Source organism: Hirundo rustica, chromosome 27 (assembly GCF_015227805.2).
Source record: "Hirundo rustica isolate bHirRus1 chromosome 27, bHirRus1.pri.v3, whole genome shotgun sequence".
In the NCBI taxonomy this organism is placed as follows: Eukaryota; Metazoa; Chordata; class Aves; order Passeriformes; family Hirundinidae; genus Hirundo; species Hirundo rustica.
The window spans coordinates 1478000-1754804 of NC_053476.1; the positions used below are offsets into that span (position 1 = coordinate 1478000).

The 276805-nt window shown below is 53.4% G+C and overlaps 7 protein-coding genes across 12 annotated transcripts; 3 read left to right on the forward strand and 4 right to left on the reverse strand.

Annotated features, from left to right (window-relative positions):
• Positions 1-8972: 8972 nt before the first annotated feature.
• On the reverse strand, positions 8973-20628 carry ADAM11 (ADAM metallopeptidase domain 11). Of its 2 annotated transcripts, none has more exons than XM_040087472.1 (26): positions 19139-19271; positions 17799-17875; positions 17396-17462; positions 16955-17040; positions 16810-16876; positions 16622-16670; positions 16459-16526; positions 16065-16139; positions 15904-15975; positions 15228-15394; positions 15061-15145; positions 14889-14979; positions 14686-14737; positions 14394-14493; positions 14053-14124; positions 13870-13962; positions 13683-13763; positions 13552-13602; positions 12916-12979; positions 12750-12849; positions 12557-12676; positions 12307-12475; positions 12114-12228; positions 11549-11639; positions 11095-11112; positions 8973-10787 (listed from the first exon to the last, which is right to left on the reverse strand). In XM_040087472.1, exons 2-26 carry the CDS (start codon positions 17846-17848, stop codon positions 10772-10774), a joined length of 2019 nt encoding a protein of 672 aa, XP_039943406.1. In that variant the 5' UTR covers positions 17849-17875; positions 19139-19271; the 3' UTR covers positions 8973-10771. The 2 variants fall into 2 exon arrangements, with proteins under 2 accessions (XP_039943406.1, XP_039943405.1); XM_040087471.2 differs by lacking the exon at positions 8973-10787 and adding an exon at positions 20571-20628 and having other exon boundaries at positions 10921-11112; positions 19139-19332.
• Positions 20629-23999: 3371 nt separating this feature from the next.
• Positions 24000-36567, reverse strand: DBF4B (DBF4 zinc finger B). Its single transcript, XM_040087342.2, has 11 exons — positions 36437-36567; positions 33963-34154; positions 32570-32620; positions 31890-31959; positions 30975-31045; positions 30292-30328; positions 28327-28369; positions 27386-27502; positions 27095-27221; positions 26359-26468; positions 24000-25871 (listed from the first exon to the last, which is right to left on the reverse strand). The coding sequence occupies exons 1-11, from the start codon at positions 36545-36547 to the stop codon at positions 24506-24508; spliced, it is 2295 nt and encodes a 764-aa protein (XP_039943276.1). The 5' UTR covers positions 36548-36567; the 3' UTR covers positions 24000-24505.
• Positions 36568-36632: 65 nt separating this feature from the next.
• CCDC43 (coiled-coil domain containing 43) lies at positions 36633-45549 on the forward strand. Of its 3 annotated transcripts, none has more exons than XM_040087504.1 (5): positions 36633-37093; positions 39811-39898; positions 42099-42234; positions 42849-42904; positions 44196-45549. In XM_040087504.1, exons 1-5 carry the CDS (start codon positions 36863-36865, stop codon positions 44381-44383), a joined length of 699 nt encoding a protein of 232 aa, XP_039943438.1. In that variant the 5' UTR covers positions 36633-36862; the 3' UTR covers positions 44384-45549. The 3 variants fall into 3 exon arrangements, with proteins under 3 accessions (XP_039943438.1, XP_039943439.1, XP_039943440.1); XM_040087505.2 differs by lacking the exon at positions 44196-45549 and adding an exon at positions 43165-44185 and having other exon boundaries at positions 36646-37093; positions 42849-42959; XM_040087506.2 differs by lacking the exon at positions 44196-45549 and adding an exon at positions 44142-44178 and having other exon boundaries at positions 36646-37093; positions 42849-42959.
• Positions 45550-47029: 1480 nt separating this feature from the next.
• MEIOC (meiosis specific with coiled-coil domain) lies at positions 47030-67460 on the reverse strand. 2 transcript variants are annotated; one of them, XM_040087361.2, is made up of 8 exons: positions 67411-67460; positions 65233-65358; positions 59029-59186; positions 58795-58899; positions 54999-56838; positions 52556-52690; positions 50363-50543; positions 47030-48523 (listed from the first exon to the last, which is right to left on the reverse strand). In XM_040087361.2, the coding sequence occupies exons 1-8, from the start codon at positions 67414-67416 to the stop codon at positions 48231-48233; spliced, it is 2844 nt and encodes a 947-aa protein (XP_039943295.1). In that variant the 5' UTR covers positions 67417-67460; the 3' UTR covers positions 47030-48230. The 2 variants fall into 2 exon arrangements, with proteins under 2 accessions (XP_039943295.1, XP_039943296.1); XM_040087362.2 differs by lacking the exon at positions 67411-67460 and adding an exon at positions 67154-67233.
• A 3925-nt stretch (positions 67461-71385) lies between these two features.
• Positions 71386-153407, forward strand: NSF (N-ethylmaleimide sensitive factor, vesicle fusing ATPase). 2 transcript variants are annotated; one of them, XM_040087128.2, is made up of 21 exons: positions 71386-71444; positions 84988-85073; positions 92331-92430; positions 95522-95561; positions 99892-100058; positions 101296-101403; positions 101987-102062; positions 106350-106505; positions 117417-117616; positions 120732-120897; positions 122007-122081; positions 123712-123899; positions 126722-126817; positions 127375-127531; positions 128658-128791; positions 130909-130975; positions 131142-131221; positions 140269-140403; positions 141196-141309; positions 151296-151351; positions 151742-153407. In XM_040087128.2, the coding sequence occupies exons 1-21, from the start codon at positions 71433-71435 to the stop codon at positions 151755-151757; spliced, it is 2229 nt and encodes a 742-aa protein (XP_039943062.1). In that variant the 5' UTR covers positions 71386-71432; the 3' UTR covers positions 151758-153407. The 2 variants fall into 2 exon arrangements, with proteins under 2 accessions (XP_039943062.1, XP_039943061.1); XM_040087127.2 differs by having other exon boundaries at positions 151942-153407.
• A 4129-nt stretch (positions 153408-157536) lies between these two features.
• WNT3 (Wnt family member 3) lies at positions 157537-197852 on the reverse strand. Its single transcript, XM_040087354.1, has 4 exons — positions 197772-197852; positions 167808-168049; positions 160467-160732; positions 157537-158016 (listed from the first exon to the last, which is right to left on the reverse strand). The coding sequence occupies exons 1-4, from the start codon at positions 197849-197851 to the stop codon at positions 157537-157539; spliced, it is 1068 nt and encodes a 355-aa protein (XP_039943288.1). The 5' UTR covers position 197852.
• Positions 197853-221638: 23786 nt separating this feature from the next.
• WNT9B (Wnt family member 9B) lies at positions 221639-239978 on the forward strand. The gene is made up of 4 exons (XM_040087052.1): positions 221639-221715; positions 231918-232174; positions 238287-238552; positions 239502-239978. Exons 1-4 carry the CDS (start codon positions 221639-221641, stop codon positions 239976-239978), a joined length of 1077 nt encoding a protein of 358 aa, XP_039942986.1.
• The last annotated feature ends 36827 nt before the right edge of the window (positions 239979-276805 follow it).

A 276805-nucleotide genomic window follows, 5' to 3' on the forward strand; every position in this document is an offset into this window, starting at 1 on the left:
GGGTCTGTGGATGGGACGTGCTCGGCTCAGTTACCGTGGAGCAGCTCCTGAAGGATGTTTGCAGGAGGTAACTGATGTTCTGTTCATCCCTAACTCGGCGTGATCCACCCTCCAAAGCAGCAGGGGAAGGAGCTCGGGGGCTTCTGCTCCCAGGGGAATTGTCATTCGTTTTCTCTGTATCAGAGGAGGCTCCAAATACCAGCTCATCATTGCTCGGGAAATGACATTTTGTTTTCTGCAGCGTGACATTATCGCTGTTGTGTAAATTCCATGTTGATAGCTGGGGAAAATGCCTTGGAAGGAGGATTTAAAAGCATCTGATCAGCGCTTTTTGGGACTTGGGAGCCATTTCAGTGCGGGCCAGGTTTTGCTCTCGTGCTCCCTTTTATTTTTATTCACCGGGGTGTTCCTTGGTGTGGATCCCAGCAGCGGAACCACGGCTGCTTCCACGGGAGGGTGACACGAGCCTGAGCTGTGTCTGTGCTGCCCCAGGCCTGGATTCCCTCTGAGGGTGAAGCTGGGAGCCCACTTTTCCCCTGGAGCCCCGGCAGAGGTGGGTGAGGCTCTGGGCTGAAGCGATGCACCCCTGGGTGCTGTCTGTGTTCACCCAGGAGGTTTTGGGGTTCCCACGGCAGTCAGGATCCCAGGCCCTGCTGATGAATGGAATTCCTTCAGCCAGCAAAGAAGCACTGGTGTGGTTTAGCTCTGCTGGGAGGGTTGGGAAGCGCCAACCCTTGCCCTCATTTAATGATGTATAATGATTGGAGTTACTTTTTTTTTTTTTTTTTTTTTTTTTTTTTTCCCTCCTGTTTTTTATCCCTAGAAAATTGCTATTCCCACTTATGAATGGAATATTTATGTCAAGATTTTCGTAACTTTTCTGAAAAAATTGAAATCACCTGAAAAACCGTGATTGTCAACTTTTAAAAAAAAGCCTGTTCTGCACTGAAAACAGCTTTGGTAACGCAGCAGGGCCCTTGTGGGAAGGGCTTGGAGTGGCAGGGCAAGGGGAGATGTCTTCCCACTGCCAGAGGGCAGGGATGGATGGGATATTGGGATGGAATTCCTCCCTGTGAGGGTGCTGAGGCCCTGGCACAGGGTGCCCAGAGCAGCTGTGGCTGCCCCTGGATCCCTGGCAGTGCCCAAGGCCGGGCTGGAGCAGCCTGGGACAGCGGGAGGTGTCCCTGCCATGGCAGGGGTGGCACTGGATGGGCTTTAAAAAGGTCTTTTCAACCCAAACCAGTCTGATTTTTTATGTTCTTATATATCTGATATCTATATAATATGCACAATATAATAATCTCCAGCTCTCCTGCAGGTGCTGCTGCCTTCAAGAGAGTTAATGGGAAGTTTGGGACCCTTCCAGTGCCAGGAGTGTGCCGCTGCAGTCAGGTGAGGACAGGTGTGAGTGAGGGCTGGGCAGGGATCAGGGCACACACGGGCAGGAGCCTGGCAGTGCTCAGAACCTGCTCCACTGCAGAGCCAGACGTGAGAGTGTCTCAGAGAAAGCGAGTCATTGAGTGGAATGCAGGGAGAGAGGTACAGAGAGGAGCAGAGCGTGAGCTCTGCAGGTGTAAAATATCCACCTCACCCTGAAGGATGGAAGTTTGTGGTGGGAGAGAGCGAGTGGGAGAGCCTCATCCCTTGGCTCACCCAGAGCTCGCCTTGGCATTTCCAAGGCCCCCAGAGTTTCCTTTGGCAGTGTGTCCAGGAGGTCACGCTGTCCCTGGGGGTTTGTCCCCGGGGCACAGAGGAGGGGGACAGCCCGTGGCTGGAGGGGATGAGCTCAGCAGGGTGTGATTTAATGACTGCACGTGGCACTCAGTGCTCAGGCCTGGGTGACAAGGGGGTGATCGCCCCAAGATTGGACTCGATGGTCTCACAGGTCTTTTCCAACCTTAATGCTTCTCTGATTCTGTGAAATGAAGTCCTGGTTTAATTGTTGGCTCGGAAATCTGCTTTTTTTTCCCCTCTTGCCTTCCCTTGCTGACCAGCTGGATTGGAGCAGCATAAGGGGCCTGCTGGGTTTTTAACAAAACAGAACATTAGGATGCTCTACAGTGCTCAAATTTGGTCATTTTGAGTATTTTGCTATCCAGTGAGGGAAGGGGAGGATCCTTGTGAAGAAAGGAGATCGCAGAGAAAGTGTCAAAGCCAGAGCAGGGTGAGGGGAGAGTTCCATAAACCTCTCTGACCTGGAGGCACCGCCGCCATCCCAGAGAGCAGAGCCAGGACCTCGGGGGACCTCAAACCTGATTCAACAAACTGCTCATTCCGTTTGCGGCTTTAAATTCTCCGGGACTGGGAAGAAAAACTCAGGAAACGGGAAAACAACCCTTCCCTTTGTCAGCTGCCAGCTGAACCGGGCACCCTCCGCTCCCCGGGCGCTGCTGGGGCCGGGGCCGCTGCCCCCTGGGAGCCGGAGCTCGGCTGAACACGCTGCCAGGGTGAACCCGGGGTCCCGGGGCCCCCTGGGGCTGCACGGAGCTGCGGTGACCTGGATTTGAACCGCTCCCGTGGGAGCAGCCAGCCCCGGGACCGCGGGGGTTAACGCCGAGCCGGAGCTGCCCACGCCTGGAATGACACGGGCTGTGAGCTGGAAAAGACCTACAAGGGATGCGGGCAGCGCCTGGCAGCAGGAGACCGCTCCTCAAAGGGCATCGGGGAATGTTGTTGTTCAGTCCAGCCGTGCCAGGCTCCGGGAATTGGGTTTCCCCGTTCTCCCCGGGATATTCGTGCCCTTCCTCCGGAGCTGCTGCCTGAGCGGCCAAAGTTAAAGGACACCGAAGCCTTCAGTCCTGTTTCAGGGCCATTGGCAGTGAAAATCCTTCCCTTCCCTTCCCTTCCCTTCCCTTCCCTTCCCTTCCCTTCCCTTCCCTTCCCTTCCCTTCCCCGCTCACTGGGGCTCTGAGAGGCGCTGCTGTGACCCCTGAGCTCCCCATTGTCCCCAGCGTGTGTCGGGCCGCAGCAGCTCCTGGGATTCCTGTTGGCATTCCCGTTGGGATCCCCATTGGCATTCCCATTGGCATTCCCATTGGCATTCCCGTTGGGATTCCTGTTGGCATTCCCGTTGGGATTCCCGTTGGCATTCCCGTTGGGATTCCTGTTGGGATCCCCGTTGGCATTCCCGCTGGGATTCCTGTTGGCATTCCCATTGGCATTCCCATTGGGATTCCCATTGGGATTCTCATTGGGATCCCCATTGGCATTCCCATTGGCATTCCCGTTGGGATTCCTGTTGGGATCCCTGTTGGCATTCCCATTGGCATTCCCGTTGGCATTCCCATTGGCATTCCCATTGGCATTCCCGTTGGCATTCCCGTTGGCATTCCCATTGGGATTCCCGTTGGGATTCCCGTTGGGATTCCTGTTGGGATTCCCGTTGGCATTCCCGTTGGCATTCCCGTTGGGATCCCCACTGGCATTCCCATTGGCATTCCCACTGGCATTCCCATTGGCATTCCCATTGGGATTCCCATTGGGATTCTCATTGGGATCCCCATTGGCATTCCCATTGGCATTCCCGTTGGCATTCCCGTTGGGATCCCCACTGGCATTCCCATTGGCATTCCCGTTGGCATTCCGCCGTGTCCCTGGGCCCGGGGTCTGTTCCTGGCTGCTCTTCAGTCTCTGAGCTCACCTCGGGGCTCAGCTCCTCTCTCCCGTTCTCTCCCCCCGGTGCTGAGTGCTCAGTGCTCCCGGAGGGGGAACACTCCACCCCCGGAGCTGCCCCTGCCAGCTCCCTCCCCTGAGCTCCTAAAGCCCCTAAGAATCCTTAAAAGTGATTTGGGGTTTGACCTGAGCCTGTTTTGCGGGCAGCCTTGAGAAGCCCGAGTTTCTGCTCGCGTCCTTATTCTCTGCCGTTGAGGAAATCGCGTCAGGATCACTCAAAGTGATCAGCAAAAGGTTTCAGCTCAGGTATCCTTACCTAAAAGCTGAACAATCCTGGCTTTCCCCTGCAAATTCCTCCAGCACTGGGTAACTCTGGGTGTGTTATCACAGGACTTTCAGCACTTACAGGGGTAAGAGGATGGGGACAAACTCTTTAGTGGCGCCTGTTGTGTCAGGATGAGGGGTGATGGTTTTATATTGAAGGAGGATCGATTTAGATTAAATTCAAGGAAGAAGGTTTTTGTTACTGAGGAGCTAAGGAACAGCACAGGGTGCCCAGAGCAGCTGTGGCTGCCCCTGGATCCCTGGAAATGTCCAAGGCCAGGCTGGATGGAGCTCTGAGCAGCCTGGTCTAATGGAAGTTGTTCCTGCCCCTGGCTGGAGTGGGATGGGCTCTCAGATGATCTTAATTCTCTGTGATTCTCTGATCAGCCCCAGCTGCTCAGGGAGAAGCCTGGGAGGTCACTGCAGTCACCACGACCTGTTGGGTTTGCCAGGCTGCCACCAGCCCTTGCTAGAGATCCTGTGACCCTTCCTGATCCGTTCCAGCGCAGCCTGGCTCCTCCTGGTCCACCCAGAGCTGGAGTCACCTCCACTGTGGATGTGCTGTTCTTGGCAGAGCCTTGGCAGCTGGGTGCTGCCTCTCCTTCCCCCGTGCCTGCTTTCTGGAATGCCCTGAGCAGTGTCAGCTCCACGCATGGAGCCAAGAGCCTCTTTCCCCAAATGGCCTCTTTCCCGTGCACGGGTTTGTTTCCTGTTTCCATCTGGAGCCTAAAGAGCAAAATTCCCATCGTGGGCGAGACAGAGCTGGGAACTGCTTCCACCTGAGGTGTGCATACTCCTCCTGCTGAGCTTCTCCATGGTGACAAACCCGTCAATTCCCCTGAATTTTCCATGTATCAAATAAAGGCCTCGACTTGGAGAGGCACAGCAAAGATGCTCCATCCCAGGGCACACTGTGCTGGGACTCTGGGAGAGAGCCAGAATGACCTCTGTACTCCACATCATTCCTGGAGCAGGAACACCCCTTACTCCAGGTGTGGGTGTGTGACTGGAGCGCTGTGACCGAGGGGCAGCTGCTGTACCAGCCTCGGGAGGGTTTCTCAGCTGGAATCCCACTGTCCTGGCCTGTGGTCAGAGTTCAGGTCAGGTTCTTTTATTTGCATGGCAAATCAGGACATGGTTGTGGAACAGCTTTTTGGGGTGTCCTTTCCCTCACCTGGGAGATCACCTGGATGTCCCCCGTGGCTCACATGCCTCAAGACACATCTCCCCATCCCTCCACACTGCAGAGGTGCTTCCCGACCATCTGATGTGTCCTCTGCTCCCAGGGAGCCCCAAACACCCCAGCTCTGTGATGAGGGAGCGGCCTGAGCCTCGCTCTGCTCTCCCAGGCTGCTGCTCACCTGGGGCCCCCTCACCTCGGCCACGACCCCTTCCTGGGGACTCCTCGGGCCTTTTGTCCTTGTCCTCACCCCAAAAGCGGCGTCTGCCTTGTCAGAGATGGAAAATCGTGGCCAGATGGTCGATCATCAGCTTCAGCAGCCAGAGGAGCGGGGATATTTTAGGTTCGAGGGTTTCCCATTATGCAATGGCACAGACACGGCGCGGGGGAGGCGCTGGGTTCTTCTTTCTTTGGGTTTACTAATAATGAGGGGTTGGTTTGGATTTTTTGGCCTCTTAAGTTCAGGAGTCTGATGAGGAGCAGCTGAGGGAGCTGGGAAGGGGCTGAGCCTGGAGAAAAGGAGCTCAGTGGGACCTTGTGGCTCTGCACAGCTCCTGACAGGAGGGGACAGCCGGGGGGGGTCGGGCTCTGCTCCCAGGAACAGGGACAGGAGGAGGGGAAATGACCTCAAGTTGTGCCAAGGGAAGCTTAGGTTGGATATTGGGAAAATTGCTTCTTGGAAAGGTGTTCAGGCATTGGCACAGCTGCCCAGGACAGGGCTGGAGTGCCCATCCCCTGCAGGGATTTAAAGCCCTGTGGATGTGGCGCCTGGGGCCAGGGGTCAGTGGTGGCCTCGGCAGTGCTGGGAACGGCTGGATTCAGTGATCTCAGAGGGTTTTTCCAACAAACAATTCCCTGATCCTCTGATCTCAGGGAACTGGAGACTGTGGCTTCTCCCATGGTCGCTGTGGCTGACCTTTGGCAGGTGTAGTAAAGCAGCGGGTGAGGATTGGAGATCGGAGCTGAGCACGGGGACTGTCCCTGACAGAAGCAGTGAATCAGGAGAAAGAAGGAGCTTGAGGACAGACAGGGACACTCTGTGCCTGGGCCAGCCACGGGGGAGCTGGACAGGAAAGTTTGTGCTGGAGGGAGAGGGCAGCCCGGGATGTTGGGTGCCTCCTGGGCACCAGACCCGCTGCCCCCTGCAGCTTTCGTGGTCCTGGGCAGTTGGCCAAGGACCATCTCCCTTCTGCCAGGCGCATCCGACGCACTGCGGTGTCCCCGTGCCCCAGCCCCTGCCCTGATCAAGAGCTGTGGGCGTTGTGCGACCCTGCAGGGCAGCGGGCTCAGCCAGGCCCACTTGAATTCCTGTTCTTTGCCCTCCTGACCCTGAAGATTTTGAATAACTCAAGATTCAGAAGCAGCCGGTGCATCTGGAATATTTCTGACTCACTCATCGTGCCGGTATCTCGACACCAGCCCAAAATAACTCCCTGCTGTGGATGGAGCAAAAGTGCACCGAACCCCTCACGGGGTGCAGAGATGCCCCCGCAGCGACGTCAGGGGAAGCAGCCCCGTCTGCTGCCAGCTTCTGTCTGGTCAGGAGGACACAGGGGCCACCCTGGTGCGGACCCCGCTCACGCCCCGCTCACTGCCGTGGCCAGAGGCGCCTTCAGCCTCTTCCTCACCCCTCGCCCTGTCCTGTGTGGGGGGAGAGCAAGAGGCTGATGGCGGTGGCTTTAATAAGGTGGGCTGGAGCCAGAGAGAGGCCCCGGCCCGCGGCTGGGTGTCCTCCCGAGGGAGCAGCACCCCGAGGTGCTCAGGCACGCCCAGCACCCCAGGCTGGAGCTCAGAGCTGGTCTGTTCTCAGCGGGGCAGCAGAGCGAGTCCCTCGGGGCACCGCAGGGACAGGGGCACCGCAGGGACAGGGGCACCGCAGGGACAGGGGCACCACAGGGACAGGGGCACCGCAGGGACAGGGGCACCGCAGGGACAGGGGCCACAGGGACAGGGGCACCGCAGGGACAGGGGCACTGCAGGGACAGGGGCACGGCAGGGACAGGGGCACCGCAGGGACAGGGGCACCACAGGGACAGGGGCACCGCAGGGACAGGGGCACCGCAGGGACAGGGGCACTGCAGGGACAGGGGGCACCGCAGGGACAGGGGCACTGCAGGGACAGGGGCACCACAGGGACAGGGGCCACAGGGACAGGGGCACTGCAGGGACAGGGGCACCGCAGGGACAGGGGCCGCAGGGACAGGGGCACTGCAGGGACAGGGGCACCACAGGGACAGGGGCACTGCAGGGACAGGGGCACCACAGGGACAGGGGCCACAGGGACAGGGGCACCACAGGGACAGGGGCACTGCAGGGACAGGGGCACCACAGGGACAGGGGCACCACAGGGACAGGGGCCGCAGGGACAGGGGCACCGCAGGGACAGGGGCACCACAGGGACAGGGGCACCACAGGGACAGGGGCCGCAGGGACAGGGGCACTGCAGGGACAGGGGCACCACAGGGACAGGGGCACCACAGGGACAGGGGCCGCAGGGACAGGGGCACCGCAGGGACAGGGGCACCGCAGGGACAGGGGCACCACAGGGACAGGGGCCACAGGGACAGGGGCCGCAGGGACAGGGGCACCGCAGGGACAGGGGCACCGCAGGGACAGGGGCACCACAGGGACAGGGGCACCTCCAGCCCCACGTCTGGGGGCTCTGCGGGAGGTGGTGACAGCAGGAACTGTCCCCAGGCCTGCCCCTGGGGCTCCCGCAGGGGAGTGACGATGCTGCGGTGGCCCCTGGCCAGCACGGGACCCCAACAGCGGACGCGCCGCCCCCACGGTCCCCAGCCTGTGCCGGGGCCGGCACCGCGGGGACACGAGTGGCGCTGGGGACACCGGGGCCGGCACCGCGGGGACACGAGTGGCACTGGGGACACCGGGGCCGGCACCGCGGGGACACGAGTGGCGCTGGGGACACCGGGGCCGGCACCGCGGGGACACGAGTGGCGCTGGGGACACCGGGGCCGGCACCGCGGGGACACGAGTGGCGCTGGGGACACCGGGGCCGGCACCGCGGGGACACGCGTGGCGCTGGGGACACCGGAGCCGCTCCTGGGCTGTGCTGGGGGAGCCCTCTCCTGGCCGCGTGCGAGGAGGAGCGGCGCTGCCGGGGACTGGCCCGTGGCGCTGGCCCTGGCACTGGCCCTGGCCCTGGCCCTGGCACTGGCCCTGGCACTGGCACTGGCACTGGCACTGGCACTGGCCCTGGCACTGGCCCTGGCCCTGGCACTGGCACTGGCACTGGCCCTGGCCCTGGCACCGCCCGGAGCTCCTGGGCTGCAGCCCCAGCCGGGCCGGGCTGGTTCCATGGGCGGCTCCATCCCTCTGGGAGTTGGGGAGCTGTCCCCCAGTCCCCTTCTGCCAGGGGTGGCTGCAGGGGTCGCAGCTGTCCCTGGGGTGGAGCAGTGTCCCTGCGCTGGGTGACCTTGCCCAGGGACCGAGCATCTCTGTGACAGGACGGGGAGCAGCCACGCGTCCCCACAGTGCGACAGAGTCCCCGGCCAGGGACGGAGCTCGGTGACACTCACGGCGCGCCGTCATCTCCACACCGGCCGCCTCTCCTGACTCAGACACGGGCCAGGGTGGAATGTGCGACGTGGGACATCAGCGGGACGAGCTGCAGGGATCCAAGGACCGCAGCGTCCTCACAGCCGAAACCTGCAGAGCCTCCGGGCCCCTCCCTCCCCGCGCGGGTGACAAGCGGAGCCCCGTCGTTTTCCAAATCTTTATTTGTAAATCAATTCTGCGAGGCCGGAGCCAGGGCCGAGCTCCCAGCGCGTGCAAAGCGGGGGGGGCGCGGGGGTCCCGCCGGGCCCGGCGGTAGCGGAGCGGGCGGTGCGGGGTGGCGGCGGTGCGGGGGGCGGGGGACGGGGACGGGGACCCCGCCCCACTCTGCTCCACCCCGGGACGGGACGGGGCCCGTGGGAGCAGCGGGGGCTGGGGGGGCTTTGCTCTCTTGGCTCTGGAAGCACCGGGTGCCCCCCCCAACACCCCCCCGGCCCGCCCTGACAGCGTTAAAATCATTAAGAAAAATCCCAGTATTTATATATATATATGTATATATATATATATCTTAATGTCCCCAAACCCAGTGACAACGGTGGCTTCTTGCTCTGAACCGGGGGTGTCCCCTCGCCGCGGGGAGCACCCCGGCACTTTGGCTGTGGCAGCTGTGGGGACACTGTGGTGACGGTGATAGAGATGGGGGGGATCCCAAAGCCCTGGTGCCCACGGAGGTCCCAGGTCCCCTCGTGTCCCAGGTCCCCACGTGTCCCAACCAGTGCTGACACGTCACACAAGAAGCCACCACCGAGCCCAGCCAGGGGATGTCCGGCCACCCTCCTCCTGCTGTCACCTGCTGTCACCTGGGGTGCCACCACAGCCAGGGCACCCGTGGGTGCCCGGTGGGGCTGTCACACCAGGCCGGGTGCCACCACACGCTGTGGCCATGGCTGGGCCTGGGGACACCTTTGGTCACTCTCTGTCTCCACGGCAAAGGGGCCCGGTGGTGGGCAGGGACACTGGGCAAGGAGGGGACACAGAGGGGACACCCCCACACTGCCGTGGACAGTGGGTATTGTCCCCCATTGTCCCCAGGAGTGTCCCCACACAGCCACACACTCCGGGTTGTGTCACCAGGGATGTCCCCCCTCCATGCTGAGTGTCACCGGTGCTTAAGGGACCGGTGCGGCCCCAGTGGGCCGTGGTGCTGTGGTTTGGGTGGCTCTCTAGAGCCACCCCATGCAGGGTGACATGTGCCACGTGCCACAGGGAGAGGGTGGTGCCTCTCCCCAGCCTGCCATGGCAGTGGGTGACACCCAGTCTGGGTGCCACAGGCCTGCCCTGGGTGACAAGTGTCACCCAGCAAGCAGCCCTGCGTGTCCCCAGCCCAGGGCTCCCCCTGTACCCTGGTCCCCCGGGGGGGCCCTTCTGTCCCCCCCAGCCCCAGTGTCGCCAGTTTGGGGTTCACCTGCCTGAGCTGGGGCAGCGAGGGAAGCCTTGAGGGAGAGCTGTCACCCGTGGGTGCCTGTCCCACCCCTGAGGACTTTGGGGTCCCACGGCTTGGGACATGGGGGATCGGGGGAGGATTTGAGGGGACCAAGCCCACACGGGGGCTGCTGAGCTGCTTTGGGGCAGGGAGGCACAACTGGGGGTGCGGGACTTGGCCCCCCTGGGAGCCAGCCCAGGCACCGGGGCTGGGGGGACACGACCCCAGGCCCTGAACTGGGAAAGGGCGCTGGCCCAGTACTGGGTGTACTGGCCTGGTCCTGGGCTGCACTGGCCTCGTCCTGGGGACACTGGCCTTGTCCTGGGGTACAGGGCCTGTTTTTAGGGGTCCCGGACCCCCGGGTGGAAGATGCTGCTGGGGGGCAGGGGGGCTGTGGGGCCGGGGCTCCCCGCTGGCCCCGCGGGTTCATTCATTCATTCATTCACTCATTCATTCACTCATTCATTCATCCAGTGCCGAGTGCCGCCAGCCCGGCGGGGGCCGGGGGTCCCCGTACATTCGTGGCGGTGCGGGGGGGGCCGGGGGGCGGTCCCGGGTGTCCCCCCCCCCGCTCTCCTCCTCGGCCGGACCCTCGGCAGCGCCGCCCCATTTAATTGCTGTTAATGAGGCGCTGGGGGGGCGGGGCAGAGCGGCCCCGCTCAGGCCCCCCCGGACCTGCAACACAGAAGTGGGGTGCGTTTAGTGGGGGGCTGTGACAGGGAGGTGACACACGGGGGGACACTGAGCTGAAATGAGCCAGCACCGGGCGGGGGGGGGGGGCTGCTGCCGGGCCCCCCCAGCCGCTGCTGCCCTTCAGCCGCGGGGGCACAGAGATGGAGACAGCACGGCCGGACACACAGCACACGGACAGACGGGCCCGGGGGCTCCCACGCCGTCAGGCTGCCGGACGGTGACGGTGACAGGGACGGTGACGAGACGATGGGGGAGACACGGTTACACTCCCTGCTGCGCCGGGTCGTACCTTCCTCGGCGGATGTTCCTTGGGGGGGTGGCAGGGGGAGAGGAGAGGAGCGTTAGTGCCACCCCCGCGTCCCCGCTGTCCCCCCCTGGCGCGTCGCCCCCGCCCCGGTGTCCCCGGTCCCACGGGCAGCAGCGGCGTCCCGGTGCCAGGCGGGAGCGGGGCAGGACACAGCCCCCGGCCCAGCGCCATGCTCGGGGACAGACACGGCCACGGGCCGCGGGTGACGGTGACACCCCAAGGGCACATGCAGGCAGCGCAGGCAGGGCCGGGGGTCAGGCAGGGGCTGGGACAAGGGACCAGGCAGGGTCAGGGGACCAGGCAGGGCCGAGGGGATGCCCAGCCGGGGGGACTGGCAGTGCCCCAGCAGGGCACGGCCCGGCGCTGGCGCAGTGACGCAGAGGGGACGTGGCCGGTGACAGCAGCGGAGGGGACGAGCCATGCTGTGGCTGCTTACTTAAATCCCCAGCCTGTCCCCCCTAGGACGATGGCAGCCACCAGCACGGCCCCCGCGATGGAGCCGATAATGATATTGGTGCCACTGGGACCTGTGACAGACGGGACAGGGAGGAGGGGACAGGGTCACACGTCAGTGGGAAGGGGACACGGGGACACGGGGACACGGGGACAGAGTCCTAGGGATGCCCCAGCACCGTGGGGACTCGGGAAGTGACAAGCCCAGGCACAGGGGACATGTCAGTGGGGAGGGGACAGGGGGACATCAGGACACAGCCCCAGGGCAGTCCCAGTGCTGTGAGGACCTGGGGAGGAGGCAAACCCAGCACAGGGACACACCTCAGTGGGGACGGGAAGCAGGGACAGGGGGACACAGCCCTAGGGATGACCCCGAGCTGTGGGGACCTGGGAGGGGGGGGGACGAACCCAGCCACGCTCAGCTGAGCTGCGACACCAGGCTGGGGGGACACTCTGGAGCCCGGTGCGGCTGGGGACAAAGCGGGACAGCCGGGAGCTGTGTGGCCTGGGGACAGCAGGGAGCCCGTGTCCCCCGCGGGCACACGGACCCTTGTACCGCTCCGTCTCCCCCGTCGGCTTCGGCTCAGGGATGGGGTCGTAGACGCTGCAGTCCTTCCCCGTCCACTCCGCCCGGCAGATGCACTTCCCCTCGTTGCTGCAAACCTGCGAGGGGAAACGGCGTCACCGCCCCGACCGCGACGCTCCCCGGGTGTGTCCCCCTGTCCCCGCCGCGCCCCTCACCCCGTGGTCGAAGCAGATCTTCCCGTCCCAGCTGCCGGGGCAGGAGCTGAAGTTAAAGGCGCTGGCTGGAAGGCATTTGCGGTCGAGACAGAGCATTCCGGGCCCGCAGGGCGTCCCGTCCTCCACGTAGCTCAGGTCCGAGCCGTCCACCAGCTGCACGTGGCCGCCCCTGCGCCAGGACAGCCGCAGCGGGTGACACCCGGACCCCTGGGGCCCGGAGCCGTGGCGCTGCCCCCGGTGGCACCGTCACCTGCAGTCCACGTAGCGGTTCTGGTGGTAGAAGGTGGTGGTGGCGATCTCCCCGCTGAGCTCCCCCAGCCGCGGCGACCCCGAGATGTTGGCGCAGAGGAGGAAGCCGCAGAGGACGTCCCTTGAAGGCGGCGGAGATGTCACCGGGGTGGTGGCTGGCACCGGGAGGGGCCGCGGGGACAGGGGTCACTCACTGCTTGTTGCACTGCAGCCAGCCCAGGCCCTCGCGTCCGCAGTTCCCCCGCTCCGTCCCCTCCACGTTCAGCTTCTCGTAGCAGAAGCGCTCGGCCGAGCCTGGCAGAGAGCGAGTGTCACCCGCTCGTCACCCCCTGCGTCCCCCCAGCCCAGGACAGCACTCACTGCGGCCCCACAGCGCGTTGCACTGACGGTCCCGGGTTTTGCAGCGCCCGCCGTAACATCGTCCCTGCGGGGAGGGGAGAGGGCTCAGGGGCTGCAGAGGGCTCAGGGGTCCTGGAGGAGGGTCAGGGGCTGCAGAGGGGTCAGGGGCTGCAGAGGGGTCAGGGGACACGGGAAGGGAGATGAGGCTGGAGAGGGGCTGACACACGTGTGCTGAGGGAGGTGCTGCAGGGACAATGAGCCCCCCACATGTCCCCCCACGCCTGGTCCCAGGATCACTGCCCCAGCTCAGGTGGTGCAGGGATCAGAAGCCACGTGTGTGCACAGGCACGGGACAGCAGCGGGGGCTCAGGGCCCCCCGCTCACCCCAACCCCACACCCACGTGTGTGTGCGTGGCTCAGCCGCGGCTGCGATTGCTGACAAGAGGTCACAGACTGGTTTGGCTTCGAAGAGCCCTTAAAGCTCAGCCAGTTCCATGCCCTGCCATGGGCAGGGACACCTTCCAGCAGACCAGGCTGCTCCAAGCCCTGGCCAGCGGGGGCTTGGACAGTCCCAAATGCACTTGCAATGCACGAGCCCCGATGCTGGAGGATGTGCCGGCCCCAGGGCCGTGTCCCACCAGGCTGGGCTGCACTCACCTGCTCGTTCTCACAGAAGTACCCATCCAGCTTGTGGAGGTTGGGGGGACACTGTGGGGACACGGAGAAGAGGTTGGGTGATGTCACAAGGCCCCACAGCGCGTGCCCCCGTGTCCCCCGGCCCCGCTCACCTGGCTGGAGTCCCCGGTGCAGGTCTCGGGGATGTCGCACTCGTTCACAGCCTCCCGGCAGGACACGCCACGTGGCTCGTACTGCCCGGGGCACAAACCCGGCTCAGCAGGAATGGGACAGGACCCCACGGCACCCACACCCGGACCCTGCCTCCCCCGAGCCCCCCTGGAGCTCCCAGCCCCGCACCTTGCAGCCCTTGCAGCAGAGCCCGTCGCTGCACATGGCGTCGTGGGTCAGGGTGCATTTCTTGCAGCAGTTCCCGCCGCTCCTCGCACACTCCTGCCAGGACAGCAGCAGTCACGGCCATCGGCCCCCCGGCATCCCTGGCAGCCCCCCGGAGCGGGGGGAGCAGCCCCTGGCCCTGCTCACCGCCAGCGAGCCGCAGTCGCACTCCTCGCCTGCCTCCACGAAGCCGTTGCCGCACTCCGGAGGATCCAGGAGCTGCCGGGACCCGGGGGGGGACATGACACAAACGTACGAGAGCTTCTGGGGACCCCTGAGCCAGCTGCTGCCATGAGCCCCCCAAAAGGGGATGGCAGCACCCCCAAAGTGCTGCCAGGCACGAGGCTCCTCCCGCTCTGGGAGCTCAGTGCCAGCGCCTTGGCCGTGGCAGGGGCTGGGGACACCAAGAGGCCTGAGGGACCCTGGGAGCCACCCCCAGAGCATCGCTCCCGGCTGTGACCCCCAGAGGGGCCGGGGGGGGCCGTTACCTTCAGGGGTTTGTTGAAGAGGCAGCTGCCGCCGCCGTCCTGCAGGAACTGGTTGTACTCATCGATGCTGCAGCGGGAGAACTTCCGTGGGAGGTAGTACCTGTGCGATGGGGTCACTGTCACACTGTCACACTGTCACACTGTCACACTGTCACACTGTCACACCCTGCCCGTGCCCGGGGCTGCTGCCAGGCACCCGAACCCGGGCAGGACCTCGGCGACGCCCTCGCCGGCAGCGGTGACACGAGGTGTGGCAGGGGATGTGGCAGTGCCGCCCCGAGCGGGCACCCACCCTGTGTCCTCCATGATACAGCCCAGCCAGGAGTCGGGACAGCGGCAATCCCCTGCGAGGAGAGCAGAGCAGAGCAGAGCGGAGCAGGGGGCTGGGGGTGCTGACTGTCCCGCCGCCAGCCCGCTGGCACCGCGGCGTGTCCCCGTGGTGCCCGTGGTGCCCGTGGTGCCCCTGGTGCCCGTGGCCCCGCGGGAGGTGGGTACCTGCGGCCGTGCGGTGCTTGTTCCACATCATGCCCACGTTCTGCCCCAGCGTCTGTGCCAGCGTCACCGCCATGGACGCCACGTTGCCGTACTGCTCGGGAGGGACGCGGTGTCACCGCAGGGACCCCCGGCCCTGTCCCCAGCCCCCCCGCGGGGGTCTCTCCGCACGCACCTCGTTGACGCCGCCGGCGCGGCCCGGGGAGCAGATGCCCCCGACGAAGGCGGTGCCGCTGCGGCTGCTCTGAAACGTCCGACCCCTGCGAGGAAGAGGATGGTGGTGAAGGGGGACGGGGGACGCGGTCCCGGCCCCGGGGGGGGACTCGCGGCCACAGCGCTCACGAGAAGAGGTGGACGGTGTCGCTGTGCTCTGCCAGCCCCTCGCGCCGGTACTTCACAAACTCGTTCAGGATCTCCAGGGAATCTTGCCCCATTCGGATCCGGTCCTCGGCCGCCCACGTCTCCATGGCCACCAGCACGATGCGGGTGTTGAGCTGCTCCTTGTAGATCTGTGGGGACAAAGGGACGGTGCTGGGGACGCGACCCCGCCCAGGGACAAACCCAGCAGCCACCGGGGATGAACCCATGTGGGCACTTCAGGAGCTGGGCACACACCTCTGTCACCAGGGACAAAGCTCCGGTGGGGCAAACCCACCCGGCGCCAAAGGAAAAAAACATGAGCGGGACAAACTCCCTGGGGCCAAACTCTCAAAGGACCAACCCAGCAGGTGCTGAGGGCCAACCCCCAGGGACAAACCGCCAGGAAATAGGGAGACAAACTCCTGGGTACAAATCCAGCTGCTGGGAACTGTCCCCTCAAGGATAACCCGCCCAGGGACAAACCCACGAGGGTGGGGGATAAACTCTCTCTCCAGGAATAAGCCCAGTGGGGATAAAACCTTGGGGAATGAAGGGAAACGAAGCCCCCAGGGGACAAACCCATCAGATGCTGTGGATTAACCCTCCCAGGGACAACGCCCCCCTCCAGGGACAAATTCCTTCCAGGCACCCCCCTCACCATGTCAGCCAGGTTGACCACGGACTTGGCGAAGTTGCTGGTGAGAACTACGGACTTGCGAAGCTGCAGGAACTGGGGGCACACGGGGGGCCAGGCGGGATTGGGGGGGGCCAGCCCGACCCTTCACCGCCCCCGCCAACCCCGGGAACCCCCCGGCTCACCAGCTGATGGTCGTTCACCACGGCCAGCTCGATGTACTTGGTCTCGCTGTGCACCGTGTGCTGGGCTCGGCGGACCTGCAGAGGGAACCCGAGGCTGAGCTGGCACCGGCACCAGCACCGGCACCGGCACCGGCACCGGCTGGGGCTCGGGACCCCCCCCAGGGGTGTTTGGGATACAGGGAGCGGGCAGAGCCGCTGGGTGGTCTTGGGATGCAGCCCCACCGGTACTCTAATGGGAGCCCAGGACATCCCCGAGCCCGGGCAGGAGCAGCACTGCAAACACGGAGGGGCCTGGTGGCACCCGCAGCCAGCAGGCAGAAACCAGCCAAGGTCAAGCACCCCTGTCCCCTGCCCATGTCCCCTGCCCCCTGTGCACCCCGGTGTCCCCACTCACCTGCCGCCGCCGCCGCAGCTTTGGTGTCCCACCCGGGACGCGCTGGCTCAGCGCGGGGAAGAGGCAGCCTGGGGGGAAGGGACAGAGGCGGTGGGACACCAGGACACAGAGCCACTGAGGCCACCGCCACAGGCCCCCAGGAACAGCTCTGCGAGAAGCTCACCCAGTCGGGGGCAGCTGGGGACGCGCTGGACGATGTGCGGTCGAAGGCCCTGCCGAGGGGAGAGGTTGTCACGGCCACGCGTGGGAGGGGAGGACTGCCACGCCCCCGTGTCCCCGTGGCTGTCCCCAGGCCACAGGCAGAGCTGCCTTGGGATGCTCGGGCAGGCACATGGCAGCGCCGCCGCTCACCTGCCCGTGCTCGGCGCCCGCCTGGGGCTCGATCAGGTACGTGGCTCGGCCGTCCGAGAAGACTCCGCTGCAAAGAGAGGCGGGCGGGTCGGGGCGCGGAGGGGCGCAGCCCCCCGGCCCCCCTGTCGGCATTGGGGGTACTCACCGCAGGCCCTGGCAGCTGGAGAGAGCGGCGAAGGAGCGGGGCTGCCCCCGGATCCGGCCCTGGTAGTAGCAGTGCTCCCCCGCACCCTGCGGGCCGGGACGGGCGCTGAGCCGCGGGTCCCGCCCTGCCCCGCACCCCAGGGCCGCAGCCGGGCTGGGGGCTCGGGGCTTCACTGCCCCGCACCCCCAGGGTGTGCCTGGTGCCCACGGCAGCCAGGGATCCCCCGCTCGAGGAGCATCCCGCAGCAGGCAGGGGCTGGGCACCCGGGGGAACCCGGGGACACCCGGGGCACGCGGGCGGGGAGATTCTGAGCTGCTGGGGACCATTCCTGGGCTTTTGTGGGATTTAGGAACTGGCCGTCACACAAGCCCTGCAGCGGCACAGCGTGGCACAGCGCGGCACGGCACAGCGCGGGTTGGCACAGCGTGGCACGCATCTTACCGTGCTGTGGCTGCCGTTGCTGCCCGCGCCGACGTGCCGCTCCACGTAGTGGGAGGCGAGGAGGTGGCTGCCGGGAGCGGGAGGAGGGTGAGAGGCCGTGGGGTGGGGAGGAAGAGGAGGAAGAGGAGGAAGAGGGAGACAACAGCAGCCATCCATGCGCAGGGCACCACCCCGGTGTGGGAGACCACCCACCATCCATATACAGGGAATCACCTCAGAATGGGACCCCCCCCCCCAGTTTGGGAGGGCGCTGGAATCCCGTGGGTCCCTGTCCCCTCTGCTCCAGCCCCCGTTGCTGGGATGGCTCTGCACAGCCCCCCCCATCCCCGAGCACCCCCAGCTCCTCCCGGGGGGCACCGGCAGCCCCATGGTGCCTCCCCCGCCAGGAGCCCGGGTCACTCACTGGTTCAGCCGGAGATCGAGGGTGAAGGCTGAGCCGAAGGCACGCACCATGAAGCTCACCTGTGCCAGGTGCAGCCCCTGCAGGACAGCCAGAGCCGTCAGCCCCCCGAAAAAAATCATAGCTAAAATAAGAATTAAAACCCCAACCCAAATACATCGCCTGTGAAGGTGCACTTTTTTTTTTTTTTTTTTAACTGAAAAATTCAGCATAAAGGAAAACCATTTTTTTTTTTTCCCTCAAACCCATCACCCCTGGAGCGCTGGGATGGCACCTGCGTCCCACCGCCCCCTCCGCGGGTGCCGTGCTGGGGTGGGGCTCCCGGAGGGTCCCCCCGGTGCTGGGCCCAGCCCCAGCCGCCGCTTCTCTCGCCCTGCGGCGCCGCCGCTCCTGACCTAATTCCTGCCGCCGGCAGCGGGAGCCGAGCGCTGCGGCGCGGCCTCAGAGCCGGCAAACTCTGCGCACGGGCGAGAGCCCGGCCCCGGAGCAGCGCACGGGGAAACGCAGCAAAGCCAAACCCGTCCCGGCGTGCCCCGTCCCCTTGCTGGGAACCCCGGCATGAGGACGCGGGCATGAGGAGCCGTCCGTCATCACACGGAGGGGATGTCCCGGGCCCCGACCGGCATCTCTGGGGCCCGGCAGCGCTCCCGGAGAGGGCTCTGCCACCGGGACCCAGCTCCGAATTCCCCAGGATCTCCGCTGCTCCCTGCACACCCTTGCTTTAACACCTCCCTGCTCCCCCGGCAGCGCGGCGCTTCCCGGCGTCCGGCGGTTTCGCTCGACGCCGGGTGTAAATCACCTCTGCGGCGGGAGCAGCTCCTCATCTCGCCTTTATCCGGCGCGGACGGGGATCGATGGGCGCCGGGGCCGGCGGCTGCCGACACCGCAACTCCCCCGTGCCGGATGGGAGCGTGTGCCGCTCCCCGGAACGCCGGGACAGCGGGCGGGCGGAGGAAGGTCACTGCCCGGAGCCGAGCCTGGGCCGCGCTGGGGAGCGGCGCTGGGTGGGACACGCGGGCCTGGGTCCGTCCTTGCCGGACACGCGAGTCTGTCCCCACGGGAGCCCCGCTCGCCACCTGCCCGCTCCCGTTTCATCTCCCCCGACACCCGCACGCCACCGGTTCCCAGATTCAATGGGATTTTGCGGCACATGTCAGTGTCCCTGCGCGGAGGATGGCAGCGGGATGGTCCCTGGGGGGACGAGGGCTCCACTTGGGGATGTCGGTACCCACGCACACGCCGGGGTGTGGCTGGGCCAGCGACGGCGGCTGCCGGGGGACCTGGAGCCGTCACCTGGCAGGGACCGCGGAAAAGGAGCGGGTTGGGGGCTGTCCTTCACTTACGGGTCCTCCGCCTCCTCCTCCTCCTCCTCCGGGCTCATGCCTGACCCTGGTGTCCAGCTGATGCTTTGGGACTTCTCCTCCCGAGCTCTGCCCCACCAGCCTGCTGGGGTGGGTGATTTGGGAGACCACCCGCCCCTCCTGCCATGCGGCCCGTGGGAGCCTCCGCGGCAGCGCTCCGGCCTGCGCGGCAGGACCTGCGGGACACGGGACACGGTCGCGGCCACCCTGGGAGGGCTGGGGGGACGGGGGCCAGGGGAGGAGAAGGGACGGAGACACAGGGGCCCGGGGACAAGGGGACGTGGAGGGCTGGGGATGAGGATAGGGAGATGAGAACACGCAGGGGTGGGAACACGAGGGGACAGAGTTGGTGAACATGCTCGGGGGGTGGCCCAAGTGTGGCACTGCATCCAGAAGGGGACACTCATGTCCTGGATGGGACGTCCAGGGCACAGGGAGGGTGGGTCCAGGGATTGTCCCAGGATGTAGAGCTGAGGAACATCCAGGAACGCCCAGGAGGGGACACCCGGCAAGCACGGACTGGGAGGGGGGCCCAGAGTAGGAGAATGAATCGGGGTGGGGAAGCTCGGGAGGTCTCGGGTACAGCGGCAGGTCCTGGAGGGGACACACAGGGGACACGGGTGGCTGATAAAGTGATGCATCCAGAGCGGGGCATGCGGGGGAGAGGGGGCTCAGAAACGCCGCCACACCTGAAGGAAAGGTTGGAGGGGTCAGCACATCCTGGAGGGGACATGCAGGGAAAAGGGGGGGGCTGGAACGGGGACACATCTCAGAGGGGACACGCAAGGGACAGAGAGGGCCGGGATGGGGACACCACCGAACGGGAGATGGAAGACTGGTATGGGGACACCCCCCTAGAGGGGACAGCAGGACTGGTGCAGGGACACCTTTGGAGGTGACATCCAGGGGACACGGGGGGGTGGCCGCTATGGGGACACATCCCAAGGGGACGTGGAGGGCTGCTCTGAGGACATCGATGGGGCGTGCAGGGAAAGGGGGAGCCGAGATGGGGACACATCCTGAAGGGGACACGGGGGGCGGCTGTGCGGCCACCTCCGGAGAGGGAAGGTGGCGGGGGCCGCTGCGAGGACAGCGCGGTGGAGGGCGCGGGGCCGGGGCCGGGGGGAGGACGCGGGGCTGAGGAGCCGCTGCGGGGCCGGGGCAGGTGCGGAGCCGGGGCTGCGGGGCCGGGCAGGTGCGGGGGGATCGCGGGCCCGGCCCCTCCCGGGGCTCTGCGGGGCGGCGCTGCGGAAAAATGTGTCGATGCAGCGAAAAAGCCGCAGCGGCGGCGGCGGCGGCGGGGCCGGGAGCGGAGCGGGGCGATGCGGGGCCGGGAGCGGGGCCGGGAGCGCGGCGGGCGCGATGCGGGGCCGGTACCGGGGCGATGCCGGAGCGGGAGCGGGTCCGGACCTACCTGCCCGCGGGGCGAGCGAGAGCAGCGCGGCCAGCAGCCACCCCCGCAGCGGGCTCATGGCTCCCTCATGCTCCGCCAGCGGCCGCGCCGGGCCCGCCGCGCCGGGGACCGTCACCGTCCCGTCCGGCCCCCCCGCCCCGGGCCGGGCCGGCAGCGCCGCCCCCGCCCCGCCCGCAAGCGGCCCCGGGCCCGCCGGACCGGACCGGCAACCGGCCCCGGCAGCGCCGGCAGCGGCACCGGCAGCGCCGCCCCGGGCCCGCCCCGCCCCGCCCGGCCCCGCCGCCCCCGGTACCTGCCCCTTAAACCTCCCCGCCCCGGCTGCCGCAGCGCCGCTGGCACCCGCGGCACTGCAGCACCGGAGCCCCGCTGGCATCACCCCCGGGCCGCCGGCACCCCCCGGCCGGTACCGGAGCTCCCGGTGGCATCATCCCCGGGAATGGTACCGGGGCCCGGGCCGGCGCTGCTGGGACTGGAGCGGAGCAGACCCCTCCCAGCCAGGGTCAGACTGCGTCCCCACACACACACACACCCCGCACTGGAACGCCCCACGAGAACTCCCCGTCAGTACTGGACCTCCCGAGGTTTGGAACCTGGAGACAGAATCAACCCCCCCTCAGGCAGTGCAGAACCCCCACACCAGTCCCGACCCCTCCCAACCCAGTCCCAGGCTCCGCAGCCAGCACAGGGCCTCCAGCTGTGATGGGAGCCCCCAGGCTGTGCCGTGTTCCCCTCGGCTGGAACCCGGTTCCCCACTAGCCCCCAGTCCCCTCTGGTTCCCTGCCAGTCCCAGAGCCCCTCCAGATTGTCCTGGTGCTTCCAGCCAGTACCAGGACCCACACGCTATCAGAGCCCCCAGCTGGGACTGAAGCCCCCAACCAGCACCAGCTCCCAGCTGGAACTGCCCCTGACTGGTGCCAGTGACAGGGGCGTCTGTGGGAGCCTGGCTGTGGATGGAGCCGGGGGTTCCAAGGGATGGTGCTGGTGCCCACAGCCCCGGGGACGTGGGGAGAGTCTGGACTGTCCCCAGTGGGTGGGTGATGTCACCCAAGGGTTCTGTGGGGTCCCCACCCTCAGGAAGCACCAGAACCAGGAGTCCCTCTCTGCTCTGATTTTGGGGGTGCTGCAAGGCTGTGTGCCCTCCTGGTGGTAACAGAACAATTTTAGGGAGACAAGCTCCAGTAAATTCCAGCCACAGGCACCCCCAGCCTCAGGTGAGGGATGCACCCACCATCACAGAGCAGGGATTCCCGCAGGACTGAGCGTGGGACACAGACCTGGAGATCAGCAGCCCTAGCTCTTCCTGCTGGGGGTGCCCAGGGCTGTCCTTGGGCTCCCCGTGAAGGGCGATGGGCGATCTCGGCTTGTGTCTGACGGGGACAGGGGCTCAGCTGTCACCACGTGCTCCACAGAGGGGAGCACGGCAGTGCTTCAGTGGCCCCAGCTCATCCCAGGGGTCAGCTGCCCCGGGAGGGCCCTGAAGCTCCCACAAAAGAACAAGCCGGGGGCCCTGAACTCCCAGCTCACATCCCTCACCCTCCTCCAGGACAACCTTTTTGAACCCTTTTTGTCCATTTTGTGTCACCACTCCAAGTCACCCCTCTGCAGCTCAGCTCCTTACCCCAGCACCGAAAGCTGAGGGGCAGCTGCATCTCATCCTGGATGAGCAGAGGATGTGCTGAGGGTGATGCTCAGACTGGGGGGCTCAAAGCCCCCCCGAGACTGTGTAATGGGGGCTGGCACTCACACAGGGACATCTCCAAGGGGGGCTCTGGGGGCTGCACAGGAACTGGCTCCAGGCAGCACCTTCTCAGCCACACTCAGGGGTTCCTGGCTGGCAAATGGTTCTTTCGAGGCAGATCAGCATGAGGCAGACAGGGCTTCCAAATTGGGACCTGCTGCCCTTGGACCTTCCTCTTCCTCCCTGCAACGAGGGGAGGAACTGCAGCATCAGGCACAGCAGAGATGATCCAGCACTGCTGGGCCCCTCAGGAGCTCTGAGGCTGCCAGCCCGAGGGGGACAGTCCCTCCCTGTGCCCTTCTGGTGGTGCTCAGCTCCACATGGACACAGGGGCTCAGCTGGGGTGGATCTACACCCAGTACCAGGGAGCAGCTGTTCTACTGGAGCATGTCCCTGCCCCAGCAGGGGGGTGGAACTGGATGAGCTTTAAGGTCCCTTCCAACCCAAACCATTCCAAGATTCTGTATCTCCAGCCTGAGCACCTGATCCAAGGCCTAGAGAGTCCCCAAGGGGCCATGAAGCAGCTGCTTCAGTCCCCCAGACCAGGGACTCCATGGTGTAAGTCACTGGTCAGCGTGAGGGGGTAGGTGGCACTCAGGGGTCCTCTCCCCTCCCTGGAAGAGCAGGGAAGAAGCACAGGGAGATGTCTTTCACCTTGTCCTGGTGAAAGACAACTGCTGATCTCCCAGGTCAGCTCACTACCATGAGGTACCCCCATCTCCCCAGGGGTCACCCTGGAGCTCTGGTCACACAGGCCAAGGGCCTGGAGGGGCCATTCCTTTGTCCCCAGGGCCTCCTCTCTGCTGTCTGAGGGGCACAGAGCTGGTCACTCCCTGCAGGACAGTGGCTGGATGATGCTCCAAGCCCCCCTCTCCCAGGGGTCACCTTCCTGCTGGGACAGCCCGTGGCTGCAGGGACACCTCCATGGCAGAACCCCGAGCCCAGTGGGGTTCAGCTCCTGCCGCAGTTTTGATCAGTCCCTCATTACAGGGAGCAGGGAGAGAAGTGGAGTTTGGCTGTTGCACTGGAGAAGGATTTAGCTCAGGAGGAACCTCTGAAGCCTCATGTGTCCCAAGTCCCTGCTCCCACTACATGGTCTCACTTCAAGCCTTCCCTTTGAGGCTGGAGTGAAGGAGGGAGTGCTGTCCTTCACTCAGGGACTGAACCTCTCCAAGGACAGGCAGACCCCACTCCTCTGGGTGCCTGAGCAGGGCTGTCCCACCCTCCTGGGCCTTGAGCCTTTCGTTTTCCCAACCTGCACCTGGAAGCACCTTGACACCTGCCACCACAGAAGGGTTGGCTCCGTTCTGCTTGGAACTTCCCTTCAAGAAGCCACAGGCTGCTTTTAGACACTCCAGAACACCCTCTTAGCCAGCCCAGGCCATCCCTGACCTCCATCCCTCGGCCCCAGGGCCAGGAGAGGTCAACAGGCTCCTACCAACTGCTCTCCAGCTTCTGCACCCCTCTCCTTGCTGGGCACCACCCCTGCACTGGGTACAGCAGCTTCCCAGTGCCTGCTGAGCACACTCCTCTGGCAAACCACAGATGGGGTGATGTTCTGCAGCTGGACAAACCACTGTGCCCCCTTCATTGTGGTGCCCACTGCCCACAGACCCCATCCAGCGAAGCTTCCTCACCCAACCCCTACTGCTCTGCCCCCAGACGCATTCCACCCACAAGGCAGAGCAGGATCTCATCCCTCCATTTTATTTCAAAGATTAAAAGTTTCTAAAAAAACCCCAAACAAGTTAAACCAAACCACATGAAAACACTCAAAGACAACTCCCAGACTATGAGGAGAACAAATCTCATCCCCGTGACCCTCCTCTCCCAAGTCTTTGCAGCTCTGGGGACCATGTGGGACGAGGAACAGGCTTCTGCTCTCCCTCTGGAAGGGCAAAGAGCACACTGCCATTGAGGAGAGACTTCCAGAGGCACCACTGTGTCAGCAGCCTGTGAGGACTTAGAGGAAGCTGCTGGCTCTAAACGTGGCCAGCAGAGAGGGAAGATCACAGCCAAGGACAGCGAAGCTGCTGCATCCCCATCAATTCCCAGCAGGAGAGCTGCCCAGGCTGCCAGAGCTGTGCTCACTCCTGCATGTGGCTCCCGGTCCTGACACAGAGGGAACATCGATAAATCCCTTCCCAGCCCCATCTCAGCTCCCACCGAGGGTCCAGAGAGCAGCCTGGAGCTGGTTTTAGCTGCCAAACAATGTCCCAAATATGGGGAAAGAGGCTGCTCTGGTCTCTGAGCAGCAGCTCCTGCAGTTCTTGTCCTCCTGGCCTGCCCAGGCCGGCTCCGACTCCTTCAGCACCGAGCAGAGCTGAGACCCGTACCCGCTGTCCCTCACCCTGACGCGTGGCTGCTGGAGCAAGTCCTTGTCCACAGCCGGAATCCCGCAGCCCTGGACACCCCTGAGCCTGGGGAGCAGCTGCACCTCCCAGTCTGACTCGGAGCAGCTCCTGCTGAAGCCGTGGGCAGGCTCTGGGCGCTGGGGAGCAGGTGGCAGGAGGTCGGGGCTCTGCGCCCGCTCTGTGCCCTGCCTGGGCACCTGGGGAGCTCCAGGGGCTGTTTCTTCTGCTGCCCTGACACGGAGTGAGCAGCAACATCTGCCTTCAGCCACGGGCAGTGTGGGAGAGGGCAGGCAGCCAGCAGGGCAGCTGGTCCTGCTCGCTGTGCTCTCCAGACCAGGCCTGTTCCCATTCCTGGGTGTGTTGTCACTGTCCCCTCCATGCTGCTTCCCTTGGGGTCTCTCTGTGCCCCAGCCATGCTCGCTTGGAGCAGCCGCCTGCCCGGGATCGAAACCCGCAGCTCCCAGGGATCCTGGCTGGGATCCTGGGTCCCCAGGGCTCTCACACAGGCACAGATCCAGAGCAAGGCAGCTGTGATGTCTGCTGGAGAGCTCTGTGCCCAGGGGCAGGCTGCCAGCCCCCACCACACCGGGCAGGCCTGGCTCAGACACCTGCCCTGCACCCTGTGCCCCCATCCCTCCACCCACGGGCTCCGTCTGCTCACCCTGAGGGGAGAGGCCAAAACCCAGCTCCAGCCTGGGCCTCTTTCCCACCTGGAAGCTCTGTGTGGAGCACAGCTGGCGCTTTCTGGAGGCAGGCTGTGCTTGGGGAGGGTGGCTGACTAACCCAGGCTGCGCATGAGGTTCAGATGAAGAAGGCACTGCCTCTCTGACAGGATTGGGTGCTGCACAGGGCCCCCGGCCCAGCTCAGGAGCCAAGCCCAAACCTGAAGCCCCCAGCCCAGCCTCAGCCATGGTGCCATGGGCAGCACAGACCCCTCTGCTGAGCCCTGCTCCCCCGGGCAGCCGCAGGGAGCTGTGCTTGGACAAGCTCCCCCCTCCTCTGGGATCTCTGACCCTGTCCCTGGGCAGGCAGGGGGAATGTCCTGTGGTCTTCAGGCCATGATCCAGCTCTGCATCCATTATGAGTTCCACAGCACCCTGCTCAGGCTGCTCCACTTCCTTTCCCAGCTCTGTTGGCAGCAGCTTGATTCCTCCAGTGCCGTGTGCTTGAGGCACTGCATGTTCATCTGCCAGGCAGGCCCAGGGCACCCTGAGAGGAACCATCAGTTAGTGCTCACCCAGCCCCAGCAACGTTCCCCCAGGGAGACAAGGCCTCTCCTGCAGTGCAGGGTATTTGCAGCCCTTGCCCAGGAGCAGGGAAGCACTTTTAGCCTGGTGAGGCTCAGAATGACTCTGCTGCTGGCAGAGAGGGGCAGCACAAGGGATCTCTGCCTCCTCAGCCCAGTGCCCGGGCACAGGGGGCTACAGAGCAGCAGAGTTTGAGTCACACAAGAGGTAGGCTCAGCTGCCCTTTCTAGTTTAGGAGGCACTAGAAGTCCATGGGAAGTTCCCTGCAGGAGAAAACCCATGGAAATGCAGGAACACCTCCCAGGGTCTGTCCAAGCCTTGCCCAGCAGGGGCCAAGTTGGTTCTGCTGCAGCCTCTGATTCCCAGGCACAGGGACCCCATTCCACGAATGTGCCATGCAGCACCCTGCTGCCTTTGGGCTCCAGGAGCTCCCAGATCCCCAGACTTACTCAGCTGACCACTCCACAAAGCTGTTGGTGAGCTGGGAGATGACACGATCCACAGGGATGTACTGGGAGTTGTCCTGGGCAAACCGCTGGTGCTGGGGGCTCTGGAGATGCTGGAAGGTGGCAGAGGCCCTTTAACAACACTTTAAAGCTTTGCCAGCAGGGAAATTTGCAATATCAGGCAATTCCCACAGCCTAACAGACCAGAGGGCAAAGGGACAGAGCCCATGTCTGGCAGGTTTGGGAACACAGAGTGTCCTGTCCCCCGCTCTGCTGATGTGGAGGCTGTGGCTGGACCCAAGAGCAGCCCACAGCCTCCCCAGCAGCAGGACACAGACTCCACCACCACTGTCTGGCACTAACAGATGGGCTCTGAAAGCCCCTTTGCTTGGCACCTCCCAGGAAATAAAAAACCCTCCTCCCACGTTTTCAACTCGCCTGTGCCCCACGGCTGCCATGGAACAGCCTCTTTACCTCATGGATCATGTAATAGGATGATCCTTGAGGATCTTGCAGCCGAGAGGAGCACATTGTGCTCCAACCTTCAAACCCACTGTGCTCTGACCTGCTGGCACACAGATTTACCATGTTCCCATACCATATATCCACACTGACCCTGCTGGATACAGCAATTCCTCCCGAAGGAGTTCAAAGTGCTAACTGGCACACCATGATTAACAGAGCCTCTGAGTGCCCCCCATAACTCTTGCAAGGAACCAGGTCCCAGGGGAACCTTTACCTTCTGCAGCTCTTCAAAGGTCTCTTGGCAGCACTCACAAAACCCCCTCCTTTTCCTGGGCACGGTGACGGGTGTGGAGCGGGGGCTCTTCCCCCCGGCGCTGTGCAGGGCACAGCCCTCAGCACCCCTGCAAGGACAGCACGGGGTCACCCTGCCTGGCAGCACCAGGGACCCAGCACCGGGCTCCTTGTGCCCACATCCCAGCTGGAACCACCACGGCTGGGGGCTCCCAGGAACCAGCAGTGAGCAGGAGGGGGGTTAAACGCTTGCAGAGAAGGAGCTAAAGCCTACCTGGCTTGGCAGGAATTGGAGAGGCTTTTCAGAGGCTCAAAAGGGCTGCAGCTTTTGGGTGCCAGGAAGTTGAGGTCAGGAAAGCTTTGGAACTGGTGATGGAAGGGCCGAAATTGCCTGAAAGCAGCAGATCAGGACATCAGGCTCATGGCAGTGCTGGCAAGGCTTCAGAGCTGTCCCTCCTGTGGCCTGGAGGGGCTCAAGGCACCACCTCATTTATGATGAGATGCTGCCCACTGCTCTCCTGTGGCTGTGCCAGAGCTCCCATTTCTCACTGAAAGCATTAAACCCAGTTCCCAGTAACAGCCCCAGGGGAGCATGCCTTGGACAGAAGGTGAGTTTGACTGCTCAGCCCAAATTCCACCTTTTGCCCCAGGGCAGAGCTGTGCAGTATTTCCATCTGCTCCACAGCACAGGGGGGTTTGGATTCCCAGGCCACACCTCTCTCCTCACACTTCATTGCATGCAGGATGTAAACCCCAATATTTGACTCTTAATTGAGATGCCTTAAATGTTGCCTTTGGAATAATTAATTTGCCCTGTGGATGCTGGTAGAATTACAGACTCCTCAGAAACACCACAGGGATCAGACCCCCTGTGCCCAAGGCTGTCATCAAGTTACAGGCCCTGACCTCCTGTGCTCCAATCTCACTCCTCACTGCCAAGGGCTCGGGTGGATTAAGTGACCTGCTGAGGATCACACACGGAATCCGAGCAAGGAAGGAAACTGCTGTCAAGTTTCATTTAACACCTTTTTTCTCCCTGACACACAAGACACCTGGATTGTTTCTCTAAACTCCATCTGCCTCCCTCTAGGAGAGAGTCAACTTCCCAGTGTGGAGCAGGCTCTGCCTCATGGGCTGAACAGTCCCTGGGAATGAAACCAGTGAAGGAGAGACGCCAAGGTTTCAGGGTAGGATATTTAGAAAGGTCTCATTTACCTGCTGTGGTCTTCAACTTTCAGAAAAGGGGGCTTCAATTTTCCTGCCAGAGAGAAGCCTGGTTAGTTTTCCTGGCCAAATTCCCTACTTAGTCATTCATTCCCCAACAGAACTGGGCTCCAGAGCTGAGTGCATCAGAACTTCTGGCACTGGTGAATGACACATGGTGGCCAAGCACAGCCAAAACAGCTCCTCAGATGATCTTCAACAGCCCTGGCCTCAAGCGTGCAGTGGGATAACCAAACCCCAAGCAGCCCAACCATGGGACATTTCCACCTTTGGAAGAGTATTCAGCCATCCCCTCACATCTTTAATGCCTCCTCAGTCTTACAGCCACTGGCCCAACCCTGAGCCTTCTGACTCCAATCCTGAGAACTGTCACACAAACCCCCCACAATGTGCCGCTGAGTATGAGAAAGGAACCCAGGAGCTGCAGTGGCTGCTGCACTGGCTCAGAGCTCCGCAACAACTTCCAGCACCTTTTCCTCCATTCACCCTGCCTCAAGTGCAGAACCTGTCTCATCATCCTGGCTCGGGCCAGGATGGAGATATCAAAGCAGCAAGAGACGCTGGAGACAAACCAAGGTGCTGCCCAGCCAGGCCTGGCACCAGGACACTACTGGAGAGCGGTGTCTGGCCTCTGCTCAGCTCCCGAGGAGGGGAACAGCAGCTCTGCTTCCTATGGAGCCATAAAATAGATGAAGAGAGCAAAAGAGTCTCAGCAGTGCATTGAGGGAAAAGGTTTTCAGAGCCAGGCTGGGAGGGGAGGTTCCAAGGTCCCTCCTGTCCTGCAGGTACGTTCCACTCACATTACGCTCACCTTGGAAACCTGAGTCCTGATCTGGCTAAGAAACAAATAAACACCAAGGTGTTCCCACAGGGCATCTGCCTGACCCTGAAACCAAGCCTCTCCTGCCTCCCTCATGGCCTCTGAAGGGCGAGGAGCTTTGTTTTCTTGCGATCCTGGCACCCAATGCTATTTTTTCCAAAGATATTTCACCCTCCTTCCCCAGAAAGGCTGAGCCCACCTGTCCTCACCAGCCTCACCCTCTGCTTGCCTCAAATGTGCTGCTACGTCACTGAAGCAGCTATTTCTGTACAGGATGGAGTTTTTTCTGTGCAAACACTGCCAAATGCTCAGCACTTCTGAGAGAGAGGCTGTGTGCAGGCCCCAGCTCCAGCTCAGATGGGTACATGGGTCCTGAGTGATCCCAGCAGTGACAAATGGCTCCGATGTCACTGTGAGACCCCAGGCCAGGCTCAGAGCACACCTAGCACAGATCTCAGAGCTTGCAGGCACAATCTGCCACATCCAACAGCTTCTCCAGCCTTTCTCAGCACCTTCCCCCCACCCTAAACTGCAAAAAACCCTCCAAGTGTCTCACACACTATCCAGGTTGGAGCCTGCTCCAAACCATCACCGAGCGTTCGCTCTCCGGTGCACGGAGTCAAGTCACAGATCAGCTGACGTCACCAGTGCCAATTTCAGCACCACAATTGGCTCTTGTCTAATTGCAGATGAGAACCTGGCTGTTCCCCCTCCCTCCCCCCGGGAAGCGCCATCCCCAGATCAGTGTCTCAGCAGCAATCTCAGCCCAACAGAAGTGAGTGGGCTGGGAGGAACACGCTCTCCTCTGCAGGATGCATTATTCCTCAAAACCTCCTTTAAGCTGCTGGATTCAATGTGCAGCAGCACTGTTCTCAGGTGCCTTGGGATTCTGGGAGCTGTCAGCAAAGGGTTTTTAGGATTTTTAAACACAGTGTGAAATCAAAGGTCCTCAGCTGTCCTGAGAGGCTGCAGCCAGACTCCAACAAGGACTAACAGAACCCATTCAAGGGGAACTGCCTAAAGAGTTGGCATATTTTGGGATTGCCAAAGGTTTTGATGTATTTCAAATTCTAAATGAGGCTCCTCCAAAAAGCTCCACATCTGAGCATAAACAGCAGCACAACTTCCAGGCCTACCTTTGTGAATTTTGGATCTGGATGCAGGGCTTTTCACCTAGAGAAGAAAGGGACATATTCAGCATGGGAGCAGCACAAGCAGAGCTGCAGTTACTGACCCCAGAGCAGCAGCAGCCTCACCACCATTTCAGCCACCTAGAGCACCTCCCCTCGTTTTGTCCCCCAAGTTACCCAGGGTTAGTTGAAATACAAGATAAAGGCTGCCACACCCTGTCCTTACATCCCACCTTCCCCCTGACCCCTCCAAGGCAATAACCAATCTTTTGGTGAGCCAGTGTATCACATCATCACACTTTGCTTTGCTTGTGTGTATGGTTTTTGCTTTCCCTCCTAAATCATCTTTATCTCAATTCATGAGCTTCCTCACTTTTTCTCTCCCCACCCCAGGGATCAGGCTGTGATGTCATCTGGGGTTAAACCATGACCCTCAGTCCCTTAGGGTGAAAGTCACTATTAGCTGTGCTATGGATGCTGATACTTATCAACAGCTGCTTCATTCTTATCTGGATTTACCCCCAACTTTATAAAAGGAAAAATTATTTGGATTTTTTTCATCTCTATCACTAACACAAGCACCAGATTGGATCCAGTACCCCCTGACTGGCACTGAAATTGCTACAAGAACTGTTCAAAGCTGCCCAGGGATCCTGAACTCCCGGAACTGGCTGAAGTTAAGTTGTTACCTCTGTCTTCTGGCACTGCTTCCTTGCTCCTGAGATGGCTCGCAGCAGCTGCTGGGCATAGGACAACATTTCTGTGCAGGTGGGATGTCAAAGAGCCAAAGCTCAGGCAGGGAAGGGAGCTGTTCCCCTCAGACTGTGGCACACCCCACATGGCAGCGAGAAAGGCCAGAGCCTGCAGCCCCTGGCAGAGCATCTCCCCCAGGGAGGGGTCCAGGGTGAAGCCAAGAGAACATTTTGAGGGCCAGCCCCTCCTGTTTGCTGTCTAGCAGAGCTGGAGGCTGCTGGGGCTCTGCAGGAAGGAGACACTGGCAGGAGCTCTGCAGCACACAGAGCAGAGCACGAGGTCTGGCAGCCCCAGAGGCCGAGCAGAGCCCAGGGACAGGATCCAGACAGGCTCAGCCACAGCTGTATGTCACTGTCATCAGACACTCAGGAACCTTTTACTCCAGACCTATTATTAGTATCAGAGTTCCACCATCTGTCTTTGCCATCACCCCCTCCCCATCCATCATGGGGACAGGAGGTGCCTTCCAGAACAGGTCCTCAACACCAGCACTTCCTAATTAAACCCGACCAAATCCTGCCCTTATCACAATTGTGCTTCCAGGTTAATTCATAAAAATGGTCTTTTTGGAACAAAGTGATGTACTGACCAAGATATTGACATTTCCTAATGTTCCACCTTCAGTACATTACAGTGTGTTTGTGTTTGCTGTGGTAAATGTGACAGTGGCACGTTCTGTACACACAAATCTGGTGTTTGAGGGCAGACCCGGCCTCAGCCAGGATGGCACCACTCCAGGATATTTGCTTGCAATTCCTTCCTTCTGTTCTCTCCTTACATCACTTCTGCTCCACCTGTCTCCAAAATCCCTCATTACCAGCAGCCTCCCTGCACCCCACAGTGAAGGATACCATCCACATGCAGGATCTGGACTCCCCACAGGCGAGCGTTGGCGAGGATGCTGCTGCCACTGCAGGTGTCCTGTACAGAGAGGTTTGGCAAAGCACAGCTCAGAGCACAGCCACGTGCCGCTCTAAGCTGAGCTCAGGGCCCTTCCTGCTGCCCAACTGACAGAGCACCGCAGGGCTCTTACTAAAACCAGGGCACAGCAGCGAAGGATGGCACTCATGCTTCATCTACCCCAAATTAACAGCAGCATCTCAGGCAAATGTTTAATCCCTGCTACAGCATGAGCTTCTAAGTGCGCACTGAGATTTATCTGGCTGCTTGTGACCTCAGGCAAAGGACTGCAGGGGAGCCTTTTGCCCCAGCTACAGCGCTTTAGTTCTTCTTAGGATAAAAATTCATCTAACAAGAGGCCTTGTGTTAATAGCTCTCCTGTGTCAAGCACCCAGATGGCTGGGACAGACCTTAGGGGTACAACACTGGGTGACAGGGCTCCATAAATAGCAGTGACCAGGAGCACTACACAGTATTCTGCCACAGGCAACTCCTTTGTGCCTTTCCCAGCCCCAGGATGTGCTCTGTCAGCAGGGCAGGGGCTCTGCAGGAAGGCTGGCACTGGTTCTGCTCTGCTCAGCAGAACTCTGAGCACACCCAGCCCCAGCAGAGCCCATCCAAGGCTGCTCACCTGGTTCTTCATGGCCTTGTGCAGCAGCTCCTTCCCCCGGCTCAGCAGCGCCTGTGGAGAGAGGAGACACGAACGGGTCTCGGCAAAGAGCTGGAGAGCAACGATCCCTGGGGATCCCCACTCTCTGCTGGGCTCATCTCTGCCAGGGGAGAGAGCCTTTCCAGGGAATGCAAAGTGCAGAGAGGACCACTCAACTGCACCACCAGCACCAGCCAAGGCTTGGAATTATCGACCAGCAGTGAAATGCAGGCTCCACAGCGTGCCAAAGGGAGGCAGCAATTTAGCTTGGAAAGTGCCTGCTGCATAATGGAATTGTTCAGGCTGGAAAAACTCGGTAAGGACATCAAGCCCAACCCTTCCTAGGACAGTCAAGGTCACCACTGACCCATGTCTCCAAGTGCCACATCCACACGGTTTTTAAATCCCTCCAGGGATGGAGACTCCACACTGCCCTGGGCAGCTGTGTTGGGGTTGGACAACCCTCCCCATGAAGGAGTTTCTCTTAATAGTCAACCTAAATCTGTCCAGCACAACTTGAGGCCATTTCCTCTTGTCCTGTCATTGTTACCCAGGAGAAATGACCAAGCCCCTCTGGCTACAACCTCCTGTCAGGGATGTAGACAGATCAGGCTCCCCTGAGCCTCCTGTGCTCCAGGCATCCCAACATGCAGGTCAGGTTAAGATCATCCTGGGAACTGAGCCTTGTTTTCAAGCCAACAGTCTCAGCAGATTGGTTCAGCTCTTTGTAAGACAAGGGACAGTGCTGGGAGCCAGGACAGGGGACAGAAACTGGGAGAAAGCTCTGCAGCTCAGGTTTCCCACTGCAGCAGCTCAGCTCCAGCTGGTAGAGATTCCCCATGCCTGGCCTTTCCCCAGTCACAGCTTCCAGCAGACACCACGTTCAAGGTGGGATGTTGGAGCTTGGCCACAAGCATTTGTGAGTAGAAAAAACAGCTCCAACAGGCAAATGGGACCAGGAGAAGCCCCTTCCTGCAGTAGGCCCTCATGGATCTCCTCCCAGGGTACAGGGACCTTGCCCGGTGTCTCTGAGTACCCAGAGACTGCAATGGTTTTCTCTGGTCTACATTTCCCTGGCTTTTCTCAGCACACCTCAGCCTGTCCCCTCAGGAAGCCAGCCAAGGCCTCCCCTTCCTCTGCCATTCCAGCAGATTTCCTTGATTACAGCCCAAAGCTGTGATACGCACGTTTGAGTAGACAACGATAGCAGACACAAGGAACGAGAGTATCACTAGGAACAACCAGGGAAACAGGAATAGAGCAGGGAAAAAACCACACAGAAAATTTCCTCCTAGCAGGAACAACTCCACCTTCCAGAACTGGCCCCAGATTCTACCCCAGAGACCCCTTGGGCCAAAACCCTTGCAGCTCTTACAGTGTATGGTGGCTTCTGGCGAGGTCTGGCTGGGTTCCCTCGGGGGGCAGCAGGCACAGAGCTCATGGATTTTGTGTCTTTTGCAGTTGGGCTGCTCTGCTTCTCCTCCCGAGGCCTGGCCTGGCCCCGCTTGGCCTCTCTGTTGCTGGACACTACGCAGGTGACTTCTTTGCTGAGGAAGCTTTCAGTCACCTGCAACGAGACAGAACAGAGCAGCTGCAGGTGTCTGACCCTGAGCTGACAGAGCCCTGCTAAACAAGGCTACTGCCCAACTCCCACACAGCCATCACTGCTGGAAGCAATCACATTCCTTATTTCATTCCATACTGCTGTCTCCAAAAGGAGGAGATCCTGTGATGCCCTAGAGATTCACTGCAAACAGCCACCAGAACTTCAGATCCAGATCCACAACTCTGTTCCCACACCTACTCCTCACACAGTGCATTAAAAATACCCCAACATCAGAGGAAAAGGCCCTGGACATCATGGATCAGCCTGGAGGAGCTCTGTCCTCAGGAGAACATAAGGAGTTTTAGAAAAATGAAAGAGAAAGCAAACAACTGGGCAAGCAGCTCTACAGAGATCAGGACAGGAGGAAACCAGAGAGATGAAACACACACACCCCTTTACACAGGAGCTACCAGGCCAAGAAAGAGGTGGAAACACAAAAGTTGGGACACTAGTGGTATTGTAAGCCAATAAGGACTTGGCTTCTCAGAATCTGTGCAGGAGGCAGTGTCATGGGGCTCAAGTGTGAAGCCCTCAGGAAGATAAAGATCTGGGCCACCCAAAATCACAGCTGCTGAACGAGCTGGTTCTACTCCATTGCAGAATCCCTGTAAATGGAGATTCCCAAACCATGAAGTGGGTGTGAAGTGCTGCAAGGGTCACTGCAGGCTGTGCTGCAAGCACAGAAGAGAGGAAATCACAACCTCCCCACCCAAATAACACTCCAGAGTGTCACCAGCCCCATGCCAAGTTCAAGGCCACAGATGTCCTTACCTGTGTCCTGAACTACACACAGAACCTGGGCTTGGGTTCTGCCAAAAGCTGCTTTACAGACAGTGGCTGTGGTGTGGTTCAGTATCTCTACAGATGCAAGAGGAATGAGAGCTCCACTTCCAGTGGATCTCATTTCAGAGAGGGAGGGCCAGGATGGTGTTTGATAGGAACCAGAAGGATGGTCAGAGTCCAAAACTATTTCCAAGTAATGCAGCAGCTGTGTAGAGAAGTAACTGTGTGCTGGGAGCACGGGGTTCTCAGACTTGAGGATGCCCAGCTAGGAAAGAGATGTCCCAAGTGTGGGGGGCACATCCAGGGGAGGGCAGAGAGAAACCAGCAAGTGCAGATGAAGCTGCAATTCATGAAAGGGAAAACAGGGCAAGTCACCTACCCCACGTGTCTGTGCAGCCAACACCTGATCAGGGCTGAAGGGATACAGCATCAACAAGAATGAAAAGATTTTACACCATTTTGCGTGTGTATATTGTAGGATTTAAGTTTTGAGGTCACATGAGATGACCACTTCAGAGAGATTAAAGAGCTTGAAAACAAATAGTAACAACTGTTAGAACCAAGCTGTACACAAGAGTAATAAGGAGACAAATATGAAGGACAGGTGCAACCCCGTACTCAGCTCTGGCTTGAAGGTCTGAGGTGATGCTACTTTTTGAAGGGTTTTGGGACAGGATAAAAGGAATTGATGAGGAATATCAGCAGCAAGGAAGCCTGGAGGCCATGAAGGATGTCACTGGGATCCACCCAAATAACAGCCTCCCAGAGAAACACGTCCAGATGGCTTTTCTGAGAAAGCCATGAAAAAAGCACACAGCTCCATGATAAGAGCCTTAGCTGGCACTTCCCTGCTTTACCCAATGTTGAAATCCATTAGCAAGCCCCACAACTTCCCTAGAAAATTAAACTGCCACAGGCTGTTGTCAGCGATCGGGGGAACCACCATCAGTTACAACCACCTGGAAAAACGTGTCCCTGGCCATCACTGTGTGGTGGGGCACACAGTTATCACCTCCGGGAGGTGCCTGTGAGGGGCAGGCGGTTCTCAGCGCCCGGGAAGCGCTCCCGGGCCCAAGTGACCCTCACCCCTGACTGGAAGCGCCTCCACGCCCAGGGAGCTGCTCCCGTGGCGGTCACCAGCACCGGCCGGAGCAGGCAGCCGGGAAGCACCCGGAATGTCGGGAGGGAAAGGCTGGTGCCGAGCCGGACGGGGCTGCCCAGGGATGGGGGCGACCTCCACCGCCCCCCGGGGCCCTGGCTGCCGGGGAACGCGGGGAGGGAACCGGCCCACCGGAAAAACAAGGAACCCAGAAAGCATTAAAAAATGAACAGAGACAGAAAAAGGGACGAGGCTCCCCCAAAACACCCCCTAGACCCCCGCACGGCCAGGGACGCCCCAGTCCCGGAGCCTCCCGCCCGCCCGGGCCCCCTCGGCCCTCAGGCCCCCGGCCCGCACTCACCCCACCGAGCCGCCCGATGGCCTCCGCCAGGTCTCGGGCGCTGCGGCCGCTGGGCAGGTCCAGGTAGAAGGACTGTCCGCGGAGAGGCCGAGAGGAGGCCGTGCCGGCCATGGCCGTGGCCGGGGCTCGGAGCCGCCGGGAGCCCGCCGCTCGTCCTCGTTTAAATTCCGCCGCCCGCCCCGCCCCGCTCCGCCCCGCACGGCGGCCGCGCAGGGACGCGCCGCTCCCCGCGAAAGCGCTCTCCGGGGGAAGGAGAAGCTGTGCCAAGAACGCCGGGGGCACACGGGGCACACCGAGCGCACCGCGCCGCCTGCCCGGTCCCGCCGCTCCCGTCCGGGCACGGCGGCAGGGATCCCGACCCCGCTGCCGCCGGTGACAGGATTTGTCCCGCCGCGGCCGCCGTCCTCCCCCCTCTGAAGGCCCAAGATGGCGGCGCCCGGCGGGGCGGGCGCGGCCCCGATCCCGATCGCGATCCCGATCCCGGCTCCCGTCCTGGTCCCGGACCCGCCGCCCTTCCCGGCCTGGCTCGCAGCGCGGCTGGACGCGCTGGGGCTGGACCGAGCCGTGTACGGCGCCTACATCGAGGGGCTGCTGCGGGAGGAGGAGAGCGACGAGGAGCGGCTGGAGGCGCTGCGGGCCGTCCTGGCCGCCTGCCTGGTGAGGGGCGGGGGTCCCTCCGCGCCCCCGGGCGAGCGGGGTCTCGCCGTCCGCCCCGCGCCGATGAACGCGCCGTGCTCCTGCCGGGGCTCCCCTGCAGCCCAGAAGCGACGCGGGGCTGCGGCCTCCGCGAGTCGGGCGGGCCGGAGCCCCGGGGGGCATCAGCCCCTTCCCGGAGCGGGTTCTCCCTTACTGGGAGGACACCAACATCAAGGGGCTTTTTTTGTCCCTCACCCGCGACCCTTGCGGGATTTTCGGTGCCTGTTTGGGTGTGTTGTCGGCTGGGGAGGGGTTTTGTGCCAGGCTCGGAGCTGATGGAAGCTCTGGCCCGTGCTGTGGAAGGGGCTGTTCGTGGGGAACGCAGGGATCCCCTTTGTTTGTGTGCAGCGCTGGGCGAGCTGGGCGGCCTGGCAGCGCCGGCCGGGCTCCGAGAGGTGACTTTTAATGGTAAATCCCCTGGCAGGAGTGTGTTGGGCGGTGTTCTCGTGCCTCACGCGCGGTGTCTGTCAGCAATCGGATCCGGCTGGGGCTGGGACGGGCAGGAACAGCCGTGGGTGAGCAGGGCTTGCCTCTGCCCCAGCCAGATTCTTGGGAGCCAGGAGAGTGCAGGGAGGGATTTCTCTTCGATAATCCTCCTTGTATGATTTTTACAGTGTCTGTGTCTCGGGAACTTTTAGTTAATGGATGTTTCGTAGTGTAAAATGCTAAATCGTGAGTGGTGCTGGTGTTGGGAACTGTCTGCTCAGTGGCTGTCGCTGATTTCCTCCCGAAATATCAGTGTGGGAGCACAAAACCCAGAGGCACTGGGTGGGTACAATCAGCGTTTTCTTATCACAGGTATGACACCATCCCTTCTGTACACTGACTGTGCCATTCCAGATGGGTTTCCTAAAAGTCAGAGCACCCTCCCCTGCCGTCCCTGTCCCCTCCCCACCCTGGGGCACAGCAAGGAGCTCGCTGAACTGTGGCAGTGCAGCTTTGAGCCGAAAAGAGCTGGAGAAGCAAATGGTGCATCCTGAGGGATGGAGCCAGATGTCTTTGCAAAGTGTTGCTCTGCAGTAGCTGAGGTTAATTAACCTCCCTGTAATTACCAGACTTCATTCCATGCCCATCAATGTGCCTGGCCCTCTCCAAGCCTGGGGAATGTGTTCTGTCTGAGCAGTGCTGGCTGGCCCTGCCACTGATATTCCCCTTTCCTGATATTCTGGTTCTCTGCTGTTTCCCTTTTTCTGCTCAGAGCTGAGTTCCCTTCTGTGCTGCTGCTGCCAGGACTGAGCAGCCGTGGGGGTCCCAAGTCCCTGGAGTCTGGGGCTGCCCCAGACACACCACAGCCTTTTCCTCCTCTGCCACAGCTGAGTTGAGCCTCATTTGCAGTTTCTAGCTCAATTTCATTTTTTTGCCATTCCTGTAAAACATTTTTATCTCTTGAAGCCTCAGACTTTGTAATTACTCTTTGTAGTCTGTTTTGTTTAATTTTTTTTGTGTCTTTATTTTTAGACTCTGTGCTTATTTCTGTATTGACTTTTGAAACAGTGTTTTATTTGGTGAATTCGGGGGGTTTTTTGCCAAGTCTCTTCTCCTAGTTTCATACACAAATTACAGGGGATTTTTTTTTTTTTGGTTCACTTTCTTTATACTTCACAAATCTTCTTTAAAATAAGGTGACATCTCAGGTAATATCTGCTCCCATGTCCATGGTTCCTCAGTCCTGATTGTGTCTTGCACAAGTGTGTTTATTCAGATGTCACAAATTCTAATCAAGAAACTTAAAATCAAGTTCTATTTCTGTCCAGCTCTCTTTAAACCACACAGAATCCGCCTCAGTTGTGTTTTCCACGGTTGATTTTTCTCTGTATTTACTGAACTCCAACATAGTTTCTTGTTTGTTTGGAATATTTGGTGATGGCCCCTGAGCTCTGTGAGCCCCCAGCAGTGGTGTTTGGCTCTCCCACGTTCCATGGAGCAAATGCCAATCAGCTCCAAGACATTCAGCACCTTTAAGTAACAAACTGAAGCAGAGAAAAAACCACCTGCAGCAGCACATCTGGAGAGAGGAGTGAGACCCTGTGAGAGGAGCAGCTCTGCAGGGGCAGGAGCTGCTCCAGGCACCAAGGCTGAGATTGCCCTGAGATTCTGTGGGGATTACCATGGTGAGGCACTGCGCCCCTGGAGATCCATGCTGGAGCAGGGGGATGTGTCCCACCGCCACTTCTCCGTCGTGTTCAGTGGTCAGTGGGGACCAGAGTGTCTCTGCTGGTGGGAGGTGATGCTCTGGCAGCACCACCGCAGCGGTTCCAGCTCTGTACTGGCCCTGACATATGATTTATCCCGTGTAATTTATTCCCTTTAGTGAGCTTGGCGTGGATGTGGCACTGAGTCACTCCTGTAGCCTTGCTCAGGAAGGCAGAGGGTGCTGGGCAGGAGGCTTTGGGAGCAAAGATCCCTGATGGCCTCCTGGGTGTGGGCAGGGCCGTGGCACCCGCACAGCCACCGCTGTGAAACCCACGTGTGTCAGAGCTGTTCATGTGCACAGAGACCAGACACGGTGTGATTGTGGGAAAACAGAGTTCTGTGTGTCCTTAACAGGCAGGTTTGGGGTGAAAAGCTGTATTCCTGGGCGTGCAGATCCTTTGTGGCTGCTGCTTTTCCTGTCTGTGGTGCTGGTTTGAAGCAGCCAACTCTGTTCCGAGTCTCAGGAGTCTCTTTTCCCTTACTAGGAAGAAGATCTCCTGAACGATGTGTGCAGGGAGGTTGTGGAGAGGTGGTCTGACTCCCAGGTCGTTGATGCCAAAGAGGAGAAAGAAGGTAGGGTGCTGTGCCTTGGGGTGCTGTGCTGTGGTGCTCAGTGTGGGGTGATCTGCAGGGCCCCACCTCAACGGGAACTTTGTGTTTGTCCTGGTAGGATTTAAACCAGCGCTGCCCCGTGGCTGCAGGTCTGACCTGCCTCTCGTTCCATTGCTGCTCAGTTACTCTTTCACGTGCACAGGGATGAGCAGCTTCACTTTGGGCTGCCCCAGCGTTTGCTGCTCGTTGGGTTCATTGTCCTGCAGGGGAAAAGCTTTTTTGGTTTATTTTGTTTTCTTGTTCATGGGGCTTTTGGTCTTCTGTTGTTTTTTGGTTTGGCGTTGGGTTTTTTGTGGTGGTTATTTGGTGTGGGGTTTTTTGTGTTTGGTTTTTTTTTTTTTCCTTTTCTTTTTGTGTGGTTTTGGTGGGGGCGGTTTTGTGTGGGTATTTTTTATAATAGGATTTTTTTTTTCTGATGAGATGGTCATTAAGGTCCACCCCAAACCATTTCATGTTTTTTTCAGAAACCTTCTTTCCCAACACGTCCAGGGCTGTGTCTGTTCAGTGCTGGCACTGCAGTATTATTGTATAGAAACCTGTGCTGCTTCTGTCTGTACCAGTGTGGAAAGCAGCTGGTTTGTACAAGTGCAGCTGCCCCTGTGGAGAACTGGGCTGTCCACACTCACACCTCCGTATTTCCTCTTCCAACATTTTCCCTTTTCAACTCTCCTTTTTTTCCATAAATGCTTGTTGGAGGAAGCTCTGTGAGGCTGCTGATAAACTGTCACTGCTCCTTCCCCAGCCTCACAGAGCCCCACCGTGTCCCCTCCCCAAATCCATCCCTTGTCCTCAGCTGGGAGCCAAGACCTCTCCTTTTCCTTGTTCACTGGAGAGGTTTGTGCTGATCCCTGTGCAGGGCTTGGGACGTGTGCTGGGAGGATTTGTGGTTCAAGCATGGATCAGTGACATTGCAGTGGCACAGACCTGACAGGAGATCGTGACAATGGAATGTCCCTTTTGGCTAAATCCTGCTTTTTGTTTGCTTTGCCTTTTCTTGGTGCCTCTGGTTGCAAACAGCACATTGTCAGTGCCCAGTGTCACCCAGGAGTGGCTCTGGCAGCGAGTCCCTCGTCACTGGATCAGCTCCAGCATCCCCCTCCCTCACCCCCTGCATGGACACAGCAGCTCCACCACGCAGCAGCTCAGTGGCTTTCCTCAAAAATCCTGGAAGTCTGTTCTTGGCCTGACCTTGCCTTTGGCTGGGGACAGTTAATGCTGTTCCATGCATAAAATAAAATAAATTTCTTTTGGGGACAAATGACTGGGATTGCTGCAGCTGCTGCTGGGCTCCTCCTGCTCCTGCCAGTGCTCACCCACAGGGACTTTTCTTGTTATAGAAAGGCAGCACAGTGTGTCTGGGTTCAAGGAATCCCAGGGTGAAATTATTTCACTGGGGTTCCATAAAAGGATAAATCCCCTCTGAAGTGTGTATCCACTCAGAATAAGAAAGTCCTGAGGGTAAGTGATTAACAAGCTAAAAAAAAAAAAATGGCATCAAAACCCAGATGTCATTTTAGGAAATGGGCAGTGGAATTTCAGTGTTAAAAGGTAAATCAGCTGTTGGTTTCTCTTGGCTGGAAGGAAAGAGAGCATGGAACTGATCCCTCACTTCAGATTTTCAGAATTTCTCTTTGATGGGGGTTAACTACATACTTAAATAAACTTATTAAGCTGCTTTGAAGCGGAAGAGAATGTGGTTTGGAATCAAATGGATTTTCATTAGCCAGAGCCTGACTGATTCCAGTTTCATTGTGAAACTTCCCTTACTCCAGGAATAAGTGTCTACTCCAGGAATAAGTGTCTACTCCAGGAATAAAGTGTCTGGTGCAGCACAGGGAATTCCCCCTTGTAGGGAGAAGCTGGTGTCACGGTGTCACGTCAGGGTGTCAGCCCCATGGTGGCTCCTCAGCAGCTCCATCTCTCCCAGATCCCAACGGGAATTCCCCAAAGCAGCTGGCTTTGACAGGACCACAAGTGCCCTTGGGGAGAGCTTGGGGGTGTTTTTGGGTGAGACATCTCCCTTTGGGTGGGTGCATCTCTCCCAGGACAATGTCCCTGCAGGACACGGGCTGGGTGGAGCTGCAGAGGGAGGAGGCAGGCAGTGACACCAGGGCCTCGGTGGCTGTGGCCTGGGCTGACACTGTCCCTCCTCTCCTGCCAGATGAGGTGCAGGCCATCGCCAGCATGATGGAGAAGCAGGCCAGGATAGTGGTGAAGCCCAAGGAGGTGTCCCAGGAGGAGAAGCAGAGGAAGGCTGCGCTCCTGGCCCAGTATGCCAACGTGACCGACGAGGAGGAATATCCTTTTGCTGCACTGCTCGGCGCTCGGGCCTGTGTGGGACAAGAGCTGCTCTAAACCTCCTCGAACAAGAACGCCCTCCCAGCTCTGCAGGGTCCCGTGGGGAGAGCTGGAGAAGCTTTGCAGTCTTCCTTCATGAAGAAGGAACTGCCATGGATGAAGCATGGAAGCTCCTCGTTCGTGGAGTGCTGTGAGCAGATGCTCCTGGAAGGCTTTGTCCCCACCAGCACGTGGCTGTGACGCTTTGCCCAGCCCAGGTGTGTGACAGGAGAGCAGTGAATGCCCCCATCGCTCAGCAGCTGGTACTGAGTTTCTCTCTTGCTTTCCCAGGAGAAATCTGCTGAAATAATCCTTTACAGAGTGTGGAGTGGGAGGGTTAGAAGTTAACTCTTTGTGGTGCTGAAGAACGAGCTCTTCCCTGCCCAGCAGAGTGAATTGTAGGCAACTTCATCTGGCCCTGGAGGAGCAGGATCTGAGGGTGGGAGCTGTGCATGCCTCGTCTGTGAGAGTCCAGCTGCTTCTTCCTGGCTTTAGAAGGCAGTTATCTGAGTGAGGTGTGGCTGTGAGGGGCAAAAGTTCATTACTGATGTCTAAGTTTCCTTAATCTTCTCACTGATGGGGATGAACAGGATGGATCAACGACAGCAGTAAATATTGGATCAGAAAAATGTATCCTTTGGATTCCTGGTGACTCAGGCTGTTTGTGGGGCAAGCAGCCTCCATGGTGAGCTTCCCATCCTCCTGTCATCCATGTGCTGGTCTCCCTGTTTCTTTAGGGCCACCTCTTCAGCTTGGGGATTGGTTTTTCTCTCTGTGTACCCTGACCTTGCTCACAGTGACAGGTCCGTGTGCTCTGTGTGCAGTGCTCACACCAGCCCTACCATTCATTTTCTTCTCCTCCCTTCTTTCCCTCTTCCACCTTCTTGCAGCTGCATAGAACATGCTTATTGATAAGGACAATGCTCCCAGAACATCAGGTTAATGTTAACTGGTGTCCAGAGAGGGAAATCATACCAGGAATGAAGCTTGGCAGGCCGTGGTGCAGCTGAACACTCAGGATGGGTATGCCCAAGGGCCTGTGTCTGTCTCAGAACTTGGGCTCCCAGCTGGCAAGTTTAAGATGGCAGCAGGTTTTATCACATAATTAAATAAGAAACATAAATTATTGTATGTAGCTGTCTGCACATACACACACCTATGTACATGTATGTGTTCAGACGTGTCACACACTCGAGGCTGCACCCTTGTGCTTGCTTCCTTTCAGGTTTGTAGAGGTTTGACATGTATTTCTACACATCAGTCTTAAGAACCGTAGGCAACCTCATTATTCTAGGAAAAAACCCTAGAATCACTAAGGTTGGAAAAGCCCTCTGGGATTGAGTCCAACCATTCCCCCAGCACTGCTGAGGCCACCACTGACCCCTGTCCCCAAGTGCCATGTCCTCACAGCTTTTAAATCCCTCAGGGATGGGACTCCACCACTGCCCCGAGCAGTTGTGCCAAAGCCTGACCACCCTTTGCATGAAGTAGTTTTTCCAATATCCAACCTAAACCTCTCCTGGCATAACTTGAGGCTGTTCCCTCTTGTCCTGTCCCTGTTCCCTGGGAGCAGAGTCTGACCCCTGGCTGCACCCACCTTTCAGGGGGTTGTGGAGAGTGAGAAGATCCCCCTGAGCCTCCTTTTCCCCAGGCTGAGCTCCCCCAGCTCCCTCTGTCACTCCTCATCAGACTTGTGCTCCAGACCTTCCTTCTCTAGGAGTGGGTGTTTTTCAACCTAACTTTTCTTTTCGGAAAAGCAATCAGAGATTCCTTCTTTCTGCATTCCTCAATTCCTTACCTGCCTTGTGAGGAAGCAGGGAGTCAGGAGCTGAGGGGGGAGGTGGAACAGACTTCCCATGTGCCACAGGCAGTGTCTCACATGACCTCAGCCAGAGCGTTGTCGGCCCTTAGCCCACCCCAGCGCTGTTCCGAAACACCAACGTGGAGGATGTCCTGAATGCCAGGAAGCTGGAGCGGGAGCTGCTGCGGGATGAGTTCCAGAAGAAGAAAGAGCAGGATAAACTGCAGCGGGAGAAGGACAAGCTGGCCAAGCAGGAGCGGAAGGAGAAGGAGAAGAAACGAACACAGAAAGGCGAGCGGAAGCGGTAGCTGGTGATTTCCAGCTGGACTCTCAAAGGATAAAATTAATTCTGAATACGGTGTGTGTTTAAAAAGCAGCAAGAATTCCAGGCACGTGGCTGGGAGCAGTTCTTGGGAAGTGTTGCCTTTTTTTTTGTTTGTTTGTTTTGTTTTGTTACATAGCAGAACAGAATCTTTGAGCAGCTCCTGGACTCCGTGTGCCCTGTGCTTGTGGTGTCAGTGTCCCAGTCGGTGCTCGTGGCCAGTGTCTGTACCAAAGAAGGGTGAAGTGATTATGTCCGTGTTGTTAAATTGATCCATTTTTACTTCTGACCACCTGGGAGCAGAGCATGGTGCAGGAGCAGCCCCTGCACTGGCCGTGGTTTGAGCTGAGCCTGCCCTGCCACGAGCCAGGACACGCTGCCCTGGGGCACACGTGGATTCATTTACACAAGCCTTGAACAACGTCTTTGCAAATCCCCGTGTTTGCACTGCTGGGGCTGGCCTGGGGGAGCAGGACTGGAGCTGATCTCAGCATGGGGCAGGGCTGGGCTGCAGCACAGGGGTGAGATGTCTGAGATAGAGATGAGCAGCAGTGATGTGACTGCATCACCCATGGACTGTGAGTGAGGCAAACACCGCCTGGGCAGGAGCATTGGCCTCAGCATCAGCAAACCACACTCCTGACGCAGTTTTAAGACCCCAGAGAGCTGGAAAATGGTGCTCCCCGATGTTCTGTGGGTGAACATGGACTGTCACTTCCACAACTGTTGCCAGGGTGAAGCTCTGAAGCTGGTTTGGCACAAGCAGGTGAGCCGGGCATGCGCTGGGGTCACTGCCCGTTGGGCACAGCTGCCATCAGAACTGCAGTGCTCCTCCTGAATGCTCCTCCTCCCCTCAAAGGGCTCGGCCCTGCTGCTCCAGCCTGTTTTGTGATGGTGTTGCCCACTGGAGAAGGAGAACACTAATCCTGTGAACTGAGGGGGAAGGAGGGGCTGTGAGAGGAACGGGGGTGCCTGGGCTCTGTGCTGTGAGGTGAGCTGTGCTGAGCTCCTGTGCTCCTGCACTCCCAGGGCACCGCTTTCAGCACCGCTCTGGCTCCGGGGCCAGGCCTCCCCCTCAGGCCGCTGCTGTGCTGTATGAGTCTCCAACTGCTTTGTCTTTGGACTTGAATAATAAATCTGGATTGCCAAGAAGTGGGTTCCTCTGAGTGATGTTGCCATTCATGATGGCAGTGCCAATGGTGTGTCCTTGCAGCATTTCTGCCTTGGTGCAGAATCAGCTTCATTCATGCCTTGTTTCTCAGGGCTGTGATGCCCTCTCTCTTTCCTGGGAGCTGACTCAGCTGTGTTGCTCCCCAGGGCTCTCTTCCCAGCCTGGCCTGGTGCACTGTGGCCGTTCCTGGTTGGAGCCTCGTATTTCAGGTGCCTCAGGCAGCTGCCAGGGTGTGGAACAGGACAGGTGCAGCTGTTGAGGGAGGCGGGTGTCACTCTAGTGCCCTGGAGCCCTGTGCACCAGCCCTGGCCACCCACGGGGCTCAGGAGGCCGGCAGCACCGATCTCAGCTCCTGCTGTCAGCCAGAGTGGCTTTACCTGGAGCTCTGTGTCCTGGCACTGAACTGCCCAGCCCTTGGCTTCCAAGGAAGATGCAAGCTGAGGGCTGGAGCTGCTGCACCGGCACTGCCCACCTGAGCCTGTTACAGCCTTCTGAGACCTTTGGTTGAAGGTCCAGGGAAGGGCAGCATTCACCTCCTCGGGAGAGGAGACCAGACCTGAGCCTGCTCTGCCTAATTCTGTGCTCCAGAGCCTGTCCAGGAGCAGGCTGCACCGTGTGCACACCCATAGGAGTCTGCATGGATGCAGGAAGGGCAGTCACACACACACACACACGGTAGGAACCGGCTCCCACAGCCCTGCACACCCCTCTGCAGGCACCACTGTCCCCTGCACTCCCAGCCGGGCTCAGGGCTGGGCTGTTGTCTGGCCAAACCTCACTCTGCCCTTGGGAAAGGCCCATCAAGGACAGGGATCAGGAGCAGGGGCAAGTCTAGCCCTTTGGCTTCCAGCACCTGTCCTGGGGCAGAGTGGAACCGTGGCCAGAAGCAGCCACTGGTGTTGGAAAACTCAAAGTGAGCTGATGCTTCCCAGCTAATGAGGATGCAGGGCTGCCCCATCTACCCACCCTGGGCTGCCCCCACCCCACAGTACTGCCCCTGCCCCCCAGGACTGTGGGCCTACCCCTTCCCATGCCAGCAGTTTGTGCCATGGATCAGGTGCCCAGGATGGCAACAACTTGGCTTCTGCAGCTCCAACCACTGCTGCTCCACTGAGGACAGTCAGCGGTGCACAGCTGGCACTGACAGCAGGGAGTTATTTATACAGCAGGAATACTCTGGACTCACCCCTAAGATTCCCAGTGCAGATGACAGAATTGCTGCATCAGCCTTCCCTGGAAATGCAGAGCTTGGAGCTGAGACATTTGCAGGGAAGAAACATTCCCTACTCTGGCTCCCTTGGCGTGTCCAATGTTATGGTCATGGCTCTCTCCAGAGAGGGATTTCAGCATCCCCTTTGCTGTATCCCAAACACAATTCCATAACAGACTGAATGCTTCCCCTCAGTACTGGTTAAGGCTTGAGGAGCCCGGCCTGGAAACACACTTGCAGAACAAAAGCTCTTCAACAAAAATGAATTTATTTCTTATAGACAACTCCAGTCAGCACAGTCAGTTTTGCTTTAACATCAACACAGGCTGGGTCAAACTGAACAACCCCCGGTGCAGTGACTGTTAGGAAGCTGTGCTTGTTCTGCCCCACTCACCCGGCAGCACTTCTGTCGTTGCCGTGATCACACCCCACCTTCTGCTGAGCCTTTCTCAGTCGTTTCTGCACATCATCTAATGACAATTTATCTGATGCCATCACCCCTTCTGCCCGTCAGCATTCCCAGCAGCGGGAAGAGCAGAGCCATGTCGGTACCAGGGTGTGCAGGCATGGTCAGCTCGGTAACTTTAACCCGCTGCTTGCTCCTAAAGACTGAGAGCTGCAAGCAAACACCAGTGCTGGGAGCTGCCCAAATGCAGAAGGGAACTAAGAAGTCTAGAAGTTGACAATCAAATTTCAAACCAAACTAGTAACTTTAAGAAAATCCAAATTTCAGAACTTGGCACGACCTTTTCTGAAGTTAAATTAAAAACAACGCTCATTATTGAAGCTCCTTCACAGCTCTGCAGGACAACCCTGTCTGCCTGTCGTAGTTCGATTATGCTTAAATACTTTACAACAGTAGTTCCTTTGTTCCCAAGACCATTCCAAATATCTGAACACATTCACTAAATTCATGGTTTTATACAGCAATTCTCCTCTACTGGTAATTTAGTGGAACCTGGTGCATATTGCCTTTCCCAAATGTAGACTTTAAAATCTCAAAATCATAAATATTTGTATTTTAAATATCTAGTTTTACATGAATATTGGGTATTCCTAGGTTTTTTTCTTCTGTTTCCAGGTTTTAGTTCAATAAGGAAACCATTTTACATCACAATCTGATCTGACACCAACCTCACACCCCGTCACACCACAGTCTTTAAGAATCATTATTTAAAAACCTATTTCCTAAAGCAAAACTAAAAGGAGTTATGGGGAGAGTTGGACACCAGGCTTCACCCACAGGAGTTAAATAATATCTTGGCTGTTAATGAATTAGTCTGATTATTTTTTTAAGTTAACATTCACCAGTTTGGCTTTACAACATTCCGACCCCGCCCTTCACGTTAACAGCTTAACCTGAGAGCCCTTAAGGCACTTCTCATCAAGATATAGCTTTAAATATGAACTTTAGCAGTTGAAAACTTTGAAGTAAGTAATAAGAACCAAAAATTATGAGGCATTCACGTCTCCTCCCTCATACACGCCGCGGAGCAGGTCCTTGCACGGCCCCGGGGCTCCCTCTGCACCCCCTTCCCTGGGCCCTCGCGGCGCCGCGGCCGCAGCCGGAGGCGTCTCCGCTCGTTTCTCTTCGGACGCTGCCCCCTCCTGAGGAAGTCTCTCCCCAGCCCGTTTGCCAGCGGAGGATTTGGGCAGGGTCATCTGGAAGGCGCACCAGAGCACAGTGCGGACCTTGCGCGTGGCCAGGCACAGGGCTCGGAGCGCCGCGGCCAGAGCCAGCACCACTGCAGAGGGAGGAAACGGCCCTTTAGTCCCGGAGCACCGCTGGGGCTGCCCGAGCCCCACACCTGCCGTCCCTGTCGTGTCTGACTTGGTCTGTCCCTTCACAGGTCTACAAAAGCTGGATCTGAGGTTCTGAGTTTGTTACACCACCTTCGTGCTGCAGCTGCGCCCCGGGGCAGGGGTGCTCCATGTACACACACACTAAGGGCACCCGCGCCCTCCCCTTCGGGTCACACCTGTCCTTCACCTGTCCTGCCAAGAAGTCCTTACCATGGTGAGGAACAGCTCCTTTGGGGCATTGGATTCTGTGAACATTGGCCATGTTCTGTGCATGGGTGTGGAACCACAGAGCTGTAAAGGGTCACCTGGGCTGTGATCCTGTTATGCTGCCCAGAGAAGCTGTGGATGTCCATGCCTGGAAGTGTCCAAGGCCAGGCTGGACAGGGCTTGGAGCCACCTGTGACAGTGGAAGGTGTCCCTGCCATGGCACTGGATGGGCTTTAAGGACCCTTCCCACCCAAACCATCCTGTGGTTCTGTAATAGATGCTTAATATTGGATCAGATGGAATAGAAAAATGCTGTGGAAACAGGGCTGGGCAAGACCTCCCAAACAAACCAGAACAGCTTCAGGCCTTTCCCTCAAGGTTTTGCCTGACACAGCAAATACAGTTACTGCATCCAATAATTTACAGTTCAAAAAAATCCTCCCCAACAGCTGCTCCAGGCTCAACACCCCAAGACAGCGATGGGAGGCAGAGGGCCAAGCACGGCTCCTCCAGGTAAGTAATGATCCCATCGTGCAGAGCCTCCTCTCCTCTCCCAGCAGATCTCCAGACCTGAAAGCTCCATCCCAGACTACTCTGTTCCAAAGAGTGGTAGTGCCAGGCAAAGCCAATTATTTTTCATGGGCTTCAACACCCAAAAAATCCCCTTCACCTTAACAAGTCCCATAATCTTCAGTCAAGGTAAAGACAACAAGAATGATGGGGAACAGGTGGAAATAAAGAATGCTGCAGTGTATCTGCTTAGGTAAACTTGAGTATTACAGAACTGCATGATGAGACACCCCAAAGAAGTAAAATAATCCCTGTAATTCAGATGTAGAAAGAACAGCAGAAGAGATCAGAAGATTTAGAAATGTAAGACAGCTTCTGACACGAGGTAGGAGGTCAGAGTGTTGCAGGGAGCAGGAATTTACCCTGTCTCAGAGACAAGAGAACCTGGCATTCTGCCTGTGCGCTGGTGAAAGATTAAGCTGAATATTTGGGACACCATTAAGAATGAAAACATTCTGCCCAATGTATTTTTGTGCATGCATCCAAAATATGATTTGTAATTATACTAGTCTATGACAGAGGATGCTTGAAGAGGAAATCCATTTGTAACCCAAGGCCATCTTGGTCACTTTGGGTAGATTCAGCATGGAGATATCAAGGAAGTTCTAGACAAAGACAGAACTGGAGAGTTCATAGGAACAGGAATATGAGGGACAGGGAGAAGCAAGAGGCAATGGCTTAGTAACATCTCCAATCCCTGAATGTGTTATCAAAAAACCCCACTAATTTTTATTGCTTGCTAGTTTATTAATTGAATAACCACCTCCAAAATGATTTAACCTATTTACCTCTAAAACCCAGTTTCAATGTCTCCTCAAACCCTCATCCAAACCCCATCCAACCCGCCTTTGACAGGGCTCTAACATTGAAAAGTAAGTTAGAACTTGAATTACAACCCCCCTCAGTTATTTTTTGCAAGATGTGTTCAACTTCCCAGCTACCTTATAAATGTACATAAGCAAACTTCCCAGCTACCTTATAAATGTACATAAGCACAGCTCTACCTCTCTCATCCTGGCACCTGGGAGGGCCGTGCCGCTGCCGACTGGAAGCATTGACAATTTCATCCTTCCTCCGAGCCTGCACCACATGGATCGACTCCAGGTGTTTATCCAGAGCAGTGGAGATGTTGGCGTGGAGCGGAGAACTGCGCAGGCGCTCCATCTTCCCCAGCAAAGTCACTACCTAAGGAACAATTCACATCTTACAGGGGTTCACGCTGTACTCATCCACACTTACAAGAAAATTAACCAACTAGGGAGAACAGATTAATGATAATCATTACTTTCTTTTGAGAACAGTTCGTGAAGTTACAGCTGAAGCAGTTTAAAGTTCTTACCAGGGATGTGTTGATCTCTGAACCCAAAGCTGGGGTACAGCTGGGTGTGCAAAGCACAACAGCAAAGCTACAACACCCCAGTAAGGACCCCCAGCTTACTGGTTAATACCAGATCTGTACAGCTTTGAGACATCCATGAAGAAGAGATGGTTTCAGGACAACGTGCATTTCCCTGAATTCAGAGCACTGCTGCAATTTCTGGGTGAAAATGCAGATGAGCCCCCTGTGCTGTGCAGGGCAGCCTGGGCCAGCAGCAGTCACAGCTGCACTGGGAAAGGGAAAGCTGTGGAACCACGTGTGGGCTGACTTTGGGATGAGCACTCAACACTAAGGGAGCTGAGAACAAACATTCAGAAATAAACAAGCTTTGTTTAGTCCACTGAAAATGTGCATCTTTGTTGTCTTGTCTTACACCAGTCACATCACTTGTGGGTTTCCCCGTGGTGAGTGACTCCTCAGCCACAGTCACATAATGCTGAGAGCCTGGTTACTGGTGTGCAGGAAAAAGAAACTAAAAATCCCCAAATTGGGATGTTCCTTGGGCCATGGCTACACTTAATGTCTTAAAGGAATGCATGTGACTGTCAAGAAGATTTAACTGGATGCTCCAAATATGAAGAGTTAATCCCAGATTCAGCCAACTCAGCTTTCACTCAAACCTTTGTAGCAGGGTTCCTCTCTGGCCATCACCAAACTTTCTGATGTTAGAATCCAAATTTAACAGCCCCACTCTGCTGTTGAACATCCTTTAAACTACCTAACAAGGTACCTAACAGGGACTACACCCTGAAGTTTGGCTCCTCAAATGGCTAGAGGCTTAAGCCCTGTTTTAGAAGCAGTTTTAAAGTACCAGGACAAAGGCAGGCAAGCCTTCTAAACATGGAAACTAAGGCTGTTCTTTTGGGATTCACAGAGCAGGAGTTTAAAAACAGTACACTAAGCCCATCCACGACTTTCTCTCCATCCCTCAGCAGGATGAGCAGCACCAGGCAGGTCCTGCAGGCAGTGGGCAGACACGGCTCCATGGAGTATTTCTCCTGTGTGAGGCAAGTAGGACAGGCTGCTGCTGAGTGATCAGCCCCAAAATTTCCCAGAACTCTTTCACCCCACAGCCCCCGGCAGGGAGGGACAGGGATTCTGCTTCTCCTTCTCCTTGCCTGCAGCACCATGGCTCTGGTCCCTGGGCCTCAGGAGGGCCACAGCAGCCCCTCACCATCCTGATGGCACCCTCCTCCCCCAGCTGTCACCTCTCCATGGACCCTGGGGCTGCCACCAGCACTGTGCTTTGCCCACAGAGCTCAGCAGACACCAATCTCCCTTGTCCTACTGCTTATGGCTCTCTGGGTTAAACAGCAAACTGGTAACAGAAACTCTGGCTGAAGGTGCATCAAATAATCCTTCTGCATTAAAATATACCAGACTCTCAAGCAAATACATTTGGCAACATCCTCCAAACAGTAACTAAACCTGGTTTTTCCCACAAATACCTCCTCCATCACAGTGTCTCCAAATCCACAGTGGATCTCCCTGCCAAGCTGCTCTGAATGCAGCACCCCTGAGAGCTGTGCACAGGCTCCAGGACTGGATGCTGCATCATGTGCACGCTCCTGCACCAGGAACCACTCCTCCTGGCACACAGGGATGTAACTGTGAGCCTCAGCCCCTCTGTGGTTCCCTGGAAACAGCACCCTGGAGCTGTAGAAGCTCTAACAGGGACTGCTGAAATGTTATTCCCTGCACAGCACTGAAGAACAAAGCTATTTTAGGAAAAGCTGCTCTGATCATCTTACCTATCTCACACTGTACTCTAAGTTCTGTGGGATAAGTTCAATAGATTTTTTTTAGTCCTACAACTCACTCTGGCTTGTTCCCGTAGCTGATCCACAATTAAGCGATCAACCCTTGATGGATTTGATGTCAGCCTTGGAATTGGAATGTTGTTAGTACTGGAAACCTTCTTCCCTTGGAAATTCTTAGCAAGAGCTGATTCAGTCTGCAGGAAAACAAAAGAAGAACTCCCTCAGAATGTACATGCAAGAGTGTGCTTCATTACAGAAACAAGAAAAAAATATCAGATCCAAATTCTTCCCATCAGGGTTTTGGAGTTTTTTAAAGGAGACAATGAGGATTCAGGCATTTGGGATTTAACCCTCTGGTGAGACAATCACCTGCTTTAAGTGAACAACTGCTTTACTCAAAGCAGTTCAACTAAAGCAATCGTGCCAACACACCGTGTTCCAGCAGTGCTATGTCTGCTCACTCTGACTACAGCCTGTACTGGTCTTGCCTGGAAATAAAATGGAGGCAAGTCAGAATTACAGGGAAAAAAATGACCAAACAGATGTGGATCTCACACATAAAATTAAAATAAAAATGTTTCAGTCAGCAACTAACCTAATTTTTGTACATATTAAACTACAGAAGATCTTTTTCCTAAGCACCCTGGTCTAGTGGAAGGTGTTCCTCCCTAGGGCAAGTGGGTGGAGCTGGATGGTCTTTAAGGTCCCTTCCAAACCAAACCATTCCAGGATTCTGTATTTTATTTAGCCATCAGAAAACTATTTTGAAAACTGTTTGCAAGACTGAAGTTCCCATCTCTCATCCCCTTATGATGTCACTCTGAAATACCCATAACAACACAGAATTAGCTGAATCTGATTTATTGCAATTCTTGGATGGTTTCATAGTGGTCCACTATGAACAAGAGCATGGTGTGCCAAGACAAGGGGAAATGGCTTCACACAGAGAGAGCAGGTTTAGATTAGATATTAGAAATAAACTGTTCCTTGTGAAGATGGTGAGGCCTTGGCACAGGGTGCCCAGAGCAGCTGGGGCTGCCCCTGGATCCCTGGCAGTGCCCAAGGCCAGGCTGGAGCAGCCTGGGACAGTGGGAGGTGTCCCTGCCATGGCAGGGGTGGCACTAAGGGAACTTCTAAGATCCCTTCCAACCCAAACCATTCTGGGATTCTGTGATAAAGCTGAATTTCTCTCCCATGGCCCCTGGCCACGCACATGCCAGCTTTTTCTCTCCTGCACTTTCCATGCACCCCAGAAACCACCTCCCCTCTGTAAGCTGGGCTCACTCTTCCTCAGACCCTGTATTCAAAGCAAACACTGGCTTTTGTCAGGAAACACCGTCAAAAAAAATCCCCACAATCCCAAAAGATCCCTTACATCTTCTTGGAATTGGTTTCTTTGTGGGAGATGGCACAGGAGAACTCCCAAAGGCCCCACTATTGCCAGGTGACATTTGGCCCAGCTTTCCCCACAGACAATCCCAGGTATTGAAATTCAAACCCCATCTCAGCTGGTGAAATGAAGACAGGTTTTCCTACAGACCAAAAAAGGCAACTGGTTTTAGTAGGGATTCACACAGCCCCACCTGAGCCTTTTACTGCAAGGATTTTAATTAAATGACCTTCTCTCAGCCTCTGTTTCTGGGGGAAAAAACAAACAAACAAACAAACAAACAAAAGAACCCCAAAACAAAACCCAAAAAAACCCAAACAAAACCAACTCCTTCAAATACACCCTAAGTTTAAACTGTCAGGGAAGCAGGAGGTAGGAATTCAATGTAGCTCCTAAAAAAATGGATTGAAAGAATCAGAGTTTAGTTTCAATTCAAAACACATTTACTGGATTTGCTTTCGAAGTTCCAGAGGCACTGCATTTATTTTTTAACAAAAAAGGTATAGCACATCTTTATTCCTCATGAACACACCTTCCTTAGCCTTGGGACTGGAAAAGCCCCTGGATTCCTGCTTTTAGTGCAACGTTCCATACAACATCAGCTACGCCTCCAGCCAGGCCACAAATCTCCACACCTTTCACTTCCTGTCCCAAAACCTACAGAGTAACAAACTCGTAACTTTGAAGTCCCACCAAGCATTTCAACTCCTAACAGCAGAGTTACCCATGATCTGTTACTGCACGGAGCAGGACGACATCTACATCAAATCTGTGAGATTATTCTAGTTCGGTTTTCTTACCTTCTTCCTTTCTTTCTCCAAAGCCGAATGTTATGCTGAAATGTTATTCCCTGCACAGCACTGAAGAACAAAGCTATTTTAGGAAAAGCTGCTCTGATCATCTTACCTATCTCACACTGTACTCTAAGTTCTGTGGGATAAGTTCAATAGATTTTTTTTAGTCCTACAACTCACTCTGGCTTGTTCCCGTAGCTGATCCACAATTAAGCGATTTCAACTCCTAACAGCAGAGTTACCCATGATCTGGGACTGCACGGAGCAGGACGAGATCTACATCAAATCTGTGAGATTATTCTAGTTCGGTTTTCTTACCTTCTTCCTTTCTTTCTCCAAAGCTCTCCACTGCTCATAACACTCTTCCAGTCTCACATGCAGCTCGCTGGCAGGCCCACTGCGATTTTTAACTTGCTTTTGAAATCCAAATGCTGACACGAAACCAGAAAGGGCACTGTCACCGTACATCTTCTCCGTGAAGCAGGGGTGCAGGCGTTTGAGATCATCCTGGGAGAACAAGGTGTGAGGCTCCATCAGAGGCACCACGGACCGGCCCAAGAGGGGAGCAGATCTCATGGGGAAGGTGCTGGGGCCCAGCTGCCGGTTCTGCCTGAAGTCACCCACCATGCAGTTGGGAATGCCTGGAGCCTGCAGGCAGCTCCCGGCGCCGATGGCACCCGTGTCCCCACTCCCTGCCCCGAGATGCAGCTGTCCCTGAGACTCCAGTAGCTCCTGGTACATGTCCTGAAACACCCCATCCGCCTGGTTCTGCCCTTCCAGATCACAGTGCTCGCTCTGCGGCTTCAGCTGGAAACGCTGCTTGCTCAGATTGTCAATGATCCCCAACTGCTGAGCCAAGTAACTGTCACAGAATCCATTTGGCTGCTTCAACTTCTTCTCATTGAGGTACTCGATGAGGTTCTCTTCCCCACCCCTAACCAGGGCTTCCATGCACGCAGCTGCCCGAGCTCGTTCTGCAGGGCTGTAGCTGAAGTCAAGGCTGGACAGGAATGGGCTGTCTTGACAGTACTTGTGAAGTAAATTACTATTTAAAGGCAAATTTGAAGATGGCAACTGAAAAACATCATTAGAATGACGAGAGCTTTTTGGAAATGCAGGTGACTGATTATTGAGTTTCAACAAAGGATTTGGATTCTGGAAGGGGCCAGAAGCCGTGGGTTTGGTTTGGATGTTCATCCACCCTGGCCTGGCGCTAGAGCCTGCTGGGGGGACTGCTGCACTGGGCAACAGTGGGAGTGATTTATAGAATTCAGGATTCTGAACATCGGCCTTGGGAAACTGCTGCTTTTCCACACCATTATTCCCTGGACAAGTTGCAAAAGACTTTAGTCCGTATTCACATTTTTGCCCAAAATCAGTGCCGAAGGAAGATTCGCTTGCAAATTGTTTTTCTGATACGAGCCCTACAGACTTGGGAAATGTAAAGTCATGCTGATCTGAAATTGTATCTTCAAATTTTTTCTGAGTTCCTGATTTAACTTGAAATAATTTAGCATAGGGCTCTGCATCCAAAGATGGTGCCTCAGGGGTTCCATTTACCAGCTTTCTATTTTCTTGGAGGCTACAACTGGCGCCCTTGTTGGGCTTTGCTTTACCAGCATGAGGATATTCAGTGTACCTGGTATAATCCGCGTTCTCGTTGTACCTGTGGCACTGTGGAAGGAATGCTTCTGCCCGCTTCGGGTGCACCTGTGCATCTGCTCCTTTGGGACACGCCTTCTCCCTTCCATAGGAATAAGCATTGGCTCCCGAGTCTTTGATTGCTTCTGAGTACCCAGCCTGGGCTGCAAAGCTGTTTTTCAGGTAGGGGTAGTTCTGATATACAGGTGTTGCCTTCATGCTGTCATTAGGTTGCAAGCTGCAGCCATTGGCACGATCACCCCTGGCAGAGTACAAGCTCTGCTCTTCCAGGTCCACGCCGGCAAAGCCGCGGTAACAATCCTCCGCTTTCTGCTGCGCCACCAGAGTGGGACTCTGCAGGAACTGCTTGTCAGCAGCAGGGATGGACTCACTGCCATAGAAACCCTGCTGGGGCACTGCTCCAACCGCTGCCCTCCTGGCTTCTGGCAACAGCTCATGGTGCTCCACTCTGCTCGTGTTCGCTGGCCACACTGACTTCAGGGCGGGAGGGCAACCCCTTGAAAAGCAAGGAACACATGGTTAGACACTGATCTGTGCTGCTGCTCTTTGTTCCTGTGAAAAGTGCATATTATATGGCTCTACGCAAGATATTTACTGTATGTATTATGTTGTGTTGATTGTTAATGTTGTATTAATCTTTTGATAGTATGGTAAATGTGGTTTTGTAGTTAAAATGTAGTTTTTATATACCAACCACAGGAAAATGTAAATCTTTCAGAGAAAAAGTATTTATGACTTCCTTATCAGAAGAGACCAACTTCTCCTGCCTTGCTCAGCCCTGAAGATGCCATAGAGATTAAAGGAAAAAAGTGATACTAACCAGAGACAATTCTTTGTCTGAATAGAATTCATGCATCATGTATAAAATGTATGAATATTCAACAGGCTATTGCTTTTAAGAGATAATCCTTTGTTAATGGGGGTCCTTCTTCGGAGCTTTTTTGCTCAGGGAGGCACCCAGACGTCTGTAACTTTGTTTTTTATTGTCTCGTATTGTCCTAACCCTAATTGTTCAATTTTTTTACTCTAATTCTATTTTTATAACCATCTTATTTACTATTAAACTTTCAAAACCTTAAAAACAAGTGATTAGCGTTTTTCACAGTTCCCAAACATAAAACAAGGTTTAAGAAACTAATTATTCCCGAATAATTTCTCTCAAATGATTCCAAGATGTCTGCCTTCAACTTCTACCCACTCCTGTCATCTTCACTTTCCCAAAACTAGCTGAGAAAACCGATTCTGCCTTGTCTAAACGCACCACCACAGCTCAGGGGCTGTGGGCAGGCTTCAAGCTGCAAGGGATGTGTACACATCATATCCTGGTACACCACTCCTGTCCATCATCACCAAAATACTCCTGGTTCAGCACCAAGTTCAGGCACCCAGACTGCCCTCAGTCTTCCAAAGCCATGTCCCAGCACTCCAGAGAAAATGCTTCTCTCTCACCTCACTTGTGCCTTACACTGGCCTGCAGTGCTTCCTGCAGGTAAAGCCAGAGGCAGCACCCCAGCACACCTCGTTCCTTTCCACTAACCAGCATGAATTAACGCAGGACCATCAATCCCTGACTGCCAAGAACTGTACACAGACCAAGTAAAAGGGAAATTGTGCCTGGAAGCCATTGCAGGCCAGTTCTGGGAATACTGAACCAGCCCTGCCTGTCCCTAGCAAAAGAATTACTGAGTCATATTAAGACTGACTCTGAAGTCTTCCCTCATTTCAGAAACGTAATTCAGCACACATAGAGAAATCACTAGAATTGTTTGGGAAGACAGAAAGGAAAAGCAGTGCCTGGCTTGAAAACCTGAGAGCTGGGCTCCCTGTCTTGTCTCCTAGACCTAGAAAAGGAAAAGACAGAGAGCTCTGTAAGTGCCCTGCGGATGCTGGACCTGCACCCTTCTGTGTCATGTTGTTATGACTATGGAATTGTCTCTTCTGGTGCAGGAATAGAGACAAAATAAACCTGACATTTAGATACACAAATATTGCTTAGGTAGCACTAACAGTAAGAAACATTAATTTTGCATGGAATTTTCTCCTGCCAGTTCAGGCCCATGTGAAGGAGTCTGTGCTTCTTTTTTCTGTGAATTGACATTAATTAAGAAAGAAACCTAAAGTCTGAATTCAGTCTTGATTAAAATAAAAAAACAGACCAAGGCATACATCTAGGGGATTTATCTGAAGACAGCATGTCCACAACACTTGTTAAGATCTTATTTTAAAAATGCCAGTTAACAAGTTCTGTAAATATCAGAGAGTCAGAAGCTGCCCTGCAATGTAAGTGCCGTGAGAAAAGCTTCCAAGTATCCCAAGTGAAATGCTGGAAGATGAGGGGAAGGGAGGCCAAGCTCACGCTCAGAGCATGAGGCCTGGGCAGCAGCAGATGGAGCTGACTCAGGGGCACACTGAGATCAGAGAGGGGAGTTCCTGTCACCTGCACCTCACTCACCCCTCAGCAAAGCACGGCTGTGGTTTGTCTTGTTCTTCCAAGATGTTTGACACGAGTCCATATAAATCAGTTTCACTGCCATAATCATTCCTTTCGGGCTGAATCCTGAAAAACAGCTGTGTATTAACAAAAACCAACTCCTTCATTCAAAGTACTTCCTATGTTAAATTAAACAAAAAAAATATATAATCCATCTACTCCAACACACACACGCTCTGTGTCAAGGATGAATACCTGGACTTCAGGTTAATCTGAGGAGCAGCAGGCTGCTTGGTGTCATCTGTACACGTAGACCAAGAAGGGTACAAAAGGGAAGGGTCCATGGGTGCAGAGTACTCTAATGTTGAAAGGGAAGAACTGTAGGCCTGAGGTAACTCCACATTTTCTTCATTCTGCATTTAATGTACAATAAAAGCATTTCTTTAATGTGAAACACATCAAACTGTCATTTTGTCATTATACATGGTTGTAACTGAGTTCACTCTTGGAGGAATCAGCACATGAGATGTAAGCAAAGCCACACAATTGGAATACAACAATTTCAGGCCACGTTAACATCTTTAAGTAGAATTCTTAAGCAGAATTCTTAGTCCCTTCCCTTGCTCTCTGTTGCAGATGGAAGGTGATGGCATCATTCTCACCTTTCACCCCTCTTTTGAACACAAACAGATGCTCTCAGGTGTGCTAAACAAGTGTTGCTTGAGGCTTATGGAAAGCTTTTGTATATCACATCCAGCCGGGCAATTGTTTAAGAAGAAGTTGCTGGAGCTGCACATCACAACTTCTTTGTCACTCAGCTGTGTGTTCTGTATGTCCTGAGCTGACATTTGCTGGAAACTGAGTAGGGGGCACCTCCCCAGCCACCTGGTGATCACCAGAGACTCCCCAAAAGGCCTAGGCAGGCACAGTAACAAGTACAGGTATTGGACTTGTAAGATGCTTTCTTTTGTATCCCACCAGACACCAAAGTCAGGAGCTGTTTGCATTTGAATGGAACAATCCACAAATGGGGCCAAAGACTCAGTTATGCTGCTTTACCACAAGGATTTAAGAACAGCCCGATGGTTTTTAGAAAACAATGTAAAACTCTGTGCCCTTGGAACTAGAATGGGAGGCATCACAAAAAGTACAGTGAAGAAATGTGAACCACAGTGTGCATCCACAGATCCAGCAACAGCTTCCCCCAGGACAAGCCAAAACAGGAACACACCAGGAAATTATTGGCAAATAGATTCCTCTCATTGGCAGGGCAGAATGGGTATCAATACTTATTGGTAATAGTTGATACATTTCCTGGGGGCCTGAAGCTTTTCCCTCCCAAACCAACCAGGCCAAGGAGGTAGGTGAGTTACTACTGAAAGGGATCATTCCTAGGCACAGGATACCTACAGGTGTGTCAATAAACCATCCTGGTTCTGGCCAGGACCCAGAAGTTGTTCTGTACCACTCAACCTCACTGCCTGCGGTGGGGGAAAGGGGCTCTTTTCTAGGGAGAAGGGGATCCTTCAAGTCCAGAAAAGGTGCTGGAGGGAGCCATCCAGTATTACTGGGTAATTTTTCCATGTGATTTCTTTCCTGTATCCTCTATCATCAGTGCTGTTGCTGTTACTATTCCTTTTCTTCTCTCATTGCTGCTCCCAGTAAATTGTCTTACCTCAGCCCATGATCTTTGCCTGTTGTGCCTCCAATTCTCCTCTCCACTGCCACAGCAGGGAGGGGAAGGGGAGAGCAGGGGAGGAGAGATCAGTGTGTGGTTTGGAGAGTCTCAGTGGGAGAACTGAGCTGGGAAGAGCCGTTCCCAAACCTTGACAGCCTTGACTGGCACCCAACAAACCTGGGGCATGAAGGGTTGAGTTAACAACAGATCTGCCCAGAGCAGGCTGGAAACAAATCTGGGTACAGAGCACCAGGCTGGGGAAGTAGAACAGAACAGTGGACTGTTAAAAACCACCCTGAAAGCAGTGGGTGGTGGGACCTTCCAGCATTGGCATCTACATTTAATGAAGGTCACCTGGTCAGTGAACACCTGAGGCTACACCAATCGAGCTGGCCCTGCCCAATCAAAACTTCCATGTACCATGGAAGGAATAAAGGCAGTAAAACAGAGAGGCCTGAGATGTTGCCACCAGCACTCTTCAGGTCAGAATAACACCTAGATCCAGAGATAAACTCAGTCCTTTTGAAATCTATACAGGAGACCTCATCAGGCAGTCTCTCACAAACCACATTCTCTGAATATCTGGGCCAAGGACACTTGTGTAATTATGATTTCTCTCTAGGGAGAGTTTTGTCCTCTATCAACAAGTACCTTCACTGCAGAAATCTGATTGATCTGGACCTTCCTGTTCATGACATCCAGGTGGGAGATTGGGTCTAAGACCATGGAACAATGAACCACCAAAGGAACACTGGAAAGGACCATACCAGGTTCATTTCACAACATCCACAGCTGTGAACCTTCAAGGACTACAGCTGTGGAACTGAAGAAAACTACAGGACCAGGTAAGTGAGAAACTACTTCCTCTGGACCTTAGGGACTAAAAAAACTCAAAAGTAACTTCATGAACTGTGCCTGGGAAGAAGGCCTGTCTTACATAGAACTTGAATGCCCTCAAGGGGTGGTAGCAATTCCACCCGCAGTAATTATTTTAGACAAACACGATTGCACAGAGCAGGATTGCCAAGACAGAGCCAGATGTCAACCTTGTTATAATGTTGGTATAATTTTACATTCATTAGGATTTTTACTGAGACACGTTTCCCTGAATTGCCTTAACCTGCCTGAATATGAAATTTATATAGGTAATCCTTTTGTTCTTTCTTGTCCAGTCAAAGACTGTAACAAGAAACCAATTGTACAATGGTATAAGAAGGATGGAAGAGAATTTAAATTATTAATTAATGTTACAACTAGATGCGAATCTGACAAGTCACACTCTCTAAAATTTCCTTTGATACATAAGGAGGATGAAGCTCATTGCTGAGCTACAAGAGATAAAGTAGTAGCAGAAAGCCATTGGATACAAGTAAAGTTAAAAGGAAACCCCTGACCACTAACACCTCCCAAAGTGCCTCAAATCTGGGAAATCACCCTGTATGTAATTAAGGAGGTAAGGAAACAACAAATAGTATTGAACACTGACTATACTTAAAACGCTAGTATATGATATTCATGCTATTACTGCTCTAGACCTGCTCAATAATGGAAGCACAATGTATCCAACAGGACACAAGAGTAAGGGTCTATAAAAAAAAGAAACAGATGACAAGCCACAGGTGTCAGCACCTGTACAGCACATGAACAACAGCTGAAGGAAATACAACTGAAATTCAAGATTTCTGCCTAGATATGGAACAGAACATCTGTCATTTTGAAATTCCACCAGTGATTAATATAAAAATGATACTCAGATTCATGGGTAAAAGGTGGGTATGCTTCAGTATTCCTTGTGAAGGTACAGAAATAGACAATCAATTAAATCGCATTCAAATTTTTATGTTCGTAAATTTACCCAGAACAGAGGCTGTGATTTTAACTCTTCAACCCCCAGCAGCTTCCTTCCTACTATAAAACACCCCTACATCTTAATTTCAACTATACAACCTAGCCCTATGGGCATGAGCATTATTCTAGCATTGAAATCGCTACAATGTAAACATTTGCAAAGGCTGTTAAAAGAAGCTAAAAAGAGTAGCAGAAACACTTTCTTCCTATCCATCATGGCACTAAAGAAATCCATCAGGTAATGGAATGAGCAAAGAAAAATGGAGACCGCCACAGGTGGAATATTTTATTTAAGGCTGCACAAGCTCAGTGACTCATTAGGCAGGCAGGAACTGTGGATTAGACAGGCAGGTTTGTGCAAACTCTAGTGTCTAAATTCTCTTGCTTTTCACTCCTTGGTGTGCTTGGTTTGTGGAAAACTTCCCCCAGCACCATGCACAGAATAAACAGTGTCTCTCAATCTGACCCTTCCTCTAGGCTTAGAGATATCTTAAAACCTACACCAATGTTAGCCTATGTCATGGGTTAGTACAGTTTAGTTTTTGAGTTATAGACGAATGTAGAATAATTCTCCAGGTCAGGACCTGGTAATTTCTTTAGAAGAGAGAGCAACCTATCAGAAAGTTAGTTAGAATATTGGTGTCTGTTCTAACCACTGAAATTGTTAGCTGCGACTTTGGGAAATACCATATAAAACCCCATGAATTTCCTGTAGAGGGATCCTTTTTCTTCTTTCCTTTGGCCAGAGAGAGACAGGTAACATTGAGCTGGGCCTGCTGCTCCCCCTTTTTGGGGGGAGCTGGCCTGAGGCCTGGCCAGATTCCATCGGCTCCCGGGTGAACAGGGGGGGAAGGAGAGGTTGCTGCTTTGCAACAGCTACTTTCTTCAGACTTCTCTGGAGCAGGGAGAGATCTCTGCCAGGCCCCTGATAAGAGCTGTGGGCACCATTTGGGCCGAGGCCACCCTCATTTACACCAAGGGGTGGGCTGAGAAGGCATTTATGATCCTGCCTGGTTTTTTGTGATTCTGGACTGTCTGGATGCTCTGATCTCTGATGCTTCTGTGAGTTCTTCCTCCCTCACCAGCACGGCTTTGAACATCTAACACTACGAGCTACAGAGAGAGAGACAAAGACTCCGAGCAGATTTAACTCTTTCTTAGCAACATGAAGCTTTCAGAGCTTAGCCCTTCTCTGAGAGAGTAAGAAAAGACAGAGTGAACATAAAGAACAACAACATGAAGTCAGTAAAGCAAGAGTAAAAAGACTATTAAGACAAAAGGTTGAAGAGTTAGTTGTTCTATTCTTACTTCAGCCATAGAAATAAACTCTATATTTAGATCATTCCTTTAAATCATGGGAAAGATATGCATTTGAGGAGACGATTGTTTTAATTTGTGTGTAGATTTGAGCAAAGGTGTTTGTGATAGACTAAGTAATATTAATCCTATAAGATGCTTAAACAGACATAAAGATGAGAAGCCCCCTTTGCCAGTAAAGAAGTGAGAAGATATCTCTGTTCCTCAAAGTTAAAAATCCTTTGATTTGGAGTTACTCAGCTTTAAAAGGTGACACCCCAGTATGCAAAAGTCTAAGACCCATGACCCATAACCTATAAGCAGCTTGGGAAACTGCTCCTGGGAGGGTCACAAAGGCAGGTTTCTCCGGGCGGTTGTTTTTGTGACAGTTTAAAACCCACAAGAGAACTATTCTAAGTTGTCAGTGGGATCCATGACTCTAAAAAATACTCTTCTCCTAATGAATTGATAAAAGACTATTGTCAGATAGTGAAACTGACTGAAAATTACAAGTTTTGTCTCTTTATGTTGTTTTGTAAGAAAGTGAACAGTTTCTAAGGGGAAGAAAGAGTGTTTTTAAAGTTTCATTCCATTTTAGTTTTTTTCCAACTTTCTTTTGTTTCCTACTTTTTCTAGTGTATGTTAAAAAAACTATTTGTTAATTTTAAAGTTAAGCCTGCTTTGTTTTTCTCCTAGTCTCCCACAGAAAGAGTAAGTACCAACCTCAAAATTTAGTGAATGTAAAACCACTATGTAATTAGTGTTTCTGCCCAGTTTGAAATTAAAACTATGACAGCCTAACACATCTGCTCCAGTTTCTGATGGTTGATCCCTGCCAGAAGTTAGGAATTAGATCCCCTTTCTCCCCATCATTACAGGGTATTAAGGTACTCAAGAAAACTTACAGCCAATTCTTTTCTTGAGGAAAGGCACTATATCATGATTAAGTGAAAACGAGCAACTTCACCTTTATCTTATCTGTTTGGTTTAGACACAACAGGCCTTCTTAGCTCTTAGTAAGTGAAACAATAAGGGCTGTTTTTGCAGGGTTAAATGTTAAAGACTCAGGATACAATCCTTAGCAAGTAGCAAGTCTGGTCTTGAAGGTACTGGGAATGAATTTTCATTTGAGTGTTTTACCTCAGTGAAAGTTTATGGCTATGAAAGGCAAAAATTCCAAGAGAGAGCTGACATATTTAACTGTCCTGTCAGTTTCTGCTGATCAGACTGGGAGCCGGTTCATACAAACGCTTCAATTACAGAAATATCTGAGGCAATAGCTAAGGTTCTCCTTCTTACCCACTTTCCAGTTTTCATAAAAGAGTTGTTTGCCCCTAACTCTTCTTACAATTGTTTATGCCAACAGAAGAACAATTACCATGAACACTTCACCAGAACAATGGTGAAATACCATTTTAACAAACATCCCCTACAGCTTCATCAGCAACTGCATTAGAAAAGCCACTGTCCCCTCTGATGAAACTTACAGCGATGAAGATTGAAATGAAGTTAAACCAAACACTGTGATTTATATTCACCAGCGTATGCAAACACTTTAGAAACGTGTTACGATCATCTTGTTCACAAGCAACCCAAACTCTTACAGAGCTATAAAAATAATCAATAACCAACTGAACCTGTGATTTGTAGCAGCCATAGAGCGAGGCAGAGCCCGGCAGAGCGGCGCTGAACACGTCCGTGGGCCTCCCGCCCGCTTCCGCACTGCCCCAGCAGCGGCCGCCGCCTCGGAACGCCACGTTGGGCTGTGGGACAAGGAACAGGACAGGCACATCAGCACAGAGAACAGCATGAGGGGCTGGGGGACAGGGAACAGGACAGGGACATCAGCACAGAGAACAGCATGAGGGGCTGGGGGACAGGGAACAGGACAGGGACATCAGCACAGAGAACAGCATGAGGGGCTGTGGGACAGGGAATGGGACAGGGACATCAGCACAGAGAACAGCATGAGGGGCTGTGGGACAGGGAACAGGACAGGGACATCAGCACAGAGAACAGCATGAGGGGCTGGGGGACAGGGAACAGGACAGGGACATCAGCACAGACTGAACAGCATGAGGGGCTGGGGGACAGGGAACAGGACAGGGACATCAGCACAGACTGAACAGCATGAGGGGCTGGGGGACAGGGAACAGGACAGGGACATCAGCACAGAGAACAGCATGAGGGGCTGTGGGACAGGGAATGGGACAGGGACATCAGCACAGAGAACAGCATGAGGGGCTGTGGGACAGGGAACAGGACAGGGACATCAGCACAGAGAACAGCATGAGGGGCTGGGGGACAGGGAACAGGACAGGGACATCAGCACAGACAGAATGCAACATTTGGCTACAGGGACATTAATACACACAATCATAATTACATATAGAGACACAATTATAAACAGAGCTGACTGTGTTTTATACCAATGTTAACTTCTTTACCAATTCTAATTTACTGCTGGATTCTGTTCCATCTGAGTTTTCAAGGATGTGGTTCTATATATGGATGTAAAACACTTTTCTGTTTACCCTGAAGGAAACGCTGAACCTACCAAAGCACAAGGAACTCCAAAGGTGTTCAGAGACAGAGGAGGTGCAGATCAAGAAGAAATCTGCACTCTCCCTGTTTCCACCAGCTGAGCTTCCCAACATCAGAGCCACCACAGAGGAACATCAAACACAGAAGAACGCTCACAGAATCATGGCATGGTTTGGAAGAGACCTTAAAGCTCATCCACATCCAACCCCTGCCATGGGCAGGGAACCTTTCCTCCAACAGCAGCAGAGGAGTTATTCAGCCTTCACACATTCCTGGACACCTCTCGTCCTTCCATCACTGCTCCCATACACTGTTTAGGTTACATGATGGCATGGATGTGCATTTCCAGATGTCAGGAGATGGAAATTTCCTACAATACACACCCTGAGAGCTGTGGTGGAAATCTGCTCCATTCTGTAACTATGGGAGAAACAATTCCAACTGGAGGGACACCCCTCCAAGTGCCAGAAATCACAGGCCAACAGGAGCCAGGAATGAGAACAAACAAAAACTGAGGGCTCTTCTCCCAAGCGTGAGGCACACAAGGAAAAGCTAAACTGGCTAGCTAAAACCCTTTTAGCCAACAAACAGAAAAGTGAGGTTATTGGCATATTACCAAAGCAGCTCATTTGGAATGATTAATAAATCCAGAAAAGTCAAAGTTTCCCAGGATCGGGGTTCTGAATAAGCTGTTCTGTCTACAAACACATCCTTCTGCAGCTCCCTGAGGATATACCAAGTGATCTTCATTGTAGCTCACACCATTATTACACTCAGGTATTTTTCTGTGTTTTTCTGGCGCATTTTCCAAATAAGTGAACACACTGAATTACTGTGGAGCTCGGCTCTATGTCCTGAGCTTACTGTGCCATGTTTTCCCCTCAGAGATCACCGTTCACAGGAACACCTGACACTTGCATAGTCTGCAATTCCACAGAACAAGGGCAAACTTGTAGCACCAGAGGCAGCCCTATAAATCTCTCAAACCCATACTTTCCCCCTTTTGCCACGAACAGGTGTTTTTCAGGATGCTGAGGAATAATTCCCCCATAGGCCTGAGCTCCCTGTCTCACACCTGCTCCCACACGGGAGGGCGCCGGGGAGCAGCGGGGCTCGGACACCCGCTGGATGCTGGTCGGGCCTCGGCGTCTCCTCAGCGCCGACGGGGCCAAGCCCACGACAGCGGCGGTGGCTCGCCAGGTATGCGACGGGCGAAGGCGCTCAGCCAACCCTGTCCCCATCGCGGTCCCCGTCCCGCTCCCGTCCCTCACCTCCATGGCTCCGGGCCGGTCCCGGCGCGGGCTCGCGCGGAGCGGCCTGAGGCGAGTTCCGGCCGTTGCCCTCGCGCCGGCCCAACCGCCGCCCCACCCCGCGCGCCCTCGCCCATTGGCCAGCGCCAGAGGCGCTCGGCCAATCAGCGCCCGCATTGCCGCCTCGTGCCTCCCCGCGCAACGTGAGCGGCTCTGTTCGCCACGAGGTGACAGCCGTCCGGAGAACAAAGGGCCGGGCTGCGATTGGCCCCGCCCGCCGGCGCCCAGCCAATGGGAAAACAGCTCGCTCGTGCCTCCCGCCAATGAGCGGCCGCGGAGGCGCCGCTCTCCCGGAGACAGCGGCCTGAGGGGAGCCCCCTGGAGCCCGGCCTCCGCCAGCCCCGGCGCTGTCACCCCTGGGTCTGTCACCTCTGGGTCTGTCACCCCTGGGTCTGTCACCCCCTGGGTCTGTCACCCCCGGGTCTGTCACCCCTGGGTCTGTCACCCCCGGCTCCTGCCAGCCCCCGGCTCCTGCCAGCCCCGACACTGTCACCCCCGGGTCCTGTCACCCCCCCCCCCCCCCCCCGGGTCCTGTTACCCCCGGTCCTGTCACCCCCCGACCCTGCCGCCCCCGTCCCTCAGCTGCTGGCCCCTCCCAGCCCTGATAACGAATCCATTCAGTGCCGTGGAGCTGCGGGATGAGCTCTGGGGGAGCCTGAGGCCTCTCCAAACCTTTGCACAACAAACGGGACCTGTGGCCCAGACTCTTCTGTGGTGATCCCGGACTCTTCTGCACGCACACTGTAAGGGTATACAAGCCAAGGATTTCCTTTGTTTGGGGCCCCTCCTCAGAGGCACCAGCTTGAGCTCTAATTTTGCTATTTACTTATTGCACCAAGGTTAGATAATCTCGGATGAGATGGTTGAGACTCTGCTGTGGGAAGCCCAGCCTGACTGTGTGAGTGTGGGGTTGTAGCTGCAAAGGGGCTTCAGTGCCAGCTCAGGTGGTGACAGTGACAGCCAGAGTGGCTCCTGCATGGTCAGACAGCCCTTCCACAGCAGCCCTGATCAGGTCCCAGCCATCTCCCCAGCCCTGCTCATCTCTCACAGCAGCAAGAGGAGCCCTCTGTCACCTGTCACCAGTGACAGAGCTGTCCCCAAGTGCCTGTGGCAGGGTCTGTGCCCTGCTGGGGAGTGCCAGGCCTGCTTGGCTGGAAGGGAAGCCACAGGGGAGCTGGTGGCAAAGGGAGCTGGGACAAGCAGGGGTCACAGCCTGTGTTTGTTTATATTTTTCATTGTTGCTGCTGGTTTAGATATCTGCCAGTGCATGAATATCACTGTTCTCACTGAAACTGATGAAGAAAATCCCACAGGCTCTGAAGCCAAACCTGACTTGTATTCACTTCTAAAGATATTTTGTTTAGCACTCCTCAAGCTTTTTTTAAGGCACTGAAGACAGCATTTTTGCTTGTACCCCTATCTGGGCCACTGAGGGCAGTAAGTGCCCACAGAAGCAGACTTTTTAAATGAATTGTGGTCTTTTGTGCTGTGATACATCTCTGACTTCCTCAGTGTGTGCTGCCAGCCCGCAGGATCATGGGGGAACAGTGGGGTGAGCCTGGGGGGCCAGGTCTGCCCAGCCCCTTCCTAAACCCACCCAGGGACTGCAGACACAGATGTGCTGCCTGCTGGAAGCCAGAGGATTCATTCCAGGAGATGAGGGGGTCATCAGTGAAGGTCTTGGCTCCAGAGTGTGTCCCAGACCCCAGATCCATCCCTTGCTCCTTGCCCTGGGGAAGGGCTGTGGGGCAGGGATTTGGGGCTGGCTCAGGAGCAGCCAGGTGTGGGCTGGATCCCTTAGTCAGATCTGCAGAGGAGTCGGTGTGACCTTTGTGCTTGGTTTGGGGGAGGTTTGTTTTGTTTTTCTTCCCCTTTTGAAAAGTGGGGAAGCACGGCCACTGCCTCACTATCCCCCTCAGCTATTCCTTACAAAATTCATACCTCGCATTTCCCGCATTTCTTGCTGCGAGAGACTCCCTTAAGGCCACAGAGCAGAGATCTGGGAAGCTGAGAGCAGCAAGAATCCCCAACAAAACTCATCATTCAGCCAGAGCTCACTGCTGGGCTGAGCTGGGCACATTTCCAGCTGTGCAGGAGAATGGTGTCAGCACACTCAGGTCGGGGCTCAGGACCTGTCGGGGTCTGGCTGCTGCCACCCCGAAGCACAGGGAATGTTTGCAATATTTAACAACCACTTCCCAGCACTGTTTTGCTGGCACGGTGATTTCTGTCAGCAAAAATTCTCCACAGAAAGATTCTCCACAGAGGGACGGTGAAACTGCTCAGCTGCAGGCAGGGGCAACAGGGTCTCACTGCAGGAGACTGCATCCTTGCACTGCTGGGATCAGCCTACAGCAGATTTAGGCACTGACCCCATTTCTTCTTCCCCTTGGGCCTGTGCTGTGCACTGAGGTACATCCACGGTCTGGGGCACTGACCACTTTGGCCAGTGTGGTAAAATCTCCTCAGTGCCAGTTTTCCACGGACCTGGCATTCCCCTCTGGGTCGCAGCTGCCTCTGGTACCTGTTCAAGGCGGTAACCAGCGGTTACAATCAGTATTAATATTTTATTATGCTGTCAAAGCCCACGCAGGAAGCTGCTGGGACAGGTTGCTAATACATTAAAGCTCCCAGGATGTTTGGGTTGGCTTTGCAGACACCACTGAGCTTTGGGGCTGGAGCGTTTGCCATCACCTCCCTCGGAACACAAAGCTCAGAGCACGGCTGGGATTTCATCTCTGGCCGAACATCACACAGGGGGGTGAGCTCTGTGAAGAAGCCATTGTCACCTCTCAGCACCACTCCTCTGGTGCGATCTGCCTCTCCAGAGCAAAGCACTATTTCAAGCAAATCCCATACGGATCCACATCCCGAAGCCTGGCTGGAAGCTCCCGGTGCTCAGACAGGAGCAGAGCTGCAGCGAGCAGACACCGTGTGGGGAGCGATGGGCCGGGGGAGCCCTGAGCCCCCTCCCCCAGGAACGAGCCACGTCCCGGGGCGACACCTGCGAGGGGTTCGGTGACAGCCCTGAGCTCCCATTACCGCCCCTCGGGCTCACACACACCTGTGACTGTCACCACAAACACAAACAAGCATTAGTGTCAGATGGGAGGTCCCGTCAGGGAAACAGTGACACCATTCGATGTCATCGAGGGAGACCGCGATGCCTGGTTTACAACAGCAGCTGCACGGCCTCTTTGGAGCAGGAACAGAATCAAAGCCAGACTGAAAAATAAATTAAAACAATTATTTTTTAAGAAAAATATGTACAATTCAAAATTTACTAAGTCACTATTATTATATTTTATTATGTATAAAAATACAGCATCCTATATTAATATTATAACATACAATATATTATACAATATACATCAACATTACCATTCATATACTAATATTACTAATGAACCATTATTATTAACATTATTAACATTTAATCAAAGAGACATAAAAATAGAATTAAATCATTTAAAGAATTAAAGCAGGGGTTGCCTGGCGGCGCGGCCCCGCTCACCCTCACACCACGGCGCTCTGCCCATCCCGCGGGACCGGGATCGGGATCGGGATCGGGATCGGGATCGGGATCGGGACCGGGATCAGCCGAGCCCCACCGGGCCCCTCCAGGCTGCCATCGCATTCCCGGCCGAGCACTCCCCCATATCCTCCCCCGATCCTGCGCTCGGCACCCGCGGGACCCCGGGAACGCCGGGACCGTCCGGGACCTCGGCCCCGCCCACCCAGCCCCACCGACCAATCGCCGCAGCTCTCACGATGACTGACAGCAGAACGCCCCGCCCATCACCGCCGGGTGACGCCACAGTCAGCGCCTCGAGCGGCGGGCGGAGCGACCAATGAGAAGCCGGAGTCGCGCAGGAGGCGTGTCCGGCTCTGCCCCGAGGCCCCGCCCCGGCGCTCCGCGGCGCCTGCGCTGCGCCGCCCCCTGGCGGCCGCGGGGAGGGCCTGTCGGTCGGCGCTGCGGCAACATGGCGGGGCGGGTAAGTGGGGGGGGACACGGACCGGCCGCTATCGCCCATCCCCTGCTCCCTCCTCCGCTCCTGCTCCTTCCTGCGCCACCGCGGCTTTGGGAGCTTCTCGCAGCCGCGCTTCCAGGAGGCCGTTCAGCCCTGGGGGGTCCCCCGGCAGTGCTCTGAGGCTGTGCTGACCCCTCACCCCCAGTGGTTTGGGGGCTCCTGAGGGTCCTGTGAGGCTGTGGAGACCCCCCCCGTGGTGTGGGGGGCTGGGGGTGACCCCTGTCCCGGTGTTCCCCGTGGGTCTCGAGAGGCTGAGGTGGCCTCTTGGTGATGTGGCATGTGGGACAGGACTGGGCTTCCTTCAGGAGCCGGGGCAGGGGTGACCCGTCTTCCTGTGCGGCGGCATTTTAGGGTCCCCCAGGGGTGCTGTGAGACCCGGCTGGCTCCTTGGCAATGTGGGGTGTGGGACAGGACTGGGGGTTCCCTCAGGAGCACTGTCAGTCCAGGGTGACCCCTCTCCATGCGGATGTGAGGCAGGATTTAGGGTTCCCTAAGGGTGCTGTGAGGTTGCAGTGGCTTTTTGGGATGCAGAGATGGATTTTTGGGGTCTCCTGTGGGTGCTCAGAGGCTGTGGTGACCCCTTGGTGCTGCGGGATGCGTGTCTGGGCTCCCTCAGGAGATGGGGTGCTGCCTCTCCCTGTGGTGTGGGGCAGGATTGTGGGGTCCCCTGATGGTGCAGTGAAGCCCAGGGGTGTCTTGGTGCTACTGTCAGGATTTGGGGTGCCCCGGGGTGCTGTGGAGCTCTGGTGACCCCTCTCCTTGTGGGCTGTGGCCAGGCATCTTTAGGGATGCTGTGGCAGGGGATGATCCCTTGGTGCTCTGGTATGTGGGGCAGAATTTTGGGATTTCCTGAGGGGCCTCTGTGAGTCTGGGGTGCCCCTCTTTCCATGGGGTGTGCAGCAAGATTTTAGGGTCCCCTAAAGGTGCTGTGAGGCCCTGGTGCCCTTTGGTGCCATGGGATATGGGGATATTTTCTCCTGTGGGATCCAGCCAGGTGCTGTTTTATAATGTGAGTCCACCTTTTGTTGTGTAGAAACACCTCAAGGGTTGTGCAGTGGTTTTATTCTGTATTAGTTTAAAAGATTAAAAAAAAATCCCTTATTAGTGGTAGCTCATATCAGCAAGTGGCCAGAAAGGCTTTAAAATATGAAGGAACAGCCTTGTCTGTGAAATCCCCTCTTGTGGTGCCTGCACATCCCCTCTTTTTCAGGTGTCCAGGTGCTGCAGGATGTGTTTGGATTGCTCTGCTCTTTGCCAAGGGCTCAGTCATGCTTTGCTGGGTGTCAGCCTGGGAAAGTCACATTCTTCATTAGTGCTTGCCTCTGGCTGGAATCTTGTCTCTAGGCCAAGTAATTCAGTGGTTGAAATGCTGGGGAATTGGTTTTCTGAGTGTTTTTTGTGTCGTGCCAGGCTGGTGGATGGATGGCAGCTGGTGCAGTGCTGTGGTGCAGAGCTGGGGTGAGAAATCTGGCCCCGTGACGTGCTGTGCATCACAGGTGCTCCAGTGCCACCCCTGAAATGTGCTGAGTAATTGAGAAAAACCCCACATTTCCTGGTCTGTCTCTCGTTAAGAGCTTTTCCTCTTCCTGCTCCAGATTCTTGGTCTCACTTTGTTCCTTGCACCTTTTTTCTTCGTCTCAGCCTTTGCACTAACCCAAGGAAATCTGTGAGCCTTGACCGGCTTTTTTCAGCTTTCTGTTGCCCAGAACAGGAGCCCAGTGCTCTGGTCAGTGGTAAGATCGTTTTACCCACACTGGACGTGGTTCTGAGACTCCCTGGGCCTGAACCAACCCAGCTGCAGAGGTCCTGCCTTGCCCTGCTCCTCTGGGCCCTCCCAGCTGTGTCCTCAAGGAACACCCTGCTGCATGCTCTGAGTGCTGGGACTGGTCACTGGGAATGTGGGAAGAAAGGAGAAGGATCAACCTCAACTTTATTCTTCTGCTTTGAGCTTTTCTGCTACTGAAAACCTGAGAAAATGTGCCTTTATTTGACCAGCTTGGAAGCCTGGGGAAGGAAAGAGGGATTTATGTGAATTTAAAGGAAAGATTGATGTTTAGTTGCCTCCTAATCTGGATGGGTGATGCTCTCCGTGGGTTATCAGGAAGCTTCTTAGTATTCAGTGTTTTCCTGATTTGCCTGCAAGTGTAGTTGTTGCAGAATTATCAGGTTATTTAATGCTGCGAAGGGAGTCCTTAAAGCTGAGTGTTCCATCTCACTGGGTCTGATCCTTCCGTTGCTTTCCATGTGAGCTACCAAGGGAGCTGTGTGCTCCTTCCAGCTGGCCCGTGGGTCTGCAGCAGCGCTGGGCAGGGCGGGGAGCGGAGCTGGGGAGAGCCGGGAGCAGGGGGAGCGGAGCTGGGCAGAGCCGGGAGCAGGGGGAGCGGAGCTGGGCAGAGCCGGGAGCAGGAGGAGAGGAGCTGGGGAGAGCCGGGAGCAGGGGGAGAGGAGCTGGGCAGAGCCGGGAGCAGGAGGAGAGGAGCTGGGCAGAGCGGGGAGCAGGAGGAGAGGAGCTGGGGAGAGCCGGGAGCAGGGGGAGAGGAGCTGGGCAGAGCGGGGAGCAGGAGGAGAGGAGCTGGGCAGAGCCGGGAGCAGGGGGAGCGGAGCTGGGCAGAGCCGGGAGCAGGAGGAGAGGAGCTGGACAGAGCCGGGAGCAGGGGGAGCGGAGCTGGGGCAGAGCGGGGAGCAGGAGGAGAGGAGCTGGGGAGAGCGGGGAGCAGGGGGAGAGGAGCTGGGGAGAGCGGGGAGCAGGGGGAGAGGAGCTGGGGAGAGCGGGGAGCAGGGGGAGAGGAGCTGGGGAGAGCCGGGAGCAGGGGGAGAGGAGCTGGGCAGAGCCGGGAGCAGGGGGAGAGGAGCTGGGCAGAGCCGGGAGCAGGGGGAGAGGAGCTGGGCAGAGCGGGGAGCAGGGGGAGAGGAGCTGGGCAGAGCCGGGAGCAGGAGGAGAGGAGCTGGGCAGAGCGGGGAGCAGGGGGAGAGGAGCAGGGGGAGCGGAGCTGGGCAGAGCCGGGAGCAGGAGGAGAGGAGCTGGGCAGAGCCGGGAGCAGGAGGAGAGGAGCTGGGCAGAGCCGGGAGCAGGAGGAGAGGAGCTGGGCAGAGCCGGGAGCAGGGGGAGAGGAGCTGGGCAGAGCCGGGAGCAGGGGGAGAGGAGCTGGGCAGAGCCGGGAGCAGGAGGAGAGGAGCTGGGCAGAGCCGGGAGCAGGGGGAGCGGAGCTGGGCAGAGCCGGGAGCAGGGGGAGCGGAGCTGGGCAGAGCCGGGAGCAGGGGGAGCGGAGCTGGGGAGGGAGTAGCGCCCGTTCTGGCTGCGACAGCGGAGCTGAGTCGGGGTAAACACGGAACAGTTGGTGGGAGGATGGGGGTGTGTGATATCTCCAGGCACAACAGGCGAGGCTGATGCTGGAGCACAGGTGCTGGTCTGTTGTCAGCGTTTTTAACAGGTGCTTCAACGTGCAGGATGGGAAGAGGAGCCTCAGTGACTCCTCCTGCCCTGCAAATCTGTTCTGCAATGCCGTTTGGAGCTTAATCTCTTTTATTGGACTCGTGCAATTTGATTTGTGCACCTACATGCTCACAGGGAGAAATGAATGGCTGTCCTGATGTACGAGAGAGACAAAATATTTAAACTTCCAGTAACATTTTGAATAATTCAGGTGAATGATAAGCCGAATCTGATTAATTGAGTGATGCTGTTTCAGGTGTGTTACTCTGCTCCCCTAATTGCACCGGGTCTCTCCATGGCAAGGAAGAGATGGTGATTAGCAGTGATTGAAGTTTACAGGAAAAACAGTTTACGATGATTAGAAATAATGGCTGTTTCTGTAATAATTTATTCTGTATCTCTGCGTGGGGATCATTAGGCACGCAGGCAGAGCAGTGAGGCATCTGCAGGAGAGGGAATGGTGGGAAACTGCTGTGTCTGTAGCTGGTTATGGACCTCTTGTACCAAGTGGACCCCTGGGGGTTCACTGGTGCTGTTTGTAACAAATTGATTTGAAGTACATCAGGAATTAGTTCCCAAAGGGATCTAGAAAGGCCAGATGATTTCTGTGCCTCATTCCAGTGAGGATCAAGCTGTACATCCAGCACAAGCTGCATTTCTGCCTGTGTGTGCACAGGCTGGAGAGCTCCATGGGACTGGGGCGGGGCAGGGAGCAGGTCAGTGCTGCTGGCTCCTCTGGCAGCAGAGCTGCACACACCCTGCGTGTGCAAGAGTGCTCGTGTGGATGTTGGTGAAGCTCCCTCAGCAGAGACGTTAGATTATGAGTTTTGTGAAAGCTGAACTTGTATAACAGCTGATGGTTAGAAATGATGGCTGCTTTAGGGGCTGTCCCTGGTGTAACACACCCATTTTTGTTCCTCTGCTGTTTGGGGCTCCTTTGGGGCACTGCTGCCTTTAGCCCAATGAGAGCAGACTCTGCCCTGTTGGCTGCTCAGAAGAGATTCCCTTCATGCTGGGTTGGAAATGGTTTTGGATCACTCAGGTACTGGATGGTGTCTGACCCTGCAGAGTGGTGCTGTCGCTCCTCTCCAGAGCCTGAGACTGAGCACAGGGTGCTGCTGGCATCTGGTGACACCGGGTGTCCAATGCAGAGTGCAGCAGGGGTGGGAAGGTGGCGAAGGCCAGACTGAGTCCCTTGGTGTTCTGTGCTGCCAAAGGCATTGCTGGCCTAACCCTGCTCTCTTGTGCTTCCTGCAGCCAGCACAGAATCCCAGAATTGTTTGGGTTGGAAGGGGCCTTAAACCCACCCAGTGCCACCCCTGCCATGGCAGGGACACCTCCCACTGTCCCAGGCTGCTGCAGCCTGGCCTTGGGCACTGCCAGGGATCCAGGGGCAGCCACAGCTGCTCTGGGCACCCTGTGCCAGGGCTGCCCACCCTGCCAGGGAACAATTCCTTCCTTACATTTGATCTATATAATATACCTGAAACAGCATTAGGCAATTAATAACGTCTGGCTTATTATTTGCATGAATTATTTAAAAATACGTAAATGTAGACAGTGTGGTTTTAAGTTGGGTGGTTTGGTAGGGAATTTGAAATAATGGGGGCTGGGCTTTATGTTTATGGGTTAAAGCTGTAAGGTGATTTCTGATAACATATGGAACCAGCCTTCAGAGATGCAGGCGTTGTCAGGCAACTAAAGAAACGTTTATGAATCAACTTAGTTCCTTCTTGCAGCCTGCTACTGTTCCTGCTATCGTCACTTAGGTTTTTTTTTAGTATTTCCTGGTGTGTAATATGAAGAAATGGGTTTTTAGCAATGTTTCAGGGAAATGGGAGAAGACTATGTATGAATCTCTGTTTTTGTGATCACTTCTGCAGCCTTGTAACTGGCTCGTGAAATCATCACAAATCAACTTGTGGCCTGCTTTCAGGACTTTTGCCTTGCTGAACTGTTTAAAATAAAGGCACATAATTTGTCAAAAACTCTAAAATTATTTAGAACAAAATTCTGATGGCTGTGTGGATGTTTGTTTGCGTGGGATAGCTGGCCCTTTCATCTTGGATTAATTTGTTGCTCGGCTCAGTGTTGCAGAAGCAGTGTGTCCTAAGTTTGTGCTTAAAAAGTCACTGCCAGAGGGAGATGTCAGTGCTGCCCCTCCACCTCCAGTTTTTGGGATGCTGGTGTGTCACACCTCTTCCATTATGTGGACCTGCCAGAATGATTAAACTTAGGTAATAATTTTTTTAGTAGGAAAAAGTCTGTTTAAAGAGTCATTTTTTTTTTTTTTTTTTTTTTGAGGATCATTTAAAGTGTGAATTTCTTAATAATTACTTTTAATTTTTTTTTCCCCGGAGCACAGCAAGATTGTCTCTTTTCCTCTCCTGTCCTGAGTTCTGTGTCTCAGACCACAGAGGTCATTCAGGAGATGACCCTGAGGCTCAGGATAAACCCTGACTGAATATGGAAGAAGTTCTGGTATAAAATCAGATCTGCTTGTGTCCACAGAAAAGCAGTCCCTAGAAAGTTGTGGCATTTCTGTTCTACTGAATTATCCCCTAGGCAGGTTGTAGTTGCAGTGCAATGAAATTACCACTGATTCCTTTTTTTTTTTCCTTTTTTTCTCATGAAAACAACTGAAATGTCGGTCCCCATGTCGTGGAGTGATATTTTTTGATCCAGGGTTGGTGGACATGTTCAGGTGCCCTCACGAGTGCAGGAGGGGATGAGCTTTAGGGAGAGCTGGTGCAGTGACACCCCTGAGCAGTGGAGCAGAGATCTTGGGGGCTGCTCTGGCTTTTGGATGGATGAGGTTCAGCCTGGGGGCTCTGCACGATGTTCAGGATGCTGTCTCACGTCAGGGAGGTTGTCTGGCTGTGAGGAAACACTGATACTGACCATCTCCAGAAGGTTTTCAGACCCCCAGGAGCTGGAGAGCTGTGTTGGAGAAGGTCTGTGAACAGAAAAACCCAAACAAGAAACCCAGTTGCTAAAATTAATGGAAGAGCTTCCGGCGCAGTGCCCTGGGAGTGTGTCTGAGCCAGCTGCTTGTGCTGCTGCTCACAAACCAAGGCTGGGTCTGCTCCTCCTCAGGCGCTCCTGCCCTGCTGCTTCCTGTGCAGGCACATCCTGCCCTCAGGGAGGCCAAAGGTTTGAAGTATGAAAAGATTTAACACGTTTCTCCAGCCTCCTGGGATGCAATAAAGCAATGACCTTCTATCGAAAGATCTGGAGTAATTGATGCCCTGGAGTTGTGTCATGTGCTTTTTCTGTAAAAATAGAGCAATACTTGGGAGCTGCTGCGTCTTAGACTGCTGGTGCCTGGGTGGTGTTTGGTACATCAGAGCTGTGGGAAGTTCAGTGCCAGGTGCTGCCCTGTCACTGCTGGGCTGAGCTGTACATCCTCGGGGACAGCAGCATCCTGGGCTTTCACAGGGCAAATTCCAAGGGGGATATTTTAAACATTAACATATATTCACGTTGTCCTTGTTGCCGTCAGGTAACTTTTCTAAATAAATGGGATGAAGTTTGCACCCGTGAGGTGTCTCACTGCTCATGTGGCAAAATCCTCTGATCTGCATCGCAGGCCCACGGCTTAACTCTGGTGGGGTGGTGGTTCATTCCCTTGGCATTTTAAAAAGGTGTTTAGGTACAACACAACAAGCAACAATTCCCTGTAATTAAGCTGTTGATCGTCCTGGCTTGAGAAAGGAATGTGAGGCAACATCCACTCAAAAACTGGATGTGTTAATTAAGTGCACATTGCCTGGGTCATTACTGCTTAGTAGGAGGATGGAGCTGCTGTTCCTGCTGAGCTGTCAGAGAGCAGCTCTGCGGTTCTGTGGCACAGCAGCTCAGGTACAGGTGTATTTCCTAAATTCACTGATCACGTTGTGAAGGGCTGATTGGAGAAGGACATCTTTGGGCAGAGCAACCTGTGTAGTTAGACTGTAAATGCTCTGCTTGGAGAAGCTCTCCTTTAGCACTCTTGCTTCTTCTGCTCTGTTGGATCACGCAGACCTCTGGAATTCTTTGTTCCTGGGACTGTAAATTGTCTTTCTCGTGATGTTGGCGAATCCTGGCAATAACAGAGCTGGATTCCCAAAGCTGTGTTTACCTGCCTCGTTAAGTGCAGGTAAACAATGCTGGAGCGACAGAGCCGCCCCTGCAGATCTGAGTTCATTTGAGCTTTGCAAACAAAGGGAAGCTGCAGTAAAACCCAGTATCCTTTAATTGTGGGAGAGGCCCTTCTGCCCTGATGAAGTGACTCTGGAGTGCCAGGATGGGCAGAAATTACCGGATTCGTGCCCAGAGAGCTCAAGGCTGCTCTCAGAGAGAGAAACTGGGAAATGTGTTGAGTGTTTGATAAAGAGTGAAGAGTGTCTGGTGTCTCCTGCTGTCTGTGCTGGGGGAGAGCTCTTGCCAAGGACGATACGGCTGCCATGAGCAGACAATGCAGGGAGAACATTCCCTGACTCATTTCCAGCCCTGGGTGATGCAGGAGATGCTGCTGGGAGCTCTTCCCTCTCTCCTCCTCTGAGCTGTTTGGGTTTCTGCAGTGCAGGGGTGGCCTGGCACATGGGACAGAACAATCACGGGGGTGATTCACGGCGTGGGAGCGGCTCGGGGGGCGTGGGAAGGAGGGATCCATCTCAGCCAGGCTTCTCTGGATGCTCTGCTCAGGCTGCCTTGGTGGTGGCTCACTCAGCATTCCCTGGCTTTGTCAAAAATGGGAATATTTGAGATTTTAGCTTCCCAATGAGCTTCTCTTTATTAGGAGAAGCAGTTTGGTATTTCTGAATTGGTTGTTGTGGGAGAATGCAGCTCCTTCCTGAAGAGAATAAAAGCTTCCAGCAAACAAATAGAGGTCATGTGGAGCAGGTGGAATGGCCAGGCCTGAGCAGGGAGTCAGGGCTGTGTGTTCCAGGAACAGCAGCTTATCCTGCCAGCACAGCCACTACAGGTCTGGAAAGGCCTGTCTGGCCAGGCCTGCTGCTCCAAAAACTTCCTTGTAGGTTGATCTCTTCTTGTGGCTGCAGAAGTATGGAAGCTTTATTCAATATTTTTTTTTTTTGTCCAGCTGTCCAAAAAAAACCCTCTGCAAACTACTCAAATTCCTTAGTTAATTTTTAAAATTATTTAGAACCACAGCATTTAGGACAACTGGTGTTCCTGAGTCTGGTCCCTGTTGGTGACCGCATGTTGTCATTCCTTTTATGAATATTACAGAATTGTTCTTTAGAGGAGCTTTGGTTTTGACTTTACTGTTTCCCCCTGTCACAGGGCCAGCTTTCCCTCCAGGTGAGGAGTCCACTCTTACCTGCCAGCCAGGAGCTCTGCTGGTGTTGCCGTGTTATGTCCATTTCTTGTCCTTCAGTGTTGAGTTGTAGCTCAGCTCCGTGGTGTGTTGTGGGTGTAGAGAGCAGGCCCAGTCCTTGGGCTTCCCTGTGCTGGGAGCTTGCTTGGTGCTGAGCCAGCTCTGCAGCTCAGCTGGAGCTGCTGGTTGTCCCCTGTGTGCAGCCAGAGGTGTAATGTCCACCTCGGGTCCTGGCATCCCTGGCATCTAGAGATAAAGACAGAGCTTTGTGTGTTTTCTGTCAGGGGCATTCTCCTGGATAATCTGTAGGATCTATGATTCATCATATCAGTTCCCTGTTGATCTTCAGGGCTCCTTTGACATCATAATTCTTCCTGTCAGCATTCAAACCTGACTTTATTGGCAGACTCGTGCTGGTGAGTGAGTGTTTGATTTGGAGTCAGCAGCCCACAGAGGCGCCTGTGCTCGGGCTCTAGGGAGTGTGGACTGAACTGCTTCCCAGGAATTACACCTGCACAGGTGGTTCTCTGCCCTCTTTGGGTGAGGAGGCTCTGGGCTCAGAGAGACTTTGGTGCCCAACAGCTGTGGCAGGAAAGCTTGGGTGCTTTTTGGAGCAGGGATCCCCATCTCAGTGCAGCTGGCAGTCGGCTCTGCTGGGGAAATGGAAATGTCTGGTCCCCAGAGTTGTCACGCTTCCTAACGCTCCTCTGCCAACACCTGCGTGCCAGAAATTCCATCTCTGTGCACCTGCATATACATGGGACGTGTAACTGTGTCTGTTTTACACAGAGCAGAAGTTTAAACATACAATACTTGAACAATATTTGTCTTGTACAAACCACGTGAAAACAGGGCACGGAACCAAACCTGCCTTGGCTCTGGAGGCTGTTTCATAATCTCTTGCTCAGCATTAGGAAATGAAATGAGTTCAGATGTCTTGGATGAGGAGCATCTCTGCCTTAGCACTTAATGTTTCCTCTCTTCTCAGTACCAGCTGTCAGCAATCTACTTCAGCCACCACTTTATCTCTGTGGGGAGTAAAATGTTTGACCCTGGCTTCCTCTGCCATCAGCCTTAATGATTCACAAGAGGTGAATTGACAAAACACAAAAGGTGTGGTTTGTGTGTGTGTGAAAATATCCAAATAGCAGCTCCACTTTCTGGGCTTTGGCAGGGGTTTGGACTGGATGATCTCCAGAGGGCCCTTCCAACCCCAACTATCCTGTGATTTTGTGAACATGTGACTTTTTGTCTTCTGTGGAGGAAAACGAGTTCTTGCAGCTTTGGAAAAACATCTCTGAAAGATCAGATGTTATGGTGATTGTTTCTGTTATGTAGCTGTTGGTTCTTTGTGGAAATAAAATATGGCAGAATCATTAAGCCTCCTGGGTTTTGAGGCAACGTTACTGCTTTGTCACAAACCCAGAGGTGGGGTCCTTCACGTTTATCTCTCAGAGTGAGATTTATATTTATATTTATTCTCAGAGTGCATCATATGCTCTTGTTTTCCTCTGGGCAAACAGGAGGAGTGCTGGTGCAGGCCTCTGCACAGGCCTGGCTGTGACAGCAGGTGCTGCCTGCCTGATGCTGGATGCTTAGCTGGGGATGCTTTAGCACTGTGCAGTCACCTCCTTGGGGCTGCACTGTCCTTGGAGTCTCCTCTTTGCATAAACCAGAACAGCACCTGGAGGCAGGGGAGATTCCTTTGCCTAATTTAACTCCGATTTGCCTTCTTTAAGCCGAATCTGTCTGTGTTGTGGACGTGGGTATAACAGCAGCCTGGGAGGGTGTGTGGGTCACACAGTGCCAGGGTGTGACTGCAGTCTGCTGTCACCTGCAGGAGTTTCCCTCTGGTTTGTTAGAGCTGTCTTGCCCGGTTGCCAGCAGTAACCTGCCAGTTTGCTTGAGATTAGTTTGTGTAAATCTACTTTGGACAATTCCTAGGAATACCCACAAGGATTTTTGTGCCCCTATACCCTGATGTGGTGTGTTAGTGCTGGCAGTGGGTGTGGGATGGCAGAGAGGGGAGAGGGGCTGGTTCTGCGAGTCCTTGTGCTGCTGTCCTGGGAAGCTGGAACCCAAATACAAGAGCTTAAAGTGTTCCTGACAGCAGCCATGCATTCCAGCCCTGGACTGCTGAATTTATGCCATGGAAGCTTCCTCAGGAGCAGCCTGTGCCCATGTCCTGGCTGTGACAGCTTGACAGAGACAAGGATCCATCCCTGGGAGCAGCAGCTCTGGGATATGAGCTCTGTGGGGAGGGCAGGTGAGAGGAAGCCCCTGCAGCTCCCCACAGCAGCGTGTTCCTCCTTCCTGCCTGGGTGATTTCCAGTTTAATCGTCACCTCTTCCATGACCAGATTTCCTCAAGTTGTCCCTTGAGCCCTTGTGGAACTCCATGCCCCGGGAGTGATACCCTTGTCTTGCAGCTGTGTGATGTTCAAACCTTTTCAGAATATAGATAATGTCCTGAAGGTCTGCAGAATCCTGGAGCTTGAGGAGGGTGTGTAGTGGCGGGCTGGGAGCAGAGATGCTGCCTGACCTGTTGGTTATTGCCAGGGAGATGGCTCCTGCCAGACACGCCAGGAGGAGGACGAGGGCTCTGGGATGGTTGGCACGGCCGGTGCTGCTGCAGCCAGGTTATTTCACGTGTCAGACACCCGAGGGTGTTCTGCCATCATCTCTCCTCTGCTGCAGAGCTTGCAGTTGTAGCTGGGTTTGGAATGCATTCCTTGCTATTCCTGCATTTCCTAAAGCTGCGTGTTCCCGCTGCAGACGGGAGCGGCAGCTCGGCCGGGCGCTCGCTGCGTGTAGGAAGCAGTTTGTCACCGAGGATTAAAAATGCAGTCGAGGACTAGTGCTGTAAAAAGATTTAATCCAGGAGCTCCACGTCCACTTTTCTCCAGAAATATCCCCTGTAATGCGTTTTATCAGGGCACGCACGTCCTTCACAAAACCGTGCCCTGGAGAAGTGATAAAACGGTGAATGTTTGCTGTGAAGTGCCCCAAGACAAAGGGCCTCAGCAGATATGTTGTGTATCTCATAAATCCATTGATGTAATCTATTTTATTACAGGAACATTTGAGTCTTTTATTACACTCAGCATTCAGGTAGATAAATCCGCTTCAGGCCTGAAAATGGAATCTTTTTTGGTTGTCACATATGTCAAGGCCAATTGAGCGTTATTCAGTTAAAGCAGTGACTTGGTCCTTTTCAAATAGCAAATACTTGAGACAAATCACTTCGTGCCATAAAAGTTGATCTGAACTTTAGGGCAGGCTGGCTGTGGGCCACGCTGGGAGGGGAATTTCTCTGATTCTTGTCCCAGAGGGGCTGGGGGAGGAAGGCTGAGCACGGCAGTAACTCCTGGGAGATGATTTAGATGTGTGTGTTGGGACCAGTGGGTTTCCTGTGCTTGCTGCTGGGATTTAAGGGGGTCTTAAGAGAAAATCCATCCTGAATTACTCTTAGCAGTGGGTTGATGCTGTCAAATAGTTTCTGTTGCGCTGCCTGTAAATTTGTATCTATCTGACAGAGCTTTGTGCTTTGATTCTCAAAATGACGCCTTGGGGGACAAGTTTAGCTTTTCCCCAAATGAAATTTCTTCGGGCCATAGCTAAGAATAGTAACATCCTCCCTTTCTCCACTTCTGGAGGCATTTTGATCCCAATTTTCACTGTTCAGCCATTGTTTTGTGGTATAATTCTGCAGGAGCAGGTGGGATGAGGGGTAGGATGGGGCTGAGGTCTCTGCTGTGCTCCCCCCATGCTCCATCCTGCCCCATGGCGGGGATCGGCAGCTTGGGCTGGGAGTGCTGCTATTTTGGTTTTTAATTGCTGATTGATGAGTAGTGGAAGGGACAGAAATGAGCAGAAACTCCTGGAAAAAGGCTTGGTCCTCTGACATTAGAGAATAAAAAGAGGGGAGGACTCCCCCGCAAAACTTGCAGTAATTTTTTTCATAGTGAAAGGCTGGAATTAACTCTTTTACCTAATTTTCTTCTTTATGTTACAGATCTGGGATGTTTCCTATAGAGTGGAAAATATTCACGTGATATTTCTTTTGAGAAGTGATACAAAGGGCTTGTGGGGTTGGCTAGCAGCTGCCTGAGGTTAAACCTTCCTGTGGACTCTCAGTGCTGCCCTGTACTGCGCTGGGTGAGGGGGTCTATGCAGAATGGATACGCTGAAATTCCAGTTTTCTGAGTTGTGTTCAGGGAGGAGGGAAGGTCACATCTTTATCCCTCTGTTTGTCCCCACACAGGCTCTGTGTCCCTGCCCAGCACTGTGAGGCAGGGTTGTAGGGGAGCTGCTCTGGCTCCTGGCTGCTTTCCCTTTGCAGCTTTCAGAGTATCCCAGTGTCCTGTCACTGGGCAGGAAACGCCTTCCAGGGAATGCTGGTTACCTGCTGCCTTGTGGCAGCTTCACGAGTGCCAGGCTTCACTTGCAAGTTACCAGTGTTTGCCTTGCAGGCTTTCTCCCAGGTAATTTTAGAGTATTTATGTAGGTAGGGTAGAAAATACAAAGTACGTAATAGTCCCAAAATGCAGAGCTTTGGGATACAAGTACCTGTGACATGTGGAAATGTTTGGAGGAACCTGGAAGAGGAACCTGTTGATAACTGTGGGCTCTCAGAGTGTGCCAGGACTCAGGAGATCTGTTTTGTGCTTTGTGGTTTTGCAGGAGTCTTGAGGCTTGGCTTGGTAAAGGAAAAATAGAATTTAATTTGACATTTTTTCCACCCGTCTCTTGTAGCCTATGCAAGCAGCGAGGTGTCCCACGGATGAGCTGTCCTTAACCAACTGTGCTGTGGTGAACGAGAAGGACTTCCAGTCTGGACAGTAAGTGTGCACTGTTACTATTTCAGCTTTTAACCAAAAAGAAGTTGTTTTCAGAATTTGGATGGAGGGGGAATGACATTTCAGGTTTGGAAAAGGGAACACACCAGTTTGGTTAACAAAACTCCTGTGTCTGTAGAGATCAGAATGTGGCTCTTTCTGGAAGTGGGAAATACTGGGAGAAGGGTGACTGTTTCCCTGAAGCATTTCTTTCCTGGGAACTGCATCTACTTCACTAGTAGAATAATTATTTTAACAAAGTACTTTTTGTGATCATTTTTGTTTGCTTTGGTTTTGCTGTTTTTCCTGTTACATAGTGAGAATATTTGAACTATTTCAAAGACGTTTTTATCACTGTGTTACGTGACTTTCACATCATATGGGAGTGCTGAGCAGAGCCAGGAGAACTCTCTCTTGTTCTCGGGGTTTTCATGCACAGGAACAAAAGGGAGAAGCAGCCAGAGTGTGGGCACAAGTTGGATTCTTTAATTGCAGTTCTGGGATGGCTGATGGAACCCGACTCTGGGGTTTACCTCTGTTAGGTGGAAAACACATGAATTTTTCAGCTCAGCCCAAACAGAAGGGTTTTGTATTACAAGAAGCCAATTCACATTCTCAGATTCTTTGCTTTGCTGCAGCTTTAGGGGAGCTCTGACAGATTTTAGTATGTAGGCTGTAGACAGAAGTCATTCATTTCAGCTGAAAGTGCAGCACAAGGCAGAAGGGCTTGGGTTTGAAAAAGGGGAAAAATGTTAAAGGAGATACTGAACGATATGCCCAGGCCTCATATAAAATACCTGCCCCAGGTGAACTCTGCTAAGAGTGGAGAGCACAGCGGTGCTGAACTGCAGGGACGCAGGGATGTGTGCAGGGATGTGTTTGCCTGTCTGTGCTGTCAGTCAGCTCTGCTGCCCTGGACCTGTCCTGGCTCTGAAACAATGAACTGGACTGTGATTTCATGAGCCCAGATGGAGTATAAAATGCCAAAACCAAATAAAACCACCCCCTAAGCAAGCAGAACTTTTAGAGTCAGAAGCAGGCAAAAGTGTCTGCTTGGGCAGAAAATTGTCTTGGTCTTCTCAAAGTACGGTTTTCTCCAGGTTGATTTTTTTTCCACAGTAATTGAGTTACAAAAATACCTGAACTGAGCATTGTACCTCATGCATTATAAAAACTTTAATTTCCTCCAATATGGATGTCCTGGAGGGACGCAGCTGCCAGAGCTGCGGCCGGCTGTGTTCCTTTGGCTTCCAGAACCCTCTGTGCTGGCGTTTGTGGCAGCCTGCGGGAAGCAGTGCCCCGGGATGTGCTGGCTCAGCAGGCTGTCTGTGGCTCTGGCCGTTCCCATTCCCCTGGGAGCTGTTTATTTCTGGCAGTCGGTGTTTGGTGGGGAGCAGGTGCTGCAGTGTCAGATGCAGCACGGGCAGCTCCCGGTGTCGGGCGGTGCTGGGGCTGGTGCTGCATTGCAGCTCCCTGGAGCCAGCCCGGCCTCGGGTCCCTCACCGCGGGCCCCTGCTCCGGGGGGCTTCTGGTGAAACCTCCACAGAGGGCTCTGCTCTCTTTGCTGCTGGGGGTGGAGAGCTGGAGTTTGCCCTTGATCAAGGAGATGGTTTAACCCCAGGGTGCTGCTGATCATCTCCTCATGCTTTGCTCTCTGCACAGGGATGAGTCAGTGCTGCAGTTCACGCAAGGCCGTGCACTCTGTGATCCCAATGTGTGGCCTGGAATGGTTTGGGGAGTGGCACCATCTTCAGTTCCTGTGTCCTGCTTTTACCTGGAGGACTCCCAGTGCTGTTTGGAGAGAGAAACCAGCTCTGAGCACAGCCAGGCTGTGAGGGGACAGCAGTCAGGGCAGGCTGTCGCAGTGGCACGCTTTTGTTCACGTTAAGAGCTGGTTGTTCCTTTCACTTGGGGAGCCCATCCCTCCTAGGCCAGTTTAGTTTTCTGAGGAGCCCTTGCTGAATGATCGCTGTGGGTTTCCAAACATGAACTGCATGGGATGAGATCCCTGCTGGCACCTCCACATGGATACCTGAGTCATCCCCTCCCTCACAGGAGCCCTGCTCGTGCTCCAGCAACAGAAAAACTGATGCACTCACAGGTTAATTCATGTCTGGTGGAGTTTCTCTTGGTTTGCTCAGCCTGGCCAGCAAACTTAGCAGCAGTTTCCTGGGCCCAGCCTCCTGGAGCCCTTCCTAAGAGCTGGCATCACATGGGTCGGATCTGACAGTTCCAGGCGAGGATTTACACATGGAATAGAGCAGCAATTCCGCCTGGGAGAGCTCTGGGAGCTGTCTGACCCTGGTGATTTGTTGTTCCTTTTGCTCGTGTATAAGCAGAAGCTTTAATGAGGTTGAGATTTCCCCCATGTGTCTCCATGAGCTCTCTGAGCTCCTTCCTGGTGAACATCAGTGTAGGAAAATGCATTTTGTTCTTCTGCTGTTGTAATGCTTAGGTTGCTTACAGCTTGTTGGAAGCTGCCTGCTCCTGCTGCCTTTGAGAAGAAACATGGTTCTTCCTGTGCCTTATGCAGATTTTTCTCACAGAACCTGTCAGGATTTGACCTTTCCTAGTATTTTCTTTCAGAAAGCCGATCTTTTTTTTTGTCATTTTTTCCTCTTTGTTTTTTTCTTCCTGGCATCTGTTTGTCTGTTATCAAGTTCTGCTGTCTTTCTGCTTTGCTGGAGATGTTTTTGGTGAATGGAATGCTCCAGCATAGTATCAAATCTTTCTGGATTCTTCTCTCTGGTATTTTTACCAAGTATTGTCATTTTCTTGCATTTTGGGTTTTTGAAGTGAAGCCCACCAGTGATGGAGCTTGTTTCTTCCTGCAGAGATGCTGAGTCTCTGCATGTTGAAGTCACTGTTGCATGCACTGCTCAGGCCCCATTTGGGGCTTTAAAAAGCTTCAATTTTGGGTCTTTTCCCGTGTCATGAGCTGCTTCCAGTCAGGTGTTAGTAGCCCTCAGGTGCATTTTATGGTGAAATATTTCAGAATTGTAGCTGGAACTGGTTTGTTGCCTTTGAGCGTGTTTCTCTCATACTCTGCAGTGTCACAGCTTCCTTTCCAGCTGTTGTGTGTCGATACCAATTTGGATTACTCAGGGTGATACTGTGCTGGAAAACTCCTGCTTTCAGTGCTGGCCTCCTGTGTTGTACCAGTGCTCAGTTTGAAATGAGCTGTCTGTGGAGCCCTGTTCCTTCCAGAGAGGATCACTGGTGTCCCTGCTGCTGGTGCTCTCCCTAATCATGGAATAACCCGATGGTTTGGGCCGCAAGGGGACCTTGAAGACCATCCAGTCCCACCCCTGCCATGGCAGGGACACCTTCCACTATCCCAGGTGGCTCCAAGCCTCATCCCAGCCTGGCCTTGGGCACTGCCAGGGATCCAGGGGCAGCCACAGCTGCTCTGGGCACCCTGTGCCAGTGCAGCCTGTTCCTGGCTAATGCACCCTGATGGGATCTTACCCACATTTGCTGCAGGGATGTGTTGCTGGCTCCTGTTGAGCTCATTGTCCACCTGGTTCCAAGGGCTTCTTGGCCCCCAGGCTGCACTGGTGAAGGGGATTGTTCCCCCTGGGTGGAGGACTTTGCATTTTACCTTACTGAGCTTGATTGGGATCTGTCGAGGTCCCTCTGAGCAGCAGCACACCCACGTGTGTCCCCTGTGGGCTGGCTGAGGAGCTCTGTCCCTTCAGCTGCTCAGGAATGAAGGGGTTAAATAGTTTTGGCCCCATGTGGACTTCTGGGGTGACCTCCTGCCATGGGATTTGCACATCCCAGTGACCTGCAGCAGGATTTGCACATTCCAGTGACCTCCTGCAGCGGGATTTGCACATCCCAGTGACCTGCAGCAGGATTTGCACATCCCAGTGACCTCCTGCAGCAGGATTTGCACATCCCAGTGACCTCCTGCAGCGGGATTTGCACATCCCAGTGACCTCCTGCAGCGGGATTTGCACATCCCAGTGATCTCCTGCCATGGGATTTGCACATCCCAGTGACCTCCTGCAGCGGGATTTGCACATCCCAGTGACCTCCTGCCATGGGATTTGCACATCCCAGTGACCTCCTGCAGCGGGATTTGCAGATCCCAGTGACCTCCTGCAGCGGGATTTGCACATCCCAGTGACCTCCTGCAGCAGGATTTGCAGATCCCAGTGACCTCCTGCAGCGGGATTTGCACATCCCAGTGATCTCCTGCCATGGGATTTGCACATCCCAGTGACCTCCTGCAGCAGGATTTGCACATCCCAGTGACCTCCTGCAGCGGGATTTGCAGATCCCAGTGACCTCCTGCAGCGGGATTTGCACATCCCAGTGACCTCCTGCAGCAGGATTTGCACATCCCAGTGACCTCCTGCAGCAGGATTTGCAGATCCCAGTGACCTCCTGCAGCGGGATTTGCACATCCCAGTGACCTCCTGCCATGGGATTTGCACATCCCAGTGACCTCCTGCAGCAGGATTTGCACATCCCAGTGACCTCCTGCAGCGGGATTTGCAGATCCCAGTGACCTCCTGCAGCAGGATTTGCACATCCCAGTGACCTCCTGCAGCGGGATTTGCACATCCCAGTGACCTCCTGCCATGGGATTTGCACATCCCAGTGACCTCCTGCAGTTGATGCTGTTGGCCTCAGCCCCAAGTGCAGCAGTTCAGCCTCCAGCCCCCCTCCCTGCCCAGTCGGTATTGCAGCAGTGTCTGAGGGTGCTTGTGCCAAGCAGTGTGGAAAAATTGCTAATGCTGGGATAAACCCAGCTCTCCCTTCAGCCCCAGAGCTCACCATTTCATAGGAGAAGGCTGTTGTGCTGGTGAGGATGGATTTTCCTTTGTAAATCCACATTGACCACTCCTAAATCCATGTTCAGAGTGACTCCCAGTCACTTTCTTGTGCTTTAATATGTTTGGCTTCCTGGATTAGTTGCTCCATCCCTTCCCTGGGGAGTAAGGTGAGGCTGACCAGCCTGGAATTCCTTGGATCCTCCTAGCTGAAGGCAGGAGTGACATCTGCTGTCTTCCAGCCTTCATAAATCTTCCCTGGCTGCCGTGCTGCAGCAATAAATGCCTTGTTCTCTTGTGTACATTTGGATGGAGCTTCCCCACCTACACCAGGTTCCTGGATTTACGCCTGGGGCAGGAGGAGGAGGCAAGGGAAGGGTGTCCTGGCAGCTGATGGGTGATCTTGGGTCAGAGCCAGTGAGGACTCAGCTCAGTGTCTGCCTGAGCTGGGAGCTCTGTTGTCACTTTGGTGTGTTGAGAATTCTTCTGACCCTGCCAGGCCACCAAGTGCCAGCAGTGCCTGGGAGGGGTTTGCAGGTGACAGCTGGCCCTGGCTCCTGGTTTGTGCTGCCCTGGCTCCCGGTTTGTGCTGCCCTGGCTCCCAGTTTGGGCTGCCCTGGCTCCTGGTTTGTGCTGCCCTGGCTCCTGGTTTGTGCTGCCCTGGCTCCTGGTTTGGGCTGTGTTTCCTCTTGTCTCCAAGAGCCATATGTTCCTTCCTGTGGTGTGGCTGGAGCCGTTCTGCACACAGGATGGAGCCGGTGCAGATCCTCACTTGGATGGTGCTGGAGGGGCTGGGCTGTGCAAATGAAAGCATAGGGAGCATCTGTGCATGGAAAACACCAACAGGGAGGGAGGAGGGCCAGGAGTGCAGGCCTTGGCTGCCAGCACGGCTCATCCTGCTCTTCATGACCGTGCGGTTGGTGAGGGATAAAATGCCATGGAGCTGGTGCCTTGTGCGCCCCAAGGGTGCTCACAGTGCCGGCAGCTGTGAGAGGAAGGTGAGGTGAACCCTGATTCCACCCTGATTTGGGTGCCCTGCTGCCAGAGCACACAAATCCCAGCCTGCTTTGGCTTTGCTTTCTCTAGCCAGCAAGCTGTGTGCCTATCACATGATAAGGGCGATCAGGCATAGTCTGAGGAGAGCTAGCAGCAGCTTTTGAGTATCTCTGCTGCTGACAGCTTCAGTTCTCAGTGTGAGAGACAGGCACATGCCATGGCTGCGGCTGTGTCTGCTCCTGACTGCTTGTGTTGCTCTGGTTTTAAAACTGTTCTGTGATGGAATCATAGAATCATTGAGGAAAGGCCTCCCAGCCCATCGAGTCTGATCTGTGCCCAATCCCCACCTTGTCACCCAGCCCAGAGCACTGAGTGCCACGTCCAGGCATTCCTTGGGCACCTCCAGGGACTCCAAACCGCCCTGGGCAGCCCTTTCCGTGATGTTCTTCCTGATGTTCAATCCCTGGCACATCTTGAGGCCATTTCCTCTCATCCTGTCCCTTGTTCCCTGGGAGCAGAGGCCAATCCTGGCTGCCCCCTCCTGTCAGGGAGTTCTGGAGAGTGAGAAGGTCCAGGCTGAGCCCCCCCCAGCTCCCTCAGCCACTCCTGGTGCTCCAGACCCTTCCCCATCTCCATTCCCTTCCCTGGACACGCTCCAGCCCCTCAATGTCTTCCTTGCAGTGAGGAGCCAGAAGTGACCCGAGCGCTCGAGGTGTGGCCTCAGCGGTGCCCGGCGCAGGGGCCAGTCCCTGCCCTGGGCCTGCTGGCCACACTAGTTCTGGTACAGGCCAGGTTCCTTTTTGCCCACCTGGGCACACCTCAGCTCCTGTTCAACTGCTGGGATAAATCAGCACCCTCAGGTCCTTTCTCACAGGGCCGCTTGCCAACACTGCTGCTGCTTTTCCAGCCACACAGATGCTGTCTGAGTTCAAGATCGGTTGGTCACTCGTGCCAGGAGGAGCAGCCCCAGGGCTTGTGTGATTTTACTTTTTGTACAGAAATTCCTCCCATTTTTTTTCCTCCTATCAGACTTCTAAACAATACACTCGGATCCCTGTGCAGGCTTTGCATCTGCTTCTTGTTGGCATCACAGCTGGGGATAGAGCTTGTGTGGGGGTAAAATATCCACGCTTTGGTGTTAATGCTTGAGATGTGAAACCGGTGTTGGTTTTTAGCTGTGGCAGCCTTGGTGTTTGTGGTCGTGGTTTGGTCCTCTCTCATTTGTACAGTGCAATCCTGAAGTAAAGGGCTACTGGGGAGATGTAAATGGTGATTTTTGGTGCAAAATCTTGCGGTTGGGCTTTGAGATGGCATTGTACCAGTGAGGGTGGTGGGCTCTGTCCCCCTGCTGCGTGTCTGCATCGGGCTGTGGCTCCAATGCTTTTGGTTTTCCTGTGTTTTCCAGAGATAAGCTGGGTGTTTCTTTGGAGCTCTCACAGCGCTGTGAGCGATACAAAAAGTAAAATACTGATCTCTTTTCCAGACATGTTGTGGTGAAGACCTCTCCCAACCACAAATACATCTTCACGCTGAGAACTCACCCCTCGGTTGTCCCTGGCAGCATCGCCTTCAGCTTGCCCCAGGTATGGGATGGTTGGACTTTCTGCTCTGCTACAGAACAAGCAAAATCTCTCCTGGGATCAGGATTGAAGATAAGTTCTCTGATTGGAATAAATGTATGCTGCAGATTGGATTTCTGCCAGCAGAAGTTGAAGGAGACTTTCACTGTGACTGAAGTCGCTGTGTTTATATTGCCTAGATGTATTTTTAGTGCGTGGTGGGATAAAGATACTGGAAAAGGTGTAATTTAACCTAAAAATCCACCAGAAAGAAACTATTTGAAAAAGAACAGCCTAAGCAATATCTGCCCTTCCTTGTGAATCTTTATTGTTCCCTGTTTTCCCTTGACTTTAAAGGATTTCTCTGCTGTGTTTTTCATTTTTAAGACCTGCTGGAAGTTTTATTGACTACATTCAGTCATTGTTAGTATTTTCAGATGGAAAGTGCGATGAAATGCATAAAAAAAGCCCCAAACCCCTTTGTCTCCTCTTTCTTAATTAAGTCATCATCTGATGTTAAATGATGGTTAGAATAATAATGAGTATAATTAATTTCTGAATTGAAAAATGAAGCTTGTAGCTTTTACTGCTCACCCAGAGCCTCATCCCATGAACCTGTAGCAATCATTATTTCTGACTGGGTGCTTTCATATCTCCCTGCCACTGACTGCTCCAAAGCCCAAACACAGCAGACTTTTTTCCTCAGCACACCTTGGCACAAGCCCCCAGATGACATTTTGCCTTTTGGTGTGCTGCTGGATCTGTCTCTGTCTGTATGAGGAGGGGGATGTTACATTCACCAGTGTGTGGCTGTGGTTTGTGATGCCCAAAGTGCCCAGCAGTGCCCAGCAGGAGATGTTTGAGTTGTTGAAGTCGCTGCGCTCAGGTCTAGGGTTGGTTTTTGTGTGTTGCAGTTGTTGTTGTGGAGCCAGGGGTGAGGCCTGGTGCTCCCCTTGGAGAAGGGGCAGTGCAGGGAGTGTTGCAGCTTCTGGGAGGTGAATGCTTGGTTTCTAGGGTTATGGAGCTGTTTGAGTTGGGAGGGACCGTTAAAGGCTCTCTGAACAGGGACATGTCCCACGAGACCAGTTCATTTACAGCCCTTGTCCAATATGACCTTGAATGTTCCCTGGCACCTCTCTGGGCAGCCCGGGCCAAGGTTTTACCATTTTCATCATATGAAATTTCTGAATTCACTCTCTCTTAGTTTAAAACCATTTCTCCTTTTTGTTTTGCTGCAGTCCCTACTAAAAAGTCTGTCCCCTTAAAAAGATTTAAAGATTTAAAGAAAAAAAGATTTAAGGGGACACTTAAGTGTTGACACTTTAAGTATGGAAAGGCCACAGTGGGATCCCTCCAGGCTGAAGAACCCCCATTCCCTCAGCCTGTCCCATGGCAGAGCTGTTTCAGCCCTCTGAGCATTGGGACATTCCTGATAGTGGGTTTTAATTCCCAGTGTTTCCCAGAGCCTTGGATAGTTGCAGGCAGTCTCACACCAGCTGTGTTTACTGTGGCTGTTCAGGGAGGTGCTGAACAGCTCCGTGCTCTGAGGCCCCCACAACATCTGTTGTACATTCACTGTTCATGTGGAGCTCTTGATCCCCTTTATTCTGTGGTGATCTTGACTCTTTAAACTGAAAGCTGTGACAGGTTTTGTATCCTGAGAGCCTGAAACACGAACTGCTGCACAGTGCTGACAAACCTTTGGCAGAAACCGGCCAGGTCAGCGTGGGGATGGAGCTGTATCTCCTGCCACAGAGAGGATCCTGACAAATCTTCCCCCAGAGGTGCTGGCACTGCCCAGGCTCCCCAGGGAATGCCCAGCCCGAGGCTGCCAGAGCTCCAGGAGCTCCCAGGGGTGCCCAGGGTGGGATTTGGGGTGTCTGTGCAGGGCCAGGGGTGGGACTGGCTGATCCTTGGGGTTCCCTTCCAGCTCAGGATATTCTGTGAATATTGGAGAGGGTTTAAAGGGGGAAATGTTCACTTTGTGAGCGAAGTCACTGTGTTCATTCTCCCGGACAAAAAGGCAAATCCAAATGACCATAAACTGCAGCTTTTGAGATGTGATCTCCCCGGAGCTGTTTGTGATGACACCTACACGTGTCTGTGACTGCTGTCTCTATTTGATATCTGAGGGGCTGTGAACACACTGCAGCCATTCTGTAACACAGCAGCAGCCACTGGGAAAACTCCTTTTTTACAATCATCAAGCCAGAACTGCTGGAATTGTAAAGGTTATAGATTTTTTTTTTTTTTTTTTTTTTTGTGTCACATAATTCGTGAACCATTTCCCACTTCTGCAGTTCCGTGCAGCACAAATCTTTCTAAAGGAATTCCCAAGGGACCTAAAGGATTTGAACAGTTTCATTCTTACTGGTTCTCTTGCTTCGGGTACTGTTGTACCTTTAGAGCACGTTAGAACAAGCTTTTAAAATGCCCATGGAGTGTTTAACAGCCATTCTGGCACCTGTGGAGTGCTCAGAACCTGGGCTTTGGTGGGAAATGAGCAGAAGCACAAAAAGCCCTGTCTACCACCACAATTTCTGCCTCCAGGATGGTGGGGAGACCGGTAACCTGAAGGAGGTTGGACAGAACAACCTTCTGAGGTCAAAAGATAGAATTATTTGCAGAGATTTTTCAATGTTTTTGACTTATTTCCTATTAATTTGGGAGTCTTTGGGATGTTCTATTTTGCCCTTTTTTTTCTGCTCCTGAAGGTTCTCCTGGGGATCCCGTTCCTCTGGGTGAGGGGGCTGCCTTTGAGAGGGCAGTTTGTTCTGAGGGACAGAGGGGCAGATGTTTGTTCTGAGGGACAGATGTTCTGCAGGACAGGTGTTTATTGTGAGGGACAGATGTTCTGCAGGACAGGTGTTTATTGTGAGGGACAGATGTTCTGCAGGACAGGTGTTTGTTCTGGGGGACAGATGTTCTGCAGGACAGATGTTTGTTCTGAGGGACAGATGTTCTGCAGGACAGGTGTTTATTGTGAGGGACAGATGTTTGTTCTGAGGGACAGATGTTTGTTCTGAGGGACAGATGTTCTGCAGGACAGGTGTTTGTTCTGAGGGACAGATGTTCTGCAGGACAGGTGTTCTGACGTTTGTCTCTTGTTTTACAGAGGAAATGGGCCGGCCTTTCCATCGGACAGGAGATCGATGGTGAGTCAGTCAGCAGAGCGATTGGGACGTGTTTACAAAGCTGAATTCATGTTTCCATCCTCAAGGGAAACTGAATTGGGAGCTCTCAGAGCTCCAGTCCCTCTGCAGGTGATGTGAGCCCCTCGTTAGGGAAGGAGCTGCTCTCCTCTCTGCAGCTGTTCTGCATTCAATGTTTTCCAGACTGCGGGGACTGTTCTGGCACTTTCTCCAGGCACCTGCTGGTGTCTCAGCCTGGCTCTGTGTGGGACATCAGTGTCCACATGCAGATGTGAGCACTGAGCATGTCCTGGATAGCCTGTTCTGGGTCTCTGGGGGACACTCCCACTAACAGAGGACAGCTCTTGTCCTTGGGGAATTCCTTGGCAGCAGCATTGGAATGAATGGGGATGTTTTAGTGCCATGAGCAGCAGTGTGCTCTGCAGCACTGATGTTTGCACCAGTAACTGACCAGAATGTTCTGCAGCAAGGTGAAGGGCCGAGGTGGATTTCTATTCCTATTTCAAGTCTTCCTCGAGCCTTCCAAGCCTTGGTGAATATTTGGAGGAGACCATTTAGCTCTTTAGTCCCTTTGTGCTCTCTGCCACTATTCCCTGTGCTTTGGATCACTGTCAGGTGTAGGTGCAGCTCTTGGACCTGTCTGTAGCTGCTGGAATGCTGACCAGACTCCTGGCAGCAGCTTCTGGCAGGAGAGTCTGGGTGCTCTTTGCTGCAGCAGGTCCAGGTAATGGATCCCATTTGTCCTTTGGACCATCAGGAGTCAGCTCTGTGCTGTCCCTTGCTGGCATCCTGCTCTCTGCACTGCGGCACACTGCTCAGGCCACTGCTTTGCCTCTGGAGTAGCTCCCAGTGCTCCCAGGGAATTCCCTCCTTTGGGGCTGTCCAGAGCTGGTGGCTGCATCCTGTGTGAGGATGAGGGGGGCTGAGCCTAGGAGTGGTGTGGCTGTGGGGTGCTCCTGGGGGTGCTCCCTCCTGGCTGTTTGTTTTCCCGGCTCCTGTGGCCTCAGCAGCTCCATGAGCACGGATCAGCACCCTGAGGTGTTTGTAGGCTGGAGTGGGTGTCTCTGCCTCTCTGGATGTCTCACAGACCTTGCTTGAAAGCCAGGATTTTAACCTGGAAAAGGAGGCTGGGAGAGACCTTTCTGCTCCATACAGTGACCTGGAAGGAGCTTGGCACCTTCCCCTGGGGAAAGAGGGACAAGATGAAAGGAAACAGCCTCAGGTTGTGCCAGAGGAGGTGTAGGTTGGATATTAGGGAAAATTTCTTCACAGAATGTGTTGTAAAGACTTGGAACACGCTGCCCAGGGCAGTGGTGGAGTCACCATCCCTGGAAATGTTTGAAGATCTGGTGGATGTGGCACTTGAGGACATGCTTTAGAGGTGACCATGATGCTGGTGCTGGGTTGATGGTTGGACTTGCTGATCTTGGAGACCTTTTTGAACCTTGGTGATTCTGTTAATCTGTGATTTTTTTGCCAGCTGGTCTTGTTTTAACTGAGGAAGGACCTATAACAAGGGAAGACTCATGAATTAATTTGTTTCTCACCCTTGTTTGGCTGCTGAACATGTGCCAACTCACAGATCAGTGCTTTTCAGTACTCGGGTCTTTTGGGGAAAGGAGCACAGATACTCTGTGTGATCAGCTCCTAGAGCAGTTTGTGACTGTCCTTGTCCTGGGCTTTGCTGTAAACCTTCCAGCTACGTGGGAGCCTGTGGTAACAAAAATAATGCAGTGATTCTGTGCGGAGTGACTAAATGTCATCTGACTCCGTGCTGGGTGGAAGGGATTTGTAAAGGCATTCTGCAGGTGGGGAGAAGTGTTCACAAACCCAGTGATTTCCCAGGGCTCGTGCTTTGTCCTGGTTCCCTGAGAATGTGGAAGCTGTGTTCTAAATGTCAGTGTAAATGCAGCCCACAGCTCTGTGGAGCAGTGATGTGAGTCCTGCTGAGCCCCTGATGATGCAGTGAGGGTTTTCCAGGTGAGTGGTTTTCCTGGTGGGAAGGCAGAGTGCCCTGAGTGGATGTGTCAGCTCCCCTGTTCCCAGCAGAGGTGCCCAGCTGCAGCCAGGATGCGCTGTCTCAGGTGCCTTCCTCTCAGTTTTTTTGTCCCGAGATTCAGGTGGTTTTAGAGTCTTTTTGCCTTTTGCAAAGCCCTGAGCCGGACACAACAAAGAGACGGAGTCTTCAGGCTCTGATTTTCAACGTTGCCCGCTTTGTTTATTGTTTCTTATCTTACAATTCTCCCAGTGCCCAGCTGAGATCTGTGCAGCTGCTTGGGCATCTGATGACTCCTCCCCACTGGGCTGTCGCTGTCTTTTATCCTAATTGTTACGTGTTCTTTATTTATCATTATTTGCCAATACCTATCAGTTATACTAAACAGGTCATCCCTACTTTGACCCAAACTCCTTAAACCACTTTGTGCCACCGTCACTGCAGAAAATGGAGTGAGGGAAGAAGAAAGAAGAAGCAGGAGACAGCACCCCAAATCCTCCATCTTGCTCCCATTCACTTCAATGCTAAAAACCCAAACCTACTGTTTTCTCACCCTGTGATAAGCTAAACTCCAATCTTTCACACTCTTGTGGCTTGCAATCCTTCCCGCAGTGCAGGAAGCCTTTCCCATGGACTGGGATCAAAGCCAAGGTCCCTCTGGGCTCTGTGCCAGGGTCCCAGACCCCCCTGCCCAGGTCCCAGACCCCAATGCCCAGGTCCCAGACCCCTCTGCCCAGGTCTCTGACCTTCCAGGGGAACCAAAGCAATGCCCTGGACTCCAACACCTTCCCACCCCAGGGAGGCCCCTGCTGCTTGCCCAGCCTGTCTCTGGGATGTTCCAGGCTCTTGGAGCTGGTGCAGTACTCTGCTGAGTGAGCTGCACCCCCAGCACTCAGCCCTGGATCTAAGAGCTGCTCGTGTGCAGCTGACACCCCAGGGCTGTGATGTGACCAAACCCAGGGACTGATGTTCCAGAAGCTTTTACTTGACAAAGCCATGAGGTTCAGCAAGAAGAAGGAAACTGCTCAGAGGGGACGTGTAAGGTGAGGGGAGCTCCTGGTGTTTGCTTGCAGGACCAAAGGGATAACCCTGCTGCCAAATCCCTTTTGAAAGAACTCAGTGCAGTAGATCAGGAAACAGTGTGGTGTTTTCATCTTTATCCCTGTTTCCTGGAAGATCTGTCTTTGGCAGCCCATCCCAGCAGCGATGTTTGGTGTGTGTGCTGTGTCCTCTGCTAACACCTTCAGGCAGAGACAGGCTCTCCTTGTTCCCTTCACGTGAACAAGTCCTGGAGCAGCCCGTGCTGGAGGCTTCCTTTGCCATCGCACCTCAGCATCTGCAGGTTTGTTCTGGAGCCATTCTGCTGCCAAGGGCTGGGCAGGAAATCACAGATGGAGTGAAGCTTTCCCACAGTCCCCTTCTCCTGCTGCATCCTTAGCCACGACTGCTGTAGCGGGGGAGACTTTGTTCTCCAGATTCAAGGCAAACCTTCAATGTTCCTCAGTCTTCTGGAGAATCCCTGGCTTCTGCTGCAGCCTGGTTCCTGGATTGCTGGTCCTGCCCGTGGCTCACCCATGCTGAGCAGTGTCCCTGGAGCTGTGGGTTGTGCTGCTCTTTCTTTTCCATCCTCTTTCCCTCTTTCCACCCTGAGTGACCTCTTGCTTCCCACGTGCTGTACCTGTGACTGTGCAGTGCCTTCCCTGCCCCTTGGCTTTCTCTTCAGGTGATTCTGCATCACTGAAGGAAACCTGGAAATGTCAGGATGGGCCCAAGGGCACCTCTGGGGAAGGGGCTGTTTCCTCAGTGTCAGGGATGAAGGACTGATGATGATGTGCCTTGTTCTGGGCTGACACGTTGCATTGCTGCATTTGAACGTGCAGTAATTCACTTTCTGCTGCCTCATCTGAAGAAAAGCTCAGCAACCTGTTGCCACAGAAAACCAGTGGCAGCCTCTTGTCACTGCCTTTGGGCAAGACTACTCTTAAAGCTGCTTTTGGGCTTCCTGGAGATGTGTCCAAACCCTTGAGTGGAGACAGAGCCATGTGGGACCATAGCATGTTTGGATTTGCTTTCATTGTCCTCATCCCCCAAAGCCTGTGTGGTGTTTCAGCTGGTTTAAAGGTTTATGAAGAGTTTTTAGAGCAGTGAAAATTTTGCTGTATTTTTGACCTTGTAGTTGAACGTGGATTAAGAGATATAAGGCTCTCTATCAGCAATAATATATTCAGTTTTCCCAAGTGAAATTCTCAGGGGAAGGATGTGTGTTGGCGAACGTGTTTAACGCGCTGGAGGGACCTTGCTGTCCCTGAATGTGCTGTCTCTTGGGTTTTCCCACAGTTTCCTTGTACACTTTCGACAAGACCAAGCAGTGCATCGGCACCATGACCATCGAGATCGACTTCCTGCAGAAGAAGAGCATCGACTCCAACCCCTACGACACGGACAGGATGGCTGCAGAGTTCATCCAGCAGTTCAACAGCCAGGCCTTCTCCGTGGGCCAGCAGGTGGGCTGTGCTCTGCGCCTCTGGGGCTGCCCTGGGCTAGAACACCACCTGCAGGCTTGCCAGGGGCCACCCGAGGGTGCCAAGAGCTCTGCAAAGGCTGGCTGAGGGGCAGGAGTTGTTCCTTGTGTGAGGGATGTCTTTATGAAAAGTAAAACCATTGTGATTTTCGCTGAGAGCACGGGCAGAGGGGTTTAGGATCTGCCCTGTCCTAAATCTGTGAGGAAAATCCCGGGGCTGGGGAGAGCTTGGGTCTCTCTGTGTTGGATGTGAGCGTGGCAACTCCTGGAACCTTTTGTCTCCTTCTCTATAAGGTCAAGACGAACACCAGGTTTATTTCTTTCTCAGTGACACCTCCCAAGTGCAGTGTGTTTTATTGTTCTGGAAGTGTCCAAGGCCAGGTTGGCCAGGGCTTGGAGCAGCCTGGTGCGGTGGGAGGTGTCCCTGCCCGTGGCAGGGGTGGAACTGCACGAGCTCTAGGGTCCTTTCCAGCCTGAACTGTTCTGGGATTCCATGATTTATTGCTGCTCTGTGGATTTAAGCAGTGAAACAGGGGTGAAATATTTCCCTTGGAAAGCTGATGTCCCTGTAACTGAGCCTGCAGAAGTCTGCAGCAGATGGGCCTCAGCCCTGTGTGAAAGCCTCTGCTTTGCCTTGCTCTCAAAACAGGTCAAGGTTGGTCTCTCACACTATTTACACCTTGGAGGATCTGAATCTTAAGCCAGTTGGAAATACAAACTCAAGGAAAGGAATTGTGCAGACCCAGCCTGGTTCTCTGTGGGATGGACCCGACTTCTCGTTGCATTCATTCTGTCTCTCATTAGCACTGTTCCTGAAGTGTCCTTGTCAAGCTGAAATGCAAAAGATCTGAAAGTTTTGAACTAAATTGTTCTCCATGACTAGCACCAATTATTGAAGTGAGAGGAAAATGTCATCAGATGACATGGAACATTGAGCTGGGGAGAAGTGAGGGGGGAAATAGATGATTTTCTTGGAAGGAGAATTTTTCTTTGAGTTTCTCCAGCTGACTTCATGTTCTGCAACTTTAGGTCTGTTACTCTTACACTGGGGCAGGGAAAAGCACATGGTCAGCACTCCAGAGCTTTACAGGGAAAAACCCCAGGGGAGTTGCTGGGTGCTTCATTTTGTCTTCAGGCCTCTTTTCCTTCAAATTTTAGTAGAAGCTCGTCAGAATCCTTGTTAACTTTTTTTTAATGAGATTTGTTTTCTCTTTCCACAGCTGGTGTTCAGCTTTAATGACAAGCTTTTTGGGCTCTTGGTGAAGGACATGGAAGCCATGGACCCCAGCATTCTCAAAGGGGAGTCAGGAGCAAGCAAAAAGCAGAAGGTGGGCTCCCAGCACCTCCTGTCCGTTCCTTGGGGGCTGCAGGTCCTGACCAGGTCACGCTTCCAGGAGCGCTTTAGGTGACCTGGCTTTGGAGAGGTCACACATCTGGCACATCTGGCTGTGTCACACAGGCAAAGAGCATCGTGTGCAGTCCCCACTAAGCTACAGAGCTGGGGAGGATGCAAGGAACAGCCTTTTGATTTTTAAGTACTAATTCATGGAAACAGCCTCTCTTGAGCTTTTTGTCTTCCAGATACGTCCAGTTTTGATTTTTCGTTCTGTAGAAGGAACGTGATTTTATTTTCTCCTTTACTTGCTAGATCTGGCTGAAATAAAATAGTTGGGTTTGAGCTAAACCAGTAGCTTTTAAAAGCCAGGTTGTTGCCCCTGGTGAGCTTCTCCATTCAGTGGTGTTTGGTTTGGAGAAGGGGTTGGTGTTTTTCATTCTTCCCAGTGATGTTTGAAGTGGAGCTTTTGCAGCTTTTTGCTGCCTTCTGAGATGTGCTTGGAGATGCCAAAGGAGCGATCTGAAGCTGAGTCTAATGGTAATTAATGTGATTATTTCATTCCCTTCCCTTTGCAGATCGAGGTTGGTTTGGTTTTTGGAAACAGTCAAGTTGCCTTTGAGAAAGCTGAGAACTCCTCTCTCAATCTGATTGGTGAGTTCCTGCACCCAGACAGAGAAATAATGCTCGAGATCTGCTGCTTTTCAGGCCTGGGAGACTTCATTGCCTCAGGGTTGTTTTTTGTCTTCACTCTTAGGCTTAGATTAGCAAGGCCAAATGGACCAGTGGATCCAGCAGACAGCAGCTGTTTGAAATATTTCAGCTCTTTAAACATCAGAGAATGATGTTTTCAGGGACAGTGACAAGCCAGCAGCTCTCCCACGAGATATAATTAAAAAAGAAGGGATTAGGAAATTGAGAACTTTTTAAAATGTGTGGTCAAAATGTCCAAGTCCTGCTCTTTGGAAAGCCATGGGAGCTGCAGAGGAGCACTGGGAGCACTGTGTGTAACTGCTTCCACGAGTTTATTCACACAGCTGGGAGCTGTGGTTTCAAGAGACGCTTTCTAAAACCTCAACACAACAAATCCCTGCGTACAGTATCACACCTGGCCATCAAAGCAATTGGGGAATAATTGGTGTGTCCTCCAGACATTCCTTTGGAAAGAAACTGGTGTGGGTTGGGCTGGATCTGGAGTGCTCCCACAGAGCCTCCAGTTTGAGTGGTGGGACCTGGGCCTGCAGTGGGCAGTGAGACCCTTCCCTGCTGAGTGCCCTGAGTGCCCTGGGGCTGCCTGGGTGAATTCCTGGGGAGCAGGGACACCTGCCCTTCCTCTGGCTGTTCCTTGCTTATGAGGTGGGTACTCTTGCCAAGCTCCAGCTGTGGATCCCTCCCTTGCTGGTGCTGTGGCTCTGGCTGTGATTCGAGGCCAAGCAGACACTTTTATTTTCATTTTTTCTTGTTTTTCTCCCTTGTTTTGTTCCTCCCAGAATCTGTGAGCTGAGGACACTGCTCCCTTTGCTGCTGCTGTTCCACAGATCAGGAGTGGCAGGGGCAGGCTGCTGGCAGGGGGCTCAGGGAGACATGAGGTTTATTTTTGATTTTTGCAGTGGGCTTCAGAGCACAGCTCCGCTTGGCTGGAAGTGCTCAGTGCTGTGAGTGCTTGTTACCAATAAGTAATAATTGGAATAAACCATCTGAGGGTAGCAGCCACTTAGGAAAGGAGAATTCAGCTCCTCCAGCACTGCAGGAGCTTGTGGCAGGGGCTGAGGTGACTTTGTGTCCTGTAGCTGTTTCCCTGCCATGGTTCCTCCAGGAGTGGGAAGATGTGAGGCTGCTGTGTGACCACACCTTGCACCTCACCAGAGTTTTGATCTGAACACTCAGCCTGCGCTGAAACCCCAGCACAGCTCCCTAGGCTGAGTTGTAGATGGCTGTAATTAACCATCCTAACGAGGGTACAGCTGTTAATAGCACCAAACGAGATTTGCAGGGGCAGCGCGGTGAGTTCCCACCTGGGGCTGTGGCGTTGTGTTCAGTTTTCACTCTGCTGCCAGGACAGCTGGGGGCAGTGTGAAATAACCCAGCAAGCAGGGGGATTGTGCCTGCTTCATGTCCAGAGCCGTGTAATCACCTGGGGTCCCCCTCCTGGCACGTGTGGCTGGGAGGAGGGGTCCTGTGGGAGAGCTGCTGCGTGGGGAGCAGGGACCCTTCCCCAGGATTCTGTTTCATTGTCTGCAGACAAGACAAAAGAGCTTCTTGTGCCTCAATTTACTTCTGTCAAGTTGGTACTTCATTTAATCTCCTCATTGATCTGAGGCAGAGCTGCTTAATGTGCTTTGTTGGTCTCTGGGGAATTGTGAAGTTCTGAATAATTAAATTGTGAGAGAGGAGATGAAAGTGAAGTGAGTGTCGCTGAGCTCTGCCTTCAGTAAAGGGCCTGCATTATTTCAATAGAGAAGAATTGTAATATTTTTTTTAAAAGCCAATTCTGTTTGTTCTGTTTAGCATAAAATTGCGTTACGAAACCGGTGGGAGAGGTTTTAATCCAATCTGCAAGAATTTTACTGTGCTGAGGTGCAGCCAGAAGGGGGGAGTGTAGGCCAAGCTCTGTGGGAGCAGGAGCAGCCCTGGCTGAGGGGTCTGAGCTCAAAGCTGGAGCGCAGCACTGGGACAATAAACACAGGGGAATTGTGGATTGGTGCTCCCTGCAGGGCTGGAGGTGCTCGCTGTCCCTGACATGCTACCCAGAGGCACGTTCCTGTTTGTTTGTTTTGCTGCCCTTGGAATTGAAATATTGATTCCAGATGTGTTTTGACCAGGATTAAAGAGTCTGGCTGAGCTCACACACAGCTGCTGTTTGCTGTGCTTCCTGGACTCTCGGTGCTCATTCATTATCTGGCTGAACTTGAAGTTCCTCTTAGAGCAGCTCGTGGAACAGAGCAGCAAAATGCAGGCTTGCTTGCTAGGATGGGAGATTGGGCAGGAATTGTCCCCTGGCAGGGTGTTGAGGCCCTGGCACAGGGTGCCCAGAGCAGCTGTGGCTGCCCCTGGATCCCTGGCAGTGCCCAAGGCCAGGCTGGGACAGTGGGAGGTGTCCCTGCCATGGCAGGGGTGGCACTGGGTGGCCTTTGAGATCCCTTCCAACCCAAAGCCACCTGTGACTCTGTGATCTCTGTGATTCTGGGGTGGGAATGGGGAAAACCATTAAGGGCCAGCCCTTAGAGCACTGTGTAGTCTAAGGAAACATCCCTTTTCTGCAGTAGTTAAGGATAATTGGCAGTGTCTCTGCTTTTTCTCTGGGCTGTCAGATCTCTGTTTCCCTGGTAGCTGGGGATGCTGAAAGCCACGTGGAAGGTTGATCTGACTGATAAAAGAGTGCCAGCACTTGTTTATAGGCTCCTTTGAATAAACCTGAGGTTTGCCAGCGTCCTTCCAGGAGCATTTGTGCTTCCTGAGCACGCTGAGTGCTCCCAAGCTCCTCTGCAGAGGGAGTGAGGAGCTCTGTGAGGCTGTGGCACCGCAGCACCAGGGAAAGGAGGTGGTTAAAGGGCTGCAAACCCGTGCTCAGGGGTCTGGCTGCACCTGGAGTGCCTCTGGAAGAGGTTGTGGAACAATAAATGAACCGTGGTGGTTTGCCAGGACTGCCTTGGTTCTTCTGAGTTGTAAAGGAATTGTTTTGTGTGACTTTGCTGCAAATTGCTCCAGCATCTGGGGACTGAGTGTGGTGAGTGTGCTGTTCCTTTCCAAGGGATTCTGGAGAAGGTCTGGAGAGGTGCAGGTCTGTACAGAAAGATTCAACAGGGACTGTAATGAAGCATTAAATTAGAGGATACCTCTGTAGGGGTGATACACTGGGAAGGACCAGGCTGTCTTGTCTAAGGTGCCTCATGATCCTGCTGGAGTTCATGACAGGAATCAGCTCTGGCAGCAGGGCTGCTTGTCAAAGCTCCTCCAGCAAAGATCTTTGTCAAAGTTTCTTAAGAAAGCATCAAAACAGATCTGTGGGAGAGAAGGACCTTGCCTGAGTCGGTGAGTGATGAAAGGGAAGGAGGAAATAGCTGATGTCAGTGGAGTTCAGTGGGAATCTCTGCTGGGCCTTTGCTAATCACTGTAATTGTTGAATAAGCTGGGAAGAAGCTGGAGCAATGAGGTGCCCAGGCTGCCTCTGACTGAGCTCAGTGACTGAGGCAGGAAATGGCAGAGGAGATTGAATACAGAGAGCTGTAAATGATGTGTGGGAGGAAGAGCTCTCCTGATCTCCGTAAAGCTGATGGGCCCAGATCCCAGGCAGGATCCAGGGAATGCTGCACCCATCTCATGCAGTGTGAGCCCTGTTGTTAGGAGCTGTTAAACCTGGCTGCTAAGGCTGATCCCATATTGTTCTAGAGGGATATGAACAAAGCAGAGCATCCAGCATTCTGTACCTGTATTGAAAGTACAACCAAACTGCAGCACCTGCCCCTCAGAGGGTGTGGAGGCAGAGAGAAGACAGAGAGGAGCAGGGGCTCCAGTGTGGGGCTGCTGCTGCACAGGGAGGAGCAGGTGGGGACTGGAAAGGCACGACTGGGGAGGATGCAGGGCAAAGCTTTGCCATCCCAGGTGGCCTGGAAAAGGGTGGACGCTGGTTCTGGCAGCAGCCACGTGAGCTGGGTGCCGAGCTTAGGTGGGTCCTGGGTGAATTTGTGGCAGAGAAATCTTCTGTGGATTCTTCAATACACAGGAGCAGCACCTGGCTGGAGAGCCCCCTGGGCTGGGCAGTGGGCAGGCTGGGAATCATTGACCAGGCTGTGTCTCTGGTGTCCTGTCCTTGTGCCCTTGTCACAGTGTGTCCTCCTGGCCGACGTTTGAAATTGAGCACAGACTGTGGGATGGGGTCTGACCTGCAGAGCTCTTCTGTGTCTGTACCTCTGTGTTTGAAACCATTTCTTGGCTTTGCAGGTAAATCAAAGACCAAGGAGAACCGGCAGTCAATCATCAACCCCGACTGGAATTTTGAGAAAATGGGCATTGGAGGCCTGGATAAAGAATTCTCAGATATTTTCCGAAGAGCTTTTGCTTCACGAGTTTTCCCACCTGAAATTGTGGAGCAAATGGGTGAGTATAACCTGGAGAAGTGTGGCTGGGGCACAGGGTGCAGGCCTGCCCCTGGTGTGAGGGCTGGACACAGCTGACACCCTTGTGGTGCTGTACCACTGCAGTTTCTGAGCGATCCAACAGAGCCTCGGCCTCCCCCGCTGCTCCCAAATGTGTTTTGGGCTCCTGTTGTTTGGCTGGGGAAGGGAGACAACCCCAGCACAAACACTCAGCCCTGCACGTGGAATGACTGAGGCACCAGGCTGAACTGGATCCTGTTCTGCTGGAACTGAAACTGGGGCTCACAGCAGCCTGGTCTGGTGGAAGGAGGTTGGAATGAGGTGGGATTTAAGGTCTCTTCCCAACCCAAACCATTCCATGGTCTGTGAAACCCTCTCTCCTTGAGTGCTTCATTCATCCATAGCAGTGACACTGCTCCTGACTGCCTGGCCATGATCCGTCCTTACAGCTCAGAGGAAATTTTGTCTTAATGCTCCTGCCATGATCCCTTTTACATCCCACTTCTCCTGGCAGCTGCACCATGAGCCCTGTCCTCCCCAGGCTGAGCCCAGTGAACCCAGCATGGGGTGTGAGTTCTGGTCAGGTTTGAGCTGCTGGGAGGATGCACAGGCCGTGGCACGTCCTGGAGTCTGGGAAATAAAAGCAGATTCTAAATACAACTTCACTTTTTTGGGTCAAGGGAAGGAAAGGCAGTCCCAGTACTTGGTAAACATGTGCTGGCAGGCAGATAAATGGTGCAGGGTTTAATTTTTAGTAAGCAGTGTGCAGCTGCAGGTGTCTGGTTCTGTCACAGAACGTGGCTGGGGATGTTCTGGCTGCTCCTTGTTCTTGGAATATAATCTCTGTGGGTTCATATTTGAACTTGAAATCCATAGCTGTATAATTTCTGTGTATGTTTATGTTTTTGATCCACCTTCCCTCTCCCCACAAATGAAGCAATCGAGATTTTGATTACAAAACAGATTTCCAGCAGGAGATACATCCTGTTTTTGTGGGGGTGTGTGGAGCGTGTCTGCTTCCAGTGCCTGGGGAACTGATGCAAAGTAAACTTCCCTGGGATGTGCCTTCAGTCTTTTCTTGGGGGTTTGGACACGTATGGAGGAGCTATGGAGAAACCCCAAGGCTGGTCCAGCCTGTGCCGGATTCCCTCTCTTGGTTCTCGTGTGTTTTGTGCCTGTGAGCGAGATTCATCTTCTCTGCTTCTGCTTGAGAACATAAAGTGCTTAAATTTGTTAAATATTTAACTGCTCTGCTGAGAGAAGAAATAAGAGGAATGGTGCTGGCTGTGGAAAGAACAGCTTTTACCCAGAGGCACTGGTGTCTAGCTCAGCACTGTTGCTGACAGCCAGCCTCCTGTATTTGAAATATTTTTACCTTTTGAAGCAGCTATTGTGTGTATTCATGAATCTTCCCATGGAGCCGGGCTGGGAGAGCTGGGGCTGTTCAGCTGGAGAAGAGAAGGCTCTGGGAAGATCTTAGAGCCCCTTCCAGTGCCTAAAGGGAGCTTATAAAACAGAGGAGAGTGATTTTTTACATGGACAGGTAATGACTGGACAAGAATGGGAATGGCTTTAAACTACCAGAGGAGAGATTTGGGTTAGATATTGGCAGGAATCGTTCCCTGGCAGGGCGGGCAGGCCCTGGCACAGGGTGCCCAGAGCAGCTGTGGCTGCCCCTGGATCCCTGGCAGTGCCCAAGGCCAGGCTGGAGCAGCCTGGGACAGTGGGAGGTGTCCCTGCCATGGCAGGGGTGGCACTGGAGGAGCTTTGAGGTTCCTCCCAACCCAAACCACCCCGTGATTCTCTGATTCTGTGGCTGCAGTACAGAGTCCTTGTGAAGGTAAAGGATAATTGGTGCTGTTTAATAAAGGAAGACAAAGATTCTGTGAAGGACCACTGGTATTTGGATTACCCTGGGCAATGAACTAAAGGTGTGCCCCATTAAATTCCATTAAATACAAATACCCTTACTGTGCATGTTTACACCCAGGCTGCACAAAGAGACATTTTTCAGGGAAGAAGTTGGACTGGGAGCAGAGCTCCCGAGCTCTGATTAACCCCAGGGCTAAAGAGCTTATCTGAAATGTGAAAAAACAAAAACTTTCTGACATTCATTTTCTTTGCCTTAGTTATAACTTGCTCTTAACTATATTTCAGATCTGAAATGTCAGCGTGACAGCTGTTCACCTTTGTGAATAATTTATTGGGAAAGGAAAAGAAGGAATTTGCTTTCTCCCTGGTGCTGCAGTGCTCACCCAGTTGTGTTCTTTACCCAGTGCTCCCAGACTGCAACTTCCACGCCAAATGCAATAAATATTTCTGTCCATAACTACACAGAGGCTCTATAGACCCTTCCAGCATTACTTGCAATTTGTGTGTGGTTTATCTAACTTCCAAGGAATGTTCTGGGTTTGGAGCACATAAATCAACGGTAGTTAACCGTATCATCCGAGGGGGGAATACTGCTCTGGTGGTACAAACCTGGGTTTATCCAAGAGCAGAAATGTTAGCTCAGCCCCAGCTGGGCACGCTCCCTGCCTGAGCTCTCTCCTGGCCTGGAAGGAGCAGTTTGCTTTTCCCAGCTGAGGATGTCCCAGCCCTGCTCTGGTGGCTTTGGGCTTGCGTGGCTCTGTGGGGAGCTGATACAGGTGGCAGCAAAAAATGCCACGAATAAAGACAGTTTATAGGGTCAGTATTCAGCTTGATCAGCTCCTTGGTTGGTGTGATGTGACACAATCCAGAATCCCAGAATGGTTTGGGTTGGGGGGAACCTCAAAGCCCACCCCTGCCATGGCAGGGACACTTCCCACTGCCCCAGGCTGCTGCAGCCTGGCCTTGGGCACTGCCAGGGATCCAGGGGCAGCCACCGCTGCTCTGGGCACCCTGTGCCAGGGCCTGCCCACCATCACAGGGAAGATTAACTAATTCTTGACTCCTGATAAGCTTGTGGCTGCCAAATGGAATGAAATCCTTCCCTGGATGAGCTTTGAGGAAGATCCCTGGAAACATTTTGGTGCCTCACTCGTAGCAATGACACTTCTGAGGAAGGAACTTCACACCTGGGGGCACTGATGGAGGGAGACACCAGTCAGGTTCTCCCTGAGGGACAGCCCTTCACAGCCCTTTTCCAGGGGGAAAAAAAATAAAAATCCCTGTGATTTCCAGGGAGTCCTCCTCCTTTTCAAGCCCTTTCAGGACATCTGTGCCATGCCTCATGGTAGAGCTGTGTCACTCTGTGGTGAAGGGAGTCTGCTTTCATTATTCTCTGCTGCTGCTCAGAGTGTCCTCTTGCTCCAGCTAAAGCTCCTCTGTTTATTTGACAAATGTTGTCATTGATGAAGAAAATGTTTTCTTCCCATCCATGGTAAATGCTGGTTTTTCTGCTGAGACTTTAAATCCAGCTCATTCAGCAGCTTGTGCTCTTGCCTAGAACAGTGTTCTCTCTCCTTGTTGTTTTTTCTTTCCCCCTGACTCCAACAGATATTTAGCCATTTGATGTTTGAAAACAAAACCCTTGTGCTGACCCTCTTTTCCTTATTTAAGAACACTCTTGTGTCCCCAAGCTTTGAAACAGAGCCTTGACTTGCAGCAGGGAAGGGATTTCTCGGAGTCCTGTGGCACATTAATTGTTGTAGAGGCCTCGAAGAGCAGATTCTCTGTGGACATGTTGCTGTGGTTTAATGACAGGTATAGAAAGGTTTGGTGTTACAGGTCACGTTCCTTCGAAGAGACTGAAAGGGAACCCAAATTCCCCATCCTCTCCTGCTACCACAAATCAGCTTTTTGAAGGTGGTTTCTGTTTCCTGGGAACCATCTTAACCTGTGCTCCTGACCTGCCCTCTTGGGATTGCTTGGTCTCAGAGCTCTGTGATTTTGAGCTCCAGCTCATGATGGAGAAGTGAAGTACCAACAGAACACAAGGGGAACATTGAAGTGAGCAGACACTCAAGATTATTTTCTTCCTCGGATTCTGTCTGAAGTGGAGGCTTGTCTGTTAAGCTGCCTTAAAAATTAATGCATTAATGTTCTGCAAGTGCTCAGATACTGTATGAGAAGAATAATGATGGAAAGGTTCTCACCCAGCTATTCTGAAAATAGGGTAATTTTAATGAGAAATCAGTGTCAGGCATGTCTAACCTTAGCTGGGGTGCTGGGAGTGCCAGGCCCTGCTGGGCAGCGTGCCCCAGAGCTGGGTGCTGCTCTCAGCCCGCTCCTGTCTCTGCAGCATTCTCCAGCCCAGCTCTGGGACTCTGAGGCCATTTCTCATAACTCTTCATCACCCATCATTATTTCTCCTCCCCTGGCCTCTCTTCCCTGCTCAGGACTGTGGTGCTCAATCCAGAACAAGGATCCATTCTGGATCAGCTGGATCTGGCTGTGCCTCGCTGCCTGGGCCTGGGTAGAATCCTCACTGGGATGATTTTTTTCTTTTTTGTTGTTTTGCAACATGCAGTTCATTATTCCTCCCCAATTTAGAAACTCGTGCACCAGGTACATTGATTTAATCCTGCCTGTCAGTGTGTTTGTAGCTCGTGGCTTTGCAGTGTGCAGATTTAATTGGAGCATTCTGTTCTGTTCCATCTCCCAGGCACCACATGCCACTAAATTCAGGATGGATCATTTCGTGCTGTGCTTTAAAGTTTGTGGGGTTTAATCTACTTTTCATCCGCCTCTAACTTCATTCAGCCTGTGCTTTTCCTGCATGTCTAGGAGAATGTCTAACACCTATTTATATCTTTTGGGAAGTCTAAATGTCCTTCTCTTGCTTTCTTTGTCTCCTCAAACCCTCTGTGTGTGACCCCCACATTTTCCTGGAGGGAAGTTGTCTCAGACTTTATAAAGTTGTTCTGGCTACTTCTTGTAGTCTTGTTTTCTTCTACCTACCTAAAAACAATTTATCTCAGAATTTTCCAGCCATCAGGTTAGTGTTGGGTCTGTACCACACAATCAGAAGGCAGCTGAGGTTGAAAGGGACCTCTCAATTTAGTCCAACCCCACAGTTCCCTCCCTCTTCCCTTTATAACATCAGGGATGACATTCACCATCTTCCCCCTGGTTTCTCACCCACTCTGTTGAAGTTCTTAGTGACTTTGAGATGATTTCACCCACTCTGAGTTCCCCTGGGTGAAGTTCATGTCCAAGTGATCTGCCAGTATCCAACGGTTGTGGGCTCTTGTGCCCCTTGTTCTTTTTCTGCTTCTGTTTCCTGTTCCTTCCCGTTTGTCACTTTTATTAATATCAGCTGTCACATAAAATGTCAAGTCTTCACTGGTGTAAAAAAGTGTTTAACAGCTTGAACTCAGCATTTGGTGTTGTTAACTCTTCTTCCTTGCTGAGAATGGACCCGTGCTTTCTTGCTCTCCCAATTTAACATGAAGTGCTCTGCTCGCCCTGAGGCTGCTGGATCCAGGCTGAGTCTGGGCACTGAACTCTTCCTTTGGAGAGAGCAGTGAGGAGTCCCTGACATCTGTCACCTGCCTCCTTCTCCAAACCAGAGCTGGCCTTAGGTACCCCCAGGGATGGAGAAGAAGGGGAAGGAGCTGATGTGTAATCTGTTCATGTGTTGGATTGCTGGGTGCAGTGCAACTGGAAGAACTTTGGAGGAGGGCATCAGGGTGGGGGGACAGGAAAGCTTCTGGACACAGAGTGAACTGACTTGAAGGACTTTAGTCCTGGGAGGGGAATGAGAGGGAGAGCTTCCAAATTCTGCACAGTCACTAAAGAACATGATTCCTTTTAACACAGGGGTGTGGAGATGGGAATGTGGCAGGTGGTTGGGAGGGGGGGAAGGGCCTTTACACCAAACCTGCAGCAAGGAATTCCTGCGTGGATGGCCAGAGCCGTCAGTGGTACTGAGGGAGCTTTGCTCCTGCTCCAGGCGGCTGCAGAGGCGTTGGTTGGTGGCATCACCGTGGCCTGGCATCCCCAGTTTGTCCCCAGCTGGGAGCCCTGAGCTGTCCCCGTGCCCCCAGGGTGTCTGGATGTGTTCACCAGGCAGGAAGAGTTCACCAGGCACTCCCAAATCCCGGCGTGTTGGCTTTCTGAGCAGGTGGGAATGGTCCAGCTGTGTCCCAGAAAGCAGGGAGTGCTGGTGGGATTGGTGTGACTGGCATCCAGGTGGCATGGGGCTGTGAACATCCTGGCTGTGCTCAGCTTCCCACAGAAGCTGCCTCTGGAACTGGGGATGTTTCTGCAGCTCTGTTAGGGGACATTTAGCCTTTGCTACTGTGCTGACTTCCCTCAGTGCTTGGTTTTGTTTGTTTATACTCTTAGCAAAATCCCTTTTCCTGAGTGTCCTGATACTGGCTTTGTAGCCGAAGGCATTCTGTTGGAAGCGTGTCTCGAGCTGATTTATTTTCATTTCTAGCACATTCCCTCAGAAATGGATAAATGCCCTTGTCATAAATCTCATTATTGCCTCCTGATAGATGTGTGCACTGAACTCCTCAGAGCCACTGGGATGTGGTGAGGAATCAGTTTCCAAAGGTCCACGGAGAACTTTGCTTTGTCTTCTCTTTCCCGTGGCAAAGGATTTGATAAATCAAAAATCTGCCCATTGAGAAAATAAAACTTCTGGTTCAGGTGTGGCCCTTTCCCTGCCCCAGCTTTGAGTTCAGAGCAGAACCAGTTCCTTCAGTCTCACCCCGTGTAGGATTGTCAGTCCCACGGGAAGATAAACGGGAGCCTGGAGGAACTCTGGCCTTACAGCATGACAGGAGAGGGAAATTCCACCCAGCTCGACTTTTAGGGGAAATTTTGGTGAAGTCTGGGAGCCCTGAACTTCCTGTAACCCGCCCCAAGATGAATGTGTGGAGATAAACATCTCCCTGCTGTGCTGGGGCCTTACCATCCATGCAGGTTCCTGGTGGTGCATCCCAGTGATCCAATCACACCAGAATGCTTTGATTTTAATGAAAAGGGGAATTTCACTCCCAGGTAGAAAATCCCTGGTTTACTAAATCTGTTCTCTTGATCTCTCCAATAAATTGAAGAGGGGGAATTGGACAAATAAACTTTATCTTGTCTTTGGGCCGGTGATGTTCTGTGTCAAAACAGAGTTTGACTTCCATTGGTAACACCAGTAATTCTCCCATTCGCAGCAGTTTTTATGAATTTTCCCTTATATTTTGTTTCCCATATTTGTATGTTTGAGTTCCTCTTAATGTCCCTATTCAGCCTCTAACTGTCATTGAATGCATAATTTAAGGATCGGGTTACAGCAGTGACCTTTTTTTAGGAGCTCATCAGATGCTGAGCTGAACTGGTTGGAGATGTCTGCACGGCTCTAATTTGTGGTTACAAAGATTCTCATAATAGTAGTGACATTTGGGCCACATTGGTGAAATCAGCAGAGGGGAGATAAACTTAATCAAAATTCCTGTGTGGTGCAGAGGATCCCACTGTGATTTGAGCGCTAACATTTGGGATTTGTCATCACCTGTCTATTTTAATAAAGTCCTGCTTGTCCTTAAAACTTTGATTTTAGCCAGGTGAACGTGGCTGTAAAGGGAAACGTCTGCTGGAGCCGCTTGTGGCAGTTTTATTTGAGTAGGAGCTAATTGCTTTGGGTTCAGGAATGTTCTGCCACCTGACTCAGACCCAGCTCTCAATGTTGCCCATTCAGTGGCAACCAGGCCTTGCAGCAGGTGGTCAGTGATGGCCTCAGAGCTTTGGGGAGGGAGCTTGGATTGTCCAGCACGGGCTGGGGAAGTGTCTCAGGGAACCTGCTGGGCTCAGAGCTGGGATTTTTCTGAGGAAGATTCCAGGGAACGACCTCAGGTTGTGTCACAGAGGGGTTGGGATGGAGATCAGGGAAAGGTTCTGTCCCCAGAGGTGCTGGCACTGCCCAGGCTCCCCAGGGAATGGGCACGAGGCTGCCAGACCTCCAGGAGCCTTTGGACAGCGCTCCAGGGATGCCCAGGGTGGGATTTGGGGTGTCTGTGCAGGGCCAGGGGTGGGACTGGCTGATCCTTGGGGGTCCCTTCCCACTCAAAGTGTTCTGGGATTCCTTTCCTTTTCCCTTTCCTTTTCCCTTTCCTTTTCCCTTTCCTTTTCCCTTGAACAGGAAGAAGGTGAACATTCTAGAACATTTGTCCAAGGCAGTTTGTGTTTTGTGTTCCGCTCCCGCCGTGGGAGCTGAGATCCTGGGTGTGGGTGTTTCAGGCTGAGCCCTCTGCTGTGGCCCAGGCAGCTCATGCAGAGAGGGGAATGTTGGAGCTTTTCAAGAAATTCAGATTTTTTGGCCTGTGAAGGAGAAGCTTCTGGGGGATGTAATTCAGCTGTAGTCCTTCTAGAGAGAGATTGGGAGTTGCAGGAAACGCAGAATCACTAAGATTGGAAAAGACTTCCAAGACCATCGAGTCCAAGCTGTGCCTGATCCTCACCTTGTCCCCAGCCCAGAGCACTGAGTGCCACCTCCAGTCCTTCCTTGGACACCTCCAGGGACGGGCACTCCAAACCTCCCTGGGCAGCCCCTACCAGTGCTTGAGCCCCCTTTCCATGGGGAAATTCCTGCTGCTGTCCACCCTGAGCCTCCCCTGGCCCAGGCTGAGGCCGTTCCCTCTCCTCCTGTCCCTGTTCCTGGGAGCAGAGCCCGACCCCCCGGCTGTCCCCTCCTGTCAGGAGCTGTGCAGAGCCACAATGTCCCACTGAGCTCCTTTTCTCCAGGCTCAGCCCCTTCCCAGCTCCCTCAGACACTTCTCATAGGACTCAGAAGAGAAACAAAGAACAAACCAGGCCCAGACTGTTGGTGTTTGTGGTGTAAACACCCTGGCACAGCCACTCCCTGCGGTACCATGGCCCTGCCTCGCTGGGCTGGGCACAGACCCTGACCTGCCAGAGCCCTTTGGTGGCCTCTGTAGCCCTTTGGTGGCCTCTGTAGCCCTTTGGTGGCCTCTGTAGCCCTTTGGTGGCCTCGTGCAGGAGCCCAGGAGCTGTTGGAGCATCGCTGTGCTGGGATTTCCCTGCAGAGAAATCAGCAGCGTCCTGCCCGGTGCTGCTCCCTTACAGAGGAGACCACGTTCCCCGTGGTAACAACGCCCTCATGACAGGGATTTGACAGGAGGAGCTTTTAATTTATCTGTGCCTCACTCCCTCCCCTGTGAAATTCGTCTTCGGTGCCAGTTTCTGTTGTTTATGCTTCTGACTCGCAGATGCCTCAATGCTGTCTCAGTTCTTAGCCACAGCTCCTGATTTCTGTAGTAAAGTTTTGATCTGCAGAGAAGCCCAGCAGGATCTCTCAGCTTTATTGCTGGACTTACCCAGTGCAGCACTGCTGCTCTCTGGGTTTGGGAGGGATCAGCTGCTCCTCATGGCAGTGAGTGAACAGCCACAGAGAGCATGTGGGGTCCCAGGAATTAAGTTATATTGAGCAGTTATTCAGACTGAAATCAATTCTTTATTGCCATAACCTTCAGGAGTAAATGAAATCACAGCAGAGTGTTGGGAAGGTGATAAGGGATAAGTGTTTGTCCTTTACAGGGGGAATTGTCCTGAGGTCTGAGCAGCCCTGAGAGCTCTGTGGGATGGGGTGAGGTTACCATGGAGCTGAGACAAGCCAGAAAACAGGAGGGAGGTCGTGCTGTGGGGTGACAGACAACTCCATGAGGTCAGGCTCCTTAAGCCTGGCAGAAACTGAGCTCAGGTCCCCTCAGTCTGAGCTTGGGGCCATCAGTTTGCTGCCTTTTTGTGGTTCTGCTTTTAATGTGCATCCCAAGCAGTGCAGCACTCGTGGTGGGTCACATTCCTAAAGAAGTCAATCCACAAGAACGGAAAATAGATTTTCATATGTTCATTAAAAAATGGAAAAAAACCTCTTAAGTTTGCGTCCCACCATTCCCCCAGCACTCCCGAGGCCAGCACTGAGCCATGTCCCCTCTCCTCTGAGGCTTTCCCTGAGCCTGCTGCTCAGTGTTCAGGACCTGGTGCTGATGCACGATCTCTGCTCTCCTTCTGCAGGGTTTTCCAACTGCAGCTTCCAGGCCAGAGGTTTAATCTTGTGCAGTTACTTTTCCTGCTGGTCAGATCTGGTGTGAGTGCTGACAATTTTGTTAAAGGAACAAAACAAACCTGGCTGTGGGCAGGGGCTGGTCCCACAACCTCTCTCGGCACAGTGAGAGGCAGGGCATGGGGAGCTCGGGCTATTCAGGATATTCAGAGACAGCAAATGGATAAAATGTGTGGGGCTCACAAGCTGTGTATCCACAATTCCACAAACCCTTCAGGAAAACTCTTCTTGTTCCCACCTGCAGCCTCTCCCAGGAGCTGTGAGCACACCTGGGATGTGTGTGCCTGTGATGTGTCCAGCCTCAGCTCGCAGCAATTGCATCCTCTCTTTCCCAAGTTCTCAGACACAGTGTCCAAAGTCCTGTTATTTGAACAAATCAGAATATTTCAGGTTTCTTTATTTACAGGTCAAGGATTTTGGGCTGGTGGTTCTGGTTGGGAGGGTTTTTTTTCCGTTTTCTCAATATTTATTCCGTGGAGGTGCAGCCAGAACTGGATGTGGGATGTGGGACTCACCAAAGCCCAGCACAGGGGTGAAAAGTTTGGTGTTACCCATGCAAAATTCCTCATTTTCTCTTCCAAGAATCAGATGGGTGTGTCTGACCTGTGTCCGCCTTGCTTGGTGTGCGGGCTGTAAAAAAGAGTGTCTGCAGCTCCTCTCTACCTGGGGATGAGCAGGACCTCCTCTTGGTGAGAACTGTGTTATTCCCACATTTCCCAGGGGATCTCTGGTGCTGTGTGTCCCTGACCAGGAATCACAGCACTTTAGAGGTCGTTTTCCCCCGGCACATCGTTGGCACGACGCCGATCCCGCCGTGTTTGGATGTCTGGGGCAGAGCTCAGGCAGCTCCCTGCTCCCGTGGGCTGTCCCCATCCTCTCCCTCTCAGCCTGTCCCTGTCCTTGCAGGCTGCAAACACGTCAAGGGCATCCTCCTGTACGGGCCCCCGGGCTGCGGGAAGACGCTGATGGCCCGGCAGATCGGGAAGATGCTCAATGCCAGGGAGCCCAAGGTGGTCAACGGGCCCGAAATCCTCAACAAATACGTGGGAGAGTCCGAGGCCAACATCCGGAAGCTGTTTGCTGATGCAGAGGAGGAGCAGAGGAGGGTGAGGACACACAGGGGTGGGAGTGCTGGGAATGTGCTGGGAGAGACGGGGTGTTGGGGAGGATGAAGCCAGAAAGCCCTATAAATATGACTGCTTAGATTCTGAGAATGTGAAGTCTGTAAGTGAGATAGAATTGAAAGTAAGTTTTGATGTTTGAGGTGTCCTAGCTACTGGATGTCTGGGAAAACAGTTATGTGACCAGCTGAAGGTGACCTGCAGATAGGTCCGGAGGTCAAATGGAATGTTCTGTCTCATCCCCCAATGGCTCATCCCACACCTGTACCCCTCCCCTGAAGTATCAGGTCTCTGTAACCCCATTGGCACAAGTCCTGTTCCAGCCCACCTTGAGACCCCTTATCAGGGAGCTTCAAGGGTGGGTTGGTCTCTTTGCTCTTTGCCTGGCACCCTTTCCCGAGGACTTTCCTCTCTTGGAGTTCCCTCTCCCTTCCCCCACTCCCGAGGCCTCGCCACGAGCTGCAGCCTGGCAGCTCAGAGCAAGGCCTCACATCCCTTACAATAAACCTCATCTTCTAAAACCCAACTTCAGAGATCTCCTGTCTACATTTCATCCACACCATCCTGGAGTCCCCAGCAGGGAAGTTATTTCTACAGCCGGGTGCTGGGGAGGAAGAAGCCAAAAAACCCTATAAATATGATTGCCTATATTCTGAGAATGAGAAACCTGTAGGTGAGATAGAATTGAAAGTAAGTTTTGATGTTTGAGATGTATTAGGTACTGGATGTCTGGGAAAACAGTTGTGTGACCAGCTGAGGGTGACCTGCAGATAGGTCCAGAGGTCAAATGGGATGTTCTGTCTCACCCCCCAATGGCTCATCCCACACCTGTGACCCTCCCCTGAAGTATCAGGTATCTGTAACCCCATTGGCACAAGTCCTGTTCCAGCCCACCTTGAGACCCCTTATCAGGGGGCTGAGAGATCAGCTCTGTCTCTTTGCCTGGCACCCTTCCCCAAGGATCATCCTCTTGGAATTCCCTCTCCCTTCCCCTACTCCCGAGGCCTCGCCACCAGCTGCAGCCTGGCAGCTCAGAGCAAGGCCTCACATCCCTTACAATAAACCTCATCTTCTAAAACCCAACTTCAGAGATCTCTCGTCTACATTTCATCCACACCATCCTGGAGTCCCCAGCAGGGAAGTTATTTCTACAGCCGGGTGTTGGGGAGGAGGAAGCCAAAAAACCCTATAAATATGATTGCTTAGATTCTGAGAATGTGAAGTCTGTAAGTGAGATAGAATTGAAAGTAAGTTTTGATGTTTGAGGTGTCCTAGCTACTGGATGTCTGGGAAAACAGTTGTGTGACCAGCTGAAGGTGACCTGCAGATAGGTCCAGAGGTCAAATGGAATGTTCTGTCTCACCCCCCAATGGTTCATCCCACACCACAGGGAAGTTATTTCTACAGCCGGGAAGGGTCTGGAATGTGCAAAGGGCTGCGTTAAAGGCAGAGTCGCTGCTTGGCTCGGGGTTGTGGTCGCTCCTGCTGAGGCTGGGCTTGTGCAGGCTCACACACCTTGGAAGCTGGGAAGGCAGCTGGGCTCCAGGCAGCTCTGCAGGCAGGGACAGGGAGCTGAGGTTCCGTGCACAGCAATTCGGGAGTGCTACAGCACTGCCCGCCCTGCTTGCTTTGGGCCATACGCTGTCACCTGCTCCAAAAGTCCTTCAAACTCACATTGTACACGTTTTCCTCTGTTGTTTTTTTGTAATTTTTTTTTTTTTTTTTTTTGGTGGGAAAGACGTAATTGAATCTGTTTGGACTTTTCTTACTAAATGAAGCTGGCACAGAAGCTTTCAGGGTTTCAGGATTTTAGGTTGTAGGTATATTGGTATGTTGTAGCACTTGAAGTGTTAGGATCAATACATGGTTAATTTTTCTCGGCAGAAAGGATGAGAATAATGTCTTAAAATTAGAGATCTTTGAAACTGGAAATGTAGGTAAAAATTCTGGTTTTTTTCCAGTGATGTGGTTTTTTTATCCATTACTTTAGCTGGCTTTCAAAACCCCAGTCTTTAATTTCATGGTATAAGTACTTCTTTCACGTATGCCACGGTAATTTTTCTCTGCTGTGGATCGCTTGATCTGGATAGATTTTCTGGCAAAGAAAATCAAATGTCAGGCTAGTCACAGTTAAATACAGGGAAGTCTTTTCAGGAGTCATTAGCAAATGATCCCTTAATTTTATTCAGCTCACAAGACGCAGATTTTGGTGGTGCCTTGACATAATTCCATTTCTTCAGCAGAAGGTTTATTAGCCAGTCAATCAGCTCTGTGTGGTAACAATCTCCTGCTCCCTGGTGGTTGCAGTATCTCTGGGAGCTGCTTTCCCCTGGCAATAACACACCTGTTAAAATACACTCGATATTGGCCGCAGGGGCTGGGCCTGATGACAGCTGGGAGATTAAAAAGGTCTCCAAAAGGTTGGCATTGTGCTGCCTGTGTCTGGGGCAGATTGCCAGGGCCAGCACATCCACCCAGTGATAGCACGGGCTGCCCTGGCCACAAAAGATCTTCTACAGGTGGAACTCGAAGGGAAAAAGCTTCATAACGCAGTCACAAAAAGCATCCTGTTCTCTTACCAGCTGCAACTGCCTCACCCCTGAGTGAACCTGGAAATGGCAGTTCTGGGTCTGACTGGGCTCCTTAAAAAAGATTATCAACAAAGCTGCTCTGGCAAGCTGTGTATTTACTGACTTCAGCCCAGCCTGGCGTGTTCCCAGCCTGCTGCATCCCTCCCTCCACAGACAGGCCTCGTTCCCTGTCCCTGGTACCTTTCCTTTCCCGGGTACCGAGTGCTGAGACCCTTTGAGCTGCGCGTTTGGCCTTTGCTCACCTTGCTCAGCCTCGTGCTCCTCCTTGAAACCTGTGCAGCTGCAAAGTCCCAGGTGTGGGCAGAGCCCCCTGAGCCCCCTGGAGATGGGCAGGATGTTTCCCTGGCAAGGGGTGAGATGCACACACGCACACACACGTGATGCTGAGCACGCAGGGGCCGTCGGCGCTGTGTCTGTGCCTGAGCTCAGTGCGAGGCCGCTGGTGATTTGGTTGATTTTGGATTGCTCTCAGCAATGGTGACTTTCCTGACACGTGCTCTCTCCCACAGCTTGGAGCCAACAGCGGGGTGCACATCATCATTTTTGATGAGATTGATGCCATCTGCAAGCAGAGGGGCAGCATGGCCGGCAGCACCGGCGTGCACGACACCGTGGTGAACCAGCTGCTCTCCAAAATCGACGGCGTGGAGCAGCTCAACAACATCCTGGTCATTGGTACGTGGGGCTGCCTCATTGTCGGGGGCTTTCCCCGTTTTTCGGGTGGTTTCAGGGTCCTTTGCTCCCCTGCACAGCTCTGAGCCAAGCCGAAGGAAGAGATGGAGTTCTCAGGTGTAGATTTTTCAGTGTTGCATACTTCGTTTATTGTTTCTTATCTTACAATTTTCTCGGAGTCCGACGAGATGTTCGCAGCTGCATGGATTCCTCACATCTCCCCTCGAGCTGGCTGTCCTTATCTTTTATACTAATTACTATGTATTTCTTGTTTACTATTTCTTACCAATGTCTATCACTATTACTAAAAAGGTCATCTTTACTTTGACCCAATCCTCACTAACTACTTTGTGCCACGTCAATGCAGCAATGGAGTGAGGGAAGGAGAAGGAGAAGAAGAAGGAGACAACGCCCCAGATTCTCCATCTTGTCCCCATTCACTTCAGTGCTAGGAACCTAAAATTACTGTTTTCTCACCCTGTGATAAGCTAAACTACTATTTTTCACACTCTTGTGGCCTGTAAACCTTCTCTCAGTGTAGGAAGTTTTTCTCATGGACTGGGATCAAAGCCAGTGTTTCTCTGAGCTCTGGGCTGGGGTCCCAGACCCCCCTGCCCAGGTCCCTGACCCTCCAGGGCAGCCAAAGGAATGCCCTGGACTCCAACACCTCATGAGCTCTGCTGGGCTTTGCCTCACTGCAGGTCAGCTGAGGTACCAGGGCTGCTGTTGGAGCGGCAGCAGCAGCAGCAGCTTTAAAGGGAGATGCTGCTGTGCTTGGCAGATACTGCTGCTATCAGCAATTTCCTTATTTAGTTTTGGATAAGGAGGGTTTCATAGCTTAGGACTGGTGGAATTGATGCATCAGCCTGTGGGGGAGTGGAGCTGCTCCAGCTGTGCTTGTCCTGGTGCAGGAGCCCTGCAGGTACTCCACAGGGACAGGCAGAGCCACAAGCACGGGTTTGATCCCTGCCCTGACTCTCCCTCAGGGCATTTCCAGAAGATGAGTGCCTTCTGTCTGTTTTCTTGGGGCTCTTTGAGTCCCTAGCTCTATGGGCTGGAAACCCACTCAGGAAGCTCAGATAACAGTGTTTTGTTTTTACCTTTGACTTCAGGAATGACCAACAGACCTGACCTGATTGATGAGGCCCTGCTGAGGCCGGGGAGGCTGGAGGTGAAGATGGAGATTGGTAAGCACACTGCACATCCCAGCTCCTCAGCTCCATGAGCCCACAGCAGCAAAGCAAATGCAGATCATAACGTGAACAATCCCCAGCATGGCTCAGGTGCTGAACTCCCTGCAGCTCCCTCCAGAGCATAAATTAAATCAGAGCAATAAAACACCGCTTTGCACTTCCCTCCTGATAAACCTGATCTCAGTTTCCAGCAGCGTGGGCAGGGGTGGGCAGGCAGGACCCTGAATCTCACCTGTGAAGGAAAGGAGGCAAATAACGGTAGCAGGTCATTCCTGGGTGGAAATTGCAGGAAGGCCAGGCAAGAGCAGTGGCTGAACTAAAAGTGGGCCAAGAGCTTGGTTTGCCATTTCATCTGGCAACTGGAAAAGCAGCTGTCTGTCAGTAACTGGGAAGGGTCCTTCGTAACTGTGCACATCTGCCTCCCCCAGTGCCGGGTAAATTAGGGAATCACATAGGTTTTATTAAGAAAGTAAACCCAAATCATCTTAGATTCAAGAGAACAAATCACTGGCTTTGCATTTGAGATCAGAATTTGGTCAGTGAAGGTTGTGGTGGAGCCTAAAGGGTGACTGGCCTGGGGGCTCCGTGCTGAGGTGACAATTCACTGCAGAAAGGTGGAGCAGAGAACAGCCTGACACTGAGCAACAGCTCGGTGATCCTGGAATAAATTACCAGGTGACAAGGACTGAATGCTCCTGGGAGCTGTGCACGTTGTAAAATGTCTTTTCACATCCCCTCAGCACAAACACCAGTGCAAATATCAGCTCCTTGGAGCAGGGGCTGGAAGGAGCTGAGCACAGTGGGGCTCAGGAGGATGTGCCAGACTGACAGGTTGCAATTCAAGGAGAAGGAGCTTCTGTACAACCCACTGTGTGCTTCAGAAGGGATTTGCTGAGGTGCAGGCTGGCAAATGATCACCTCAGCTGATGAAAAGGAACATTTTATAGGAATGATATGGGTCATGGGAAGAGGGAAGTCAAGGCTCTGGATTTTGGGAGAGTAAACTTTCAGTAATTAGTGGGTGTGATCCCATGGGAAAGGGCACTCAGGGATAGAGGAGCAGAGACTTTTAATGGACAGAGGACAGGGTCAGATGGGATATAAGGAAGAAATCTGTTATGGAGAGGGTGGGCAGGCCCTGGCACAGGGTGCCCAGAGCAGCTGTGGCTGCCCCTGGATCCCTGGCAGTGCCCAAGGCCAGGCTGGAGCAGCCTGGGGCAGTGGGAGGTGTCCCTGCCATGGCAGGGGTGGCACTGGGTGGGTTTAAGGTCCCTTCCCACCCAAACCATTCCATGATAATTGCAAGGTGGGAGCTGGACTGAGGGATGCCGGGGAACTGACCAGAATGTCATTCCTGGTGAGGAAATCTGACAGCAGCCGGCTTGGAGGAACCCTGAGGAGAGAAACTCAACCTTGAGCTTTTCTCCCTGTTTGGTGCTGACGCTGCTCAGTTTACCAGTTCATGTAATTGGGTGTTCTCAGTGAAATTCACCATCAAACACCCTCGTTGTAGGTGCTGCTCGTGCTGAGAAGGGGCCTTGGGGGGAAGGGACGCTGTGGGGAGGGACAGGGGGGTTTGCAGTGCTGTGCTCAGGGCTTGGGTGTGTTCTGTCCCCCTTGCCAGGCCTGCCCGATGAGAAGGGCCGGTTCCAGATCCTCCACATCCACACGGTGAGGATGAGGGAGCACCAGCTGCTGGCTGAGGATGTGGACATTGCAGAGCTGGCAGTGGAGACCAAAAACTTCAGTGGTGCTGAGCTGGAAGGTTTGGTTCGAGCTGCTCAGTCCACTGCCATGAACAGACACATTAAGGTCAGTCCTGTCATCTCCTACTGGGGCAAAAAGGGGAAAATAATTACATTTGGAGTATTGAATGTTCACTTCCAATTGGAAACCGGTCTATCAGTGTCCCTTAGGAGATGAAATTCATGTGGGCAGCACCTTTTCCCTGTGCTTTTCCTTCGTTCTGAATTCCCTCTTCCCTCTCCTGCCCTCCAAGTGCCCCTTGCACAGCTTGCTGGGGGTGGTTTCTGAGGATGTTTCGATAAAAACTGAAAGTCCTGAGCACAGTTTGTGCGTTGGGCCCAGGAGACAAGGTGGGGATTAGAGCAGCCATTTGTAGGGAGGCTCTGCTGGGGCCTGTGCAGGTCAGTGTGCTCCTGAATGTTCTCTGAGGAGGGGGAGGTTACAGCCTCCCACCTGCTCTGGGGGCACAGAGACAAAGGTCACCAGTGGAGATCTGCCAGGGCTGTTTGGAAGGAGGTGAGTGCACAAGATGCCAGGGAATTTTGGGTGTCCACTGGGAGAGAGACCTCAAGCAGGTGGAGACAGGGATGGGGACTGACCTGTCCATCACCTGGGGCCAAGTTCTTGGAGCTGGAATGGTCTGGAAATCCCGGGTCAGGCTCTGACGGTGAAAATAGCAAAATAGCAGGGTTAGAATTTACCAGGAGAGGTGAAGAGAAGTGGGGCTGTGATTGCATCATGGATAAAATCCCTGGTGTACTTGGATCATGCCAGAAGCATGGGGTCAGAGGTACAGGAGGGGTTTCTTTGGAAAAATGATTAAACTAGGATTCCTCAGCCTGGAGAAAGCATGGGGAAGGGTTATTGGGAGTGTGAGTGTGCTGGGATCAGGGAGTGTTCACTGTTCCCCAGTGCAAGAACCAGAAGAGCAGAGGAGATGTGCTTTGTGTGAAGTGTTTCAGCTGCGGGAAGAATCCTTTGCTCCAAGTCTTGCTTGAATTCAGCAGTTCTTTGTACAGTCTCCCATTGCAAATCGCTGCTGTTGTGGTGGTCAGTGATTGCTGCAGCATTCCCAGCTCCCTGTGTTCTCTGGGAACACTTCCCTGCCCTCCCAGTCCCGCTGGCTGCAGGGGGAGTTCAGGGCCGTGAAATGTCAGGGCTCAGTATTCAGTGGTGTTGAAATAAGAGATGATGAGGTGGTGAGGAAGGAGCCTGAGGCACAGCCCCTGCTCCCCTGGCCAGGACTGGGGGCAGCTCCTGCAGGGAGGAGCCCTGGACATCAATCCCACAGCACGGGGCTGCTGTTCAGTAAAAATCTGCTCAGCCTCAGATGTGAGGAGGGCAAATCACACTTTCATTTAAGGGAGAAAACATTTGCTGCTTCGACATTTGTATCTCCTGGGAGTGCTTTTTCTAAAGGAAAAAATTACTCTTCCTGCTAATTAGTCTTGTATAACCGTAATACTTGACAAGTTATTGTTTCATACAGCAAGAAAACCACAGACATCATCACTTTCTCATTTTCTTGTGCTCTCAAAAAAAAAAAAAAAAAATCAGTACTTCTGGATTCTTCCCTTTGCAGGCAAAACGTTTTCCTTAAATAATTAATTTTGCTTATAGTTGATGTTTTCTCAGTGCTTGAGTTTTGGGTGAGTTTGGGGAGCGTTGGTGTTTTGATCTATTCCCTGCTGTGCCAAAAAGTCACGTGGGCAAGGGGAGATGGCAATGTGCAAATGGGAGAGAGCAGTCCCCTCCTCTGGGGTGGTTTGTGAGCCACATCTCAGTAATGTATGGATGTGTTTTCCACATGGGAAGTGACCACGTGTTGTTTTGCTTGTCAAACACTTTGACACAGTAAATTTGGGTAAAATTCTTTATTCTGGAGCTGCTTTTAACTAAATGATGCAGTAAAGTACATTATTCTTTCCTACAAGTACTGGAAATTTAAAATATACATCACAGGCTTGACCCAGTTTTCAGAAGCACCTTTGAGAAGCAGGAGCACGAATGGAAAATGCAGGGGCATTGTCTCCTGAATCATTTGAACTCTTGTGATTATCTCTCGAAGTGTGCGTGTGAAAAATGAAAACATGAACTCATTAAAGGCTGGGGAGGTAAGAGCCCCCCTGGTTTTAAGTGTACACACAACTTCAGGGAGATATTGAGTGTTTCAGGTGCCTTCACCTCCCTCTGCAAAGTAGAAAAGTGATCACCTGTACCAAAGATCCGCTCGGTTCTGTATTTGGCAGCCTGTGTTTGTGCTTGGTGGGTGTTTTTGGGAGAAGAGACTCTCTCATTTCAGCCATCCCCTGCCTGTGTGTCTGGCACAGGAGGATTGCCCAGCCTGGCTTCCTGGGGCTGCTGTGTAGGGGCTGCATTTGCTGCTCTTCAAGACGAGCACCCTGTCGTTGTTTTTATTGTTATTTTTCCTTCCCACGCTCAGGTGCGCTCTGTTCTTGCAGGTCGCTGTTGGAGGGGAGCGTCTGAGACACGTCTTTGAGAGTTAAATGTAGTTTATTTGTCTTAGTTCTAGGGGTTTGGACCGGGGTGAGACCAGCCCCACACTGGCCCCAGTCCCAGCCTCGCTGATCCTGGTTTGCAGCACAGAGCAGCAGGGACTGGCCAGAGCTTCAGTCCTGTTCTTAGCTGGGGTGCAGCTCTGGGGTGGGGGTCACAGACACCCTCTGCACTCCAGCATCCCCCGTGGGGTGGGACAGCTGCCCTGGGCGGCTCTGTGGGGCTGGGAGGTGCCCGTGGCTCTTGCAGTGGGGATGGCTCCAGCAGAGCCGTGTTTGTCCCTGAGCCACACCAGCCAGGGGCTGGGGCTGTGCAGGGAAGCTGCGGAGGAGCTGTGTGCTGCACCTCAGTGTCCTTTGTTGCCTTTCCAGGCCAGCAACAAAGTGGAGGTGGACATGGAGAAGGCAGAGAGCCTGCGTGTGACCAGAGGAGACTTCTTTGCATCCTTGGAGAACGATATCAAACCTGTGAGTGGGCGCTGAGGGGCTGCAGGGGCAGCCACGGCGCGGTGTGGCTCCTTTGGGATCGCACAGCAGTGCTGCCCCTTGGGCTGATGTGTCCTGTGTTGTGGAAGGGGGTGCTCTGAGCTCTCTGTGGGCTCTGTTGCTGCCCAGAGTCATAAAGAGAACTGGAGGAGATAAAGAGCGGCTGGGGGTTTCTTCTCCTTGTCGCAGCTTTCCCTTTTAGGCCACTTCAGCTCCTGGGTGACAGCTTTACCCTGGGCTGTAGGAGGAGGTTTGAGCCTCATTTCTGAGAATTGTCTCCACACAGTGTGGAGTCAGAACCCCCTGGGAACTTGCACTGACTGGAACTGGTTGTGAGGGCGTATGAAAAGGTGTTTCTGAGCGTGCCTGGTCTCCACCTGTGTTCAGCCCTCTGAGCTGGAATGCTGTGAGTCACCAGGGGCTGTGACTGTCTCACTTCCAGAGCCTTGCTCCCGGTCATTTTTAATTGTTTCATGATTATTCTGATGGGATGACATTTTTTTTTTTTGGGTGAAAGAAGTGTTCCTTTTCTTCTGCAGGCATTTGGAACCAACCAGGAGGACTATGCCAGCTACATCATGAATGGCATCATTAAGTGGGGGGACCCAGTAACGAGGGTGTTGGATGATGGGGAGCTGCTGGTCCAGCAGACCAAGAACAGCGACCGCACTCCCCTGGTCAGCGTGCTGCTGGAAGGTACAGCTGAGGGAAATCATCCTCCTCTGCAGGCTGCTCCTGTCAGCTGCCCCTGCTCACCCCTGACATCCTGCACCTGCAGGAAACACCCTGGGGGAGAAGTGGAATTGGGCTCTTTCAGTTTGTTTGGGTGAAATCGCTTTGGATATTAAAAGTGTCTCCTCAGCCGGAGGGAGCTGTGGGCTTGGAGCGAGGGAGAAGGGAATGTACCCAGTGAATCACCAAAATGTTCCCAGTGAATAACCTGAATTTGGCTGGTTTACAGTGGAGATGTCTCTAGCTGAGTCACTCGTTTAAATTCTCTTTGAAGTCACTGGAGAGCCCATCAGTGCAATTAGCTGAGCTCAAACAGCCACATTTAGGTGTCTCTGTCAGTTAAAGGTGGATTTCCCTCTAGCCAGACTGTTACTGACTAAGGAGAGTTTCCAGATATTGGAAACTGGTTCCAGTATCTGTGTTACAGATTTTGGAGGAGATTTTGTTATATTGGAGTAGAATTTGTTATTTATCTCTTCCCTTTTTCCTTTCCCAAAGTCCAAAAAGATGGGTTACCACTGTTGCTTGTGGTCTGTAGCTTTGGAGTTAGCCCTGAGTAATTCTCTGTGTTAGTGCCCAGCAATTTCTTCTGTCCCTCCAAACTGATTCGTGTTGGGTGCATGGATTCAGGTGTGTCTTTGGTCTCTGAATTATCCTGGTGTGAATTCAGGCAAATAACATTTTGCCAGTGTTTCCCTGGTGCTCCTGCTGCTGACTTGTTTGCCAAGGTGCCAGCAGAGATCATACTGTGACAGGACATAAGAAATTTATCCAAAACACAAACTCACACGTTTTGGTGCCATGGCTGCTCCCACAAAAAGTGTAACGTCCTCTCTGGTGTCATGGCAAATCGCTCTGCATATGCTCCAGTATTTCCATTAATTGCCTTCCTGTGGAGGAGTGGGTTGTACCAGGAGTTAGTGTGTTCCTTCTGCAAGCAAGAAAAACTCATTTCACACTGCAGATGCCTCTGGATGGAATTCTAAACATACCCTAAGTATCATCCACACTGAGCATTCTCAGAGCTGTTTATTCCTTGTTTATTCCTTGTTTATTCCTTGTTTATTCCTTGTTTGTTCCTTTGCTTCAGGCCCCCCCCACAGTGGGAAGACTGCTTTAGCAGCAAAAATAGCAGAAGAATCCAACTTCCCCTTTATCAAGATCTGTTCTCCTGATAAGATGATTGGGTTTTCTGAAACAGCCAAGTGCCAGGCCATGAAGAAGGTACGTGTGTGTGTCCTCCCCTGTGCCTGGTGACAGGCCAGCTGTGGCTTCTCTCGTGGGGGGAAAGGTGAATCCCCTTTGGGATGGTGAATTACCTTTGGGATGGTGAATCCCCTTTGGGATGGTGAATTGCCCTTGGGATGGTGAATTATCCTTGGGATGTTGAATTGTCCCTGGGATGGTGAATCCCCTTTGGGGTGGTGAATTATCCTTGGGATGGTGAATTCCCTTTGGGATGGTGAATTATCCTTGGGATGGTGAATTACCTTTGGGGTGGTGAATTGCCCTTGGGATGGTGAATTACCTTTGGGGTGGTGAATTGCCCTTGGGATGGTGAATTACCTTTGGGATGGTGAATTATCCCTGGGATAGTGAATTATCACTGGGATGGTGAATTACCTTTGGGATGGTGAATTCCCCTTGGGATGGTGAATTATCCTTGGGATGGTGAATTATCCTTGGGATGGTGAATTACCCTTGGGATAGTGAATTATCCTTGGGATGGTGAATTCCCCTTGGGATGGTGAATTCCCCTTGGGATGGTGAATTCCCCTTGGGATGGTGAATTATCCTTGGGATGGTGAATTGCCCTTGGGATGGTGAATTATCCTTGGGATGGTGAATTGCCCTTGGGATGGTGAATTATCCCTTGGGATGGTGAATTACCTTTGGGATGGTGAATTATCCCTGGGATAGTGAATTCCCCTTGGGATGGTGAATTACCTTTGGGATAGTGAATTCCCCTTGGGATGGTGAATTACCTTTGGGGTGGTGTTTTCTGCTCTCTCTAGGTCTGGAAGTCCTGTGTGTATTTATTTATAAAGTTGAATGCATCACAGAATTGCAGAATGGTTTGGGTTGGAAGGGATTTTAAAGCCCACCCAGTGCCACCCCTGCCGTGGCAGGGACACCTCCCACTGCCCCAGGCTGCTCCAGCCTGGCCTTGGGCACTGCCAGGGATCCAGGGGCAGCCACAGCTGCTCTGGGCACCCTGTGCCAGGCCCTGCCCACCCTCACAGGGAACAATTCCTTCCTCATATCCCATCCAGCCCTGCCCTCTGGCAGTGGAAGCCATTCCCTGTGTCCTGTCCCTCCAGGCTCTTGTCACAATGTTTTTGTGGCACTGAGTGACTCGGGGAAGGCTTCAAGGCTCTGTTCTGCTCTGTGATCCTGGCAAACAGTGCAGCAGAACAGATCTGGGATGAGCAGGTCTGGAGCTCTGCCTGTGAAGGGGAGGCAGGAAGGGCTTGGGGCTGCACTTGGGGGGAACAGATCCTGCCTGGGTGGGACTAGAACTGGTTCTGAGGTGGGGTCTTTAGTTAAACAGGAGCTTTAACACCCTGGGGAGCTGGGGAATGTGAATGAGCTGAACATTTTCCTTTCCTGAAGCAGCCCAGCCCTTACTCTTCAGATGAATGGTACTGGATGGAGCATGTGTTGCTCTGATTGATTGGTGCAGGGTTGTGGAGTTTGTAAGGGAAGGAAGGTTCTTAGGAGAAGCAGTGAAAGTCCAGTTTGTGACTCGGATTCCAAGAGGAGCCTTTGGATTCACTGGGATCAGGGTTTGCTGGAGGCAGGGTGCAGCAGTGCTGCTGTCCTTAGTGCTGCCTCCTGCTCACAGCCGGGGCTGTGCAGGACACTCTGTGCTGCTCCAGGGGCGGTGGCTGGGGCTGAGATCACACCTGGGTCAGGCCCTTCCCCCTGCAGGCTGCTGTTCTGGAGAGTACCCAGGATCCAGCCTGAGGAGAAAAGCCTCACAGCTGTGTTACAGTGGGGCAGGTTTTACATTTACATTTGTGTGTGTGTTAAATTACCAGTGTTACCCCAGCTCCAAAGTCAGAGGAGTAGTGCTGGTTTCTCCCTGGCTTGCACTGAACCTCAGGGCAGCTGCTTGTTGCCAAGGGTGGGGTGTAAATGAATAAATAAACCGAATTTGTGGAGATGGCAGTGTTTTATTGCCTGCAGGGAGCCTGATCTCTCGTTACCTACCTGCTTCATTCTCACATGATTCCTCTCAGTGCTGCTGTGTTCAGCTGAACCCACACCAGCAGGCCCAGCTGTGGCTGTCGTAGTCCTGTGGCTGAGGTTTAACACTGAGATATTTCGCTGTTTTTCAGATCTTTGATGATGCCTACAAGTCCCAGCTCAGCTGTGTTGTTGTGGACGACATCGAGCGACTTTTAGGTGAGTCAGGAGGAGGGAGAGCTGTGCTGGCTGCTGCAGAAATACTGATGGAACTGGAAATTATCTGCAACCATTTACTTCAGGAGCATTGAGCTGGTTCTGATACAGTGAAGTAGCTTAAATGTGCAGCTGCTCCGTGGGCATCAAAATGCGTTTTTCCTTTCAGATTATGTCCCAATTGGACCTCGCTTCTCCAATCTGGTCTTGCAAGCCCTTCTGGTGCTGCTGAAGAAAGCTCCCCCTCAGGTAAGGCAGGGATGCCCTGTTCCTGCAGGGACTGGGGCAGTGGGAGCTTTGTGTCTGCCTGAGAGCTGCCAGGGGCGTTAATGCTTTTGTCCGAGTCAGCCATGGTAATCCCGGCCTGCTGCTCTCCATTCACTTGGACATTTCTAGGATAACCACGAGGGATTCATCTTGAAATAGCTGATTACTGAGGGCTGAACCTTCTGCAGCTAGTCCTGAAAATACTGACTAAGGAGCCCAGTTTAACCTTCACCATGTAGAGCTGAATTGTGCCAGCTGCCTGCCCTCTGAGGAGCTGCTCAGGCCTGATGCACCCCTGCCTCAGCCACGTGCTCCCTCCCTATTTATAAATCAATTCCTGCGTAATCTGCGATTGCGGCTGTCAGGGGTTTAATTTGTTCTTAACTTGAAATGATCAGGTGTTAATTACAGTGACTGAGGGAGGCTTAAGGTCTTGTCTGTCGTGCTGATCCTGTCTGTTTGCACTCTGTGGCTCGATGAGATTGGAGAACATCCCAAGTGCTGCGGGTTCTGCGGCTCGTGCCGGCTGAGACAGGCAGGCAGGCGCTCCTTCCCCGTTTGCCATTTTCCTGTCGCTCACTGCGTCTCTTCTCTGCGTGTGAGTGTTATCTGCATGAATAAATAACATCCTGACAGGAGCACCTTGAAAGCTGGTGTCAGGGAAAAGCAGCGCAGCGCAGTCTGGGTGAAGTCAGTTTTTTTGTCACGTTTAATATCCTGGCGCAGGAGCGTGTGCGTGAGCGTTGTTTTCATTAGAGAGTTCGGTGAAAAGACCTTTCAAATCCAGGACTTTGAACTGAATTGTAATGCCACAGGCCCTGAGTTCCCCGTGTGACTGTCAGCCTGGGAGAACAAAGATTTCCCCAGTGAGCTTTCTAGGCCACGTGAAGTCTGTAACACAACAGCATCCAAGTTTCATCACATGCTTGGAACAGAGCAGCTGCCTGTGAGGAGCAGCGCTGCCATTGCTGCTCACATCAGCTCCTGCACTCACTGACCTATTGCAGCCTGGACACGGCTCTTCCCACAGATCAGCAGGGAAAATGGAACTTGGCTCGGTTCAGTTTTCAAAGGAGCATGAAGTATGAAATCCTCCATTTGCCCGTTGCACCCTGAATGTGTGCTGCTGTCCTTTGGGTGGCACCTGGGGCTCCCAGGAGCAGGACACGGGCTGCAGCTCACAGATATTTGCCAAGTTTGCACTTGTTGCAGAGATTTGTGCTCAGCAGGGTTTGAAACGCCCTGGGGGCTGGGAGACTCTGCCTTGACAGCCAATATTACGGTGACTTAAGCCATAAATTGTTGGAGGGTAGAGAGTGAGCTTGCTGAGGAAGTGTCACTGGTTGATTGATCATGTGGGATTCTTTTTATTTTTTTCTTTTTTTTTTTTTCCTAAGTGTCCAGTGTTGGCTTTGTGGGAATCAGGGCCTGGGGTGAGCTGGGCCCTTTGGGCTGCCCTGCTCTGGCGGTTCTGGGGACTGGGTTCTTCCTGGTGTGTTTGTAGTGAGTTCCCTGGGACAGCCGTGGCATGTGGGGACCTTGGGCATTTAAAAACCCAAAGCTGTGTGTAAAAAAATAGAGCTGGGCAGGAAAAGGCCTTTTCTGCTGTGAGGATTTACTGTGAAAAAGGTTGGATTTGGGAGAGTCTTTGGGGGTTTTGAACTCAGGTGAGGAACTCATGATGGGCACAATCCTGAGGGTTAATCAACACCTTCCAAGTCCCCTCTGAGATTACAAATTCCCTGGAGGAGCAGTTTCTTTGGAAGGAGTGGCTGATCTCAGGGGGTTGCTGTAATCTGAGGTGCAAATACAGGCTCTGAGTGCACGAGCAGCATCAGTGGCACTGACCTGCATGGGGTCTGTGGGACTGGGATCGTGGTTTAGCATCATTCCTTGTAAAAAGGGGATGTTCTGTGCTGAGAGAGATTCTTGGCAGGATGCTGGCGAGACAATACCTGCTCCCCTTTGCTTCAGTGCTCCACTCGTGGGGGAGGCCTGAAATACTGAGCTGATTTCAAGAATCATGGAATGGTTTGGGTTGGGAGGGACCTCGCAGCCCATCCCAGCCCTGCCATGGCAGGGACACCTTCCCCTGCCCCAGGCTGCTCCAGACCCCGTCCAGCCTGGCCTTGGGCACTGCCAGGGATCCAGGGACAGCCCCGACTTCTCTGGGAATTCCATTCCAGGGCCTCCCCACCCTCAGGGGGAAGAATTCCCTTCCAGTACCTCTCTGCTCCTGCCCTCTGGCAGGGGGAAGCCGTTCCCTGTGTGCTCCCTGTGCTGTGGCCCAGATTATGAATTCCCCGGGGTGTCACATCACTTGCAGGGATATTCTTGATGTGCAGGCAGCTCCCTGCAGTCACTGCGGGCTCGGTGTGGAAGAGAAGCGTTTCTGGGATGAAATGTTATTAATTATGCATCGAGGTGCGTGTCTCTGTTGAGTTGGCGCCGCAGAGCTGCCTCCCAGCTCTTCCGAGGGAGGGTGGATTTACTGGAACGTGGTGTGGGAAGGGCAAACACTTGAAGGTTTCTGGTTTTCTTTTGAGAGTAAACACTTTAGACTTTAAATTAACTTGAGACCTTGCTTTAAATTGCCAGCCACGGCTCCTGCTTGTGGTTCCAGTCAGCGGTGGTAAATGGTGCTATCTGTTACCGCTGCTTCAAGAGGGTTGAAAACCATTGCATTTTGTTCAGCATCTTTTTTTTTTTTTTTTTTTTTCAACCAATTAAAAATCTTTTCTGAAACGCCTTGAAGAGGAGAAAATAAACCGTGTTCTCTCTTGGGTCTTTAATTCAATCGAGTTTGCCTGTGCTGTGCAGGAGCAGGGACTGGGGGATGGAAAGGCTGAAAAGGGCCGGCTCAGCGGGGAGCCGAGCCGCAGAAAAGGACTTCCCTGAGAACTGAGCAGCAGCAGCTCCCAAAGCCGGGGCTGCTTCATCGACATGCAGAGTCACACGGGGCCTGGAGGCGCTCCCCAGCCCCAGCCAGGTTCACACGTGCCTCCCTGCTGCTTCCCAACAATCGGCTGGGCAGCGGAGCCGGAGCTGGGCAGGGCCAGGGAATGTGTGCCTGAGCAAGGTGCCCTCCAAGGGACACCCCCTCCTGGGGCTGCCCTCCCACTGCTCCCAGAGCCCCCAGCCCCTTCCCTCCAAGGGACACCCCCTCCTGGGGCTGCCCTCCCACTGCTCCCAGTGCCCCCAGCCCCTCTTGCACAGTGGGATTCACTCCTGGGGCTGTCCTTTCACTGCTCCCAGAACCCCCAGCCCTTCTTGAAGGGAGAACCACTCCTGGGGATGTTCTTCCATTGCTCCCAGAGCCTCCAGCCCCACTTGCACAGTGGGATTCACTCCTGGGGCTGTCCTTTCACTGCTCCCAGAGCCCCCAGCCCCTTCCCTCCAAGGGACATCCTCTCCTGGGGCTGCCCTCCCACTGATCCCAGAGCCCCCAGCCCCTTTTCTCGCAGGGACACTGGAGGCTTTTGCCAGTTGATGGAAGTTACAGGGGAATAACCTCCTTGGTTGATGAAATCCCAGGTGCATTCCTGATTCCACGTCTCTTGGTGTGAGTTGGAAGCAATTCCAGTCACCGGTGACGTTACCTTTATGTGCACAAACCGAGGGAATTGCGTTTCTGCCGTTGCACGTGAGGAATTCCCAAGACCCCAAACACAAGGATAGAGGTTACAAGGCTCCTGAGCACAGTGAGCAGCTGGTGGGTGGCAGAGGCGCCTCAGTGTCACCAGGGCCTGGTTCCAGCAGAGCTCAGGCTCCCCTTGCCTGGGGCTGGCTGAAATTTGCTGAAATTCTGTAGCTGGAGGCTCCACTGATGTGTTGAGGCTCCAGTTGCTTGCAGCAGAGCCTGGTTGTGTCCTGTTCTAGCTCCCCCTGGGCAGTGGTGTGGGGCCTGTTGGGAAGTGGCTGCTGTGGTTGAGGAATCCATCCTGGAAAATTCAGTTGGTTCAAACAGCTTCTTCAAATCCCACAGTTCTGAGCATGAGAAAAATCCTTCAGTCAGGTAAAATCCCTGCAGCAGAGGGCTCAGCTCTGGGCTCGTCCCTCTCCCAAAAGGCACAAGGGCAGGACACACAGCTCTGCACTGTCCCCCTGTCAGCACAGAGGGATCTTGGGCTCCAAACTGGGGCACTTTGCCTAAAAATGGACAGGATGAACCCAGGGCTAAGGCTGTGCCCGTGTCTGATCTCTGGTGATGGAAGAGCTGGGCTGCAACTGCCCTGCTTGTGAATCTGGCACCAAATCATCTTAAGCTGTTCCTCCTTCCTTGGTAATTTACTCACGTGTTGTGGCTGATTTTTGGAAGTTTGCCTTGAATCCTGATTGTCTGTGGGCTGAACACGCGGCACACTGCCTTCACCATGGCTGGTGTAGAAATTAGGGATGAAAAAAGGGAATTTGGAAGCCTGTGCTGTGTGCTCTGGGCTGGCCTTGCAGGAGCAGGGGGTGGCACCGTGGCCCCTTCCAGCCTGAACCATTCTGGGGTCCTGTGACAAGAACAAATCCTGGGGTCTGCTGTGGTGTGGTCAGTGCAGAGCAGCTGGGTGAGGGCAGCTTTTCCAGTTTGATGGCTTTTCCTGCTGCCTCCAGAATTCCTGGGGGTTCTCACTTGTTTATTGAGTTGCCTGGAAGTTTGAGGGGCTCGAGGGACTCCTGCCCTGTCAGAGCTGGGGGTCACTGTGGCTGCTTTCCAGGGATCAGGTTTAAAGGCAGGGAGCTGAAGGCATGGCTCCTTCTGAGGAAAGCAGGGAAAAATCAGGATTTTTTGGGTGGAGCTGTTAAAAATCGGAAGCACTTTTGCAGAGTAGCCATCTGTTCTGCGAGGCTCCCAACCACGTCAGTGGTTCAGGGACCTGGGAATAGATTTTAACAGAGATATCTAAAAATTGCTGATGGATCTGCCCTCTGGGAACTCATCCTGGTGCTTTTCAACCTTGTTAAGCCTTTCCATTCTTAGCACTCTTCTTGCCTGAGTCCAGCTGAGCTGTTGGTGAGAGTGAACGCCCTTTGGTTCAGTTTATCTGATGTTTGATAATTCCTTCTTGTGCTCCCTGGTTTCTGTAATGACAGGCAGCAGTCTCTCCCTCATCTCCTCTACGCCGCCTATGATTTGATGAACCTCTCTGTTTTGACCAAGGATCTCTTTAGGGAAGTTATTCCCTATTTCTGACCGTCTCTGACTTCTTCAAGTAAACAGAATCATAGAAACATGGAATGGTTTGGGTTGGAAGGGTCCTTACAGCCCACCCAGTGCCACCCCTGCCACGGCAGGGACACCTCCCACTGCCCCAGGCTGCTCCAAGCCCCAGTGTCCAGCCTGGCCTTGGGCACTGTGTCTTGGTTTGGGACAAATATGGGGGAAAACGACTGTATAGTTACCCTAGGACACACTGCCAGGGATCCAGGGGCAGCCACAGCTGCTCTGGGCACCCTGTGCCAGGGCCTGCCCACCCTGCCAGGGAACAATTCCTGCCCCATCTCCCATCCAGCCCTGCCCTCTGGCAGTGGGAATCCATTCTCCCTTGTCCCAAATCCCTCCCCAGCTCTCCTTTAGGCACTGGAAGGGGCTTTAAGGTGTCCCCAGGCTCTTCCCTTCTCCAGGTGGATTTGAAGTTATATTTGAAACAGGAACTCCTGGATTCCCATGGCAGCATGATGATCCTGTTTTGCTCTTTTCCCGTTCTAAATCTGTCCCAGTGGTCACACACGGAGCGAGATTGAGCTGGTGTTCCCACAGAATCCCCACAGGGGCTGCTGCCAGTTGTTTTCCTCAGTGCTCACAGGGCTTTAGGGACCCCTCTGTGTGTGCAGCTGACTCAGTGTGGCACTGCCCACTGAACATTCCTTTGGGGAATGTTTCCTGCACGATCCAGAGCGTGGGCAGCTTTCCTGGGAGGAGGAATGTTTCACCTGGGCTCCAGCAGCCGAGAAGGAAAGGCGAGAGCGAGACCAGTCGTGGACACCTGAAGTGCCAGGAGGTGAAACTCCCCTCACTGGTGACATTCCTGTGCTGCCTTTCCTGATCAAACTCCAAGCTGAATTCCATTTTTATTTTAATCAGGCGCAGGCTTCATTAATGTGTGAGGCAGCATCCCTCGGGCAGCCACTCTGAGGTAGCTGTCCCCTTGATTGATGCCTGATCAGTGTGCCAGGCACTGTACACATGCTGGGAGCTATATTTGGGGAACAGACACTGCCTGGGTGCAGCTGAGCAGCTTTTTCCCCCCCCTCTAAAATGCTCACAGTTCATGGGAAACTGTTATTGACACAGCCCCTCGCCCAAGCTGTTGAGGATTTTGAGAGTTCCATACAGTAATCAAGTTTTTAGGAGAACCACTCGTGAAGCAGATGGGGTCTGGGTGGTACAGCACTTGCAGGAGGGGTTGTTGGGTGGTTTGGAGGTCTCAGGTCTGGTCAGGAGTTTGTCCTTGCCTTCCTCTGTGCCCTGGTACCTCAGCTGGCGTGTGTGTGGCTGGTTAGGATTCCTTGGCTGAGGGAGCAGGGGTTCTCCTTGCAGGGCTGTGCTGAGTACAGGGTCTGCAACATCAGCCACAGCAGCAGCACGGGAGGAGCAGGAGCTCCCTGAGGACAGGGTGGGGAGGGAACAGAGCAAAGGAAGGCAAAGGCAGGCAGAGCTGAGATGAAGAGTTCCCGGTCAGTTCTGCAGGTGATCCCTGAGTGCTCCTGGAGCACTCTGCTGCCCTGCCAGGGGCACCTCAGCAGCCTGAAGGCCCCTCTGAGCCCTGTCAATGGGAGCAGATGTCTCTCTGTGTGCCACACCTGCAGCAGGACGTGGTTCAGGTGCTCTGGGGCTCATCTCACACAGCTTCCAGGCCAGGGTTTGCACCCTGTGTTACCAACCCTTGCCGGAGTGGAAAGCTGCTGGATTTTTGTCTTTGTGCAGGCAAAAAGCAGAAAATCACTTCATCCTCTTGGTCTGTGCAGTGCTTTAGCAGGAAATCTCTCGTGGGAGGTGTCCCTGTCCATGGCAGGGTGTGGAACAAGATGGTCTTAGGGTCCCTTCCAACCCAAACCATTCCACAGTTCCATGGTTCCATGAGAATGGGCACCTGATGGAGCTTCCTGAGCTCCCGTGGGAGTGAGGATCAAACCCCACTCACTTCCTCTCCACTCACTGTGCTGGGTTTTCAGCTTTGCCAGCCAGACCTTCCTGATTTGCCTCCAACTTGTAAAATGCTGTAATACTTTCCTGGCCTTGCTGAACCATCAAAAAGGACACGAGTCCTGTGCAGTTGTGAAGCTGTGGCCGTGCAGGGCGTGGTGGGAGCAGCACCTGTGGGGCAGGGCAGAAACACCATGGAATGGCTGCGTTGCTGCCCCTGAGGACACTGCCCTTCCCTGGGGACCTGCAGGGAGTGTTGAAACATCCCATTACCTGCTTCCACTGCAGTTCTAAAGCAGCATTTTCAGTTCAGGAATTGGCTGCTTTTCCCCCTTTTCACTTTTCCAAAGAGGTGCCTGAGGGGTGCTGTGATGCCTCCTGAGCTGCAGCTGGGGATTGACACAGGAGGGGCAGCACAGTGTCCCCAACAGAGCTGTGTGACACTGGTGACCTGGGACACGCTCTGGTTCCCCCTGCCAGATGTTCCTTCCTTTTGCTCTCTTGGGCTAAACCCAAGCTCAGAGCGAGCACTTGAGCTTATTCCCAGTTCAGGACCCAGTTCAGTGCCCAACACCTGGAGCAGGAGCAGAATCTGTTCAGTGAGTGCTGGGGAAGAAGTGTCTAAATAGGTTTTCATGCTCTGTCAAGGGAATGCAAAGCAGTTAGAGGATTCATTCTGGGAATAGTTTTTAGGGGTTTTTGTTTGTATAATGATGAAGTTTTGCATCATGAAGTTGAAATACAGAACTTGCACAGAATCACAGAATATCCTGAGCTGGAAGGGACCCTCAAGGGTTATCAAATGAAGCTCCTGGCCCTGCACAGACACCCCAACAACCCCACCCTGTGCACCCCTGGAGCGCTGTCCAAGGGCTCCTGGAGCAGCCTCGGGCTGGGACCATTCCCTGGGGAACCTGGGCAGTGCCAGCACCTCTGGGTGGGCACTGGACATTCACTTGACTTGACTTCACTTGACTTGACTTAACTTCACTTCACTTCACTTCACTTCACTTCACTTCACTTCACTTCACTTCACTTCACTTCACTTCACTTCACTTCCCTTCACTCCTGGAGCCTCAGCCAAACTCCTTGCAGAGCAGAAGAGGGGTGTCCTTGGCCAGCCAGGCCCCTCGCAGCCCGTGGGACACTGATGATCCTGCCTGACAATCCCAGCAGCTCCTTCCATCAGCCAGTATTGGTCAGTGGCCAAACCCTGCAGAGGGAAACTCAAACAGCAGTGGGAAGGGCTGTGCAAGGTGAACAAACAGCAGCGGATTTGCATTTGCAGCTGATGTTTTCCACGACTCTCTCTATTATTTATAAACCCTGTTATTGCCTGGGCTGGCTCGGGGTTGCTCTGTGCACTCAGGTTTGGGAATTGGAGGCTGCTAGGGTGGGTCTGTCCTGCACAGCTGCAGGAGGAACTCAGGGACTCACAGCAGGCTCTGCTCAAAAGCCTGAGCTGGAAATCCACGGGAACTGCCTGTGCAGGAGCAGGGAATTCACTGTGCCCGCAGATTCCTAAAGACAGGCCGTTCCCCTGAGAAGTCATTTGTAATTCTGCTTTTGGGAGTGGGAGTTTGCTCAGGCTTTTAAATTTAATGAGGATCCAGCTCTTCACAGTGATGGGTTCAGAAGGAGCTGTGAGTGTGGTGGGGCTTTGTGCACCGTAATTCTTGGACCCTGTTGGTGGCATTGCTCCGAGAGCCGATCCTGGTCTCCTGTGGCTGCTCGTGACGACTTCAATTACTCACGGATTTAATCCCATTAATTTTGTTGGAAGTGGCTTTTTAAATGGCCATTTCCCATTTCCCATTTGTAGTTAGCTGAACCTTCCCCAGGCTGGTTCTCTCCAGTTTCTCCTTCGCTGACTCTCGCTCCCTTGCCCGCCCAGGGCCGCAAGCTCCTCATCATCGGCACCACCAGCCGCAAGGACGTGCTGCAGGAGATGGAGATGCTCAATGCCTTCAGCACCACCATCCACGTGCCCAACATTGCCACGGGGGAGCAGCTCATGGAGGCTTTAGAGGTGAGGAGAAGTTCCAGGATGGCGAAAAGCTCAACAATTTGCCGGGAGTGAGGGGTTTTGCAGTGGCCGTGTCTGGTGACGCCGTCCCGCTTGACATCACGTCGTAGCACAGCAGTTCTGAGGCTTTGCACTTTGCTTTCTCATGAGTTAAGTTAAGGTAAAGTTGCAGAACGGTAGGTCTGGGGAGAGGTTTGTGGTCTGGATTGAAGCATTGCAAGGGCATGGAAGTGGGGAGTGAATATAATAGGGACGCTTAAGCTGAATGTGCCTGGAGGGTGCTGAGCTCCGGTGAATTGGAACAGCGTCAACTGAAGGTGTTTGGTGCTGAGGAATTATAAATTCCTTACAAATTCCTCCCTTCGGTGTCTCCTTTTTCTGGGCCACAGTGGGAGCTGTAGTGAGTCCTGAGGGCTGTTAAAAGAAACTGAGCAGGCGAATCTTTGGTGCCGTTGGCAAACTCGTCGCTGTGGTGAAGCCTGAGAGACACAGACGCTCCTGCAGCAGCTGTGGAAACTTCCTGTGGCTTGACCCTGACCTGGAGAAGACCTGGAGTGCAGCATAAAAGCACAGCACTAACTGTTGGATAAGGGATTTTATGAGAAAAAACTATTTTTTTAATGAGAAAAAACTAGGGAATTAAAGGGTTTTTTTTCTTTGTTTTGCCTTGTCTAAGATACGTTGCAACAAATTTTCCTTCTCAGCTAGTAAATGCTCCTAGCTTCCCATTCCTTTCTCCCATTATTCCTACTCTCAGCCTCCTGATGTTGATTTTTTTAAATGATTTCCCCCCAGCTCCTGGGTAACTTCAAAGACAAGGAGCGCAGCACGATCGCACAGAACGTCAAAGGGAAACCAGTCTGGATCGGGATCAAGAAGCTGCTGATGCTGATAGAAATGTCCTTACAGGTAGGAATGGCTCTGGGAGGAGGGATTGGGGTCCCAGAGCAGTCCTGGAGGTTCCCTTCTCTGCACACCTCTGCTGTCGGTGGGAGCCTTTGCGCTGCTTTGATTGGGAAAAGAGCTGCAGTGAGGGGGAATTTTCAGAACAAAGAAATCACCACGTCTTGGTCCACAGAGATCTTTAAATCCCCCCTGTGCCCATGGGCTGTTCAGAGCTGCACTTCAGAGCATCTGGCCATGGGAGGGGTTGGATTAACTCACCTTTCATGGAATTTCTTCTCTCCACCCAGCATGTTAAGATTGCAGATAGCAATCACCTCAGGTTTTCTGTTGTTTTTTTTTTTTTAAAGAAGAAGGTGCCTGTGCAGGTGTATGCGCTCTTTCCCTGAAGAAGATAAATCTGTCAGGCTGTTCAGCTGCTCTCCTCTTTATTTTCCACTTTCAGCACTTTAAAAGAAAATAATTGCAGAGGGTAGAACTATGCAGCTCTGAGCCCTCCCCCGCAGCAGCACCCATGCCTGGAGCCAGCCAGCAAGCTCGTGCTCATGCTGACACGGGCTGAGGGTGCAGCCCTAATCCTCCCCTGACATCCCAGTGCTCCCCCAGCCCCCCTCTGCTCACATCAAATGGATTTAGTGCAGCTGAGTGAGCTGTGCTCAGATCTGAAGTGAAGAGACTTGTAGCTGAGAGCAGACGAGCCGTGTACCCCTCCGCCGGCTCTTCACAATTCTGTTAAAACTTGCTCAGCGCCGAGGATATGCTCTGACTGGATGTCACCTCAGGGAATAAAGTCATTTATCTAGATTACTTTTTCCTCTTCTTCCTTGGCTTTTAATTCCATACCTAGAGGCAAGTCAGTAAGTCATTGCTCACACGTCTTAACTGTGTTTAAGGGGTGCTGCCCTCCAGGGACGGCCGGGCTCCGCTCGTGCTCCCCGAGCCCTGACAATGGGTCCCTTCTTCTGACGCAGCACGTGCTCCTGTGCTCTCTCCTGAAGGGCTGGCTGCTTGCAGAGCTCAGGGTGGAGGTTCTGGAAATCATGGGCAGTGCTGGGGTGGGAGTGCCGAGCCCAGCGCTGTTCCCAGCCTGGCCCCGGTGCCTGTGCCGCTCCTGGGGGCAGCGCTGGGCACCACAGTGTCACAGGGATAGGAGGGGATTAGAGTGTCCAAAGGAGGGACCTGAAGATGCTGAGGGGTGTGGAGGTGAAGCCATGGGAGGAGCAGCTGAGGTCACTCGTTCAGCTGGAGCGGAGGAGGCTGAGGGCAGAGTTCAGTGGGGCTGCAGCTCCGATCTCTGCTCTGTGACAGGGACAGGGCCCAGGGAAGGGCTGGAGCTGTGCCAGGGGAGGTGGGATGGAGCTCAGGGAAAGGTTCATCCCCAGAGGTGCTGGCACTGCCCAGGCTCCCCAGGGAATGGGCACGAGGCTGCCAGAGCTCCAGGAGCTCTCAGGGATGCAGGGTGGGATTTGGGGTGTCTGTGCAGGGCCAGGGGCTGGGCTGGATAATCCCTGTCCCACTGAGGATGTTCCATGATTCTGTGACCAGTGACACTGTGGACACAGAGTCCTCACTGTGCCCGAGGCAGTGCAGGCAAAATTGGGTGTTGATTTTTCTTGGCAGACCATTGCTGTGTGGGTGAGTCCAGCCCAGCCAGGCTGGGAGGAGACAGGCAGAGCCACTGAGGGTGTCCCTCTGCTGGAGTCACTGAGGGTGTCCCTCTGCTGTCCCTGGGGTCACTGAGGGTGTCCCTCTGCTGTCCCTGGGGTCACTGAGGGTGTCCCCCTGCTGTCCCTGGGGTCACTGAGGGCATCCCTCTGCTGCCCCTGGAGTCACTGAGGGCATCCCTCTGCTGTCCCTGGGGTCACTGAGGGTGTCCCTCTGCTGTCCCTGGAGCCACTGAGGGTGTCCTCCTGCTGTCCCTGGAGCCACTGAGGGCATCCCTCTGCTGTCCCTGGAGTCACTGAGGGCATCCCTCTGCTGCCCCTGGAGCCACTGAGGGTGTCCTCCTGCTGTCCCTGGAGCCACTGAGGGCATCCCTCTGCTGTCCCTGGGGTCACTGAGGGCATCCCTCTGCTGTCCCTGGGGTCACTGAGGGCATCCCTCTGCTGTCCCTGGGGTCACTGAGGGCGTCCCTCTGCTGTCCCTGGAGTCACTGAGGGCATCCCTCTGCTGTCCCTGGGGTCACTGGGGGCATCCCTCTGCTGTCCCTGGAGCCACTGAGGGCGTCCCTCTGCTGTCCCTGGAGTCACTGAGGGCATCCCTCTGCTGTCCCTGGGGTCACTGAGGGTGTCCCTCTGCTGTTCCTGGGGTCACTGAGGGTGTCCCTCTGCTGTCCCTGGAGCCACTGAGGGTGTCCCTCTGCTGTCCCTGGGGTCACTGAGGGTGTCCCTCTGCTGTCCCTGGGGTCACTGAGGGTGTCCCTCTGCTGGAGTCACTGAGGGTGTCCCTCTGCTGTCCCTGGGGTCACTGAGGGTGTCCCTCTGCTGGAGTCACTGAGGGTGTCCCTCTGCTGTCCCTGGAGCCACTGAGGATGTCCCTCTGCTGTCCCTGGGGTCACTGAGGGTGTCCCTCTGCTGGAGTCACTGAGGGTGTCCCTCTGCTGTCCCTGGGGTCACTGAGTGTGTCCCTCTGCTGCCCCTGGGGTCACTGAGGGTGTCCCTCTGCTGGAGCCACTGAGGGTGTCCCTCTGCTGTCCCTGGGGTCACTGAGGGTGTCCCTCTGCTGGGGTCACTGAGGGTGTCCCTCTGCTGGGGTCACTGAGGGTGTCCCTCTGCTGTCCCTGGGGTCACTGAGGGTGTCCCTCTGCTGGAGTCACTGAGGGTGTCCCTCTGCTGTCCCTGGGGTCACTGAGGGTGTCCCTCTGCTGTTCCTGGGGTCACTGAGGGTGTCCCTCTGCTGTCCCTGGAGCCACTGAGGGTGTCCCTCTGCTGTCCCTGGGGTCACTGAGGGTGTCCCTCTGCTGTCCCTGGGGTCACTGAGGGTGTCCCTCTGCTGTCCCTGGGGTCACTGAGGGTGTCCCTCTGCTGTCCCTGGGGTCACTGAGGGTGTCCCTCTGCTGTCCCTGGGGTCACTGAGGGTGTCCCTCTGCTGTCCCTGGAGTCACTGAGGGTGTCCCCCTGCTGCCCGTGCAGGGCTGGTGGCAGGGTGGGGGTCAGGTGGTTGTGTAATATAGCAGAGCTAACAGCATATGGCAGCTAAACATGAACCAGCTCTGCTCCAAAAGGTCTGGGGTGTTTCCATGACTCCATCTGCTGAGCTGCTGTGAATCCAGGAGAGCAGTGCAGGCTCTGGGTGAGCAGAGCTGGGAGCTGAGGGCACTGGAGCCCACAGCCAGCTGGGATCTGCCAGGCTCTCACAGGAACTGCACCAGGTGAGGAGCCAGCACTGGATCTTGCTTTCACCGAGTTGTACCCACAGCTTTTTAGGAGATTGCAGTCTGAAATCCAGGCGCTGGATGGAATGTCTCAGAACTCAGCTGCTTAGATGCCAGGTGACTGAATTCTTTGTAAAAAAACAGGCACAATGTCTTCCTCTGAATCTAATGGTGGGTTTGGTTTTGGTAAAGCAGTGACCCCACTCTCAGCTCTCTGCAGGGATTCCTGAGCTGGTCAAATTAATTCCAGTGTGTTTCAGACTAAAATCACACTGAACCAGAGCCTCAATCCTTTTCTGGGATACCTGAAGTGCTCTGGTGCCCTGGGTGAATTGTCACCTTGTTTATGAGCTGTGTAACCCCACACTTTCTGGCAGCCTGATTTTCCCCAAGCTCTGCTATTGCTGTTCTTGGCTTTCTTTAATGTCCAGCTGCTTGTGTTTTGTGTCACATACTTTGGTCATTTGTGCACGCTGAGTATCCTGGAATGATTCTGTTCTTGTTCAAACGAAGCCTTTGATCCCTGGATACACTCAGGATTTGCCATGTGAATCCACAAGTGTTTGCAGTGGCCTTGGCTGCAGCACAGAGCCACCTCTGGTGCTCTTGGGTCCCTCACTGGCTTCACCCTGCCCTGGGCACTGCTGGGTGCTCTCTCCATGGCTGGGGGCTGCCTCCTCCTGCTCCCTCTCCCTGCCTGTGCTGTTGCTCTTGGGCCTTGCTGGCAGCACTCCCAACGCCAAGCTCTCTCTCCTGAGCCTGGATGAGTCAGGCAATGTTCCAGAAAGTCCCTTCTGGCACCTCCAGGGTTTCCTGATTTGGTAACTTCTGTTTAGCATAAATAAAGCTTAATCAGCGTAAATAAAACTTAACCTAAGCTACTTGTCTTTAATGTGTGGGAACTTTGAAAGATCACCATAGAATATTGCCTGCTTTATTTCAAACCAAACACTGTACCTGCCCATGCTGAGGGTTTGGGGTTCACGGCAGGCTTTCAGGAGCACTGGGGGATCTCCTTCTCTGCGCTGGAGATTAACAGCCCCCTTCAGTTTTGTTCCTTGAGGGATCCCGGATGTCCTGGGGATGCTGCACTACCCAGGGAGGAACACCCATGTTCTTTCACCTCTCTGAGCTCTGTCTCATGCTGCTGTCCCAGAAGATCTTCTCCCCAGTTTGGCAGCAGCATTTCCTGTTTCCCAGAGCACCAGAGGCTGTCCAGGAGTCCTGAAACTGCTTCCTCTGTGCTCCACTGACTCCAGCTTCTGCTCCTTCCCGGGCAGATCAGCCTCTGGGGGTTGTGCCTGCATTTTAAATTAGCAGCTTGATCAAGCTGGAGTCTTTGTGGCCTTCCAGCTGCCAGCTGTAGTTTTTTGGACGAGGTGCTGTGTGTGCAGGTCAGTGCTGTGTCTCCTCCTGCAGGTTGTGGGCACAGTGTCCGTGGGCACCCTTGGTGCCCGGGTGGAGAGGGGTGGGAGGCAGCATCTTCCATTTGGGAACAGAGCGCTGGCCTTGGCGAGTTTGAATTCCAGCTGGTGGCTTTAGAAGAGACTTTGTGAGGATGAAGGGATTTGTCTGACTGTGTCAGGTGATGTTTAACAGAACTCTCTGTTGGACCTCGGTTGTTTCCTGGTTGTGATGACTTCCCATGGTTTCCTCGGGTTTCCCCTCAGCACGTGCTCTGAAGAAGCCCTTTCAGAAGGATCCATGTTCAGTGTGGTGTCCACAAACACCAGGTGTCAGTCTGAGAAGTCCCTTCCCGGGCAGTTGTCCCCAGCCTGTGCTGGTGTGTGGGGATGTCCCTGCCCAGCTGGGGCAGCTGCAGTTTCCCTTCTCTGAGCTGGGTGAGGGCTGTGTGGGGCTGATCTCCTGCAGCTGGGGCTGCCTGAGGGGCAGGTGCAGGACTGTCCTCTGCTGATCCCAGGTCACCTCAGTCCCTGCCTGGCCCCAGTCCCTGGGCTACTGAGGAGGTTCAGGAGTGCTGGCTCCCAGGATCAGGAATATTGGCTCCCAGATCAGGAATATTGGCTCCCAGGATCAGGAATGCTGGCTCCCAGGATCAGGAATGCTGGCTCCCAGGATCAGGAGTGCTGGCTCCAAGGATCAGGAATGCTGGCTCCCAGGATCAGGAATGCTGGCTCCCAGGATCAGGAGTGCTGGCTCCAAGGATCAGGAATGCTGGCTCCCAGGATCAGGAATGCTGGCTCCCAGGATCAGGAGTGCTGGCTCCAAGGATCAGGAATGCTGGCTCCCAGGATCAGGAATGCTGGCTCCCAGGATCAGGAATGCTGGCTCCCAGGATCAGGAATGCTGGCTCCCAGGTTCAGGAATATTGGCTCCCAGGATCAGGAATACTGGCTCCAGGATCAGGAATGCTGGCTCCCAGGATCAGGAATGCTGGCTCCCAGGATCAGGAATATTGGCTCCCAGGATCAGGAATATTGGCTCCCAGGATCAGGAATATTGGCCCCAGGATCAGGAATATTGGCTCCCAGGATCAGGAATATTGGCCTCAGGATCAGGAATATTGGCTCCCAGGATCAGGAATATTGGCTCCAGGATCAGGAATATTGGCTCCCAGGATCAGGAATGCTGGCTCCCAGGTTCAGGAATATTGGCTCCCAGGATCAGGAATGCTGGCTCCCAGGATCAGGAATGCTGGCTCCCAGGTTCAGGAATATTGGCTCCCAGGATCAGGAATATTGGCTCCCAGGATCAGGAATATTGGCTCCCAGGATCAGGAGTGCTGGCTCCCAGGATCAGGAATATTGGCTCCCAGGATCAGGAATATTGGCTCCCAGGATCAGGAATATTGGCCCCAGGATCAGGAATATTGGCTCCCAGGATCAGGAATGCTGGCTCCCAGGATCAGGAATATTGGCCCCAGGATCAGGAATGCTGGCTCCCAGGATCAGGAATATTGGCTCCCAGGATCAGGAATATTGGCTCCCAGGATCAGGAATGCTGGCTCCCAGGATCAGGAATGCTGGCTCCCAGGATCAGGAATATTGGCCCCAGGTTCAGGAATGCTGGCTCCCAGGATCAGGAATGCTGGCTCCCAGGATCAGGAATATTGGCCCCAGGATCAGGAATGCTGGGTCCCAGGATCAGGAATATTGGCCCCAGGTTCAGGAATGCTGGCTCCCAGGATCAGGAGTGCTGGGTCCCAGGATCAGGAATATTGGCTCCCAGGATCAGGAATATTGGCTCCCAGGATCAGGAATGCTGGCTCCCAGGATCAGGAATATTGGCCCCAGGATCAGGAATATTGGCTCCCAGGATCAGGAGTGCTGGCTCCCAGGATGAGGAATGCTGGCTCCCAGGATCAGGAATATTGGCTCCCAGGATCAGGAATATTGGCTCCCAGGATGAGGAATGCTGGCTCCCAGGATCAGGAATATTGGCTCCCAGGATCAGGAATATTGGCCCCAGGATCAGGAATGTTGGCCCCAGGATCAGGAGGAAGGGGATGTCCAGGGAATCAGAGTTCAGGGTTCATGTGCCAGCTGCCTTCAGCCTTTCTGACAGAAGCAGAGTCAGTGTTCCCTGTGTTCCCTCAGCTGCCAGGGGCACCGCTGACCGTGTCCCCACGGCAATGGGGGACTGGCACAGGGACAGCTGAGCTTTTCCTTGTAGCCAGGTCTCAGCTGGGAGGGGTTGTGGAGGTTCAGGCTGGAGGGACCCTGCAGTCACCCTGTCTCTGGTCTCCTGTGTGGTGCTGCCACAGTTCCTCTCGGTCCCTGGGTGTTTCACGTTCCGAACACACCCTTGGGGGAGTTCACCTTTCTCCTCTTCCTGGACCCTGACTATTGCCAGTGTTCTTGGCTGCTTAAACCCCAGATGAAATGCTCAGCGAGCCTCAGTAAGTTCTTCTAAATCTTCTTGTTTCGGTGAATTTCTTTTTCTGATCTAAAAGTAGCTCAGCAGTTGGTACTGAGGAAATATCCTTGCTCTCCTATCTCACAGCCACGGGAAGTTTTACATCTTTAGGCTTTTCTTAGCACCAAGGAGAAATTCCTGCTGGCTCTTTCTCCCCCGCATTGCTGGGGACACTGCTGTTGGCTTAGGGTTTATTTTCTTCTGAGCTGTTTTTGAAGGCATTCGTGCTGCCCTCCACTGCAGCAGTCAGAGTTTTAAATGGATGGCTTCTTCACATCTGGAATGGGAAGAAATTTTCCTTTATGGGTGTAAAATGATGTGATGTGAGGCCAGGGCACAGGCTGACACTTTGCTTCCCCAGTCCGAGGATGAGTCCCAGTTTTGTGTTTTAAGCAGTGTATTGCCAAGTGGGTGATGGAGCTGGGAATGTCACACCAGTGACTTGATAGATCCATGTCCTGGGTGTTCCCAGAGAGAATCCCCTGTACTGTCACAGCGTGGTGAGGAGACAGGTTGGGGATGGAATTTGCAGAGGGAGCGCAAGTTGGAGTTCATAGGACACAAAAACTTTTGGAATACAGGACCAAGATTCTGAGAACCAGCAGCCTCTGATTTCCAAATGTTTGTAGTTCTCGCTCGCTGTGTTTTTGGGCAAATCTAAGGAAGATTTCCCTGGAGTCACTCCATGAGAGGATCAGCAATCCTGTGCACCAGCACAGGGGACAGACCCAGCTACAGCTGGTGTTCTCCAGTGGCATCTTGAGTGTCTCCTGAGCAGTCCTTCCCTGCAGTCCCTGTCCCCATTCCCGCTCTCCCTGTCCCCATCCCTGCAGTCCCTGTCCCCATTCCCGTTGTCCCTGTCCCCATTCCCGTTATCCCCTGTCCCCATTCCCACTCTCCCTGTCCCCATCCCTGCAGTCCCTGTCCCCATTCCCGCTCTCCCTGTCCCCATCCCTGCAATCCCTGTCCCCATTCCCACTCTCCCTGTTCCCATCCCCGCTCTCCCTGTTCCCATCCCTGCAGTCCCTGTCCCCATTCCCACTCTCCCTGTCCCCATCCCTGCAATCCCTGTCCCCATTCCCGCTCTCCCTGTTCCCATCCCTGCAGTCCCTGTCCCCATTCCCACTCTCCCTGTCCCCATCCCTGCAATCCCTGTCCCCATTCCCGCTCTCCCTGTCCCCATCCCTGCAATCCCTGTCCCCATTCCCGCTCTCCCTGTTCCCATCCCTGCAGTCCCTGTCCCCATTCCCGCTCTCCTTGTCCCCATCCCTGCAGTCCCTGTCCCCATTCCCGCTCTCCCTGTCCCCATCCCTGCTCTCCCTGTCCCCATCCCCGCTCTCCCTGTCCCCATCCCTGCAATCCCTGTCCCCATTCCCGCTCTCCCTGTTCCCATCCCTGCAGTCCCTGTCCCCATTCCCGCTCTCCCTGTTCCCATCCCTGCAATCCCTGTCCCCATTCCTGCTCTCCCTGTCCCCATCCCTGCTCTCCCTGTCCCCATCCCTGCAGTCCCTGTCCCCATTCCCGCTGTCCCTGTCCCCATCCCTGCTCTCCCTGTCCCCATTCCCGCTCTCCCTGTCCCCATTCCCGCTCTCCTGTCCTGGGGGAGGCAGGGCTGCTCCCTGGGGGCTGTTCCTGGTTGATGGATGCCCCGCACTCGTTGGTGCTGCCCGTTCTGGGGCCTTGTGCAGGCTCAGGTCTGTGCTGCCCCTGCCCTGCCCTGGTGCTGCTGCCCCTCTGTGGGGAAAGCAGCGCTCAGAACGTCCCCAGTCCCTTTTCTCCTGTTGGAGATGGAAGATGGAAGCAGACCTGGAGTGGGCCTGGCTGGAATTGGCAGCAGGGTGTGGGTGTGAAACAGTTCTGTGTGTGCTCCCATGTCTGCCCTGTGAGCCCACACAGCTTGTGCCTGTTCCCTTTCCTCCTGGGGCAGGGCTGTGCCTGCCCTGGCAGCTCCATCACTGCCCAGCCGGGCTGGGCCCTCCCAGGCCAGCGTTCAGGCACAGCAAACACAGCTCCAGCGCTCTCTGTGACAGGGACAGGACCCAGGGAAGGGCTGGAACTGGGCCAGGGCAGCTTTAGGCTGGAGCTCAGGGAAAGGTTCTTCCCCCAGAGGCGCTGGCACTGCCCAGGCTCCCCAGGGAATGGTCCCAGCCCGAGGCTGCCAGAGCTGCAGGAGCTCTCAGGGGTGCAGGCTGGGATTTGGGGTGTCTGTGCAGGGCCAGGGGCTGGACTCCTGTCACCGAGACACACAAAGCAGCCACACGCAGACAAGAGGTTTTGCAGAGCAGAGGTTTCTCCGTCCAGCTCAAAAGCTGAATCCAGGCGGAGAGAGAGAGCCTCTTTGTTTTATTTCTTACTTTTTATACATTTGTGGGTCTAGCAGAAGATTGGCTTTTAGAGTTTTCACCTCTCAAGCCAACTGGCCAGACCAGCCGTCAGTTACAATTGTTTTCAGGTTAGAAATATGCAAACAAAGGACAGAGAATGAAAAACAAAGGATTTGTTTATGTTACATCTGCGGGAAAAGTTAGAAAACTGCTCTTAATATCGTGCAGTAACTAAAAATCTGACTCCATTTATGAAAAATCAAAAGGATATAAAAAAACTCAGAAAAACCAGGGTGACAAACTCCATGATCCTTGTGGGTCCTGTCCAGCTCAGGACATTCCATGATCCTGTGCTTTCCTTTTTGGCTGCTTTTCCTTTTGCCTGCCACTAATGGGGCTCTGTTTTGGTTGGTGTTTAGATGGATCCTGAGTATCGGGTGAAAAAGTTCTTGGCTCTTCTGAGAGAAGAAGGAACGTAAGTACTTTTATTTTAGAGCAGTGTTTAAATTCTCTTTTCTGCTCAGAACTGAGCTGCTCTGAGGGGAACCTGCAGTGAGGTGTGTCTGCTCTCGTTGTTGGCCCCTCTGTACTGTCAGAGCTGTATCAGATAATTCTTACAGCAGCTGGGGAGGGGGGAGGTCCTGAAGGTTTGGGAACCTGCATGCCTGAATCCTCTGCTTTTCTGAATTTACCCTTGGCTTTTAAAGTATCCATGAGATACTGGGCCAAACTTTACCTTTCTTTAACTAAAATAAATCAAAAGAGATTCTGCTTGAGTTAAAATCCAGCTGTTTATCTAAAATCTGGGGGTTTGGTTTCTTGTGTCTCCTGTCTGAGAGAAGGATGTCCTACTCTTTCCCCATAGGTGCCACAGGGAGTAGTTGAGCCCAGTGGGACAGTGGCATCTCCTAGAGAATGACTTTCTAATACATGTAGGGCAGTACCTGTGCTGGGGAAACTCACACCACTATCTATCCTGGCTCCATGTGAGTGGGTTCCAGTGTGTGCTTGATGCTTTGTACATGTGCATGATGCTTTCCTGATGGATTTGGCTTCTTTTGCAAGAGTCCCTACCCTAGACTGAAGGTGGACCAAGCGCAAGATCAACAGCTGGAAAAGTGACCAACCTGGAGAACAAACACTGGGATCTTTATTCTTCTGTGCTCAACACACTGGACAAAGTGAAATGCTCCCCTGATCCCCAGAGCCCCATGTGGAACCTGCATGTGTAGTGCAATAGAGTATCTTTATTCTTTGTCTTCGATATTCTGATGTCATGTGGAAGTGTCTCCTAGAACCCCGTGCTTCTGTCCCTTGCAGCCAGGCTGCGTTTTGGGGTGAGCAGGGGGGGATGTCCTGTGAGGTTTGGGGCTGCCCCTCACTTGTGTCCAGCATTCCTGCAGCAGGGAGGAGATCCTGGCTTCCAGTAAAGCTGCTGGTCTGGTGGGGGGATGTCGAAGCACTGCTCTGTCCAATCCTGGTCAGGTCCTTTCTTGTGGTGTCACCCACCCCTCACTGAGCTCTGAGCCAGACCCACTCCTCACAGACAGCACCCATGGGAGTGCAGCTCCAGGGGAGCCTGGATGCTGCACCCACTTTATTTATATCCAGGTATTTTGGGGTCTGATGGGACGCTGCTGGTGGCACTGGGGACTGGAAGAGGGCAGAGAAGTGTTGATCAGAGTCGAGGGAATTTCCAAATCCAGTATTTAAGGCATCAAATCTTGTTGTTAATTTGACAGCAGTTTTAGAGGTGCTGGTTGCAGCCTCCAGCTCTTCCCGAGTTCCTGTAGTTGGCAGCTTTGGTGTCCTCCAGCCTCGTTTTACCCCTTCTTCCTGCCACGTTACCAAAGGTTGAAATTCCTCCTTAGAGACAGAGAGGAAGCCAAGCTCTGCAGGTGCACGAGATGTGTGTTGCCATGTTTTTGCACTGAAACAAAGGAATGTATCAAACCTTGCTCCTTCCTTGCCGCAGTCCTGTGGCCCCAGGGATGCTGTCGCTGGCGGCCTGAGGCTGCTCCCCCTGGCCTCCACTCCTTCCATAAGGTTCCTGGAACATACCTCAGTGTGGTGGGGCATGAAATCAAAGCCATTTCGCAGATCTTAGTCAGTGTAGCTTCCTAAACTTGACCAGACCCACAGTAAGGGCTAGCAGTGGTTTCCAGAGGGGTTCCAGGGAAGGAGGGTGCCCCACGCCCTTCCAGGCCGAGCTGGAGGTGCTGTTGTCCTCAGTGTGCTCCCAGCAGCTGGAGCGTTTCAGCCGCTGCACGCTGCTCCTCTGGCAGTGCTGTTGTGTTGTGATGCTGTTGTGAGTCCCAGTGGTGGTTCCCTCTCATTTTGTGTATGATCTTGTGAATTTATTTGTTCCTCCCTTCCCTCTGCCAGTCCGGGCGACAGCAGCACACAGTAACTTATATTTCAGAGTAAATGATGTAAACCTTATCGTGTCTATGTCCAGAGCTATATTGATGAATAAATATCTGGTTTAATTGCACACTCAATGGATTCAATAAAAGCACAACTCCTTGTGATGACCTGGGTGCCGTCTGTGTGCGTGAGGAGCGGAGCTGCTCCTGGGCTGCTGCTGCCAGGGGGCTGCTCTGAGTGCCTGAGTGTGGATGGATGGAGTTTCCCCCAGCCTGGATAGCTGGCCTCTCTTACAGGAGGTGGTGAGAGGACTCTGGTGCACCCCACTCTGGAGCTGTGTGGGCCCTGCAGTGCTGGGGAGGCCCCACGTGTGTCTGTGTGTGGGTGTGGGTGGGGGTACCCCCACCTGGGGATGGCTGGAAAACCACGGGGGGCTGCTGCCCGTGACAGCTGACCCATTCCAACCTCTGTTCCAAGATCTCCACCGGAGATGTTTCCTGCAGGTGGCACAAGGGACGGGCAGCACCCTCCCACCCCCTTTGTGTTCTCCGTGGCTCCTCCTGGCAGAGCGGCTTAAATGTATAATAAATACACAATAATGCTTTTAATGTAAGGCCGAATCCTTCACCCCCTTCCTTACCCTGTTTCCTCTTGAACTTTCCAAAAATGTGTCCCTGAAATGGAGTTGTTGAGCAGAGGCAGATTTGGAAGCGCTGGGATGGGTTTTGGGGCTCTGTGAAGTCCAGAAGCTTCCATGGGCCGGGTTCTCTGGTTCCAGAGGACACGTCAGTGGTGGTGGCGCCAGCAGAGACACCCTGTGCTCACACGTGGATCCATGGGGTGGCTTTGTGTGTGATTTGGGGGTCAGGGCAAGAACCCTGAGTGATTCTATATTTATTTTGCCCTTCAGAAGGCAGATTTGAGGCCAGGGCAGTGGAAGATTGTGTGCACTCAAAAGCATTGCTAATGCGAGGGGGATGCTGCAGAAACACCCACAGAATTATTCATGGGCAGGAGAAGAGGTTTTTATGTGAGAAAATTTGGACTTTGGTCTGTCCAAAGCATGGGGAGGTGATTCAGAGGCAGCCTGTGAGTTCATGTGGGGAGTGTACAGAGTCTGAAACCTGTTTTGGTCATTATTTAATTTAATCTTCTGGCTCTGCACAGCTCCTGACAGGAGGGGACAGGCAGGGAGTCAGGCTCTGCTCCCAGGAACTGGGACAGGGGCAGAGGGAATGGCCTCAGCCTGGGCCTGGGAGGTTTAGATGGGATATTAGGGAAGTTTATTCATGGAAAGTTGTCCAGCCCTGGCCCAGCTGCCCAGGGCAGGGCTGGAGTCCCATCCCTGAGGGGTTTAAAAGCTGTGTGGATGTGGCACCTGGGGACAGGGGCAGTGATGGCCTCAGCAGTGCTGGGAATGGTTGGACTCGATGATCTTAAAGGTCTTTTCCAACCCTAAGGTTTCCATCATTCTGTGCTGAATCTCCCTTGTGCACACCGTGCCCTGGCATTCCCTGAATCAAAATCTCATCATTCAGCTGTAAAATCTTCTTTTTTTTTGTGCCATCATTGTCATGATTCCTATAACAGATACCCCTGCCCATGCCAGGGAGCTGGAGCTGTGTCACCTTTAAGGTCCCTTCCAGCCCAAACCATTCTGGAATTCCGTGGTTCTGTGGCTGTCCCTGTCCCTGGATCACGACCCACTGCTCTGTAGCTGTTCAGCAGGACCCTCAGAGCCAAACCACACAAGCTGGCAAGTGCATAGGTTTGAATTTTTACCTTTTCTTTAATGATGTACCACAAAAAAATGGGAGTTGAAATATATTTTTCTCCAAATATATATATTTATATAATATATAATCTTAGTTAACTCAAGTATATACACTGTATAATAAATAATGCTTATAAAAAGAGAAATTTTCTGAATATAAAATAAAAAAAAAAAAAAAATTCGACCTCTACAACTTTATACAAAACTTTGGATACAGCAGATTGATGGAAAAAGATCTTCCATTCAGTGCTAGAATACCTGGCTACAGTAAAATAATTACAAGGCAATAAATGTTCTATTTAATATTAAATACCTTTTCTTGATTAAAAAAAAACAAACAAAGGAGGGATTTTGTTTAAAGTCGGGTACTGGCAGTCTTTCCAGACATGGGATTTAATATATACTTTAAATAGATGCATATCAGAGGACGGCATGGCTCCGGCTGCGGGAGGCTTCTGGAGCTCTCTGGGATTTTAATTCTCGGGAGCAAAAGCTCCTCTGGAGGAGGGTCTGGAGCTCGTCCTGACGCTCTGCACCGGAGGGACCTGGGCTTCTGCTCCTGAGAGCCCCCCGTGCTCCCCGCCAGGGGTCTCAGCCCTTTATTGCTCTGTGCAGCTCCAGGGGCTCATTCCCAGGGAAAGAGAGAGGGGAGCAGCAGCCCCAGCCACGATTCCCTGGAATTCACTGACTGGGGTGTGTGTGAACGTGGCTGTTGGTCCTGGAGCCCAGCAGGACAGAGGGAGTATTTATTTTATTTTTAATCCCAGGGGTCAGTACTCCTGGAGAAGGTAAAGCCAGGGAGAGGGGATGTGCTCAGGGATGGGGCATGGCCTGGGGGGCACGTGGGGGACAAACACTGCTTCTGCTGCACTGGGATGGGCCGTGGGGTGTGTGGGGGGGCAGATCCCTGCTCATGGCGCAGAGCCCCCACGCCTGGGGGGATTTCCTGGATGATTGATTGCTGACAGTTCTGTAAATCCCACGGGAGGGGAAGGCTCTGCCTGGTTGTGGGAAGGCTGACGAGGAGCTGGGACAGATTTCCTCTCTCCCTGGAATCTCTCATGTTCACAGCTGGTGCAGCAGCTCACCTGGCAGGGAACCCATCCCCAGAGAGATCCCTGAGCTCCCTCTGGGATGTAAAGTCATGTTAGGGAATGCTGGGTCAACAGTACTGCCCCAATCCTTAAAATCCTCTCCTGGGCAGCTGCAGGAGGTGGCTGGGACGATGTCCCCTGTAGGAGGTGGCAGCAGTGCCCTGTGCCCTGCTCCTGTCCTGGGCCAGGTGCCACAGGACAGCTCTGGGCTCTGCCTTCCTGACATCCTCCGTGGGAGACTGTGGGAGATGTGGGGCTGTGGGGAGCAGAGAGGGCAGAGGGGAGGAGAGACCCCCGTGGGCTCAGGTCTGGTTCTCCAGCATCACTGGAGCAGGAAGGAGGGAGCTGGGCTGGGCTGGGGGCTCCTTTCCTCTCCCCATCTGCTGAGACCAGGACAGCAGCAGCTGCAGGAGCTTTCACTGCGAAAAATCCGTTTCCACCTGAGCCGCCGTGCTGGTGCCTGCAGGGGCCGGGACCTGTGGTGCATGACAGAGCTGGGAGCTCAGGGGCTGCTGTGGCAGCAGCTCTGGCTCGTGTGGCTGTGCCTCGCCGGGACTCAGCTGTGCCTGGTCTCTGCCCTCCCCAGGCAGCCTGTCCTGTCCCTGCTCCCCTTGTCCTGTCCTGTCCTGTCCTGTCCCATCCCTGCTCCCCCTGTCCTGTCCCTGCTCCCCTTGTCCCGTCCCTGCTCCCCCTGTCCTGTCCTGTCCTGTCCTGTCCCATCCCTGCTCCCCCTGTCCTGTCCCTGCTCCCCTTGTCCCGTCCCTGCTCCCCCGTCCTGTCCTGTCCTGTCCTGTCCCATCCCTGCTCCCCCTGTCCTGTCCCTGCTCCCCCGTCCTGTCCTGTCCTGTCCTGTCCCATCCCTGCTCCCCCTGTCCTGTCCCTGCTCCCCCTGTCCTGTCCCATCCCTGTTCCCCCTGTCCTGTCCCTGCCCTCCCTGTCCTGTCCTGTCCTGTCCTGTCCTGTCCCTGTTCCCCTGTCCCATCCCTGTCCCCCTGCCTGGTCCCTGCCCTCCCCAGGCACTCTGTCCCATCCCTGTCCCCCTGTCCCATCCCTGTTCCCCTGTCCTGTCCCATCCCTGTTCCCCTGTCCCATCCCTGTCCCCCTGTCCCATCCCTGTTCCCCTGTCCCATCCCTGTCCCCCTGTCCCATCCCTGTTCCCCTGTCCCATCCCTGTTCCCCTGTCCCATCCCTGCCCTCCCCAGGCACTGTGTCCTACCCAAGGGCTCAGCAGTCCCACCTCTGGTGGCCGAGGTGCCCAGAGCGTTCTCCGTGCCCCGGGGGTGTGTGTGTGCGCCCCGGCCCGGCCCATGGGGAGTTTTGTGCCGTCCTCCGCAGTGTGAGGCCACCGGTGGGGCTGCCCACGGACCCCCGTGGGGCTGCTGGAGCCCCCGGCCCTGCTCTGCAGCGCTGGAGTCCCGGCTGTGCTCACTTGCAGGTGTGGACGTCGTAGACGCGCGTGCACTCCTGGCAGCTCACGTAGCAGCACCAGTGGAAGATGCAGTGACATTTCTCCTTGCGTTTCTCAGTCCGGGTGTTGTGGCCCCGCCCGCAGCACAGGAGGTCGCAGCCGTCGATGCCGTGGGAGGTGACGTTGCACGTTCTGTCCCTCGTCCCAAAGGAGCCCGTCTCCGGGTTGGGCTCGCAGAAGTTGGGCGAGTTCTCGTAGTAGACCAGGTCCCGCTCCGTCGGCGGCTTGAAAAGCGCGTACTTGGCCCTGAGAGTTTCGACCCAGCCCCGGGACTCCCGGTGCTTCTCCACCACCATCTCCGAGGCGCTGTCGTATTTATCCTTCAGGTAATCCCCGATGGCCCGGAAATCGGGCTGGGCCCACCAGCAGGTCTTGACCTCGCAGCTCCCCGAGAGCCCGTGGCACTTGCACTTGAGGTGCATGTGATCCAGGATGGTCTGGGAGGGGAAAACCAGAGTCAGCAGCAGCACGTGGGACACAGGGTTTGCTTTCCATCGCCTGCCCGGGTCACACCTGGGTTTTAAAGTCTGTCTGGGAAGCCTCACCTTGAGTTTTGGGGGCAGTTTTGGGCACCACAATATAAAAAAGGAATTAAGCCGCTAGAGAGTGTCCAAAGGAGGCCACGAGGATGGGGAAGGGTCTGGAGGGGCCTTATGAGGGCACTTGGTTTGTTCAGCTGGAGGAGACTGAGGTTGGACCTCATTGAGGTCTTCAGCACCTCATGAGGAGCAGTGGAAGGTGTTGATCTCTTCACTCTGGTGACCACTGACAGGACCCAAGGCAACGGCTGGAGCTGTGCCAGGGCAGGTTTGGGTTGGATCTCAGGGAAAGGTTCATCCCCAGAGGTGCTGGCAGTGCCCAGGCTCCCCAGGGAACGATCCCAGCCCTGGGGCTGCCAGAGCTCCAGGAGCCTCTGGACAACACTGCCAGGGGTGCACAGGGTGGGGTTGTTGGGGGGTCTGTGCAGGGCCAGGGGTGGGACTGGCTGATCCTTGGGGGTCACTTCCAGCCCAGGATGTTCTCTGGTTCTGCGAGCATGGGCTGGTTGGAGATGCTGGGGAGCTTTAACGACCTCCAGAGAAGTCACACTACAAAAGCTCGGCTGTGGTGGGCAGGTGCTCTGATCATCCAATCCAATCCAATCCAATCCAATCCAATCCAATCCATTCCAATCCAGTCTAACCTAATCCCAGTGTCTGATCCTTTTGTGGGGTCCTTCCTGTCCTGTTTGTGGCCAGTCAGAGCCCAGGGAAGCTGAGGGCTGCAGATGTTTCTGAGCCCTGTGGATGGAGACTGATCCCTGTCCTCTCCTTGCTAGTGACAACAACTCCAGCAGTTTGTACTAAAAAGTGCATGAAATTGGGAATCTACAGACAGGGCTCTTCCCCAAAATCTCCTTTGTGTGGAGCAAAATAATCACTGATTTTGAATAAAACCGCTGGAGTTTGGTGGGGGATTTCTGTACCTGAAGCTGTCAGGCATCTTCCACCTCTACCTGCTGTGGTGTGCAAAACCCACATCGGTGTTTGCTTCAAGCACTGCTGGAAACCACTGGGTCTGCAAATGGCCCAGGGCAGGCTGAGGCCCAGGTACGGAATGGAATGGGATGGGATGGGATGGAATGGAATGGGATGGGATGGAATGGAATGGGATGGGGTGGGATGGGATGGAATGGGATGGAATGGAATGGAATGGAATGGAATGGAATGGAATGGAATGGAATGGAATGGAATGGAATGGAATGGGATGGGATGGGATGGAATGGAATATTCCAGCTGGATGGGGCTGTGACTATAATCTACTCCAAGGAATCGTTGGGTGGGATGATGTTGTCACAGGGAACATGCAGGAAGGAGGCACTGGGAGGAAAATCCTCTTCATCCAGTGCTGACCTGGGGTTGGGTTTCTCCGCACGGCCTTGGAAGGTGCCCAGGATGCCCAGAGAAGCTGTGGCTGCCCCACCCATGGAATGTCCAAGGCTGGGTTGGACAGGGCTTGGAGCAGCATGGGATAGTGGAAGGTGTCCCTGCCCATGGCAGGGGGGTGGAACAAGATGGGCTTTAAAGTCCCATCAACCCAAACCATTCTGGAATTCTGTTTGCACTGGAATCAAGGAATATTTTAGCTCTTAACCCCACCTGTCTGTTTGGAGGCAGAGGAAATGCCATGCCCTGGAAAATCATCCTAGAATGTCACTGCCTGGGAATTCCTGTGGTCTCGCTCCATCAGGAGGAGCCGCACTGGGTCATCCATGCAGGACTGGACACTCAGCCCATCCCTGCTGGACACTCAGCCTGTCCCCACCGGACACTCAGCCCATCCCCACTGGACACTCAGCCCATCCCCACCGGACACTCAGCCCATCCCTGCTGGACACTCAGCCCATCCCTGCTGGACACTCAGCCCGTCCCCACCGGACACTCAGCCCATCCCCACTGGACACTCAGCCCATCCCCACCGGACACTCAGCCCATCCCTGCTGGACACTCAGCCCATCCCTGCTGGACACTCAGCCCATCCCTGCTGGACACTCAGCCCGTCCCCACCGGACACTCAGCCCATCCCTGCTGGACACTCAGCCCATCCCCGCTGGACACTCAGCCCATCCCCACCGGACACTCAGCCCATCCCCGCCGGACACTCAGCCCATCCCCGCTGGACACTCAGCCCATCCCCACCGGACACTCAGCCCATCCCTGCTGGACACTCAGCCTGTCCCCACCGGACACTCATCCCGTCCCCACCGGACACTCAGCCCATCCCCCCTGGACACTCAGCCCGTCCCCACTGGACACTCAGCCCATCCCTGCTGGACACTCAGCCCATCCCCACTGGACACTCAGCCCATCCCTGCTGGACACTCAGCCCGTCCCCACCGCACACTCACCGTCCGGCCGGCCTCGTTGTTGTGCCTGTTCATGGCCGAGCGCGCGTCCGGCCGGTTCTCCCGCGCGTCCGCGAATTCCCGGGACACCAGCACGCCGAAGTCGGCGTCCTCGCTGCACCCCCCCCATTTCCAGCCGTCCCCCGGGGGTCCCTTGTGGTGGGAGTCACAGCCACAGATGGTGGAGGTGCCCTCGGCGCAGGAGCGGGTGACAGCGAAGGCCACCCCGGCCGAGGCGATGGCGTGGACGAAGGCGGATTCTCGTGTGGCTGCAGAGACACGGGGGTCAGTGGTCAGTGCAACGCTGGTGTTTTCCTTCCCAACCTCCCCCAGCAGCACCTAAACCTCACGGAAAAGCAAGAAGTTCTTCTGTTAATTTGTTAATGAAGGTTTCCTGGATCCAGAGCTGCCAGCATTGCCCTTGGGCAGGAGGAGGGGGGGCAGGGCGTGACTCCGGCTCTGGGGTCACACCTGCAGCATTTCCCAAATACAGGGTCCAGGATTTGATCCAGCAGCGGTGCTCAGGGGTGAACAAGGCATCAGTAGCAGCTTGAGGGGCCTCAGGAGAGAGTTACTGGAGTAATTCCTGCTCTGGGAACCCAGAGAGGGGCTCCATGCCAGGGGTTAGAGGTGGAGAAGCTCATTGAGCCGGGGAAAGGTTTTGGGTGGTGCAGGACACGCTGTGGGAGAACAGGGGCTGGATCTTGGCCTGCACTGACTCGGGCTCTCCCAAGCACCGTGGGTATCTCAGAACCAGATTTCTCCCTGGAGACAGGTTTTGGCTCAGAGCTCTGCACCAGTGCAGCTCCCTGGGCAGCAACACTGGAGCTTCGGCCCATCTGCAAGGATGGAGACTTTAGGTCTCTACATCCAGAGCACGTGTTGGAGTCGATGGAACCTCGAGCTGATGTGCAGGAGACTGGCAGGGGCTGGAGGCTGGAGCTCAGGGGCTGTGGTGCCTGGGCTGGAGGTTTCTGTGGGTCTGGCGTGACCGGATCATGGGGACGGTCGTCAGCGGATGTGGGATGGAGCCAGAAATTTCTGCTGAGAAAATCCCCTTGGAGCCAGTCCCCTCCTTCCAGAGCAGGAGCCATGAACCCTCTTCTCCGCTGTGCCCTGCATCCCTGCCCTGCTGCCTCTCCCCAGCCTCAGCCTCTGCAGAGCTGGGTCTGCCTCCCAAAAGCCAGGCTTCCCAAGGGGGCGGGTGCCAGGCCGAGGGGGCTGTGGGAAGGTGCAGCCCTGCCCGGGGAGCTCCCAAATGGAATTTCCAACCAGGGCTGCTCAGTCCCGGCTGTGCCGGCAGCACCCTGCTGAGGTTTTCATCTCCTTTTAGTCCCAACTCTTCCCTCCTCGCCCTTCCCATCTCCGATGTGCCAGCAGCGATCCAGCCTCTACCTAGCAAGGTTTTCCTCGGGGATCTTTCACCAGCTCCAGGACACTGGGGGCTGTGGGCACGGTGGAAGGTCCCTGCTCCAAATGAGGTGTCTGAGCTGACAAAAGCTCTTTGGGTGGCCCGTGGTCCAAAGCAGATCAGATGAGAGGAGCCAGCGAGCCCTCCTGGCCCCAGCCCAGGACAGCGCGGGGACAGCGGGAGGACACCAGCGGCTCTGGGGACCGCTGCAGCTCCGCTTGCCCTGGGAGCTGTGGATGGGCACGGGGAGCAGGGCTGGGCTGGGACCGGGCCGGGGCTGGCAGTGCCCGCGATGGGCACGGCTCCGGCAGCTGCCCCGTGCCCCCCGTGCCGTGTCCCCCGTGCCCCCCGTGCCTCTCTGTGCCCCCTGTGCCCCCCGTGCCCCCCATGTGCCCCATGTCCCCCGTGTTCCCTGTGCCCCCTGTGCCTCCTGTTCCCCCATGCCCCTCTGTGCCCCCCGTGTCCCCCGTGTCTCCCGTGTCCCCCGTGCCCCCCGTGCCCCCCATGCCCCTCTGTGCCCCCTGTGCCCCCCGTGCCCCCCATGCCCCTCTGTGCCCCCCGTGCCCCCCGTGTCCCCCCGCACGGTGCCGGCGCGGGGGGGAGCGAGCTGCGAACAAACCCCTCGCCTTGAAATTCTCGCCCGGATCTGGGCGAGGAGCCGGGAGAATTTCCCAGAGACGAAGTGCGGGAGCGGCGTTCCCAGAACCAGGGGAGGGGCTGGCGAGGGAGGATTAGAGCCGCCTTGACAGTGCGGCGCTGCGAGTGTCTCCCAGCCGGGCCCGTTACCTGCTGGGACACTCAATTTGCCATTGTTCCCGCGGTGTCACACTGTATTACCAGCATAATGCGGAATGTTTCCGCCGGCCAGCGTACCCACGGCACAGAGCACTGGCATTCCCCAGGAGCACCTCGTAGCAACGGGGCAATGTTCCCCTGTCCTGCCGTCACCCTCCAGTCCCGCCAGCCCGGCTGGGAAATCCCTATTGACGGCGCTCCCCAGCCCCCCAGAATGGCTAAAGGGCGTGTGAATGCGGCAGCGATTTGAAACGACTGCGGCGCTGCGATGGTATCGCTCGCCCTGCCTCACAGTAGGGGAGGAAGCTTAGCTCTTTCTCATCGCTATAAGCTTATTTTTCTCTCTCCTTCTCTCCTTTCCCTCCCCCTCCCTTTAAGCTGCTGAGTTTATATCGAGCCGGCCCCTGATCCCACACACCCCTGTTTAGATGCAAATGACTGCGGGTGTCACGGCTGAGAAAAGCCACGGGTTATCGTGGTGCGGCTCTGCCTTTTCCCAGCTCGTGTCAGGGGCTTAGCCGAGCTCACGGGGACCCCCGGAGGCGGCCCGGGCCCAGCTGCCTCCCCTGCAGCTGCCCCGGCCGGGGATGCGCTGCCCGGCCCCGGGAGCATCGCCCGGAGAGCGGCGGCCCGAGGGGAAAGAGAGTGGGGAAAGGTGGGAGCTCCTGCCAAGCTCCGGCAGCTCCAGCCCCGGCTGCGGCTCCGAGATCTCTTCCCAGCCCAGGAATCGCTCTCGGGTCCCTGCGGAATCGTGCCCGGATTGCTCTGGGTGGGAGCCAGCTTGAACCCAAATCTCGGATTTCAGCAGCTGCCCAGAGAGCGGGGATCGCTTCCCCCAGAGCAACGCGAGGCTGCTGGCTCTGCCCTGGCTTCGGGCAGGACTTGGCTGGAGGAGCCATTGGCTTTCGATAAGAACTGACCTTACTTTACAAACAAAAGGGGAAGGAGGGAGGAGAAAGCAGGTTTTTTTCTTCCCTCGTCATCCCAGACTGCACACCTGCAGTATAAATCATCCTGGGGAATCTGCTTGTAAAAACATGATCTTACCCCACATTCAGGTGCGTTTTTGTTTGCTCTTTTTTCCATGGCCCAGGTTAGAAAATAAGACACAGAAAAAAAGAAAAAGTAGAATCATAGAACTACAGAAGAGTTTGGGTTGGGAGGGACCTCAAAGCCCAGCCCACCCCTGCCATGGGCAGGGACATTTTCCCGTTGTCCCAGGCTGCTCCAAGCCTCATCCAACCTGACCTTGGACACTTCCAGGGATCCAGGGGCAGCCACAGCTGCTCTGAGCACCCTGTGCCCTCCCAGGGAACCCAGTTCCTGCCCAATCTCCCATCCATCCCTGCCCTCTGGCAGTGGGAGCCCTTCCCTGTGTCCTTTCACTGACAGATCCTTGTCCCCAGTCCCTCTCCAGCTCTTCTGTCTCCCTTTCAGGCACTGGAAAGGGCTCTGAGGCCTCTCCAGGTGAACACCCCCAGCTCTCCCAGCCTGTCTTTGCAGGAACATCATCAGTGGCCTTAGGAAACCAAACCTGGGCAGCTACAGCAGCCAAAGCCCTGTGAGACTGAACCCGGGGTGGGAAATGCGGCGAAACCCGGGCGGGTGAGGGCAGAGCCTCGCCAGGGTTGTTCTGGGTTCAGTGCCCTGGGCTTTCCCCGGGCTGCCTTTGGTGTTCTCCGTGGGGAGAGCCGGAGGCAGGAATCCCTTGGGTGCCCTGTGCTCACACCCAGCAGTGCTCAGAGCCTGGAGGATGTCCCCAGGAAGGCTCAGCCCCGTGTGCCACGGCGGGGGCTGCTCTGCTGAGCCCTCCCACCCTGTGCTGCTCTGCACTGAGCTCCCCCTCCATGGAGGTGACCCTGCTTAACACGTTTGCAGCTCCTTGAAAATGAAATTATGCCCAGCTTCTTTTCAGGCTCTATTAGAAATGGGTTTGGACGTTGTTGTAGTGAGAGCTGCACTTTTGAAGCTTTTCCAAAATATTCTCAATCTACCTGAGGGAGCAGCAGCTGAGATTAACCAGGTTAATGCTGAGGGGGGATTTCATCCAGGTGTTTGCCAGAGGTGAAACCCCGACCCTTGGTTGGCCAAATGCAGCCTGTGAGCTGTGACAGGTTTGGGTTCTGGTTTGTGGGGCTGCACCCCTGGGTGTGCTGGAAGTCAGGAAAAAGGGAACACGGCAAGAGCTGCCATGGTGGCCACAGCATCCAGCTATGGGCTCAAAACTCTTGGTTTGAGGAGCACCTAAAGGGCTCCAGGAGAGCTGGAGAGGGACTGGGGACAAGGGATGGAGGGACAGGGCACAGGGAATGGCTTCCAGTGCCAGAGGGCAGCGCTGGATGGGAGATTGGGCAGGAATTGTTCCCTGGCAGGGTGGGCAGGGCCTGGCACAGGGTGCCCAGAGCAGCTGTGGCTGCCCCTGGATCCCTGGCAGTGCCCAAGGCCAGGTTGGAGCAGCCTGGGGCAGTGGAGGTGTCCCTGCCATGGCAGGGGCGGCACTGGGTGGGCTTTGTCCAACCCAAACCAGTCTGTAACTCTTGTTGCTGAGTCTGAGGAAGAAGCTGAGTTGGAGAAGATGATTTTTAAAAGGTCCCTTCCCACTCTGACCATTCCGTGACTGTCTGAAGGCCCAGGAGTGTCCAGCAGCCCTCACCAGGGCCGAGCAGGGCTGGTCCCACTCTCCTCACAGCTGCCAGGATCTCTCAGCTCTGTCACCAACCTCATCTCTCCCCTCAGCTGAGGAGGGCTGGAAACATTCTGGCTTTCTCTGCGACTTCTCTGCTGCAGCCTCTGGGGATCTCAAAGGTTCCCTGTGTCGCTCGCAGCCACGCGGTGACACCAGCCCCAGCCTGAATCCGCTCATTCATTTCGAAGGCAGCAGGGAAAAGACACGAGCCCAGCTCAAAAGTGGGAATAACAGCCACGATCAGATGGGCTGGGCTTTGATGCGTCCTGCTTTGCAGATGATGCTGTTTATTTTTAGCTGCTGTGCTTGGAGGTTAGTGAGACGCCGGGATAAACCCACCCTGGGAGCCTGGCAGCGCTGTCTGGAGATGCGTCACGGGGGGGATTGGGAAAGCTGAATATCCAACGCGCTCCCTCATTTTTTTTCTCCATCTGTCAGGAGGCTTTCAGAGCTCTGGGTGATATTTTACCTTGTCGGCTCGGAGATGCTGAGGCAAGTCCACACATGAGAGTCCCTGCAGCCGAAAGAAACTTAAAATATTCTCCCTAGATTCAAAGTTCAGTTTGCTCATTACAGGGGAGGATGGTTCACATCTAATCTTTAAGTGCTTTCCCGCTGACAGAAATGGTGCTGAGAGATCTTCGGTGTCTCAGTGCTTGAACGGTTCTTTCGTAACGCGTTTAGAATTTTTATGACAGCTTTTTTTTTTTAATGGCGGTTGCTGAAGAAAATTAAAACTTTCTGATCTTTTAAGTGCTGAAATTCAGGACGGGCTTTTATGAGGTAGCAAATTAGAGTGTGTTGAGCCCTGCTGACAAGTTATTTGGTAGTAAATACAGCAGTTACCCCGAAATACACCCTGGCACAACAGAGGGGAGATGAATCTCATGGTGCCTATTAGTGCTGTAATAAGACTTTACAATCCTGGTTCCTGCAAAGAATTCCACGGGAACACAAAGGAATGATTTTCACTGAAATACTCAGCTGACATTTCGGGGATCTGAAACAAAACCTGCCCTCACTGGGAGGCTGAAACTTGAAAAAAAAGATACCATGAACTGTTTCTCTGCAGATTATTGGGGCTTTTTAAGAAAGATTCCCCAGAAGTCCTGCATTCTCCAGGGGACCATGGGACATAGTCCAAAGTCCTGCTCTCACCCCAATTCCTCCAGTTTCTTAAGTCTGTACCATAAAGTTCCCATTTCCCAAGCGCCACTGGAAACAATAATTTCTGTTCAATAAAGAGATTTGGGGCTGCAGGGACCCAGGGGTGTCCCAGCAAGATGAGGGGGAAATGGTTTTAGTTGTGTTGTGAAACCAAGGTATCACCTGTGGATGTCCCTTGTGCTGAATGTGGCACAGAGTGAAGAGAATCCACGGGACAGGAGGGAGAAACCAGAGATTTTTATCCACTGGGAGTTTTCAATCCAGCTCCCCATTCAGTTTTGTGGGAACACCTTTTAATCTGGGGTCTGAGATGTGGGACAGGTTATCATGGAGCTGTGCTGGGGAGGGGCAGGTTGGAGCTCAGGGAAAGGTTCATCCCCAGAGGGTGCTGGCACTGCCCAGATCCCCAGGGAATGGGCACGAGGCTGCCAGAGCTCCAGGAGCCTTTGGACAGCGCTCCAGGGATGCCCAGGGTGGGATTTGGGGTGTCTGTGCAGGGCCTGGAGCTGCACCGGGTGATCCCTGTGAGTCCCTGTCCCTTCAAACTCAGGAATTTTGTGATCTTAATGATTTGCCCCTCCAGCTCTTCCTTCCAGGCCGTTTTGGGGCCCTTTCCCACTTTTTCCAGTGTAATTCCCCATGATCTCACTGAAAATCCCAATTTTATGGTGCCTCCTCAATGCTCCAGTGCCTGATCCGTGCCAGTGGGTCTAGAAAGGCGGCATTTCAGGAGCAGGGGATAAGGAGGAGTTTGGACAGAGGAGAGGGAAAATGAATTTATAACCTCTCCTTGTTCCCTGCTGTTTGGGCTCATTTGTGAAAAGATTCATTGAAATCCCATTGGAAAAAAAAAAAAAAAATAAAGATGCATTGAACTAAGCCTGGTCAGCACCATGGACTTCAAACACGGTTCCTCACTGGTGGGGAAACCTGGAGCGGGCACTTTGTGCTTCGGTGGCTCTGCCCTGATCCCGAGGAGCTCACCCACATCCCCTCTGCTGGGCCTTTCCCAGCTGGACCCGCTTTGGAGATGCTGCGTGCCCTGGACAGGGAGGTGCCTAAACCCTCCCCTTCCCGTGCTCCATCTCCTCCCTGGCCCTCCTGAGCTCCCGGGATGCCAGCAGAACTTTCCCTCGTTACCCCTTGTGACGGAACCCACCAAGCACTTGGGGGGAGAAAGAGAAACTGTTCAAATGGGGGTTGAACGCTGGCACGCCGGAGCCCTTCCCCGAGGGGCTGTGCCAGCTCTGCCCCCAGCCCTGCTGCCCCCACGCCCCGCCGTTACCTTTGTCCAGGACGGGCCCGAAGATGGCCAGGCTGTCGTCGATGGTGGTGCAGTTCCAGCGGCGGCCCCGGAACTGGTGCTGGCACTCCTGGATGCCCAGCTTCACCCCCTCGGCCACGCTGGGCATGATCTCGATGTAGTTGCGGCAGAAGCGGAGCTGCTTCGGGACGAGGCCGGGGATGGAGCCGCAGAGGATGGGCTGGGACCCCAGGGAGCTGTACTGCTGGCCCAGGGCGAGGGACCTGCGGGGAACAGGGGACAGCGTCAGGGCTGGGGAACCCCCTCCTGCCTGGCATCACTGACAGCCCCAACCCTGCTCCCCCCAGCCCCAGGGGAGCTGGAGGAGCCAGGAGCTCAGGGGGATGAGGCTGTGAAACGCAGGGGTTTCCTGAGAGAACGGGAGATCTGCTCTGACAGCGGGGGGTGTGTGTGGTGGGACAGGGGCTGGGACAGCTGGGACACCCCTGGGCACGCAGAGCTCCCTGAGGGGCTGGAGGATCTGACAGGACCTGCCAGGGACTGCACCCAGGGCAGCAGCGCCTGGAGCCTGGGGAACACCCTGGGGTCTCTCAGCCGTTGGGAGAACTGACAGGAGAACTTCTCAGCTGTGGCCAGGGTGGAAAGTGCCTTGTCCAGGGCCAAGACCACCAGCAGAGGGATCAGCATTCCTGGACAGCGCTGCTCCGGGGTCAGTGCCGCTGTCCCAGGCTGGCTGGACACCTGTGCAGGTGGCCCTGGCAGAGACTGGAGCACCACAGCTCCACCTGGATGGACACCAGGCTCAAGGAGCAACTGTGAGCTGGGGAAGGTGCAAGACAGATTTGAGAGGATCATTTCTACTGCTCCAAGGAGCTGCCAGCAGCAAATTGTGAGAATAGTGGGACAAGTTGCTTATTTGGCCAGAGATTGTCACTGAAGGGTGAGGACACGGTGCCCAAAGAAGCACTGAGACACCTGCACAGGGTCAGCCCAGCCTGAGGTGTCCCTGCAGAAGGTGAGTTCAGGGTGTGTGAGCAGCAGCTCTGTGCCAGAGTGACCACCATGAGCTTGGAGCAGAGCCCTCACTGTGCAGGTGCCACTGGGGACAAACAACAAAGAGTTTTGGCTCAGCGTGCTCTCAGCCCATGCTGAGATTGTTGGGGTGTCCTGAGCAGGGCCAGCAGTTGGATGATCCTTGTTGGGCCTCTTCCAGCTCAGGAGGTTCTCTGACCCTTTGATTCTGTGTCTCTAGCACTGGGAGTCCCCGTGCAGGAGCTGAGGTGAGGCGCCAGCAGTGCTGAATGCTGTTCCCTCTCCCTGCTGTCTCCCTGTGCTGCAATGTCCCGTGGCTGCTCCAGTCAGGTTCTGGTCCAGCAGCACGCCCAGGCCTTGCTCTGCCCTCTTTGCTGGTTGCCCCCAGCCCTTGCAGGTGCACGGGGTTGTTTCTTCCCCAGGTCCCTTGGCTGGAGTTCATCCCATTCCTTCTCTCCACTGAAGCACATCCCAACCACCTGAGCCACAACCACTTCTCCCTTTGTGCTTCTCCCCTGGAGGCAGTGTGGGGATAAAACAATCATCTGTAGTCCTTGGTTAATCCAGGCTGGGAGGGCGCAGAGCAGGCTCAGTCTCCAGGTTACATGTGGCTCCTCGGGGCTTTGTCCTTCCCCAGTTTGGACTCCTCCAAGGACAGAGATGCCATCACTCTGGGGGACACCTTGGGGACACCAGAGCCCTTCCAGGCTGGAGTCTCAGGCTGGATGCTGAGCTGGCATCGGTTGTCGATTTAATTACTCATGAATTATTTTAAAGAAGTAAAGGGAATCCCAGGGTACCTGCTCAGGAGAAACGTGTGTGCTGGAGACACTGAAGGAGAGGAGCTGACTCCCATCCCTGCCCCAGTGCTGGCTCCTGCCACAGCTCCTGCTCCCTGTTCCTCCTGCCCCTCTCTGCCCCGGGGGCACCTTCCTGCAGCCTCACATCTCCCCCTGGATGGGGCACGCCGTGTGCTCTGGGACTGGCTCCCAGGGCTGCTCTGTGCTTCCAGCTCCCTCCCATCCCACGGGAGAGGAATCAGCGCTGCTGGGACGAGCGGTGATCCCCAAGGACAGACCCTGCCCCAGCGAGGCAGGGACCGGGCAGCGCCTTCCCTCCAGCCATCACCTCACTGTCATCTTTGTCCTCGTGTCATAGTTATAAAAAGTGCTTAGTTATAAAAACTTCATTCCTCTTGTCCCATCGTCCAGACCTCCACAGGGGTGCTGGGAAGAGACAGGAGTCAGGAGCTGTGGCTGAGGGGTCCCATGGGCCGATGGTTTCTCTACAGAGTGGCTGAGATGTGCAGATGAAACAAAACCTCTTGGAAATCCAGATCTGGCATCCCAGGGACAAATCTGTGTCTTACACGAGGTGTTAAATCTAAAAACTTCAGTCACAGGAGTTAAATCTAAATAACAGGAGCTAAATCTAAATCACAAGAGGTAAATCTAAATCACAAGAGTTAAATCTAAATCACAGGAGCTAAATCTAAATCACAACAGCTCGTGGGGATGGAGGAAGCAGTAAGGAGAGGAAGTGAATTTGAGAGCTGGAGGACAAGCGCAGTTTTTGAGGCACAAAGATCTCCAAGGCTGGCACGTGCAGGGCTGACAGACCCCCATTTCCCTCCCGGCTGCCTGAGCCCGGGTTGCTCTGGCTCCCAGGGTGCGAGGGGATGATGAAGGGTTGGCTTTGTGCCCGTGGGAGGGCAGGGCACGGCACCAGGAGCAGGAGTGGCAAACACGGGAAATCTTCCTCTGCTCGATCCCTTCCCACTGTGTCAGGGCAGGGGCTCCCTTTGTGCCCCCGATGGTGCCAGGCACAGCAGGGCCGTGGATCCGCAGCTGGGAGCTGACTCTGCTCCCGTGGGCTGGGGCGAGCTCTGGAAGCTCTTGGGCAGCTCCTGCTTCTGTGGCTGCTCGTGGGGGACTGCTCCCATCCTTGCAGAGGTGACTCTGTCTTCCCACTCCTCCCCATCTTCATCCTCCCTGCAGAGCTGTCAGAAACTCATCTTCCATTTGGTGGGAAAGGCAGCTGGGAGCCAGAGAGATCAGACCCGGTGGTGTTTGGAAATGCAGGATTTGGCCAGGTCAGAACTGCTCCTGGACACGCGAAAAGCAGCATTTCGGGCAGGATTCCTGCCAGGGAGTTCCAAAGGTTCTGGGATGTTTTTTCTTCCCTCCCTGGAGGCTGCAGTGCTGGGGGCACTCAGGGCTGGACTCGCTGTGTGCCAGGGGCTGCTCAGACTGGCTGGGATTCACCAACCAAAACAAACCCTGCCGAGCTGCTCCTCCACGGAACGGGGCTCCAAACCCTCCTGCTGCTGCCCTCCAGGACAGCAGCCCCCTGGGAAGGTGTTTGTCTGTCCTCTGCTGCGTGTGCAGGGCGTGGGCTGGGCTGGCCCTTGGCTGTGCTCCCCTGTTGTCTCACGGTTTTGTGATAAAAGATGAGCAAAGGGCCAGGAGGGGACCCTCATCCTGGGCAGCAATCTGCTGGGCTCGCCCCTTCCTCTTTCTCCTGCCATCCCATGACCTGTTCCTGTCTGTAAAGAGCCCTAAGAGCTCTGGGAGTCCTGGAGATGGGCAGGAATTTGCCGAGCCTTGGGTAGTACCGACATTTGTGTGAGGAGCGTGCTCAGCCTGCGGTGAGCTGCAGTGGGGGACAGCGCCTGTGACTGCCCGAGCTCAGAGCTGCGGCTTCTAACGTGAAATGCAGGGAGAACCTTTCTGGGATCAAGATGTGCCAAGGGAAGTACAGGTTGGATATAAGGGAAAAGTTTTTCATGGAAAGAGTGATGAAGTTCTGGGATGGTGTGCCCGGGGAGGTGGTGGAGTCACGTCTCTGGCTGTGGTTGAAGCCTGGGTGTGGCGCTGCTTTAGTTGGGGTGCTGGCGCTGGGAGATCTCTTCCAACCTGGTGATTCTGTGAATTCTGTGGATGTGCTGCTCTGGGAGTGTTTCCCGGCTCTGAACCCAGCAGCTGCAAGTGATGAATTTGAAGAATTCCTTTTTCTCCTCCCATACCAGGACAGCTCCAGCCCCGTGCAGGAGAGCTCTGGGCGGTCACCGAGGGCAGAGCTTGTCCCTGGGAGCACTCCCTGCACTGCAGCTCTCCCTCCTGAGGGATCTGCCACACAAATGGGGAAGAGCTACAGGGATCCTGGGCCCCTCTGTGCCACTTGCCCTGACAAAATTGTTGGAATGATTTTACATTTTCCTCACTGGAGCCTCCAGCACACCAGGAGATCCATGAGGCGATGCACGGCCATGGGTGATGCACAGAGGATGCTGCTGGTCATGGTGGCCCCTGCTCTTCCTGAATTCCTCCAGAGCCATGGCCAGCAGCACTCACTGAGAGCTCCCAGGAGCTCCAAGGAAGCTCTTTGAAACCAGGATCGCAGAGTCCCAGAATTGTTTGGGTTGAAATGAACCTCACAGCCCACCCAGCTCCACCACCTTCCACTGTCCCAGGCTGCTCCAAGCCCCAGTGTCCAACCTGGCCTTGGACACTGCCAGGAGCAGCCACAGCCTCCCTGGACAGGAGCTGTGTCCTCCCACAGCAGCTCAGGGTCACAACACAAACATTGTCCTGCTCGGCTCTCTGACATCGCTCAATGCCTCAGATCGATCCCTGAGGCTCTCACACAGCGCTGGGAAAGCTGGGGACCAGCAGGAAGAACCCAGCTCACGGCTGGGATCTTGTTTGCCGCCTGCTGCCTTCAGGAAAACCTGTCTGTGCCTGGAGGGGGTTTTATTGTACAGGTTTGAGATGTGGTTGGTGTTCTCCAGCTCTGGTCGATGTTTCTGCCTCGAGCAGTGGCACTGGTGCATGCTGGCGGTGCTGGCCTGGGGACAGTGTTGGGAGCAGCAATTTCCACCCTGGCTCTTTCTCTGTCTCACACCTGCTACAACATTCACCTCTTTTAATCCTGGTGCTCTGCTGACTGCAGCCCTTTGTGGGCAGGGGAAAACACAAATTCTTGGGTTCGCCTCAAGATCAAGAGCAGCAGCAGCAGAAGTTTTGCAAGTCAAAGCATGCGATGGATGTTCACATCTGAGGGGGGAAACGTCAGTCTCGACTGAATGTGGAGAACGGACAAAACATGAGAGGATTCCAGTGAGGAGAGGGGTTGGATATCAGCTTTTCACTCAGGAATCACCCTCTGAGCGTGTCTGGAGGTTGGAGCTTTCCCACAGAGGGGGCACTTGTGTCACCACAGACTCCCCACCCAACTCTGCAGCCCTTGGGAGGGGTCAATAAAACACTAAAAATTCATTTTTTAAAAGGATTTCAGCTGCCTGAGCATTAGAGGCTGATGGCCCTGCCAAGGGTGAGTGCCAGGGCAGGAATGGGATGTGGGGTTTTAATGTTTCATTATCCTGGAACAGTAAAAATCCATAGATTTTACACCTCAGTGTGACCTCTTGAACCAGAAAACTCGTTTTCCAGTCGGGGCATTTGGAAATGACCTCGTTCAGAGCGTGTGGGAATTGTATGATCTGAACATTTAGCACCCACAAAGCCATGTACTGTCTCATTAATGTAGTCACTACAGGGGCCAGAATATTTTAAACCCTTCACAAAGGCAAAAAAATCCATCTAGAAACCACTCCCAAACCTGTGGCTGCTCGGAAACGATTGAACCAACACTCTGAGAGCTCTCCTCAGCTCGGGGTATTGAGATTCCTCTGGGTGCTGGGTGATTTTTGTTTATTGCCCATGCACGCTGCGGTGCCTCTCCGGCGCCACAGGGAGACATTCCCAGGACGCTGCCAAGACCAGGGATGGTTGTCCAGGGGCACACAGCACCAGCTGGTCAGAAATCTGGCAACCTGCTCCATTTGCAGAGAAACGTTGGGTGTTCCCAGGAGGAAACCAGGAGGAGGCACACGGGGGTGATGCCCTGATGGCAGCACCAGGGTTGGGCACGTGTGCCCTGCTGCGGCCCCGGAGCGAGGGACAGCAGCCACAGATGCTCCTCTGGTGCTCCTGTTCTGGGGGAGCAGAGTGGTGATGGCCCAGGCGTGGCTAAAAAAAGGAATATTACAAAGAAATGCTGCAGAGAGGCAGCTCCAGGTCGGAGGAATTAGAGGAGGAGGCTGCTGCTGTTTTATTTTAGCCTCCAATCAACACCGATGCTGAAGCAGCTGCTGGACTAAATCTGCACTAAGTCAAATGAAAAGCCCCGCACCTGCACACGGAGAAAATTGTTCTCAGTAATACCAAGATTCTTCTCCTGTTGTCAGGATCCCAAGAGCTCTGCCTGTTCTGGAGGGAGCATCTCTGTCCCTGTGACCTGTCCCCGCTGCGCTGCACGAACAGGGGCAGCAAAGCTCAGCAAAGCTGGGCTTAAAGGGGATAGAGCAGGACCAAGGGAGCCCTGGTGAGGGGCACTGGTTCAGGGAGCTCTCCAGGCGGGGCAGTGCGGGACTGCGTGCCTCAGGAAGGAATTTTAGGAGCTCTCTGTGGATCCTGCAGGAGCTGGTGCTGCAGTTGGCAGCAGTCGATCCACTCCGGGCTCTCCTGGGCTGTGAGTGCCTCTCATCCTCCCCATCCACTGTGTGGCCTGGGAATGGTGACAAATAACGAAATATCATCTGCCAGAGGTGGAGGGGTGGGTGCTGAAGAGCTGTCAGGTCCCAGAGAGGCAGCAGTGACTTGTCATGCGCTGATTTCAGTGGGAAACTGGAGCTGGGAGAGCTGCGGGACACCAGCCCAGCCCTGGGACCTGCTGGCAGGGACAGAGCAGGACAAACTCGCTCTGCGGTCCGGGCTGGGTGCTGGGAGCGACCACCGCACCCTGGGGAGGGAAGCTGCGTGCACTGGGTGGGAAAAGGGGGTTGTGAGCAGCGCTGGCATCACAGAAATTGCCTCCAGGTCACCTGGGACTGGCAGGACAAGCAGATAAGAGGAGATGAGGAGTGGGCAGGCAGCAAGGGGAGCTGGAGTGTGGGGTCAGTGGGATCGGTGGGATCAGTGGGATCACTGGGATCAGTGGGATCAGCTCCTGGGTGTCCTGCTGCAGGGGCTGGGTGCTGGGCTCACTGCAGAGGGTCGGGTCAGGTCGGGCAGGTTGCTCTGCCACCCTCAGCTGGGCATTTGCAGCTGCCAGAGGTGGGGCTCTCTGGAGAGCTCCTGCTGAACTGCTCAGATCTGCTGGGAAAATCAAGGAGTGAGGCCATCCCGGAGCTGGGCAGGGATCATGGCCCAGGAATGTCCAGGGCACCCTCAGGGAGCAGAGAACAACCTCCCCTGGTGTCCCCAGGGTGGGGGTCCCCTCCTGTCCCCTGGAGGTCAATGAGCCCTGTCCCGGGTTGTTTCTGTCTGAGCAGTGGCACAGGGAGTGAGTCCTGCAGGGAAACTGCCACAGGGACAGGGAGGGAGGGAGGGAGGGAGGGAGGATGGATGGAGGATAGTGGATGGATGATGGATGGATGGTGGATGGATGGATGGATGGATGATGGATGGTGGGTGGATGGATGGATGGATGATGGATGGATGGTGGATGGATGGAGATGGATGGATGGATGGTGGATGGATGATGGATGGATGGTGGATGGATGGTGGATGAATGGATGATGGATGGTGGGTGGATGGATGGTGGATGAATGGATGATGGATGGTGGGTGGATGGATGGATGGATGGAGGGATGGATAGTGGATGGATGGTGGATGGATGGATGGATGGATGGATGGATGATGGACGGATGGATGGATGGATGGAGCGATGGATGATGGATGGTGGGTGGATGGATGGATGGATGAAGGGATGGAGGGATGGATGGATGGATGGATGGATGATGGATGGATGGTGGATGGATGGATGGATGATGGATGGATGGATGGATGATGGATGGATGGATGGAGGGATGGAGATGGATGGATGAAGGATGGATGGTGGGTGGATGGATGGATGGATGAAGAGATGGAGGGATGGATGGATGGATGGCAGGGATGCTGGAAGAGGCTCTCCCTGTGGACAGATTGCCAGAGGATGAATTATTTTCACTCTGTCTAACCCCAGGGAGACTGGACAGGAAGGAGGTTCAAGGGTGCAGTGATGCAGCAGAAAGGGAAAAGCCAGAGCAGGGAAAATCCAGGGTGAGGCTCATGGGCTCATGGAAGCATCAATGGGAGAGTTGGGAGGAGCTTGCTCTGCTCATTGTGAGTGTTTGCACTCAGGGAATGATAACCAGCATTTTATGTATTCCTCATTTTGCTCTATCAATCATTAGAAAAATTGCCAAAGGACACCCAGTAGTGACAGGTCACCCTCCCAAAGAGGAGCATCTGGTTGTGCTTTATCTTCTTCCTGCACTCTAAAAAAAGTCACTCTTATCTGTGGGATGGAGTTTCCCTCTTTCCCTTTTTAAATGCACCCAGATCTTCAGATTTAATGAAATTCAGGGGCAAAGAGGGGCACAGGGGAGAACAACACTCAAACCCCAAGCATTTGTTCAGGGCCTGTATCATCAGGTGGTTTCAACTGAAAGTAGGAGTCACAAGGGGTTGGCTGGGGCAGATTTCTGTCTCTAAACCTCAAATGTGTTTTCCTCAATCTCCCAGTGACCTACACAATGACTGGAGTCACTTTTGCCAGATCCTGAGTGCTGCTGACAATCACTGCTGCTCACAGGGCTAAAAAACCCCAAATCCCTCTGCTGGGCTGAGCCTCACGTGTTGGGCAGCCCCAGGAGCCTCCTGCACGGAGCACATTTGGGTGGGGATGAGCTCAGGGCACGTGAGAGATGAGTTCAGCCTGGGTGATCCCCACCTGGGCCAGGACGTGCAAACAAGGGAGATGTCCTGGGCTGGGACACCCGTTCTGGGGCAGAATCTCCTAAAGCTGGTTCTCCTTTGGGAACTGGGGGATTTTCCCCACTGAAGGCTGCTCTGCTCTGCCTGTGGGGTGGAGGTTCCTGTTCCCACTCCTGTTCCCTCTCCGGGGTTCAGGACACAGCTTCTCTATGAAGAACTGAGTCGCTGCTCCTCCAAAATCTCCATCGAGATCACCCCCAAATCTGCGGCTCTGTGGCTCCTGGGTTTGGTGAACCATTCCCAGGCTCTGGGCAGAGCAAAAAGTGCTGTGGGGATCCCTGTGCTCTGAAAGAGGCAGGAGGAGAGATCCTGGAATCCTCGGAGCTCAGCACCCTGGGATCCCCCTCTGCCGGGTCCTGGAGCGGGCAGTGCCCAAAACCCATCTGAGCAGAGGGAGGCTGAGCTCTCCCTCAAAGCCTTGGGGAGTTCTGGGGTTTAGAAGAAGAGCAAATGCAGATAAGAAGGAGAAGGTGTGTGCTCATCACTGTGGTAAATGATTCCTCTCTCCCAGGGTTAAAGCCCCTCACATTTGCTGCTCTTTCTGCTCCCGCAGCCATTCCTGACCCACACAAATCCAAACCCACAACTCCCCATGCCAGTGGGATGCTGCCCAAGAAGTGCCCCCCTGCCCCTGGCAGTGCTGAGCAGAGCCCACTGCAGCTTCCCCTGTGAGCCCCTCCAGACCTTCCCTGCCCCACACAGCCCCACCTTGCCCCGCTGGCAGCTCTTCTAAACCTCTGATTAAATTCTGTGAGTTTTTGGGGTGGTTTGTTTCCTCTCTCAATCCTCACTCACAGCTCCTATGAGTGAACGGGCTGAACGTGCCCAAATCAGTTTGAACTCATCATCATCAGCCCGTGGGCTGGGTCACTGGGGGCTCAGCACATCCAGGGGAGTCACTGGCGTTGGTGGCACCAGACTGGGAACGCTGCACCCAGAGGGACGTGTGGGAGAGGGACATTGCCCAGGAGAGGTGACCGTGTGCTCGGGGCTGGGTGGCTGAGGGCTCCCGGGAGAGGAGGAAGGGCTGGGCACGGTCAGTGGCTGGAAATGAGGCTGAAGGGGTCCAACAACAGCCCACAACCACTTGTGGGGCAGTTCCAGATGTGGCAGAGCCAAACTCCTCCTGAGGCTGCCAGATGATGGGAAACCACTGGAATCACAGCCTGGCAATTTGGGCTGGGCATTAGGAAAAATTCCCTTTGCAGGTGCCCAGCAAAGAAAGGGAATCTCATCCATGGGGTTTGGGCTGGACACAGCCCCTGCTGCCCTGGGGTGGTGCTGGGGATGTCTCTGCCCCAGGGCAGGTCGGCCTGCAGACCCTAAGCACTGCTGTGACTCGGTTTTGTGGGATTTTGGGGAAGAAGGGGCAGCATCCCCCCCTTGGCAGCAGGAGTGTCACCTCTGGGAGCCTGGCACTGAGGAGGAGCAGGAGGGAGCAGAGCTGGAGCTGCAGGTCTGAGCCCTTCTGAGAGGGTGAATTGTTACCCTGACCTCGCTGTATCAGCTGAGTTTGGCTGAAGAAATGTAAAACCCCAGAGGACACCTGGAGTGCAGAGTCCAGCTCCTGGTGCTGGGGTTGTGTTTGGGACATGGGAAGCCCAGAAATTCCTATTGGAAGGGCAAGAGGAACGGAGGATGCCAGAGGATCAAGTTCTTCAGGAATGCTGTCCTGGTGTGGTCTGGGGGAAGCAGGGACCTCTCTTCTCCCCCAGCACCAGGGCAGGATAAGCTGAGGAGAAGTGACCAGCTCCAAGCCACAAAAAGCCATCGTGACCCCCTGGCACTGAGCAAAGCCCAGGGAATGCTGACAGAGGGCCCTGGTGAGGTGTCTGGGGCTGTGAGGCACAGCCTGGGCACAAATGTCACCTCTCAGAGCGGGCAGGACGTGTGACAGCCCTGCAGCTGCTGCAGGCTGAGTCCCTGCAATGGGAATGCAGCCACCCCTCCACACCCAGCAGAGGTGAAGGAGACATCCAGGGGCAGGACAGGATGGTGGTTATGAAATCAGATTCCTCAGCTCTGGGATTTGCCTGCAGCTTCCCTCCTGGACATGCTGAGGATGGTTCTGTGCTTCTGTTTCCTTCGTGGGGCTGGGGCTGTGCTGTCTCGCCCAGGCAGGGGCTCAGGAGGCTGTGGCACTGCTGCAGGGACTGGAGTGGTTTAAGCCTCCTCCTTGTTGTAAATGGGATGTTAAACACGGGCAGGGGACAAAGGAGCAATAGCAGCGAGCTGAGGCAGTGGCTTACGCTGACAGTTTGATCAGTCTATTGGAAAGGCTTCCGAGAGATTATTTAGTTACAGTGAGAAGAAGGGGAAGATTAAGACTTTCTGTCCAGCAGAAGAGGGCAGGACAATAGCTGGTGAGTGGGAATTCAGAGCAGCGGAGTGCAAAGGCACGAATCTCACAGCAAAGGACCAATGCCCAACGCTTGTTGCAGATTCTCTTACACAGAGTGTCCCCAAATCCAGCCTGAGCCTATCTGAACAGAGCTTTTTGAGCCAGGACAAATGAATTGCTCACCCTGGGGTGAAGGGGTCACGCCCAGTGGTCACAGAGCCCTGCCTGGCTTCACAGGAGGGTTTTTCCTGCCCCCTGTGCCCGTGAGGAGGGAGAGCCCACTGAGTGCTGCAGAGGAGGATGGCGCAGGAGCTGGGATCCAGCTCTCCTGCAGGGGGTGGGTCAATATTGCCAACATTCCTGAATACACCAATACTCAATAACTAAAGCTGAAATCCTCCAGCAGCCTTTGGTAAAACGCCTGAGCTCTGCAGGAGGGCACAGGAGCTGTGCACACCATGGCTCTGGGGCAGCTCAGCCATTTCAGGTCACGCTGTGGTATCTGTGAAGCCCCCAGGGATCCCGGGGCAGGGACCCTGTGCAGGGATGGAGGAGGGACAGAGCGTTCCCCAAACAGCTCATGGTGCTGCAGGAGCCCTTGAACCCAGGAATTTCCAGAGGAAAATTCCTCTGTCCCCCGCTGATTTTTCCCTCTGCTCCTCTATTCCTTTGTGACCCAAACAAACTTTGTAAGGAAATGAGCTTTAAACCTTTCCCAAGTGCTCTGTCCGCAGCTCACGCTGCAGAAACATCCACAGTCTGCAAACAGCAGAAACTGGGAGCTGCTCCAACCCCCAGGGGAGGCTGGTGCCCTCCCCTGCCCTGCCCTGTCCATCTCCTTGGCACCTTTTTCACAATCTCTCCTGGGTTTTCAGTCCTGGTGGCTCAAGAGCAGAAACAAATTCTGCTCCAGGGCCCAGAGCCCTCCTGTACACCAGGCTGAGCCAGTGGCACCCTCAGAACTCTGAGTTCAGTCTCCCTGGGCCAAACCTGGGTTGTTTCATTGATCTTTCACAGGCCTCCTGCTCACCCTTTGCCTCCCTCGGTTCCTCAGCCCTACCAGAGGTAATTTTGCTCTGCAGGCACAGCCCTGGGCTGGCATTTCCAGAGCTGCATTAGCGAATTGTGGAATCACAGAGCGGTTTGGGAGGGACCTTAAACCCACCCAGTGCCACCCCTGCCATGGCAGGGACACCTCCCACTGCCCCAGGCTGCTCCAAGCCCCAGTGTCCAACCTGGCCTTGGGCACTGCCAGGGATCCAGGGGCAGCCACAGCTGCTCTGGGCACCCTGTGCCAGGGCCTGCCCACCCTGCCAGGGAACAATTCCTGCCCAACATCCAATCAAGCCATTCCCTCTGTCCTGTCACCCCACGCCAGCTGGAGCTTGCCCTGCACACTCTCCTGCCCTCCTGCTTTCAGATTTTTCCCAGCTGGGCGAAGCCCTTTGAGGAGATTCAGGGTCCCAGATGAGGACTGTGGCTGTCTCCTGTCGTGGAGCCAGGAGCGTTGGCTGAGCAGCGGCCTGGCCCTGTGAGAGCTCTCCAGGGCTTCTGTCTGTGCTGGAACCCAGCACAGCCCTGCTGTGCTCTAGACCTGAGAAAGATCCATGGATTTTTTGGTTTTTTCGTTTTTTTTTCCCTGTCATAGAAGCTCAGATTCATTTCTCACAGGCAGATGGAGATCCCTGGGCACAACAACTGTGGCAAAATTACACCCTTGGCAGGGGACAGGGGTAACCTGTGCTAAATCCCTGTGGCCTTTTTGTTTTTTTGAGTGAGGAGGGTCTTAACTAAAAGCAAATTAATGCCTGATCCTCAGGAATGTTCCTTGTTGAACAAATAAAACTCTTTCTCTAGTCACACTGAGTGAGACTCAGTGGCCAACATCGCTCCAGTTCCTCACACAGGTGTTGGTTCTTGCAGGGACCCGGCACCAAGAAGCACAAGAGGTGGTCTGGTTGTGGCTGGAAAATTAAGTTGGGTCTCAGGGTCCTGACAGTTAAAGAAATAATGAAATTCAGAGGCTTGTGTCAAGCACAGAAGGAAGATCAAGATATTGTCTGGTTGTTAAATGAGCTGAGCACAGGAATTTCAATCACAGCATAATTAGGAGATAATCCCCTCCCCTCCCTGCCAGCAGTTCACTTTGGAGGCAGAATGAGGATCATGGAGCCACAGACTGGTTTGGGTTGGGAAGGACTCTCAGGATGATCTCGTTCCGCCCCTGACCTCGGCAGGGACACCTTCCACTGGACATCTAGCCTGGCCTCAGACACCTCCGTGAACCTCATGAGCTTCAAGAAAAGCAAATGCAAGGCCCTGAGCCAGGGCTGGGACAGCTCCATGCTGGTGTTGACTCAATCTGCAGAAAAGGACCTGAGGATCCTGGTGGGCAACAGCTGGAACACGAATCTGTTGTGTCCATGCAAAAAAGGGAAGAAAGGTCAGCTGCATCCCGGGGCTGCATTAGCAGGACTGGGAAATCGAGGGATGTGGTTTCCCCCTCTGCTCAGTACTTGTGAGACCACAGGTGGATTCCCATGCCCAGTCTGGGGCTCCCTAGGACGGGCAGGACATGGACACAGAGCTGGGAGTCCAGCGGAGAGCAGCACCAGCCCTGGTGGTGAGAGACCAGCAGATGATCCTGGAGCTCAGATGAATTAAATGACTGGTCTGTGACCCCACAGCTCGCTGAGCAGTGGCCCAGAGTGGGGCTGTGTGCTCAGAGAGGGAGCCCTCACTGCACACTCTGCTCGTGCTGGTTCCTCCTCCAGCCAGCAGGGACCAGGCACATCTGGGAGGTCACTTCCCGATTTTTCCATGGGAAGTGCTTGAGCCTGGAGAGATCCATCCACTGACACTGAGAGGTGGCTCAGGGAACTTCCCTTGGGTGCCCTTCTGGTCACCTCCCCCTGAGCTCATCTCTCCTTGTAACAAATGGAGAAAATTTGCACTTTTAGGACAGTGCCCTGTTTCACCTGTTCCCCTCTGGTGAGGTCCTTGCGCTGCACCCTGGACACGTGGGCTGGGCGCTGGGTGTTTCGTTATCCCAAACTGGGGATCCCATTATCCCTTCCTGACCTCCCACCCCCACCGGAGCGGGATGAGGCTGCAAGCACCAACCATGCAGGTGCACCGGCTCTTGGGCAGGAAACCTTCTGGGCAGGTAAGCAGGAAAGCCACCAGGCTGTTGGAAAAGCCGTGGGGATGTTTCTCCCACAGGCTGGCACAGGAACACAGCCCTGACCCACAGCAGAGCTGTGAGGGCCTGGAGCCAGCCTGGCATTCCCAGGACATTGCAGAGGAGCTCTTGTGGAAGCTTTGGGTGTCGTGGTCCGTGCTCAGCTGGGGTTTGACTCCTACAGGAACGAGGATGCTCAGGGAACAGAGTCCCTGGTGGTGCCACCCTCCGTGCCCCAGCAGCTCCTCGGCACACTCAAAGGCTCGTGCAGGGGAGCAGTGCAGGGAACTGAGGTGGGGTTTGCTCTTCTGGGACCCTTCTGCTTGGACAGGAGCAGATTCAGAGGAAGAGACTGGGGAGAGTGGAGATGAAGGAGAGGTGAGCGTTGAGCCCTGCCTGCAGTCCTGGGCACTGTGGGGACAGGTAAGAGCACTGCAGAGGATCACAGTGACCTCTCCAATGGCCTGAGGGGCTGTGGAACCTCTGCACAGCTGGTGGAGGAGAAAAGGTGGTTTTGGGTCGGAGCATCTGATGTAAAGAGGCTGGGAGAGCTGGGACTGTGCAGCCAGGAGAAAAACCCATGGAGAGGCCTTGGCAATGTGTGGAAATAACTGGTGAGGGAGGGTGGAGGAGCTGCAGCCAAACTCCTCTGGCAGGACAAGGGACAATGAGAACAGAGTGAGAACCGTGGAATTCTCTCTGAGCATGGGAAAACCCTTGTTCACTGTGAGTGTGACAGAAGAGGTGACCCAGAGAGCCTGTGGAGATTTCATCCTTGGAAGTACAACCCAAGTGGACACAGCCCGGGGCACCCTGCTCTGCCTGTCCCTGCTAAGAGCAGGGTTGAGCTCTGTGATCTCCAGAGGTCACTTCCAACCCTGACTATCCCTTGATTCTGCGATCAAAATTCAATTCTTTGGCAACACACCATGGATTTGATGCTGAAGGACACAAAGCATTTCTGTGGGGTTTTTAGGATGGATCTGACTGATCCCGTTCTGGGATCCATCACATTAGAGGGCAGGATGGAGAGACACACGGCAGGGTGGTGGTGGGGAAGAGTGGAAAGAGAAAAAGGATGTGCTGGGTGAGTTCAATGCCGTTGCCACAAAGACAAGGATTGTTGAAAACACTCTAGCTTGTCGGCCTGGCTGAGCTTTCTGGGACAGCTGGGAGCTGCAATTGCCATGACTCTGTCCAGAGCCAGTGTCACTGCTCGGGCAGCTCCTCCTCCCCTCCCCAACTCTCCTTTCTCCTCTTTCCCTCCTGTGTCCTCCTTGGTCAGTACTGAGATGGGAATGATCCCAAATCTCAAACCTCCCAACCTCCTGCTTTTTAAACACCTGACCCCAAAAGCCTCTCATTTCCAGTTTGGGTTCTAACACCCGACGTCACTTGTGAAAAATCCCACCCTAAAAGCCATTGCCTTTCTCATGGGAGAAGCTCTCACCCCCAAAATGTCACAATCCCTTTGCTCAGTCACAAATTTCTTTCTCCATAAATCTCCCACCCCCGGATTTTTCTGCTCCACTTTGTTCTGTTGCTCCCTGCAACCCTCTTGCTTCGTGCTGTAATCTCAAGCCCCAGCTCTGCTTTTCTGTTACCACCCAGCCTAACAGAGCTCAGCAGGGTTTGGGTTCCCAGGGGTGCCCAGGGTGGGGTTGTTGGGGTGTTTGTGCAGGCCAGGGCTCGGACTGGATGGTCCCTGGGGATCCCTCCAGCTCAGGACATTCTGTGATTCCCTGGAGTGGGGCAGGACGGGGGGGCACGGGGGGGGTCACTGCTGCAGTGCCGACGGCGCTGGAGCCTGGGGGTGACCTGAGTGACTGCTGGGGAGAAACTGGGGCCAAAACGCTCCTGGGGTCAGACTGGGTGTGAGTGAAGAACAGCCCAGCCTCAAGTCAGCCCAGACAGCAACAGGAGCTCTGTCAAATCCCCTTTCTACTCAGTCTGTGGCAGTTTGGGGTCACTCAGACCCCCCTCCACAACCGAGGGGATCCCTGGGATGAGGGCAGTTCCCCACATCCAGAATCACAGCATCACAGAATCACAGAATCCCTGGCACCATCCCTGTGCCCGTGGGGATCAGCGCTGCTGCAGCACCGGCTCTGCCCTGAGGAGCCCGTCCCGGGCGAGCGCTGCCCTGGGGGGCTCAGGGCTCTGCCAGGGGCTGGGCGGGGACCCGGCATCTGCTCGCCCGGCTTGTCCCGGCTCCGAACACAGGGTTTGGCTGAGAGGGACGGGCCAGGCAAGGGAGAGGCTGGGATGGGATGGGGTGGGATGGGATGGACAGGATGGGATGGGATGGGATGGGGTGGATGGGATGGGATGGGATGGGATGGGATGGGATGGGATGGGATGGGATGGGATGGGATGGACCGGATGGGATGGGATGGGATGGGATGGGATGGGATGGGGTGGGATGGGATGGGATGGGATGGGATGGGATGGGATCCATGGGATGGGATGGGGTGGATGGGATGGGATGGGATGGGATGGACTGAGGCTGGGGCTGGGGCTGCTTCTCCTCCACAGGAACCAGCACAGCCTGAATGAAGTTGCTGACAAGGGGCTGGGTGTGCCCAGGACTGGGCCCTGCATTGTTCCTGCTCCAGATAGAAATGTTATGTTCAGCAGTGCTGCTCTAGGCAGTGCCACTCTCGGTTTGGAAAACACAATCAACTGATTTGCCATGGGAGAGGATCTATTCTGCAGGGACTGTGATAATATTATTCGACCCGCAATTTGCATAAATGCGTAAGATTTGCATATGCAAATGCGGGTTTCCAGGCGGTGACCGCAATAAACACAGCGAGGTTTTCAGCACTGTAAAACCTCTCCTCCAAAGAGAGACGCTGGGGTTTGTTTGTGCCCTGGCAGGGCTGTCCCTCTGTGTGTGACCGAGGCCACGCCACCTCCCAGGGCTGCTGTCCCCTCTCCTGCCACTGCCAGCCCTTCCCACCGTGACCCACCTTCCTTCCCTGCCTCCGAACCAAAGGAAATGTCCGCATTTCCCAACGAAGTGTGTCTTGGCAGGGACGAGGGGACAGCATGCTCGGACCAGAACGAGCAGCGCAGAAATCCAGGGAAGGAAGGGAACCTGTCCACTCAGGCCAGTGAGGGTGCTGGCCATCCCCCAGTGGTCATCTCCCTCTGGCCATCCCCCAGTGGTCATATTCTGGTCATCCGAGCCCTCCCCACGTGCTCCACCTCAGGCCTTGAGACCGCGGCTCAGGGTGTGCATTGACTCCTCTGCTTGGGTGGAAACCACACACAAACGGGGAAATCACATTTCCCATGTGGCTCTGAAGGCTTTCTGTGGTTCTGTGAATTCAAGGCTTGCTGGGAACACCTGAGGAAATGAGTAATGGGGTGTAAAATCTTCCTCTGAGGGCTGGAGTGCACCTCAGGCCTCGAGACCTTTGGGGGGCCGTGGTGGTGGGTGAATCACAGAGTTTGGAACTGGAAAGCGGCTTCCCAACGCTCAGACATCATGGAAAAGACCCCCTGGATGGGAATTAGCACAGGCACTCAGCTGTCCCACAGTCCGGGGTGTGATCTCAGGGGGTGCCTGGGCTGCCTCTCTCTGCAGAGACCAGGACTGAAGTGCCCAGGCTGGTTCTGCTCCTATGAACAGGGTGGGGTTTGGCTGCCCCCCTGACCCATCCCACAAGGGGCTCTTAAATCTGAGCAATAAACTTCTGCTCCTCGCCACACTCTTGCCATCACTTGTGAGCTGCAGGATCTGTTTTGTATCCATTTGGAATCGTCTCTGTCCAAGCAACAAATCTAAATACTGCCTCCTCACCTGAAGAAATTCAGCCCTTCCAGTCCCTTGCTGGGTTTTTGGTGTGCTTTCCTCATTCTGTAGGAAATGCAAAGATCTGCGAACAGACTTGGGGTGTAACAATGAGATAAATAACGGCTGAGTGAATAATGTCATGCTGGTATTTTCTGTCCTGAGAGCAAATCCAATAACAGCTCTCAAGTGACTTTTCCTATCACTTATCAAAAATCTGGGCCCCAAAAATCTGGGCAAGAGGAGGAGCAGCAAAGCGAATTCTCGTGGATTTTGCACAGCTTCACTTCTTGGTTAGTGAGCAGTGAAGCACCAACTGCAGACACCATTCCATAAAAATGTCTGTCAAAGACAGGCCCTAAGAGGAAATCTGACCTCTATCGATGCTGTGCAGGTTTGGGAGCCTTTTCCCGATCTGCAGCATTTCATGGCCGTTTGCAATTAATTCGATTATCCACTGAGTGCCTTCCACTCCTGTCTTCTGAGGTTTCCTTTGTGCTTTACCACCCTGAGCAGCGTGGTCATGACCAAACTTCATCACAGAACCATCACAAAACCATGGAACGGTTTGGGTTGAAGGGACCTTAAGGCTCATGCCATGCTATCCCGTGCCATGCCATGCCATGCCATGTCATCCCATCCCATCCCATCCCATCCCATCCCATCCCATCCCATCCCATCCCATCCCATCCCATCCCATCCCATCCCATCCCATCCCATGCCATCCCAGGCCATCCCATGCCATGCCATGCCCAACTTTGTTCACTTCTCTGATCTCTGTTCCCCCAACCCTTCCCAGTGTTGGACACTTTGTGTCCTCGCAAAACTCTGCTGTTGACTCCTCACAAACACAAACCATCGCCTTTTCTGTGTTTTGAAACAAATAATCTGATCTGAAGTTGTGGGAAATATCCTTTACTCCCAGGGGTTTTGGTCAGGAACAGAGATGAATCAATCTGAAAATTTAGGTATTTTCTTACAGGTTTGTTATGGCTGAGAAATTTATTATTTTTAATCACTGGGGATATGTTTGGGTTTTTTTTTCCCAGCCCCATACCAGCCAGAGCAAAGTTTAACTGAGTTTAAAGCTGGGCAGCTGGGTGAAGGAATGGGGACCCTCTCTTGGGTGATATTTTGTGTAAGGCCAGGGAACTGGGGAGTTACTGGAGCCTGATCTGACTCAAGGAACTGAAAACCCAACCTCAAGGCAAAAGTTCTTTGAGCATTTACATCCTTTCCCACAGAACACTTTTCTAATGTACTTCACTCCAGCCCTCAGGGGAGGATTTTACACCCCGTTGTTCATTTCCTCAGGTGTTCCCAGCAAGCCTTGAATTCACAGAACCACAGAAAGCCTTCAGAACCTCACCAGAAGTCTGATCTCCTGGTTTGTTTGTGGTTTCCACCACAGAGAAGTCAACGCACCCCCTGAGCCGAGGTCTCAAGACCTGAGGTGGAGCCCAAGAGTTTCCTTCTCCCAGCCCTGCTCATGGAGCAGCCTCAGGAGCACTCTGGGGGCTGGGTCCTGGGGCTGCTGGGCTCAGGGGATCCAGGGGGGAGCACAAATGGACACCAAACCCAAGACTCCTGTCCCACGAGGAGCGTGGACACTCTGAGGACTGGGACTACTGAGCCAGGACTCCTGGCACGGGCTGGACAAAGGCAGAGCAGGGCTGTGGTGGGAGGCACAGCTGGAAACATCTGCCCCCAGTGGGGTCACAGCATTTCTGAGCAGCTGGGTGGGTTCATCCGAGTCCTCTGGGCATCAAAGATGGTTTTCAACAACTTCAGGAGCTTCTGAGCGTGTCCATGGTGGTGCTGTCACCACTGTGTCCCTCTTGCCTGGCTCTTCCCAATCCTCCCGGTGCTGGGATTAGGGATGTCACAGAGGTGTCACTGCTCCCAAAAGGATGTGAAAATCCAGCCCCAGCACACAAGGGAAGGGTCTCCTTTGGGGGTTTTGCCTCTCAAACTGTGATCCTGAGCATTGCAAAGAATCCTTTATATCAACTCCCAACTCTTTTTAAGTTCTCAACCAACAGAAGCAGCAGCCTCTGTCCCACCAAACCCACAGACAAGGACTTTGTTTCTGGAGACCTTAGTTTTAGATTCATAGGGGAAAAATGAGCAAACTGAAAGGAAAAGTGAAAATATAGAGAGAGCCACGGCTGGGTGTTCTGCATAAACTGCCTGTCAAACAGACAACAGAAGTATTTCATTAAAAACTTATTGAAGGGGAGTTGGTTTTCACCAGACCTAATCAGGCCAGAGCAGATAACGTGCAATAATCAGAATTTAAAAAGACAATGGAAATATTTTGCAGCAATAAAAAAAAAAACGCCAAAACCCCAACAAGAACACCCCCCCCAAAAAATATCTAAGGGACCTCTGCAGGTAAAACCTGCCTTGCAAATGTGCCCCTGGCAGCAAGGAACTCCCAAAGCTCCCGGGAGGAAGGAGCGAGGAGTGGAACTTGTTTGGAGTGTGAAAAGCTCCTGTGACATTTTTCAAGGACCACAGCAAATTTCTTAATTACAAATCTCCACAATTTCTGGAAAGTAACTGCAGGAACCTTGGGTGATCCTGTGACGTAGAAATGGGATCAGAATAAAAAACCCCTCAAGGTTTTATCACCCCACACCAACCCTTCCTGCCCCAGTGAGGGTCTGTTCGTGGAAAAGGCGGTGGAAGATCTGGAGCCTGAGCCAGGGTGGTGCTGGAGGGCGGCGGGGAAAACGTTTCTCATCCAAAAGTGTGAGGCCTGGGAAAGGTGCCAGTTAGACCTGATTAGATTTGTAAGATTAATTAAAAGCAGACAGGTTCAGTGAATTGTGAAGAAGACAAATTGGCAAATTAGCAAACCAGGAAGCCTATCTTCAGAAAAGGAATTAGAGACTTTGGCTCCTTTAGCAGGAGCAAATTTGCTTTTCAAGGCGTGGTTCTTTCACCTTCCAGGGGTAGCAAAGCATCTGCGTTGACAGCCCTGGAGATGCACAGCCCGGGCAGGGACTCCCTCCCAGCCAGGGCTCCCAGCTCCTCGCTCAGGTGATGCTGGGCTCCCGCAGCAGCAGCTCTGGGGTCTGCTGATGTGTGACAGGAAAGAGGAACCCCCTGGCCAGGGCAGGGTCAGACAGGGCAGATGAGGGGGGGGTTGTAAAAGACCCCTGGTTTGCCTGGTTTTGGGGTCAGTTTGGGATTTCTGAGGAGTCCTGGGTGTGGTCCCAGCCAAGTGTTAGGAAAGAGAGAGTTCCTGGAGTGGGAGAGCTGGGGGCTCTCAAGATCCCTCTGTCGCAAGGAAAAGCTTATCCCAGGAAAAGCTGCAAACGGCACAGGGGGTGTTCAAGGGCTCCAGCTGTTAATCACAGCACAACAAACACAGAAATCTCAGCCTGTCTCTGATATAAATCCCTGTCCCATCCAGACATTGCCTTTATCCTGAAAACTTCACCCAAACAACCCTAAATAACACAGCCCGGTCCTGAAAACCTCTCAGCACATCCAGCATCGCTGTGACTTCACCACAAGCTTCAGCATCCCTGAATCACTTCCATCTGTGGGCACCAAAGGGACCTCAGGTCAGGTCAGCAGCACTAAGATTGCAATGCCACAGAAAGCTGAAATTCAGCTCCAGGTGAGGGAAGGAGCACGAGCTGTAACTGTGTATGTGATATGTAAATTTTATAGCTGAGTTCCTGACAAAACCTCCCCAGGTCCTTTAGGAAAATCCCTGGTAGATCCTCTGAGTGGTGTTGGGAACTGAATGAGGCTCTGGGCAGGAGCAGGTGAACATTAAATTCATTTCATCCCAGCAAAAGCCAGTGAAAAACGGGTGTGGAGTCTGCAGCCACTGGGCTGCTCCATCCACCCACAAAGGGGTCACCAGGAGGCTCCAGCCCTTCCAAGGTCAGGGCTGAGACAGAATTTTTGGATGTTACAGAGTTCCAGAGTGCCTTGGTGACTTAGAGCAGAGCCCTGGCTCAGAATCCCATCACAATCCCCCGGCTGTCGATCAACACCCTGAGGTGCAGCTCAGAGCTCTCCTGGCTGCGCCAGGTCGAGCACAATTCCACCCCAAGCTCCATTGAGAGCTGCTGCCTTTGGGAAGAGTGGCCTTAAACACAGCAGGGGTTTCAGTCAGAGCACTGGATTTCAGTTTGCAGGTTCCAGTCTCTGCTGGCACAGCACCACAACCACGTGGACACAAAGAAAATCCATGAATCCACCTTCAAGATGCCTTTGCTATGAGCTTCATAATGTAAAAATGCCAATGGCTACTCAGCATTCCTGGAATGAGCCTCGACTTTCATCAGGGGCTGTCAGGTGTCCGCACTGGTGAGTGGCTGGACTCTGAACTCAGAGTAGTTTCTACCTTAATGCTCAGAAATGTTCTGTACTTGACACGGTGCCACACGTTCAGCCAGCAGCCAGTGAGAGCAGTGAGTTTAGGGAGCAGCTCCAAACTCCTGCCAGACGAACCAGGGACGCTCCACTCGCTCCGGGCTCGGGCTCAGGCTGAGCCAGGCTGCCACAGGCACAGCTTTGGCTCGGGGCAAGGCTGGCAGGGGCAGGGAGGGGCAGCAGTGGGGCAGAGGGGTGCTGGGGGGGCTGAAGTGCTGCTCACCCCCAGGGCTCCGTGCCCCGCACCCCAGGGGGTTCCAGAGAGCTGCTGCCGAGCCTTGGACGCTGGGATGGGAAGCACAGGTCGGGTGAAAATGTTACTGCTAGAACACGGCAGAGATCACGGGAAGTGCTGTGCATTGCACCTGCATGTTTCACAGACAGCTCAGTTCTTTTGTCTGCATTATTTCCTGGGTAATGTTTGGGGCTTTTTTGGTGGGTTTTTATATTTTTTTTCCTTTAAAACTGGCTGCTTGGACGTTTCCCTGCCTTTCCATGTGAAATCCAGCCTCGCTGAACTGTTTGACCTGGCAGTGGAAGGGTCTGAGGAGCATCACTGAGACTCAGACCGCCCGTGTCAGGGGGAAGAGAACCTTGCACTGCTGCTCACAGCCCTGGTGCCCACAGAGAGATGTCCATCTGTCCTCCAGGACAGCAGCAGAAATCAAATGGCCCCTGAGTGTCAGCTGAAGTGAAATTCAAAATCAGGAGGGATTCAGTGACCCAGAGGCTGCTCTCAGGGAGGGAGGAAGGGCTGGGGACAGCTCCCCTGGGCTCTCACTGAGAGAGGTGGGTGAGCACATGAGCTGAAGGCCTGTCCTGGCCCAGCTGGGCTGGCAGTGCCTTCTCCCTGGGCACTGAAGGGCTGTGTGGAGCAGGGGGTACAGGGGGGACTCCAGGTTTGTCCTGTGGGTGTGGGGCCGTGGCCTGGAGCTGCTGGGGGTCCTGGTGAAGCCACAACCCCCCATTAAATGTACCCTGGGAATGGAGTGACCCTGGAGCTGTCTGTCAGGAGGAAGCTCAAAGATCACCTTTGGCAGCACTGGCCTCGGCAAAGGGCGCCCGTCACTGGCACTGAGAGCGTCCCTGGGGCCTCCAGTCCGAGCTCCTGCCCGGAGTGGGACATTCCCAGCACCAGCCAGGGCAGTGCAGTCCAATCCTACAAACGTCCCAGCACAGTCCCTCCTCACCCCCTGCAAGGGGAGTCCCCTCAGGGATGAGCCCTTGGTTGGGTTGGGCAGCCCTGGAGTGAAAATCCCAGCCCCGTGCTGTTTGTGGGACCCCTCCAAGCAGGCTCAGCCTGCACTGAGCATCCCTCACCTCCCCTGGCCGCACTCCAGGCTCTCTCCATCGCTCCCGGGCTGTGCCCCCACACGGCAGCACAGCCCCAGGCGCCCCCAGCTCGGTGCGCGCCAGGTGAGCCCAGCTGTGGGCTCCTGTCCCTGTCGCTCTGTCCCCGATCCCTGCCTGACTCTGACCCATCAGGGGCATTGTGTCCTCCCAGCTGAGCGGGTCGTGTGGCCACAAATCCCCCCTGAACTCCCAGAGCTCTGCCTCGGGCTCCCTTTAGCGCTTTGGCAAATGCTGCTCTGAGCGAAGGAGTCGAAGGAGGAGCAAGGGGTCTGCAGCTGAGCTGCTTCCTCAGAGCTTTGTGGCCACTGAAACCGAGCTCAGCTGCAGGACCGGCAGCGCAGATTTGTGTCCTGGGGCACAAAGGCTCTCGGCTGAGTCAGATCCTTCTCCCTGCAGGACAGGGCGGGCGCTGGGGAGCTCCAGGAGACACCAGGGATTCATTTCTGGAGGAATGAGACTCTCTGATCTCCAGGGATGTGACACTGCTCGTTGCTCTGGGCTGTCCCGCTCTGGGAGCATTTTGGAGCTGTTGCTGAGCTCAGAACTCCCCTGCCCTGTGCCACAGCACGGGTGGAACAAAACAACCTCCAAGGGCTGCTTCCAACCCAAACCACTCCGGGATTCTGTGCAGGGAGGGACAAAACCAGCCAGAGCTGCCACCTGGAGCACTGTGCCAGGCCCTGGGTGTGCTGAGGCTCACGAGATCTGCTCTGCATCCTCGGAGATCTGCTCTGCATCCTCGGAGATCTGCCCTGCATCCTCAGAGATCTGCTCTGCATCCTTGGAGATCTGCTCTGCATCCTTGGAGATCTGCTCTGCATCCTCGGAGATCTGCTCTGCATCCTCAGAGATCTGCTCTGCAACCTTGGAGATCTGCTCTGCAACCTTGGAGATCTGCTCTGCATCCTCAGAGATCTGCTCTGCATCCTCAGAGATCTGCTCTGCATCCTCAGAGATCTGCTCTGCAACCTCGGAGATCTGCTCTGCAACCTTGGAGATCTGCTCTGCATCCTCAGAGATCTGCTCTGCATCCTCAGAGATCTGCTCTGCATCCTTGGAGATCTGCTCTGCATCCTCAGAGATCTGCTCTGCATCCTCAGAGATCTGCCCTGGCTCTCTGGGCTGCCCTCTGTCCTGCTGGTCAGCCAGCACTCAGGATGAACCCCAATCCCAGCTCCAAAAGCTCAGCTTTTCATGGCATGGATTGGTGTGGGTGAGGAGAGGGATTCCCACTGCCTGGGGAAAAACGCTGGAGGAAAACTTTAAGGCCACAAAACCCTTTAGAAGCACAAGATCCCAAACCCTTGTGGCCGGTCAGGTGCTGAGGGCTGTGAGGATGAACAGCCACAGCTCAGCCCAGCTCTGCCCCTCGCTGCCCCAGCCCAGCTGAGCTCCTGCCCAGCCCTGGACGAGGAGCTGTGGCCTGAGGGCAGGGGTCAGTCCCCCCACAGCACCAGCAGCACCTGTGGTTGGTGCCTCGGCTCTCCCAGCGGGGGCTGCTCCGGTTTGGGGTGCAGAGCTGCACCCTGGGCTCCACCACTGACCTCCTCCATCGTTCCCTCATCGCTGCTGTGGAACATCCCCAGCTGGAGGGACCACCCAAAGGTCCCTGGGTGATGCTGCACTCAGTTTTAGTCCTTTGGAATAAAGCTGCAAGGGCCACGTGCCTCCAGCAGGGGTAACAGGGCTGTGGGGTAAAAATGTTTTGAATCTCCAGGGAAGGGGAATGTCCTGACTGCCAGGAAAATGAAGCTCCCGCCTGTCCCAGCAAGGTGAGGCACTGAGAGCTGAAGGGGACCAGGTCAATGTCACCTCTGGCTGCCTCTGCATAAAAAAGGTATTTCCTCAGGAGGAAGCTGCTGTGGGATGAGTGAGAATGTTTTGGAGTTTCTCCCTGCCTCTTCCTAAGGGCCCCAGGCCACTGGGATCTCCAGCCAGCTGCCAGCACCTCCTGCTTCCCCCAAAAAACATTCCTGAGGGGTAGAGATAAAATGTAATAACTTATGATGGATAAAGCCATTCTTGCAGTTGTCAGATCATCTGCTTAGAGACGGGGGAATGCTGGAAGGGGAGAGGCACCTGGTGACAGTCACAGCTTTGGGCTCTTTAGTACCAGATCTTGAGGGATGATGAGAGGAGTGAGGCGGAAATTTTCACTCCCTGTTTACACCAGTGACCCCAAACCTGACTCCTTTCTCCAGGCTGATGACACACCAGAGGTTTTCAAGACTTCTTGGGGAATGCTGCCCATGGAGGAGGAGAGCTTTTGGTGTTTCTTCACAGCTCATGGGTGGAAATGTTTCTCTGAGTGAGTTCTTCAGCCCCTGCACGTGTATCACACCCTGGGAGTGATTTCTAGCTGTTTCCTAGGACACAATCTCTGTGCTGGCCTGCACTGACACAGCTTGGGGCAAGGGCTGGGTTTCCAGCCCAGAAATTCTCCCAGAACAGTTACCACAAAGCTCTGGGCCCACCCATCAGTCTCGACACACTGCATGGGCCTGTCCTTCACACCGTGATCCCCCAGTGACTCAAACATCTCCTGGTGTTGTCTGTCCATGGTATTATCCGTGCCATCAGGGTATTTGGGATTAGAAAACAACTGGAGGGGATTTTGGTGTCATCACCACCTCTTTTGCTTGGCCTTGGCATGTGCCACAGGGGGCCAGAGCCCCGCTGCCCACTCTGCTCCCACCCACGCCACCCCTGAGGGTCAGGAGGAGCAGCAGCCTGGTCTCCACAGCCCCACCACAGCTCCTGAGGGTCAGGAGGAGCAGCAGCCTGGTCTCCACAGCCCCACCACAGCTCCTGAGGGTCAGGAGGAGCAGCAGCCAGGTCTCCACAGCCCCACCACAGCTCCCCATCTCCTCCTGCAGCGGCAACCAGACAGCCAAAGGGTTGGACACGTCTCTGAGGGAGCTTTGTTGGCCTCAGCTCCTCCTGTCAGCACTCACAGGCAGCATTTCGCTGACCTTTTCCCATCTGTGCCCCATTTGTTCCCTGGCACGGCTGTAATAGGATGGGAGCATGTGGAGAAGGGTTGGACCTGTGTCAAAATACCTCCCCTGCTCGCTGGAGGTTCCATCCACAGCCTGAGCCACCCCTGGACCTCACTCAGAGCTGCCTGGCCGGGGACAGGGCGATGTCAGGGAGTTTCCAACAACCCAGCTGGGCTGAAACCCCCTCTTGGCTTCTCCATCCCGCTGCCTGGACCCCCAGCTCCGGGTGTGCAGCACAGGCAGCTTCCCTTTGCTGTGCTCTCCGTGCCCAGAGCTGGGCCAGGAGCCCCCTGCAGAGCTCCAGGGCTGCACTTGGGCTCTCCTCTCTCTGGACAATGTGAAGGGCCACGTCCTTCCCTGGCCCCTGGGTAAAACACAACCCAGAGCCCCTCAGCAGCTCCAGCCCTTGGCCTTTATCCGCTGCTGCTGCCGGGCTCCCGGCATTGTCTGGCTGAAGCAGCAGGATTGTTGCAGCCACCCCCAAACCCGTGTCCAAGGTGCTCACACGCCCTTCTTGTCACGCTTTTCTTCCTTGGGCACCCCCAGACTCGCCCTCCCCACCACAGGAATAAACATTTCCCCCGTTTCTGTCCCACAGCGGAGAGGATCCGTTTGGAGGCTGCTGCCGGAACGTTCCCTCTCCAGCAGGAAAATTCCCAGGAAGGTCGTGCCAGCCTGTCAGCACCCCCAGGGCCCTGCCACAGGGAGGTCTCCAGTTTCCCAGAGGTGGGTTTGGCTGAGGCTGAGCCCCACCTTCGCTTCCCTTGCCCTGTCCTGGGGTGTGCTGAGCCCTGCAAGTAGGGCTCATCCCCCAAAACCTGCTCCATGCCTGCCCAAGGATCAGGAAGACATTTGGAGAATTTTTTTAAGGGCATGGATCTCACCATGCCAGAGGCCACCACACAAACCTCATCTCCACAGAGCAGATATTGACAGCCTTCGATGGGACCAAAGGAGACCTTTAATTTGTGTGCTCCCGGAGCATTGTCTGTGCCTGAGCAGCCAGCGAGCCCTGGACCAGACATTTCTGCCCTGCTGCTCCCTCAGCCTTCAAGAAACCTCTAAACCCCACAGAATCTGCAACCTCAGCCCTACATGGGGCACCTGCTCACGTCCCTCCATAGCAGCAGAGACTCTCAGGCACTTTGGTGTCGCCAGAATCGACAAAAACATGCAAAACTCGGATCTGTGGATGAAATTCCGCGAAGAGCGTGTTCGGCTCCCTCCTTTCCCAGGGATGCTGCGTGCCATGCCCCTGCTGTCTGTGTCCTGCATCCTCTGTATTGTTCCTTCGGGGTGAACTCTGAGCGCTTGGGGAGGAGGGAGTGGGGCAGACACCTGTCTGCAGCGTTTGCTCCCGAGAGCAGCCACAGAAGACGTTTTGCTCAGGGGGACATTTTTGCTACACAAGAGGAAAGAAACGAGACCTTTTTGTCAAGGAGGTTTCGGTTCCTCGCGCTGAGAGCCGAAACCCTCCTTGGTCTGGGCGTTAAATCCTGATGTCTGGCCCAGCCTGAGGCGGGGCAGGGGCTGGTGGGAGCTGATGCCATGGCCAGGTGTCCCTGCCCCACGCAGCTCCTGCCTTCACACGCAGCCCTGGCATCCTGACCCGCCCCGTGCCCGCACAGCGGTGCCCAGACCGGGCAGAAAAGGGATGGGAGGAATCAAAGTGCTGCTGGCTGCATTTCGGGAGCCTGCCCTGCCCCAGGGCTGAGGGCCTGAAGTTCGGCAGGCACGCTCAGGGCGAGGAAATCATTTAATTCTCCAGGAAAACCTGCTGTGATTTAGCCATTTCATGAACCTGCGGAGCTTTGAAACGCTTCCTGAGCGGGGACTTCTCATTGTGTCCTCAGTCTTTCTCCTCTGGAACGGCACATTCTCATCCCCAAAGTCCGCGGCAATAAACGGATTATTGAAAATAAAAATAAAAATAAAAAAAATTTCATCTCTTCCTTTCTGAATTCTAAATATTCCCAGACATGGCAGTCCATTCCCAAGTTCACTCCCACCTACTTCTTGCCATCTCCATGTTGGCACCAAAAGGATCTAATTCAGTAATAAAAGAGAGAGACTTTTCTGGAAAGGCGAAAATAACCCCAGAATCTCAGCAGCACCAAATCCCACCATCTCCCTCTTTCCCCTACGGATCGTCAGGCTCATGGCCCCTACCTGGCACATACAGAAACTTAACAAGAGATATTCCAGCGAGAAATCCTACATAAAGGCAGAAATAAACTGAATTATTCCGTTGTGCAACTCGCTGTCTGCTGGATTTAAGTGACCTGGAATGTCTAATTCTATATTTCTTGTTTTAAAGGGCTTCCAATTGCATTTTGTTACGGTATTCATTTATGTACTGTTAGATTTATTTTTAGAATAAGTAACTCCGGTCACTTATCAGCCTTATTACAAGATGCAACCAGTTCTTTTAAAATTTCTTTTTCTCGTTGGTGCAAGGAGATTAGTGACATTTCCATAATTAAAATGAACAAAATCCACCTTTGAGCAATTTTACTAACGAATGTTTTCTCAGGTGCCATTTGAGTTATTTGCCAGACTAAATTCACATGACAGAATACAACAAAAGAAGGGAAAGAAGTCCAAAAAAATGCAGCAACCAAACAGAAAATAGAATTTTTTTTTTTTTTTTAAAGGATCAATTGCAGTTTCATGGAAAGGAAGAAAATCCCCGTGGCAGAGTCATGCGAGAGACAAAATTCCCATTGCACAAGGAAATAAAACCGCATCCTTTCACATCCGAACCAAGAGCCCATTGCTACAGTGCCGAAAATGGAGAAATTAAGAGTGGTGGGGAAGCCTCCATTTGCGCAAAGGGAAACCCAGGCATGGCCCTTTCGAAATAACCCCCAAACTTTTCACTGATTTCATTAATTACAGGTCAAATCTGAAGAAATTACGCTTAGACTCCACCACGCAGCCATGGGCAGCTCCGCGGGGCGAGGGGTGAAAAGGAAGGAACACGCAGCTCCCATGGCTAATAATTAATGAATTCATTAATCAATCATAGGGAGAGGAAGGGCGAGGGGAGGAAGGAATCTTACCACCAAATTGGGTAACCGGCTAAGACCTTTGTGCCATTGAAGAGAAAAGACAGAATTAGTCCAAGCAGGTGGTAATCCATTAGTCCAGGCTGGTGCAAGGGGAAAATCGCCGCGAAGTTTTCAGAAAAACATGAAGTGCCAAAATGAAGAATCCCCCTCCTCCCAGAAAAAAAAAAAAAAAAAAAAAAAACGCGCAAAAAAAAAAAAAAAAACACGGGGGAGGGGGGGTAAAAAAGAGTGAAGCCAAGTCCCTCGTGGCTCGGGTGACTTTCTGGCTTGTCAGAAACACACCTCTCCAAGCCTTTCCCCCGTAGATCATCCAAAAGCGTCTATTAAAAAGTGCAGGGCTCGGGGATGTCAGCAGGCGGCCAATCAGACCGCATGGCCCAAGGTGAGGGATGAGGCTCAGCCCAGGGCTGTCAATCACCCTCTCCTCCCCCTCCACCCCACAACTTTGTTCCGAGCCCTGGCTGCCACCGACAAACCCTCTGTGCACCACACTCCACTGGGGCACTGCGATTAGCGGGGGGAGGATTTTTTCATTTTAAATTATTTTTATATTTGTTTTTATTTTTTTTTACCGCCCCCCCCCCCCGCAATTTGACTTGGAGCCCAGGATGTGCTGCCCCTGAACGCCAGGACTCGGCAAGGTAAGGATGAAGGGTGGCTGTGGCGAGGGGTGGCCGTGATCGAGATTAATCTCACAGTGGGAGCGAGACAGAACTTGTTCTTCAGAGGGACAGGGATGGGGGCACCACGGGGCAGAAAACCCTCTGGACGCGGCGGCGTGGGCAAAACTGGCGACGAAGTTGAAACGAAACCTGCAGTGCCCAGGTTTTCAGCGTCTGGGGGTGATGGATGGAGGGGGGAGCAGGGGCAGCCTGGCTTTCTATTGAGAAGAAAATGCCACGTCATGGTGAGAGGGGAGCAGGCAGACGGGGACGTGTCCCACGGACGCATCGCTTGTGAAGTGCATCTCTGGGCGCAGGAAGATCAAAATGTTATCGAAACCCCACGCATGTAACAACAACAAAAAACCCCCCTTAATCAGTTTCATGATTTGCAATTAGACCCAACGAAGATTTTCCGTAAAAGTGTTTGTTATTGGATAGCCTGTTTTATCAGGAGCTTTTGTGCAGGCACGGGGGATGACTCGACAGAATGGGACAAAGAAATGGGAGAAGACAAACAAGTTGCTTTTTCTCCTAAAGCATCTCAGCAAACGCAGCTCTGTTGCTGCCCTGGGTGGAACCACCTGGAGATCAGGTGCTTTAGGAGCAGCCAACAAAGCAGTTTATTTCAGGGCTGTGGCAGTAAGGGAGAGTCAAGGTCCTGTCTTGGGCAGCTCGATGGTTTTGAAAGCTCTAGACCTTCTCCTGATCTTAAGGCTCTGGGCACAAACAAATTCCTCTTTGTTTTTAATTACACACTGGCACAGGGAAGCTGTGGCTGGATCCCTGGAAGTGTCCCAGGCCAGGCTGGATGGGACTTGGAGCCACCTGGGATAGTGGAAGGTCCCATGGCAGGGGGTGGAATGAGATGATCTTTAGGATTCCTTCCAACCCACACCATTCCATGATCCTGTGATGCTCCTGCCCCTTGCTTCTGCCGTCCTGGGTTGCCTGATTTTGGTGTGTTTGGGTGCTGAGCTGGGGCAGAGCTGCTCTCAGAAGAGGTGGCTGCCATCGCACACCCAAGGGAGGACACTCAGCACCTGCTCACACTTCCCCTCTCCATCACTCCCTGCCTCTGCTGCAGGGACTGTGAGGCCGAATTTCTCCAGGATTACTCCAATGGGTTTTCCAGCTGACTATGACCCACCACAGATATTGAATATTCTTGTTCTCTTGTGGGATTTCGATTCCCAAAGGGGACGTTGGGTGTAGTCTGTCCTGGCAAACCTTCCTGGAGCCCAGATGCGTTTTACTGAACCCAGTTGCCCAGGACACATGGATTTGATCTGCTCCAGTAAATTAAACACTGGAAATCTCCCCCAGATCTCGAAATTTACTGCCCTTGGTTTTAACCGTGAAGATGGACCCTGATGTGGAGCTGGCCCAGCCAACTTACCCAGCCCTGAAGAGATTTTTAGGCACATCTTGGGGTTAGTGTGGGACAGGAACTCTTCCAAATAGGCCCTTGAGATATGACCCACCTGTTCTGGAGCTCAAGGGAGTTTTTCAGGATGGGTGAAGTTGCTCCTGTCTCATTCCAGGGCTGGGGAATGGTCTCAGGCACTCTTCCCTCACTGCCTAAAGAAAGCCCTGGGCTGTGTGAAATGCACCGAAGCACCCGTGAGCTGCTCTGGCAAAAGCAGAACTGGAAGTGCTGCCCAGGTTTGTATTGGTGGATGTTCGGAAGCTGCACAAACAGAAAAAGGATTAAAATACTGAGGGACAGAATTTCCATCAATAAAGTGTCACTGCTAGAGAGGCAGCGAATGGAGAGACTGAAGTGAGATGTCTCAGTGATACTGCAGGTGGCCGAGCCCATGGGACAGCACAAAAACCTCAGACACGGCAGAAATCCAGCTGGGGAAAGCTTTTGAAATCTGAGTTGAGTTGTTGCTGCTTGGAGACCATCATCAAGCTCTTGCTGGGCCTGGCAGTGCTGGGTTGATGGTTGAGCTTGATGATCTTAAAGGTTTTTTCCAACCTTAATGATTCTGTGGCGGCTGAAACGCTCCTGTCCACCAGACACTGGGGAGTACAAAATGCTCCTTATCCATTTCTGGGTGCTGGCATTTATAAACCAAGCCAATAATGAGCTACAAAGTGCTTCCTCTGCAGGAACCAGGCGGGAAAGTGACCCCAGACCCAAATTCAGAGCAGAATTGTGGCCAGGCAGAGATCTCAGTGTGCCTGGGGAAGGGTTGTGTCGCAGCAAGAGCAGAGACACAAAGCTCCCCCACACCAAAGTGACGTGGCCACTGGCAGGTTCCCAAAGATGCACAGCAAAGGGCTGATCCCAAGCACACTGAATTCATGGGAATGCTCTCCATGGCTCCTACAGGTGTCTGAGGAGGTTCCTGGAGATCCTCATCCCCCCATGTTACCCTGGTTTTTCTGAGTTTTTTAATAGCCTTTTGATTTTTCATAAAATGGAGTCAGACCTTTTTACAATATTACAGATCTTTGTACAATATTAAAAGCAGTTCTACCTTTTTCCCACAGATGTAACATAAACAAATCCTTTGTTTTTCATTCTCTGTCCTTTGTTTGCATATTTCTAACCTGAAAACAATTGTAACTGACAGTTGGTCTGGCCACTGAGGCTGAGGGGTGGAAACCCCAAAAAGCCAATCTTCTACTAGACCCACAAATGTATAAAAAGTAAGAAATAAACAAAGGAGCTCTCTCTCTGCCCTGTCTCAGCCTTGAGCTGGACGGAGGAACCTCTGCTCTGTGAAACCTCTTGTCTGCGTGTGGCTGCTTTGTGTGTCGTGGTGACACCCCCAAATCCTTTAACTTCTCCGTTCCACTGCTCGCTGAACATCTGTTTGTCCCAGCATCATGAGGAATTTGTGTGGTCCCACATTTTCGTGAGGAGGTTGTGTGGGGTGTGTCTGTAATTGCTTAGGACTGGAGATGCTGGGAGCAGCAGGTCCTGCCTGTCCCTCACCTCACTCCAGGAAACTCTTGGCTCCGAGTTTCTCCCAGTGGAATGAGCAGAAAAACGAGCAGAAAAACGAGCAGAAAACAATGGCAGCTCTCAGTTGTGTCTTCGGTCGTGTCATCCTTGACCCCAAAGCCTTGAGGTGGCAGGCACAGCTCCCCAGGGAGGAGGACCGGTCTCCCAGGGATGAAGACTCCATTGTCTGTGAGGGGAACAGAATCACTTTGAGTCTTCTCTGCTGTGAAATGAAAATCTGATGCGTACATGCTAAAATTATCCTGGGCATATTTCATGCCAGCCTGAACAAATATTTATAAGTTCCACAGCAAACATTAATTTTAAATGTAATTTCTAAGAGCAAATGACAGTTACCCAAAAGAGTACAATTTCAAAATTTCACTCATAGGTACCTCCTTGTGCTGCTGAGTGACGGTTTTATTAACTGAGGGTCTCCTCAATCACATCACTCTGTCTAGTTTGGCAATATTGACTCTCATAGCCCGGTTTCAATATGCCCAGAAATGAAAGGAGTTGAGGAAGTCGGAGGTTTGGCTGCTCAAGAAAAGTCCTGCCGCCTTTACAATGTCGGTACAGAGGTCCTTGTGTGTTGTGGGACATTGTGGCACTGCAAACTCTGCTGCTGGAGGCATCCAAAGGGATCCTCTGGTCTATTCCAACAACATTCCAGCAAAGGAGCATTGTGATCGCACTGGAAACGTGCCTCTCCTCACCTCGGGCTCTGACTGTGCAACTTTGCCTTCTTGCAGCTTTTCTCCCTTTCTCCATCTGAATCTGCCAGCAGGAAGAAGCCAAGTGCCCGGGGAAGGTGATGGGACCACGGAGTCTCCTGGATTTGTGCTCAGCATGGATTTCGACGCGTGGAACCCCTGAGGAGCGTGAGACCTCTCCTGGTGGAGTCAGCCCAGGGTCGGGGTGATGTGAAGAGGACAACCCGCACCTCACAGCCAAGGGCAAGGGATGGATGGCTGGGACGAGCTCTCAGAGGGGGTTTAGAGCCCTGGCTCAGAGGTTTGGGGACGGCAGGGGAGGCACAAGGCCCGTGGTGCAGCCCTAAGCAATGAGAGGGGTCAGAGGGCTTGGACCTGCCGCTCCACCCCAGGTCACAGTGGGTGCTAAGGCTGAATTTCACCTCTGGGCATGGCCAGGAGCAGGAGCTGGAGGTGAATCTCTTGGACAATGGTCTTTTAAGGCTTAGCAAGTCCCAAAACAAGTTGGGTTTGTTGGTTTGAAGACCAAAATTTTGTTGTTAGAGTCTAAAGTGGAGGTAAAATAGGACATTAGTAGTGTCCATAAAATAAATAGTAGACTATTCGCTTGAGTCCTATCAGTCCTAAAGTAAATAATTATAGAAAATCTGTAAAGAGGAGAGGAAATTCTTCCTCACAGCCTGATGAACTGCCTGACTCCTTCTATCTTAAATTACTAAAATCCTGAGTATTTCTGAGGGCTCTGTCGGCTGCTGACCTGTGACAGGTAACATTGACACGTCCTCTAAACGTCCCTGCTCCTCGTTTTTCTTGGCCAAACCTCTCTCCTGGATCCCTGTGTTCCCTCTGGCTCTTGCAGGCTCTGCTCCTCTGCTGTTCCTGGCTCCTCAGCTCTGCTGGGAGTGCTGGGTGTTGGTGTTACCTGGGCAGAGCCACGCTCTGAGAACAGCTCTGAGATTGGCACTTTGCCACTGCTTTTACCTTTTTAGCAATAACTTTATGGCTCTTTCCCTCCCCCCCTGCAAATAGCCTTTATCTCCATTTATTTACAAACTGTTCTAAGCTGGTGATGTAGAATTCCTCCACTTGGGATATTTTTGTCTACCAGTGATGGTGGAAGCTCTCTCCAGCCAATTTCCTGCAGTCTCCCAGTCTTGTGGGCATGGCCCTGGGATTTCTGGTTTGTTTGTTTTTTAATATTTTCCTTTAAAAAGGAGAAACAAAAGATATATTTTTATTTAAAATTAGATATTTTTTAAAAAACAAAAGATTTATTTGTTTAACATTATATTTTTTAAACAAAAGATATATTCTTATTAAAACTGAAAGGTTTCATTTTAAAACATCGGCAGAGTAACCTGCTGTAGCACCTGTTCTCGGACCCAAATCAAGAAACCTGTGTTGTGTTCTCAACTTTCCCAAGAGCTCCTCACACGATTTTGCTGGCCCAGGTTCTTTATCTGTCCCTGGATTTCTTGTAAACCTGGGGAAATCACATTTTCTGTGTGTACCCAGGAAGGAGCCAGAACATCAAGGGACAGCTGTGAATCACAGAGCTCGATAAATACGGAGCAGATGAAGAGGGGGCAGAACCGGGATCCCAGATTTCAGATCTGAAGGGCACGAAAAGGAGCGATGGTGCTGCCCGAGGTTCAGTTCTCCTCCTTTCCACACAAATCCTCTCTGCGGCTGGGGGCTCGCAGGGAATGAGGGAGGTGGAAGTGCTGGCTGCTGGCTCCTCCAGCACTGCCAGAAATCCTCTAAGGACACTTCACCCCAGTGCCTGGGTGCCCAGGAACTGCAGGCTGTCAATAAAAACACCTTCCTCTCACCATCATCCACATAAATTCCCTCTGCACCTCACACTTCAAACTCCGTTAGATTTTCAGATCTTTCCTCTGTTTTGTCGAGGAGATGTTCAGAAGGAAACAACAAAAACCCCAAACCCTAATGAAGGCCTAACACACGGGGTTTAGTGGCTATGGCAACGTGGAGCACAGAGAGGGAGCCACGAAACCCAGCTCAAACTCCAGCAAACACAAGGACTTTATTATGTTTGACTGGCACAGATTTGCCTGAAATAGTGTTGGCATCATGTGGGGTCACTGCTCCGGGCGTACAGAGCTTGGGGTGCAGCTTTAAAGCGCTCCCTGGTCACCTCCTGCTCTTCTGTCCGTGTCATCCCTGCTCCAAGTCATCCCCACTCTCCTCTGAAAAAAAGGGAAAACTGAGTCTGCTCCAGGAGGACACTTCTCCCATCACCCGGCAGCTCTTAGTGGGAAAACCGTTTCCAGATGCCATTTAGGGCTCTGCTCAGCCCTCACCTGAGCACTTAGGGCAGTCTGAGGCCGGTGGGAAAGGTCTCTGAAGGTTTTCTTGCACAATAATGTGATTTTTTTCACCGCTTTGAAGCAGCAGCTGAGGATACAGGGGAGGCATGAGTGGGAGTCTGTGCAGAGCCCCCAGGTGAGTGTGAGGAGTCTGTGGGTGGATGGGGGGGAGCAGGGCAGGGTGAGGGTGGGCGAGGATGTGCCAGAGGTGTGCCAGCTCTGGTTGCAGATTTGCTCTCCTGGGAGCAGCCCCACGACACAAAGCGCTGCCAGCCCAGCTCGTGGTGTCCCTCTGAAGCTGGAAGGGAAGGGAAGTTTTCACCTCGTGTTTGGGGCAGCCTGGATGCACGGGAGAGGCTGAGCTGCCTCTCAGGGCTGCAGTAAATCTGACTAATTGGACGAGCTGAGCACATGAAGAAACTACGCCCCAGGTCCTGGGCTTGTTTAAGGCAGCTCTGTCTACCTTGACATCTGCAGGAATGCATCCCAGGGATGGGGGAGGGATGGAGAGCAGAGGGAGCAGAGTCATTCCTCCCCTTCCTTCTCTCCTTCCCCAGGACTCCAGCCCATCAGTATCCCAGAGATCGGTAAAAGAATGAGAGCAGCTATTTTTTGCTGCAGGCTGTGATTCTCCACGATGTTGTGGCTGGAAACCGCGGGGCCCTGAGACGTGAGTGCCTGTGCTGCTGGAGGGGAAGGAGATCCGTGGATTTCCATCAGTGCTGTGCTTTCCCTGGGCTGTGGCTGCGTGTGAGTGCCCCGGAGCACTGCGAGGATTGGAGACCTTCCCCTCGCTGAGCTGCTGGGAAATGTTTCCATCTGGAATCACGGGATGAGACTGAAAGAATGTCCTGAGCTGGAGGGGACCCACAGGGATCATCCAGGTCAGCTCATGGCCCATCCAGACATCCCAACAACCCCACCCTGGGCATCCCTGGAGCGCTGTCCAAAGGCTCCTGGAGCTCTGGCAGCCTCGTGCCCGTTCCCTGGGGAGCCTGGGCAGTGCCAGCACCCTCTGGGGATGAACCTTTCCCTGAGCTCCATCCCAAATCCCCCTGGCACAGCTCCAGGCGTTCCCTGGGTCCTGTCCCTGTCACAGGGAGCAGAGATGGAGCCTCACCCCCCAGAGCCCAGATCTGCTCCCACCCCACCCTGTGACCCTGGCGAGGTGTCACAGCCCAGCACAGGCAGCACAGCACAGGAGAAGCTCCAATCCATGGGGGTTTGCTTTTTGTCCCTGGCTCCAAGTCACTGCACTCCTCACACCACCACAGATCTCGCACCCTGGGCTGTCCCCTGCTCTCTCAGAGTGTGAGGTGCTGGATGTGGCATTGCTGTGCCAGGCCGGGGGCTCTGCAGGTCCCCAGCAGCCCCGGCACCTGGAGCAGGAGCGGCTCTGCTCAGCCCTGGCTCTCCCCACGGCCCCAGGGACAGCCCAGCCCGCAGGATCCCCACTGTTGTCTGGGCACTCTGAGGATGTTGGGCTGAACTGGAAGAAGCTGAAATATTGGGCAGGAACGAAGTGGGACAGGAGAAATATCCTGATGTGGATCTGGGCTGGGCTTTACTGAGCTGGGGTTGAGTTTGGACTGGGCTTTGCTGGGCTGGGGCTGAGTTTGGACTGGGTTTTGCTGGGTTGGGCTGAGTTTGGACAGGGCTTTGCTGGGTTGGGGTTGAGTTTGGACTGGGTTTTGCTGGGTTGGGCTGAGTTTGGACTGAGCTTTGCTGGATTGGGGCTGAGTTTTGGCTGGGTTTTGCTGGGGCTGAGTTTGGACTGGGTTTTTCTGGGTTGGGCTGAGTTTGAACTGGGCTTTGCTGGGCTGATGCTGAGTTAGGACTGGGTTTTGCTGGGTTGGGGCTGAGTTTGGACTGGGCTTTGCTGGGCTGGGGCTGAGTTTGGACTGGGTTTGGCTGAGTTTGGACTGGGTTTTGCTGGGCTGGGGCTGAGTTTGGACTGGGTTTTTCTGGGTTGGGCTGAGTTTGGACTGGGCTTTGCTGGGCTGGGGCTGAGCTTTGCTGGTGCAGGGGATGAGAAAAGGCGAGGGCAGCTGGCTGGAGGCAGGCAGGAGGTCTGGAGCGGCGCCTGCGGAGCAGCCTGGTGGGGATTCAGTCCGGGAAGTTTTAATGACACAACAACAACAACAACAAAAGAGGAAAGAGGGGAAAGGAAGAAAAGGCTCCTGCAGGGCTGGTTGCCACGGAGACCCCAAGGAAGTTTGAACCAGTCCTGCTCTTTTCACAGCCGCCTTTGAGCCAAGGAGGGAATTATGGCTGGCGATAAAAGGGGACATGTGGCCCTTTGCTCACAGGGACCGGCCTCTGCAGTTATGAGCCTTCAGCTCATTTTCTCTCTTGTCCCCTCCTGCAATTATACACTCGGATCTCAGAAGAAAAAAAAAAAAAAGAAAGGAGGGAGGGGGAGGGAAGAAATCTAGGACAAGTTGTGCATCCTTTGCCCCGGGGACCCATCCCCACAGGGCAGCGCTGCCTCTTCCAGCCCATTATTCCCGCAGCACAACCCTCCTCCTCCTCCTCCTCCTCCTCCCCGGCTTCCTCTGCTCTTAGGGAATGTTTCTGTGCTCAGAGCTGACAAACAGCTCACCCTGTCTGTCCTCACAGCTCCCAAACAGCCTCCACCAGGAGGGAGCCCGAAGGCTTTTTCCAGGGAAGCTGGACAGAGTTTCCTTGCTCGTCACAGCTTTTGGGTTTTCGAGAGGGATCTGGCTGACCGAGTGCCAGGGACTGAAGTGAAAGGGATAAATTCAGCTCTGTGCTGCCTCCTCCGATTTCTCCAGGGACAGTTGCGTAACTCCAGCCCCGAAGTTGTGTTGTAGAGGTCAGGTTGTGTTCTTGGGTCTTCCTCCCTTTGGGGTTAGTGATGCTTGGGGAAGGCTGAGCTGGAACAGAGACTGGGCAGAGCTGGAACAGAGACTGGGCAGAGCTGGAGAATAAAGTAGATATTTATTGAAAGGCCTTTAGGACACACCTTGGGCAGGATGAGACCAGGGCTACACCCAAGGTGGACCCAAAATGGAAAAAAAAAAAGTCTGACTGGTCATGTGATCTTACACTTTGATAAGTTTTGGTCCATTTGCATATCGGTGTTTAATTGTCCCATTCCAGCTCCAGGTTGTGAGGTTCCATCCTTCTTGTTCCTCCCTCCAGCCACTCTTGTTTGTGTTTTTGGGCTGAAAGTTGTCCTTGGTGTCCAGCAGGAACAGGATTTGTTTTGTGTCGCTGCTGTGTGCAGAGAGCTGAGTGACCCTGAGTGTGAGCTCAGAGCTGCACCTGGGCAGCACAGAACCTGAAATACATGAAAGATAAAACTTAAGGCGTCATTAGAGCTGGGTGCTTGCACTCCCAGCCCACGGGGGATGTGCTCTCAGGGGTGTCACAGTGCTGTGGGTGTCACACACGAGGGACAGACAGGCGAAGGGGAGGACGAGGTGGCAGCAAGGGCAGTGTCTCCTGCAGGGGCAGGGCAGCACTGTGGGGGCACTGCACAGCACAGCCTGGCCCAGCCCCGGCCAGCTGGGCTCAGCTGGGTCAGCAGAGCCCAGTTCTGCTCTTTCACGGATCATTGAGGGTGTCCAGGACTTCCTGGACCTTTGGTGCTGGGAGGATTGTGGTGAGCTGTGAGAGAGGACACGGGGTGGTGACAGAGGCTGGGACCTGCTCCCCCCTCTCAGGACTTTGCTCCTGAGCCCCTTTTCCTCTCTGGTGCTGAGCTGAGGTGTCGGATGGGGTGACCTGCATGTGGCAGAGGGACAGAGGGACAGAAGGACAGAAGGACAGAGGGGCAGAGGGGCAGAGGGACAGAGGGGCAGAGGGACAGAGGGACAGAGGGACAGAGGGACAGAAGGACAGAAGGACAGAGGGACAGAGGGACAGAGGGACAGAAGGACAGAGGGACAGAGGGACAGAGGGACAGAGGGACAGAGGGGCAGAGGGACAGAGGGACAGAGGGACAGAGGGACAGAAGGACAGAGGGACAGAGGGACAGAGGGGCAGAGGGACAGAGGGACAGAGTGGCAGAGGGGCAGAGGGGCAGAGGGGCAGAGGGACAGAGGGACAGAAGGACAGAGGGACAGAGGGACAGAGGAACAGAAGGACAGAGGGACAGAGGCCAGGCCAGGGTCCTGCTTGGCTCTCACCCTGCAGCCTTTCTGCTGCTGAGAGCAGAGCCAGGCGCTGAGTGGGGCTGGAGCGTCCAAGTGTAGGGAACGACTGTGCAGATCTCAGTTTGTTCCCATCAGCTTCTCGAGGTTTTTTAAATGTAAAAGGGGGTTGAAGGGATCTTAATACCCGGAGATTCTGTGGGATCTCCATCCTTGAAGGTTCTGGAGACTTGGGCAGACAAAACCACGGGAATCTTCCAGCATTAGTCTTGGATTAGAGACCTCCAGAGGTTCCTTCCCACTGGCACTTCTGTGAGGAAGAAGGTGCTGTATTGCTTTATAAATATTGGTTTAATTCAGTTTCTATGTGTGTGCTAATAACACGAAACACTGAAATAGCCCAGAGCACCTTCACAAGAATCCTTCCAGCCATGGCTACGAAGCCAGGATCCTGCTCCCTCCTCCTCCACCCTCCGTGCAGCAGGTAAGGCAGTGCCACGCTGCGTGGGCAAGCACAGTTACAGCCTCTGAAAAGCTGCCCTGAGAGTGGGCACAGCCCTGGGATCCCAGCAGGAGTTCAGACACGGACCCTGCCGGCTCAGCAGGGGCTGAGAGATGCCCATCAGCCACCCCAGTCCCAGCAGAGAACCTCTCAGCTCGGGAAGAGCTGACCTCTAATGAAGGCAGGTTAATATCTTTAAGTGAAGAGCAGCTGCATCAATTGACGCTCAACTGGACAAATGTTTGCAGACAGGTTTTTGCTGCCTTTGACAGATTTTCGTGTTCTGGGCAGGTGTATCTTCCATTCCCCCTGTGCTCCCTGGACACACAACCCCGCTCCCACCCAAAGAGCCCCTCACTCCCAGCTCCTGCCATGGTCCTGCTTTGCAGAGCAGCTGATCATTTCCAGACTCGGTGCTTGGCACTTCTGCAGGGCTTTGCTTGCTGTCTTCAGACAAAAATAAAAGGAACTTGCACCCCTCAGAGTGTCTGAGCATCATCCTTCTCGTCATGGAGCTTGACAAGTGTGCCACCCTTGGAGGACTCACTGCAGGGGAATCTCATGGAGCTAAAAAGATACCAGAGCTTCACTTCTGACCCATAACAAGGCAAAAAAGCCAACTGGAGCATCTCCCATCAATGTGGTCCTCTCTGTGCCCATCCCACAGGGCTCCCAGCCCAAAGGGAGTGGTGAGGATTCCTCAGGTGAGGGTTCCTCAGGTGAGGGTTCCTCAGGTGAGGGTTCCTCAGATTTGGGTTCCTCAGGTGGGGATTCCTCAGATTTGGGCTCCTCAGGCTCTCCTTGGTCACTTCTCTGTCTTAAATTTCTCTGTCCCTGTGTCACCACATGTTCCCCACCTGGGGTTCCCCCTCAGCTACCCTGGTGTCCTGTTTGTGGGGCGAAGTGGTGAATCACAGCTGTAAAAATAACCTTTATTGGAGGGAAATCTCTATTGACCTCAGTACCACCTCTATCTACTGCTCCATCTGTTTTATTATCACATTTCTGGTGGAAAATGTGTCCAGGAGGGAGAGTTTCTGTGTGCTGGAGCAGCATCCCTGTCTCTTTGATCACAAGTGCGTGTTTGGGATTCAGGAAGGGCACGGGCAGCATCTTGTGTCCTGCCTACACTCCTGCAACCGGTGGCTGACTCTCAATCACTTGAGTTTCTCAAAACCCATCTTAATTTGACAGGAAGACTCTCCTAGGATGCAGTGAGGGCGGTGCAGACCCTCCTGCCCAGCTGCAGAGCAGACCGGAGCTCCCTGTCCCGGGGAAAACAGGGGTGGGGACCTTTCCAGGAGAGCCCGGGACAGTGGGACACAGGTGCCATCCAGCGGGCTCTGACAGCTGCCCGGGTGGGAAAGGACCCTACATTCCACCCCTGCCATGGGGGGACCCCTCCCCGTGTCCCAGGCTGCTCCAGCCCGGTCCTTGGGCACTGCCAGGGATCCAGGAGCAGCCACAGCTGCTCTGGGCACCCTGCTCTGTGCCCGTTTGGGTGCGGCCTGAAGCTCTGGGTCTCTGATTCTCCCTTGGTCCCACCACAGACGCTCCTGGGCTGTCCAGCACAGCACAGCCCCGGTTCTATCCCCAGAACCACCGCGGGCTCCTGGCAGTGCCCGCCGCAGCTCGGAGGATGCAGGAGGACGGGCAGTCTGGGAGAACCTCAGCTGAAGGACAAGCCCAGCTCTGTGGGATGGGGATGCTCCAGGTGATGGATGGGGGGAAGCAAAATCCGAGTCACCTGTCAGGTGTGAGCTCCGCGTCCGTGCGGAGTGAGGCGGTCGCCGAGAGCGGACCCCCCTCACCTGGGGGGCTCGGTGGGAAAAGGGCGGTGGGTGAGCCAGGGGGGCCGGGAGGAGCGGCAAACACCTCTCCCGAGCGTTTGGGAGGATTTCTCCCGGAGAAGCCGGCGATCCTCGGGGGCACAGTACCATCTGCTGGCAGGGGAGCGGCAGCGGAGCCGGGGACGGGCGCGGGCACGCTGAAGCTCGGCTTTACCCAGAATCAGAGCAGCGCTCACGTTTGCCGGCTATTCAGCCCAATTTAACTCGTTTCGGTTGCAAATTTGGACTTTAAATTTGACGAGATTTCCCCCTCGGACAGTCGGAGTGGCAAATTCAGGCTGTGACGTTTTCTGTCTGCAGAAGGAAGGAAAGAAAATCTCCAGACAGAGCCCACTTTGCCAAATTCCTGTGGGAGGTTTATAATAATTTTTTCCTCGGTTTCCTACTGATCTGTAACTTAAACATTCATTTCTTCAGCCCTTAACCTCTTCTTTCCTGGGTGTGCATTACATCAGCGCTCCCTGCTCTCCCTCTCAGCCCCAATTTATTCCTGTTCTGTCCTTTTCTCTTCCCCCCCAGCACCGTGCTTCGCCTCTGAGCCTCCCAGGCTCTACCCCACATCCATTTATTTGCTGAAGCAATAGCAGACGATCGATTTTGAGGCTGTTTGTAGTTCATTCCTGCTCTCAGAACCCTCCTGATTGGCATCCACATCCCACTTTGTTTCCTCTCAGTCGCTCCGGTGCGTGGCTCTGTGCTCCCCGCTCCACAGGGCGCTGTCTGCAGGGTGCAGCTGCCTGGGAAGGGAGCTCAGAGCACGTAGCCACTGTGGCCAGGAAACTGTGGTTGACAGCAAAGCCAGAGGATTCAAAACACAGCTCCCAAAAGCATTCGTTAAGTGGCACGGGCTCAGAAATGAGCCAGGACTTGGTCCCGCTCCTGGAATGGGATCCCACTGGCTGGGGATGGGTAAGGGGTAAGACAGGCCCTGCTTGGCTGCACCCCTGGATTCTGCTCTCCTGAGCCCGAGTCATTCACCAAAACGCACCTGACTGAGGAGGTGTGTGCTCAGGGCTTTGGCAATCACGGCTGGCTCCTCCCTGCAAAGCCATCAGCTGCTCCCCGGGCAGCGCCCCGAGCTGAGGCTGGCTGGGCTCCCTGGGGCAGGACACGTCTGGAGCCCCTGGGGCTGACCTGGAGGCACTTGGGGCGAGCTCAGCTCAGCTGAGCCTGGCTGGCAGGGCAGGGCTCAGGCTGAGGGGTTTCTCCTGCCCAGTCCCTGCTCGGGCTCAGGGCTTGGCCACCAGGACCCGTGTGGGACAGGATGTGCTCAGGGGAAGCTCCCTGGGAAGGGGTGGTGGGAGCTCACCTCCCAGCCCAGCACTGCCAGAAGCTGCTCCCCACATCTTTTAAAGCTGGGTATCCACCCAAACATCCCCCTGGAACCAGCTGGGGCCCACAGAGCTCTCCATGGACTAGTTCAGATCACTGACTTTGCAGAATGATGCAGAATACGGTGTCAAACAGTGGTCAGGGCTGCAGCTGGGAGCAGAGGGGATGAAGAAAGGAGGGGGACAGTGATTCCTCTTTAGGCAGCACCGAGCTCTTAGGCTGGCTCAGTTTGTCACTGATTCCCTTCTTGCAGCCCAGCAGCTCCGTGTGGACTGACTGAGCATTAACTGGGATCAGTTCTTCTCCATCCAGTCAAGACACCTCCATGAAGGCCTCTCCGAGCTGTTGGCCTTTTCCTAGGACCTCAGCAAGACTGACCAGGATGGAGGAGCTCCTCTCTGTCCTGCTGTCTTCTCCAGGGTGCAAGGACTACCCTGGCCCTGCTCCTCAGTCCTGTCCTGAGCAGTCCCAGGGTGGTTTGGGTGGGGGGAACCTTTAAAAACCATTTATTTCCAACCTCCTGCACTGGGCATCTGCAGCAAAACCAGGTTGCTCCAACCTTTGTCTGACCTGGCTTTGGACACTTCCAGGGATCCAGAGAAGCCACAGCTTCTCCGGGCAACTGTGCCAGGGCCTCACCACCCTTATTTTTTCTTTTTATCTATTCTGAATGTACCCTCTTTTAGTTTAAACCCATCACCCCTTGTCTGGTCAAAAGAGGCCCTACTGGGAGATGCAGCTCTGCTCCCTCCTCATTTTGGGGTCTTCATCACAGGCTCAGACAACGGTTTGGGTTGAAGAGGACCTTGAAGATCATCAAGTTCCAGCTCCAAGCTGTGCGCAGGGACCTGCTCCTGCCTCACTCTGCAGCCTCACCGACCTCCCTGGGTGGCCCAGCACAGGCCATTGTCCTTTCTACCAGGATGAGTGGCACCACCAGGGCTCACTTCACAATATCCTGAGGAATATCTGATCCCTCCCTCTCCCTGCCCTGCCTTGCTGCACAGGCAGGGACCTTTCACTGCCAAAGGAAGTTGGAAATCCAGGATTTCAATTTCTGCCAGGTCCCGACTGGGCTCAGGTTGGAACCCCCGTGTAAGTGTGGTGCTCTCACAGAGCAGTCCATGGCTCTGAACCCCTCACCCAGCTGCTGATTGTGGTGAGAGGCAGACCCTGGAGAACACGTGTGGGCTCTGAGTCTTGGACTTCAGGTCCTCTGGACACTCCTGGTGCTTCTCCTTTCATCCCTGTCCACCTCAGCTGAGTGCCCCGGGGCTCCTCAGCAGCGTCCCCTGCCCTGGCTGAGCCGCTCTCCATGGCACAAACAGGGATGTGGGGCACTTCCACCCCCACAGGAGGCTGTGAATCCAACCCTGACCTGCTGCATCTCCAGACAAAGCCACACCAGGAAATCCCCAGCAGGTCCCTGGATGCCGTCAGGGAGCAGTGGGCTTTTCCCGAGGAGTCTCATCATGTTCCCTCCTGCCTTTCATCTTCCCGAGGGCTGCATGTTTCTGATCCGTGACATGTCCCCCGCTCTCATTTTCGCCACCTTTGTAATTTGATTTTTCTTTTGATCTCTTTCACAATTTCCCCAATTTTCTGTTTGGATTTTGAAATTTGGCTCCTGCCCAGCAGCAACGCTGGGCAAAAGCAGATTCCTTGGGAAAATCACAGGAACAGAATGTGCACGTAACGAGACTTCTCCTGAAAAATTTCTCAGACAGCAAGAATTTGCAGCTTAGGGACTTCCCCAGCCCAAGGTAGTGTTGATGGCTTTAGTAACAGTGGGTTTTTTTCCTTCCATAATTCTACAGAGTTTCTCCTTAAACTGCAAGTGAACATTTGGCTTCTGTGACTCGGTGTCACCTGCAGTCCCAGATCTCCTGGTGACAATGTCCTGGCCACGTGAGGGACAGCATCCGGCGGGGGGCTTTATTTAAAATGCCATTTCATGCTTAACTCGATGTCACAATAGTTGCCAGCTCCTGTCCACTCTCTGGCAGGGTGAGAGGTCTGGACAAGCTCTGTTGTTCTTGCATCCATTGTCTCTCATCCGAGCTGAGGGATCCCAACCCCGGAGCTCCTTCTCCAGATCTCTGGCTCTGATCCTGCTGCTGGGGCTCTCCACACCTTGTCCTGTTCCAGGGACCTGTGCCTGGATCCCCATTAAAGTGCCAGGAAATCTGGCACAAGCTGCTGCTCCTCGCCATTCCCGCTGGGATGAGCTGAGGAAAACCCCAAACCACGCAGGTAGAGGATCACTGGGCGCTGGTGAAGCTGCAGAGCCAGGCTTGGCTGGAGAAGCAGCAGTGTTCCAGAACGTTCCCTGCGCAGGCTCCAGCTGGTGGAAGGAGCACCATTGTCACAGGACAGTGCAGCCCAGCGGGGCAGGGGAGGGGGGATCTGCCTCGTGTCTGGGGTGGGAACGTGGACATCTGAGCTAATTCATCATCTCCTTATGGACAATCAGTTTCCAGTATACAACAAGGGCTTAGTTAAGCACAGCCTGCCATAAAAATAACATCTCAAACCTCCTGGGTGGTCATCAAGGAGAACAGCACATCAGGAGACCAAAAATGGAAAAACAGAGGGAATATCTGCTGCTGTGTGGTCATCAAGGAGAACAGCACATCAGGAGACCCAAAATGGACAAACCGAGGGAATATCTGCTGCTGTGTCCTCTTCATTGCCAATGAAGACCCAGGAGAACCAGGGCAGGTGCTGGGAACTGCGGTGAAGGGAACCAAAGCTCCTGAGTGATGGGATGGCTGAGGAGGGACTGGGGCACTCAAAGGGATGAATGCAATTCCCACTTGGGCTGGATGTAATTCCTGGCACCCACGGAAAGGATTCTCCCATCCAGGGCACCCCGTGGCCTGGAGTCACAGTGTGGGGCAGTCCAGGCGTGTCTCACACTGCTGGGAGAGGGACTGAGCTCAGCAGAAGCAAGAGGACCATGTGCTGGCCAAAGGTGCAGAGGAGAAGCCTTTGGGGACAGCATGTGACACCCCAGACTCCGGGGGTGTTGGGGTATCAGGGAATCCCTCAGGCCTCGCTCCTGCTCTTTGGGTTTTGTTGCTGTAAAGGTCCTGTGTGGTGCCCGTGAAAGGCTGGGCCCAGCAGCTGCTGGCATGAGCTGCAGTGGTGGGAAGGAGACTGTGAATTACTGCAGAAGATATGACCTGTCCCTTGGGATGGACAGACACAGAATCAGGGAATTACAGAGTCACAGAATTCACAGAATCACAGAGTCACAGAATTCACAGTCACACAATTCACAGAATCACGATATCACAGAATCACAGAATTCACAGAATCACAGAATCACGGAATTCACAGAATCACAGAATTCACAGAATCATGATATCACAGAATCACAGAATCACAGAGTCACAGAATTCACAGAGTCACAGAATTCACAGAATCACGATATCACAGAATCACGGAATCACAGAGTCACAGAATTCACAGAATTCACAGAATCACAGAATCACAAAATTCACAGAATCACAGAATTCACAGAATCACAGAATTCACAGAATCACAGAGTCACAGAATTCACAGAGTCCCAGAATTCACAGAATTCACAGAATCACAGAATTCACAGAATCACAGAATCACAGAATCACAGAATCACAGAATCACAGAGTCACAGAATTCACAGAATCACAGAATCACAGAATTCACAGAATCACAGAATCACAGAATCACAGAGTCACAGAATTCACAGAATCACAGAATCACAGAATTCACAGAATCACAGAATCACAGAATCACAGAGTCACAGAATTCACAGAATCACAGAATCACAGAATTCACAGAATCACAGAATCACAGAATTCACAGAATCACAGAATCAAAGAATCACCAGGATGGAAGAGACCTCAAAGACGATCGAGTCCAACCCAGCCCTAACACCTCAACTAAACCATGGCACCCAGTGCCACATCCAGTCTGTTTTAAACACATCCAGGGATGGTGACTCCACCATCTCCCTGGCCAGACCATTCCAATCCTTTACTATTCTTTCAGTGAAAATCTTTTCCCTAATATCCAACCTGTATTTCCCTTGGTGCAGCTTCAGGCTGTGCCTTCTCCTTCTGTCAGTGCTGCCTGGAGAAAGAGACCAACCCCAGCTGACCTCAGCCACCTTTCAGGGAGTTGTAGAGGGTGATAAGGTCACCCCTGAGTCTCCTTTTCTCCAGACAACTTCTACGGGCATGACAGAAATGTGAAGTATTGTTTAGTTCTCGGGGATGGGACCCTCCAGCTCTGCTCCACAGAAGCCAAATGAAAACTGCATCTGAACTGGAGGGGGTGGCTGCATGGTGGTGCCACTTCCCTGTCACCTCCTCCTCTCTGGGGTCTCCTTGGGCAGTCCCTGAGAAAGGAGCTTGAAAGGTTTTTGCTGCCCACCCCAAAATTTCTTCTGAGAAGGGATGGGGCTTTTGTTTTGTGGGCTGTACAAACCCTGGTGATTCCATGGGGTCCTGGATGGCCTCTCTGGAGTGTGGGACCTGCTGCCAGGCTCTCTGAGCAGGACAGGGCTGTGTGCACCGATTTACCCCTCAGATGAGGAGAGGGGTGGGTTTTGCAAAGCCCTGGCTGGGAAAAAATATTATGTCCAATGCATTTAATCAATACCTGAGTATCAGAAATCCCTGTGAAGTCAAATCCAGCCTCAAATAAATACTGAGAGGGAAATTTTTGGGGGGGTTTGCATGAATCCCTCAAAATGCCTTTTCTCCAAAATCTCACAATATTTGGCTCTTTGTGGTGAATCAAATGAAGCCAGGTGGCAACTGAAATTGGATTAAAATATCCTTGGAAAAACCCTAGGAAAAAAACCCTCTGTGACCCGTAGGTGTGAAATCACTGCTGACACAGGTACCTGCCCGGATGGCCACGGCACAGTGAGCAGAGCAGCCGGCTCAGAAATCATCTGCTTGAGAAGAAACATGGCCATTGTGCCTTGGGAAATGCCCCCAAACCTGCTGTCAAACCAGCACGGATCAAATCAGCTCTGAAATGCAACAACTGAACTGGAGAGGCATCTACAAGCCCCGGAGCACGACCCCAGGAGCTGGGATATAGGAACTTGCCAGGACAGGAGATAACTGCTCTTTCTCCAGCTTCTCCTAGGTTTTTATTGGCTTGGGAGCTCCATGGCAAAGCCTGAGCCCTGGCCTTGCACTGTGCAGTGCCACCGTGGGAGCAGCCTCACCGCTCTGGGGGGACCCCCTCAGGTACTCAGGTACTCCTGCTGCCTTCCTATTTTCACCAGTTTTCCCCTCTCCTGATGAATTACGGCCTTGTTCTCCAGAGTCCTCAGCACACCTGAGCCTCAGCCCTGCCTCTGGCAAAGCCTTTTCCCTCTGTGCTGTTGGAACAAAGTCCTGAGGCAGCAGAACCACTCACATTCTGCTCTTGGACTTGCTTCATGCCCAGCTCCACCGCCTTGTCCTCCTCCAGGTCTGCCTGGTGTCTCTCCTGGCATCTTCTTTTCTTCAGACACCTTGTCCTCCTCCAGGTCTGCCTGGTGTCTCTCCTGGCATCTTCTTTTCTTCAGACACCAACTCACCTTCCCTTTATCCTCCTGACCCAGCTCTTCACTGGCCAGCCAGGCTCCTGAGGCTCACTGGACTTTCCCCCAGAGCAGCTCCAGGACTGTGCTCCTCCCTCCTTGCCTGGACACCGCCCCTCCCTGCTGGGCTCTCTCAGCTCATGCCAGGCAGGAATTGTGGGCACAGGCCCTGCTACAGCAGCTGCCCAATAACCCAAGATGGAACAGAGGTCTGGGGACAAGAGGAGCGCTCACGTTGTCCCACACGCTGTCACTTGGACATCTCCTGCTGAAGACTCATCTCCAGCTGTCCTGCCATGAGAAGGGCACAGCCAGGGCCGTCCTTTCTCACCCCAGCACCTCCCCCAGGCTCCTCTTTGCTGGCAGCAGCAATCAGGACCAAGAAGGGCAGGTCACGGAGCTCTCCGCGGCCTCAGGGGGTGCTCAGCTTGCCCGGCCGCTCTTCAGTGCCATGCGGCTTCAGCTGGGCTGTGATGGGCACAGTCAGCCCCAGCTGTAACACCGGGCTGTGTGGCTGCTCCTCCATCTGCCCTGTAGCTCCCACCTGCCCCCAGGCACTTCCACACCCATCAGAATTCCCTCCCTCACGCCAGCCAGAAGGGACAACCGTGTCCCGCCAACCACAACTCTTCCAATATAAACAGACACTGCCAGAGGTGGGAAAATGTGCCCTCCAGATTGGATGGGAAGGGACCTTGCTCACATCAGGGACACTTCCCAGGAGGCACCAGAGAGGTGTCTGGGCCCTCTGCCCCACCACTGCTGCACTGCCTCCCTTGGCAGCCCCCCGTGAGCTGCTCTGTTCAGGGTGGAAGGGTTCAAACCTCAGCACAGGACTGTCCTCTGCGGGCACTCTGGCACCTGGGTCCTGGCCAGTCCCTCCACCCTTCCTCAGCAGGTCTGGGTGGAGCTGCAGAGGGTCCAGGACTCTTTCCTTCCTTTACGAGTCCTCACGGCTCTCCTGGGATGCTCTGTGTGTTGGGCAGAGCAGTACTGGGCATCCACGAATTCCCAGAACTCCTGGCAGCCCCTCACCTGCCACAGCTTAGCCCAGAACCACCCCTCCCATTCCCTCTGTGCCTCGGCAGAGGTGCTGAGGGCACCCTGCCCTGCCCAGCAGTGCTCCCTGCCCCAGGGTGGGGGCTTGGAGGTGCCACAGCTCCTCCCAGAGCCTGGGAACGGGGACTTGGGCTGCTCTGGAACCCAAAGCATGGGGGCTGTGGTGCTCCAGAGCGCGGGAATCTGGAGAGCAGGGCCAGCAGGAGGGCAGAGGCTGCGCTGTGACCTTCCTTGTCAAAGGCATCAAGGCCTGGATGTGACACTGGGGACCACGGCATGCTGCTCTCCACGTGGTTCCACTCCTCCTGAGCTGCTCCCAGGATCTGCCTTGGGATATCTTGGCACTGTGGCTGGAAAATATCCGCAGATGTACAAATGCATTCCCTGAGGTGCTCCCAGGAAATGCTGATGTCCATAATTCCCTGATGGCCAGGCTTGTATCCTCTGCATAATGTTGTGGTAGCGAGAAGTGGGTCAAAAAATGGGAGGGTTATCGAAAGCAAGCCCCTCTGCTTGTCATTCCTATACAATTCACTGGAAAATCTGGATGTGTCATCCCTGGAAGTGTCCAAGGCCAGGTTGGACGGGGCTTGGAGCAACCTGGGAGAGTGGAAAGTGTCCCTGCTCATGGCAGGGGGGTGAATGAGGTGAGCTGTAAGGTCCCTTCCAACCCAAACCATTCTGTGATTCTTTGAAAAATAGCACTGAAAGTGTTTCTTATGCAAACATCCCCCAACAGGGGTGACAAAATCAGCAAATGTCGGTGTCTCACCCGATGAGCCCTGCCAAGGGCAGGGGAGGAGAGGAACTTTTCAGAGGGGCATGGAAATGGAACTTTGCTGCTCCTTGAATCTTTGGGCAACATGGTTGAGCTGAGGCTGCAGCTGAGCAGTTGGTGAGGAGTCAGGAGGGTCCTGGGACAGTCCTGGGTGTTGGGGAACTCTGAAAGGGCTGGGACTGTTACACTGCCCTTCTTCACCCCATTTCCCATGGTATCTGCTGCTCCCATCTCACCCCCTTCATGAAGCCACAGGATTTTGTGGCACTCAGCCACGCACCTTCCTCTGCTTCCCTTCCCAAACCAGAGCCCTGCTCAGCCTCCAGGGCCGGGGGGCACAGCCCAGCTCGGGACAGGGCACGGCAGGAGAGCAGGGACTGGAGTGAGATGGTGACTGTTCACGTTGTCAATCCCTCTCCTAAAATCACCAGTCCTGGACAGCCCAGCTCTGCCAGCCTGGCAGGGACAGGGCTGAGGGATGCTCTGCCCTGGGGAAGTGCCAGAAGGGAATCGAAAAGGACAAGCGCAGGTGCAGACTGGAGAGCAGCACTGGTCCCAGGAGCAGAGAACAGGACTTCACCTTCCACATCCTGAGGCACCCGAGGATCCTGCTGGGTTTCTCAGCCTCACACACCCCTCTGTGCTGTTTGCAGAGCACCCCCAGATACCCGGGGTCTGGAGGGGGTGGGAGAAGCACCAGGGCAGCTCCAGCTCGGCACAGAGCCCTTCCCCTCCACTGCTGGGGCTGGTTTCACGTGCCTGTCCAGACCCTTCCACACGTGTCTCCCCACAGCCCCGGGATTCTGTGGGAGTGTTTCCAGAGGCATTGCACCTTCATCCCCATGGCCACTCTTGGGTTCTGGGAATTCGCTTTTGAGTTCCTCTGTGAAGCTTCGTGTAACTGCACTTGGGAGGACCAGGCTGGAGGTTGAACCCCCTTCCCTGGAGGGCTGTGCCTGTGTAGGACGAGTCCCAGGGAGGTGGTGATGGACATCCTTGGGGGTCTGCAGGCCTTGGCTGCACAAAGCCACTGCCACCCTTGTCTAGATTTGACAGCTGCCTGTCTTGGGTTTGTCTGGAGATCTCCAAAGGGTTCTGTCCTAGGGGGACTAAACCAGGACGGGTTCTTATCCTGGCATTTCTTGAAGACATCACTTTGTGCGATGCAAGTTTGGTTACACGTCTCTGTGGGAGCTGCTCCATGCTCTGGGACATGCTGGGATCTACATCCACGAGCAGCACAGCAGCGAGCTGGAGCACAAGGGGGATGTGCTGGGGGGCTCCTGGGTGCCCGGGCACAGCAGGTGCCGCCTCACCTCTTCCCTGATGCTTCCCTAACAACTGCCCGAAGGCAGCGCTGAGGCTTGGAACGTTCCCCTGCTGCACCCGCAGCCACCGCTCCACGGGGCGCTGCGGGAATCCCGGAGCTTCTGCTGAACCCCAGCGAGTCTGGGAGCGCAGAGCCCCGAGGGTCGCCTTGGGATCCCGCGGGGAAGGAGGCACCGGGCGGGGGTGGAAGGATCCCACGGGGATGGAAATATCCTGCTGGGATGGAGGGATCCTTCCGGGATGGAGGGATCCCACGGGGATGGAAGGATCCTGCTGGGATGGAGGGATCCCACGGGGATGGAAGGATCCTGCTGTGATGGAGGGATCCTGCTGGGATGGAGGGATCCCACGGGGTTGGAAGGGTACTGCTGGGATGGAAGGATCCTGCTGGGATGAAAGGATCCCATGGGGATGGAGGGACTCGCCGGGGGTGGAGGGACCCCGCGGGGAGAGACCCGAAGTGGCGTCCCCGAAGGCTGGGGGGGGCGGTGGGTCCCCAGGGAGCCCCGGGGGTTCCCGGCGGCGGTGGGACGGGACGGGACGGGACGGGACGGACGGGACGGGGCCGCCCCGCCTCCCCCTTAAAGAGCCGCGGCGCCGGGCGGCCCGCAGCGAGCTGGGACCGGCACCGCCCGCACCATGCGCTCCGCCGCCAAACTCAGCCGCATCCTCCTCCTCCTCCTGCTGCCACCGCCGCCCGCCGCCGCCTACTTCGGGTCAGCACCGCCCGCGGGGATCGGCCCCTGCGCCGCCTTCGCTCCGGGACCCGGGGGGAGACACCGGGGCGGGGGGACGGAGTGTCCGTGGGGCAGCTCGGGGTGTCCGTGGGGCAGCGCCGGGATCCGGGGAGGAGCACGAGAGTCCAGGGGACGGAGCCGGGAGGGAGCGCGGAGCGTCCGCGGGGCAGCGCCGGGACCGTGGGAGCGCAGCTCCGCGGATGCTCTGCGCAGGGGCCGCGGGGGCTCCGCGGGGCTGTTGCGGTCCCGATCCCGGTCCCGGTCCCGATCCCGGTCCTCGAGCGCGTCCCCGTCGCTGCGAGGGGTCCCGGCCGAGCCGCGCACCTGCAGCGCCCGGCGCTTCCCCCGCACTGCCTCGGGCAGCGCCGGCACCGCGGCGAGGGCAGCGGGTGACAGGAGGGGACACTGGGTGCTGGGGGCGCAGGAGCCTCCCCGAGCTCCGGGCGGGCCCGGACAGAGGGGACCGGGAGAGGATTCACCGTGCGAGAGCGGGATGTGGAAAGGAGTGGGAGATTGTGTCGGCTGGGAGGAAAAGTGGATTATAGCCCTGAAATGTGCTCAGGGTGCGGACCAGCCCCGGGAGAGGCTGGCATCCATCCCTCCCTGCAGGCGCTTCCCTGGGGCAGGAGCGGGGAGGATGGGGCTGGCACAGGGAGCCGGGGCTCCGCAGGCAGGGATGGGGGACGTGGAGGAGCTGCGGGGCTCCGCGGCTAAAACCAGCCCAGAGACGGAGGCAGAGCTGCTGCTCCAGCCCGGGACACTGCGGGATCAGAACCACCCGGGCACGGCTGTCCTTGCGTTTGTGTCTTCCCCTCGCTCGGGATAAAGGCAAGGATGGGTTTGGGACAGGTTGGGTCAATGCAGAATTTCCCCTGCAGAGCGTTCCGGGGGGTTTTGTCTGGTTTTCTGTGTGAGCTACTCCTCGGGCAGGATTTGCAGACTCTCGTGCTAAGCAGAGCTGTTGGTGCACGCATCAGTGAGGGCAGAGCAGACAGGAGCATTTGTAACTCGGTGATTGCAGCACTCCGGGCTGCTCTGTGCTGCCCCGCACACGTGGAGGGTCCTGTTCCCTCTCACTGATCCTCCCACCACACGCCAGACTCTTCTTTCTACATTTGCCGGCTCGGTACTTCTCACCTAGGGCACCACCGGTATTTCATTCCTGCTGCAAATCTTCCTTAAATCATCGGGATTTTAAATTTATTAATTGTATCATCTGGCCCAATTCACACCGAAGCCGCTGCCGGGGTGGCTCCTTGCTCTCAGTCACTCAGGGCTGTGTCAGCACTCACTCCGGGAAGGGTTGGGCTGCAGGGCGAGTTTGGCTTTCCAGCCACAGGGATGTGCATGTGGCTGTGCCCAGGGAAGTGAATGAATTTGTGCTGCCCTTCCAGATAACAGCACAGAGCTGTCACTGACCACTGCTCAAACTGGACGCTGCTAAAGCAACCTGAGTGATCCTTTGCCCTGTGACAATGATTTCTTTGGCACAAGCGGCTTTCTGGGCACGTGAAATCTGTGTGTGCCGCCTCTTGACCGTGCACAGCTCAGGATCTGAGGCTGTAGGTTCAATTTTCGATGGGTTTTTTTTTCCCTTGAGGGGTCTGACACAGGTGTCCTGCACATTCTCACCTTCTCCTCTGAAAGTCCAAAGAACACACCCAAGTCTAGAAGCCCAGTGAGTTTAGTGGTGATGAGCAGTGTGATACACGGCTGCTTTCAGACACAAAACTGAGTTGATAGACTCGAGAGGAACTTGAATATTTTAGAAGTGAATGTTTGATGTGGCTTGGTTTGAGAACCAACCTCACACCTAAACTATTCCTGAGCTGGAGGGGACTGGGGACCCTGGGTCAGTGGTCTGCTTCTAAGTTTAGCCAAAGGGGAGCGATCTAGGCACATGAGCCAAATATTGGCTTTCCAAATGGAGAAAACCTGCAAAGATGTAAGAACAAGTGAAGGAGGCTTTGGGGTGGCAACATGCAGAGACAGGACCTGAGCCCTTTCTGCTGTGGATGTGGCAAAGGTGGAGAATTGCTGGTTCAAAGGGTGAAGGAAATGCCAAGTTTGATTCCATCAGGGCAAAGGTAAAGCATGAAGTGTGTGGGATAGTCCAGCAAAAATGGTCCAAGGGCCTGGCAAAGATGCAGCTCACCTTTAAATACAGAAAACAAAGTTTTGCTAGAATGAACACAGCATTACAATGGATAAATTCAGAGAAATCTAGAATGGTTTGGGTTAGAAGGGACTTTTAAAGTCACCCAGTCCCACCCTCTGCAAGGGAGGGACACCTTCCACTATCCCAGGCTGCTCCAAGCCCTGATCAGCCCGGCCTTGGACGCTTCCAGGGATCCAGGGGCAGCCACAGCTGCTCTGGGCACTCTTTGCCAGGGCCTGCCCACCCTCACAGGGAACAATTCCTGCCCAATCTCCCATCCAGCCCTGCCCTCTGGCACTGGGAAGCAATTTTTGTATTATGGTTTTAGGACAAAGGGAAATGACAGCAGCTGTGGGCAGAGCCCCGACCCCATTCCCAGCACCTGCAGCTGTTGGCTCACTGGTGTCTGTCCTGAACTCCTGCTGCCAGGTCCATGGGGGTAAATTAAAACCTGCTTCTAGGAGAGGGAGAGAGAATAAGCTCTGTGTGAAAGGTGGCCTGGCCGTTGTTGGGGTGCTGTTGGGCTTGCCTGGCTCTCTGGATGCAGGAATCCAGGAGTGTCCAGTGTCCTCACCTCCTGACTCCCTTTGCGCTGCTTTTGCTTCAATCCCCACCCACCCTGCAGCCTCCTGCAAAGCATTCCCTCCTTTTCATGCTTTTCCTCTCAGGATGTTCAGCTCCTCAGGTGGTGGGAATGTCTCCAGACCTCATTAAAAGCTCCAAGCCTCCTGTTGTCTCCTTGTTCACGTTTCACAAGGTGAAAAGGCATTTAGGATGTGCTGGAGGGCAAAGAGCTTCTCCCAGGGCAGAATCCAGAACAGACCCACCCCAGGTAGGAGGTTGGTGGGAAGGTGGAAGCACCAAACCTGATCAAAGCCTTCTCCTGGGGAGGCCTCTGTGGAACAGGCTGGGACGTGTCTCACCCATGGGCCAGGCTGGCCCCTGCTCCATGGGCAGATTTCTTTGTAACTCATCCTGAAATACCTGTGGTGGCTGCAGAGGTGCCTGGGATCTCACAGGGTGTGCTGGCTGGGCTCACAGCTCCTCTTGATTCAGCCCTGCCCATGCCCTCTGTATTTAGTGCTGGTTCTGTCCCATCACAGCCAGTGCCACAATTTTTGCCCATTTCCTGGTGGAAGGGTTTTTTGGGGCTGTTAGAGGGTAAAAACAGCACGTGACCTGCAGGGCTATCGAAGCTGGGCCTTGCATAGGTTTGGAAACAGCATCGTGTTTCAAAGGATACCTTAAAGTAAATATGATCATCCCCAAAAATGGTGTCCTCACATCTCCTGTATCCTTCTAGAGATGTCCAGCAAGCCTTGGTTTCCATTCCATTAGCCCAGTTACCCACATTCCATTGATTTCCCTGGCAAACAGCAGCATTGCAGCATTTCCCTGGTAAATCCAATGGACCAAGTGCTCCTCAAATAGCGACTCTGGTGTCCAGCTCTGAGTGCTCCTGGAAAGGTTTCTGAGGAAAATCCTCTTCCTGATAATTAAATGCTGATATTATTTACAGGCTGCATCTTTGTTCCTCAAAGGACCAGCCCACTTTCAGGGGGGTTTGCCACAGCATCGTTGTCATTGTCAGTCACACAGAATACCTGAGTATTAAAAAACAGAGAGGAAGAGCAGAAATGGAGAGGGAGAAACTTTCAGCTGAGATTTGGGAGGACAGAGGGTGGAGTCTGTGGTGAAACAGCAGAGGAGCTGTGGGGCTGCATTACAGAGGAAAAGGCTTTTTTTCATGGATGCTTTTTGATTCTCTTCAGCTCCCAGACTCTCTTTAGCCACTATCTCAGTGCAGCACAGGTTCTAAAACCCATCCCACCGGGTGTTGAGTGTTCCAGGCCAGGAATGCTCTGGGGAATGTGGCCGGTCCAGCGTCAGACTGACCATCTGCTCTCCCCTGTAAGGACTGCCCAGCTGCTGCCCTGGGCTGGGATCAGCCCTGGAACTGCCCTGGCATCGGGATCCACATGGAGATATTTCATGTGGCTGAGCTGGGAGGTGCAAAGGGGTCAAACCAAGGATGTCCAGACTGTGAGAGGCCAGAGCAGGTGAGGATGGAGAGCCCCGTGCAGGAGCCTGGCCTGGTTATTGCTTCTCCTCCCAAACTGGCAGCTCTTCTGATGCAGGGATTTTATATCCTGTTCTCTGTGGAACCTCAGGAGAATTCTTTTAAAAAAAATTAGTCTGGACCTGGACACATCATCTGTCACTGCTCCCAGGCAGGGCTTGCAGCAAGTAGCAAACAATCCATCTCAAAGGATTCTGACTCACAACGTCGTGTGAACCCATCTGAGGTTTTAATTCGAGCTTCTTCTCATTGTGGGGAGCAGAAACTTGATGGAAAACCTGGAGGATAACAGGTACAGAGACACCTGCCCCAGGGGCTGAAATGACAGCTCTGATGGAGGAAAGTGAAAGGCTTTGATATCAGCTGTTACATCTCAATATCGATTATCGAGATTTATCGTTTATATGCTCTGGGGATTTCTGCCACCTCCTTTGCAGGCAGTGGGGGTACAAAGCAGAGGAACCATCCTGATCAGTCCCAACAGTGCAATGCTCACACGCCATCCTTTCTGCAGGGACCAATGGGGAGGATTAAACTGGGCTGTTTCTGAAAGGATGAAAACTCTGTTCCACAGAGCTGCCAGGGACAGAGGAGAGCTGGGGACCTCTGTGCACTGCACAGGCCTTGGTTCAATCCTTCATGTCCCACATCCCCTCTGCCTTTCCTGAAGGCTTCTTGCAGCTCTCCGTGGGGTGGAGATATTCCCGTGGAACATGAAAGGGCCCCGAAATCAGATATGGAGTCCTGTTGTGGGCTGCTTTGATTTCCCCCTTACTTGGGAGAGGTAGGAAAGGCATATTTTTACTGGTTTTTAAGACCTTTCAGATCCAGAGGACATTGGGCATTGCACAGGAACAGGCTCTCATTAAAAGCCTCTTAAGCAGCTGGAATGTGGCTGGAAGGAGATTAAAGGAAATGGATGAATTTAGCAAAGTGCTCAGACAGAAAAGGAGAGAGAAATAAAGTTGGAGATCCTTATTGTTCTTTCAGATTGCGAGCAGGTGTGCATTAATTCAAAGAGTTCACTTTCTTTGCTGTATGATCTGTAGATAATAAACTCTAAATCATCTAAAACGACGCGGTTTGCCTGACTGCAAATATCTGCATATTTTATATTTAATCTTGTACGAATGTTTGCGTACTCTGATCTTGATCAGATCCTGTGTTGGCTCTGCCCTGATAAAACACAGTTGTGGTGGGAGCCTGCAAAGCCTCCACTGGCAGGGCAACCCCTGGCTGTCCTGGCTCAGAGAGTGGCTTCTGCTCCCCGCTGTGCCACCGGCACCTGCACGGCCTTGGGCACCTCCGTGAGTTCCTCTGCTGCTTGTCTAAATTGAAAGTCGTGTGAGAGATGAGTTTTGGGAGCCCTGACCGTGAGACTCCTGATCCTGGGAGCCTCGAACACAGTGGTGGAATTATTTATGTCATTTATATAATTATTTCTTGCTGACATTGCCCTGCCTCAGGTGACCAGTGGGAGAGTTTGCACAAGGGGCACTGTCACAGGAAGGTGTGTTCTGGGTAGCTTTAGTCATCTGGATTAACAAATCTACTGTTTATATCATCAGCTGTGTTCTATCCATCTGGTTATATCTGGCCTCCTTTTTTACAGGAAAACCAAGTTACTCCATGGGTTGCAACTTCAGAAATTCAACAACAACAATAATAATGATAAAAATAATAATATATATTAAGTAGGTTTGCCTGTGCAACCAACTATCAGTGTGGGATGCTGCATTATCTCTTTCAGAATTTAAAGTGTTGCTGGATCATTTTAGGAAGTGTTTTTCCCATGAAACTTTTGTTCTGAGTGGGGAAAATGATGAATTAGACTCAGTATCTCTGTGTGTGGTCCCAGGCTGTATTTGCTGTGCCCTATTGAGGTTGCTCTGGAAAAGGAATCAAATTCTTCAAAGGTTTTTATGGTGCCTTTCTTCTACAAATGTTAGCACCCAACATCCTTCAGAGCCTGGAGGCGGCAATGCCACCTTCTTCCAAATCCCACAGGCCACTGGTGGGCTGAAGGACATCCCTGAGATAATCCCTGTCCAGCACTGTAAAACTCAGGACAAAAGCTGGTGTGGCTTCACCGCCTTCACCAGCACTGGGTAATAACAAACTGACGACAAAAGCATCGACAGAAGTAGGGTGGCAGACTGAGATGCTCCCTCGGAATCTTTTCCAGCTTCCGGCAGTCTGCACATCCAGAATTTCCTGTGTCGAGGTATCTTTGTGTTTAATGAGCCCTTTATGGCTTTGTCTTGCATGGTTTGTAGGAATACATGGACACTTTAGCATTCCTTGTGCCCTGCATCGAGAAGGGCTGCAAGTTTAACTGTAGCCACATTTATTTTAAGTCGAACAATTAACAAATTATCACGATTCTCCCTGATTATTCCATTTTAGCGATCAGAATAACCTTTACTCACTTGGAGGCCAGCCCTGTGTTGTCCTACTATCCCTTCTTCTCCTGGTGGGAACTGTGGGAGGTTCCAGCTTATCTTACAAATCCTGTTTTGGAAATCTGTCACCTGTCCATGTCCAAGCAGACATCTGGAACATCTGGCTTGTCCTTGGTCTGCGTGTGCAGTGACTCCTTTGGGTTTGAGAGCCTGACCACCTTTACAGAAGTTGTGTTGACTCTTTTCCGCTGTTCTGTATTTAACTTTTGGCCATCTCTGGTTTTGGAGTTTCTCTGAGCCTGTCCAGGACAGCTCACCCCTGGTTTGCGTCATTCACAAGATCTCTTGTAAATCTTGCAGGTTCCTTTGCCACCTTTTCTCTGTTTCACACAGCTTTCAGCAATACCTTTGCACCAGGTTCCCCTTCCTGAGTCACGACCTGGATGTGAATCAGACACCCCTGGGCTACAGAAAACTTCATGCTCTTGAGTTTACAGCTGCCACTCAAAATTCGTCCACTCCCCAACAACCCTGGGGGAGCTCAACAGCCTTCAGTGAAACTGTGTCTGCTCAAGGGCTGAATTTCTGATTTCACATCCACCCGATGGCTCTGCTTTGCACTGCCTGCTCTCCCTGTCCTCCTGGAGAAGGGATTCATGGATTTTTGGCCAATATCCTGGGCCCTTGGGATGAGCATGTGTAATGGCAAGAACAGTGAGCAGTTATCTTGCAGTTCTCTGGATTTTTCCCAGTCATACCCTGGGAATCCTCTGGAGTCAGAGCCTCAGAGCCTCGGCACTGAGCTCCTGCTGCTTCTGAACCCCTGGGAAAGGGAAGGGCTCAGGGCTGATCACAACTTTCCTAGGAAGGAGATGATTGCTCTAAATAGTCAGTGAAGCCACTGCTGCTGTCTAAAATACCTGACAAGGGAATAAAGATGTTTTAGCCGGAATTTAGGACACTAAAATGAGGATGGAGACTGGCAAGAGGGGAGATCTTTTTGTTCTGGAGTGGATTTTGGGGCGGTGGAGTGCCTGGCATGGGTGGCAGGTCTGCTGGCACACGGGCAGTCAGTAGTTTGGTGCATGGAGTTTGGGGAGGTTGAGCTGTGCTTTCAAGCAGTGAGGGATTTGTGCTCTTAAACCCTTCAGTGACACCTCCCACTTCCTTATCTCCTCTCTCTGTGTCGTGAACTTGGCAAACTTTGGTGCCCGGGAGCACAGACACTGCAAAGTGTCTGCATCCGGGGAGAAAGTGGCAAAGGGAGAGGAACCACATTCCCACTCCACTTGTTGACATCCCACTTTTCTGGGATGTCAGTGCTGGAATCCCACTGCCAGGCAAAGTCCAGGTTCTGGGTGTTATTCTGACAAAACAGCAACAGCTCTGCTGAGCCCAGCACTGTCCCACTGAGCTGGGTGCTCTCTGAACAACCCTAAATCAGACTTTTGCTGGCCTCTGAGCCTGTCCCTGCCCATGCAAATTTTGGCACATCTTGGTCTTCTGGAGCTTCAGAGCTTGTGCCCAGCTTGTGTTTGTGCTCCCAGGGACATCCCAGCGCCGTGCACAGGTTGGTTCACCAATGTGTGTTGGGTTTCAAGCACCAGGGTGAGCCAGGCAGAGCTCGGGCTGGTTCATCACGGGCTGGTCTCAGTGCCTTGGGTCAATCTCATCCCTCAGGGCACTTCCTCCAGCTCAGGCCTGCCTTGAGCAGCCTCTGGGCAGGGTTTGGGGCCAGGCAGGGCTCTGACCTGTGCAGTCTGAGCTTCTCTCCGAAGCTCATCCAGCCGTGTTAATTTGAGTTTCTTGGGCTGAACCTGGTCCCAGAGCTCTGTCTCTGCTTCCAGCACTGCCTCTTTATTTCTTGGCTCCTGTTTCTGTCCCCCGGTTCAGCAGTGACAACGGGAGGCAGAGATTCTTCTCACCCACTTGGTTTCTAAGGTTCATTCCCTGCGTGATCCACAAGGGTTCCAAGGTTCTTGGGTAGTTTGCAGGTGTTAGTTAATTGCTTTTGTTCTTAATTACAGATGTGTGAGCACATCTGGGGGCTGTAGGCTCCTGTGAGAATGGGTACAGGGTGCCCTGGGATTAGGTCAGCAGAGCTGTGCTCCAGCTCCTGTGCTTGGATAGGCTGGGCTGACTACAGGGAGGTCTAGAAAACATCTCAGGAACAGCTCAGGAACACACTTTATATATTTACAAAGTACAGGGGGGGACGCAAATCACAGCTGCAGTGCTTGACTTGCATCCTTCATCGTGAAGGAGAAGTGTCCAAAAATAAAGGTTGCAGAATATTTCCATTGATCTGTCTGCTTTGGGCATTTTTGGGGCTGAGGCTCTCTGTGAGTCTGGATTTGGGAATCAGGTGACACTCCTGGTCAGTGCTGCTCCCAGTTTGCAGCCCCCAAATCCAGCATCAAAGTAAAAGAATTTCTCTGTGATTCCAAGCATCCTGAAGATATCAGGCAAGATGAGTTTTGCAGGAGAAATATTGTCTTGCCATGGAAAGCGAAACCATTTGTCTCCAATATTTGTGACATTTTTCAGCTGAATTGCATTAACACATAAATGCATTGCCATTGGCTTTGGCAGGACAGTTTTATTTGACCTTTCCTGTATTTTTTTTTTTTTTTTTTCCAGCAAGGTTTTTTTTTTCCAGCAAAACTCATGCTTGTGGAGGAAAGTGGTCACTGGTAATATCCCCCCACTGGTCTTTCCAAGCTGTGGGGTGAGGTACCAGTGCACACAGACCCTGGGAAGGAGCTGACTCCGGCTTTTTGGAGTCCCACAGAGCTGTGACACAGAGGGCAGCAGCCAGGGCTCTGTGTGTGACACTGGCTGTGCTGTGACCTGTGAATGGCTGCTGTCATGTTCTCTCCTTGGAGACAAGAGAACTTCCCAGGGGACAACACACATGGGCTTCTCCTCCCTGCCATGGCATCAGTGTGGGACTTTGCCGTGGTGGGTGGTGGGAGTGGGATACCAGATCTAATCAATCTGTACTGATTAATCCTCTGACCTGGTAAAATGCTGACCTGCAGCTTCCTGAATATCCTTCCCTTCTTCACCTTTTCCTTAAGGGTGATAGAATCACCACAGAATCCCAGACTGGTGTGGGTTGGAAGAGCACCCAGTCCTGTGCCATGGGCAGGGACACCTCTGGGTGGCTCAGAGCTCCTGTCCAACGTGACCCTGAACAACCCCAGGGATGTCTTCTGTAGCTTGGTCAGTCTCTTTCTCCAGGCAGCAACTGACAGAGTGAGAGGACACAGTCCTAACTGTGCCAAGGGAAATACAGGTTGGATATTAGAAAAAAGATTTTCATGGAAAGGATGATAAAGTGCTGGAATGGTCTGCCTGGGGAGGTGGTGGAGTCACCATCCCTGGATGTGTTTAAAACAGACTGGATGTGGCACTGGGTGCCATGGTTTAGCTGAGATCTTGGGGCTGGGTTGGACTCGATGATCTCAAAGGTCTCTTCCAGCTTGGTGATTCTGTGAATTCCGTGAACTCACCGCTTCTCCTGCTTCTTTCCTTCCAGCCTGACCGGGAAAGAAGCTCTGACCCACTTCCCATCGCTGGGAGCCCCGGGGGGCTCTGGCCCTGGCAAGGGGCATGTGAAGCAGTGCGAGCTGCTCCAGCTGTCCCGCAAGCAGAAGCGGCTGTGCCGGAGGGAGCCGGGCTTGGCCGAGACGCTGCGGGACGCCATCCGCCTGGGCATCCTGGAGTGCCAGTTCCAGTTCCGCAGCGAGCGCTGGAACTGCAGCCTGGAGGGCCGGCCCAGCCTGCTCAAGAGAGGTACAAGGTAGCTGGTGTGCAGGGAAACCCTGCCCGCAGCCCCCGGGATGTCCCAAATTAAATCTCGCACCCGGCAAAGCGAGGCAGCAGATGGGGAGTGCCGAGGTCTCCGTTTCACCCAGCCACGGGAGTTTGAGCTCCTTTGAGCTCCTTTGGCAGTTTGAGCTCCTTTGGCACACAAAAAGCCTTGTCCTCATCTTCCCAGCATGGCTGGTCAGTGATTGGAAAGCGGGAGGAGGTTCACATCCTTGGCTGGTGGCTTCTCTGAGAGCAGAGCTCCGTGCACTGAGCTCCCTCCTCAGCTGGGGCGATGCTGTGGGAAAACGGGGTTGATGCAGTTAAAGAAAAAAATCCCTTTAGTGCCTTGGATACTCGTGTATGGAAACCTCTGTTATTCTCAAATACAAAATTTATACCTGTTTACTGTTTGACAAAGCTATTTATCTGCATGCAGGCATCTCAGTGATCTCCTAAGGCTCTTTTACACAAATTTGGAGAAATTTGGGCAGAGTGGACAGCAGACCCACTGGTTTTTTGTTTCCCAAAATGCTTTAGATGAAGAAATTGTCCTGTAAGGTCTGGAGGTAGAAGGGAACATAATAAATCCTTCCAATGCTTGAGAAAAATACAATGAAGATGGACACCGAAATTATTTCTTGATAAAAATTCCCAAAGAATGCATAGAGGGTTTGCCAGACCTGCCCTGATCCAACCAAAGCCTGTGTTACAGATTTTCAGCCCTTCAATAACTTCTATTAGCACTTACTAAGGTTCAGTCTTCAGATTTATTGAGTTTCAGTCCTTTGATAATGTTTAGCAACTTAATGGTTTTAATAAAAAGGACCTGAAGAAGCCAATATAAATTTTGATGAAAATCGATGTTAATTTTAATTAACATTGGGATCGAAACTTTTTAATGTTTCCTTTTAGAATTATCAATTTTTATTAGGTTAAGTATCAACTGAATATTTTATTAAGTCAGCACATGCAAGATCAGATTTTCTACATTGCAAGGCTCTACTGTGAATTTTTTAGCAGGTGGTGGAAGGAGCTGTTTGTGATCATTTTGAGTGTCTCTCTCACATCTGCACCTTCATCAACCTCAAAGAACTTGAAAATGACAATTGAATAATCCTCATCTTCAAATAGCTGGAAAACATTTAATTATCTGGCGGTGGCATGCCTTAACATTTCCATGGGCTCCTGACTGACAAAATAAAATATCACCTGTAATTTCAAACCTGTTTTGGCAGATGGGGATAAGTGTTTGAAAACTTTTATTACACAATCTTGAGGATTGAATGATGATTTAATACAGCCAAGTATGCTGTGTGCCCCCCCTGTGTGACAGGACACTTGGCTGGGAGCAATTATTAGTTCTCATTTTCCTTTGGCTTGCAAGGGGGTTTGTTTCTTTCATAAAGAACATGAACGCTTTCAGCTGCCACTTTTTGATCTGTTTGTGACATTTGCTGGAACTTTCTTGGACATTGTTGGTCATGCAGCTCTCCCCTGTCACTCAGGTAGTGACGAGGCGTTTTAGAAATGTTTAAATCATCTGGTATCTCCATAGTCCTAGAGAATCCATGATGAAAAATGCACATTTTCAGCAGTCCTAAATGGTCTTAAGAGTGCAAGAGAGTGAAAAAGGTCCTTCCCAGTGAGATGGGGTGTTTTTGTAACAGGTGAAAACTCACACTCAATTTGCAATCACAACTGACAGACTTCTGTGACTCATCTGGATCGCCAGTGCTTTTTCTGCTTCTAGAGATGCCAAAAAACAAACAAAAAAATAAGCCAAGGGTTTTCTGGTTCTTGGAATGCCAGGTTTATTTTACCAGTCTGCACCATCTGTTGCTCTTGATAGTTCTCTGGGTACAACTGGGAAACTCCTTTTGCATAACCTGCGACCTTTCTGCTGCCACTGTCACTTATGACAGCTATTACTCCTCAGTGATCCAGGCAAAGTCCTCCTGCATTCCTTCTCCACTTCTTTAAAGATCTGTGGAAAGAGTTAGGATTTAAATTATTTCAAGCCACCTTGATACACAGGGGCAGTTGGTGTCTTTATAAAAACATATAAAGCAGTGATGAGCTTTTGGTGTCCTGGGGGTGCCATTAAGGGCTGCTGGAAATCAGCTAGAGCAGGATTTCATCTCAAACAACTCAGTGATGTGGGGAAATAAAAACCTTTAGCAAAGAGGTCAGAGCCAGCCACTCACAAAGTCCTTCTCGAGAAATGAGCGCTCTGCAATCCTTCCATCCCTTAATCCATCCCTTTGCCTCCTGCTGGTTGGACTCTGACCTTCCAGCAGTGGTTTCACCCTCGTCATGAGGAATCCAGGAATGGTACAACAGAGGAGTGGTGACTCACAGACACAGAATTTCCATGATGGGAGATTTGGAGGAGTCAGCTGGACAAAGCCCTGGGCAGCTGGCATTGGAGCCAGCCCTGCTTTGAGCAGGAGGTTGTTCTAAAAACCTCGAGAGTCCTTCCATCCTAAATCTTTCTGCACTTCTATAGCTTTTTTTGGTTGGTTGGCTCTGCTGTTGTTTTCAGAGAGATGCCTTCCCCACCTGCTCTGAAATGCTCACGGCTCCTTCACTACAGCATTGAAAATCCTCTGGCCCTGAGCATCTTTAGTTTGGCAGAGTCACCCCAGGGCTAACTTGCTCCCGTTACAATTTTCCCTGTGGTCTGGAGCACACCACAGCTCACAACAGTGGTGCCATTGCAGCAAAAGTCCTTCTGTATTTATAGGCTGCCGAGGTAAGAAATCCTTCTGGAGAGCTCAGGGCAAGGCTTGGAGACATGGAAGGTCCTTCCAGAGGGAGCTGGTTTGCTGCAGCCTCCTGAAATTCATCTCTGTGCTGGAGGTTTGCAGTTAAACTGCCCAGCAGAGACATCTGCTCTCAGATGTTCCCCCTGCACCGAGAATTTCAGATCCATTTTGTCCCTGTCAAGACACTCAGTGGGGTCAGAGGGTGACCTGTCCCCAACGCAGGCCCTGAGAGCCCGGAATTGGCTCCAGGCCCCACTGCCTGTGGTGACAGGAGCTCTGTTGTCACTGTGGGAGGGGAGATAGCAGGACACATGGAGTAACCTCTGTTCAGATCCCAAATTGTGCTCCTCGGAGCTGATGGCTGCCATTTGTGGTGTGTCCTCCTGAAAATCCAGCTCCAGCAGCTGCTCTGCCACACTTCCCACAAGGGCTGAGGGACAGCTCTAACTTCCCTCGTTTGTTTTGTGAATTGACAGTTAAATGGTGATTGATTCCTCATGACAAAGTGAAGGGAATCAGACTTTTCAGACGAGCATTTGGCAGCCTGGTGATGTTGAAGCTTTGCTTGAAGGAGACGTTTCAAAGTCTGCAGGGTATCTGCAGTTGCTGCTGTCTGCAGTGGCCTGACCACAGCCACAGCCTCTGATTTCCAGTGGGCTGAAAAGTGGCCAGGACTTGCATGGAGAAACCAAAGCATCTGAAATAGCAGGAGCAGTGTGGTGATCCACAAAGTCAGATTTAGCAGGGGCTGTGGAGCCTGCTGCCTCCTCATGGCATGGGAAAGGGCCTCTGGAATGCTCTCCTCACTTCTGGGATCAGTGTGTCAGAGGGGATGTTGGGAATCTGGCAAGCATTTGGAGATTGGCTGCTGGAATGATTTAGCAGATTTAGGATCTCACGTATCAGTTATCCTCTCTTAGCTCCTTTGGAGAGGGTGAGACTCTGTTTGAAAATGTGTGAGCATCATGCTGCCATCCACAGTCTGCACTGACCATGTCCCATTCCAGCTTTTACAAAACTTTTGGTGGATTTGGTGACATTCTTTCATTATTTCTAGATGACCCTGAGGAATTTTGCCGAGGATTATCAACCAGAAAGACTAATTGCAAATTATTGCCCCAGTGGTTATGGCAACCAAAATGGTGAGGCAGGAAGCAGATTGTTGGTTGATCTCCCCATGTCCATGCTCTTGGCAGATCTTTATCTAAAATTCTGCGATTCCAAAGAGCTCCTATGAAGTTTATTGAAGTTGCTAACGAAGCCTCTCCATTATGTTTGTGATTAGTCACATTTTTCATTCCTCTTGCTGGCAACCGTCACTGAACTCTTTGTCCTGCTCTCTTGGTGATGTTCACGGTGGACATCGCTCAGATCTCAGCACTCAGTGTTCTGATCCACTGTTACAGCCGGATGGGAATTCTCTGGGGGAAAAAAATGATGGAGAGATTTGGTTGGACTTGCTGAATTCTAGAGGTGGCTTCCCACCTTTGCTCCAAGCAGGGCTCAGTGCAAGTCTAGATCAAGTCTCTGTGGTTGTCTCTCTCTCTTTCATTATTGGGGAAAACAGATTTTCCTTCTGATGTGGAAGGAAATTTAGAATTTTCCCATGTGGAATATTTGTTTGCTTCATTATGTTTTCTTCCATGCAATGTATAAGTGCTCTATCTTCCATAAACCAAACTTTTTCTATTTTGGTTGATCTTATCCATTCCTGCACTCAGAGCTATTGACCAGTCATTTGTCTCTCTCTTCCTTGCACTAATTCCTAAATTTTGGATTAGGTAAGCAATTTCCCATTAATAATATTTTTTTTTCCTGCAAATGAACTCTAGAGGAAATATCAAGATTTTCCCCAGGACTGAATAGGAGAGGAGATAAATATAAATAAATAAATCAAATAATTTGGTGTTTGGGTCAGGTTTGTGTCAGAGTTTCTGAAACTTCTGTGAAGTTCACAGGTATCAATATTCCTATTCCTGTCTCATCTCGTGTCTCCACACTGAATTTTCATTCAGTCACTGTACTTTGTTTCCTGGTTAAAATATCACAGTCACACCATGACCTCGAGGACTGTAGACAAGCTACAATCCTGCTTTGTCTCCTTTATATATCCCCTCTATATTTCTCTTAATCTCAGGGATTGTAGCCAAGCTACAATTCTGCTTTAGAGAGAACAGCTTAGGAACACACTCCCACAGTCACCAGGAGTAGACAATTTACAGGGAATTCAGAAAACCCACACACGTGTGCGAGTTTTCCTTCTTCCCAAGATGTCCTTCTACATGGAGCCCTTCCCATTCCAACTACATGTGGTCTTTTCATAGAAAATACCGCTACAGTCCCAATTAAAAACATTTTTAAAAAACAGGATGGATTTCAAGACACATTCTCAGTGTCTACTACAGATTTCCTGATTTTATGGCACAAGGTTATTTCAATGATGGTCTGTAATTGCACCAATCAGCTCCGTGCTGGGGACAGAGCTTGGTGGCTGTCACTTCTTGCTGCTGGGTGTTTCCCCAGGAGTGTTTGTCTGTTGCCACCCTTCCCCTGTCCACGTTGAGCCAGTCATGGGTGAGACTGGGGTGTCACCGCACCTGTGACACCTCACAGATCTCTTCAATCTGTGTTCCTCTGCTGGGGACAGGGTGGGAACACCGCAGGAGTTTTGTCTCTTGGTACTTCTAATTGTTGTGCTTAAGTTTCGTGTGGCAACTCAGGGTTTAGATGGTGGTTGCTGCTACCTGTATCCCAATAAACATCTCTTTTGTAAAGGCTGCTGGGGAGGCACTCAGGCCAAGCAGTCAAGTCCACACAGCACACACACCATGGCTAGCTCAGCCAAGAGAGGCAAGAAGGGCCTTTGTATGGTAAATTCCAGCAAAGGTTTATTCCAGCACGCCCAAGGGGATCAGGGAAAAAAGACCAAGAGCATGTGGTGCTCAGTGGTTAAGTGGGGGTCAGTGGCCAAAGTTCTGAGGGCACAGGGGCAGGGCAAGGGCAGGGCAAAGGGCAGTGCCCTGTGGGGGACATGGGGCAGCCACCAGGGATACCACAGGCAATGGGGAAACAGGGAAAGGAGAAACCACGAGAACTGGGGGAATAGGGGAGAGCAAAACCGGGGTGGATCACATAATGTGGCAAGGAACCACGGGGGAAGTCTTTTCTTTCAGCCTAGGCAGAGACTCTGTGGTGTATTCTTCAGGGCAAGGCCCTGGGGATTCCCCTGAGGGGTTCAAGGGATTCCACAGTTCAGTCCATGGACAGGCAGGGGAGGCAGGGAGGTGCCTTTCCTGCTCCTCCCATCTCCCAATCCTTCTCCCGTGCAGGTTTTAAGGAGACAGCGTTCCTGTACGCCGTGTCCTCGGCCGCCCTGACGCACTCGCTGGCGCGGGCCTGCAGCGCGGGGCGCATGGAGCGCTGCACCTGCGACGACTCCCCGGGCCTGGAGAACCGCAAGGCCTGGCAGTGGGGCGTCTGCGGGGACAACCTCAAGTACAGCACCAAGTTCCTGAAAAAGTTCCTGGGGCAGAAGAGGATCGGCAAAGACCTGCGGGCCAAGGTGGACATCCACAACACCAACGTGGGCATCAAGGTAGGAGCTGCGCTGGCAGGGGTGGGATGAACTTTGGACTCGGGACACGTCTTCCATCCTGTGAGTAGGAGGGGTATTCACTGCCCTGCTCACAAACCAGACCTGTTCACCTCTGTGTCCTGGGCCTCGTGGTGCTGAGAGTGCCCGGGGATTCTCCTGAGCTCTTGTGTGAGTGCATGCTCTCTTGCATGTTGAGCGGCAGAGGAGCATCCTGTGTCCTCCAGGGGTCCCAGGGCGGGTGACAGGGAGACACAGCACAGTGTCAGCTGTGAAACCCCACAGCTGAATGACTCCAGGAGCACAGGGCGTTCTGACAATAGCTGGAGCTTAGAGCTGGTGGCACGTGTAAAGCAGATTAAAGACTGAAACTCTTGAGATCAATTATGAGTTTGCTGGTGACTTGCGATGGAACGAGTCCTGACACAGGTTTGCGTCAGAGAGAGCATCACATTGATCATTTTGACCTGTAGGTTACAGGCTACTGACTCATCATTGTCTTCTGTTTACTGAGTTTAAATCATTGTTTAATTAGAGCACTGTCTTCATTTGAACATACCAAAAGCAATCCACCATGTTGGAGACTCTCCGTTTTGTGATTGACTACTCCTACTGTGCCAAATAGAATTAATAAGAACTTGTCTAAGAACTTATTTGGTATTCAGCTGGTTGTCCTCAGGCTATCCATTCTCTGGCTCACCTGTCAGCTCTGTAGCCATTCCTCTGCTTTGGTGAGGTTTGTTTGTTTGTTTTAATTTATTTTTTATTATTTTTTAAATTTTATTTTATTTTATTTTATTTTTTATTATTTATTTTATTTTATTTTACTTACGAACGTTTTTTTCCTCCATGGACTAGAAATAACTCCAATAAAACTGAAGTGCTTTCAGCTGTCTGCAACCTGAGAACTAGGTCCTGGCAGGTAACAACCACCACTCTTCTTCCTCATCAGGCGGTGAAGAACGGCCTCAAAACCACCTGCAAGTGCCACGGCGTGTCGGGCTCCTGCGCGGTGCGGACGTGCTGGAAGCAGCTCTCGCCCTTCCACGAGATCGGGCGGCTCCTGAAGCTGCGCTACGACGACGCCGTCAAGGTCTTCAGCACCAGCAACGACGCCGTGGGACACTCGGAGCTGGCGGGGCCGCACAGACACGGCCACTCGGCCCGGCAGCCCGCCCTGCCCCGTCCCACCGACCTGGTGTACGTGGAGGACTCGCCCAGCTTCTGCCGGCCCAGCAAATACTCCCTGGGCACCGCGGGCAGGACCTGCTCCCGGGAGGGCAACTGCGACAGCATGTGCTGCGGCCGGGGCTACAACACCCAGAGCCGCCTGGTCACCTTCTCGTGCCACTGCCAGGTGCAGTGGTGCTGCTACGTGGAGTGCCAGCAGTGCATGCAGGAGGAGGTGGTCTACAGCTGCAAGCAGTAGGGACAGCGCCCGAGGGGCGAGGAGAGGCCAGGGAAGCAGCGGGGGGACAGGGACACGGCGCTCTGCTGCGGGGCGAGGGCGAAGGCAAGCACCAAACGCGTGCTGTGCTCCTCCAACGTCGGCGTTGAGATGCTCCGGCCTGGGGAGAGCTCCTCCGTGAGAGGCTTTGTCGGGTGTGGGGTCAGGAAGGAGGGACAGAGAGAGGGGGGGATGTGGGGACAGCAGAAACCCCGATGCGGCCACAAATGTCCCTCGAGTTCAAACTTGCACTTGCTGGAATATCCTCCTTCCCCAACCCTCAGGTGCACTCCTGGAGGTGCCCTGGGGTGGTGACATTGGGACACGGAGGGCTCATGCCCTGGCTCCTGCAGAGAAGATGAAGGGGAGGCAACGAGCAGAGACTGGCTCCAGGTGTGGCAGGGACAGCCATGCTCCGGCACCGAGGCAGAAGGACTCCGGCAGTGGGGGATTGCCCTTCCCTGGGAGCTGGCTGAACCCTCTCTGCTGTGAACTCACCGACACACTGCTGGATAATCTCATTTTGGCACAAGAATTGTGCCTCAGAAATACCAGTTTACAAACAAAGGGAGCTCATGTCCGTCACCTCCCAGGTCTGTCGTTTGGATGTTGGACTCCAGGTGCATTTTAACCACATTTTAATCTTGCTGTTCCAGGTCACCTGGAATTGCCTCTGTGACAGTGTTTGAGCCACGGGAACTCAGCTGAGGGCTGTGAAGTCACCCCTCTGCAGCACGTGGCCTCACAGGGGGGATTTATTGGTGGTGATTCAGGGTGATGGTGCCAATTATGCATCTCTCTTCCTCCTCCCTCCAGTCAGTCAATCAATCAATCAATCAATCACCTTTTTGTCCTCTGTGCAGCACACTCTGCCTGAGGTGTGTCACATCCCACAGTCCTGCCCTGTGCCAGTGACAGGAAAAGCTTCTGAAAGGGAATTAGGAACCACGGGAACTGGTGCATCAGAAAAATGTGCAAGTCATGAGTGACAATCCCTGCCCTGAGAAGCTGGGAATATCCAGACCCTGCGGGTGTGAGGGACCCAGGGAAAAGAGCACAGGCTGTCATAGAGTCATGAGCCCCTGACTTTGAATCTTGTTTTTCCCTTTGACTTTTAGCTGAACACACCAGAAACAACCTGCTTGGTTCCTTTGGCTGTGATTTAGGGAGCAGTTTGGGGACTGGCAGTGAGGCATCCCCTGAACCTGGCCACCAGGTACTGTGGGTGTAGCACAGCCTCTCTGGGTGTTCAGCCCTCTGACAGTATTTTCCTGCTCCAGGGTTTTCCTGGTTAATCTTGCAGCAGCTCTGGATTGTCACTCAGGTAACAAATCTGCTGTATTTACTCAGTCTTGGCAATGGGTACAAACCAGCCAGAGTGGAGATGGGCTGGAGCTGCAAAGAATATGGGAATCCTTAAGCTCAAATCAAAATTCACCGGCAGTGTAAGGGGTGAAGATGCTGCTTTGTGTTGCTAGATGAGCTCATCCACAGGCAGAATTGGGCTGAATTCCAATAGCAGGGAGCTCTCCTCAGAGGTGTGGGATCTGCCCCGTGTGCTCAGCTCTGCAGTGTGCATCTGCTGGAGTTGTGCAGCTCAGCCACTCATTTACAGCTGCTCTGAGCAATTCCCCTGCAGTGAGGAGCGTGTGCTCAAGCTCTCTTTACCTTGACTTTGTTGCCCTTTTGATTTTTACAACTATTTTTGACTTCTGCTCCCTCCAGGGCTGGCACAGAGCAGCCTCAGAGCAGATCAAGCCATTAACGGGCGGTTTGGAGGCCACTCAGACCTTCCCTCTCACCACCTACAGGTCTTTTAAAGGGCTTATTCCCTTTTATCCCTTTTCTGGCTCAAGTTGACTTGAACTGAATTGAAGAGTTTATGACAGACATAATACTGCAAATAGGCTTAATTAGCCTTATTATTTTTTTTTTTTAACCTCCTAAATACCCAAGAGCAGACCATTATTTGTATGTTGCTTTTAATCCTTTTGGAGTTGAAATCTTCCCACGAGTCTCAATTTTGAGCACTCAATGAAAGAGCTTCCAAATAAGCTAAAATTGGCGTTGTGGGAGAAGTGAGCAGGGAACTCACTCTGGCTGAACTATTGATCCCAAACCCTCTGCCCCACTGACCTCCAGCCTCGTCCAGCACCAGAGAGGAAGGGAATACCCCATCTCAGAAGGGTTCTTTGGGATCCCATGCCATTACATGGATCGTTCCCATTTAAACGGGAACTGTGTCCCAGTGGAATGAGGGGGGCACAGCTGGACCCCATTCCTTGGGAAGCAAGAGGAGGAGACACCACTCTGTCCTCTTGACCTTATTGAAGCTGCACAGGAATTGCTGAATAAGAACTGGACAACCCCTAATTTCAGGGAAAACTGAGTTTCTTCACGTACCAAAGGGGACTTTTGGAAATTCTTTGTCTTGTGTAGCTCAGAGCTGCTGGAGAAGATCTGATGAAGACATGGTTCATTCTCTGGTACGCTGGGGTGGGTTTGGGCTCAGTGGGTTGTGGAGGTTTGGCATTGGGCTGCAGTGAATTTGGGTTGTTCACTGTTGAGCCAGGTTTGGACAAGGACATCTGATGTCCCCCAGCTTTGCTCTGGTTTACTCAGAGCCCCTTTCAGCCCCTTCTGACACTGCTGCAAATCTTCCTGTCCAAGGGCTGGAAACCAAATGATGAACACTGATAGGAAAGAAATAAATTCAAATGCCCAATTTGAGGATTGGGAAAAGGCTTGAGCACAATTTTAGTTTGAGGCCACACTGATGTCAATCCTTTTGGTGTCCTTCAGCACGTTTTTTAGAGATGGTGCCATGGATGAGGGAGGGACAAAGTTTGCTTGGGACAGATTTCATGGTGGCTTTGGGGTTTGTATTTCATTCAGTTGTCCAGAGCTGTTTTGGTGGGTTGATATTCTGAAACATGATTTAATTCAACTGGCAGCAGTGGGAGCAGGGAGCAAAATCTGAGCCTGTTTGGCCCTCTATATTCTTAGGCTTGAATTGTATTTTCCTCTGAACCAAGACCAATCATCATCTTGAGAAAAGCTCTTCTGCCACCTCCTGGAGGTCTGGGCTGTGAAGGTCTGGAAGGCCATTTGGACCTTGGAGAGCTTTTTACTTGTGCCACACACCTTACAATGTATTGCAAATCCCGTAGATTTGGTTATGTGTGTAAATTACTGGAATGACAGGCTGGAGATACAAGGGGATTGTAATTAAGTCTTGACAAAGAAATCTTCTCAGCAGCAAAGTTGAAACCTCATACCCTGTCTGTAAAAAAAACTTCCAAGTGCAAATTATCTCAGTGACTACTGATAGTAAAATCTGAGCTGCACAGGCTTTGTTGGGAGTGTTTTGGTTTGGACTGAATCTTTTCCTCTGCACCTACAATCCAGACAACCTGACAACAGCCACAGCTCCAATACCCCTAACCAGGGTCCTCACTGCCCACACAGGTTAATTCCTGTCCTTGTCACTGGCCCTGTCCCTCCATGGACTTCCTGGTCCAGCTTTTATTACCTCTCCGGGTGTGTTGCAGCACTGGGCTTGGTAGCCATGGATCCAGCAAGTCTGTTGCAGGAGGGAAATATAAATCCATCCATCCACCCATGCATCCATGCATCCATCCCTCCCATCCATCCATCCATCCATCCATCCATCCATCCATCCATCCATCCATCCATCCACCATCCATCCATCCATCCATCCATCATCCATCCATCATCCATCCACCATCCATCCATCATCCATCCATCATCCATCCATCATCCATCCATCCATCCATCATCCATCCATCATCCATCCATCCATCATCCATCCATCCATCCATCCATCCATCCATCCACCATCCATCCATCCATCCATCCATCCATCCATCCATCCACCATCCATCCATCCATCCATCATCCATCCATCCATCCATCCATCCATCCATCCATCCATCATCCATCATCCATCCATTCACTGTCCATCCATCATCCATCCATCCCTTTTTACAAGAGCATGGAGTGACAGGACACAGGGAATGGCTTCCCACTGCCAGAGGGCAGGGCTGGATGGGAGATTGGGCAGGAATTGTTCCCTGGCAGGGTGGGCAGGGCCTGGCACAGGGTGCCCAGAGCAGCTGTGGCTGCCCCTGGATCCCTGGCAGTGCCCAAGGCCAGGCTGGAGCAGCCTGGGACAGTGGGAGGTGTCCCTGCCATGGCAGAGGGTGGAATGGGATGAGCTTTATGGTCCCTTCCCAGTCAAACCAAACCATTCTGCGGTTATATAAAAAGTTTAACTGAACCATTTCTGATGTTTATGGATCCCACCATCCCCAAGTGAGGAGCCAAACCTGCTTAGGAAGAAATCTCATCTTGGGAGGCTGCCCCATCTAATGGTTAAACCCCACTAATTCCTGGAGGCTTATCCAGGGATCCCTTGGTCTGCTGGAGGGGCAGGGCAGTGCTGGGGGGGGCTTTGTTAGATCAACAAAAAGGGCCAAAACCAAAACCCACCAATGAGGGGAATAACAAACCCTGCTCCTGCAAGAGTCACTCCACACCTTGTGTTATACCTGGAGGCCAATTTGCAGCAATATAATAAAGATGTCACTTGGGAAAAAAACAGTGCTTTAAGGGAAACAAAACTATTGTCTACCTCAAGATGTACAAATTGTGTGACAAGAAGTGTGGGTGTTATTTATATTTCTTGTATTTCATTTAGGAAGAAAATGGTGCTATGGGGTTTAAGTTGCATTACAGTCCTGCTTGTACCTTGTGTTAGTTTTTATATATTCCTTTTGATTATAATGTGCATATTTGTGTTGCACAAGTGTCTGTTTTGCTGTGTTCTTGTCAGTCAATAAATACCCGTTGTTTTTTAAGAATGTACATTTCTCCTTTTCAGGGAACACCCCTGGGAAAAGCCTTTGAATAACCCCATTCCTCCCCAGTCCCAGTGACGTTATTCCTGTGGTTCTGCTCTCCACACACCCTGTGCAGGAGATAACTGGGAATGCCCATTCCTGCCCACCCAACTGTAAGGGCTGCCCAGGTGGGCTGAGCTCAGGTGTTTGTGCCTTGAGGAAGTGTGACACTGGGGAGGCAAACCTCATCCAGGACATGCCAGCGCTGCCTTTCCTGGAGCAGCAAAACAAACAATGCTCCTTTGCCTGGTAGCTCTGTCCTTTGGCCGGTGCCTCTGTGCCACAGGTTTGGGTGTGGCAGCTCGTACTGACCTGGGCTGAGGGCACTGGGGCAGATGTTGCTGAGCCTCAGAGACAGGAGGTGCCCTGTGCTCGGCAGGTTGTCCCTGGGGAGGTTGTCTGAGGGAAGCTGTGGAGCCCAGCTCGGTCTTTGCAGGGAGGGATGATGTCCTCGTGCTGCAGTGGCTGCCACGCCAGCGTCTCTGCAGCGTCAGTGCCCGACCAGCGGCTCCTTGTCCTTCTTGGGCACACGGGAGCTGCTGGCTCTGGCAGTGCCTGAGAATGGCTTCACCAAGTGGTCCCAAATAGCTCCTCCAGACCCCGGTTTGGCACCAGGCCACTGTGGCATGGTGGCATCTCCTCACGTTGTGGTGCTCAACACCACCACAGGGCCAGAGGAAGGGCCTTGGCCACGGCTGTGTCCGATGCCCAGGCCAAGCTCGGTGTGGTCAAGGGCACAGCCAGGGCCAGCGTGTGCCCAGGCCCAGAGCTGCCAACCCTGGCCACACCAGAGCCACTTCACACCGTGGTTTTCCTTCTGGTTGGGATCCTGTTCCTCAGTCCCTCTTTCCCCACTGCCAGCTGAATCCTCTGCACAGGATTTCACTTCTGGATGTCAGAAGGGTGTTGCCAGCCCAAAATGTCAGCATGTGGCTGTCCAACCCTTTGGCCTGTCCTGAGTGAAAGTGTGTCAGGAACACCCCCAGAGGGGTTGGGTTCTCCTGGGTGAAGCATCCCAGTGCACTGGGGGTGATCAATATTTCAAAACACCCACAGGTCCTCTCCCAGCCCTCTTCCCACACTGACTCTTCAGGCTCTACTCTACTTTTCTCTGTTGTTTTCTAAGGTCTGCCCAGCTTGTCCCCCAGGGTAGTGCAGTTCATGAAAAATCTGCTTCCCTGGAAAGCTAAAGCAGCAGTAGCATTCTCTGGACAGGCTAAACGGGGTCAGTGGCATTTTCTTGGGGATTGGATGAGGCCAAGGGGGGCCAACCTCACACTGTGTCACAGGCACCAGCACAGTTTGGGCTTGGGTCAGCCTTCAGGAATTCCCCTTCTCCCCCAAACCAGCACCACTGGAATGGGGTCACCACCATCCCTGGAGGTTCAGGGACACCACACAGGTCCCAGGTATCAGCCTCTTCAGCTGCTTCATGGACGAGCATTGGGCTCGTTTTGTACCCTCAGCTACCCCCAGTTAATGCTTCTCCTGCCCCAGTGTGGTACCTGCAGAACCTCCTGGGTGGATGAATGGTGCTGGCTCGAGGGATTTTTTGGGACAGACAGTGCCAGGGTGCGTTAGGAATCCCCACCCAGCCTGGCTGTGCTGTCCTGGGGAGCAGCAGTGGCTCCGGGCTCTCCTGGGCGCTCAGGGCACACCACGAGGCCAACACGAGCTGGGTTTTAGAGGGATCAGGAAGAGGTGCTGAGGGAAGACAAGCTTTGCTCCTCTGCTGGGGCCCAACTGTCCCAGTGTCACCCTCAGCACAACCTGCCGGGCTGCTTTTGCCTCTCAGCTCTTCCAGGCAGCAGGGCTTTAGGTCCAAGGACTAAACAGAAATGTCAGGTCTTGCTGTGAGAGGGAAAGGTCCTAAAAGGACAGGTGGCGAACTGGGTGGCAGAACACGGGGAGGTGTCCCACCCTTCCTCAGCAGAGTCACAGCACAGAGCCTGGGCACACAGGGGCTCAGCCCAACCTTAGCAGGGGGATAGTTCTCCTGACATCACCTGTTCCTGGGAGAATGGTGATGTCAGGGATTTGTTTTCTTCATGGTGTAGAGTGGAGGGGTTGTGTGAGCGCCGGGTGGGTGCAGTGAAACCTCCTCGTGCTGCTTGTTACTGTCGCAGTGGGATTAAAATGTCATGGGAAAGAGCTCCTGGCAAAGCAGGCGGCGGGATCCCTGCTCATTTGTGCGGCCAGGCTGAAAATCCCTGCCCTTGCTGGGTGCAGGAAACCAGCACCCTCGGGGTCAGGTCCTGTGTTTTGGGAGATGTGCTGGGCTGGGGCAGACACGCTGTGGCAGCTCCCAGCCATTCCTTCTGTCTCTTCCCTGGGCAGTGGGGACTCCAGGGAGCTCTTTGGAGTCACAGGAGAGCAGCAAGACCCTGGACACAAAAAGGCTTTTAAAGTCCCTTCCAACCAAAACATTTCTGCGATTCTATGAGAAAAACACAAGGTAGTTTGCAAGCCACGCCTTAAATATAGGAAATGCTGGAAATATCTTTTATTGGCACATCAGTGTCTTCCCAGCCAGGTTCCTTCTCTAAGCAGCACTGTGGATGACCAAAGTATCACAGCTTTGGGAGCAAGCAGCTCAATGGAACATTTAAAAAACAGCACAAATCACAATCCTGCTTCATATAATCACTGTGGGGCTCTGGCAATTCCCAGTCAAGCAATTTTCCCCTCTCCTCCACAACCGCATCTAAATTATTGTGTAAATCCAGCACCCCTTACAGAGACAGCAGCAAAGTGCGAGCTCATGTGGCCTCACCACTGTCCCCACTCTCCACCTGGCTGCCCAAACACCAGCTGAGGCTGCTCTGACACGTGGGGGTGATGTCTGGCTGAGATCCCCGTGCCCACCCTGTGCTCCCTGTACTTCTCCTGCAAAGCCCTTTTCTGTGCCCTGGTTTGTGCCGTGGCCAAGCCAGGCCCCAGGACGTGTCCCTGACCCTTTGTCTGCGTGCTCCAGGCTCCACTTGTCTAAAATTGACCATTTCAGCAGCTTCCAGCCTAACCTTGGGTGTCTCAAGCTGCAAATCTGAGTGAGCCCAGGAAAAGAAGGAGGCACCTGCCAGGCAGGGCATCTGTGTTAAAGGTTTAGGACAAATGAACTCCACTCTACTTTTTCCCAGCTTACACAAGTTTTAAACCCCACAGCCGTGCCTGGGACAGCCTCTGCAGCCTGTGCCGTGTTTGCTAATGCCTTTCTTCTGCACTTGTCTGAAAGGCTTTGGGTAAAAGTTTCTGCCAGGCCTCATTTCTGAAATGCACAAAACCTTCTGCCAGCTTTGCTGGGCCTGGCCCGGCTCTGACTTCCAGCCTTGTCCCAAGGCTTCGGTAGAAAGCTGGGATGTGAGTTTGGAGGGATCACCTCTGCCAGCTCCCAGCCAAACGATCCATTCCTATCGGCACCCCCTGTGACACAGCAATTTGAAATATTAATGGCTATAGAGAAGACATCTTGGCAGCCACATGAGACAGAAACTACCCATCAAAATATAAATTGCTGCAATCCTTGTATACCTTTTGTCCTTGGATAGAGACACACCCCAAGTTTTCTGTACCTACTGACAATCTTCATTTCCCAGTAAGATATTTTCCCACTGAAATTACATTTCTCTGCTCTTTTTTAACCCAGGTTTATGAATGCTTTCCAGAGGATCTTGGAGATTCTTCTCCTTTCTTGTCTTGGTTAGTAGATATCAGCTCTGCAGAATCCGATGCCTCAGTTCTGCCAGATCTTCATGCTGTTGCCAGTATCTGTTGGTGAAACATTCTGGCTGCAGAAATGACTCCCAAGACTCCATGGGAAAGGTCCCAGATGGCACATTGGAAGTGCTCAGCCCCTTGCAGACGCTCTACCTACAGGGATGCTTTTAGCTGAATGTACAACACAGCCCTTAGATGTTGTCACCTTCGCTCTCTCTGCTGCCAACTGCTTTCCTACAAGGAGCAGAGAATGGATTTCGGCTGTTGGATCCCAGGATCTCCCTGTGCTGAGCCAGAAGACTTTTGCTGCAGCACCAGGTCAGTGTCATGTGCAGGGGAATGAGAGTTCTCACATTTCCACTGCTTTGCACAGACCCGTGCTTATGTAGAGAAATTGTAGATGGCTGTGCAAAACTCTGCTGAGCAGCTCTGCTGTGTCTCCCCCATCTCACCCCACAGCCCACAGCTGCATCCACTGCTCCAGGTGTTTCCTCTGCAGGGTTTTCCTGCTCTCCACCTGACCCTGGTAAGGTCTGGAGACATAACTCCATGGACGGGCAGGATGGAGAATTGGGCAAGACAACTCCCTGCTGCTGAAATGTCTCCATAAGATCTTGGATTCAGCTCTTGCCATTAAATCAGTTATTCTGAGTCACTTGCCGGCCCTTGGAAGGTTCTGCCATGGATCTGACCCTGCCTGATCCTGTTGTAGAGACACAAATCCATGGCCTGGTGTTGCCCCGATTCCACCTTCTCCTTGCCTGCACCGTGGTCTGATCTGGCTTTTCTCCAACATCCTTTTCCTCCCTTTGTTTTTTGTCCAGTTTCTGTTCCCTCCGCCACCCTCAAGTCAACCCAAATTCTTTATCTTTCCCTCTGTGCTGCTCTTGCCAAAACCCACCTTCCTCTTCCATTTCTCCGTCCCCTCTTGCTTTTAGCAGGGAAGTTATTCATGGCATTGCACTGCCCCAGGCAAGCTCCAGCACAGAAATACCTTGGGAGCACGGGGGCATGGCTGGGGTGAGCAGGGCAGGCAGGGCTGCAGCCAGATCTCGCACACAGGCAGCTGGAAAAGGCCTTGTGCGGAAAGAGAGAACTGTTGGAGGTCTCCCAGCTCCTGGTGTGGCCTCAGCTATGGTTCACACCCGTCTGCAGGGCCCTTCTCTCCAGGTTATGGCAGTTGTGCTTGTCCTGCTGTCAGCAGGGCTGGTGTCAATACTCACACAGTCACTCCTGTTCCCATCACCTGGTGTCAGAGCTGGGAGATGGAAAGGGCCACTTGTCCCCTTTTGAGTGTCTCAGCTGCAGTCCAAAATCAAGCTTGCTTTGGTTTTTCTCTCTTTTAGTTCTGGGACAAGTTCTCCTGGTGTTTAATCCACTCCCTGAATTCTGCAGGTTTAGGGGGGGAGAGGAGGAAACAGAGAAAGAGCAGCAGGTCCCTCTTGGCGAAGGAACTGTAGCATCACCCAATTAAGGAGATAACAGATCCACAGGGAGAGCAGGAGGCAGGACACAAGTTCAGGTGAGGTGGGGAACCCTTTCCCAATCACATCTGCCAGCACTGTCTCACCTGTTGCCCTGGACAAGCCCAGCAGCATGGAAGACAGGGAAATAAAGATCAGCAGCTTGTACTACCTAGGTTGTGACTTTTTTGTGTTACTGACTTGGGAGAGGGGGAGGAAGATCCCCTCCCTGCTATCCAAAAACACCCTGAGGTCACCTGAAACCAGCACATTTTACTTAAAAAAAAAAAGAAAAAACAATCTCCTTAAGCGCATTTCCCGCCCCTGTGCCGAGCTGCTCCCCACGAGTGCCCAGGGGCTCTGGGAGCCGCAGCCCGTGCAGGTGTGGGGAGGACGGAGGGCTCTGCTCCCACCCCGGCTCCAGGAGGGATGGGGGGTTGCTGGAGGGGGTGACACCCGTCAGGAACCAGAGCTGCCAGCGTCAGGTCTCACGTTTCGGCTCTGGAGGGAGCTGGGTCAGGTTTGAACAGGAGGTTTAGTCTGGGGCTCGTAGCCCAAGGTCAAATGAGATTTCTGTGAGACAGACAGTGACATGTCCCACTGGGCTGCTTCACAGAGAGAACCCAACGCTCTCCCCAAGCCTCAGCCCCCGCACCCCAGCAGAGGTTTGGGGATGAGCAGCATGGGCCACCCTCATGTCCTCTGAGGCAAAACCCCGACGTCACCTCCCCAGCTCTGCTGCTGATGTGTTTGTGGCTGTGGGCAGCTCCTCCAGGCCCTGCTCTGCTTTGGGCAGGACAGCACAAAGATGCCCTGGCTCACAGGAGGCCTGCAGATGCTCACATAACACAGACAGCAATTGCCTTTAGCATTAGTAAGTGAGGGCATGTGCATTGCTGTGGAAGTTTTGGAGGATGTCTGAATTCCAGCTGGAGGAGTGATGTTGTCCCAGTCTGCATCTGAGTGCAGGTGGAATTCGGTTTGGCCTAAAATCACCCTGGGGCTTGGGAAGAGTAATGAACACTGCAGGAGCACTTGATCCTGGGCTGCCCACCATCGCCATGATTTCAGTGAGAATTCATGTAAACCTCCAAAAAGCTCAACTTCCCCAGTGGCTGAAGGGATTCTGAAGGGAAAGAGGAGCACCCTCATTGCCTCCCCCATCAGCTGTCACTGTGCTCTGGGCTGGTACCTCAGCCTGTGAACCAGGCACAACTTCCCAACCTCATCTCCTCTGGAAGTTTAACTCTGGCTGGTCTGGCTTGGCTGCAGCATCCACCACGTGATGCCCTCATGATCCTGAGAAGTCCCAACCTGTCACACAGTCACTTACACACTGCTCAGGTTACCACTCCGTACTGCTCTTCCCAAGGGATGAGTTTGGTCATTTCAAAAGCAATCAAGTGTAAGAAAAGAAAAAGAAAGAGATTCTAAAGCACGAGACCAAAGAAGTTTGTAGTGACTGGAAGCAGTTCCTTAATTCTCCTGTACTTCATTTTCTGCTTCTTTGATATGAAGAGAAGTAAACGTAGAGTGACTCGCTTCTCAACTGAAACAATTCTCTGCTAATAAATGGAAACAGAATAACTTGCCAGCCCTCTCTGAGGCCAGAGTTGCAGACCAGTGATGTGAAGGTGCAGTTGCCTTCCTCTGCATCACTCAGCTCCTTCCCATCCCTTTGGCTCCACACAGGAACTCCTGTATTTTTGTACTGACTGGACCAAGTCATCTGATGCTGTGAAGTTAAAAGGGGAAGTCTGGGAAGCTTGGGGTAATTAGCAATGATGTTTAACAAACCTTGGGTTACTGGAGAAGTGGGGAGGAGGGGAAAAGGTCCTGTGGAATCATGGGCTGGTTTCACTGGTGCCCAGGAGATGATTGAAAAGCTGACAGGAGATAGAATATAAATCTGTGTAGCCTCAGCTGCAAACTGCTACCTCACACCGGCCATTCCCTGTTAGAATAAACAGATCTTGGAAGTCTCTTTCTTCCAGGTCTGCTATTTATCTCCCTCTTTGATCAATTCAGAAGGATACACTGCTTTTTTCTAGGTATGAAGGATATTTTCTGTCATTCATTTGATGAAGTGGTAGAATATATTGTGTTTTAAAAATCCAAAATAAAGATTGCCCACTATGAATCAATATAAATGACACTGATAAAGAAATTGCAAGGGAATTATTCTCTTACAGGGACATTCATGGCAGGGTTTGTCCCTACTGGTGATGGGACTAGTGTCAATTATTATCAGCAAAAGTTGCAGAAGACCCAAATAATTGTGTGTAATTAAATATGTAATTAAAACCAGAAGCTAGTTTTAAAGAAGGCTTTGGATTACATCACAACCAAATTATTTAAATATCATGCCTGAGGACCATCCATGTCATGCCAGCACCCTGCAGACCCTTCAACAGGAGCTTCTTCACCAGGTCCCCAGCAGGCACCTCTAGACTGCAACTCCCTTATTTCTCCATGACCTGTAACAAGTATTTAGGAGTGGGTTTGGCCCAAGTGCTTGGGCACGTGGAGTGTGGAGGGCGAGTCCACGTCCAGCTGCAGCGCTGCAGTGTTTATCCCCTTCCCAGCTGCGGGTGCAGCACAGCTCAGCCTCCTCCCACATGGATATGACCCAGTCAGTGATGGCACAACCCGCACCCAGATCCTGAACCTGCACTGAGCACCGCCAGGAGAAGGGCCCCGTGCTGGTAACAATCCCCCTAAGACATTCTGAAAAGAATGCCTGCCCCCCTTCTCCCCCGGATCAAAGTGAGAGCACTCAGAGCAGGCTCTGAAGGAAAGCAGATGCTGGGAGTGGGTGCACTTCAGCCCTGTGTGGTCTCCTATCTCTGCTCCTACCATTGCCTTTGGGGACTGCTGTGTGTCCTCGGGGTGAGAGGCTCTGCAGCCCATCCACGGTGCCCAGAACTACCTGGGAGTCCCCTCCCGACAAGATGCCATTTCTTAGATCTCTGAGCAATCTGCTCTGCTCAACCTCTTCTTCCCCAATTAATAATGTTGCTGTCAGGTTGGATTACAGCCCTCTGCCTTCTTTGCCTCAGCTTAAAATACTTGTGGTTTCATATTCTGTCAGAAGAGATATATAAGAGAAGAGCTTTTCTCGAAGTGCAGATGATGATGGAAAAGGAATGTGTTGCTGCAAATTCCTGCAGGAGGCTTTATTGGATTCCTCAGGACATACTGAAAAGCAAAAATATAGGGAGGGAGTGAACAGTATGGGGGGAACAGGGAGCTCATAGGAGCTGTGCAGTGTGGTATTGTGGGAGAGATAAGACAAGCCTGTGGCTTGAGCAGAGATAACAGTGAAAGAGTTCCTACAGTTATCTAGGCAATTTCTGTCATTCCAGTTAGAGAAAAGAACCCCCACCCAACACCTAAAACAGAACTGAATGTCCTGCTAAAGTTGCTTTATGGAAATGCAAGCCCCTTGCCTCTCACTGTCTTTGTGAGAGGAAGAAATTTCCAGTGATGGGGTGACTGGACACGGGGACAGAAATCCTGAGCGACTTCTGCTGGAGGAACAGGCTTCGGCCCTGACTTCACAATATCTACAACTTCTGCAGCTCACAAACTAATTTCTGAAGGATATAAGACCCTGAACTTGTCTCAACTTGGAGCAGAAGCAATTGTAAATCACATATCTGGAGAAGCACCCATGCCATATTTATCTCATGGGATTTATACCTTCTGGCTTTCCTGTGGGAGACAACATAGGTGTGGCATTAACTTTTTAAAAACCTCATTTCCTGATTATTTAAAATATTATTTCTCAGTGTCTCAGGCTTATTTTCATGTGAAGTGTTGTCTTTCCATCTGCATCTGTGTTCCCTGTAAATGAGGGATGTTTGCTGCAACATTTGGGCTTGCTTTGCGAACTGAGACAACGATTGTTCCACTTCTCAGCCTCAGATTTTGATATTGGAATAGACTGAACACCTGTATTCTACAAAACAAACCCACTCCTGATTTAAGGTGATATCTCTGCATTAATTCTGTTGCACTCTTTATGCACTGGAGATCAATTTCTAACTGTGAATTTGACAAGTTGGTAATTCTTTGAAGAAGGTGCAAAAACTTTAGAAGCTCTAGCTCTACCGAGGATGAAATATGAAATGTGGGTTTGAGGCTGATAAAAACAATAGTGGGGTGTAAAAGTGTCCAACATTGTCCCAATGCTGGGATGGATGGAAGCTCTTCTGCCAAAGCAGGAACTACCTGGAGCGAAATGGAGGTGGCCATGAATAAAATTCCCATTTCTGGGAAGAAGGGTAAACTGTGCCAATAAAATCAAAGTCCCCAGCTAATATCAGACTTGATGATGTGGGAATGGCTTTTGATGTTCTACCCTCAGAGTGCATTTATTGAAAACAATTTTGTCCCAGTAGATAAACCAAGGTGCAGGGAATCCTTTTGAGCTAAAGCCCAGGATAACTCAGACAAATGTCAAACCAAGCCAGAGATGGAAGAGATGGAAGAGAAAGTTGGGAGATTCTTATGTGAAATGCACAGTTGGAAGAGATAGTCAGATAAAGGAGGATAAAATAATGGACAAGCTGCATCACCTGGACAAGCAGGTGGGGAGAAAAAGAGAATTCCTGTGCTGGGGAACAGCCTGGGGCTGTGGGCAATGTGGACATCAAGGTATCAATCCTTCAGTCTTCTCTCAGCTATGCCTGAGCCCCTGCCCTGGCTGCTCCTCACTCCATTGTCTGCATTATCCACGTCCTGGAGGGGATCATGGAGCTGTGCTGGTTGTCCCACATCAGGCAGACTCTGGGTGTTACAGTGACATTCAGCTCTTATCAAAGTGCCCCATGAGCCTTGAAAGGATGAGTACCTTGGGATGAAAACAGACAGAAAAAACACGATGTGAGTGGCTGTAGTTTGGATATTTGATCTCAGTATTTAAGCAAAGGATTTTGATGGAATGTGTCAGTGAAGAAGTGGGATTGGGCTAAAACGGATTCGTAGAAGGACAGTTGTGATAGACCAATCAAAGTGTTAATTAAAGAACCTAAACCCCCTGAATTCCAAACCAATTTGAAATTAATTTGACGTCTTGTCTTTTAACATGGAGGAAGAAGATCTTTCATCACTTACAGGTTCAGAAGGGAATTCTTTGTCTGAGGATCCTAGTGATTAACTCTTTCAAATTCTCATAACACTGGAACATGAGGGATGTCATGTGAAGATTCATAATGAAGCTGTGTAATGCTGTGTAATCAATCCCTTGTAATACCTTACCAGAGGTAATCTATGTTTTTCTACCATACTTCAGACACTCTAGTGAGAACAAGATCTATAAATCCACCTCCTTCCCTCACAGTCACCAGGTAAGACAGGTAACAAAACCCTCCCCCTGGAGCTGAGCCGTTTTGGTGGCATCTCTTCTTGAAAAATCCACGTCAGCTGTATCTTTAAATAACGTGTAAATAGCCCCAAGCTGGGAGGCATTGCCAAGACAGAAGCAAGAGTGATATCCTGGGGCTCTCCGTGTCCCTGACACTGCATAATAGCAAAGAGCTGTAATTGAGGAGTGGAGGATGGGATGATGCACGTTCACAAACTCCAAAAAGCCCATCCCGCTGCCAGTTTGGAGTCTGTCTCTGGAAAGCATCAGGGGCAAAGAAAAGCTTATGAGTACAACCAGCTACTGAACAGATCACGCTGCAGCCACGAAACGCAGAAGGGAGAAGTTCAGAGGGTGGGAAGATAGAGGAGGAGAAAGAAGAGAGGAACCACACAAAAGTAAAAGGTTTGTTACCGCCAGATCCCTTCAGTCTGGTGGTGGCTTGTGGTTATTAAGTTTGGTATCCATGTGGTGGGGCTGAGGAGGGTAATTTCCTGTGTTCTCTGGTACAAGGAGAGGGCTAATAACGCTGAAGGAAGTTTTCTGAACACACAGCAGGTAAATATTTTCAATCCAGCATGGCTGACCCTTGGTAATTTCGATGGGTGTTGCTGGATGACAAATAAAGGCCCAGCCATCACCAGCCACCCTTTTCACATGGAGGAGGAAGACGGGAGCAGGTGTGACATTGATCTGACCAGGAATGAGCGTGGAGAACCCCAGGATTACCAAGTAAATCAGAGGCTGTGCCCTGCATCTCCCCGGGGCTCAGTCCTTGCCCTGGGGTGGGCGCTCACCTCGTAGGACGTGTCCTCTCCTGGGTCTGACACCTGCTGGAAATGTCCCCAGGCCAGGCCTGCCTGCCTGAGGCAGCTCTGGGCAGGACCATTTCCAGGTATTCATTTCTGTCTCAGTAGCCAATTAATTGATTCAGGTGTTGCTGGTCTGAGTGCTCCCACACACTTCAGTGAATGTCTCACAACAAAGCCCTCGTTCCTCCAGGCTCCTGAGCTGGTATTTGGAATGATATTTTGGAATGATATTTTGGAATGATATTTGGGGAATCTCTTCCTGCCATGTTATTCTCATATCACAACTGAGGCATGATCCCTACCCAGAGCAGTACCCGCAGAGGGACCCTGGACAGGACCTGCACAAAACACCTCAGTATTGCTTAACCAGTGGCTTTCTCTCAAAGAAATCATTTTCCTTAGGGAAAACTGTCTTTAACTTATTTAGGATGTAATTTTAAAATAGAAATTATTTAATATTATAAATAAGAATTGTTTTTTATTATTAAACTATTTTTTTCAATTCTCTAAAGATGAATTAAAAAAAGGGGAATCCTTTGCCGTGTTGGTGTCCAGCCCATGGGACATGATCACAGTGGAGTTATCCAGTTATCTTTAAGCTCCCTCATCTCTTCATTTTCTACTTCCTTCTTCTACAGTTGAGTTCTCAAGTCCTTCTCTTGTCCCAAATGTTCCTTTTATTCACCAATAAGAGAGAAGCTCCCTCATTTCTTGTGTTGGCCACAACATCTGTTACTTTTGCTATTTTCTGTTGCTTTGTCTGACCTGAGTTCCCTCGCCGTCGTTGTCAACCCCACCTTTTGTCAAATTTAATGATGACAAATCTTGGCTTTCTCCAGTTTTGGAGAAGCTCCTCTTTGGCGGGGCCATGCCTCTCCCGATCCTTTTCCCTCCCTGTGCGTATTTCCATTCCAGCACCAAAGCTGGGTGCGGATGGCAGGGGTTGGGTGCTGCAGTTGCCTGCAGGACTCTCTGAGGCGCTGCCAGGGGCTGCAGAGCTGCTCTAGACAGGAGCTGTGGCGGCACAGGGGGAGCAGGAGGCAGGGAGGCACCGAGGGGCTGCGAGCAGGGCACACTCCTTCATCCCTCCCCCATGCCTTACTCCACCAGACACCTCCGAGCAGCCCAAATGGGACCAGGGCAGCGGGAACAGGTAGGACGGGTCTGCTGTGCCTGTGGCTTTCCCCTGTGCCTGCAGCCGGCAGGGTGAGAGGCACTGCAGGCCCCTCCATCGGGAGCACTAATGATTCCTCCTGCCCGGGGGACACGGCCGGGATCGATGGAGGGTCAGCAGCATTTCCCAGTGCCCAGCACAGCCCAGGGGTCAGCAGCTAATCATCACTGCTATCTCGCTGTGCTGTCCAGCCCAGGGCGACTGGAGGTGCATTAAAGATTAAACAAGAGCTGGGGGGTCCAGGGAGTGCGCTGGAGTCATTCCAGGGTGGGTGGGCAGTGGTTGGCCCAAGCAAGTGGATTTCTGCTGCAGCGGCCTCGACTTTAGATCTTTCAGCCGAACAAACTGGCGGCATCTCTGTTGAGACAAAAAGTGCCTCTAGCTAAAATTCCACTATCTGACCTCAGAAGGGCTCCAGCTGCTTCTGCCACCAACGGAGCAGCTCGAAGAAGAGTTTCTCAGAGGTTGGCTGTGCTGAAAGAGAAGCCCATTTCTTCAGAGGGCCTGGCAGGACTGAGCCTTCATCTTCCTCACTCCCCCTTCAGCCTAAGAGCTCACACAGGGTGGCAGAGCGTTGGCTACTGTCCCATGAGTGCCCGTCACCTGCCAGCACCACGCCACTGAGATTTACTGCAGGGTCTGGACACCTCTTCCAGGGCGGGAGGATTGAATGGTCCCCTTGCTTGCCGTGCTCATTCCTAATGTCTCCAGCCTCTAAAATCAGCACATTGCAACTCTGGTCCTCACTGGAATACAAATACTTTCACAGGATTAGGGAAACACTCTCCATTTGGGGTGTGCTTAGTGGGACAGGCTCATCCCATGCCTCTGAGTATGTTGGAGTCAGTCCTGACGCTGATTCAGGCAGGCAGTTCCCACCCCTCCCTCCTCTGCAGGGACCTGTGTGCTGTCTGGAAATGTCCAGCATTAACGTGTCTGTTCTGACTCCCGTGACTGTGGGACCATGTTCATACCTGGCTTTGGGTGCCCACAAATTGCCACCAGTACCTGAGCCTCCAGAGCCTGGCTGGAGGGCGGCAGGGAAATGCTGTGTCTGGCACTTTGGACCCTGTCTGGAGCTGTGTGGGCTGAGGAAGTGGTGCTGGCATCCTGCACATCCCACCCTTCAGATGCCCAGATCCGCAGCTTTCCAATGAGCCTCAAGACCACAGCCATTTTTGGGCAATCAGAAAGAGAAGAGCAGAGGACAAGATTCACCTGGAGTATGATGCTAGATCAGAGTTACAGCCATGGAGTAAAGGTGGCACTCCCCACTCCTTCCGGCAAGAACTTCAAGGATAATCCATTTCAAGACTTGCCATTTAGTCTGGGATCCTTCCTAAGGCGTCCTGACATGAAGCAGGGCAGGTTTAGGTTGGATCTCAGGGAAAGGTTCATCCCCAGAGGGTGCTGGCACTGCCCAGGCTCCCCAGGGAATGGTCCCAGCCCTGAGGCTGCTCCAGGAGCCTTTGGACAGCGCTCCAGGGATGCCCAGGGTGGGGTTGTTGGGGTGTCTGTGCAGGGCCAGGGGTGGGACTGGGTGATCCTTGGGGCTCCATGATGTCCTGACATGAAGCAGGGCAGGTTTAGGCTGGAGATCAGGGAAAGATTCTGCCCCCAGAGGTGCTGGCACTGCCCAGGCTCCCCAGGGAATGGTCCCAGCCCTGAGGCTGCTCCAGGAGCCTTTGGACAGCGCTCCAGGGATGCCCAGGGTGGGGTTGTTGGGGTGTCTGTGCAGGGCCAGGGGTGGGAGTGGGTGATCTCTGTGGGTCCTGTCCCACTCAGGCCATTCCGTGGTTCTGTGGCTGTAGGACACGGTGAGAGCTCCTTGTCAGAGCCTCCTCAGCTCACTCAATGGCCCCACTGAGCTCCGGGCTCCCTTGCTGGCTGGTGGGAGAATCAGGCCCACAAAGGATGAACGCTCCCTGAGAAGGGCCACGTGAGTTGCCCTGAGCCTTTTTCCTTCTCTGAACATGAGCAGAGGTCGCTGGCTGATCCTTGAATTCCCAGCTCCAGAACTGAATCCCATGCACACAGTGTCAGGCCCTGGACACTCACCTGCACCCTCCTCTTGCTATAGGGTGTGATGATTTCAGTGGCAAGAGTGACATTAATTGCAAAAAGTTTTAGCTCTGCTGATCATCTAGGATTGCTTTGGATCATGACACTTTTTACTCTTCCTCTGGGCTGATTGTAAAACTTCCTCTCAACAGGCTCCCACCCGAGTTTGCCAGAAAATCTGCTCGGAACATGCGCTGCCGTTGCTATTTTTATTAACTGAGCATTATGTATTTTGTGTGATACATGGGAAGTGTTATTCATTTACTGGAATTAGCCTTTTATCAAGTCAGTTTCCTATTGCATTTCACCCTTCAGTGCACTGGCAGTTCATTCTTTTAACAAGGCTGTTTCTATTCTTGAAAGTATATTTAAGAGGTTTTGTAATTTCACTGTGAGATACAGAGCATTTCCTTTTCTTTTAAGGAATTTGTTCCAAGCATCCTTAAATCCTGGAGAACTTGGAGCAACAGTGAACAAATGTATCAAGAAATTAAAAGATAACAACCTCATGAAAACTTTCCCTAAATTATCTTTGAGAAAATCTGCTATTGTATGTTAATTTTAAGCCATTTTTACTTGTCAGATTTTGTTTTCTGCTTCCTGCTGTAGTCCTTGTTTCCCCCGGTCCTGACTTGTGCTGGAAATCTGCTCGTGGGTCTTTTTGTAAACTTCTGGTGAGATTTGTGAGGGGCTCAAGCAGTGGTGACTGAACTGTGCAATGCGTGTTTTGGGGTTTTCAGTCCCTCACAATCCCAAATCCAGCGTTTTGAGGAATTGCCCACAAAGCAGGACATCGTGGGGTGATGGATCAAGCAACAGACAATGGTAGGGCAAAGAAGTGAGGCTGAATTCTGTTTTTCTGGGGTCATGGGCCGTGGGACCAGCATGAAACCAGGAGCCAAGTCAGGACAGGATTTGGGAAGGGAATTGAAAGCCAAGAGTGAAACCACAAACTGTCTTGGCTTTTTCCAGTAGGCCATTGTGAATTAGCAGCAGAAGTGCCCCTGCAGTGGGCGTCCATTAATCAGGGAGGAGAAGGAGCTGCAGAAAGGGCAGAGTTGTGCTCAGTACAACCCTGAGCCCTCAGGAGCTCTGCTGGGACCCACTGACAGGGCTCAGAATGAAGATGTGGAAGGGTCACACGTGGAGAGATTCTTCCATCACATCTGCACCCAGCTTTTCCATGGGGAACCCTTTTGATTCTGGGCTCATCCTGCTCAATCACATACTGTCATTTGAATAATTTAATTTTTTTTAACATTCTATCAAAAAAATTCCTCCAAGGCTCCATCACTCAGAGGTCTGGGTTGGGGAGTCAGTTGTGTGGGCCGAGGCTTACCATGGAAGATTTGAACAATTCAGTTTAGGTATATCTTCATGGAGGAATCAAAGGTAAGAGTCTTTTTTAACCTAAGATTTTATGATGGATCAACCGACTGGAGGTTTTGGGAGTGAACTTCAGTCAAGCCATAATAAATGCTGTGGATCTCAATCTGTGTATTTTTTGCAGTCCTTCTTGGACCACGCCTGAGTTCCCCCAGCCTCCTCAAACACTGCATCACATAGGCAGAACCAAGAAAGCTTGCTTTAGAACATTTGAACCCACAAGTAAAACTTGCACTTGAAATGAAACCTGGTTTGCCACATAGAGGACTGCAACTATAAAAAAAATCAACTGTAACTCAGCTAAGAATTCAATCTGCAGCACTCTTTAATTAACCAAATTAACCTGAGACAATTATTCTGCATGGGATGATGAGATACAGACATATTTTTCTCCCAAGGACTAAATACAACCTGTACATGTTCTTGTCAGAATAAGTTGTGAGTTAACCAAGCTGACAAGAATCTAACTGTTACCTTGGACTAAAAGGACACCTACAGATGAATATGTGAGCAGGGCAAGCAGGTAGGAGACTCCCACAGGTTGATCTTCCAGTCTCCAGAACTTCCAGCTGAGGGGCTCAAGGAGGAAAACATTTCTGGAGTAACTGCAACCTTGTCATTGAAGAGTAAAATTAGATCACAGCTGTCAGACACAGGCAGGTGGGGTGAAACCACCTGTGAAAGTTGATGTTAAGGACCCTGGTGGTGGTCAGGGTGGCTGTGGAGAAGGGCAAGAGGAGATGGTTGGTAGCAAGTTGTTCTGCACTTGCAGGAGCAGAGCAGGAGGTCAGCCCTGGGCCACTGGGGTTGTGTCACCAGCCAGGCTTTGGGTGAGGCTGACGGGTTGGATCAGGGCAGCCACGACAGCGTGGGTGACAAGCTTCGTTCTTGAGGTGGCAGCTGCCAGAGCAGCTCCTCATCCTGAACCTCCACCACACTGAGGTGCCTCACCAGAAGTGTCCCAGAACAGAGGGATTGTCCTCCCTGGAAACAACCACATGGAAATGGGGAGGGACTCATGGTATGAGCACAGAGGCTTCAATCCCGGTGCAGCTCTCACTGTTAACTCAAACAGGGCTGTAACCACTCCCCAGGTGTGACAGGGCTGGGCAGAGGGCACGAGGGTGTACCCCACCACCAGACACTGTGGGGCACGGGTCACACCACGGGGACTGGCAGCTCCTCTGTGCGGGTGTTTGCGGAGGGATGAGGTCCTGCCAGCAGGGACAGGTCTGTGCTGACACATGGGGCCCTGTTCCGCACTGCTCCTTTCTCTATTGCACACTCACTGCGTTTATGGAGGCACCAAACTCACAGGTCCTCCTGCTTCCAGCTGGGGTGGATTTGATTCTCCTCTTAGTGCTGTGTTTGGGTTTAGTGTGAGGTAACACACTGATGTTTTAGCTGTTCCTGAGCAGTGCTTACCCCAAATCAAAGCCTTTTCCCTTCCCCAGGCTCTGCCAGCAAGGAGAGGCTTAAGAAACCGGGAAGGAGCAGAGCTGGGACAGGTGACATGAAGTGGCCAAAGGGATATTCCACACCACAGAACGTCGTTTCCAGGATATAAACTGGGGGGAGCCTCCCAGGAGCTGATGCTTGCTGTGGGTGATGGGGGAGCAGTGAGTAGTGAGTAATTGTGTTGTGCATCACTGGTTTTTCTTGGGTTTTATTCCTTTAGCCCCTTTTCATTACTGTTATTATTATCATTATTATTAATTACATTTATTTTGTTTCAATTTTTTGATCTGTTCTTATCTCAGCTCATAAGTTTTTTACTTTTTTCTATTCTCCTCCCCACTGGGTGTGTGTGTGGGGTGAGTGAGAGGCTCTGGGGTATTTATTTGCTGTCTGGGATTAGAGCACAACACAGGTACCTCGTGCTGCATGAGGGTCCTGGCACTTCTTTGCCTGGTTTCATTCTCTAATCAACTTGCTCCTGCCACCTTCTTTAGGGATTTCAGCTGGGCAGAGCCAGGACACAGCACTGAGCTAAAAAGATCTTGGGCTTGATGGAGATTTGACAATCCTATGTCCTCGTGTCTAAATCCAGGAGGGTTCTGTACACCCTGTGCATCTCTCAGCTATATTTAGGTGTAATGTACACACTTCATGTAATTCTGAGAAAAACCAGACAGCTGTCATGCTGCCCAGGATTGAATGAAATAGCTTTTAAAAACATCTAATTTGTGATGCAGTTCAGCAAACAAAACCAGTGGCCAGATGAAATATATTCCACTGTGTCCAAACGAGGGTGAACGGCTTAGTTGGGAGTGAGAGTGAAAGGGAAGGGTCCTTCAATCGAATTGTATAAAAACATAAGAGTTAAAGAGAAAGTAGGTTCTTAGCAAGACAAATTGAAGCTCCCACATCTACATTTCAAAGCCTTCACTGTCCCAAGGCAAGACAAACAAAGTGGGATTTGCATATTCACTGGCACTGGAGCAGTGTCCAAAGGCATCAGCTGAATAGAAGAAACTGAGAGGAGGGAGGTGAAATTACCATACAATGATTTCCCTCAAATTGAAAAATGAGATAGGAGGAGTAGGAGGGGAAGCTCCTAAGAGAATCCTTTGATGCTTGCTTTTTCGGAAAGGAGGCCGTCCATGGGAGGTTGTGATTTACAACTGCAGTTCAGTGATAGCTAAATCTGACTTGAGGGCTCTCAGTGATCCCGACTCCCGACTCAGGGAGCTGAGCTGGAATAAAATTCTTGTGCCAGCTCAGGTTTGCTCAAATAGGGCTGAACGGTTAACTCTGTGCCAGCCTGTTTCATTGTCAGATGTGCCATCAGCGTGCAAAGAGAAGCAGAGTTTTGCTGGACTTTGCTCACCCTGTCTGGGGGGCTTTCCATCAGCCTGTGGTGCTCTCCTCCCACCCATGGAACCTTCAAGTCGCTGCCTCCACACATCATCACCCACCCCACACACAGATCACAGCCTTCTGTGTTCCTTCCCACTTTGCATATTCAACATCTTGTCATGGACCTTCCTTGTCCTTGTCATGGACCGTGGGCCTTGCCTGGCTGGGGGCTGCCACATCACCTCCACTGACCTTCCCACCCCTCCCCAAGCCAGATTCCCACTCCCAGCCACAGTGAGTCCCCCTGTGAGCAAAACATCCCTCTTTCACCTCCTGCAGACAGGATTCTGCTCCCTGGTGACGTCTGGGCAGTCTCATGTGTGGGTGCTGCTGTGGGGCCACACCAGAGGAGTGTAAGACCAAGGTGAAACCCATGGGAAAAGCCCATAGGAAGGACAAGGATACTGGTGCCCCCTCCTTGCTGTCTGTGCAACGAGGATCTTAGATGGAAGTTGTGACAGGGTGGAGATCTTGCATGCAGAGTGTGTGGGAAACCTTGCAAGAGTGCAAACAAAACTGCTTCCCCTCCATGAAAGAGCAGCAACCTGGGGAAGAGCGCACATCTGTGGGAAAGCAGCTCTCAGAGGAACTGAGCCATAGGAATCAGAACAGTCCTGGTGGAAAGAGACCCTTGGAAGTCTCCAGCCTTCCCTGGAGCAGGATGAGACCAGGACCAGACCAGGATAACCAGGGCTTCGTACAACTGAACCCTGTAAATACTGGGGGATAAAGGCTCTCCTGGCAATGGGCCCAAGGCTGCACCACGCTCCTGGACAGTGAATGTTTCCCAATGCCTACCTTGAACCTCCTGAGCTCCAGTTTGTGTCTGTTGACCCTTCCTATACTGCCTGGCATCAGTGACAGGAGGTTGGCTCTGTCATCCTTGTGTATTGGCCCTTCAAACTGTCACAGGCTGCTCTAAGACATTCTGAGTCTCCTTTCCCCCAGCAGAAGAGGTGATGCCTTCCCTCCACCTCTGCTGGCAGATCTTGTGCCCCAGGCTTTGACCATCTCGGCTGCCTTGCCTGGTCCCTCTCCGGTTTCTCCCCATTGTTTCTGAAGTGGCAGCTCACAACTGATCACAGTGTTCCAGGCACACTGAGACCTGACAAGAGCTTCCTCCTGCTTTCAGCTGTTCTCCTCCACGCAGACTTCAGCCGGCAGCTTGTCTTGTTTGCAGTGAACGACTGCCAGCTCATTTTCACACTGGCATCCTCCATCACCACCAGCCTTTGGCAGCGGGATTGCAGCTCAGCCCGTCTGCTCCAGGTTCAGCTGAGTTTTCTGCTTTTCCTGCCCAGATTTTCCCAGACTGCCACTGCCACTGTTGGGAATGATGATGCAAAAGCCTCTTTAGTTGTTCCCAGCCAGATGTGTTCCCCTGTTTCATCACTCTGCGTGCACTGTCCAGATCTTTGTGTGCTTTGCTGGTCCTGTGCCAGGTTTGGAGACTGGGCTTCTGTTCCAGGCTTTGGTCAGGGCTGTGCTACATCCCACCACAGTGAGCAATTCCAGACTGAGAGCACTGAGAGCTCTGCTGAGAGCTTTACTTCTCATCCTTTTCCCAGAAAAGCTCCTCTTTTCTTTTCCAAAACGTGCACATCGATGCCTAATGCACACATGGCCACACACACACACACACACACACACACGTGTCTGCACACGCATTCACACACGTGCACACCACACACCTGCACATGTGCAGCCACTCACATGCACACAGGCACAAGCATGTATCACATCACAGGACAGTTTGGGTGGGAAGGGAACCTTAAAGCTCATCTCACTGCAACCCCCTGCCATGGGCAGAGACAACTTCCACTGTCCCAGGCTGCTCCAGGCCCTGTCCCACCTGGTCTTGGGCACTGCCAGGGATCCAGGGGCAGCCACAGCTGCTCTGGGCACCCTGTGCCAGGGCCTCAGCACCCTGACAGGGAACAATTCCTGCCCAATATCCCACCCAACCCTGCTGTTGGTCAGTGGGAAGTCACTGCCCTTTATCCTGTCCTTGTCCAAAGTCCCCCTCCAGCTCTCTTGGGCCCCTTTAAGCACTGGAAGGGGCTCCAAGGTCTCCCTGGATCCTTCTCTTCTCTGAAAAAACCACAAACCTGCAGTGAACTGTCCAGCAGCAATGCCCAGAGCAATGCCCACGGGATTCCTGGGACAGGACATATTCTTATCCTGGTCATCTATTCACCATGCTAGAGTTAGTTTGGACCAGGGCCATGGCATCCAGCCCCTGGGGCTCCCTGAGCAGCAGAGGTGTCAGGGCAGTGGGTGTGTGGGGACATCTGTATCCCACCAGGGATCCATCCCAGGACTCGTCCTGCAAGCACAGCTCCAAGCTCCAGGCCAGGTACAGATTTTCCCATACCTGACCAAGGTTTACTCATTTCAGGGACATCCAAACAGGATCTGCTGCCACCCCAGCTTTAAACAGAGCAGAGAAGGTCCTGATGAGGGACCTGTTGACTACCTGGAGGAGAGATTAGCTTCCCAAGCTACGGAAATTCTGGTGACCACTTTCATTCTCTTGCTAAAGATCTGTGACACCTGTGGCTGGAATCCTGAGGATAGGGATGCACTGTCCCAGGGTGGATGCACAGTTTGTGTGGAGAACCTCTGGAGTCAGGAAGCAGCTGCCTGTGATGAAGAGTCCATGGGAAGGTGAACCTACACCCCTTCTGGACAAAGTGAAGCATTTCAGAGCTGTTTGAATCCGACTCAGCTTGGCCTCTGACTGTGATACAGCCTGAGATGGGATATTTCCATAGGACCATCACCCTCTGTCTGCCCAGCATCTCATGTGCCTCCCACTGTCAGATCCGGCTAGGGCTCAGAAAACAAAGTCAGACAACACAAAGCTCTGTGCATTCATTGCAGTGGCTCTTGCAGAGTGACCCTTCAGGCTCTTTTCTCCCCTCCAGTAAACTTCTGGGCATAGCTTTGGTTCTAGCACTGCCATGACAGTAAATACTTCAATTCCCATGAGAACTGAGATTATTTCTGTGACTGGGATTTTAAAAGTCACAGGGACTCAGTTGGCAGAACCTGCAGGGTTGATCCAGGGGCTTGCAAGGGAAAATACCACCTGACAATAAGAAATGTAGCAAAATCACAAGTTTATTTTTTCAGGTTATGGTAGCATTCATCAGGGTCTCTGTAAATCAATCATGATGATTTTCCTTCCTCATTCTCAAACCAGAGACACTCAACAACATCTTGTGTAGTTGCTGGGAGTTTTGGGTGAATTCCCTGACCCTAATCCAACCTTTTCTTTTTGCTCACATAGTGGCACTTCAGAAGACTCACAGAGTTTCTCTCTATTCCCAAGGCAATGGGGTCATGGAAAACTGGCAATAGGATCAAGAACCCACACAGTGATCCATAACCACAGAGAGAGGACAAATCCAGGATTTGCTTCAAGGGTCTCTTGAGGAACTGGCCCAAGTCCTGAAGCCTTGTTTCTGCCGTTCCATATTCATTTTAATCACATTTCCTCCATGATACATCAGCACGTAATGTGGTTCCTTCTTTCCCACTCATTCCTAATGAGCCATTCACAACTCCCTTTCTGTGAACTGTTTTCCCCTGAAATTCCTCGTGGCAGACACTGGGCAGAAAGCCACGGAAGCTGTCAGTCCTCACAGCCACAGGACCACAGCTGGAGCCCTCCTTGCCCTGTGGACAGCACTGAGCACTGAGGATGAGGACGCTCATTTTGCACCAACAGCTGTGCTCCAGATGATCAGAATTATTTCTGCCAAGCTGAAAGTCTCTCGAAAGGGTTGAAATTTTAAAAGAGGAAAATACTGAAATGTCTGGCATGGAAAAGCAGTGAAGAGAGCACCAAAAGTGGGCTACTGTGAGTAATGTTTTACCTAAGAGCTCCAGGAGTTTCCAGTTTGACAAAAAAATGCCTCTCTGCAGAGAACACTGTGAATATTTTCAGGGAATGCTGAACACCCTAAAGTGTGAGATTCTCAGAGGAATTTGAGCCCTGTGGTGTAAGCTAAGGACACAGGAAGCAAAATATCTCCATTTGTGCCTTCCTCAGAATGACCCAGTCAGGATCCAAGTCCTCCACACTCTGCTTTCTCATCTTTGCCAGAGCAGATGAAGCTACTGACAATATCCAGGGCTGAAACAAATCTGGATGCTTGAAAAGATCAGTTAAAAGGATTTTTTTGGAGTCATCTGAAGGTATCCCTGCACCTTCTCCAGCTCAGCATGGTGCTGTGGGCTGGTTTGATGGATGTACAGAACAAGGGGGACCCAAAGCCAGGTCGATACCTGTTCAGGGAGCACCCGAGGGGCAGCAGGGCCGGGAAGGGAGGGGTAAGCAGGAGCTTTGACAGTGATTGCTCACTAAAGTGAGCAGCCCGGACTAATGCGGGTCATTCACTCCCTGCTCCTGCCCGGTCAGCTGCAGTATTAGCGCTGGTCAAAGGTCTCCCCAAACATTTACCATCCATTAAAAGCTAACCTTTCCACGGGATGTTTGAGCTTTGAGCCGCTGGATAGCTGCAGGCGATGCACGGGGCTCTCGCAGTCCCACCAGTGCCGGGAGAGCAGCATTCCAGGATCTCTCCCTCCGCCTCCCATCGCTCCTCCAGCAGCCCCAGAGTCGTGATCAGCTTGATGGCAGCTGGACATTCCTTGTGGGCACTGTCAAGTTTGCTGGTCTTCTCCAGCTGTCCAAAAATAAACAGCAAAATGTATTTGAGGTCGGAGCTTAGTAGGAAACGGTTTTAAAATGGGTTTTCTTTCCTTTGCGGGGCAGGTTTTCAACGGTTTGGAATTTTCCCCCATCATATATTGTGATCAAAGCGGAAATCATGGAGTGTCAGCTTGATTTTTCAGTGGGGTCTATCAGATTTGTCATTTAAATTTAACTTGGTGGATGGTAAGCACATCAGGACGGTGCTGTACGTCTGGCAGCCAGGAGAGAAAAGGAAAATGCTTATGAGAAAGATCCTGAAGGATCTGACAAAGCTGCAGAGAGCTCAGGGAGCGCTTTGTCACACTCAAGACTGAACAAGCTCAAGATCTGACTCAGTATCAGAGTTAAATGTTTAAGATTAGGCTTATGGCTCCATTAAAACCTTTTACCATATGGGATTGGATATAACAAAGCAGAGGCTTTGGCCTGAAGAGAGGTATAATAACAATAACAATAATAACAGCAATTTGTTGCTATGATTGTTATTAATGTTACTGTGATTATTGCACTTCAGTCAAAATGGAAACATGGTTTAATTAAAGTACATGCGAATCTCTAACCTGTAAAAACAAAGAAACCTTGTGGAGAGTCAGAATTAAGAATGTAACACTGAGTTGGATCCAGTTCCAACATTTAAACTGGAATGACAAGAACTTCTCAAAGCTTGGGGAGATGCTGCTCCGAGGACGGTGATTTTATCACAGCTTGGTCCATCTACACCCTCAGACGACCCTTGGCTGTCAGAGCTGGGTTCCTCCTCCTTTTCTCCAACCCCAAAGTTTACAGTGCAGAAGCAGGAGCCCTGCTTCACTCTCTCACGCTCTCAGCTTTGCTTTGTTTTTTAAACCCCACGTGTAAAGGCACACTCCTCCCTTTTGCTTCACCAAAGGGATTCCCTGTGTTTTCCTCTTGCTTCCCCTTCTCCCCCATTTTCCAGTTCTCCCTCCTTCAGCCACCTCTGTCCTGCCTCAAGGTTTGAGAGATGCTCCTGGCAGACGCCTGATGAGCCTCACTTTGCTGGCAGCCCAGGTCACCTCTGATTTCATGGCTCCTACTTTGGAGACAGTTTGCATTTGTGATTTTGGCTTGAAGCATTGCCCTAACAAACCAGCATTTTCCTGAAAATAAAGCAACACTCCTGAAAATAAAGCAACACTCCTTAGGAGTGTTTACATGGGAGAAAAGGGTTGTTTAGGTTTTTTTCCTGACACTTATGAGTGCTCAGATTCTGTCTGCCTCTGGACGAACCAGGGTGCTGTGCATTGCCACTATCTGATGTGCAGTGGTTTTCCTTTTAAGGTCCTCAGGCCCTCAGAGCAGGTGGGTTTGGGTCTGAAACTTTGAGCTGATTATTTTCTGGATTTCAAAACTTTTGGACTTGAGATGAAGGACTTCCACCTGTGAGTAGGTACAAAAAGAGTGAATTTGGGTTTAAAGTTGCTGAAGGATTCCTCCTCACACTGCTGCTGCTTTTACCCTCACAAGGAGAGAAGATAAAACTGAATTCCAGATTCTTTGTCCATCTTTCTGTTACTATTGCTCTGGATGAAGTGAGCTCTTTGGAGCTTAAAAGAGGATGAACACGGGAAATGGAAACTGAAAGGGACAGAAAGATTTTTCCTGTTGAGGAAAGCTCTTCAGGGGTAAGAGGAAAGGTGAGAGGAAAGCTCTCCTGGGTAAGGAGGCATCAGCCAGCATGAGCATCTTTGAGAGCTGTGGACAGGAGGGATCAGCAGAACTTGACTGCAGGGACAACTGAGACAGGCCCCGCATTAAATCAGCCTCACAAAATGAGTAGAAACTGCCTCAGAACGTCCCCATCAAAGCCTAATTATCTGCTGACTTCTTAGACATAAGAGAATTTTCTTTGTCTATTGAATTTCATGCTTATCATCAAACTAGTCATTAAATAGCTGAGTATTAGGGGAAAAATGCAAAGCTTTCTGGTCTGTCTTGTTTAATCCTTCAGCCCCTCCCTTCCCTCCTCCCGTCCCACTTTCTCTGTGGCACAGTCAGGAAGAGGGGAGAGCAGGCAGGGTGTTCTGCTGGGCACGGTGGCAGTCCCTGGGTGCTGGTCTCCAGGTGGACAGGGTGTGGGAGTCCTGGGAAAGGCTGGGATGGAAAATCCCCCAGTTCCATGCCAGAGGCCAGCTCTGGCTGCTGGCAATTTGGATTTGGCTTCCCAAGGGATGTAGCAGAGATGCAGAAGCCACTAAGACTGGGATGAGACCCAGAGGTGTGATCATTACAAGGAAAATGAATTGTCTGTGAGTCAGGTGAATCATTTAAACAGAACCGAAATGACTGAACAGCAAATGGTGCTGGGCTTTCCTGTCTCATAACGTATCAGTGGGGCACATTACATGAAATTGGAAAATAAAAAATTGTCAGTCACTGGAAGGCTTTTGTATGTCAGTTGAATCAAGGATGTGGAATTGCTGCTTTGGGCTATGCTCGAAACCAGGAACAGAGAAACATTTAAGCCATGATTGGCTACTTAAACTGATGCCAGCCCGGTCCCACTGGGATGAGTTCCTGCTGTAGGTCTCAGCTGCTCCTCAGCTGGGCTCTGTGGAGGGAACAGGGCAGGACTGAGCCTGCAGCAGCTTTCTGCAGCCTCCTTGAAAAACCCTGTTCTGGCCATGGCAGGGTTTTGGCCCAGCTAACCCAGGACACACCCAGGGAGGCAAATCCCAGCCTCACAAGGATTCATGGCAATGTCCTGTCGGCTCCTCCAGTGCAGTATCTCTCCTCCTGAGGGCACGGCACTGTCCAGTCAGCCGATACAGCAAGACAATCCCATCCAAAAGACCCTTGATTAAGTATTTTGCCTTGGTGCCAATTCCTGCTTTCTGCAGTTTGGTTTCTAATGTCCAGGAGAAACCATTCCCTAGCAGCAGCCTCAAAGCTGTAAACTTTTGACCTGAGCTAATTACTGAATTCACTTTATAGAAGTAATGAGGTTCTGAGGCTCTGCAATGCCTTGGAGGCTCTAGGGAGCCCGAGCCAAAACCTGAGCTCCCTAATCAGTTCTGACTCTGTTTTTTTAATTCATTTACCGAGTGCCCCGAGGCACTGCCGCTCCTTGAGCTCCCTGGGAGGAGCTGCAGCGCTGCTCTCCCCAATCTGCCACCGGGCAAAACATCCCAGTCAGGGCTGCAGGTACACTCAGCACCTCAGTGATGGGAGGAGGAGACACCAGTGGTCAGGGCAGCAGGGCCAGGAGAGTTGTGCTCGAGTCTTCCCTCAAATCTACTATAGGGATCTCCTCCTTCTGCCTCAAAACCTCCAACAAAGAGACTGATAGAATATTGCTGTCTGTGGGAGAGCATTTGGATAGCTGTGGGCAGTGTAATGAGAGGAGGGGAGGTGTGGCTGTACAGGAACACTCATGGAACACGCAGTGGGAACACTGCAGAGGTGTTCCTGTGCTCTGGGCAGTTTGTGAAATCCCATCTCCCTCACTTTGCTGAGTTCTTCCCACCCAGTACAGGCAGGCCTTAACCAGCAGTCCAAAACTAAGCCCAGAGAAGTTGTGGATGCCCCATCCCTGGATCTGTTCAAGGCCAGGTTGGATGAGGCTTGGAGCAATCTGGATTTTTTTCTACTGGAAAAAAATCGATCCCTGCCCATGCCAGGGGATTGGAAGTAGATGAGCCTAAAAGGTCCCTTCCAACACAAATAATTCTGTGATTCTGTGACTCTGTGATTCTGCCTTTCCCTGGGAATAATCAGGAGCTGTCAGCAGATGAAGAAGAGCTGGAGACCTGCAATGAACCCCTCAGCCCCAAGCCCACCACTGGTCTCCAGTTGCTCATGGAGCCGATGGTCCCGGTTTCCCCTCTCAAAGGCTTCCACTTGCCCTCGTGCTTGCTGTGTTTGTCCCTCTCTCTTAGGTGCTGAGGCTCCCCCGGCGCTGACACTGGGGGAAGGTGACTGTGTCACCCAGGTCAGGACACTGCTGACCAGCTCCACCTCCAGCAGCCTCCCACCCCGGGGCTGCGTGGTGACAAGAGCATCCCCACTTCCCAAGAGGGGAATGGAGAAGGGAAGGTGCTGTCCCTGGCCACCCTCAGGACCGGTTTGAGGCATGAATGGTTCTGCAGGCAGATGTGACCTCCTGACGCCAAGCCAGCTGTGCTGCCATGGTGGGCTCCGGCTGAGCCTCTCTGGGCCTGGTCCGTGGGCACTGGGGCACCCCAGGGTGAGCTCTGCCCCACTGAGGGACCCCAGGGTGAGCTCCACCCCACCCTGAATGACCCCCAGTGACGTCCTGCCTGCTCTTGCCGGGATCCAGGCAGACAGAGCTTTCTCTCTGTGCCCAGCCCTGCCGTGTGGGCAGGAGCGGTGTCAGCTGGGGCACGGGGAAGGCAGAGCTGCCAGAATGCAGGAATGGCCCTGCTGCTGCTGCTGCTGCTGCTGCTGCTGCTGCTGCTGCTGCTGCTGCTGCTGCTGCTGCTGCTGCTGCTGCTGCTGCTGTGCAGCCCGGGGAGGCAGTGCTGGCAGGGATGGGGATTTACATTGCAAATCCACACGAGCCTGAGCTGGAGGGCCAGCAGAATCATTATTGTGGTCTTGGCAAACCCAGCTCTCCTCGATGAGGGTGATGTGCTTGGTAATTACATAAGATTGGCACATCTCTTTCTGCTGTTCCTCTGTCTCTCTTCAGACAGAGGGTTGGTGATTCAAACTGGGGACTTTGTGAGCATCCTTTGTTCAGCCTGACAACCCAGAAAATGGCATTTATTACACAGGTTTGAGGCATCACCTCACCTGACACAGTCCAGAGCAAATAACCTGCAATGCAAATGATATTTTTATTTTGAGTATAAAAATTCCCCAAAAATACATGTGATAGTTCTAATTTTAACTCATTGTCATGCAAGTGAAGGTTGTGGTATCTGAAACACTCAAAAATCCAGTCTTTTATAACAGCTGTAGCAGAACAGTAAAGTGACCGGGGGAAGCAGGAGTGGTTCTCCCAACCAGCCCATGCTATGGACACTGGGAAATGGGTATTGGCAGGAGGAAATGCACCAAAGTTTTGCCATCATTGGAGATGGGCTGATTTTGCACCACTTGCTGTGAACAAAGAACTTACTTGGTCTGGAGGCTGTGGGGAAGTGGTGCAGAAAAATCTGTGACTGGGCAGGTAGGGTTAAGCTGTGAGTGCCTGTTACCAACACACATTTATAATATTCCACAGTAATCTATTTATAGCATATAATTTTATAATATTATAATATATTTTTTATAATTCATCAAGACTTTATCTTGGAAAATTCAGATCGACAAGGATAGCAAGCTGTAGCCAATTCAGTGGTGGATGTGGCCAGCAGAGAGTGTACTTGAATTTCAGATACCTTTCCAAAAATAAGAAAAAAAAAATATAAGAACTATGTTAAAATATATCTATATATCTATATATCTATATACCTATATATCTATATATCTATATATCTATATATATCTCTCAATCTTTTCACTTTGCTGTCAGTGGAACTGCCCTGGCTGTGGGCAGCATGACCAGGGAGGAGAGCACTCCTGAACAGTCTCAGGACACATTGCCTTACCAGGGACTAAAGTGATTATGAGATAATCCAAAATACTTGGAGAGAGCAATAAATCTTGGATCTCTTGTGCCACCTCTCGTGTCCCCAACTGCTGCACCATCACGCTTGTGGAACAAGCTTGATGCTTGTGGGACAGTGTTGGCAAACTTGAAGGAGTTATAAAGGAAATCCATTCCATTAAAACAGGGGAGAGTGGTAGATGTAATTTTGCAGATTTCATTCGGTGTTAAACCCACCTGCCTTTTAGTGGGGCAGAAAAAACCCTGCTGCCAGTGGAATCAGTAAGTGGAGTGGGAAATGCGACTGGACCTGGGAGGAGTACGAAATGTGAGGTAAGAGGTGCAAGGCTGGCTGCTGGAGGTAGATTTTTTGTGATTAGACCATTTAGTCTGGTCAGAAAAAGCTGATAAGCTTTAGGGAAAACAAGCCCTTCTCTGAATTTGAAATAGAAGCAGCAAATTGACAGATGGCTCGGGATAGCAGGAGCAGTGCAGCAGATAAGATCTGCAGCACAGGCAGGCTCCCAGCCCCCGCTGTGGCACCATCCCTGTCCCTGCAGACATCCCGGCAGGTGGGGAAATGCCACCGCATCAAGGAGTGACCTCACGTCCCCAGGGACATGTGCAGCTCCAGCTGTGCCAGGGAGACTGAGCCAAACCACTGCCAACCTCAGCCTTTGATGGGAGCCTCCATCTTAGGGAATATGAAAGCTCATGAGACACAATCTGCCTCTCCATGCCTTGGCAGGTGTTTTCCAGCCCCAAGGAAATACGATTCACATTACCCACAGGTGTCCAAACCATCTTGTGGGAAGATGGCAAAATTAAATTCCTGAGGAAAAGGAATGTAAGGTTTGTTATAGCATCAGGAGAGCCAGTGCTAGAGCTGGATCTTCTCTTCAGTGAGGTGTGTTGGGTACTGTGTGCAAGCTTGGTAAAGACATCCACTCCAAAGGGATCCCTGTCTCCAGCTGTGCTGTGCATTCCTGAGTGTCGCTACAGTCCAGAGCTTCCTGGGCTATCAGAACCTCCTGGACCCTTCTCACAGAGCACCTGACTTACCTGGGTGTTGGGAAATGGCCTGGAAAGCACCACCCTGCTGTGCTCACACTGAGCAGCACCAGGCTGGCTGCTAGGGACTCACAGTAGTTACCCCGAGCAGCTGTGGCTGCCCCTGGATCCCCGGCAGTGTCCAAGGCCAGGCTGGACAGGGCTTGGAGCAGCCTGGGACAGCGGAAGGTGTCCCTGCCATGGCAGGGGTGGCACAGGATAGGCTTTAAAGTTCCCTCCTACCCAAACCATCCTGGAATTCCATGATTCTGTGACTCTGGCACAGGAGCTGCCAGGCAGGACTGAATGGTAAATTCCATCTTTAATGCCTCCATCCCATCCCCACACTTTCTCCTGGTCTTCATTAACAGAAGAGCCTTGGGAAGGTTTTGTTCAGATTACTGGGGAAGGTTTTAGGAAAATTCCTCTACGACATTCTTGAGAAAACTCTCCCCCTCACCTCTGCAGACAATCCCTTTTTCCCTCTTGGGGGACTCGGGCTGGATTGACAGGAGCCGACATCCATCCTGTGGGTGCACGCAGCTCCCGGGGCCACTTTGTGTCAGGCTGCTTTAACAACAAACAGAGCACAGCCCCTGCAGCATCCCGGCCAGCCGGGGAGACACAGGGAGAGGGACCCGGCACCTCCAGCTCCTCATGCCTGGATTACCCCCTGGATGAAAGACAGATGAAAATGATATTCACTTTTTTGGTTTTTTTTTTTCATTTTAAAATCCCCCATATTGACAAAATGTGAGTATGAGGCAGATTGACATCCAGATTTGACTTGGGAAACAGTCCAGCATTAACCTATTAAGCTAATGAACTCCAGTTATCCGGATTGGTTTGTCAAAATTAGACCCAGGAAATGGCTGTTTATTCAGTGGGAAAGAGAACATACAAGATCTGCCCCTAAAATTTCCCAAAGCAGCTGATGATGTTGTCTAATTTCAATGGAATTCTTAACCTGACACATTTCAGAGAGACTGACTGTCAGGGAACTGACCCCTGGAAAATTCAGGATAATGGCACATGGTATTGCCCACAGATTTTGAGATTTTCTTATGTAAGTGTTACATTATGCATCGAGCCCAGGGTTAATACTGCCCAGACAGAATTAGCCATAATACATTTATATATCAAACAGGGTTGCCCAGTAAATAAATTCAAAAGATTTTCAAAGCCAGTGCTTTGAAGACCCAAACTCAGAGATTTCTGTGGGATTTGTAATTGAGGAGGGAATGCCATTTCAACTGAAGGCAGCTGAGGTTCCTAACAGGAACCTGATGCTGGGCAATAGGAAGGAGTAGTGGCAGGATTACTGGAATTTCATTTATGCACTGTCTGGGGAAGGCAATGTAATTTCTTGCCCCTTCTGCCTCCTTGGCTCTGTTGGAGGAGGCTCTTTGCTCCTGAATTTCATTGATAAGGTCAAACAGGCAGGATCAGCAGGGAAAAGGCACGAGAAACTCAGTCCTACATGGAGAACTGAGTCGTGTTTAATCATTATTATGATAATATAACATTTATAGTGGCATGGGGCTACTAACAGAACCGGGTGGTGCCTGCACCAAAAATCCATCAAGGCCAGTATTTCACCTCCAGCAGCCCCGTGTGGCTGCCACCAGGGAAGGATGAAAGCAAGAGGAAAATACACTCGCCCAGGATATTCTCCAAACCTCCAGCCACTTGTGACTCAAAGATC

What these genes read in the sequence shown, in the direction of transcription:
- DBF4B (XM_040087342.2), bottom strand. Translation starts at nt 36,547, where the DNA reads ATGGCCGGCACGGCCTCCTCTCGGCCTCTCCGCGGACAGTCCTTCTAC. An exon ending in GCCAGAAGCCACCATACACT is followed by an intron (nt 32,621 to 33,962) that starts GTAAGAGCTGCA and finishes CTCTCTCCACAG; the next exon opens with GCGCTGCTGAGCCGGGGGAA. An exon ending in CCAGATCCTGCATGTGGATG is followed by an intron (nt 31,046 to 31,889) that starts GTATCCTTCACT and finishes CCACCTGCACAG; the next exon opens with AAATGTTGTCCTATGCCCAG.
- NSF (XM_040087127.2), top strand. An exon ending in GAGCAAGCAAAAAGCAGAAG is followed by an intron (nt 101,404 to 101,986) that starts GTGGGCTCCCAG and finishes TTCCCTTTGCAG; the next exon opens with ATCGAGGTTGGTTTGGTTTT. An exon ending in CTCCTCTCTCAATCTGATTG is followed by an intron (nt 102,063 to 106,349) that starts GTGAGTTCCTGC and finishes TTGGCTTTGCAG; the next exon opens with GTAAATCAAAGACCAAGGAG.
- CCDC43 (XM_040087504.1), top strand. Translation starts at nt 36,863, where the DNA reads ATGGCGGCGCCCGGCGGGGCGGGCGCGGCCCCGATCCCGATCGCGATC. An exon ending in CCGTCCTGGCCGCCTGCCTG is followed by an intron (nt 37,094 to 39,810) that starts GTGAGGGGCGGG and finishes TTCCCTTACTAG; the next exon opens with GAAGAAGATCTCCTGAACGA. An exon ending in AAATATTGGATCAGAAAAAT is followed by an intron (nt 42,905 to 44,195) that starts GTATCCTTTGGA and finishes AGCCCACCCCAG; the next exon opens with CGCTGTTCCGAAACACCAAC.
- WNT9B (XM_040087052.1), top strand. Translation starts at nt 221,639, where the DNA reads ATGCGCTCCGCCGCCAAACTCAGCCGCATCCTCCTCCTCCTCCTGCTG. An exon ending in CCCGCCGCCGCCTACTTCGG is followed by an intron (nt 221,716 to 231,917) that starts GTCAGCACCGCC and finishes CTTTCCTTCCAG; the next exon opens with CCTGACCGGGAAAGAAGCTC. An exon ending in ACACCAACGTGGGCATCAAG is followed by an intron (nt 238,553 to 239,501) that starts GTAGGAGCTGCG and finishes CTTCCTCATCAG; the next exon opens with GCGGTGAAGAACGGCCTCAA.
- MEIOC (XM_040087361.2), bottom strand. An exon ending in CAGCCGTGCTTTGCTGAGGG is followed by an intron (nt 56,839 to 58,794) that starts GTGAGTGAGGTG and finishes TTGCTTTTCAAG; the next exon opens with GGGTTGCCCTCCCGCCCTGA. An exon ending in CAGGTGCCAGGATGAGAGAG is followed by an intron (nt 48,524 to 50,362) that starts GTAGAGCTGTGC and finishes CTCCCTCTGCAG; the next exon opens with TGGTGCTGGCTCTGGCCGCG.
- ADAM11 (XM_040087471.2), bottom strand. Translation starts at nt 20,628, where the DNA reads ATGAGCCCGCTGCGGGGGTGGCTGCTGGCCGCGCTGCTCTCGCTCGCC. An exon ending in GACACCGTCCACCTCTTCTC is followed by an intron (nt 15,146 to 15,227) that starts GTGAGCGCTGTG and finishes TCTTCCTCGCAG; the next exon opens with GGGTCGGACGTTTCAGAGCA. An exon ending in GGAGACGGAGCGGTACAAGG is followed by an intron (nt 11,640 to 12,113) that starts GTCCGTGTGCCC and finishes CGTCTGTCACAG; the next exon opens with GTCCCAGTGGCACCAATATC.
- WNT3 (XM_040087354.1), bottom strand. Translation starts at nt 197,851, where the DNA reads ATGGATTACCACCTGCTTGGACTAATTCTGTCTTTTCTCTTCAATGGC. An exon ending in GCCGGTTACCCAATTTGGTG is followed by an intron (nt 168,050 to 197,771) that starts GTAAGATTCCTT and finishes TGTTCCCCGCAG; the next exon opens with GTCCCTCGCCCTGGGCCAGC. An exon ending in CGGGCCCGTCCTGGACAAAG is followed by an intron (nt 160,733 to 167,807) that starts GTAACGGCGGGG and finishes GTGTCTCTGCAG; the next exon opens with CCACACGAGAATCCGCCTTC.